Source organism: Artemia franciscana, chromosome 7 (genome assembly GCF_032884065.1).
Source record: "Artemia franciscana chromosome 7, ASM3288406v1, whole genome shotgun sequence".
NCBI classification, from domain to species: domain Eukaryota; kingdom Metazoa; phylum Arthropoda; class Branchiopoda; order Anostraca; family Artemiidae; genus Artemia; species Artemia franciscana.
The window spans coordinates 58,143,524-58,431,881 of NC_088869.1; the positions used below are offsets into that span (position 1 = coordinate 58,143,524).

The following is a 288,358-nucleotide window of genomic DNA, read 5'->3' on the forward strand; positions in this document are numbered from 1 at the left end:
GTTACCCATCTTTGTTAACCCCTCTTATCTACCTGTAGCAAACTTGGTAAGGGTTTATACTTGGAGTTTTAAAATTCGAGTTTAGTTTGGAAAAACAAAGTTTTGTAGTTTCATAAAATATCTTGTTGTTTTTTTGTCCCCCAAAGGAGCGAATATTGTGATACTATTTCTTTCCAAAGAAATTTTCATTTCAAATCACGAGTTATTATCAAGCACTTTCCACTAGTTTTTCTCTCCCATAGGTTACGGAAAATACCATTTCGAGAGACTTTTCATTGAAAAACGTTTTTTGGGTATTCTGAATGACGAAAATTGAAAAATGATAAAATTGCCCCCTTCTAGATTTTGAAGAATAGAATTGGCCCCCCTCCTAAATTTTCTTAAATTGGTTCCACTTCAAGCACTCGCTGTTACAGGTCGTGAAAGGCTCTAATTACTCTCCTTACTTTTGCCCTCCTTTTGACGTCTAAAAGGATCACGTATCGGGCCGATTTTCCAAAGTCAAATGAAAATGACAGCGAAAAATGGGTCATATAGTATTATAACGGCAGAAGTAGACTAAAGAAAACTCACCGGTTTCTATGGATGCTTAAATAATGTTAGCCTATATTAAATTTGCTAAGATTTTTGAAGGTACTAATTTCAGTGAAGGGGCGGGGCAAAATGAAGTCCGGGGCAGCCCCCCTCCCACCCAATAGCAAATTACGCCTCTGGTGGCTGGTCCTCAATCTTTTCTTTAATTGATCTTTAATCAGTGAAAGTCTTAGAATTTATAAATTGGATTTTTTTCCTTTGTATGCTAGAGAACACTATTGAGCCTGTTGAAGTTTTAATAAACATATTTTTTATTGACCAATTTAAAGGTCTTGTTGACATTTGATTCGAATTTACTTGTTGCTCCTGATAAAAAAAGAACTGAAGTATTACAGTAGGCTGAAAATATAAAATTGTGTACTTGTTTTGTAGGCTTAAAATGTAAAATTCTGTTTACTCGTTTTACACATGTAGGCTTACTTAATTTTATGGTCCAAAGAGCTAATTGTGACAAGGAATTTTAATCAAGGGGCTGGTTACTATCTTTCACGGGTATATGCCATTCTGTACTTCCAACATGTCTTGCGCCTCTGAGTATGCTTTTACTGTACTACATGCAGGCCTATAGGCAATGGCGTTGTGAGAGGTTTGACAGCCATGTACAGAAGAAAGATTGGTAGCTCCTTCAAACATGACAACTTAAAACCATTACAAATATGTCAAAATTTCCTTTTTCTGCTGATTGATTAATCAAGAATATAATGGTGGTCAGAAAAAGTCGAATTATGAATATCAAGCATGGTGGTGCATATTTACAGATATAGCTACATAAATCGGTATCGTGGACAGGGGCGTATCTAGAGCAAAATCTTGGGGGGGGGGGGTGGCAGTGTGACAAGGGTTCCAATGAGCAAAATTTTGTGGCGGCCCAATATGACAAAGATGCCAATAATTGACCTACAAATTGACAAATGTATTCTAAAAAAGAGTGAAAAAAGAAAAAAACGGCAAGAGGGCGCAAGAAAAAATCATAGGGGCCTAGGGCCCCTCTGGATCCGTTGGTGTTTGTGGATTGGCTCTTTGCTTTTATGTCAAGTTTCTTTCGATGTCCTCTGTTCTATTTTAATGCCTCTTCTGTAGTGAAATCGAATGCAGGGCTGTCTAAGTCCGGAGGCTCCTCGGGCAGTTTTTGCCTCATCTAGTTTTTAATCAAAACATTTTGATTTCAGTTTTTTTTTACAATTTCTTTTTTCTGCTGTACAGGATACTGGAAATAAAAAAGGATTATTAGAAAATCACACTATGCAATACAACGTGAAACCATATTTAGCCTGCGGGAGAGGCTCTTGGGGGATTTTCCGATCTTCCTTTCGCTTCTAGTCTATTACCCAGAGCCTAGCCTACGCCCTGCCTTATTTATTTGCATTACCACCCCATTTCAAAAAAAGTCAGGTAAGAAGAGGGAAAGGGGCGCAAAAAAAGCAGTGCTCTTTATTGAATATCGATTACAGTGGGGTGACTTTGGAGGGGGGGTTTTCTTGTCACCTCCTGTTGTTTTCGAAAAAAGACTTTTTTTGGGTATTCTCAGTGATAAATATCGTTATTCGGTGGTTTCGTTGGAAAAAAATCGATAAAAGTAAAATTGCCCTACTCATTAGGTTCTAAGAGATGTTTTGACCCCCTCCACCCAACATTTTGGGAGTTGGTGCCACCAGTCGACATTCCTGATCGATTCATTCAGTACTTGTCGGTTATTGGAAACACATTCAAGAATTATGCTTATGTACTTAATTTACTAATTCAAAGAATAGATATCATTTCTAGACGGCCTTGTAGTTTTTTCCTTTATCTGAGTTGATTGATTTTAATTGCGTCATTAAAAACACTCTTGCTTGAACAAATTGACTCTATTTCCTCAGTCCTGTGAAAATAAGTTTTCATTCAAATAATATAGAGATCCCAGCTGAGAGGTTTTTCTCTATTCTTTTTTTAGTTTGAAGTGATAAGGAGCGCCGAAGAATTAGTGTTGCATTGGATTGCATGCATGACAGGGTTGGTTAGTGCTAAAAGGTCTTTGGATTTTACAAGACGGATAAATATGGTGCTGTAGTTTGTGTTTCAACTTGATAAGGTAAGTTTCAAATTATCTTTGGTAAGATGTTAGACTAGCTACTTTTTGCTATCTTGGAAAGAAGTTAGGAAAATGGAACGTTCAGTAATGAATCCAAAGCCAAAAACTTACCCTGGGAAGGTATTGCCAAGCTACTTTGTTAACCCTCTCCTGATTTCTAAGTCTTAGAAATTTGCTATTTGAAAGGTCTTTTTGACCCGTTAATTTCGACAAAAAAACTATTTTACCTTAATTTTCAGTTATCAGTTTCTTTTGTCTCTGATTTTAGTTCTGAAATGCAATTCCTGTTTATTTGAGCAGAATTTTATGCCATATCAATATTTTTTTTCTAAATTTAGGAAGTGTATTTGCTGATCTTTGAAACCTCATAAATTGGGATTGAGCAAAATTGAGAAGCTGAAAATACTTTTATTGTGCTTTATTTAAGTAGAAAATCTATTTTGCAAGGTTTCACTTTTATAACACTAAGATTTTTAAAAGTCATCAAAAGTCAGTTCCCTCTAGAGAGAGAAGGGGTGGAATTAGGTACTTCATTCCACTGTCTTTTGATCCATTCATGGATCAAAAGACTAAAAATGGGGGGGGGGCACATTGGACTGTATGACTAGTTGGTGCTAAAATGCTTGCGACTTAGGGAAGACGGATAAATATGAAGTTGTATTTTTTTTTCTAACTTGACAAGTTAAGTTTTGAATATATGCAGACATATCTGGGTCAAATAGAGTTAGAGAAAGGCGCGGGGGGTGACTTGTCGTGAAAACGACTATAAGCGTTACGAAGAGCATTAAAAAGAAATTATGTGATTCTGCTCTTTTTTCTGGTGTTTCCTCTGGGCTGAGCCCTCTTCTCTGGTGCTACTACTAAAAATACGTAACGAATATCTACGGGGCTGGGGAAAAATATGTTTTTCAAAATCTAGAAAGGGGACAAGCTTGTTTTTTTTTCAGTGAAAATATCAGAAAAGGTATTTTTCGAATTCTAAGTGAGATAAAAGAGGAGGGATTAGATTGCATACATGATAAGATTAGAAAGCGCTAAAGGATATGCACATTAAAACAGACGTATAAATTTGTTGCTTTATTTTTTTTTAAACTTGAAGCGATAAACAAAGTTATTTTAGGCCCAAAACCACACAAGTCCTTACCTTCCTAAGGGAAGAGGGTGTTCTCCCTTCACCATGATTCGTTCAATGGTACCTCTATCACCGATATTTGAGCTTCGAATGCACTGTTTTAGGAAGGAACCCTTTTATACCCCCTTGCACATTCATTGGAGCACGCAACTCGCACGGTATTTAAGTATTGAGGATGATATAGTTTAGTTTTAAGAGTCCTGGAAAGGAACTATTTTGATACAAAATGGGTAAACATTTCGACGTTTTGATCGATTTGCTTACTAAAACATGAATATACCGCTCAAATGCGTCTTTTAGTGCTCTTCCCAAATATTTAATTGCTACAGTCGGAAATTTCATTTTGAGGCCTTCAAGTGACACCTTTGTTTTTTTGTTGTTGTTGTTGCTAGTAGAACTAAGATAGGAGATAAAAAAAAAGAAATAAATATGCTTTTTGATTCGCCATTCATTGTTCTTTCCAAATACATTAATCACTGACATTCCAATGGACCTTGACTCCCTCTCCCTAATGGGGCCAGATATAGCTTTAAGCTCTATAGATAATTCTACTCATTTTTCTTTTCAAATTAGCTTTATTTGGCACGATCAAGCAACTGCAGTCGCGACGACATCTTTTTATTGTTCTTTGTTTGTTGAATTGTTTTTATGGCACTTGGTATTAACCAAGTGACATATAGCAATCGCAAATTCTGTCGGTCTGTCTGTCGGTCTGTCTGTCGGTCCCGGTTTTGCTACTTTAGGCACTTCCAGGTAAGCTAGGACGATGAAATTTGGTAAGCGTATCAGGGACCGGACCAGATTAAATTAGAAATAGTCGTTTTCCCGATTTGACCATCTGGGGGGGGGGAGTGGGGGGCCGGTTAATTCAGAAAAAAATAGAAAAAATGAAGTATTTTTAACTTATGAGCGGGTCATGGGATCTTAATAAAATTTGATGGTTGGAATCATATTGTGTCTCAGAGCTCTTATTTTAAATCTCGACCGGATCTGATGACATTGGGGGGAATTGGAGGGGGGAAACCTAAAATCTTGGAAAACACTTAGAGTGGAGGGATCGGGATGAAACTTGATGGGAAAAATAAGCACAAGTCCCAGATACATGATTGACATAATCGGAACGGATCCGCTCTCTTTGGAATAGTTGGGGGGGGGGGGTAATTCTGAAAAATTAGAAAAAATGAGAAATTTTTAACTTACGAACGGGTGATCGGATCTCAATGAAATTTGATGTTTAGAAGGATATCGTGTCTCAGAGCTCTTATTTTAAACCCGACCGGATCTGGTGACATTGGGGGGGGGGGTTGGGAGGGGGAAACCTAAAACTTGGAAAACACTTAGAGTGGAGGGATCGGGATGAAACTTGGTGGGAAAAATAAGCACAAGTCCTAGATACATGATTGACATAACCGGAACGGATCCGCTCTCTTTTGGGTAGTTGGGGGAGGGGTTAATTCTGAAAAATTTGAAAAAATGAAGTATTTTTAACTTACGATCGGGTTATCGGATCTCAATGAAATTTGATATTTAGAAGGAAATCGTGTCTCAAAGCCCTTATTGTAAATCCTGACTGGATCTTGTGACGCTGGGGGAAGTTTGGGGTGGGGGAACCTAAAATCATGGAAAACGCTTAGATTGGAGGGATCGGGATGAAACTTGGTGGGAAAAATAAGCAGAAGTCTTACATACGTGATTTACATAATTGGAACGGATCTGCTTTATTGGGGGGGGGGTTAATTCTGAAAAATAAGAAAAAATGACGTATTTTTAACTTACGAAGGAGTGATCGGATCTTCATGAAACTTCATATTTAGAAGGACCTCGTAACTCAGATCTCTTATTTTAAATCTCAACCGGATCAACCGTAATTGGGGGGAGGGGCAGTTGAGGGGACCGGAAATCTTAGAAAATACTTAAAGCGGTGAGATCAGGATGAAACTGGATGGGAAGAATAGCAACCTGTCTAAGATACGTGACTGACATAACCGGACCGGATCTGCTCTCTTTGTTGGAATTGGGGGGGGGGGGGGGTAATTTTGAAAATTGAGGTATTTGTAACTTACGAAAGGGTGACCAGATCTTAATGAAATTTGATATTTAGAAGGATCTTTTGCTTTAAAGTTCTAATTTTAAATTCCGACCAGATCCTGTGACATTGGGGGGAGTTGGAGGGGGAAACCGGAATTCTTGGAAAACGTGAAAATTGGGGTATTTTTATCTTACGAATAGATGATCGGATCTTAATGAAATTTGATTTTTAGAAGGAATTCATGTCTCAGAGGTCTTATTTCAAATCCCGACCAGATCTTTTGACATTGGGGGGAGTTGGAGGGGGAAATCTTGGAAAAACACTTGGAGTGTAGGAATCGGGATGAAGCTTGGTGGATAGAATAAACAAATGTCCTTGATACGTGATTGACAGAATCGTACTGGATTCGCTCTCTTTGGGGGATTTTGGGGGAGGGGTTCAGTGATTTGGCGAGTTTGGTGCTTCTGGACGTGCTAGGACGATGAAAATTGGTAGGCGTGTCACGGAGCTGCACAATTTGACTTGATAAAGTCGTTTTCCCAGATTCGACCATCTGGGGGGCTAAATGAAGAGGAAAAATTAGAAAAAAAAGGTATTTATAACTTACGAGTGGGTGATCGGATCTTAATGAATTTTGATGTTTAGAAGTACATCGTGACTCAGAGCTCTTATTTTAAATCCTGACCGGCATTAAGCCTCTTATTTTCCTTTTTAAATCAATCTATTGATTCGTAGAATTTTGTTAGAGCTCATACCATATGATCTCTTGGCTCTTAGTTCTTCTCGCCTCGTCACAAGTGCCATATGAGCTCTTAGCTCTTGTTTTTTTTTATTTCTATTTCTCAAAGTTATTTCATTTTCCCAAAGTTCTACTACCAAAAAACGTATGGTAAATTTTGTCATTATACACTTTTAAACAACTCAAAATAGAATTTGGGGCCATTACCAACCTTTAGATTCTCCCAGACTTTTACAAAAAGGCGTCTCAGAGGTTCTAGTTTTTTTATATGGTTGCAAGGATTTTTGCAATGGTTACGCCGTACTAAAACTTAATCGTTTGCAGGGTTAAATACATAGATTTTTGTTTAAATTTATTTCTGCCAAAATCCTATTTGAAGCCTAAGATATGCCCATACACGAATTTTTCGTTGGCGATTTCCCGTGCATGTAAGCATGAGTATATGCTTCAACTTAATTAAAATTTCCAATTACAATTGTTAATTACGTAATATCAATTGTTAATGAAAATTCCCTGATCATTTTTACATATATACATCTGGGACGCGTCATACAATTCGCCTGTTTTTGACCACTTTCCAAATTTGACCCCCCCCCCTCAAGTAACTGGAGAAACAGACGCTACTTTATTTTTGCGATATACTGTTACTAGTAGTTAAATTAAACAGAGCCAGAAGGATTCCTGCCTATGTCCCTAGTGTACGTCTTTTGATTTAACGGATTTTGTTTTTACTGATAATTGTTTTACGATAAAAGGAGATTCTAAACCTGAAAATTTTTAGTCACAAAAAAAATTCTTTCACGTGTCCTCAATTTTTTTTATTCATTTACGCTCTATTAAGCGAATTTGCCTGCAAAGCTACAAGAGTTTGGTATCCAAGATAAAAAAAAAGATCAATTATTTTCTAGCATCCAGAGTTTTTGTCCTATTGTGTTTTAAGCACTTTCTGAGGGGGGGGGGGGCAAAATGTTAAATTTGAACCAAAAAATTATAGGTCTTCAAAACTACGTTGTATTTTGAATTTAAAATAGATATAACGTTAGAAAATTTTCTTAAACAGCTCGAATATCTTTTTCTTAAAAAAGAAATCCAATGGAGGAATAAGCTGACATTTATTTGTATCTAAAACTAGAAAGTGTAACTCTAATGAAAGTCTATGCTAAATTAAAAAATGACATTCAGTGTTCTATTTCTTGCTATTTTTATGTGAACCGGAACTGGAATGCTACGAAGCCTTGAATAGCTTGACATCCCTAGGAAACCAAATTACCCTGACGTGGGTCCCAGGGCACACTGGAGTAAAGGGCAATGAGATGGCAGATGAAGCAGCTAAGGCTGGTTCATCACTGAGATATTATGGTCCAGAACCTTTCATCCCAATTTCTTGCTGGAAGGCGGCAGTGTGGGGTTGGAGCAATGAGAGAGCGGAATAAAATTGGCATAAGAAGGTGGGTGTAAGCCGTAAAAAATTATTCTCTACGTTCAATCCCACCCTGACTAAACATTTGCTACGACTGGAAAGGTCAGAGACGAAAATGGTTACAGAGGCCATAACAGGAATTGGAAATCTAGGGAAAAATCGAGATGGCCACTTTATGGGTTAAGCCACAAAAAAGGTCCGAGATAAGAATGGTTACAGAGGCCATAACAGGAATCGGAAATTTCGGGGAAAATCGAGATGACCACTTTATGGGTTAAGCAAAAAAAAAAAAACAAAAAAAAGGTCTGAGACGAGAATGGTTACAGAGGCCATAACAGGAACTGGAAATTTCGGGAAAAATCGAGGTGACCACTTTATGGTTAAGCCAAAAAAACAAAAAGGGTCCTAGACAGGAATGGTTACATAGACCATAACAGGAATTGGAAATTTTGGGAAAAATCGAGATGGCCACTTTATGATTTAAGCCCAAAAAAATTTTCGAGACGAGAATGGTTACAGAGGCCATAACAGGAATTCGAAATTTCGGAAAAAAATCAAGATGGCTACTTTATCGGTTAAGCCAAAAGACCAAAAAGCTTCGAGAAGGAGAATGGTTACAAAGGCCATAACAGGAATTGGAAATCTCTGGAAAAACCGAGATGGCCAATTTATGGGTTAAGCCAAAAAAACAAAAAAGTCCGAGACGAGAATGGTTACAGAGGACATAACAGGACTTGGAAATTTCGGGAAAAATCGAGATGGCCCCTTTATGGGTTAAGCCACAAAGAACAAAAAGGTCCAAGAGGAGAATAGTTACAGAAGCCATAACAGGAATTGGAAATTTCGGGAAAAATCGAGATGGCCACTTTATGGGTTAAGCCACAAAAAAACAAAAAGGTCCTAGACGAGAATAGTTACAGAAGCCATGAGAGAAGTCATAACAGAAATTCGAAATTTCGGGAAAAATCGAGATGGCAACTTTGTGAATCAAGCCAAAAAACAAAACAAAAATGGTTTGAGACGAGAGTGGTTACAGAGTCCATAACAGAAATAGGAGATTTCGGGAAAAATCGAGATGACCGCTTTACGGGTTAAGCCAAAAAAAAAAAGGTCTGAGACGAGAATGGTTTTCAGAAGCCTTAATTGTAAATTTTGGTAAAAATTGAGATGGCCACTTTATGGATTAAGCCACAAAAAAAAGGTCCTAGACGAGAATAGATACAGAAACCATAAGAGGAGTTGGAAATTTTGGAAAAAATTGAGATGGCCAATTTATGGGTTAAGCCACAAAAAACAAAAGGGCCCGAGACGAGAATGGTTACAGTGGCCATAACAGGAATAAGAAATTTTGGGAAAAACCGAGATAGCCACTGTATGAATTAAGCAAAAAAACAAAACAAAAAAAAAGGTCCTAGAAGAGAATGGTTACAGAAGCCATAACAGGAATTCGAAATTTTGGGAAAAATCGAGATGGCAACTTTGTGAATTAAGCTAAAAAAACAAAAAAGGTTTGAGCCGAAGTGGTTACAGAGTCCATAGCAGGAATAGGAGATTTTGGGAAAAATCGAGATAACCACTTTACGGGTTAAGCCAAAAAAAAAAAAGAAAAAAGGTCTGAGACGAGAATGGTTTTCAAAGGCCTTAATAGTAATGGGATATTTCGGTAAAAATCGAGATGGCCACTTTATGGGTTAAGCCACAAAACAACAAAAATATCCTAGATGAGAATAGTTACAGAAGCCATAAGAGGAATTGGAAATTTCGGGAAAAATCGAGATGAGCAATTTATGGGTTAAGCCACAAAAAAACCATTAAAGTCTGAGACGAAAATGGTTACAGTGGCCATAACAAGAATAAGAAATTTTGGGAAAATCGAGATAGCCACTTTATGAATTAAGCCAAAAATAGGTCCTAGACGAGAGTGGTTACAGAGTCCATAACAGGAATTGGAAATTTCGTGAAAAATGGAGATGGCCACTTTATCGGTTAAACCAAAAAAAAGAAGAAAAAAACGTCCGAGAAGAGAATGGTTACAGAGGCTTTAATAGGAATTGGAAATTTTGGGAAAAATCGAGATGGCCACTTTATGGGTTAAGCCACAAAAAAAAGGTCCTAGACGAGAAAAGTTACAGAAGCCATAAAAGGAATTGGAAATTTCGGGAAAAATCGAGATGGAGACTTTAGGAATTAAGCCAAAAAAACAAAAAAGGTCCGAGACCCATCTTTGGTCCCCTAACTCTAAATAAAGCTTAGTTTTTGGGGTGTAGAGGCAATGGGCCTTGAAAACCCAAGCCTCGACCCTCTGATGGTGGGTTCACCCGTCCTAATATTAATAATAAGAATAATTTTATGATTTCTTTATGGAACACCCACGACTGAATAAGATATAAAAAAAAATTGCAAAAATGTGAGCGCTATTAAAATATGACATTTAATAAGTTAAATATGATCAAACTGTTCGTGGTAACGAACTGTAAGTAAGCTCAATAGTAACTAAAACTCTAAAAAACGGAATTTTGATACAAATAGATGCATCAAAAGAATCGGATTTTTATTCTGATTTTAAATATATAAGTTTCATCAAGTTTAGTCTTACCCATCAAAAGTTACGAGCCTGAGAAAATTTGCCTCATTTTCGAAAAAAGGGGGAAAACCCCCTTATAAGTCATAGAATCTTAATGGAAATCATACCGTCAGATTCAGATTGTCAGAGGGCCCTACTGTTCAAGCTCTTAGGTTTCAAGTTCCTATCTGCAAAATTGTGGAATTCTATATTTTGTTTGACAGAACAAAGATCATGGATGTGTGTTTAATTTTTTTTGTTTTTGTTTTTTTTCCCTAGGGGTGATCGTATCGACACAGTGGTCCTAGAATGTCGCGAGAGGATGTTGAACGTAAATTAAAAGTTGTTGTGTCCTTTTTAAGTGACCAAAAAATTGGCTGGCAACTAGGCCCCCTCCCCACGCTAATTTTTTCCCAAAGTGACCGGATCAAAATTTTGAGATAATCATTTTGTTCAACTTAGTCGAAAAAATCTAATAACCATACCTTTGAGGACGATTTAATCCCCAAATCCCATGGAGGTAGGGTCATATTACCTGTCATTATTTAAAGAACGATCAGAAATTAAATAAAAAAAAAAAGTTTTTTCAACTGAAAGTAAATAGCACATTAAATCTGAAAACGAACAGAAATTATTACTTACTTTAAGGGGGTTGCTCCCTCCTCAAAACCTCGCTCTTTACGCTAAAGTTATGAATTTTGTCCCAATTATTCAAGAATGACCCCTGAAACACAAGGGGCGTTTAATTACAAAAACAAGACGCTTTTTTAAACTACTAAAAACTTTAGCGTAAAGAGTGAAGTGTTGAGGAAGGGTTAACCCTCTTCATATACGTGATAATTTCTGTTTATTTTAAATTTCAATGTTTCTTCTTTTCTTTCAGTTGAAAAACGTGTTTTTTATAATTTAATAATGATATGGGTTGTATTGCATTACGAAATTTAGCGAGGAAAATTGTATCAGAAAACTGTGTTAAAAAGTTCACTTCTTTGGGCTGTCTCGCACAGAAACTATCTTTCTAAACTCGATACAGTAACAACACCTTTTTTTTATTCTTATCAATTCTTTGATGGTTCTTACTTTGGGCTCTTTAATTGATTTCTATATTCGCTTTCAACTTAATTACTCCCAATCAGCCCTTCCCCCCTAAAAAATAACAATCACACAAAAAACTGAATATACCCTTAGGCTAAACACTAAGTTTGCTGATTGACAAAGGACTTTCCAGGTCTTTCCAATGTGTCTCAGCAACATATTTGTTGTTATCGCTGTTTTCGAAAATACAAAACAAGTTGTTTGTTTTGCTCTGTTTCTACTCTCTGACCCCAAGTTTCTTTGTACACAATTAAGCTTTCTTTTGGCATAAGTTTACTTAGAAGTACACCGATGAGTCTCACTTTCGGACTTTCTCTGGGAGATGAGGAACTCAACCGGATGCTATCTTTAGGTACGAAAAGCCCTTGGGATTTTTCTGGCCTAGAAATTTTACTTATGGCAGTAATGTTTGATAATTTTTTGTCTCAGGCCACGTAGTGATTAGAGAATAGAAGATGGAACAAAATCCCACGGGAAAACCCTGAACCACCGACTCTAAGATTATCACTAATAAACCAAGTCTGCTTTCGTTTCAGAAATTTTACTAATAAATCAATTTGTATAGTTCCTTTGATGACCTTTCCAAGGACTATTATAATATTCTTAGAAGGAATAGCTTGACGGCTATGTAAAAGAGAAATCCATCCTTGTTTGCTAGATTTTGATCAGGGTGTGTTCCGTGACTATGCATATGGAACCGAGTCAAATTTTTTGTGTTCTTCCATTTGTCACAGAAAGTTTTCGTGGAAGTTTGCATACACCATTAAGAAAACTGTAATATATTAAAAGCATAAGGCATATATTAAATATATATATATATATATATATATATATATATATATATATATATATATATATATATATATATATATATATATATAAAACAACATATATATAAAACAACAGAGTGGATCTAGCTTCTGCTAGCCCTTTGGATCTAGCCCTTAGTGGCTTAGTGGCTAGCCTCTTAGTGGATCTAGCCCTTTTGGTGTTGGTGTGAAAGAAGACAGTGAGCAATACTCATGCTCTGTAAAATTTAGACCTGGTATCAGTTTGACTGTGAGCTAAACTTTTTAGTCATTGTATAAAAGTTATTAATTTACTTTTATTAATTATTGATTTAACAGATTTATTTTTTATGTTTCAAAATGCCAATATAAACTTAGATTGTCTCGCCCTTTACACTAAATGCATACCGTTTAAGGCTAGATCTATACCACAGTACATTAGCAGGCCTGATAACCCTCATACCTTCTCAAGATTAAATTAAAAAAAACTAGTTTTTTTAACTGAAAGTAAGGAGCGACATTGAAACTTGAAACGAACAGAAATTACTCCATATATGAAATGGGTTGTCCCCTCTGCAATCCCTCGCTCTGTACGCTAAAGTTTTTAATTGTTTTAAAAAGTTGAATTGTGGCAAAGAGTCAAACTTTAGCGTAAAGACCGAGGGATTGCGGAGGGGAGTTTTATTTATAAAGTTTTATTTATTGATAACGATTTGTGGTAATTTTACGCTTGGAAGATTATTTGACTTTATATTTGCCCATTCTTGGCTTAATGGAGCTCTTTACTTTTCTTTGAAAAACTTGTTTGGTGGAAAAAGTTTTTTATATTAATTTCTGTTCGGTATTTTATTGACATAGTCCTTTTCATGGAAAAATAATGTTTTATATCTTTTCAGTTTTTCAAACAGTTTGTGGTAACGAACAGTAGTAAGGAGCGACCCGGCTCAATAGTAACGAAACTCTAAAAAACGGAGTTTTGATACTAAGAGATACATTAAAAGAATCGGATTCTTATGCTGATTTTAAATATATACGTTTCAACAAACTTGGTCATTGTCATCAAAAGTTACGAGCCTGAGAAAATTTGCCTTATTTTGGAAAATAGGGGGAAACACCCCCTAAAAGTCATAGAATCTTAACGAAAATCACACCATCGCGTTCAGCATTTCAGGGAACCCTACTGTAAAAGTTTCAAGCCCCTATCTACAAAAATGTGGAACTTCGTATTTTTTTTTCAGAAGACCGATCACAGGTGCGTGTTCATTTGTTTGTTCTTTTTTCCAGGGGTCATCGTATCGACCGAGTGGTCCTAGAATGTCGCAAGAGGGCTCATTCTAACGAAAATGAAAAGTTCTAGTGCTCTTTTTAAGTGACCAAAAAATTGGATGGTACCTAGGCCCCCTCCCACGCTCATTTTTTTCCCAAAGTCAACGGATCAGAATTTTGAGATAGCCATTTTGTTCAAAATTGTCGAAAACCGTAATAGATATGTCTTTGGGATGACTTACTCCCCCACAGTCCCCAGGGGAGGGGCTGCAAGTTACAAACTTTGACCAGTGTTTATATACAGTAATAGTTATTGGGAAGTGTACAAACGTTTTTCAGGGGGATTATTTTGGGTTGGGGGGATTGAGGGAAGGGGGCTATGCGGGAGGATCTTTCTTTGGGGGAGTATGTCTCGGGGAAGAGAAATTCAATCAAGGGGGCGCAGGATTTTCTATCATTATTATAAAAAAAAACAATGAAAAAAATAAATGTGAAAAAGTTTTTTCAGCTGAAAGTAAGGAGTAGCATTAAAACTTAAAACGAACAGAGATTATTCCGTATATGAGGGGTTCATCTCCTCCTAAATACCTCGCTCTTTACGCTAAAGTATTTTTAGTAATTTCAACTATTTATTTTACGGCTTTTCTGATTCAGGGGTCATTCTTAAAGAGTTGGGACAAAATTTAAGCTTTAGTGTTAAGAGTGAAGTATTAACGAGGGGATAAACCTCCTCATATACATAATAAAAATATAAGAATATTAAAGTTGGTCACGTAAGTTAATTCTTAAGTTACGTATATTTTTTACTAATTAAAACGTTCGTTAAAAATTAAAAGTTCTAGTTGCCTTTTCAAGTAATCAAAAAATTGGAGGGCAGTTAGGCCTCCTCCCCCACCCCTTTTTTCTCAGAATCGTCTGATCAAAACTAAGAGAAAGCCATTTAGCCAAAAAAAGATTTAATATGCCAATTTCATTTTAATAATTTATGTGCGGAGAGCCAAAATCAAACGTGCATTAATTCGAAAACGTTCAGAAATTAAATAAAAGCTAGTTTTTTTTAACTAAAAGTAAGGAGCCACATTAAAACTTAAAACGAACAGAAATTACTCCGTGTATGAAAGGGACTGTTTCCTTTCCAACACCCCGCTCTTTACGCTAAAGTTTTTTACTGTTTAATAAAGCAGAATTGAGAGAAAGAGTCAAACTTTAGCGTAAAGAGCGGGGCGTTGAGATGGGAACAGCCCCTTTCATACCCGGAGTAATTTCTGTTCGTTTTAAATTTTAATGTGGCTCCTTACTTTCAGTTAAAAAAAAAACTAGTTTTTTATTTAATCAAACAGTTCGTGGTAATGAACTGTAGTAAGGAGTGACCCGGCTCAATAGTAACCGAAACTCTAAAAAACGGAATTTTGATGCTAAAAGATACATCAAAAGAATCTAATTTTTATGCTGATTCTAAATATATAAGTTTCATCAAATTTGATCTTTGTCATCAAAAGTTACGAGCCTGAGAAAATTTGCCTTATTTTGGAAAATAGGGAGAAACACCCCCTAAAAGTTCCTATCTACAAAAATGTGGAATTTCGTATTTTTTGCCGGAAGACAGATCACGGTCGCGTGTTTATTTGTTTGTTTGTTTGTTGTTTTTTTCTTTTCCCCAGGGGTCATCGTATCGACCAAGTGGTCCTAGAATCTCGCAATAGGGCTCATTCTAACGGAAATGAAAAGTTCTAGTGCCCTTTTTAAGTGACCAAAAAAATTGGAGGGCACCTAGGCCCCCTCCCACGCTCATTTTTTTCCCAAAGTCAACGGATCAAAATTTTGAGATAGCCATTTTGTTCCGCATAGTCGAAAACCATAATAACTATGTCTTTGGAATGACTCACTCCCCCAAAGTCCCTGGGGGAGGGGCTGCAAGTTACAAACTTTGTCCAGTGTTTACATACAGTAATGGTTATTGGGAAGTGTACAGACGTTTTCAGGGGGATTTTTTTGTTTTGGGGTGGGGTTGAGGAGAGGGGCTATGTGGGAGGATCTTACCTTGGAGGAATATGTCATGGGGGAAGAGAAATTCAATGAAAAGGGCGCGGGATTTTCTAGCATTAATATAAAAAAAAAACAATGAAAAAATAAACATGAAAAAGTTTTTTCAACTGAAAGTAAGGAGTAGCATTAAAACTTAAAACGAACAGAGATTATTATGCATATGAGGGGTTCTAAAAATACTTTAGCATAAAGAGCGAGGTATTTAGGAGGAGATAAATACCTTGCTCTTTAAGCTAAAGTATTTTTAGTAATTTCAACTATTTATTCTACGGCCTTTCTGATTCAGGGGTCATTCTTAAAGAATTGGGACAAAACTTAAGATTTAGTGTAAAGAGCGAGGTATTAACGAGGGGACAAACCCCCTCATATACATAATAAAAATTTAAGAATATAAAAGTTTGTTACGTAAGTTAATTCTTAAGTTACGTATATTTTTTACTGATAAAAACGTTCGTTAAAAATTAAAAGCTCTAGTTGCCTTTTTAAGTAACCGAAAAATTAGAGGGCAACTAGGCCTCCTTCCCCACCCCTTATTTCTCAAAATCGTCTGATCAAAACTAAGAGAAAGCCATTTAGCCAAAAAAGAATTAATATGAAAATTTCATTTTAATAATTTATGTGCGGAGAGCCAAAATCAAAAATGCATTAATTCAAAAACGTTCAGAAATTAAATAAAAAAACTAGTTTTTAAACTGAAAGTAAGGAGCGACATTAAAACTTAAAACGAACAGAAATTACTCCGTATATGAAATGGGTTGTCCCCTCCGCAATCCCTCGCTCTTTACGCTAAAGTTTGACTCTTTGCCACAATTCTGCTTTTTAAAACAATTAAAAGCTTTAGCGTAAAGAGCGAGGGATTGCGGAGGGGACAACCCATTTCATATACGGAGTAATTTCTGTTCGTTTTAAGTTTTAATGTCACTGCTTACTTTCAGTTTAAAAAACTAGTTTTTTTATTTAATTCTATAAGAATCCATAGTATAAGTTGCTATTTGTATGTTGGAGAAACTTTTTCGACAGTTTTAAATCCTGACACAACCAGTATTTTTATGGCACTTGGTATTATCCAAGTGACATATAGCGATCGCAAGTTCTGTCGGTCTGTCCCGATTTTGCTACTTTAGGCACTTCATGTAAGCTAGGACGATGAAATTTGGCAGGCGTATCAGTGACCGGACCAGATTAAATTAGAAATAGTCCTTTTTTCGATTTGACCATCTGGGTGGGGGTGGGGAGTGGGGGCCGGTTAATTCGAAAAAAATAGAAAAAATGAAATATTTTAAACTTACGAATGGGTGATGGGATCTTAAGGAAATTTGATATTTGGAAGGATATGGTATCTCAAAGCTCTTATTTGTAATCCCTACTAGATCCGGTGACATCGGGGGGAGTTGGAGGGGGGAACCTAAAATCTGGGAAAACGCTTAGAGTGGAGGGATCGGGATGAAACTTGATGGGAATAATAAGGAGAAGTCCTAGATATGTGATTGACCCGATATGTTCTGTTTGGGGGAGTTGGGGGGGGGGAGTTAATTCTGACAAATTAGAAAAAATGAGGTATTTTTAACTTACGAAGGAGTGATCGGATCTTCATGAAATTTCGCATTTAGAAGGAATTCGTAACTCTGATCCCTTATTTTAAATCCTGACTGGATCTAGCGTCATTGGGGGCTGGGGTGGGGGAGGAGTTGAGGGGAACCGGAAATCTTGGAAAACACTTAAAGCGGAGAGATCAGGATGAAACTTGGTGGGAAGAATAAAAGCAAGTCCAAGATACGTGACTGACATAACCGGACTGAATCCGTTCTCTTTTTGAACGTGAGGGGGGGGGGATAATTTGGAACAATTAGAATAAATGAGGTATTTGTAACTTACGAACTGGTGATCATATCTTAATGAAATTTGTTATATAGAAGGATCTTGTGCTTTAGAGCTCTCATTTTAAATCCCGACCAGATCTGGTGACATTGGAGGGAGTTGGAGGGGGAAACCGGAATTCTTGGAAAACGTGAAAATTGAGGTATCTTTATCTCACGAATGGGTGATCGGATCTTAATGAAACTTGATATATAGAAGGATCGTATGTCTCAGATGCTCCATTTCCAATTCATGTTGGATCCGGGGACATAGGAGACTCTAGGGGGGAAACAGATATCTTTGAAACCAGAAATCTTGGAAAACTCTTAGAGTGGAGAGATCGGGATGAAACTTGATGGGAAGAATAAACACAAGTTATAGATATGTGATTGAAATAATTGGAATGGATCCGTTCTCTTTGGGGGAGCTGGGGGGTGTTAATTTGGAAAAATTAGAGAAATTGAGGTATATTTAACTTAAGAACGGGTGACCGGATCTTAATGAAATTTGATATTTAGAAGGAACTCATGCCTCATAGTTCTTTTTTCAAATCTCGACCAGATCTGTTGACATTGGGGGGAGTTGGAGGGGGAAACTAGAAATCTTGGAAAACGCTTAGAGTGGAGAAATCGGGATGAAATTTAGTGGGTAGAATAAGCAAATGTCGTAGATACGTGATTGAGGTAACCGTAATGGATCCGTTCTCTTTGGGGGTGTTAGGGGTGATGTTCTGTGCTTTGGCGAGTTTGGTGCTTCTGGACATGCTAGGACGATGAAAATTGGTAGGCGTGTCAGGGAGCTGCACAAATTGACTTGCTCAAGTCGTTTTCTTTGATTTGAACATCTAGGGGGCTGAAGGGAGAGGAAAAATTAGAAAAATGAGGTATATATAACTTACGAGTGGGTGATAGGATCTTAATGAATTTTGATATTTAGAAGGACCTCGTGTCTCAGAGTTCTTATTTTAAATCCCGACCGGCATTAAGCCTCTGATTTTCCTTTTATATCAATCTATTGATTCTTAGAATTTTGCTAGAGCTCATACCATATGAGCTCTTGGCTCTTCCGACCTCGTCACAAGTGCCATATGAGCTCTTAGCTCTTGTTTAAGTTAATTTCATAGTTTCGGAAATTGACCTGAAAAATAAAATTTAATATCTTTCCCAAAAGATTTGATCTATGCTTTTTGAAAGCCTGGATACACTTACACTATTTATTTATTTAAATTGTAAGAGCAGAAGTAGTAGTAGTTGTATACCCTAAAGTTTCAACTTAATACCCCTAGTTGTTGTCAATATATTGCTGAGGTGTCTTATTGGCAACCATAAAGAAAATCCCTTTTGATTTATTTTAAAGCAACATTTAGTTTAAAATATTTTTGACGTTCGTAATCGAATTTTATTTTTGCTGCATACATCCGTGAAGAATGCCTAGAAGTTACCAAGAATAGGGGCATATCTTACTTTTAAGTTATGGCGATGCCTTAGAGCTATGATCCAGGATTTTTTTGAGGGGAGGGGGGTACAAAAGGATATTTGGGGGGGGGGGAGGGTACAAAATAAAATTTTAAAAAGCGCATCAAAAGCTTGTTTATATTCATTTTTGTTACGTTTTTACGAGTCGGACAAATATTTTGGGGGATTCAAACCCCTCACCCCCCCTGAATACGGCCTTGGCTATAAAAAGGCTTTTTTTTGTATGGATACCGAGGTACTTAAAACACCTAGGAAGAGCTATCACCCATCCCTCGTTGCAGTGCCAGACCAAATAACCTCTTAGATTGGTTAAAGTGAGGCAGTGAGATTTTATAAGTTGGTTTGTTAAAAACGAGCATGTTTTTCCTGTTCAAAATGTCAGCGTTTGGAAAAAAAATTCCATATCATTAGCTTTGGTTAGGTGAGGATCTAAGGAAAATGTTACTATTTTTGCAATAATTTAGACGCTTTCGACGCATAGGCAGACGCAAGTTCAATCCTTAGAACATAGGTTTTTCCTACGGCAGTATTTTAGATTCGTTGTCAGGGGGATTTTCATCTATCCCCCTTCAATTGTGCATGCATGTTTCTTGTGTTGAATTATCCCCCCCTCTATTCTTCAAATTTGTTCACGTCCCCTTTTACAGTTTGTTACACAAGACCCTTATTTGGTTTGTTGAAAGGATATCAGGTCCCATTGAAGTGTATTTTGTATTTTTTGACTTCTCATGGGGACATGCAAGCATTAGTTTAGACTAGAAAAATCACGAGTTGTCGTGCAGGGATTACATTTCTAATATCATTTTAATCATGACAATATCAGATTTCTCTTCTATTCTTAAGGATATGTGTCCTTTAGGTATCTTTTTGACCTGAATACTGGGACGTCTCATCAAAGAAGGAATCATGGGAGGTAAACTGATTCTGTTCTTAACAGTGTTCTTAGTGATTGAAGCTTGGGCAGTAAATGTTGAGCATTCTGTGGGTATTCAATATTTTGTGAATGTGCTTAGTTACTGCTGCAGCTTTAAAGTGATAGTTAATCTGTTGTCATTCTTAAAGCTCGTTTGACAAAATCTATCAAGTTTCTTCAATCATGAATTCACTAATTTTCGATCTAGTTTGACTTGACTATCTATGTTCCTTAGCCGAACATTCATTTTTGTCTCAATTTTTTTTTTTCGTTTGGTAATACAACTTTTGTACTGAACTCTGGACTAAAGTCATTTGTTCATTTTATATATGGTTTGCCGTTTTTTCGCTTTCTTCCAAATGTGTTTTTAAACCAAACGTAGATTTCGGTTCAAAATCCTTTTTTTTAAAATTCTAACTCGGAATGTAATCGGAGCTGGAAGAAAATGACCATCGGAAACCATGTTGATGAAGGGATGAAAAATAATCACTCGTCGAGGATTGGACATTAGGAATATACGAGAAAGCTTTTAACTATTGACTCTTTTGAGTAATTCAGAAATAAACATGAACATAAGAATTAATACTCAATTTAAATTAATACTAAAAGCTCCTTTCTTTAGCTATGGAATGATCTCTGCCATTTTGATGAATTCATGGAAAATCCATGAGGCATTAGAGCGAATAAACAATTACACTAATGAACAAGAATAAAAAAAAAATAAACAAAGAAACAAATTAAAAGAAATAAAGGGGAAGGGCATTTTTAGAATTGAGTTAGACCGACTGAGTGACTTGCAGATAACTAGGAAGTACTGGCCGGTATATTATTCTTGTGACAAGGGGAAAAAAAAAAAAGGTATTTATGTATTATACCAAACACACTCAAGAAGTGAAGTTAGGTTAATCATAATGAAATATACCAAAACACGATGAAAATAGAATACTTTAGTTTATATAATACTATAATCTTGGCCATGTATTTGCACATTAGAGCTGGGGTGGGGGTAATTTAACCTAGCATTATCCCCCCCCCCTAAATGTGCAAATATATAGCCCGAATTATACTAGTCCAATCCAATCTTGCGCCTGTCATTGGTCGTTGTGGCTATGAAACTGGTTTTCTCATATCTTACATTGGGCAAACTTCTCGAGTGTGTTCGGTATAATATACAAGAACGAGAAAAATAGCTTGCTATTACTGTTGTAGTGGGAGGGTTCTAGGAAATCTATCTGAAGACTGTAGCTGTACAAAATAAATTATAACGAAATAACGGGACGTCATGGGATTTAATTGTACTCCCATCAATTTTCCAAAAATTGTGGAAAGGGATTTTTGCTTTTCTTTTAGAAAGATTTCATCAATTATAATTCAAATGCTGTTCAAATTTTCTTTAGAACTATGGATGTGATGTATGTAGATTTATGCACAAACTACTGTTTGTTCGCATACCTCTGTAATGGTGTGATGATATTCTTAAACGGCTTATATGCTAACCCTAAGTTTTTCAAACTTATCAGCCCCCTCCCTGTTTGGGTAACCCCAGATGTGTGCCCTCCTCATAAAAATAATTTTAATAGTCAGTCGTAATACAAATAAGGTTACTTCCGTGTTATATGCTACATACTCGAGAAATGAAGTTTGGTTAATCATAATGAAAGATACCGAAATATGATGGAAACACAATACTTTTGTAACAAAGTTATGAAAACTACAACAAAGAATTATTGTGGGGGGGGGGCAATTATATTTAATACCAAACCTAACAGAACATAATCCAATCAAAAAAACATCTATATATATTAAATATATAATAAAAAATATACCTACAACGTAGATTTTAACTAAGCCTAAGCTAATATTCTTTGGATACTGCCGGCCAATAACCAGTTATTGTCTTATCTGTAGATCCACATTCTCGAGTATGTACCATATAATACGGAAGTACCCAAAAAAGTTTAATAGTGGTACATCGATAAAAAATTCTTTTATATATAATGGCTCAGTTTATTTTGGCTGCCTGAGTGTGATGTGTAAATATGCCGAATTGTAGACTACTAAACAAATTTCACAGATCTTTTTTGTCCTACCAAGACATACAGTTTTCTCGTCCCCCCCGAAGGGTTGCCCCCTACACTTTAAGAATTTCTGCACTAACCAATCAGTAATCTTTTTATACTTGTCTATTACATAAAAGACACTCGAAAAGTGAAGTTTGGTGACAATAAAATATGATGAAAATAGAGTGCTTTTTTAGCAAAACAGTGTAGGCCATTTATGAATTTTTAAATTGGGAGCTTCGGCGTCGGCTGACTGTCTCAAAGACAAAGAAAAATTCACTATTTACACGATTGTTGACCTAGTTCATTTTCGTTCATTATTAACGCGATTCTTGAGGACACCGGTTAGTTTGCTTTGACTAGTAGTAGAATATAGTGTCTCGCCATGGTTGTTCAAATTAAGATTTGGAATTTGCCAAGGACCGAAGAATAGGCAATTATATTTTTCCAGGATAACCGGTTGTTGTCCAAAATAAAACACTGCGTCAATGGACAAACCATGACTTTGTACTCTTACGAGAAGTAACATTTTTGGAAGTTGTAGTTTTCACAATTTTGCATGATTTTGTACTCTTACGAGAAGCAATATTTTTGGAAGTATAACACTGCGTTCTGGGAGCATATTTTCAAGTTGTAGTTTTCACAATTTTGCATGATTTTGTACTCTTACGAGAAGCAATATTTTTGGAAGTATAACACTGCGTTCTGGGAGCATATTTTCAAGTTGTAGTTTTCACAATTTTGCATGATTTTGTTCTCTTACGAGAAGCAATATTTTTGGAAGTATAACACTGCGTTCTGGGAGCATATTTTCAAGTTGTAGTTTTCACAATTTTGCATGATTTTGTTCTCTTACGAGAAGCAATATTTTTGGAAGTATAACACTGCGTTCTGGGAGCATATTTTCAAGTTGTAGTTTTCACAATTTTGCATGATTTTGTACTCTTACGAGAAGCAATATTTTTGGAAGTATAACACTGCGTTCTGGGAGCATATTTTCAAGTTGTAGTTTTCACAATTTTGCATGATTTTGTACTCTTACGAGAAGCAATATTTTTGGAAGTATAACACTGCGTTCTGGGAGCATATTTTCAAGTTGTAGTTTTCACAATTTTGCATGATTTTGTACTCTTACGAGAAGCAATATTTTTGGAAGTATAACACTGCGTTCTGGGAGCATATTTTCGAGTTGTAGTTTTCACAATTTTGCATGATTTTGTTCTCTTACGAGAAGCAATATTTTTGGAAGTATAACACTGCGTTCTGGGAGTATATTTTCAAGTTGTAGTTTTCACAATTTTGCATGATTTTGTTCTCTTACGAGAAGCAATATTTTTGGAAGTATAACACTGCGTTCTGGGAGCATATTTTCAAGTTGTAGTTTTCACAATTTTGCATGATTTTGTTCTCTTACGAGAAGCAATATTTTTGGAAGTATAACACTGCGTTCTGGGAGCATATTTTCAAGTTGTAGTTTTCACAATTTTGCATGATTTTGTTCTCTTACGAGAAGCAATATTTTTGGAAGTATAACACTGCGTTCTGGGAGCATATTTTCAAGTTGTAGTTTTCACAATTTTGCATGATTTTGTACTCTTACGAGAAGCAATATTTTTGGAAGTATAACACTGCGTTCTGGGAGTATATTTTCAAGTTGTAGTTTTCACAATTTTGCATGATTTTGTACTCTTACGAGAAGCAATATTTTTGGAAGTATAACACTGCGTTCTGGGAGCATATTTTCAAGTTGTAGTTTTCACAATTTTGCATGATTTTGTTCTCTTACGAGAAGCAATATTTTTGGAAGTATAACACTGCGTTCTGGGAGCATATTTTCAAGTTGTAGTTTTCACAATTTTGCATGATTTTGTTCTCTTACGAGAAGCAATATTTTTGGAAGTATAACACTGCGTTCTGGGAGCATATTTTCAAGTTGTAGTTTTCACAATTTTGCATGATTTTGTACTCTTACGAGAAGCAATATTTTTGGAAGTATAACACTGCGTTCTGGGAGTATATTTTCAAGTTGTAGTTTTCACAATTTTGCATGATTTTGTACTCTTACGAGAAGCAATATTTTTGGAAGTATAACACTGCGTTCTGGGAGCATATTTTCAAGTTGTAGTTTTCACAATTTTGCATGATTTTGTTCTCTTACGAGAAGCAATATTTTTGGAAGTATAACACTGCGTTCTGGGAGCATATTTTCAAGTTGTAGTTTTCACAATTTTGCATGATTTTGTTCTCTTACGAGAAGCAATATTTTTGGAAGTATAACACTGCGTTCTGGGAGCATATTTTCAAGTTGTAGTTTTCACAATTTTGCATGATTTTGTTCTCTTACGAGAAGCAATATTTTTGGAAGTATAACACTGCGTTCTGGGAGCATATTTTCAAGTTGTAGTTTTCACAATTTTGCATGATTTTGTTCTCTTACGAGAAGCAATATTTTTGGAAGTATAACACTGCGTTCTGGGAGCATATTTTCAAGTTGTAGTTTTCACAATTTTGCATGATTTTGTTCTCTTACGAGAAGCAATATTTTTGGAAGTATAGCACTGCGTTCTGGGAGCATATTTTCAAGTTGTAGTTTTCACAATTTTGCATGATTTTGTACTCTTACGAGAAGCAATATTTTTGGAAGTATAACACTGCGTTCTGGGAGCATATTTCCAAGTTTTAGTTTTCGCAATTTTGCTAATAAAGTATTCTATTTTCTTCATTTTTTTTTTTCATTAGCATTAACCAAACTTCATAACGTATTTGAAAATAGGGGAAAACACCCCCTAAAAGTCATACAATCTTAACGAAAATCACACCATCAGATTCAGCGTATCAGAGAACCTTATTGTGTAAGTTTCAAGCTCCTATCTATAAAAATGTGGAATTTCGCATTTTTTGCCAGAAGACAAATCACGGGTGCGTGTTTATTTATTTGATTTTTTGTTTTGTTTTTCCCAGGGGTGATCGTATCGACCCAGTCGTCCTAGAATGTCGCGGGAGGGCTCATTCTAACGGAAATTAAAAGTTCTAGTGCCCTTTTTAAGTGACCAAAAGAATTGGAGGGCACCTAGGCCCCCTCCCACGCTCATTTTTTCCCAAAAGTCATCGGATCAAAATTCTGAGATAGCCATTTTATTCACCATAGTCAAAAAACCTAATAACTATGTCTTTGGGGACGACTTACTACCCCGCAGTCTCCCTGGGAGGGGTTGCAAGTTACAAACTTTGACCTGTGTTTACATATAGTAATGGTTACTGGGAAGTGTACGGACGTTTTTAGGGGGATTTTTTTTTGGTTTGGGAGGGAGAGTTGAGGTGGGGGGGGGGTTACGCGGGAGGATCTTTCCATGGAAAAACTTCTCATTGGGGAAGAGACTTTCAATGAAGGGGGCGCAGGATTTTTTTGCATTATTTAAAAAAAAACAAGGAAAAAATAAATATGAGAAGTTTTTTCTACTGAAAGTGAGGAGCAGCATTAAAACTTAAAACGAGGAGAAATTATTGCGCATATGAGGGGTTTACCTCCTCGCAATACCTCGCTCTTTACGCGAAAGTATTTTTAGTAATTTCAACTATTTATTCTACGGCCTTTGTGATTCAAGGGTCATTCTTAAGGAATTGGGACAGAATTTAAGCTTTAGTGTAAAGAGCGAGGTATCGACGAGGGGTGAACTCCCTCGTATACGCAATAAAAATATACGAATATAGAAGTTCGTTACGTAAGTTAATTCGTAAATTACGTATATTTTTTACTAATGAAAATGTTCGTAAAACAATTAAAGGTTCTTGTTGCTTTTTTAAGTAATCAAAAAATTAGAGGGCAGTTAGGCTTCCTCCCTCTCTCCTTTTTTCTGAAAATCTTCCGATTAAAACTATGAGAAAGCCATTTAGCCAAAAAGAAAATTAATATGCAAATTTCGTTTTAATTATTTATGTGCGGAGAGCCAAGATCAAAACATGCATTAATTAAAAAACGTCCAGAAATTAAATAAAAAAAACCATTTTTTTTAAATGAAAGTAAGGAGTGACATTAAAACTTAAAACGAACAGAAATTACTCCGTATATGAAAAAGGCTTTCCTTCCTCAACGCCCCGCTCTTTACGCTAAAGTTTTTTCCTTTTTAAAAAAGTAGAGCTAAGAGAAAGTGTTGCTCCTTACTTTTATTTAAAAAAACCTTTTTTTTTATTTAATTCATGTAAGGGCATCGTAGTGAAAACCATGTGCTCTGCAATATTTGTGGCTCAACTTTTTGAGCGCCAGAAAAAACGAGAGGCGAGAAAACCGAATGAAAAAGAAAAGAAGAGAGACAAATTTGTAATCGCATGGTGAAATAATGTTTTTAGATAAGAATAGTAGAACCTTTGATCAGGTCGATCTTAGTGGAGAGTAAAATTGAGGGATGGAGAAAAAGGAGGTGAGGATTGGCGCAGAAGAAGATGACTGAGACTATTATTTCCAAGTTTCTGTTCAGTTTAGAAACGTATTTTAATTCTTTTAACAACTTTGTGTTTCAGCTAAAAAAAATTTAAGAATTGTTAGCACTAGGTAAAATCTAATTACCCTTTTTTAATTTCAGTTTATACAACTGCATTATGAAGTTTTTTTTTAGTTTGTTATAATTTATTAAGTATAGATTCTAATTTTATAATTTTAATTTATTTTTAAAATAACGATCATCGCACAAAATTTCAGGTGTAATACAAAAAAAAAAAAAAAAAAAAAAAAAAAAACGATGAGAAGGCTATTTTCCAAAAATGTGTGGACCGTATGAAATATTGATTATAGTTCCGAATCCAGCTCAAAAGTTTTATTAGAACCACATATTGCAATCATTAAGCAAAGAAAACGGTTAATGTTGCCCAGGCCCTTTGATTGCATTGCTCAAAGAGGTGCCGCAACTGTTTTTGCTGCTACGAAACAAAGAAAAAAGAACAGAAACAAAAACAAATCAATCTGTCTTTTAAGAGTGACGCTTAGGCATTATGATTTGTATACTTATTATAATTTTGTTGTTATTATAATTGTCATTCACAGGCATAGCAGGGCGTTGCGCGTAAGAGTGGCAAATAACTGATTTTTCTTAGAGGCAAAGACTGCTGGCCTCTTTTTTTGTGTCGTACGCTTTATTGATTTCTGAGCTTTATGGAAGCTCGGAAAGCCTATTAGGTGTTTTTAGTAGTTATAATTACCTGATATATTCTAAGTCAAGATTTGATCTTATATTTACTATAGATTCCCCTCTGAACATTCAACGCTGATATTTTAAGTTGAATATTGGTTTTTGGTCTGAAATTTGAACCCTAAATTTTTTTTTTGCAATTTCAATGTTTTATTATCTTACTATTCCTTTTCAACTGTTTTTAATTGTACACTGCAGAAAGTTCTGCAAAGTTCTATGCGAGATAAGTGTGTTGAATGATTTTATTTTTGCCAGAAATAAAAGTCTACTTTCTATTCACTTACTTGTCTACGTTTGATAACATTTTTAAAAGGTCATCTTTATAGATTTTTATTTTGTTAAAAGTTTCGTTCTCATCTAGAAAATGCAAATCCTTGAATGTACAAATTAGCTCACCATCTCAAAGAATACTCCTGCTTAATTCTTTGCTTTCAAAGTTTTTTGTTTGTTTGTTTACGTAGAAGTTTGATGCTTCATTGGGGGATTGGATAAATATTTTAATTTTTGTAAAAAGTGTTTAATGGGTCTCTGGACAACCCTCATGGTGACCTACTAGTCTTTGCCTTGTTAGCGCGTCTGTATTTAAGTTCAATTTCAATAAATATATTTTCTTTTTTTCAGAGATAAATAATAATGGATGTGCGACAGCTTGAGCAGCCTATGTCACCTGTTTCTTCAGCGGATACTGGGTTGTGTTCTGCTTCAGGTAAGTTATTTCAATTTAGCTTTTCAAATGTGTTGATCCTAATCTCTTGTGTGGTGCGACACATTCTGTGTTGAAAATGTATTTACTGAAATTTTACCCCGATTTAAGCTTGTCTTCTATCATCTGTATATATGATGTGCCGCTTTTATTGACATTAAATAAAAACATTTTTTTTTGTTCAATTGAAAGTAAGGAGCAACATTAAAACTTAAAGCGAACAGAAATTATTACGTAAATGATGGGGGTTGCTCCTCCTCAACACCTCGCTCTTTAAGCGAATTTTTTTTAGTACTTAAAAAAAAGCTTCTTATTGTTCTAATTAAACGAACCTTGTGTTTCAGGAGTTATTCTTAAAGAATTGGGACAAAATTCAAACTTTATCGAAAAGAGTGAGGTGTTTAGCAGGAGCAACCCCCTTCATATACGTAATAATTTCTGATCGTTTTAAGTTTGAATGTTGCTCCTTAATTTCTATTCAAAAAACCTTGTTTTTTAATTTAATTTCTAATCGTTTTTCTAAATAACGCCAGGAAATCTGGCTCCATTTTCTCGGAAAAATCCCTCCTCCCCACAGATGTACTCTTTAGACTAGTAGTTATCCAACTGTAGTACGCGAACCCCTTGGGGGTACACAAACATTTTTAGGGGGTATGTGGCCAGCCAAAAAAAAAAAAAACCTTTAAGTTTAGAACTGGCAATTTTATTTACATTTTAGCTAGTAGGAGTACTTAAAATTGTTTGTGGGTAAAAAGGGGTACAGTGTCTAAATAAGTTTGAGAACCACTGCTCTAGACAATTCAATCGCGGTGAAAATTTATCTCGGAGAATTGCTCTTAACATCTCCACGCGTAAGAATGGGTCGGCGAAGGGAAAGCAAGACATGAGAAGAATTTCTTATAGGAATTCTGGCAAATTCCCCCAATGTAAAGTTTTCTTTGAAAAATTCACCCCCTAAAAACTTCGCTCCTCACGGAAAATTCTCCCCGTGGAAAATCACCCTAGCCGAAAATTTGCCCCTCCCCCTACCAAAAAAATATATGCAGATTTCCCAATAACAAATACTATACGTAAACAGTAACTTAAAGAATTAAAGGTCTTATAACTTATAGACCTTATAGAATTGTAACTTTAAGGTCTTTCCCCAGGGGCTGTAGGGGGTCAAGCTGTAGGGGATAAATAGCTATCGAAAAATTTTGATCGGACCATTTTGAGAAAAAGGGGTAAGGGAGGGGGCATAGTTGCCCTCCAGTCTTTTTGGTCACTTAAAAAGGGTACTAGAACTTTTATACGGTCACCTCTGGGAAAAAAAAAACAACAAAAAAAACGATCAAATAAACACGCATCCGTGATTTTTCTTCTTGCAAAAAGAAGAAGAAAAAAGTACTAATTACATGTTTTTGAAGATAGGAGCTTGAAACCACTTCAGTAGGGTTTTTTGTTACGCTGAATCTGATAGTGTCATTTTCATTAAGATTCTGTGATTTTATGGGGTGTTTACCTCTTTTTTCGAAAATCAGGCAAATCTTCTCAGATTTAGCCTTTGATTGGTAAGACTGAACTAAATTAAACTTATATGTTGGAAATCAGCAACATAAGCAAATTCTTTTGATATTTCTATTGCTATCAAAATTCCTTTTTTTAGAGTTTCGATTACTATTCAGCGGGATCGCTCCTTACTTACAGTTCGTTACTACGAACTGTTTGATTGCTTAATGAAATGGCTTTTAAGCTGACCTTAACTATAAAAATACAGGATATACGCTGTGAAAGAAAGCCGACGTGGCTAAGTGGCTGGCGCGCTGGTTTAAGAATTCTTTGTCCAAGGGCCACGGGCTCGAAACCTGTCGTAGCAAGTTATTTAATTTGGGACGGGGGTCAGTGGCGTGACTGTAAGCTCAGCCAGAGTCGACCCAGCTCTAAATGGGCACCGGGAGAAACATGGGGAAGGTAGGCAATAAGGGTGTGTGAAAGCACAGGATGGCTAGCCCCCAACCCCCCATTGCACTTTTGGCTGAAGGGCCACGAAACGGAGATCAGCACCGCCGGTTCGGACCTTGAGGGTCTAGTGTCGTTCCACTTACTTACTTACTCTACGATGTGAATCATAAGTGGTAATTTCGACAAACCTCTGCCACGTCATCCTTAGGCGTGTTGAATTCGAAAGTCTTGCGCCAACCAGAAAGAAGAAAATGGACCGAAATGTAATCACTAATAAAATAAAACTAAAAATACTGAGTAGTCTGCATCAATTTGACATAGGAGAAATTTTAGAAGATGCAATCATAGCTGTTTTTTCGCTCTGACTTTCTTGGGACAGGATTATTTGTTTGGGATTTGCAGGGTAGAGGTTTTTCTTTAACTTATTGATCACATGGTCCCACATTTCCCTTTTGAATTCATAATGGTCTCTGTTAAAACCATGTAGTTTTTTTTGGCAATCTCTATAGATTTTCTAACTTGTTGGTTAGTTTGTTGGGACACACAGGCCAGAAGTTTTGCTCGGTCAAAGAGGATAGTATGTGAAGGATGGTCAAAGATATGGTGGGCTTATGCAGAAAATTTGTAACTACCATGAAGTGTGATTTTCTTCAAGCAGGTGTCAATTGACGCAAATTGTTCATGCAAACTCTGATATATCGGCGGACATATCGACAGAGGGGGATATAATGTCAGTCTCATGAAAAAAGAAAAAAAAATCGTGCCTAAAATAATTTTTTTGTAGGGGGGGGGGTAAGATTATCCGCTCAGGGGAATATGCTCTAACGCCCTTTCCGTCAAGGAGTTGACCTGTCGATGGCTATATTATTGAATACCTTGATAGTCTTAGAATGCTCTTAATAATGGTAAAAAGTAGTTTGTTCATTTTCTGGGATAGAACTGGCAATTTTTAGTCATGATTTTTTCTTTGTGCCAGCAATTATATTTATTAAAAAAAGCTGAGAAAATATATTTTTGGTTTTAAAATGTAAATTATGATAAGCTATGCGCGTAAATTTTGACTTATTGTGTGGGGTATTTTTATTTCTCATTTAACTTCCCTGTTTTCAGTTGTAATATCCCAGTAGAGTATTTTTTAACGAGGTCAAAGATTTTCTCTAAGCTTATTTACCGAACAAGATATTATTTTACATTTTCTTCAAGCCCTCTGATGGAATCTTTAAAGTTACTTTATTGTATCATATTCGTATCCGATCTTAAACAAGAAATAGAAGTTTTGTATCCTATCCAAAAGGCATGGTAGAATAATTTCTTTACAATTATTAATTGTTATAGGAAATCTGGATCTAAGTGATTCAGTAAAGCCTAAAAAGGCAACGGTAATTCTCCTTTGAATCTGATTATAGGGTAATTGACCCATGGAAAAAGGCCTACAATATTTTCACGATCATGTCTTTTTGATTTCAAAAGTTATATTTAAAATGCATTTGAACTTTGTTTTACGCTAAACTAGACCTACGTTGCCTGAGCAACGTGAAGTGTTGCGGCAACCTTTGTCCGGCTTCGCCGGCTAAAGTGTATCGAGAGCAACACTTTGGTTTTGTTTCTTCGCTATCGATCAGTAATCACATGATCAAAGGCTATTCTTCAGCGTTGGAAAAAACAACAACAAAATAATATCGAAAGAAGGGACTAAATTGACTTTGCAGCCTGTTGAACTTTATCCTTTTCAATCGTAGACATCGTGACGGATGAAAACTTGGAACAATATCTTATACAATCTAGTTGGTATTATAAAGCTATCCGCAACTTTTCAGGATCAAAATACCATAGATGACACTATTAATTATCACGAAACTGCCTCGTTGTTTTACGCTATCGTTTGCACCCGTTACGTAAACACTTAATTCTAGGTTACAGTGAATATGGGTAGGCTACACCAACTAGCAAAAGTTACAAACACCTCTTCAATAAAGATGATTGTAGCCTAACAGACGATTATTACTTACAAGTCTCCTACATGTTTTACCACCGGAACCAACTCGGTCTTAACATCAAATACACTGGAAACAAATAAGAGGTACACCAAATAGCAAAATTTGCAAACCCCTCACTGCCGAAAATGATTATGAGCTAACAGCCGACCTTTCCTTACAAGTTCCCTACATGTCTCACAATTGGTATCGGCTTATTTTTGGTTTCAGTGTGTACCCTACTACTGAAGTTGTCAACCCCTTGAAACTTTCAAACTGGTATATATCATGAAGGAATTTTTGTACCAGAAAAATGGATGACATACTTTGATCAGCTCATCAAGAGCTATCGATTGCCATCGAAAAAAAATTCTATCTTTCTTAGTTCAAAAGTTGATTTTTTTTTTGCCGTAGGCCAACTTTCTAACGTCACCACTTAGAAAGGAGCAAAGGATAAGCTCCAATTTCTTTAGCAATGATAGAACTTTTAAAGTTTAAGAGGTATATCTGATGACATTTCTCTACCTCAATCCCGGCCGCTGCTTTTTTAGGATATGTTCGGACCCGTGGCACTTTCAGACCCGTGGGAAAATGCCGCTTTTTTGCTTCTGTAATTTTTTTGTTTATCACTCAAAGAAGATATATTGGCTGTGGGGCCGGGTAACTGCCGCATATATTTAACACTTATAGATTTTACTCCATCTTCAATTTAGAAGTGGTGCCTGCTTGCTTGCCTGCTAGAACGGAGCTTTCCACTCGAAAGCAGAAACATGGTTTGATGAAACGAAAGCTTGGCTGCACAACTTCAGATACTCGTCTCTGACATAGGCTACACAACTCCACTTCACTTCACACACCATAGGCTCTGGCTCGTGGACAAGCAAAAACCATCCTTTTTGGCCCCGGGCAAGAGTTTTGCGGAGCTTTCCAAAATGTTATGCCATATTCATCAATCTGGCCTGAGGTCCACACTTTCTGTAAAAACCGCACAGGTTAGACCCTTACCAGTTTCCAGGAATAAGCCGACAACGGTGGCATAGAAAAAAAAAACCCGGGACAAAACCAAAGTGTTGCTCTCGCAACACAATTATAGCTGATAACGGCCTACGCTCTGATGAATATTTGTATGCATTATTTTTTGGAATATCATGCGCTCGAAGTAACTTGGCCTTTTTATAGTGGGTTTGATATTTTCCCCCAAATACCTGAAAAGAGTTCTGAAAAGTTAGCCAACATCGAATAATTTTCAGTCTGTAATTTCAAACCTTTTTTATATATTTACACAAGCTACCTCCCCCTTTCCTTTGTGGGCATATTCCTACTAACTTAATCAGCACTATGACATCCTGCAACCGAAATAGCCGAAAATTCGTTTAGTATTATCCCTGGTTTTGGATTTAGATTGAACTTAATTAATGCTGTTTACAAGTTTTTTAACACTCTAACAACTAAAGCCTAGGTTAATATATGTAACATTGTAATAAAGGGATTATACACCAGGCCTCTCGATTTTGCACATTTTTTTATTTCCTTTATATATTTAAAAGTTTACTTTACTAGTTAGGAACTCAAGACATTTCGTGACTTCTATTAACCGTTATTTTTGTATCCTTAATTTTTAATTGGGCTGTAAAATAAAAGTTGTTAATTCAACTTGAGGATAATTAATGTCTTTTTACTTTCCCCGTTCAATTAGAGTGGAGATAAGATCTTTGCTGTTACAATAACGGTGTTACCCTTTCACCGTTACTTCGAGAGGGTCTTTCTAGTTTAGTTTTTGTGTTTGTTTTAAGGTGTTTTTTTTATATTATCTTCGGATTTTTATCGGTATTCCTTATTATTTTTCATTGAAAACGGTCAATCGGAGGTCTTGACCGAAATATTTGTACTGTAGTCTGTGTTTTTTTCACTGGCTGAAGGGAAATTTTTTTACTGGCACTTAAAGGTTTCATAGACACAAATATTTTTTTTTTGGATTGGGAAACTAATATGCTCACTTTTAATTTAGTGATACTTGACCGATAAGGCTAGTTTACTCAAGGTATAAATAAAATCTTTTAGTTTGACAGTTATTATTATTTATTTTTTTAGTAATGTCTTTTGACCTGAACGTAAAGCTATAATAATATAAATCAATTATAAACATGTTCAAAAGAAACTTTATTGCTCCTGTGTAATAGGGTTAATCAGCGTTAGTAAATGTATTATAGTTTTCGTTATAACGATTTATCAAACAGTTCGTGTCAGTAAGGAGTGACTCGGTCCAGGAGAAACCAAAACTCTAGTTTTGGCTACTCCTTTTCAACTGAAAGTAAGAAGCAACATTGAAAATTACATTGAATAGAAATTATTACGTATGTGAGGTTGGTCACCCCCTCGTCAATTACGCTAAAGCCAATTACGCTCTTTATGCTAAAGTTCGAGTTTTCACCCAATTCTTTAAGAATAAATTCTGAATCACAAATGTCGTTTAATTAGGATACATAGCTATTTTAGAAGTACTTTAAAAACTTTAGCGTAAAGAGTGAGGTACTGACGAGGGGCGACCCCCCTCGTATACGTAATAATCTCTGTTTGTTTTAAGTTTTAATGTTGCTCCTTACTTTCAGTTGAAAAACTTGTTATTGTTGTTATAGTTTCTGATTGATTTTTAAATAATTCTGGGAAATCTGGCTCCCCTCCATGGAAAATTCCCTTCCCCTTTGAGATATTTCTCTATGGAAAGATCCTCCAACGTAATACCCCCTCCCGGCCCCCTCACCCGAAAAATCCCACTTGAAAACGTCTTTATACTTCCCAATAACCAATACTATATGTAAACAATTGGCAAAGTTCATAACTTGCAGCCCTTGCCTCGGGGACTTTGGAGGATTAAGCCATCTTCAAAGCCACAGTTATTAGATTTTTCGACTTTGCCAAACAAAATGGCTATCATGAGCGTGGAAGGGGGGCTGGCTGCCCTCCAATATTTTTGTCGCTTAAAAAGAGCACCAGAACTTTTGATTTCCGATCAGATGAGCCTTCTCCCGATCTTTTACGATAACTGGTTTGATAGGATCATCCCTGGTAAAAAAACAAACAAAAAAACAACAACGAATAAACACGCATCAGTGATCTTTCTTCTGGCAAAAAATTGCAAAATTCCACATTTTTATACGAGGAACTTGAAACCTCTACAGTAGGGTTCTCTGGTATGCTGAATTTAATGTAGTGATTTTCATTAAGATCAGTTTATGTTTTGGGGGTGTTTCCCTCTTTTTCTAAAATCGGGCAAAATTTTCTCTGTCTCGTAACTTTTGATGGGTGAATCTGACATATTTTGAATAAGCATAAAAACTCGATTCTTTTGGTGCATAAACAGTTATCAAGACTCTGTATCGTAGAGCTTCGGTTACTATTGAGCCGCACCACTCCTTACTTACAGTTTGTTACCATGTAATGTTTGATTCTAAATATATAAAGCTGATTAAGTTTAGAGTTACTTATCAAAATATACGAACCTGGGAAAGTTTGCTAGATTTTTGACAAGGGGGGGGGGGACACTCCCAAAAAGTCAAGCGATCATACTCAGATTTAGCATATAAGAGAAATCTGCTGTTTCAAGCTCTTATTAACTATGATTTTTTTGGCAGAAAAAAAAATCATGGATGTGTGTTTATTTTGTTTTTTATCCTTTTTCCCCAGGCGTGATTATGTCGGACCAATGGTTCTAAGATGGTCCTGAAAGATTGGGAGATAGCTCATTCGAACGGAAATCAAAACATCTAGTGCCCTGTTTAAGCGATCAAAAAGATTGCAGGGGACCCAGCCCCCCTTCCATACCCATTTGTCCCCAAATATATTGTATCAAAATTTTAAGATAGCCATTTAATTCAGAATAGTCGAAAGGTCCCGACTATATTTTTGATGATGACATGACTTTATAGTTCCTGGGGAAAGAGCTGTAAGTTACTTAATTTGCCCAAATAGTTCCAATATAGTATTTGTTATTAGAGAAATATACCGAAATTTGTCAGGGTAATTTTTTTCGAGGAGGGAGATTTTCCGTGGGGAGGAAAGTTTCCGGGGAAGTTTTCAAGGATAAATGATACATAAGAGGGGTGGGGGATTTTCTCCCATGATTTGAAAACCAGTCAAAAATTCAATAAAAAGACAAGTTTTTTTCAACTGAAAGTAAGGAACAAAAGTTTCACTTTTGTCCTGATTCTCTTGGAAAGACTACTCAAACACAAGGGCCCTTGATTTGAATGAGAAGTATGTTTTTACTTAAAGACTAGAGTAAAGAGCGAGGATTGAGGAAGGGGTTGACCCCTCCTCTCATATACAGAGTCATTTCTGTTTCGTTTTAGGTTTTAATGTTACTCCTTACTTTCAGTTGAAAAAAATACTTTGTTCCAATATAATTTAGAGCTAAAAATAGCTGAATTGTTTTCCACCAAGCACAGCTATTCTTACTCTGTGCTTCCAGAGGCGTCAATCCAGTTTTTGGTTTGTTGCAGTCAGTGTGTTTTCCCATTCTGGGAAAATGAATGTATGGAGATTTCAGGGATCGGATTGATAGTTACTGCGCTGCGTTAGATGTTTCTGGGTCTGTCACTGAGACAGATGTCCGTTGTGTTCCAGAGGAATACTGCATTTGCAGTCTGTGATTATCCATACATAGCACGTGCCCTAGGTATACCAATGGGTGAACGCTTGCATTGTCCGTAAGAAGGATCTGGTAACGATTGTAAAATGATTTGCACATAGAAACGTGCAAAAATAGGTAAATTTTCCTATTTTAAAGAAATTTTGATGTAAATTCTAGTAGTATCTTAATTCTGGCCCATTGAATGGATTGATCTGGAACTAATAAATGCAATGATATAAGTATCTGGTCCTTTCGGTTCAAGTTACAACTCAAGGCTTGTTGCTAGGCTGATCATCCTATTTTTCTTACGGTGTTTGATTATAGTACATGTTCAAGATTGGACAATAATTTGTCAATTAGTTTAGGATTGTGTCAGTAGTGGGGGCATAATGCTTTTAAAAGAATAGATAGAGGGTATACTATTGAAACTACTAGCCCGTCAAGACGTTATTAGGGATACCTGGGTCTTGCGCAATACTACGTAATAGGACATACAGTAATAAGAAATTGTATGTTTATTATACAATATTTTCTTTGGTTGTTACGTAATAGGACTTGTCGAAGTTCAGGGCCCACCAATCAAAACGCAAACGTAGGCTTTACATCATAGTGATTTATGTAGCGATGGGCATACTGAGAGAATAGTATCTGTCATCTCCCCCCCCCCTTGCTAGATATGCATTTTCTAATCGCTTATGCTAGGGGTTAAGCCGTTATATAATAAAATTGCTTATTAATGAAAAAGTGTATGTACAAAAAACTTTCATTCTTTAGATTTCTTCTTCTACGCGTAGGTCACCATCGGCAGCGGCAAGTGGTGGCAGCTCATCAGAATTAAGCTTGTACTCAACATGGCATGCAAAGTCCGGGTCGCATTTTCTTCAACATAATGTAACTTCACTTTTATTACATCTCCTGCTAAAGTCAATAATACTATTCTGATTCATGTTATGAAATTCACGTGTTTCAATTTGCTTATTTGATGCAATGTCACATACGGATCTCTTTCTGTAACAGCCAAATAAAAGTCACTAGGTTTATGATCATAGTAGCTAGTATCCTCGGAACGGTATCGCAAAAACCAGACTCTCTTATTATTCCAGCAATTGAAGCGTAGACCAGGATCTCCCCCTCCCAAAAACCATTTAAAACTACGACGATACCAGTCTCTAAAAAATAAAATGAAATCACGTTTAGGGTTTTTCCAATCATACCAGGGAAAGTTGTTCCCCATTGATCACATTTATCATAGTGACAATTGGAACAGGAAACCTCTAGTGTGAGTCACAGACATCTTCAAGACAGGAGTTACAGTCTTTAATTTGTACTGCATATCCTCTATGCAATTTACATGGGTTGCATAATCTACACTTTTCATTATAGTCATCAACAATAGTGCAATTCTAAAAGGATGACCAGCTGCCCAATGTGTACAAACATAATGGACATGAACATTTTTCAATATTGACTGTCAATTCTAGCACCGGGTTTTATATTCCCCAGAGAGCAAAAAAGTTATCTGGTTCCGCCATGCGAGTAAACAAACCATTGTACAACCGATCGTCTTTGTTCTTGAAAAATCAGCACAGGATCAGTCCTTGGACAGAACTTAGCTCTTGGAAATAACGGGAAATTCCTTTGTGTACTATCAACGGTGAAAACAAAGGCCCTGTGTGTAAAGTAGTAAAAAACCTATGTGAATGGGCTATGACAAATCTGGACTAATCAGTTTGGGCCTTCCTACTGACATTATATAACTGGTTGCGTTCAAACATGCAAGCCTAATCACTTCTAACAAAAAAAAAACTGATTTTAAAATTATTGCTCTGACACTTGAAATATTTTTGCAGTTAGCATAATAACCTTAGCAATTCTGAACTGAACTTGCAATTTTTTCAACTTTTTTTCATGTCTTACAAAGACATTTCTTATACTTATAACAAAAGAAATTCGGTAATGATGTTTCTCTAACAGCGATTTTGACTAAGCTTCAACTTTTCTGGTTTATTTTTCAAGGTTTTCGAACTGCTGTATTCCCTTGTTAAAACATATACAAATATTTCTGCGATTACCAGTTTTTTGCTCTTAGCGCAACTAAATGTCTTTTCATTCTATGTCTTTTCAGAGATTTTTGATTATTGAATCAAATCCGATTTCAACTAAGCTTCAAACTTTTGGTTTTCTTTATTGAGCTTTTTGGATTGTTGTAATCCCTTGTCAAAATATATAAAAACATTTTTGCAATTACTAGTTTTTTGCTTTTTAAGTAATTTAATGGAAACTTTTCCTTGCCTGAAAATGTTCCATTTTTCTACGTAAGTGTGACAACGTTATTGCAATACTGATGTATATAAAATGACGTCACTTACAATTTTTGTTCCAAAATTAAGGCTTTTTACGAATTTTCTCAACCTTCTGACCTATCTAGATCGTTTTTAGGCCAGAATATCTTAGAATGCTAATTTTTTCGAAAAAATATGGATCTGTTTTTGATAAAAAAATATATATATATACATACACAATACGTCATCCTTGGTTCGATACAACCACCCTGGGAAAAATACTTGTGGCCAGAAATGTCAATACACTAGTTTGAAGAAAAAGATAAACTGTGTGCCCGATTTCGAGGGCGGGCTCCGGCACTCAGCTTGTGGCAGGTTTGTATATATTGATTCTTGTTGTAATTAGCAAGCTACAAATTAATCATCTTAGTTTGCTTCTCTTTCTTCGGGAAAATGGAGGACTCCTCAGGGAGTACGTATAACGTTGAAAGTTCCCACTGACTTGAAATCAACATTTACCTAGTTTATGACATTTCTGTAGGTTTGTACAGGGTTTCGCCCCAAATTTTGTTGGCGCCGAAAACTGAGATGACGTTATTCTTCTAATGTAATATTTCTTTCTTCGTCAGTTTCGTTCTGAATTGTTTTTATTTTCGCTGCCTCTAACAGCACAATTCTTTGCTCTTCACTTCATTTTTTACCCGTTCCGATGCTCACTTTCTCGCTATCACTTGTAATTCTCGCTTCCGCTTATCTTCTGACCGCATATATCTTTGTTCTAGCTTTGGTGTATCTTTTGACCGCATGTTTCTTTGTTCTTCACTTTTGTTTTCGGCTCGTTTTAATTCTTACTGCCTCTTATCTTCAAACCAGAAGTTTCCTGTTTTCACTTTTGTTGTTGATCCGTTGTAATTGCCGTTGACGCGAGTATTCTAACTGTATATTTATTTGTTCTCCGTTTTCATTTAATGTTAATTTAGACATTTTTCCATACCCTTTATCTTAGTTGCTCGTGTTGGTCTTGTCATGACGGTCTAGGCTGTTCATCTTTCTTCTAGGCATTATAAAACTGCTTATAACGCCTTTTGTAAACAGACTAATTACACTTGATATTTTATACTTCGCTGTATTTCCTCTTTAATGTTGCATGCGTCATAAATATAAAAACGATACGTTCACTTCTGGGGGGGGGGGATGATATTATTTATTTTCTTGAAATGTGCTCATAAATATGATGTCATTCTTATGATTTTTCTTGTCAATCATATGTTTCTTGTGCAATAGTGCCTGTATCATATACACTGAAAACGATACAACCACTGGTGAGGCAAGCATGACGAATGTATGCTCTTGAATGTGGTAAAAAAAAAATATGACGCTGTGGATGAGGAGCTGCTCACTTTGGTCAACTTATTCTCTTTATTTTGGACTTTTTGTGCTTATATTTGAGTTGGGAGGGGGTGGCGCTTTACATTTTCCCCGGGTGCCACCATCCCTAGGAACGGCTTTGATACTGGTTAACAAGTTGTATAAATTTAAGTAGTTAATTTTAATCCGTGAAGGAACTATCGTAGTAGGATCTAGGCGTGGCTGGTTTTGGTAAACTCCCCCAACTTTACCTAAACTACATAAACAACCCGTGACAAAACCATAAACAAACTTTGAAAGAAAGAAAATATCGATGGCTAGCAACATAATAATAGATATATTTTTTTTAATATAGCACTTTTTTTCTCAAAAATACCTCTTCCGTGGTCCTGATTAGCTGAAAATTATTCTTACCGTGGTAACCCTGCTATTACCAATTCACCTGCATAACACCTCTAAGTTTTGAATCAGTAAAACTTGAAGCAAAGCATCGATTAGCTAATTGAGACAAATTATCCAATTAAGCCGACGTTACCTAATCAAGAGGAATTTAGTTGAAACAAGATCGATGGTATTTGAGAGTTAAGGTTAAAGAGTTATAGCAAGTGACAAAAAGTATATAATTCTAAATCTCAGTGAACGAAATGTTATAACGGTTTATACACGCCTGGCTTACAGACCACGACAAGAAATTATCGACACCGTATCAACAGACTTATACTTCATTTTTGTACGAGTAGTAAGCAAAATATTGTAGAAAGAAAGAACAGTAAATTTGTTCCTAAGATAACATAGAGAATAAGAGACCAGCAAATACTAACTATAAATCAACAGTAGAAAATGAGCAATGACATCAGTTTAAGTTAATCCTGACTCCAATTAAATAAATTCAATGCCTCACTCTTTACGCTAAGGTTTTTTATTGTTTTAAAAGGTAGGGTTGTGAGAAAGAGTCAAACTTTAGCCTAAACAGCGAGGCGTTGAGGAGGGGACAACCCTTTTCATATACGGAATAATTTCTGTTCGTTTTAAGTTCTAATGTCGCTCCCTACTTGCAGTTAAAAAACTTATTTTTTTTATTTAATTTCTGAGCGTTTTTTAATTAATACACGTTTTCATTTTGGCTTACCGCACATGAATAATTAAAACGAGATTTTGGCTAAATGGATTTCTAATAGTTTTGATCGGACGATTTTGATAAAAAAGGGGCGGAGGAGGAGGCAAAGTTGCACTCCAATTTTTGGTTACTTAAAAAGGCAACTAGTATTTTTTATTTTTCACGAACGTTTTTATGAGTAATAAATATACGTAAATTACAAATTAACTTACATAACGAACTTTTACATTTGTATATTTTTATTACATATATGAGGGGGTTCTCTCCCTCGTCAATACCTCGCTCTTTACACTAAAGCTTCAATTTGGTCCCAATTCTTTAATAATGACCCCTGGATCACAAAGACCGTAGAATAAATAGTTGAAATTACTTAAAAATACTTTAGCGTAATGAGTGAGGTGTTGTCGAGGAGACAAACTCCCTTATATACGTAATAATTTCTGTTCGTTTTAGGTTTTAATGCTGCTCCTTACTTCCACCTGAAAAACTTTTTTTGATCTATTTTCTCATTGTTTTTTTTTTTTAATAATGCTAGAAAATTCTTCGTGGAAATTTTCTTCCCTCATAATAAATTCCTCCATGGAAAGATCTTCCAACATAACCCTCTCCCTCCGACCCCCCTTTAACGTGAAAAAGTCCCCCAGAAAACGTCTGTAAACGTCCCAATAACCATTACTATATGTAAACAATGGTCTAAGTTTGTAACTGGTAGCCCCTCCCCCGGGGACTGTGGGGGATTAAGTCGTCCCGAAAGACATAATTATTAGATTTTTCGGCTATGCTGAACAAAATAGATATCTGAAAATTTGGATCCAGTGACTTTAGGGAAAAATGAGCGTGCGGGGGGGTCTAGATGCCCTCCAATTTTCTGGTCCCTTGAAAAGGGCACTAGAACTTTTAACTTCCATTGAAACGAGCCCTCTCGCGGAGTTCTATGACCACTGTGTCGATACGATCACTCCTGGGGAAAAGAAAAAATAAAAACAAACAACAAACAAATAAAAATAAATTAACACGCATCCGTGATCTGTCTTCTGGGAAAAAAATACAAAATTCCACATTTTTGTAGATAGGAGCTTGAAACTTCTACAACAGGGTTCTCTGATACGCTGAATCTAATGGTGTGATTTTCGACTTTAAGATTCTTTGACTTTTAGGGGGTGTTTTCCCCTATTGATGAAACTTAACTTGATGAAACTTATATATTTAGAATCAGTACAAAAATGTGGTTCTTGTGATGTAAATATTGGTATCAAAACTCCTTTTTTTTTAGAGATTCGGTTACTATCGCTCCTTACTACAGTTCGTTACCACGAACTGTTTGAAAGAATAGACAGAGCTGAGGAAACACAACATCAGTATGTTTACAACTGCAAGTTTTCGAATTGTCAAAACATTGCTCAGCCAACATAAAGCTTAAAATAACATAAAAAATAAAGATAAGCAAAAATAAACTAAGTCAGCCGTCATGAGCGTAATACTGGTCGTATTAACCACTAAAAAATTACAGAGGTAAAGACATAGCCCAAAAGTGAACGCACCTGCGAGGTCATACAGGAGATCTACGGATAAGTTCAAATTTTAATATTGGACGAATATAGCTATTGTAAGGAAAAGTAATTTTTCACTTTTTTCTTAGTAAGAGATCAAAGGAACCTTAAGCACAGTAAAATAAAAGATTATATTAAATATAAGAATTTAGTTTGTTGTTCCGATTCTTTCAGAACGACTGCTGAAACACGAAGACTTTTGAATTAGAATAAGAAGACTTTCTAAAGCACTGAACAAATTTAGCGTAAAGAGCAAGGGGTTGTGGATGGGCAGCCCCCTCATATACGGAATAATCTCTGGAATATTCCCTTATTTTGGGAAGCTTTTGGTTCCTTTGCGTGGACGTAAAGGACTTGAATGCATTTACAGGTGTCTTCTTTCTCCTGATAAATTTGCTCATTTAGTTACTTAGCGTTAGCAGCAAATTTATGGCAAATCCAGGGAAGATTTTTTTTGAAACGCCTTTGGTTCTCATTATAACAATGGCGTTCATCGCTGCTCTCACGTAAGGATCTTCGTTATTAATTAAAGATATTAATTCAGAAGGTAACATATTTTAAGCGTTAGTATTGTTAAGATTAGGGTAGGATCTTAACAGATTTTCTAACCACAGAAACTCACAAAAAAGGTATTATAAAAAATTACCCGTAAAAGTCTTATAAAATTATAATCTTTGTGCGCAAATTTTTGTGTCAGCATTTTGTAGAAAGTAAATTCAACTCATTCCAAATTAATAATATATTTCCATATTTTTATGTTATCTTGTAAACTTTAAGACAATTAATTTTTTAAGACAATTAGTTTCCGCTTTTATCTGGTATGACTCTAATGTTTGATTTGAATTTCTGTTGAATATGCTCGCGAATCATTATTTCTTTAAAAAAAAGTATTTTCTTTTAGTGCTTTACATTCCATCAATAAGTATTGTTGGAACTCTAATTTATTTTTACAGAGTATAAGGTAATTTCCGTTTGTTTTCAGTTGTAATCAGTTGTGAGTTGTGAATTCAGTTGTGGTCTGTTTTACTATATGCAACACTTTTTTGAAAACAAAACTTAGTTTTTATTTAATTTGTAAAGAAAATGGCAAAAAGGAGGCGAATCAGCGGTCGGTTGTATATCACCTGGTTGAGCAGGTGAAATTAACCAGTGGCAGATAATGTTGCGGATGGACTTCCGATAGATAAATAAAAAATAATAATTTCTGGTTTTTACAGATGAGATGCTTGAGCATGAAAACGAAGCCCTTAAGGAGCGAGTCCATGGTCTGGAACGAAAAGTTCATGAACAGAACGATGAAATACTTTGCCTTAGAGCAACACTTGCTGATGTCCTGAGACGACTAAATAGTCTTGAGTCATTCACGTCAAAAGGTAGTTTCTTTGGCATTATATTGCTGGCTTAATTTTTTATTTTTTTTTTAATTCACTACTTATGTTTTGTTACTTTTTTTGCTAATAACTATTTGTGGTGTTGCATTAGATTGTTTGTCTTAAAGAATTATAGTCTACTGATATGAAAAAGAAAAGTAAGAAACAAAAACCAATTCATTTTATACTATAAAATTTTCCCTTTCCCTTTGTTTCCTACCCCTTTTTACCCCTTCCCTTTCCGGAGCAAAATTGTTCCCCTCCTTAAAAGTTTATTCTAGCTTAAGAATTTTGCACCTTAGGTTTTATTTCGAGATGGATTTTTTGCATTATCTTTTTCCTTTTTTTTCTGGATTCTCTATTAGTCCAAAAAGAGAAGTTTTGGTATTTCTAGACACAATTTAATTTCAATAAATCAATACGCCAAAGTTATGGATGATTGCAAGAATTGGTTACTATTCTGAATTTAACAAAAAATTTCAATTGGAAACAAATAAACTTTAACCATCTAAAAATCCTTAAGAATCGAACATATTTCGGAGAATGTGATCTAATCACATTGCTGCATCATATGTATGCAAAAAAGTGTAATTTGGAAGTGCAATTTGGGAGAATTCACCGCATTTCAAACAGTATGCTGTAGGAAAAGTGTGGTTCGATCCCTCTTTTTGGGGTATAATGAGAGAAAGGTTAAGATGGCTAGCGTCCGTTTTGCGATGAAGGATGACAGATTGCCAAAGATTGTCCTTTTCGGCCGACTGCCTAGGTCTAAACAGAAAGTAGGTCATCCTTGGTCGGGATGGGAGGATATCATAAGAAAAGATTTAAGGGAAATGGAAACTTCCTGAGAGGGTGCAAAGAGGGAGACTTTCAATAGACGGATGGAGAAGTAGAGTATGTGCAGCTATGTTGGACTCAGACGGCTTGATGCTGAGATGAGTTATTAGTAGTAGTAGTAGTTGGAAGAACGCTCAACCCACATGAATCTTGAGCTGTGGACTGGAATATTTTTCTTAGATATTAAGGGAAACTTTGTATATTTTGAAAATAAGCTCGGAAGTGCTGTGGCCTTTTCATAAGTATTATAAGATTCATAAGTAATCCAAACTGATGAGCCCCCTTCCTTGACTTCTTTCTACGCACCTCCCCTCCAATAAACATGCCTTCGGGGATGACAGGAACTTCATACCCCATGGGGCAATAACTGTAGATTGCGCAAATTGCTAATTACTTACAGATGGGCTTTATGGTGGAAAAAAGTGGACATTTTTTATCTAGATTATCCAGTGGGCTCGAAACTGTCAAGGATCATTCCCTGGATCAAGGGAATCACATATTATTTTGGGAGGGGAAGAGCATTAGGGGGCCTAAGAATGGGCTAAAAACTTATCCCAGATCAGTTTAAAGCTTAAAAGCGTAAGTCCTTGGATCTGGAGGAACCTAATACACAAAGAAAAAATTTGGGCCACTGAAAATAGGGGTAAAGAATAGTCGGTTTTTGGATCGGCCCTACATTAATACGTGGTTTTAAATGCATTAATACATGGGGCTCAAAATGCAAAGAGGAAAAGATAAAGATATATTGCTCCACCGCAACACGGAGTCCAAACAGGGCTAAAAGTTTTTTTTTCTGAATGATTGAACCTTAAAAGTGTTAGTACCTGGGCCAAGGGAACAAAAGGATGGGTCCCTAAAAAGGGTATTTTTTGATTGACTTGAGACAAACATCATTAAGTGCTTTGGCTATGGGGATCCATATACGCTAGAAATTATTAAAACTAAACTTTGGATCTTCTAAAGATGGACTTTAAAAAGGGCCGGAACTGTTTTTTAGTTGGAGCACCTGCCCCTCCCCCATATATGGGACCCTAAAATGATCAAAAAAGCTTCATCTATTCAGATTGGAACTTTCAAACAACTTTTAATGGCGTAAGAGAGCCAAATATTTTTCTCGGAAGGAGATGGGTGTCAGGGGGGGGGTGTCCAAAAATGGTTAAAAAACTCAATTTCCCTGATCAGTTTAAAACCTTGCTGCCTTTTGGGTCAAGCGAACCGAATATAAAAGATTATCGTGGTGGGATGCCCCCTCCAAAAAATGTGCCTAAAAGATCAAATTTTTTCTTCGTTGGATCAAAACTCAAATTCTTACGTCCTCTGGTCAAAGGGTAAGTCCCTTGCCAAATAGATCTTTGTGTAAAAGACAAAATTTTAGTTAGGGGTGGGGGACAGGCTTTCCTCAAAAGTGTGAACCTACTACAAAAAAAAGTTTCGGAGCATGGTCATCGATGGAATGGGGTCTCAAAAGGATCAACCATTTTTTTTTTGATCAGAACTTTTTTTTATCGGAAAAGTTTTTATCAAATGTTTTTAAGCAAACATAGTTTGACTTGCAGTTTACTAAGATTCCTCAAGATTATACCCTTGTAAAGCAAAAGACTGTTAATTTTTATAAATAACAAATTATATATAAAAAAATATTTCCATCTGATTTTTAGTTGCTCCAAAATAGATTAACAGATGAAAAAAAAAAAAAAAAATAATACAAATTACATAATGCGGGTTGGATGATATGCTATACACTATATACCAGATTGGAGACACGCTGTCGAGCTACAAACTTCAATTTTTACTGGTTCTTCTTATTAACCTTTGAAGGTGAAAGTGACCCCTGGAATAGCTCAGAAAGCTTGCTTTGGTTCTTCTTCCCAAATTGTACACAATTCTATTATTCAATTACCGGACCGACAATGTTAGAGTTTCACAGCAGTGGCGTGATTTCGTCAAAATCCTGGGCGGGGTGGGAAGTTGAAGCCAACTTTCCTAAATCCAGTGAAAATGACAATGAAAACTGAATAATGAGCCATATAGTACCATAAAAACAATGATATTCTAAAGAAAACTGACCTGTTTCTCTGGATACTTGAATTATGCAGACTTATCTAAATTTTGACGAGATTTTAAACTAAAAGCAGGAACTAAATTTCATCTGGGGGAAATTAGGTCTGAGGGGGGGTGGGTGGAACTTGGGTCAGGAGGGGGCAGTTACCCTACCCCTGCCCATGGCAAATTATGCCCCTGTTACACAGATGGATTGTCTCATATAAAAAGCATTGAACACCGACAAGAATAGCCATACTCCACTCTAAGGGTTACTTCCAGTTTTATTCATGAAGGAAACAGGTGTAACTATTTTTAGGGCGTAGGCGCCCATAATAGCTGCATAGCTAATTACGAAAAAGTGTATCTTTGAAGTTTTAATAATCTTTTCTAGGATTTAAAAATATTTAATAACATCAATAACAGAAAGGAAATAAATCGAATTTTCCAACATTGACGTGGAAATTGTTGAACCATGTTTGGCTAAACATCTTCAATAATTATGGTTACTCTTAACACAGAAATTAGTGAACAAGTTGAATTAGATATAAAGGAAGGATTTATGCGCATGACAATAATACAAAAAATGACTTTATTTGATAATTTGTGTAAATATTACCGAGAAATCTGGAAAAAATTAAGGTTTTCGGGGGTGTCCTGAGCCCCATCCCTGCTTATGTCCCTGGATTGAGCAATAGTCGATTGGAAAACTTGAAAAAAAATATTTTAAGAATCATGGTTGTTTTTCGCCCGGCTCCTTCTGCTTCATCACAATTGAAAGGAAACAACTATTGTTCTTATTTGAATATTAGACAAAACAACATAGCCACGTTTTCTTGGCACTAAAAATACCACTTTTTCTGATCTTGTCAATTTCACCCAACATGACTGTATTAGGGAAGATGAAATCTAACACTCTTACTCGATACAACTGGTTTCAATTTCAGATGTGAAATCTCGGACATTAGATCAATGATTTTTGGCAAGCCTCGCCAATACTAATTTTTTAGTTTTTTTATTTAGTTCTTATAATGAAGTATCATGTAATGATACCAGAGGTTCTTTGAATAAGTGAAAGCACATTGCTTACTTACATGTATTATAGTTGACTCAGAAATCGAACTGGTAAAAATATTCTGGTTGGCGATGTCCTTTGTATTGCCTTAACCAGGTCCGAGTCTTTCCTGGGAATTAAAAAATGCCCTCTCTGAAAATCAGTTTTTAATTTTCTTTTATTGTTTTAGCCTTCATCTTGTAAATGCAGTTAGTAAGAGTTAAAGTTTCCCAAGAAGGTACTGGATGTCATAAGACTGAATTTGAGTAAAGTAAATATAGAGTTAGAGCGTATCTAAAAAATATTAATCATAGAAACTACTCTCTCTAGGGGGTTTTGCTTTGACGGTTGAACATTTTAAATGTTAATTCGTATGATCAGGGCTGGATCATGATACTGGCTTTTTGCCAATATTCTGTAGTCTAGGGCCACCTAAACTTGCAGGAACTGCAATTTATTTCCAATTAATTACATTATCTTGAAACATTTGTCTTAATTTCGCTTGATTTTTTCTGAAGTGCTATATTTTCATCTTCTTTTTTCCCTTAAGTGTGAAACCTTGTGCTAGAAAAACTGGCGTTAATTTGGAATCTTCTTTTTTTCGATAAACACAACTGAGACATATCGCCTCATCTGCACGATACGGTAAGCAGCAAATATAAAAATTAAAATTTTAATGCAGTACCAAAAAAAGAATCTGAGGTTCTTTCTGTGAGTTCACAATAGACCTTTAAATAAGGTCAGATCCATTTTGACATTTTTTTTCGGACCATAATGAGGAAAAAATTTAGAAAGAACTAATAGAAATGAAAGTAAAAAAGTAAGTAAGTAAGACGACACTAGACCCTTAAGGTCCAAACCTCCGTTTCATGGCCCTTCAGCCAAGAAGTACAGTGGGGGGTTGGGGGCCAACCATCCTGTTGATAGAAATGGAGCAAGATGTAGAAAATATGTCCTATATAATAATTGGCTATGTTTGTATACTCCAGCCACCGCGAAAAGCCGTTAATTTTAGCATGAAATAAAAGTTTTAGAACCAATTAAAGTCAAAAGAGGCGTGAGGCAAGGCAGTGTTCTTAGTCCTGTCATTTTCTAACATGCGATCTCTAAGATTCTGAAACACATTTCGTCATCTTTTCTTCGTCCCCGTACCGAGTTATCTTATACAGCTTGCGCCGACGATGTTCTCCTTCTCAGCAGATCGAAGGCAGACTTGCAAGACAACCTGAATAGACTGCAAAACGAATTTCAGTCAATCGGACTTTTTGTTAACATTACGAGTTTCTAGTTTTCAACAGGGCTAAGAGCGATAGTGTTTCCCTGGTAAATCGTTCAGTCCTGCTATGTCAGAGTTGAAATACCTCGGGTGAATCATTTCTGAATCGCTCCACAAAACCAGGAAATCCATTGTGAAGCACACAACCACCGCCATTAAACGTGCTTACGGGACGGTTGTCCTAAATTGGGGGCGATACACCAGGAAATCACTTATTTCTATTTATTATTCAGTGTACCAACCTTAAGCTATTTAGCTCGCCGGTGCAGCCAATCTACTTGCCGATATATATATATATATATATATATATATATATATATATATATATATATATATATATATATTAGATTTACATCATATATTTAGAAAATCTAAATAACTTTTAAATTATCTGAGAAAAAGAAAAACATCCGCCTTCTAAATTGATCCGTACGCGGCAAAGATTAAAGTAACGCTATGTTCAATCTGTGAATTTCGCTAGGTATAGTTTTTTGTTTTAATTTGGGCTCTATAGCACTATTTGAGCGAAGTGATTGCAAGCTGTGAGCCCCCAGCCCCTCCAAAAAATGCTTCAAAAGAAGCAAGATGTCGAAAATATGTCTTGTATGATAATTGACTATGCCCGTAAACTCCAGCCATAGAGGAACCCCCGTTTAATTTGCCGGTAGAAGTATCAGATTTTTAAGCACAGGGTCTTGACGTTGTGTGTTTTTTTTTACCTGTAGAAAGTATACTACAGAAGTTAAAAATATATTCCATTTTGGGTAAAACTTCTAATTATCGAGTGTAAATCAATATTAGGCTAAAATATGCAGGGTACAAAGATTCTGATTAAAGGGGAGGGGGCGGTATGATTTCTTTCTTAATAAATCCATTACTTTGTTATATTTTAAATTCGACCTTATACCGCTGTTTGAGCGGAATGGCTGTTAGCTGTGAGGGTCGAAGGCCTTAGAAAGTGGAGGGAGGTAATATAAAATAGCGAAGTCTTGTAAAGTATTTGGACAGTGCCCCTAATCTATCCCCCCTAATGTGCAAATATATAGCCCAAATTGTTCAAGTCCAATACATTCTATCACCCATCACTTGTCTTTGTGGCTATGAAACCGGTTTTCTGAGATCTAACCTAAGCGTAATTCTTGAGTGTTTTTCGTCTAATTAACAAGTACCGAAAAACCTACCTCGAACTTGAGCTGTTTTTATTGTCAAATCATGGCCAGTGGCAAGGGGCTAGTATTGTTCCTCTCAAAGCTCAAAGTTAAGTTTCATTTAAGGGGAGGGAGAACTTAATGGGTATTCTTAATATTTCTAGGCCCAATAAGCTCTAGGTCAGTTTTGGGCCCAATAAGCTTGGGGGCGGGGGTAGACGGTAGCATATTCAAGAAATCCAGTAGCCTTTAAAACAGGGTAATAAGAATATGCTGAATTATCAGAGCAAGAAAGGTTCAAAAATGGGTATATCTTGTTTTAATGCTTTAACTTTTCTGCAGTGGGATCTCCATTTTGACTGCGGTTGCAAAGCAAATAGTTATTGAGTCTAGAGAACCTGATTTAGTTTTTAGGTGTTAGGGAACCTTAAGTAGTGTCCCTTGGAAGAGAGGGTGGCTCAATTTGAATTTCCTTCATATTAAAAGAGCAAACTTTTACCCAATTTTATACTATCCAGACGTATCATCTTTTTTTGAGGACGCTATTGTTGTTCAACTTCATCAAAAGGTTTTTGTCTACAGTACCGAATGTGAAAGTGTAAACATGGTGTGGTTAAAGACGATTAGCTCATCATTCAATTTGTTTGTGTTTTGTAATCGCCGGTTTCCATTTTATACTTAGAGATGAAAGTTTTCCTGAAATTGACTAGGAAATACAGACCTTTGGGAGGGCAATGGTCCTTAACTCATTATCATGTAACGTATCCTTCATAATATTGATATTGTTTTCTAGCTAAACTGACGCAAAAGAAACACCAGTAATAATTTTTTATGTTCCATTTACAAACAAATTTTACTAAAACCATGGTTTAGCTAGGGTTAATTTTAGTCTATCAGACTTTTGATAGCATTTTCTGATTGGCTGAAATACCGTGAAAAATTCTGATTGGCTTAAATTAGCGCCTGCTAAATCTTGGTTAGTAATATTCCAGTGTGGATTGGGCATTCGGGAAAGCGCACAGTAGTACACTCGCTATTCATTAATAAGTTTTCACCCTCTCTGTGGGAGCCGACAGCATTCAAAAGAGATTCTTTTTAGGGCGTGAAAGTCCTAGTGGAGCTAGAGGAAGACGTGCAAGCCCATTGAGGGACCGTGAGGGTATCTCCCATCCCTCCACAGTGTTTGAAGAGAAGGGTGATGCATCTTCATTGATAGATGATTCAAGTAAAATTAGGTTTTTTGAATGTTTTGCCAAACTAACCCTCGTGACTGTTTTTTTTTAGTTAAATTTACCTCTTGTCATGGCCTTGATGGTTTTACTTTGTGTGATTTTAATTAACTGCTCATTTGTTAACCGCAGCTAACCAATTTATTTGATGCTAATCTTTCTTTAAATAATGACGAGCTTCATTTGTGTTTTCAAGCCTAAAAGTGGCTACGTATAAAGTACATTGTATAAGCTTGGCTCTCCATAATAAAATCACACTACGTATGTTTTTCGTGGTTTTAAATCTCATGTGACATATGAGTTGTTGAGAAACCAAATCGATTGACTTAGTTTTTGCCTTAATTAATAAAAATATGTTACTAAATGGCATTTCAAACTTTCATTTTATGCAAAGCCTTTTTGAAAGTTAATCGCATACCAGGCATGGTATTAACAGAGAGAGGTTGCGAAATATGATTCGGTGGACAGATATAAAAACGATCGGAATTCATTAGTTTGCTAATAGTGTGGTCTCAGAAATTATTTGTAATCCAAACGTGGCCTATTTGTATCAACAGTATAGATACTGTTTTATTTATTTTTTACGATCTGTACGAGTTCAAGACACAATGTGTACCAAAATTCTGTAGCTTCGAACTATAAGTCTTTATTTCAATATTAATGTATTCATGTTAAACAACGTGGATACTGTTTAATTTTCTGTTTACGATCCCAATGAATTTCAAAACACAATATGTACCAAAATTCTGCAGCTTCAAGCTATAAATCTTTATTTTAAGCTTAATGTATTCATATTAAACAGTATAGATACTGTCTGATTTTCTTTTTACGATCCCTATCAATTCGAAACACAGTATGTACCAAAGTTCTGTAGCTTTGAACTGTAAATCTGTATTTTAACGTTAATGAATTCATATTTAAAAGTATTGATACGGTTTTATTTTTTCGTTATCCGTACGAATTCGAAACACAATATTTACTAAAGTTATGTAGCATCAAATTATAAATTTGTGTTTTAATAATACTTACTTATATACCCTGTAACATAACAGCTTCTTAACTACGATTCTTTATTGCATGCAGGCTTGAGAGCCAGCGAAGAGACAAATTCGGCATTTTCCCTCCATTAAACACCAAATTTTTTTAAAGCTTCGACATTTTGTGAAATTTCAAAAAAGCAAGGCATAAGTGAATTTTTTGAAATAATCCTCTATGTGAGGAGGGTTTTTACTCACTTTCTTGCTGTAGAAAAAACAAAACAACTAAAACACACAAATAAATTACATAAATAATTAATAAATAAACACATAAAAAATTACATAAATACTAATTTTAAAGTTTGTTGGTTTTGATATCTGACCATACTGTAAAGCAAGAAAAAGCTTTCTTCCAGGGCTTAATTGTCCTCCCTTCTCCTATAACTTTCTAGGACTCAGTAAGTGTAAATGACCTGTACCAAAGTGCTAATAAGAAATCGTTTGCTTTTTAATGATAGAATTTATCATTCTGGAATTTGGAATCGTAGATTCCACGTAGATTCGTGGAATCTACGAGAAAAAAGAAATGAATTTTGTCAGTAGTTTATTCCCTTGGAATAAGTCAAATCCGGTTAAAACAAATCACAAAAAGTTATGAAAACGAAAAAAAGGAAGAAATGACCAATTCTTTAATGCCTGGGAGTGTCCTCTCTCTCATTCGGGTTAATCCACTCTGTGCCTTACGGACTTATGTTGAATTCTGATACCAGTGCTCAAGTTTGAATGCATTGAATTTTTTATAAACATATTTTCTATAAAAAAAAAGTTTTCCCACAAAACTTGGTGCTTTTTCCTTGAAGATTCCTAATATTTAGCATTATTAGCTATTTAAATAATTTCTGAGACCACACTGGCTAATTCTGAAAAAACACAAAATCGCAAAGAAAAGAAGAACGAGGACAATAAACAGCCAGTGAAAAACTTGAAAATTATGCAAATATTTCGGTCAAGACCTCCGCGTGACCGTCCTCAGTGCAGAATAAACTGATAAAAAAATATAAGAAAACCAAACCTTAAAACAAAACACAAAACTAAAATATGATGACCCTTTCTCAGTACCGGTGAAAGGGTAACTGAATAAAAAACACAAGTCTAAATGACATTTTACAATTGCATCTTGCTTACAGCGCTCTTAAAGGCTAATCTCTTTCCAGGTAGAATATTATCAGATATTTTGTTTGACTGTGCAACAAAATTTTGTGGATTTATGTGAAAACGATTAGAATGAATAATTTTTGTCCAAAGTTTCTCCCGTGTCTCTATTGAGAGCTATCTTTTGGTGAATGTGCTTTTTTATCTCAACTGCTTCCCTGAAAACTTGCATGGGACCTCTAACGGGGGCAATAATGTAGGTGCTGTCAAATAAGATGACCTATGTTCAAAATCTCAGGCCTTTGGCGTAGAATTGAAGACCTATGTTCTAATAACCTCTCAACTTGTTGCTGTTGGGTTCTTCCAATATAAAAACGGCCACAAGAACAGGGAATTCTATAAACACCACTACCCGGAATGGGGCTGGTTTTATCTTTGCCACTGTTTAAAAAGCTCTGTATTTTATTTGAATGTTTAAAGGTGACATTAAGTTTATGTTTTTTAAGGGTTCTTTATATATATATATATATATATATATATATATATATATATATATATATATATATATATATATATATATATATATATATATATATATATATATATATATATATATATGTGTGTGTGTGTGTGTGTGTGTATATGTTTGTGTGTGTGTGTATGGTGGAAATCATAATTACGGTTGCACCTGCAAACTCTGGGGGCCGCGATTGAGACCTCCCTGTCGCAAGTCCTGCTCTCTCGAGGAGTTGTGACTTTTTTTAATCCGACCTTCTCTCCTCTGAGTGGTCTCAACATATTTAAATTCCAAACTAATGACTTTACTTATGTACCTACTGCACTTCAAAACAAACAAATTCACAATCTTTATTACGTATATCAATCATTCCTTAAATTTGAGCAGTTAAAAACTAAAAAGATTTATTTTGGGGACATTCTACTGACAGTTATCAAACATCTTTCCGGTCGTTTTTCAGGGTGTACTTCCACCATAAACCCCCTTCCCCCAGAGGTTGCCGACTTTCAGAAATCACGTACACCAGGTGGGGTATGCCAAGCATGGTGGAACTTTGCCAAGCGTTGTGGGTAATGTGCCACCCTTGTCACAGCTGGATAACACACCTGATGCTATGAGATTTGGACCAAGTGGCGAAAGGACGCTTCGGTCACCTTTCTATGGTGGAACTATAATCATGAAAAAAAAATGGCAAAATGCATTCTGTTTACTCCAAAATCCCTCTGTTTATCATAAATTCCATTCTCACAATTTATTCATAAATGCCCCAAATCTACCCACATGAAAAACATTGTGTTTACACCATTTTGTGCAGAAGTATTCTAAAAAACTAGACAAGGATTGAAATGTGACTCTTGATAAGGATTGGCGACACTTAAGCTAATTATAGCCAAGAAATTAACTTGATTTTGTGCTCTTTTGGCCTTAGTGGCTGTTTGCCGTAATGGCTCAAGGGGTCGCCGACTTTCAGAAATCACGTACACCAGGTGGAACGTGCCAAACACAGCGAAAGTGTTCCGTATGCAGAACTGTCCACCACTTGGTGCTCTGAGAAAGTACACCAGGTTGTTGAAAGTGGGTGATCCCTCGAAGTTGTTAGTAGTTCTAGTAATCCTAATTGATTAGTTTTTTTTTGCTCCGAGAGTCTGTCTTAAGCATCTTGAACCTCGTCTTCTAGGTAAGAACGACGAAAGTAGAGTTACTAGTCCATCTCAAACGGAAACCTTATCAGAAGGAAGTTGTGATTCCTCAAACCGTGAAAGAACTAGTACTGGGGGAAGCCGAATTCCTACAAGAAGTAAATTTAATTAAAAATTATATAACATAATAACAAATATTAACACGCAAACTTCTTATTTGGTGGGTTGTGGCTAGTTTTCAGTTGAATATGGATGCGTTTAGTCGCCATGTGGAGGAAAAAAGGCTTTTTTATTTATTGTTTAAGACAGGTTAGACATTGATGTTGAAGGTGATGGATTGTGCCATTTTCATTTTGCTTAGTAGTTTAGTGGTTACACTGTCTTATTTTTCGTTCAAAGCTAGTTTATTTGAAGTGAAATCTAAGCCCCCTTTGAAATGTTTTGGTGAGATGGCTATTGCCTTTTCGTCTTATAAATAAGAAACAAAAGTCCCTAAAATTTTGAACTTTCAAGACAGAGGATGGAAAAAAAAAACGTTTTAGAATAGTCGACTGAAGTAACTAGTTTTCAATTAGATTATTTCGGTTTTATCTATTTTCTTGATAAAACCATTTCAGAAATTATTTTTTCCTATTTGATATTGTGCATTAATTATAAGAAAATCAAGGACGATCCAATGTGCCTCCTGTCCCCTACGCTCATGTCCTTGTCCTCCTAAGAACAAATCTTCGGGGATTGTCCAAATGATGGCGCAACAGCATGGTGTGTGCCCAATTGGAGCATAAAGGCAGTCTCTGAAATATGGATATAGAACCGGACTGGGCTTGGAGGCACACTTAAATGTACAGAATTACGGGAAATTGGGCCTAATATGTGATTGGAAGTCAAATTTCTTATAAACCTAAAAAAAAAACATTCGCGTTTTATCTTCTTACCAAAAGCTTGAACTTACTATGACGTTAAGCAGCTTTTAACCGGTTTAAATTTCTGCAAAACTGGCAATTTTGACAAAATATGATTTAAATCATTGGGGTGTAAATCACACATTTTCTTTGATTTTCTTCAATAGATTTCGGCATTTGGCCACAATCGCCATCACTTATAAATTAAATTGTGGAAGGCTTATGTCTCTTCCGTTAAAAAAAAAATGTTAGTTTTAATAATGATTGGCTCATTTGTATTGAAACTGCTTCTAGATTATCATCCTCTGAGAATTTATATACCTAACTGGTTTTGACTTGGTTATACTCTACCAACTCTCAAATAACCAAGTGACTTAAAAAGCCCGACTTTTTTTCTATTTTGAACTAATTTCTATTTTCCCAATCTGTACTTAGTTTGCAAATGACTATATACTGTATTTTAAGCGGGAAGTACCGTATCGAGCTTTATATTTTGAGTAATCTTAGTTAGTATTATTTTTTATCATCCTATATCTGTCAGAATTTCAAATTAAGTGACGATAATTTGCCTGTAATGTATATTAAATTACAAAGAAACAGAGATTTCACTTATGAAAAATCTTGCTGGAATGGAATGGAGTTTTTTGCTGGAATAAGTTAAGGAGAGAAGTTTTACTGGCTTCAAACTTCACAGATGATATTTTAGAACCAATCTCGTTTTGAAAAGGCAAACTTATTTTTCTCTCCAGAAATAACGCGATTGACTTACTAACATACTTAGTAAATTTAAGCTAATAGAATAAATGTACACTTTCTACCAAGGAATAACGGGAAAGTAATCTTTCTCTTTGGTAAAATGCTTGACTGACTCTTTTTGCTCTTTTGTAGTATGCCTTTTTTTGTCTTGTATTTATACAACACTTTTCATTTTTGGTATTACATACGTCCTTAATAGTATTTCATTTTCAGCACCTCGTAATGCCTTGGAGGGGCTATGTGCTCGCCCTCTCAGAAAGGCTCATCCATTACAGTCAATGCTTTTAAACCTATTAACCTTGTAATTAGCTTCTGCTTTAAAACGCTCTTTAAGGAAGCTTTCATGACGGCGCATGGTTTCTACTTTTAAAGAGCTGTAAGTCAATAGCATCTCATAAATATTTTGTATTAGGTATTGTCATGGATTTCCTCGTTTTCGAAATCTTTTTTTTTGGCAATTGGTTTCTACAATGATTTGTGTCAAGGAAACCCAAATATTTCGCCAGTTACCTTCAGTCAACTTAATTACAGGGATGTAATTTTGATAGCGGAAATGAATTTCCTTCTTCGCTTAATTTGATGTTAAGATATGAGGGTTGGTTGTAAATGAGTGGAAACTTGGACAATTTTATCTGCAGATAATTCAACGCCATCTTTTGGGAGCTTGATATTAAGGAACAATTTGTGTTTAAAACTGGAAAAATGTAACCCCGATGGCTTAATTTGAACTGAAACGTTCAATTAAATCATGCCTCGACATATCCTTATATGTCCAACAGGAAAATTGCATAATATGTCACGAGAATTTCTTCCTCCCAAGATATACACATGCTTGTTTAGATAGTCAAATATGTAATCCTGATTGGTCTGAGTACAGAGAAAACCAAATTTACGATCGTAAATCGTCAGTGGCGTTATTTTGTCAAAATGCAGGAAGAGGGGAGAAGGGTCCGAAGTCAAGTGAAAATGACAGTGAAAAAGGAAAAATAAGCCATATAGTGACACAAAGGCAAAAGTATACTAAAGAAAACAGATCTGTTTATGTGGATGCTTTGATTATGTTTGTCTATTTTAGTTTTGACAAGATTTTTAAAGAAGCTAAATGTCACCTAAGGGGGACTGAGGTCTGAGCCCCGCCCCCTGTCCCATTGCAAATTACGCCCCTGTAAATCATCCTGAACCCTTTTCACTGAGGGTCAGTGAACTCACCCAAGAGGGTTGAGTGCTTTACCTATCTCTTTAATTAGCGAAGATAAATCTTCTGAATTGCACTTACAACAAAGGATGCAAAAACCGGATCATTCTAATTTAATGCTGCGAAAATCCTTAAAAGGTGACACACTTCTAGACAAAAACTCAATAAGCGTCTTTGAGACTGACCGCTACCGCTCACTGATAGATCCAGGGAACCGGTGCACCGCCCCTCAAGTTTTTTTGTGGCGCCCTCTTTCCCTGTTTTTTAGAATAAATTTTGTCAGTTTGGTCAATTACTGACACCTTTTCCACATTGGCCTCTCAAGATTTCGCTCATTGGCATCTTTGTCACATTCCTCCCCCACCCCCAAGATTTTGCTTTAGATCCGCCCTTGCCTCCGCTTAAGACTAAAAACACCTCCTCGAGACCATAAATTCAATATTGAAATCTACCGTACCTGCACTCTGAACAGATACGTTGCAACTGGTATCAGTGAACGCTGCCTAAAATTATGGCCCCAAGCTATGGATATAGATACCTAAACTAATACTCGAAGAGTCTTTTTCAAGAAGAACTGGCGGAAGTTGGCAATAACGACCTCTACTCTGTAGGAAGGGGTGGCTTCTAGGGCTTGGCCACAGATGGTCTGCAAAGTGACTTGACTTTACAGAGTAACTGGCAGCAGATTCCGTGGCACAGTTTAAAGAAGTTTTCTGGATCCTTGATGCAGAGCGAGGTTGTAACGTTTGATTCCCGCCGTTTGTACGAAATAATAAATTAATGGATATTTGGTAAATATTAGGGCTGGCAAAGTCGCTTTATTCATTCTAGAAAAGTCACGTTCAACCATTCGTGCACACAGTTTGAACCTTTAAGCAGATGTTTTGCTAGCTAACTTGAATATAGTAGTTTAGCTTTGATAGCGGAAATGAATTTCCCATTTTGATGCTAAGATAACAGTGGTGATTACAAGTTTCTTTTTATGTTTGGGGATGTGACTCTAAGTCAAACACTAACATGTTGCAACTAAAAGCGCAAAGCTTCAAGTGTCGTTAATTGAATCTAAAAGAATATTGCTTGTTAAGACATGTGAAAGCTGAATAATGAAGCATTGTTAAATATTAGGTGTGGCAAAACCCAAAACTGAATGAATCAGAGGTTTGCACATATATAATTTACCGTATGCTTGAAAAATGGGCTCTGAATTATGGATAGATCCTTGTGCAAGGTGAATACATGGCAGTGATGTAGGTAATCACAATCGCAGAAGTGGATTTCCGTGTACATTTTTTCATCTCCCCATCCCCTGATATTTGCTGTACCCTTCTAAATAAATTCTCAAAAACGGGCCAGGCCGCTATTTATTTTTCTTAAAATCCAATTATTTTTTTTTCATAGTTTTCACATTGTTTTGGCTTTTGCTTTGGATTTTGTGGCTGCTATGAAAGATAGTCCATTGCAACGAGAGATGCTACGTCTTATCTGGTACATCCACTTCTTTAAATTCAGATTTGGATAATCTGGTGCTCAGTAATATGCTGTTACAAATTTGTAAATACGAAAGACCAATTAGCATGTACTAAGATTTTTTGCAATAGGGCTAGGCTTTAGTTTTACCCCACGTAATTTTTTGCATTTTTCTTTTATCTCCAAATTTCAGAAAATAGCCCAGGAATGAAATAAACCAAGATTGTTATCAAAATCTTGCGCATGTTAATTCCTCTTTCATGATTCTAGGCAGCATAAAAAGTACTACTAAAGAGAAAAAGAAAGATTACTGTGCTTTACCTCCGCGTTTTAATTTCTTTGGTTTAAATTTTCGGCATGAATTCTCACGTTTTCAAAAACCAACTACATATTCCTTAAGCGTATGACAGAAAGGAAAGTCGAATAACCCTGGGTACATTCAGTGCGAATATTGCAAGTTCATTCCTATTTACTTCAAATTTAATACGAATAAACTGTGAACCTGGAACGGTTTATTATCTAATGCCTTCCAAAAGGGTTCATATTCCCTACGTAAGGGCTTATTTTTTCCTGCACAAGGAATCTTATACATCCTACTCATTTGACTGGCCATTTATCTCCTTTTCCCCCAATTTGCTGATAATTGTACAGAAGTTAGAGATACTAAATAGTCGTATTCACGAAAGTTTAATACAAAATACACTACAAAGTTAATTGTCGGTCGTTGCATCTGTTCACTCTGACGTAGAACGCAAAATTTAACCTTTATTAAATGTTATTAGCTTTTTGTCTTACCGGGAGCGCGCTCCCTGCTGTACCCTTTGATGAATGGGTGCCCATAAGGGTGACAGGGGGGCTCCAGTCCCTCCGTGGCTGAATGACGCTGCCTTGTATTTGTATCAATTAAAAAAAAACTTTTTCCACAAAACAAGTTTTTCAAAGAAAAGTAAAGAGCTCCATTAAGCCAAAAATGGACAGAAATAAAGTCAAATAAGTGCAAAAGCGTAAAACTACCACAAATAACTATCATTAAATAAATGAAACTCAAAACGAGCAGAAATTAGAATAATTAGCCGAGTCAAACTCAAAACGACCAAAAATTAATATTAGTAGGGCTTACCGTGGATTGTCAGTTTAGTATACACATACTGATATTTATTTCTTGAAGTCTTAATTTTTTTTTGTTTGTTTAAGTAAAAAAAGTGAAAACATTTAAAACGTATTTTGTTTTCAGTAAAGCGCAAATTTCAATTTCAAATTATCAGTAAACATGATGATTTATTGTAATTTCTGTCTTGAAATATTGCTTTGTCATCTTTTCAAAAGTCCACATGCTCATAGTTTGTTTCGATTTTGTTCAACGTCCACCTAAATATTCCTTATATTGGGTTACTGAAGACATCGGACATCGTTAAAAATTGTGCGTAAAATTACTAACCCAAATCATACATCCAAAATTTATATACGGCGCAATCAAAGAATAATAATATTGAAAATTTCTTAAAATCTCAAGGCCACTCGCTACCTTGTACGCAACTACATCAGCGTGTCTCCTCCAGCAGAGGTTCTGATCGAGAATGAATCCTAGGTACCGCACTTCCTCAACCCGCTTCAATAAAGAACCATTTATTGCTATTTCATTGCGAAGATATGGAGATACACCAGTCCGGTTAAACAGAATATAATTACCCTTTGGCGCGTTAATGCTAAGTAAGCTAATGCCTACAAACTCACTCAACCCTTGCAGAGCTCTGTTTGCTTTCTGAACCAGTTCTTCAAGGGTCTTCACTGCCACAACAAGTGCTGTATAGTTGACGAAAGATGTCATAAACGCACTAGGAATATAGAACCGCACACTATCGACATACACTAAATACAATAGGGGTCCTAAGATGTAACCATGAGGAACTCCATATGGAACAGAAAAAACCTTGGAAAATTCTCTCCTAGATTTACCCTCACTGACCTACCATTTAAATACATACTGAACCAATCCAAACATCTCTCTTTTACACCCAAATCTCTTAATCTATCCAATAAAATAATGAAAACAACGGTATCAAACATTTTTTTTTTAAATCTATACAAATACTGCTACAATACTCACGCTTTTTTAAAGCTAAATTAACATTTTTAGATGTTGTACAGCACACGAAGTCGAATGATCCTTTCAGAATCTGAACTGGCCATCATACAATGCTTGCAGGCTCGTGAGGTTATCATAAAGTCTTTCATGGATGTTTTCATAAACTTTCGAAAACACTAACAAAATAGAAAAAGACATCCACTTCGATATATCCATTTGAGTATCCCCTTTGTAGAGAGGGGGAATCTTTGCGGTTTTCAATGATTTAGGGAAAATTTCCGTCTCCATTGATAAATTTAATATTTATCGTACCTGAAGACAGATGATTCATAAGACAACGTAAAATCTGATCTTCGAAGAGAAATCATCAAAAACCAGCTTTGAACCGGCTTGAACTCTTCTTTGCCTTATTTGTTTAGTTTGGATTTTTTTTTCATCATATGATTTTAATTTATGTATTTATCCTTTTCTAGCTCCAGTATTGCACAGCAGCAGTATCAGACCTTGCAGTATCAGTAACAGAAAAAACCTTGGAAAATTCTCTCCTAGATTTACCCTCACTGACCTACCATTTAAATACATACTGAACCAATCCAAACATCTCTCTTTTACACCCAAATCTCTTAATCTATCCAATAAAATAATGAAAACAACGGTATCAAACATTTTTTTTTTAAATCTATACAAATACTGCTACAATACTCACGCTTTTTTAAAGCTAAATTAACATTTTTAGATGTTGTACAGCACACGAAGTCGAATGATCCTTTCAGAATCTGAACTGGCCATCATACAATGCTTGCAGGCTCGTGAGGTTATCATAAAGTCTTTCATGGATGTTTTCATAAACTTTCGAAAACACTAACAAAATAGAAAAAGACATCCACTTCGATATATCCATTTGAGTATCCCCTTTGTAGAGAGGGGAATCTTTGCGGTTTTCAATGATTTAGGGAAAATTTCCGTCTCCATTGATAAATTTAATATTTATCGTACCTGAAGACAGATGATTCATAAGGCAACGTAAAATCTGATCTTCGAAGAGAAATCATCAAAAACCAGCTTTGAACCGGCTTGAACTCTTCTTTGCCTTATTTGTTTAGTTTGGATAATTTTTTTTCATCATATGATTTTAATTTATTTATTTATCCTTTTCTAGCTCCAGCATTGCACAGCAGCAGTATCTTACGCGAATCACGAACTAGATTAAATTCTCAAGATGTCCGAAACGGAGAGCCAACGCCTGATAGGAAAAGTAGACGGCCACACAGTACCATTATTACAAAGTAGGTAACATAGATCTATGGAAGATCTTTGAATGACTTTATTTGAATAGCTTTTTCACGGACTTTTACTTGTCTTGTAGTTGGGTTTGATCAAACATTTCGTGGTAACGAACTGTAGTAAGGAAGTAACCAAAACGCTAAAAAATGGAATTTTGATACCAATAGCTACATCAAAACAATCGCATTTTAATGCTGATTTTAAATGTACAAGTTTCATCAAGTTTAGTCTTACCCATCAAAAGTTACAAGCCGGAGAAAATTTGCGTTTTTTTAGAAAATAGGGGGGGAAACCCCCTAAAAGTCATAGAATTTTAACGAAAATCACACCATCAGATTCAGCGTATCAGAGAACCCTACTGTAGAAGTTTCAAGCTCCTATCTACAAAAATGTGGAATTTTGTATTTTTTGCCAGAAGGCAGATCACGGATGCGTGTTTATTTGTTTTTTTTTTGTTTTTGTTTTTTTTTCCCAGGGGTGATCGTATCGACCCAATGGTCCTAGAATCTTGCGAGAGGGCTCATTCTAACGGAAATGAAAAGTTCTAGTGCCCTCTTCAAGTGACCAAAAAAATTGGAGGGCACCTAGGCCCCCTCCCACGCTAATTATTTTCCCAAAGCCAACGGATCAAAATTCTGAGACAGCCATTTTATTCAGTGTAGTCGAAAAACCTTATAAATATGTCTTTGGGGACGACTTACTCCCCCACAGTCCCCATGGGAGGGACAACAAGTTACAAACTTTGACCAGTGCTTACATATAGTAATGGTTATTGGGAAGTGTACAGGCGTTTTCAGGAGGATTTTTTGGTTGGGGGGAGGGGTTGAGAAAAGGGGGATATGCTGGGGGAACTTTCCATCGAGAATTTGTCATGGGAGAAGAAAATTTCCATGAAGGGAGCGCAGGATTTACTAGCATTATTAAAAAAAAAAAAAACAATGAAAAAATAAATATGAAATTTTTTTTTCAGCTGGAAGTAAGGAGCAGCATTAAAACTTAAAACAAACAGAAATTATTACCCATATGAGGGGCTCACCTCCTCCTAATACCTCGCTCTTTACGCTAAAGTATTATTAGTAATTTCAACTATTTATTCTACGGCTTTTGTGATTCAGGGGTCATTCTTAATGAATTGGGACAAAATTTAAGCTTTAGTGCATAGAGCGAGGTACTGACGAGGGGGTGAACCCCCTCATATATGTAATTAAAACATGAGAATACAAAAGTTCTTTACGTAAGCTGATTTATAAGTTACGTAAATCTTTTACTAATAAAAAGATTCGTAGAAAATTAAAAGTTCTAGTTGCCTTTTTAATTAACAAAAAAATCGGAGGGCAACTAGGCTTCCTCCCTCGCTCTTTTTTTCTCAAAATCATTAATCAAAATTATGAGAAAGCCATTTAGCCAAAAAAAAAAAAAAAAAAAAAAAAAAAAAAATGCAAATTTCGTTTTAATTATTCCTCTGCGGAGAGCCAAAATCAAAACATGCATTGATTCAAAACGTTCAGAAATTAAACAAAAACAAGTTTTTTTAACGGAAAGTAAAGAGCGAAATTAAAACTTAAAACGAACAGAAATTACTTCGTATATGAAAGGGGCTGCTTCCTCATCAACGCCCCGCTCTTTACGCTAAAGTTTTTTACTGTTTTTAAAAAGAAGAATTGAGAGAAAGAGTCAAACTTTAGCGTAGAGAGCGGGGCGTTGATGAGGAAGCAGCCCTCTCATACACGAAGTAATTTCTGTTCGTTTTAAGCTTTAATGTCGCTCCTTACTTTCAGTTAAAAAAACTTGTTTTTTTTTTTATTTAATTCAAGAAGAAGCTGATGATGATAAAGAGTAATCATTTTGAGTGTGTGCACAGATACATTATGAGGTTTGTTGGAGAGAAAGTCTTTGCTCTAAATAATGTTTTAAATTTGATTTTACGTAATGAGACTAATATTACGAAAAAATATATCACGCTTTATTGTATTTAATTAAATAAGATAAAAAAACAATTTCTCTAACTGCAAGTAAGGAGCGACATTAAAACTTAAAACGAACAGAAATTATTCCACATATGAAAGGAGTTGTCCCCTCTACAAAACCCCGCTCTTTACGCTAAAGTTTGACTCTTTGTCACAACTCTACTTTTTAAACAATAAAGAACTTTAGCGTAAAGAACGAGGCGTTGAGGACAACCCCTTTCACATACGGATAATTTCTGTTCGTTTTAAATTTTAATCTCGCTCCTGGCTTGCAGTTAAAAAAAATTGTTTTTCTTTTTATTTAATTTTCTGAATGTTTTTAAATTAACGCACGTTTTGATTTTGGCTTACCGCACATGAACAATTTAAACGAAATTTGCATATTATTTTTTTTGGCTAAATGGCTTTTTCATATTTTTGTTCGGACGATTTTGACAAGAAGGGATGGGGTAAGAGGCCTAGTTGCCCTCCAATTGTAACTTAAAAAGGCAACTAGAACTTTTTAGATTTTTTTATAAACGTCTTTATTAGTAATAAATATACGTAAATTATAAATTAACTTACGTAACGAACTTCTATATTTGTATATTTTTATTAGGTATATGAGAGAGTTCGCCCCCTCGTCAATACCTCGCTCTTTACACTAAAGCTCAAATTTTGTCCCAATTCTTTAAGAATGATCCCATAATCACAAAGGTTGTAGAATAACTAGTAGAAATTACTAGAAGTACTTTAGCGTAAAGAGCGAGGTATTTAGGAGGAGATGAAACTCTCATATGCGTAATAATTTCTGTTCGTTTTAAGTTTTAATACTGCTCCTTACTTTCAGTTGAAAAACTTTTTCATATTTATATTTTCATTGTTTTTTTTTAAATAATGCTAGAAAATGCGGCACCCCCTTCATGAAATTTCTCTTCCCCCATGACAAATTCCTCCAAGTAAAGATCCTTCCACCTACCTCCCTCCCCTTAACCCCCCTCCCTTCTACCAAAAATTCCCCCTGAAAACGTCTGTACACTTCCCAATAACCATTACTGCATGGAAACACTGGTCAAATTTAGTAACTTTCAGCCACCCCCCCCTGGGAACTGGGGGGGGGGGGAGCAAGTCGTCCGCAAAGACATGTCATTATGTTTTCGACTATGCTGAACAAAATGGCTATCTCAAAATTTTGATCTGTTGACTTTGAGAAAAAAATGAGTGTGGGAGGGGGCCTAGGTGCCCTCCAATTTTTTGGTCACTTAAAAAGGGCTCTAGAACTTCTAATTTCCGTTAGAATGAGCCCTCTTGCGACATTCTAGGACCACTGGGTCGATACGATCACCCCTGAAAAAAAAACACGCACCCGTCATCAGTCTTCTGGCAAAAAATACGAAGTTCCACATTTTTGTAGATATATATTCAAAATCAGCATAAAGTCCAAATCTTTTGATGCATTTATTAGTATCAAACTTCCGGTTTTTAGACTCTCGTGTACTATTGAGCCAGATTGCTCCTTACTACAGTACGTTACCACGAACTGTTTGACTATATTTATTCATTTCTAGTTTATTTTCTTTGATATTATTTCATTATGTTTCATTCATATTTATGTAATATAGACAGTTTTTGGCTATATTTTTTTGCGAATTCACAATTCCAGTTTTTTTTAACTCTTATAACCTAATCGTTTTTTTTTGGCTCTGGGTATTTACCAAGTGACATATACCGATCGCAAATTCTGTCAGTCTGTCTGTCGGTCTGTCTGTCACTGTTTTGCTAGTTTAGCACTTCCAGATAAGCTAGGACGGTGAAATTTGGCAAGTGAATCAGGGACCAGACCAGATTCAATTAAAAATAGTCGTTTCTCCGATTCGACCATCTGGGGGGAGGATTGGGGGATGGTTAATTCGAAAAAATAAAAAAGAGGTATTTTTAACTTACGAATGGGTGATCCGATCTTAATGAAATTGGACGTTTGGAAGGATATCGTGTCTCAAAATTCTTATTTTAAATCCCGACCGGATCTGGTAATATTGGGGGGAGTTGGAGAAGGAAACCCAAATCTTGGAAAACGCTTAGATTGGATGGATTGGGATGAAACTTGGTGAGAAAAACAAGCACAAGTCCTAGATACGTGACTGACATAACCGGAACGGATCCGCTCTCTTTGGGGGAGTTGGGGGAGGGTTAATTCTGAAAAATTAGAAAAAATGAGGTATATTTAACTTAAGAAGGAGTGATCGGATCTTAATGAAATATCATATTTAGAAGAACCTTGTAACTCAGATCTTTTATTGCCGGATCCAGTGTTAATGGGGGGAGCGGAAAACTCGGAAAACGCTAAGAGTGGAGAGATCAAGATGAAACTTGGTGGGAAGAATAAGCACAAGTCCAAGATACGTGACTGATATAACCGGACTGGATCCGCTCTCTTTGGGGGAGTTAAGGGGGGGGTGTTAATTTGGGAAAATTAGAAAAATGACGTGTTTGTAACTTACGAACGGGTGATTAGATCTTAATGAAATCTGGTATTTAGAAAGATCTTGTGCTTCAGAGCTATTATCTTAAATCCCGATCAGATCTGGTGACATTGGGGGGAGTTGAAGGGGGAAACTGGAAATCTTGGAAAACGTGAAAATTGAGGTATATTTATCTTACGGATGGGTGATCGGATTTTAATGAAACTTGACATATAGAAAGATATTATCTCTCAGATGCTCCGGTTTGAATTCAAGTCGGATCTGGGGACAGTGGGGGTTGGAGGGGGGAAACAGAAATCTTGGAAACCGGAAATTTTGGAAAACGCTTAGAGTGGAGAGATCAGGGTGAAACTTGATGGGAAGAATAAGCACAAGTTCTACATACGTGATTGACATAATTGGAACGGATCCGCTCTCTTTGGTGGAGTTGGGGGGGGGGGGAGATTTCCAGTGCTTTGGCGAGTTGGGTCCTTCTGGACGTGCTAGGAAGGTGAAAATTGGTAGACAAGTCAGGGACCTGCACAAATAGACTTGATAACAGTCGTTTCCCCGATTAGACAATCTGGGGTGCTGAAGGGAGAGGAAAAATTAAAAAAATGAGTTATTTTTAACTTACAAATGGTTGATGGGATCTTAATAAAATTTAATTATTAGAAGGATCGTGTGTCCCAGAGCTCTTATTTTAAATCCTGACCGTATCCGGTTATATTGAAGAATTAGAAGGGGAAAACAGGAGATCTTGGAAAATGCTTAGAGTGGAGAGATCGGGATGGAACTTGGTGGGAAGAAGAAACACAAGTCCTAGATGCATGATTGACATAGCTGGACTGAATCCGCTCTCTTTGGGGGAGTTGGGGGGGGGGCTATTAATTCGGAGAAATTAGAAAAAAGGAGGTATTTTTAACTTAAGAACAGGTGACCGGATCGAAATGAAATTTGATATTTAGAAGAAACTCATGTCTTAGCGCTCAAATTTTAAATCCCGATCAGATCTGGGGACATTGGGGGGAGATGGAGGGGGAAACCGGAAATCTTGTAAAACGCTTAGAGGGGAGAGATCGGGATGAAACTTAGTGGGTAGAATAAGCAAATGTCGTAGATACGTGATTGACGTAACCGGACTAGTTGCGATCTCTTTTGGGGAGTTAGGGGGGGAGGTCCATTGCTTTGGCGAGTTCGGTGCTTCTGGACGTGCTAGGACGATGAAAGTTGGTACGCGTGTCAGAGACCTGCAAAAATTGAATTGATAAAGTCGTTTTCCCCGGTTTGACTATGGGGGGGGGGGGTCTGAAGAGAGAAGAACAGGTAGAAAAAATGAGGTATATTTTCAGCTTACGTGTGGGTAATCGGATCTTAATGAATTTTGATATTTAGAAGGACCTTGTGTCTCAGAGCTCTTATTTTGAATCCCGATCTGCATTAAGCCTCTGATTTTCCTTTTAAATCAATCTATTGATTCTTAGAATTTTGCTAGAGCTCATGTCATATGAGTTCTTGGCTCTTCCGACCTCGTATATATATATATATATATATATATATATATATATATATATATATATATATATATATATATATATATATATATATATATATATATATATATATATATATTTGACCTCAAGTTGACCTGAAAAATAAACTAAATATCATTTCCAGAATATTCAATCTATGCTCTTTTACAACCTGGATGCACTTAAACTCTTTTAATTTATTTAAATTGTAGGAGCAGAAGTAGTTATAGTAGCAGCCCCGAAAGTTTCGACTTCATACCCCCAGTGTTGATATTAGTAGTATTAGCAGTGTAATAGTAATAGCAGCACTAGCACTAATAATATTACCACATTGGCTGTTGGCCAGTAGAAAATCCCTCTCATCAATTCTTAGAAGCTTCAACTTAATACAATCAGCTATTGCTATGACATTGCTGATGTGTTCTTTGAAAACCTGTTTTATACTGTACTTTTTGAAACTTTCACCTCAATGCTTTTAGCTTTACAAGTAGTTGTAATAGAAATAAGAGGAGCATTAGTAGTAGTAAATTGTGGGAGTAACAGTATTATTAGCAGTTTTGTGCACATATTGCCTTTTGGTCAGATGATCTTACCATTGAAGCATTCCCTGAAAGTTCCAACTTAATACCCAAACCTATTATTGAGAAAAGCTTTTTTGATAACATGCATGCACCTAGCGTCTTTTGATTTAGTTCGAATTTCCTTTCAGTATTGTAAATTGAGTAGTGTGGTAGAAGTAGTAGTGGTAGTTGTAGTTTAGGTAGCATGCAAATATTGCCTTTTTGATCATCTCCCTTATCACTTCATTAATTCTCCAGATTAATATATTCAGTTAATCCTGAGTTACGCTTTTTCGACAATCCTTATACACATAACGCCTTTTGATTTAGTTCAATACTCCCCTCAAAATTCTTTGAAAGGCTTACCTGAATGTTCTTCGTCTTCTTGAAAAGTAAAGTTCGAACATGCATACTTTTCTCAGTAACATATACTATAAGTAAGCAATGAGTGAAATGCCTAACTTGAGCTCTTGCCATAAAAACTGTGGGGAGGTTGACATCCCCTAAGATATAGTTACTGGAGTTTTCAACAATACTGAACAAAATAGCCCTCCTAAAATTTTGATCGAATGCGTTTTGGGGAATGATAGGTTGAAGGGGGGGGGGGACTGATTGCCCTTCATTCACTATTGACTCTTAAAAAGCAATCAAATGAACTCCATCCGATCCATAGTTTATACGACCACCCGTTCCTTAAGAACCTTATATGCCCCTGGACATAACTTACAACCCTCGCCCCTAGGTTTTAGGGGGTTGTGTCCGACCTGTAGGCATTGCTATGTGATTTTTGAAATATAAGTAGCAAAATGGCTATCTCACTGTTTCAATTTAGTGCATTTCGGGAAAAGAGGATGTCAGAAAAGGTCAAGCTGCTCTCCATAACTTTTGACTCTTAAATGGGAACTAGAACTAGACATTTCCAATCAAATGAACTTCTTCTAAAGTTCGCACGACCTCCCCTTCCAAACAAACCTTATGTGTCCCTGGGACATAACTTGCAACCGTTACCCCAGACTTTGGGGGATTCTATCAATCCCAAAGGCTTTTTATATGATCTTTTGACTACTTTTGGACAAATGGCTGTATCAAAATTTCTATTTGATGTATTCGAGGAAAATACGACGTGGGGAAGGGGGCTGTCTACCCTTCGATCACTTTGACTCCTAAAAAGAGCACTGGAACTTCTGATTTACAATACAATGAGCCCCTTCCAAAATTTATATGATCATCCTTTTCATAAAAACCTTATATACCCTTGTGGCATAACTTGCAACCCTCGCGCTGAGGGGTGTGTGTGTGTGTGGGGGAGTGTCATCCTCAAAGACATAATTTCCAGACCTTTCAACTACGCTGAACCAAACGCCTTTTGATTGGATGTGTTTGGAGAAATGATGACGGTGCGGAGGGGGTCTTGTTGCCCTCCAATAAGTTTTGACTATTAAAAAGGTTACTAGCCGTCTCAATTTCTAATCGAATAAGCTCTTTTCGAAGTTTCCACGAAAAAAAATGGTCATCCCAAACCTTCTATCGAATGTATTCGGGGAGAATACGACGGGGGGGGGGGGGGGTTGGGTGGTTGTCATCCTCAAAGACATAACTTTCAGACCTATCAACCACGTTGAACAAAATGGTTATCTAAAAATTTTGGTTAGATGTACTTCGGGAAATGACGGGCTAGGGGGGAGGGGAGCTTATTGCCTTCAAATCACTTTTCACTATTAAAAAGGAAACTAGCCCTTACAATTTTCAATCGAGTGAGCCCTTTTTGAAGTATTTACGCCAACAAATAGCCATCCCAAAATTTCTATCAGATGCATTTTGAGACAATGCGACGTGAGTGTTTGTTCGTTTGTGGGGGTTGGGGGGTTTATAGCCCACCGATCGCTTTGACGTATAAATGGCATTTGAACATCTAATTACCAATCCAAAAAGCCCACTCCGAAGCTTAAACGACTACCCTTTCTATAAAAACCTTATATGCCCATGGGGCTTAACATACGACCCTTGCCCTGAGGGCTGTGTGTGTGTATGTAGGGGGGATATCATCTTCAAAGACATAATTTCCTGACCTTTCAACTATGCTGAACAAAATGGTTATCTCTAAATTTCGATTGGATATGTTTTGGTAAATGATGGAAGTGGGGGGGGGGCTGGTGACTCTCCGATCATTTTTGACTGTTAAAAAGGACACTGACCCTCTCAATTTCCGATGAATTGAACTGATTTTGAAATTTCTACAATAACTCCTTCTATACGGATTGCCCTGGTCTAAAACAAAAAAAAAAAAATCGTGCGCACATCGCACTTTACTTTAGCAGCGCTGTTGTGCTGCCTATTATTGGGTTGTATCTACCGCTGCAACCATGAAATGAAGACGATAACGCAATGATGAAATTCTTAATACAGTGAATTGTAGGAGAAAACTAGTTGAATATTTTTCAATTAGAAAAATATAGAATATTAGAATATTTTCGCCATATACACAATGGTCATCATCTGCAAAACAAAAAAGTAAAATAGAGGTAAAATTCCAATTGCGATGAGAAAACCGTGAAAATTAGATTTCAAACAATATATAAAGTCTTAACATCATTACAAAGCGCAATTTCAACTAGAAGAGGCCTAGAGTTCAGCTTGAGTCCTAACTTAGTTTATTCCTGTTAAGAAATGCTGAAAAATTTATGTTAATATGATACGTTTATTATTGAAAGTTTGCAATGTTTACTATTTATCCTTACCCTTTAAACACAAAGTTGATTTTGCTTAATTTGGATTTTAATTTTTAGGCGAAGCAGTCATCAGTCAACTGGGTCCTTATTCGACAACGACAATTGTCCCATTCATTACAAACCTATCACATCACCTAAGAAACAAATGTCGAGTTGTAAGTTATTTCAGGTCAAACGTTGTTTTTTTCCTAACCCTTGGTTCCCACGTGCAGATCCCTTATGCAATTAATAATTATTCTATGTGCCTATAATTAGCTATATAATTAATTAACTAATATATAATTAATTAGCCTATAATTAACCTTATGCAGTTAATAATAATTTTGCAATAGATTTTGTAGCATTTTCATGCAACACAATGATGCGTTCGTATGTGCTCTCAAGTGTGACAGTCTTAACACCCTTCTGCCATTTTTATGAATAAAGTGAGTTTTTCAGCTTAACAACAACAGCGTTTCTTATGAATCTAAAAAAAATGAGATGGATAAAGTTATTCTTGTTGCGAAATTAAATAAAAAAAAAACAAGTTTTTTTAAATGAAAGTAAGGAGCGACATTAAAACTTAAAACGAACAGAAATTACTCCGTATATGAAAGGGGCTTTTCCTCCTCGACACCCCGCTCCTTACTTTCATTTAAAAAAACTTGTTTTTTTTTATTTAGTTTCTGAACGTTTTTGAATTAATGCATGTCTGATTTTGGCTCTCCGTACATAAATTACTAAAATGAAATTTGCATCTTAATTCTTTTTTTGGCTAAATGGCTTTCTCTTAGTTTTGATCAGATGATTTTGAGAAATAAGGGGTGGGGAAGGAGGTCTAGTTGCCCTCCAATTTTTCGGTTACTCAAAAAGGCAACTAGATTTTTAAATTTTTAACGAACGTTTTTATTAGTAAAAAAAACGTAACTTAAGAATTAAATTATGTAACAAACGTACATAACTTACGTAACTTACGTTACGTTTTATCCCAATTCTTTAAGAATGACCCCTGAATCAGAAAGGCCGTAGAATAAATAGTTGAAATTGTTTAATAATTTTTTAGCATAAAGAGCGAAGTATTTATCTCCTCCTAAATACCTCGCTCTTTATGCTAAAGTACTTTTAGAACCCTTCATATGCGTAATAATCTCTGTTCGTTTTAAGTTTTAATGCTTCTCCTTACTTTCAATTGAAAAAACTTTTTCATGTTTATATTTTCATTGTTTTTTTTTATAGTAATGCTAGAAAGTCCTGCGCCCTTTTCATTGAATTTCTCTTCCCCCATGAAATACTCCTCCAAGGAAAGATCCTCCCATATACCCCCCTCCCCTGAACCCCACCCCCAAACCAAAAAAATCCCCCTGATAACGTCGGTACACTTCCCAGTAACCATTACTGTATGTAAACATTGGTCAAAGTTTGTGACTTGCAGCCCCTCCCCCAGGGACTGTGGGGGGTAAGTCATCCCCAAAGACATCGTTATTATGGTTTTCGACTATGCGGAACCAAATGGCTATCTCAAAATTTTGATCCGTTGACTTTGGGAAAAAATGAGCGTGGGAGGGGGCCTATGTGCCCTCCAATTTTTTTGGTCACTTAAAAAGGGCACTAGAACTTTTCATTTCTGTTAGAATGAGCCCTCTTGCAACACTCTAGGACCACTTGGTCGATACGATGACCCCTGGGAAAAAAAAAACAAATAAACACGCACCCGTGATTTGTCTTCTGGCAAAAAATACGAAATTCCACATTTTTGTAGATTGGACCTTGGAATTTTTTCTATAGGGTTCTCTGATACGCTGAATGCGATGGTATAATTTTCGTTAAGATCCTATGACTTTTAGGGGGTGTTACCCCCTATTTTCCAAAATAAGGCAAATTTTCTCAGGCTCGTAACTTTTGATGACAAAGACTAAATTTGATGAAATTTATATATTTAAAATCAGCATAAAAATCCGATTCTTTTGATATATCTTTTAGTATCGAAATTCCGTTCTTTAGAGTTTCGTTTACTATTGAGCCGGTTCGCTCCTTACTACAGTTCGTTACCACGAACTGTTTGATACTTTACTTAATAAAAAAAAGGAAATTCAAAATGACTGCCAAATATTGAAATAAATGTTTCCTCTGAATATCGCACCTCGAAAGCCTTTTTGAGACGAAAAATTGAACACAATTGTGGTACTTTTGCAAATCTTGCGTCAGAGATGTGTGAAGTGGAAAGTAAGGGGAATAAAATCCTTGAAGTACTTCAAGAATTAAATCCTGAGGTCATCTACATTCAAACCAGAAAATTAAATAGTTAGATACACATCGGTGCGCACAACGCTACTTCCTATCCTTGGGGATGGTATTTTTTCGAGGGGAGGGAGCGAAATCAAGGTTGTCGACCCATAGTAACCGAAAATTGAACATGTTTAAAAAAGAAATGGCAAATGAGAAAAATTGCCATTTGTGCCTGATTACTATACTTAAATATTACTTTAAATGATAACTATTACTTTAAATTAGATTTTTTTTGATAATTTGTTACAGAAACTGTAATAGCTTGAAGAATTCAATGCGCAACCACCTCAGAAAGTTGCAAAACGGTGCAAATATGCCCGATCTGGCAGAACTGACTAGGAGTTCAAGAGCTTAATTTTAAAGAGAAAGGCCAAGTGTTCGCGTTATTCAGTAAAAATACAAAAGTTAATCGAAATATCACAATTAGTTGTATATATTTTTTGCTTTTGTGTTTTTTTATTTGTGCTTTATATTGAACCAAACACAAAATAACCAAAAGAGGCACAGAAGGTACATTTGTCTTTTTTAAACTAGGCCTAGTATTTCATTCTGAAATACTATGGACTATTTTGTAGTCTTTAAAAATCAGGTTAAAAAATTAAGTAATCAGCCTTTTCTTCAGCCTTTTATTTGAAGTCTAGAATTTAATAAATTGGAATGAGGCTTATTTTGATTTTTTTTTTTCTAATAAACTTTTTAACAAACGTATGATAAAGTGCTTGAACTTCATGTCTGATCACCATCCCTTACTCTTTGGGCCAGAGCTGTCAATTCATGAAAGCGTTGGAGGGGAGGGGCTGGTTTTATCGTTTTTTAATAAAGCTACATAACAGCTATTTTTCAAAATCTAGGGGGTGAGATGTTGCTTTTGTAGTTTTCTTAACGGAAATTTATAGAAATTACATTGCAAAACCTAGGAGTCACTCCCCATCCCTCCACACAAAGGGTAACCCTGGTTTGAGGGCAAAGGTTTCATATTTGTCCATCAGTTTCGATTTTTGACTATATTAGCCGGCTACTCATAAAAAAAAAGAGCTATACTAAACTTGTGCTATAGAAACTAATTTTTGCAGTTTCTTCGGACAATTGTCTATGCTTATACTACTAAGTCAAATTTTCTGTCATTACATCACTTATGACTCATAGATGTATTACATATCGATTTTGAAATGTCCCTTGGGGTCCTGTGAACTTCACACATTAATCATGTATATTTCAAAAGATAAGGTGGCAGCACAATATGATGTTGACAACACAATATCTGTTTTAGTTAGTTTGAATGTATTGAATGAGTAAGTTTTAAATCACCCTCACAATGTTTACGCCATATTTTTCTTCGGCTGTTTTATTGTCTAAAAAAAAAAAAAAATGCTGGATTTTCAAATGTAATTGTTCTGTTTGTAGTTTTTATAGTTTTTATGTTTCTTAGAGTTTATTTGTTTTGCTTAAAACGGGTTTGAAGGCTGGTTTACAAAGTAACGAAAGACGAAGCCAGGATTACGAAGTTAAATTCCATAAAACTAAAATAAATATACGACATATATTCTTCCAAAAAATTAAAAAATAATAACATTTTGGTTGAACAACATTTAAAAGCTTCCAAAAAAGCTCTCAATACCGCGTCACAAATGGCACACTCATACCAGAGAATATAATCCTAGCATAATCCAAACCTATTATTCCTTTGTCTTTACCAACTTGTAGCATAAAACTCTTTTATACAGACAATATTGCCGTGGCCATTATGTTCGCAGTATTTTGATTGCGCTTTTACAAAAAAAAAAAAAAATGTTATTGCAGCAAATAGACCTTAATGCCATTCTAGTCTTTTGCTATTTTTTGTTTTGTTCTTTTTTTTTCTTTTGTGTGCATTGTGTTTTTTATATATTCGTGTTTTTTCTTTTAGGTGTTTGGTCTAGTTTGTCTTTTTTTCCTTTAACATGGTTTTTCTCGTTGTTTATGTATTTTTTACTCATTCAATCTCTTGACCTTGTGTCATTAAAATTAATGAATTGAAATTGTTTAATCTATGTTCCGTAGTTGGCAGTTTCTCAAGCAAAGATAAAGACTCCATCCGAAATTAATTTGTTATTTTCTCCATTCAAACATCATGTTTCCTGAAAAAATTGCGTTTTTGTTCTTCTTGTTATTATGATTTTTTTTTGCGTTGCGGTCGATATGGGTAGGAATGTCTCGATACGGCGGGGAATGTCATTTTCTTGGGAAATCGTCATTTTTAGTTCGAGTGAACATCGTTGCTGTCACGCTTAAATGTTGTCTTCAACATTTTCCTGTTTCAGGGATAATTGCTAAAACATGTTTGCCTAACTGTTGTCAAAGGGAGGATCAGCAGAGGAATGTTGATCTGGAGAATCAAAGTGTAGTTAACATACATTGCTCTGCTCATCAGGTCTTTGAGAACAGTGTGAAAATGTTTGATGCGACTTTTTGACGTGACAGTGAGTACATGGAAGGTGAAATGATTTAGGACGTGATGTGAGAGGTATACGTGAAGATTCTTTGGATGCTAGTGATTTGATGAGGAGTAGTTTGTGCATTTGCTTGTGAGTGTGGCTGATTTGACGTGGATGAAATCAGCTCTGGTTGGTGCAGAATACTAAAAAAATGATAAATACAAAAAAAGCCGCGCAGATTTTGGGTAGGAATTTTTCTACTTTTGATAGCGATTTTAAAGATTCATGCTGATCTTTTAATCAACATTTTGATTAAAAATGGTTCTGCTTTTTGTTGTTTGCTGTTTTTAAGAGGAAAGTACCAAAGTTAAGTAAGTTAAATAAGCTAATCAGTGTCCATAATGTCCAATTTCGAAAATTCCAGCCGAATCGGCGCCATCTCTTTGTATACCGTTTGTACACTGAAGTCCAACAATTTTGGCCACGTCAGTTCAGCCCTTAAATGCTCTATGACAAGCTGATAGACAGGGTATGGGGCTGCTACGGGGACTTCAAAAACTACTGGGTTTGAAACTTAATTTAAATTTATTTACTATATATATAGTACCGGGAACCTGGCGGTGAAGCCGTCGGGCCCCGGTACTCGGCACGCTGCAGGCTTCTATATATGGATTCTCATTGGCACTTGCCTTCTAACCCCAGACGTGAGCCTCTTCTTTATGTCATGACGGCAACACAGGGCTCTTACGACCATCCTGGGAAAAAATATGAATTATTCCTTAATGTCCTGACCTATTTATATCGTTCTTGTAACCTGAAATGTCGATGATGTGATATATATATCATAATTATTAATCGTTTAACTTATTTAAAAAAAAGAAATATCACTCAAACAATAAGACATTTCATTGCTAGTTGTCAGGGCTTCCTTCCACGCTTAGTTATATGTTCTTCGTTCATTTTCAGGTGGTAGCAGAACTTTTAAGCTACGTTTTCTTTTCACTCGAGAAAAATGCAAAGTATAACATTCCATGGTTAAAAACTGGAGTACTAAGGTCGACGCCGTCAAATTCAAAAGTTTGCCCTTGCGACTTATGTACAGTCATGGCAAATGCGGGTCTAAGTGATAATTGATGTCGTTGAAAAGTACTTCCAAGTTGACCTTTACTAGAGCCCACTCTAACTCGAGATATGTGAACTTCTTTTCCTGATTTTTCCCCAGTAATTATATTCGCCTTAATTATGTTGCTACATAATTCAGTAACAGTAAGGCAGGTCCCATTACACATTCTTTCTGAAATATTCAAGTTACGCAAAAGCATAACTATCGTATTTTTCTTCATTTTCAAGTCATACGGTGATAAATCTGCTGTTTCAGTTGAATTTAGGAATTCTGGAGTAAATTCAATTCCTCGTTTTTCTTTATATTTTACAGAATCGTAACTTTTATTCGATTTGTATTCTCCTGGAAGGTGATCGACAATTTTCGCATTTATTTTACTAACTTCTTTGCTGATTGTAGCTAAAACAACTCCATCCTTCATTAATTGGAAACTTTGCTTTGAAAAACATTCTCCAAATACTTCCTCAATTAAATTATCACTGAGAATTATGTCTTTCGTTAATTAAATCTTATTATGCTCATTTTTTGGATGATTTCCAATTCCCAGTTCAAGGATGTACTTTGGAAATGCTTCCTGCTCAGGATCAACCCGCATGTTGTTCTCAAAGAAAACATGTTTGAAATTCTTCCAAAGATTACCTTTTTTCTTATTGATAAGTAGAGTGTTTCACTGCGGTTGCTTCGGAGCAGAACTGGTGAACACTGTCGGAAATTACCCCGAGCAACTAAAATTTTCCCACCTAATGGCAAATTTGGATTTGCAATGGACCACAACAACTGATCCATATTTTGTAAGCCATACTTGGGGAGCATGGGTACTTCGTCAAGTAGGAAAACATCTACTTGAGCTTATTCTAAACCTCTGCTTGTATCAAGTCTTATACAGGAAACAGAGTCTGAGGAAAGTGGAACTCTCAAGCCGAAGGTCTTGTCTGTTGCTAGTCCAAATGGCAATAAAGTTGCTGCTATTCCTGTATAAGCTATGCATTGTACTTTTTCATTTTTTCGATACGAAAAAAACCAGATCTTAAGGAAATTTGATATTTAGAAGGGTCTTGCGCTTTGAAGCTCTAATTTTAAATTCCGACCAGATCCTGTGACATTGGAGGGAGTTGCAGGGGGAAACCGGAATTCTTGGAAAACCTTGAAATTGGGGTATTTTTATTTTACGAATAGGTGATCGGATTTTAATGCTATTTGATATTTAGAAGGAATTCATGTCTTAGAGCTCTTATTTCAAATCTCGACCAGATCTTTTGACATTGGGGGAGTTGGAGGGGGAAATCTTGGAAAACACTTGGAGTGGAGGAATCGGGATGAAGCTTGGTGGATAGAATAAGCAAATGTCCTTGATACGTGATAGACGGAATCGTACTGGATTCGCTCTCTTTGGGGGAGTTAAGGGGAGGGGTTCAGTGATTTGGTGATTTTGGTGCTACTGGGCGTGCTAGGACGATGAAAATTGGTAGGCGTGTCAGGGAGCTGCAAAAATTGACTTGATAAAGTCTTTTCCCCAGATTCGACCATCTGGGGGGCTAAAAGAAGAGGAAAAATTAAATTTTTTTTAGTTATTTATAACATATGAGTGGGTGATCGGATCTTAATGAATTTTGATATTTAGAAGGACATCGTGACTCAGAGCTCTTATTTAAAGTCCTGACCTGCATTAAGCCTCTTATTTTCCTTTTAAATCAATCTATTAATTCATAGAATTTTGCTAGAGCTCATACCATATGATCTCTTGGCTCTTAGCTTTTCTTGCCTCGTCACAAGTGCCATATGAGCTCTTAGCTCTTGTTCTCTAATTTGTGAGAGTATTTCCGCCTATTTGTAAGTTTATAATTTTTTTTGTTCTATTGATTCTGGAATGTATTTCTTTTTTCTAAATGTGATTTTTTATTTTAGTATCATCAAGAGCTTACGACTTTCAATCGCCTACGAGTGCCTCAATGCATAAAAGGTGGTCCTCCTCATCGGATTTTTCAGCTCAGGGAATTATGGGGTCGTCAAATTCTTTAAAGTGAGAATCCAATCTTTTTTGTTAATTTTTTTTTTATTTCGTCAATAATGGACTCAGTTTTCCTCTGTCAAACCTAGTATATGCACAGAATTTGATTTTGATTTAGGGATGGACATAGTCCAATTCAGAAGGTGAAATTTTACTTTCTGGTGTAGTTACTGAGATGCAAGCTTGTATCTGTAAGGAGAACAAACAAATTTCGGTGGTTTTTCAGAGTCAAAACCTAGTACAGACATGCTAGAAGTACAAAAAGTAGCATTTAATTCCAGCATAAAACATAGTGTCAAAAGATGGAAAGAAAACGGACTTCAGGAAATTTATTGATGAAGTTTCTCATTTTGATCTATTTCTAGTTCAAATATGAAAAAAAAAGAATTTTTATTTTTTGATTTTCTTGAAATCTTGATAACGCAGAATCTAGCAGAAGACAACTGGTGTGTGGTGTTCCGAAAAATTGCATATTTCAAAAATGAGAAAAAAATATTTTTTCTGGGTTTTTCTCAAAACCTGAAGACGCAGTAATTCAAATAGCTGTACACAAAAAAAAAAAAAAAAAAAAAAAAAAAAAAAAAAAAAAAAAAAAAAAAAAAAAAAAAAAAAAAAAAAATATATATATATTTTGCAATTTTCTCAATAACTTGAAGAATGCAGATGTTAGGTTTTGGCAGAAGACAATTGGGCTGCAGCAATTCAAATAGTTCAACGCTAAAAAGAAAAATATATATTGTGGTAGTCTCAAAAACTTGAAAAATGCAGATAATAGGAAACAAATAGGCTGCACTAAATGAAAAAGCTGTGTGATCCAACAATCAGAAAATTCTCTATATTGTGTTTTTTTTTTCTGGGGCCTCAGAAGACGTAAACTAAGTTTTGCAGGAATGTTTGTTAATAAGACTGGGAATATATTGTTTAGCCTTCAAAATCAAGCAAAAATAATCCTGATAACAAAAGCCCCTAATTTTAGTTGGTGCCGCTTTTGAGAAAAGTGGATATAATAAAAAAAAAAAAAAAAAAAAAAAAAAACTGGGAACGTCGAATTATCGAAAAACCAAATAAAAATGAGATAATTGGTTGAACTAACTCTGCATATTTTATTTAATGAGTAGTGACACAAGAATCTTGCACATTGCTCTGCTGCACTCAAGAAACATGCTGAGTTATAGTAAAGTCTCTAAACGTTCAAATATTAAAATAGCTTTAAAAAACTAATAAAATATCCGTTCCATACTAAAATAACCTAGATCTTTCTTAAGAATTATCAAACGTAAGCAGTCCAGTCATACAAGATGGCATGTTTTTTCTCAAATTATATATATATATATATATATATATATATATATATATATATATATATATATATATATATGTATATATATATATATACATATATATATATAGATGCGTGTATATGTGTGTGTGTTACATAAATATTTTATGTTACATAAAAAAATTATCGCGATGGGAGGGGCACTGTTAACCCCCCTCCTTTTACCACTAATAGGAAGGCGTAGACCAAAAATATTCCTGAGAATCAAGAAGGAATTGGGTGTAAATTTCTACCCGCTCCCCCTCCCCAAAATTCTATCTATAATTGTCTAAAGGCTCAGTAGGTGTTTGAATATTTGGGCGTTAAAAATGCAGTCTTTGGGGCATCTGGTGGGTATATATATCAATCTTATTTAATTTAGATACAAAAAATGTCATTAAATTTAATTTCTTTTGATTTGTTCTAGGCGACTTGGATCAACAAATTCTGGGTCACTGACTAACCTGACTAAGTGGAGTTCTGGAATGCAGAAGCCGGGGTATGTTTTTATTTTCTAAATACATTATTATAGTTTATAAAAAGTCTTATGTTGCTGTTAAGCGTGGTTTTAACAGCTTTATTTGGTGATTGTAATTGACATATGTTTTATCGAAGAGCTATTTTGAATTGTAGAGCACGTTGATAAAACATGGAATATTCTTGTCATTTCTTTTGTCAAATTTGTCATTTCTTCAATTTTTCTGACGAAAATACAAAAAAGAGTGGTTTTTATTTTAAAGTGAAAATATCTCCAAAAAAGATACTAAGGGGAACGAATAATTTAGGGTGCCCTGCCCTTAAAGTGACACCACTGCAGTCAACTGTCTTTCTCTTTAATAAAATCTGTGTGAAATGAAAATTTTACGAATAAAGATATTTTGGTGCTGAAGGCAGGTTTCTACCTATGTGCCACAGTGTCCCAGACGGAGCCTTCTTGTCAATTTTGTTTTGGCAAAAGGGGGTTAAACATTTTCTCATTAAGGATGACTTAGCCTTCGGACGGAGCCTTCTTGTCAATTTTGTTTTGGCAAAAGGGGGTTAAACATTTTCTCATTAAGGATGACTTAAGCCCAAAAACTTGTTCTCTTTTTTTTGGATATATGTCATGAATATCCTTAAATTATATACGATTTTCTTTGGTGTTGGTGGGGGGGGGGGGCTGTTTTCCTTTGACGTTATATGGACCAACAATGGCTTCTTCTAAACTGAACTTGTTGCTTTGTGGATGTCCGTCAACACAATTCAATCCCTTTGTCATATGATAACATATAAATTTATTTCAACACTAGAGCCACAATGGTCATGTATGAAGCAAAAAATTAAGGTAAAAAATCTTGAAAAGAAAAAGACTTCGAAAAAATCGAGTCTGAAATTAATTTTTCTATTCCGAATAGTAGTATATCCAAGTGTTTGAAGAGAGCCTTGAATTTTCGTCAGCAGACCCTTCAGACTCGAGTATTTTCTCTTATTTGGTTGAGTTTTTTCTTCCAAGAATTTTGAACAGTATCGCTCTTCTGAATATAAAATGGATAACGCTAAAGATCTTCCAAAGCCATTACTGGCGCTTAGGGTGTCAATTTGAAATTTCGGCTTCTGGTTCTTTTTTGAAGGGACAAGTAGCAAACCTTTCGCCCAACCTTGCTGCAGCCAATATCGTTGCCTGATCCTCTAATTATCAAGCAGAGCATCAATTCGCAGCGCTAGCACAGTCAAGGCCACATCCGGGGATTTATTAGGGAGTTTTACCCCCCCCCCCCATGTTTGTCAAATTCGTAAAAACGGAACAAAAATGAATATTAACAAATTTGTGATGCACTTTTAAAATTCCTCTGAATGTAAACATACTATATCTGAGAGAGAACTCTTTGAAACTTCCTGTACAGCCCCAAAGAAATCGGAAAAATATTGACACTGAATATCATGCAACACTGCTCGTTCTAAGACTTAAGTACACTTCACTGACTGCCAAAGTTTCATATACTCTCATCTAAAAGCTTCAGTTTTTTAATATTGATGAATGCTTTTAAGGCTGAGAAGGGTGAGTGTCATAAAATATGTACTAAGAAAGAGAAAAAAAGAGACAAATAGGCAGCTTTCTTTAGTTTTTGCCTTATCCTCGAGAAAATAATTGCCTCACGGTCCCCCTCGTCTCAAAGCAAAATTAAGTGACGTCTTAGTGCTTAAGGGAGATTTTCCTTCAGTTTGTAGGATGTTTTATTCAATTGGATAAGAAGTGAAATTGCATCAAGTCCCTTCTGACATGAAATCTTCCATACACGCCATCTGGTTTACCTTAAACATTGGCTTTTGCAGTATATAACACATCACATCTAGATTTTCCGTACCATGATATTCAAATAATCGTAGCAACGGATTGTGTCCATAATTTTACCGTATCACTGTTGAAAAAGAGTATTTCTAGTTTATTTGATCTATGTAATAAAATTGTCCAAGACAAGATTAATTGATGGTGGTAATACAAAAGGCGATATTTGGCACGACTTCAATTTTATACGAAACCAGAAAAACTGAAAAGATTTTATAGGGTTTTTGAAGATGCTGACGGAACAGATGTTCGTAAAAGAAAGATGTCGTGTTCGCCGAAATCTCCCCTAAAATGATTGTTCTTAAATACACGAACACGAAATACAAATCGTTAATATTTGTTACTTAGGGAGATCTTGGAGAACCCAGTTTTGTTTATCCGGGGAAATTTTGGGGAATTTTGGACAACCCTGGAAAATTCAGGGGCACTGTAAGACACGAAGAAAACAACCCTGATTTAAAAAGCCATTTATTAACTATTTGTAAAAGTGATTAAACGGAAAAAAAACGCATTTTGGAAAAAAGAGAAATTTCTAAGGGTCCTAGGAACCGAAAAATATAGGAGAAAACGGATTGAACCGATCAATAGACCTTTCTTTGTGTAAGTCAGTGGGATATAAACCTGATTTTCCAAAAAAATGTTGTATGACGCCCGTCGGTCTACTGCAGCCGCTATATCTTCTGTCAAAAACGTTGTAATTGAGGTGTGCCCAATTGCCTTTATTAGCTTTTATTTGTTTGCTTTTTACTGGGGCTATTATATGGTATCATCAGTTTTTTTCTTTTTACCTTGCTATTCTAATTATCTATTATGCCTTAAATAATTCACAAAAGATGATAATAGTTTATTTATCCCCCACTTATTTTTGTTTAATAGTTTGATGATAGTTGATAATAGTTTATTTTTTAATCTAAATAGTTTTTTAAAGGTGTGTTAAGTATTAAATACTTAATAAAGAATATTTACTTATTTTATTGTTGCCAAGGGTTTTAAATTTTTGTTTAGGCGCAGCTTTAAATGCTAGTACTTAAGGTATATCTTCCCGCTGAATTAGACAATTTTACGACAAGCCCACATTTGTAAGGTGCACCAAAAAGACAAAACACTTATATTATTGAATTCACTGGTTTCAGACCTATCCACTCACCGAGTTATGATTATGATGTTATTTCCTCTTTTTCTTACAGACTGATCTGAATTTACTTAAAAAACAGGAAAATTCCCGTTTTTCCAATGATCCTCGGCCAAATTTCAATATATTTTTTAATCTTAAAAAAAATGCATCCAAATTGGAAAAAAATTATATTGGCAAAGGGTAAAGCTGAGTCTTAGCTATCGAATGATAGGAAAATTGTCATCTTTAGCTTAAACATTAAAAATGTTGGCCTGCAAAAAAATAGCCAAATAAATAACACAGTTTGATCAAATATTTACAAAGATAACGAAAAATACAAAGATAAAAAATTTAACCAAAAATTTACAAAGGGAACAAAATAGAAAACCTCAAACTAAAAATAGTAAACCTTAAAGAAGAATTTCAACTTTAGGCCTACTTTTAAGAATTTATTTAAGAATTTTTATAACACATGAGAATTTTAAATTTATATACACTTGAGATTACGTGAGAATTTCAAAAATATTTGTTGGTATTCAGGGGCTCAATTGTTGCTCATGGTTACATTATTTTGAAAGACTCGTCCTTTTCCATTATCGACATTTATATATAGCCAGCACCAATATTGTCCTTTTGATTGGATCTTTTTTGTCGTTGCTACTAGTCAACAAAGGACGAACCTTTCACTGAATTCTTTGAAAGTAGTTTAAACCTAAATATGGCAGTGCGTCCAAGGATTCATGCTATGAGAAGACTAAAAGTTTCGTAAGTAATATTTCTAGGAAGTTGACTTTCTAAATGTCTGTTAAAACTGTAAGCGTATTGGGTTTGATTAGTAAAAGGACCGGGATATTTATAGATGTTGAAAATCTACTCTGAAATGGTGCTAATAGAAAGAAATGTATGTTGTTTTCTAAAACTGGAAAAGTTTTTTCTCTTTCTTTTTTTTTCGGCCGTAAGACTTTTACGTTTTTTTGCTTTTTTACGCCTTCTGTCAGTGATGCTCAAAGCTCTGTGTGACTTTCCTTGCCTACAATCATGGTATATTACTGTAACTACTACTAACAACAACTCCCGGCAGCACCAAGCCGCCTGGGGTCTACCCAGTTACGTACGCTCTCCCTCCATCCTAATCTATTCAAAGCCTCTTTACACCCTCCAAGGAAGTTCCCATTTCTCTAAAATCTTTTCTTACATCCTCCCGCCCCATTTGAGGGTGACAATCATGGTATCATCACATTAATCTGTTAAATATTGCCCTCAGGCATACGATTCGTCGATGTTGTGGATAATAGGGGGGGGGTTGTCGTCAATTTTATGAATATATTAACGTAAAATTTTACCATTGTCAATCGAAAGATATTAACAGTGACATAGGGTCTGTAATCTAAATACCTTTCTCTCTTTTTTATGGCTCTTGGTATTAACCAAGTGACATATAGCTATCGCAAGTTCTGTCGGTCTGTCTGTCTGTCTGTCGGTCGGTCCCGGTTTTGCAACTTTAGGCACTTCCAGGTAAGCTAGGACGATGAAATTTGGCAGGCGTATCAGGGACCGGACGAGATAGAATTAGAAATAGCCGTTTTCCTGATTTGACCACCTGGGGGTTTGGGGTTGGGGGGGCCTGTTAATTCCGAAAAAAATAGACAAATTGAAGTATTTTTAACTTACGAACGGTTGATCAGATCTTAATAAAATTTGATGTTTGTAAGGATATCGTTTCTCAGAGCTGTTATTTTAAATCCCGACCGGATCTGGTGACATTGGGGGGGGGGGAGGCAAACCTAAAATCTTGGAAAACACTAAGAGTGGAGGGATCGGGATGTAACTTGGTGGAAAAATAAGCACAAGTCCTAGATACATGATTGAAATTCGTATTTTTATCTTGCGAATAGGTGATAGGATCTTAATGAAATTTGATGTTTAGAAGGAATTCATGTCCCAGATCTTATTTCAAATCCCGACCAGATCTTTTGACATTGGGAGGGGTTGGAGGGGGAAATCTTTGAAAACACTTGGAGTGGAGGAATCGGATGAAGCTTGGTGGATAGAATAAGCAAATGTCCTTGATACGTGATTGACGTAACCGTACTGGATTCGCTCTCTTTGGGGGAGTTGGAGGGAGGGGTTCAGTGATTTGGCGATTTTGGTGCTTCTGGACGTGCTAGGACGATGAAAATTGGTAGGTGTGTCAGGGAGTTGCACAAATTGACTTGATAAAGTCGTTTTCCCAGATTCGACCATCTGGGGGGCTAAAGGGAGAGGAAAAATTAGAAAAAATTAGGTATTTATAACTTACGAGTGGGTGATCGGATCTTAGTGAATTTTGATATTTAAAAGGACATCGTGACTCAGAGCTCTTATTTTAAATCTTGACCGGCATTGAGCCTGTGATTTTTCTTTTATATCAATCTATTGATTCTTAGAATTTTTTTAGAGCTCATACCATACCTCTTGGCTCTTAGCTCTTGTTCAGGATTATTTTTCTGAACAATCTGAACAATAAGTGGGTTCACTTATCTTCGATTTTTCTTAAGTGCCACCTTGGAAAGCATGCTCGAAAACGAGCATGTTGGAGAGCCCATATATTCTTCTTCTGCTAAGTTTTTGTTGTTGTTCATGCCTTGCTTTTCAAAAGCTCGCCTCATTCTTCCTAATTCTCCAAACAGAGGGGTAAGAATAGAGACCACAAGAATGATTTTACCTGAACTGACTTTTAAGTGGTATTGTTCTACACGAGAATAACGTGTTCGCAGGCCATTTTTTTTTTTTTTTTTTTTTTTTTTTTTTTTTTTTTTTTTTTTTTTTTTTTTTTTTTTTTTTTTTTTTTTTTTTTTTTTTTTTACCAACTAGATGGATCAGGAATAGACTTTTTTACTAAATTCTTAAGTTTTCCTTTTTTGGGGGAGGGAAGGGGGTAGAATTGTTTCATTGTTTTATAATTCCAGAATTGCTTCTGTGTCACTTTTTCAGTATCTTTTTGTGTTTCCGATCTTTTGGTCATCGTGGAAGTTTCAGTGAGAGGATTAGATTAGTTGTCGTCGTAAATGATTAAGCAAAATAAAAATGATTGTATGGCAATAGTACAACAAAGGCTCCAAGACCCATGTACATGGTTTGTATTTAGGATTAGACGGACATAGGCTATTTTTTTTTCTGTCATTGACCAAAATTTCATTGTTTATTGTTCTTTTTTTATCTCATTAGCATACTTATCATCGGTTTTTAGTCATTGCGATAACTTATGTTGTTACTTCCTTTCATTGTGTTAGGGATGTGCAATTGAAGCTGGCTGAAATTAGTCAATTTTGTATTTAAACTCATAAATATTCAATCCATTGTAAATATTTCAAATTAAATTTCAGTTACATTTCGATCGAAAAATATTGATGAACATTAAAAAAAATTAGCACACATTCCTAAAATTTTGCTTCAAGAGCATGATATCGTTAATGTTTTAGATTTTAGTCAGTTAGTCAGTTAGATTTTAGTCAGCTGCTCATATACTTTCTTACCAAAGAAAGACAACATTTCTTTATTAATCTTTTAGTCGTATCCCCTATGATAGGGGTGATTAAATCGGCTTTAGCATTAACGGCACAAGTATTGCAACGGCGTATCATTTTCTAAAAATGGCGCAGATAGTCAGGGACCTAGTCAACAAAATTCTAACAACCCAGGTTTCAACGAGCCGATGAGGGTTTATGAATTTGTCAGGGCAGAATTCGTTGCTGGATAAGGAACACTGGCGGGCAAAGTGAAAATTCTGTGTGCTTAAAAATTATATAGAAAATTGCCATCTATAACTCAGAGGGCTTGACAGACATCGTAATCAATTAGTCTTTTTAGATAGCATCCGTAGGGGGCAAAGCTTTCAGCTCCATCCAATGAGGGTACAAATGTACTCGCAAATCACTGATTGGGATTCCTCACGTGAACGCTGATTGCTGAGGCAACAAAATATAGGGTATTGATCGTTTTGCAACTACTAGTTGGCTTGCTGTAACACCAAACAAACCAGAATTTGCTTTTGAATCTAGATTCATGATGGACCAACTGTTAAAGATAAGAACTAAAGTGTTACTATTCCTCTCTGCTACCGCAAAAATATACTTAAAATGAAAGATTAGATTCGTTCGGTTGCCTGCAAATAGGGTCATCTCCTAGATTAGAATCTGTTTTAATAGTCATAAATTATTATTACGATTATTCCGAATTATTATTCCAATCTTTATCAGAGGCACTGGTTATAACCAGTGCCTCGGGAGAATTATCGCTTGGGAGAATTTACGAACCATTTTTCGTTTTTGAAGGGCATTTAAGGACTATGCATTTAAGGTCTCATATGCAATTAGAGTCAGAATTAGAAATAGATGAAGAATACCAATAGTATTGAACAAAAAGGGAACAAAAAGAGAAAGAAATATGCATTGATTGAAGCTCATCATCTTTATTTCTCTTCTTCATGTGAAGTTGCATCATAGTTTCATGGAGTAAAAATAACTATTAAGTTGGGTTTATTTAGCCCTCATTTAATTAGAATTTAAATTAGAGGATCCAAATTGCCTCTTTCCCGCATGTTTTCTTTGATTAATGGATTTCTACAGGTCTGGATTCTCATTAGTTCTGTGCTAGAGCTAGGTGTGGCTTGTTCGAATAATAAATATTATTTTATCATGAAAGTTGTAGATAAGAGGTAAAAGCAATTGCATTTTCATATTGTTTATAAGGGAATGATTATTTTCTCGCTATAAAATCTTCTGTTTCATGTTATTGTGGAGTTGACTACGGTAAATAAAAAGTGCTATGTTAGGTAAAATTTAGTAATTTGTTTTTGTAAAATTTATATTTACTATAAAATCTATATCTAAGATAGGTTCACTTCGTTTTCTAGTACTTCATTTTGTCCCTGAGATATTTAAAAATGTCCTTTTCCCAAAAATGTGTCATATCCTCTTTTTTTTTTCTCACAGAAATAGCTGAGAAATGAGCTTCTGATATCATAGTTGGAATTGGCAACATATTTTGCTACCAATGCTACCACCACTAACAACTTACAGCAACACAAGCAGTTTGAGGTCAACGTAGTGCACACGTTCCTTTTCCATCCCAGTCTATTCGAAGCATCCCACGTTACCCACTCACAAGAAACTTCAGTTTCTTAAAGCATGCCTAATCTTAGATGTCTAAAAGTATTCCTTGTAAGAAGAAATGACCATTAAACTATACAGTCTAAATGGATAAAACATTGTTGTCACTTCTATCACTCTCCTTCAAAACTTGTGCTATGTAACATACCAGCTTTTGAAATACTGCAGTCAAGTTGGTCTCTCATGTTTTGACGTGATTGTATATCACTTTTTGGGGGTTCAAATATGCTAATAAAGTATTGATAACTAGCTGTTGGTGTGGAGCTTCGCGCCCCCTAGCCCCCCGCGCGTGTAAGTCGTTACGTGCCATTGTAGTTGTGTAATAGATTGTCAGGTTTACCGACTCTTGAACATACAACATATAATTGTCCATGGGAAAAACAATCCGTATTCAGATCTATACCGCATTTTTCTAATGATTGCCCTTGAATTTTGTTGATGGTGGATTGCTAATCGAATAATCCCTGTGTCCCCGTCGTCATTTATATATCCCCCCTGTGCACCCAGCGTCCCCGTTGTAGTTGTGTCCCTGTGTCCCATTCGTCATTTATATTCCCTGTGTCCCGGTCGTCATTTGTGTCCCGGTGTCCAGCTCTGTAATTTCTCTTTGAGTGTTCCGGTCGTCATTTATATTTCCTGTGTCCCGGTGTCCCAGAGTCATTTGTGTCCCGGTTTGTAATTTCTCTTTGAGTGTCCCGGTTGTCATTATATTCCCTGTGTCCCGGTCGTCATTTGTGTCCCGGTCTGTAACGTCATCTTATAATGACGTCATATACAAAGCCTTATATATTTATAATGGCGTCACATGCAAACCCTCTTTTTACAAAAAACATACAAAAAAAGAAACATGCATGCAACTTATATCTATATATATAGATATAGCATTCAAGTCAATGACACTACTAGTCAAAATGCTCGAGGAGTAGTAAACCAACGCATCCTACCGATTGGCAGATCATTTTTTCCGACCAAATTTTCTGGAACATAAGTCCAGTTGCAGTAAAATCGGTCTACCTCTAATTACCGATCGTATATGGTGCGCACTGAGTGGCATTGAACCACTTGTCTCATAAAAAGTTGCGCTTGCCAAGTCATATTATATTGCATGATCAAAGTAGGTTGGAAATATATATGAGTGACAACTTGTGCTAGTGTCGAAGTAAAAATCACCGACGTCATCTAGCGTTCAGTAATTTTTTTCCTTTTTTGCCTACTCTGAACTGCTCCATGTTATCTTTTTAAGTTTTTTTTTTAAATGTGGAGAATGGTGAAGAAAGTAGAATCCGCTCACCAGTAGGCCTACCAGCTTAAAGTCACCTAACCTACTTAACTTACCAAGATCTTTCTAAGCTAACCCATGTCTACTTTGTCCAGGCTGGATTTGAACTTGAGGTAACTCTTAAAAAAAGAAAAAAAATCTGAACTTTGAATTTCCGACCGATTGAGCCCTCTCGCTGTCATCTAGGACGATTGGTTCGAAACGATCCCCTCGGTAGAGACAAAAAATAAATAAACAAATAAACACACATCTGTGACCACTCCTCTTGGAAAAAAATCGATTTTTTTTTTATAAAGACTTTAGGCCTCTGGAACAGAATTCTTTGACATGCTGACTTAGGTGGGTAATTTTCATCAATATCCCTCTTCTTTTGAGGCTGTTCCTCCATTTTTTTAAATTGGGAATAATTTGTCACGCTTCTTTGTCAGCTTCTTAAAATTCAGTTCTTTTCATGTATTAGCATATATTACTAAAATGCTATTACATTTTTTCTTTTGGGATTCTGGTTTCTGATAGCACAAGTCTACCTTTACTTATAGTCTCTTAGCACAAAGTGTTTAATGGCAATCGCCGGAAAGATTTATTTCTTTGTGAAATAACTTATAACGTGGATGTACGAAGCCAAAAAAGCCTAGTTTTGTGTCAAAGTGCAAGTTTGGACATATCGTTAAGCATTTTTTTTTTCTCTTTGAGATGTTGTAGTCCTTCCTGATTGCGGATGCCTGGGGTCGATTCACAGCTTCTCTGTAAATGTGTTTACTGTACAATGTAGATGTTGTGGATTTACGAAGATGTAACAATAGTTTTCCGACAGTGTAATAAGGTTGCAATATACAAAAAATGACTTATTTTTTCTGTAAAGTTTCTCCGTCAAATTTGCTAAACGTAAGCTGGAAGGAAATGAAATGGTAACCCTTTTGTTCATCAAGAAGTAGCACGTTTGGCTACTCTTCCTGCGAACTTAGAAAAAATTAAAGCTTGGCAATGTTTGCTTGTAAAATGCGAACGCGATTTTCAAAGCAAAACATTATCTTACCTAAGTAACACTTAATTTTCATGATTGCTGATGATTTTCAAGGAGGGAGCTTCAGCCATTGATTTTGACAAAGAGGGGATGGAGGCCAAACAATATTTAAGGGCCGAAATGCTTGACCGTCAAAAGTTAGTTAATAGATTTTCGACAGAAGAGGACGTATATGAGAAGTTCAAAATATGTTTCCATGCCTTATAGCTTTATTTTGGAATACTAACTGAAACTTCCATAGATCTTACATGATTCAAAAATAACTTCTTGAGAAAGTACCATTAATTGGAAGGTAGGGAAGCTTTGGTGAAATAAAATCAAAAACATTGTCATGTTTTCTATTTCCAAGATTGCAGTAGTTACTGTTTCCCTGTTTTTATTTTTTTTTTAAAGTTTTTTTCAACTGAAAGTAAGGAGCAACATTAAAACCTAAAATTAACAGAAATTATTATGTATATGAGGGGGGTTGCTCTTTCTCAACACTCCGCTCTTTACGTTAAAGTTTCTTAGTACTTTAAAAAAAAGCTTCTTATTGTTCTAATTAAACGAATATAGTGTTTATTGCTCCTTACTTTAGTTGAAAATCTTGTTTTTCTTATTTAATTTCTAATCGTTGTTTAAATAATGCCAGAAAATTCGGCTACATCCACACGGAAAAGATCCCTCATCCCCACGGATTTATTCTCTAGACCATTCAATCCTGGTGAAATTTACCCCGGGCAATTACCCTTAACATCTCGACGCCTAAAATTAGAGTCGCCAAAGAGAAAACAAGACACAAGACAAATTTCGTAAAGGAATTCTGGCAAATTCCCCCCAGTGTAAAATTTCACCAAAAAATAAAACAAAAAAAAAAATTAAATTAACCATTATTTGAATTCTAGGAAGAAAAGGGAAAAGGTTCAACATAAAGAAAAAATTTCCAGACTTATGGTAAAAATTACTTATGGCAAGATATAAGACAAATTTCGTATAGGAATTCTGGCAAATTCCCCCAGTGTAAAATTTCACCAAAGAATAAAAAAAAAATTAAACATTATTCAAATTCTGGGAAGGGAAGAGAAAAGGTTCAACACAAAGAAAAAATTTTCCAGACTTATGGTAAAAATTATCCCTCTTAATCCTAGCTATTCCAACGGCTCATTAATGTTAAGTCTCAAAACTAATTCGGTGTTGCTAACACAAACTAGAAAAACAAGTAAAAATTAACAACACTAAAAATAGAAAATATGAATCGAAGTAAAATTGCAGATATTAAAATTTCGAAAAAGAAGGGGAGGATAGAGAACATGCGTTAGGGCAACTGCATTAAAAAGAGAAATATCACGACCATACCTCCAAGCTATACTTCTTAGCCAAATACCTTTCCATTTTTTTTTTATTTGGCTATCTATTGTCTGTAAAACATGGCTTAGTCATCTTAACCTACCATACTCAACCTTTTGAAGCGTCTACATTTCAGAGCCGCACTTGACCATTGTCTTTACCCTGAGCTCTAATATCAAACAGTTCGTGGTAACGAACTGTAGTAAGGAGCGACCCGGCTCAATAGTAAACGAAACTCTAAAAAACGGAATTTCGATGCTAAAAGATATATCAAAAGAATCGGATTTTTATGCTGATTTCAAATATATAAGTTTTATCAAATTTAGTATTTGTCATCAAAAGTTTCGAGCCTGAGAAAATTCGCCTTATTTTGGAAAATAGGGGGAAACACCCCCTAAAGGTCATAGGAACGTAACGAAAATCACACCATCGCATTCAGCGTATCAGAAAACCCTATTGAAAAAATTTCAAGGTCCAATCTACAAAAATGTGGGATTTCGTATTTTTTTGCCAGAAGACTAATCACGGGTGCGTGTTTATTTGTTTGTTTGTTTTTGTTTTTTTCCCAGGGGTCATCGTATCCATCAAGTGGTCCTAGAGTGTTGCGAGAGGGCTCATTCTAACGGAAATGAAAAGTTCTAGTGCCCTTTTTAAGTGACCAAAAAAATTGGAGGGCACCTAGGCCCCCTCCCTCGCTCATTTGTTTCCCAAAGTCAACAGATCAAAATTTTGAAATAGCCATTTTGTTCCGCATAGTCGAAAACCATAATAACTATGTCTTTGGGGATGACTTACCCCCCACAGTCCCTGGGGGAGGGGCTGCAAGTTACTGACTTTGACCAATGTTTACATACAGTAATGGTTATTGGGAAGTGTACCGAAGTTTTCAGGGGGATTTTTTTGATTGGGTGTGGGGTTCAGGGGAGGGGGCTATATGGGAGGATCTTTCCTTGGAGGAATATTTCATGGTGGAAGAGAAATTCAATGAAAAGGGCGCAGGATTTTCTAGCATACTATTAAAAAAAAAAAAAAATGAAAATATAAACATGAAAAAGTTTTTTCAATTGAAAGTAAGGAGAAGCATTAAAACTTAAAACGAACAGAGATTATTACGGATATGAGGGGTTCTAAAAATACCTTAGCATAAGGAGCGAGGTATTTAGAAGGAGATAAATACTTCGCTCTTTATGCTAAATTATTTTTAGTAATTTCAACTATTTATTCTACGGCCTTTCTGATTCAGGGGTCATTCTTAAAGAATTGGGACAAAACCAGTGGCGCCATTTCAAAAAACCTTAGGGGGGGGCCAAAAATCGATTTTGGGCCCCCATCCAGCCTTAAAAATTTTAAAATTTTCGAACATGCCTTTAGGTACCGTACTACCTTTGGGGTTCGCATTTTGCAGCTTATTTAGGGACCAAAAACAGTACCAAAATAGAATATTTACTGTATAAATCAGAAACTTACGTACAGTTACTTCAGCAAAAACGACTCCTCAAACACAAAGGGCGTTTTATTAAAACAGTAAGTAACTTTTTTACAAATGCTGAAAAACTTTAGCATGAAGAGCGGGGTGTAGAGGAGGGGGAAGACCCCCTCCTCTATGGGGGCACTGTGGGGGACTTGGGGGGGGGGTCCGGATTTCTGGCAATTCCGCGAGATCGGTACTTCCTGATGCAAATGGACGATGAAACTTGGCAGGCATATCAGGGACTCGAACAGACTAACTTGAGATTAGTCGTTTCCCCGATCCGACCATCGTGGGGGGAGTGGAGGGATGGGAATCCGGAAACTAGTGGCATGCATAACTTTTAAACGGGTGATCGGATTTCAATGAAACTTGGCAAGTGGAAAGAAATATCGTCTCAGATGTTCCATGTCAAGTCTGGATCTGATCCGATATTTTTTTTTTGGGGGGGGGGTGGAGGCGCCCACCGGGAAACTCGTGAAATACTTGTAGTCGAGGGATTGGATAGGGTACGCTCCGATTCCAGTCGAACTTGATGGACGGGAACCGGCGATGTCAAAGATGTGACTTTTATTTTTTCAAGTCGTGTTCGGCCACAGTAGGGGGCCGGGAAATTGTGTGGCTCGCATATGGGTCAAATGAGTGCAGCGATTTAAATGAGACTTGGAATGTAAAGTAAGCATATGCCCTAGATGACATATTTTACTGTCCGAACCAGATCCGACCACGGTCGGGGAGGGGGGGGGGATTTATTGAAAAATGCTGAGATTCGACAAGATGCTCTAGATGATCCGTTCACGAGTGTCCGAGCCAGATTCGGCCGCGAAAGGGGCAGCTGGAAGGAGGTACCGGAAACCGTGTTGCACGTCTAGGGATTAAACGAATAGGTTTATTGTGCTGAAACTTGGAAGTTACAACAGTCATCTGCTCCAGATGATCCGAGGCGATGCCAGAAATGCACCGACTTGAGTGAAACTGCATATTCTATTTCTAGCTCCGAACCGCATTTTTGGGGTGGCGGGTGTGGTTTGTGACGGGCTCATCTCCTTTGTTGTACTGCCTACTTGTAACAAGTGCCATATGAGCTCGTAGCTCTTGTTCTGGTTCGTTTCAGTAAGATTGGTCGACGAAACAAAATTTAAAATGTGGTAGATTTACTTACAGTCGGTTTGAAAAACGAAGCCAATCGTCGTTGCATCTTTATTTCTTCTTCTTTCCTTTGGGCTTTTATTTTCCTTTTTTTACACCACTCGCACCGGATGAACTCATGTTTCAATAATCCGATTTGAACTTGAACACAACTCAACACTGTTTCACGGTTCTTTATTTGATGAAGGGTAACGAGAAACTAAATACAAAACTGGAATGACACCCTGGTCTGGATACCCGACTGACGGGATTCATTAATCACTGGAGAGACTTCAATGTCACAGAAGTACTCCGAGCCCAGAAAGGACTTTACAAACCCCTGCCAAAAGGGTGACCATAAATTAATTAGGGAGAACGGCAAAAACAGGATACTTTCTTGAAATGCAATAATCGTCGAGTATCTTGAATTTGCTATTTAGTAATAATTCACAGTAGAAATACGGTAAAAAAAAGAGAAAAAAGTAGAACAAGGACGAATAAACAAAGAATTACGTGGTTGAAATTGGGCCCCTCCAGAAATCAGGGGGGGGGGGGCCATGGCCCCCCCCTGCCCCCCCCAAATGGCGCCACTGGACAAAACTTAAGATTTAGTGTGAAGAGCGAGGTATTAACGAGGGGACAAACCCCCACATATATATAATCAAAAATATAAGAATATAAAAGTTTGTTACGTAAGTTAATTCTTAAGTTACGTATATTTTTTACTAATAAAAACGTTCGTTAAAAATTTAAAAGTTCTAGTTGCCTTTATAAGTAACCGAAATATTGGAGGGCAACTAGGCCTCCTTCCCCACCCCTTATTTCTCAAAATCGTCTGATCAAAACCAAGAGAAAGCCATTTAGCCAAAAAAGAATTAATAGCAAATTTCATTTTAATAATTTATGTACGGAGAGCCAAAATCAGACATGCATTAGTTCAAAAACTTTCAGAAATTAAATAAAAAAAACAAGTTTTTTGTAATGAAAGTAAGGAGCGACATTAAAACTTAAAAACGAACAGAAATTACTCCTTATATGAAAGGGGCTTTTCCTCCTCGACACCCCGCTCCTTGCGCTAAAGTTTGATTCTTTCTCGCAACTCTACTTTTTAAAACAATAAAAAACTTTAGCTTAAAGAGCGGGGATTTAAGGAGGAAACGCCCCTTTCATATAAGGAGTAGTTTCTGTTCGTTTTAAGTTTTAATGTCGCTCCTTACTTTCATTACAAAAAACTTGTTTTTTTATTTAATTTTAATCAGAGTTCGAAGACTTAACTTTTTCCAACTGCGAGAAAAGCACTGCACCTTGGCCATTTTACTTAGCTCGCTATTCTCTCTTTGCTATAAGCAGACTTCGCTACTTATCAGTTTAGCAATTTCCTGTGTTTGGCTCATACAGGTATCTTTGATTAAGTTATTTATTAGAGCGTTTCTCTGAGGGTTCAATGGCTTACCAGTTGCCTATTGTAATTCAATTTTTACATCTGCGCACGGCACTAAATCATGCCTTGCAAACAGAATCCAGTCCATCTTAAATTGCTTTTAGTCTTCTTGAAACCTGAATGGTTGTGTACCGACGAAATAGGGATTTGAGGATTTAAATATTACAATTATGGATCGGTAGGTATTTTCTTATTAATGGATCTTTCCGTCTGGAAACTTTTCAAATTTTGATGCGTGAAACCGCAAAGAATTCAGACACGAAGCTTTGTGTGGGTTAGTTTCTCCTAAAACAGCTTCTTCGTCAGTTTTTGTTATGCTGCGAAAGTTTTAGCAAAAAGTTTTTTTTTCAAATGGATGAAGAGTAAGAATTCGAAATTATATTAACTGCACTCTCACTGGAAATAACTTTGTAGGCTACTTGTTAAATTCGGCTGTATGTATAGTTTTTACTAAAGCATAATTAAGATTCACTAGCGTATTTAATCTCCTCATGGATTACACTATAGATTACTCTTTCGACATAGCAGGCGTCAATTCACGGGAACGTAGGAGATGGGGGCAACAGGAAGGAAGTACAATTTTTTTTAAATAACTAAGCTTTTCAGTGTTTTCAATGAAAATGCCAAAACAAACATTTTTATGAAAATAAAAAAATTCCAGAATTTAGCGGAGGGGCAGAACATTTGGGATGATGCACCCCCCCCCCCCAATGCACCATACCATAATATAAAATTATACCGTGACTCTTAATATCAAAGATAATCCTTCCAAAACATTTAATTCCAGCGGTTCTTGAGATAGCAAAACTTGGATAACAGTAAATTTTGTCCCTTTTTCTAAATTAAACCTTAGAATAATACAATTTGTTCTTCATTAAATTCAAGAAGTTTATATTTATTGGGTTTTCAGAATTGCTTCTATGTTACTCTATCCCAAACCACCCCTCCCTTAACACCTGGATAGGTTGTGTACATAGTCCTTGGCTACATAAAAAGATCGCTAGTTAGCATTATTTTTTGTACTTATTTCTCATCAGAAGTTGGTCTATGATGCCAAATAACGCCAATTTGAAAAAAAAAACCAACAAATCTGGAAATTGAATCCATGTATCAAAGGTTTCAGAAGGGAGGGGGCTGGTATGCAATCACTTTGTAAACAACTCTGAAAACTCAGTAAATTTAGATTTTCTAAGGTGCTTTTCTCTTATAACCACCAGTTCAAGAAGGGAAGTTAGATTAATTCTAATGAATTGTACCCAAGTATGATGAAAAAAAAATATTATAATAACAAAATAATGGACATCCTGAGTGTCTTTTCTCCTCTTGCATAGTTCACTTCAGGATGTTAGATTTTTTTTTTTTTTTTTTTTTTTTTTTTTTTTTTTTTTTTTTTGAGCACTGAGGACGATTTGGCAGAAGTTCTTGTCGAAATATTTGCTTGATTTTCGTCTTTCACATTCTGCTACTGGCTGACCAAATCCTAGTTTTTTTCACCTATTTGATTTTTTCTCTTTTCTTTTATTATTTCCTTTCTTGATTTCGTACGTCATGCACAGCCAGAATGGTCTCAGAACGCATTGAAGAGAATAATATAAATCAGCCAGTGGCACAATTTCGTCAAAATTTTGGGGGGAAGGGCAAAGTTGGAGCTAAGTTTCCTAAATCAAGTGAAAAAAACAGTACGAACTAAAAGATATGATATTTGGTACAATAAAAGTACTATTTAGTACTATAAAAGTAATATAAAGGTATTTTATACTACTATAAAGGTAAATATATACTTAAAAAAACTGATCTGTTTGTGTTGATGCTTGAATTATGCAGCTTTATCCTAGTTTTTACAAGATTTTGGGAGAAACTAAGTTTCAGGTGGGGGTCAAACTGGGGCCTGAGAAGGGATAAATCAAGGTCTGGGAGGGGCAAATACCCCCTCCCCATGCCTCATAGCAAATTACGCCCATGAAATCAGGTCCCCCAGAACGTATTATATTAAATGGCTCCTAATCTAAGTTAACCTAACCGAACCAAAATACCAAATAAAATATTTAATTAAAATATACCTCTCTCACGCCAAGTTGATGATCACCGAGTACAAATACAAAAAAAAAACTGGTTCTGTCAGACCAAGAACTTGTGTGTGGTGGGTATAAAATGTCTATTATACTTGTCTATTTGTTATCAAAGGATTTAGTTCAGAAGGGGAGACAACTTTCACCAAGTTTCCTCTGCTTCTTTTAAAGTCGGTTTATTTTGCTAAAAACTGGATGTTCGGAACTTGGCATTCAGCTGATATCAGTGGCGTTAATTCACGAAAGCTTTGTAGGGAGTATGTAGCCTATATTTCAAGATTTCGGGAGACTCTTTTTTTTGTTTTTGTCTCTGTACTTATCAATGAAAATATCAAATAAGGAACTCTTCGATGACAATACCAAAACATGTATTTTTCAAAATCTGAAGGGGGGGGGGTAATCTTAGAAGGTAAATATCCCCTTCATTCTGCCTTCAGCTGGGTAACCTGCTGTTACCCAAATCTAGCTACGTGCTTCTGAATATGAAGTATAAATTAACGTATTTATTTATCTATTTTTTTAACATTCTGAGCCATTGGATGTCATATTGATTCGATCAGGATTTGTGCGTGTAAGGCAATAGCTTGTCAAATCCTTTGTCCTATATCAGCTACTCTATCCGGGCAGTAGAACTCAATAAGATCCTAACCAAATCGTGGTTTATACCTCGTGATAAATAAGCCCACATTTATGAAGTGTCTTGGCTGATTTTGACGTCACGTTTTTGATATAGAAGCAAAAATAAAAATTCGAGAGCTACATAATCATTGGTTTCTTCCCAATACTAGTCTAATGAATCTATTTTTCTTTTTTTAACAGATTCGTCATATAAATAAGAAAACTGCTGTTCACAGCTTCCACCTTTTCTGATTTCAAAAATTTTGCTTTAAATTTTCGCTCTAATTAGTCTCATTAAATCGCAAGCTTAAAGGCTGGACATTGTCAAACTAGCCAATTTATGAACGGGATACATTATTGGCACTGACGTCATGTGTAACTTCCTTTTTATTTATGTGTATGATTATAGTTCGGTCCCTGCACCCGACTCTTCATAAATCTTTTTATGTCTCCAGGCACTCATGGGGTAGTACATTTGAGTGCCAATACACTTATTTTATAACCTTTTTACTTAAGAACTAAAACATTGGTGGGTTGGGTGAACACTTACTACCGCTTGCTACATTAAGCTACCAATTTTTAGCCAGTTGTGTCCATTATTTAGAGTAATTATTTATTTTGGTTGGTGCCTCCACCTTGTATATTGTCACGCCCAAGACCAAAGAACCGTTCCTAAGGGTTTGCTAATGAGTCTTTAATGATTGGGCATACTTGAAGATATAAGCGTACTCAATATCAAGCTGCTATAAATTTGTCCCTGGGTCAAAGAACTTGTCGTTGACGCGCTGGTAGGAACTCCTTCATCAAGCTCTATTTAAAGCTCATGTTTTACCAATTTCTCAAGTTATCCTCAAAAGTCTGAAGTCATTTGTTTTTTTTACTTCACAAACCACACCCGGGTTAAATAGTAGAACTCAGCAGATGAAACATCCTAAGCGGTGCTTAGGATGTTGCCACTCAGAACAAATACTGAGTAGGATCAAACCGCCTTTGCCCAGTAATCACTAACCTTTAACAGCTGCTCAGAGAACTTTTAAACATGTCCTCATATATTTCTTATCGTGCTATGCATTTGTCCCATATTAAGTTGCCCCCACATCTGTTGCCTCATATGCCCTAAGCTACGACCTTAGTCGTAGCTTTTTGTTCTCACGCACACTCCCAAGTTGAGTAGAACACATCCTTTTGTTGTTTTACTTTCTATATCTTCCCTGAGACCTGCTGAAGTACAGATAGGCCTCAACTATATCTGACTGTCTGACATTATTTTGTGATAGACTGTCTCACATTATTTTGTAACATATGGTATTAAAAAAAAATAAATAAAGCTACATACTGTAATTCTGTTTCTGACATTTAACATGATGATAACTTCGGTTGTGCTCTGTTACAATAAGCTACTGCAACACTTTTAAGTCTAGATAAAGAGTAAATTGCTAAGTTTAGTTCTATTAAGCTGCACCCCCTTGGTGCGGGTATATATATATATATATATATATATATATATATATATATATATATATATATATATATATATATATATATATATATATATATATATATGGGGGTGATACCTGACACGGGGATGCCATGGATATTCTGTGGTAGCCACAACACTGTGCTGGGTAGAGAATTTAAAGGGGGTGATACCTGACACGGGGATGCCATGGATATTCTGTGGTAGCCACAACACTGTGCTGGGTAGAGAATTTAAAGTGGCGAAACCCTATATAGGCCAGTGTATTCTCCTGATGAGCCCTTGTGCTGGGTGTCTTCTCTGAATTATTTGTCTATATTATTTTTTCTATTGTTTGGTAAATGACGACTTATACTTATTGACGACATGACTTCCTGTCCATGTATTATTCTTTATAGTTGATTGTGTATGGCTATGCTGTTTGACCTATGTGATTGTATGGATGAGTAGGGTTAAGGCCTCATTCAAGTGCTGGTCTATATTAATCACTAATTTAGGAAAACAGTCTTTCTTTTCTCCTTCTGTCTCTCTTTTTTTTTTGTGTTTGTGCTGTTGCATTGGTGATTTCTCTTTTCATGATATATATATATATATATATATATATATATATATATATATATATATATATATATATATATATATATATATATATATATATATATATATATATATATATATATATATATATATATATATAGAAACAACTGCTTACTCGTTCTTTTTTTTTTAGACTTAGAGATGCCTCCTTTAATGAGGAAGATGGATACATCAAATTCTATTTACGAGGAAGACCTATTGTTTTATATGTCCCCTCACATCTTATCGAATCATACTCTCTATCTACTGTTACCCCAGGCCCACAGTCAAGATTGAAGCTGGAGTGGGCGTATGGCTATCGAGGGAAAGATTGTAGATCCAATTTATATCTATTGCCGACGGGAGAAATTGTTTATTTTATCGCGGCAGTTGTTGTCCTGTATAACGTTGAAGAACAGACACAGCGGCACTATTTGGGTCATACCGACGATGTCAAGTGGTAAGTATCTTATTGTAGTACGGAAAAGGAATAGGATAATAGCTTGGACATTTTAGGAGGATCATATACGGCTTAAAACGTTTCTAAGCACCCCCCCATCTGCGGGTGCATAGAAAAGATTAATTTGTCTTCCACTCATTTTTTTTTTTTTTTTAATTAAAAAAGTTATACAAAAAAGTCAGAAATTGACTGACTAGTATTCAAATTATTCCAGTAAATCAGGTACAGACCGATTGACAAAAGTTTTTTCTTGGAGGGGGGGATTTCTAAGGTAAAAACGTCCTATTCGTCAAAAAAGCGCCTTTTTAAGCTTCGATACGAATTTCTGCCATTTGTTACGTGATTCTTCTAAAATTTACATAGGTAGTTTCAATTTCTTGGAGATCAGATCTTATTACTTTTTACCTCATTGTATTATTATTATTATTTTGTTAGTTCAGGTATAAATAAATACACTTCTAATACTAAAAGCTGAGTTCAGGTTAAATCAGATATATGCAGTTGAGTCTCGACAACGCGAAGTATGCCTTGATACTCGATAATCGAAAAAACCTTGCATTAACTTGTAACAAATTACGGCTAATTTTATTTCTGTAAGTCGAAGTGTCCCGAAAATTACCTCTATAACTCAAAATTCAGTAGATAAGTATGTCATTTAGTTTTCACTTTACCTCCATTTAATTTTCATTTTACCTCTGTATCTCGAAGTTTTTCCAACGGACCTCTGTTAGTCGAAACCCCGGTATGCATATTGGAATGTTTAAACTTCGATATGTATTTATTTTGCAAAAAAAAGTTATTCTTAACTTTGTAGTGGCTGTAGGGAGTAAGTTTATTGATTTTGTGCCTCTGTAACTCGAAATTTTCATTTGGCTTACCCCTCTAGCTTGTTATCTTAATAAGTCGAACTTTTATGTAGAATTACCTCTACTACTCAAATTATGCATAAAAGTCAATCTAAACGTAACTCGAAGAAAAATTGTTTTCCCATGAATTTAGAGTTAGTGAGAGTCAACCGTATGAGTATTTTAAATTTTCTGATAGGCTTACAACTTTTATGTCAAATTTTACACTTTGAAAATCATCTGCACAACAGGTAGTAAGCGTCTCCAAAGAGACAAAACTTAATCTAAAGCGTCTGAATGTTCCCAAAAGTTCCAAATAAAAGTACTGCCTTTTTTTTTCTTCTTTTTTTCGATTGAAGCCTGAAGGCAAGCGTGTGTTTCTCAGAAATTGCAGTAAGTTTGAGGATATCGAGTTGAAACTTTTTGAAAAAAAAAAAACATTTGGAGAGGGGGAAGGTAGTTTCTTTCAATTTTTTTTTCATTTTTTTTTGTCTTGTATATGCCTGTCATCTAATAACTTCTTTTTCTTGTATAATATCATAAACTCCAGATGAACAGGGACTACAATGGTAAATTAACGCAATGTAAAGTTAAAAGAAAGGTTTTTGCTTTTATTCATATTTGTATCCTTATCAGCAACTTTTATTTTTACAGGAAGTCCCATTTAAAAATTTATCTTTTGAGTCCTTACGTAGTAGAATATATTTATCCTTCTTAGTTAGTGTTCTTGCACTTTTGAACTTTCTTAATTGTTAGCTTCCCAAAGGGCTAAAACATGTTAATTGTTTAGCTTGCTTTACCATATTCACTTTACCATATGCTTTTTTGAAGTTCTTTAAGGATTATTTACAATGTGGAACTCATTATTTTCCTGCCAATTAAATTCAGAGAAGAACGATATAACTCAAATGTATCACCTACAGCTTGTATAATGAGTGAGGTACTCTCAAGACAAACAGAAAACAAACGAACTGCAACTTCAAATGAAAGAGAAAAAAGAGTATTTGCCATCCAGTCAAAACTTGTCGAATTTAGAACGTAACTCAACTTTCGTTGAGCAGGAATAGCTCAATTGTATGTTTGAATGTAAAACATAGATGTTTTCTATATATTTACAGTACAACTTATAAACAACAACTTGTAACAAGCCAGAAAGATACGTAGAATTTTATATGCTTTTTGATATCTAGAACACCAATGGTACACATGTTTAGATTTTTAGTCTTTATTTTCTTTCATCTCTAATATTTTTGTTAGCAACCGACCGTTTAAAAGGTGGACCTTAGGGTTGACGGTTAGGGCAACTGCATTAGGCCTAAGGCTTATCTGTTGCTCTGCAATAATTTTATCGCCATCAATCCATCATAGAGATATTCAGGTAGTCGAAAATAGATTCAAATGAACTATAGCTTTATATTAAGTATATATTAATCTGAAATACGGTTTGGGGTATTTCTTCGAAATTTACTTCAGTTTATTTTATTCTTGGCTCACATTTATCCATATTTGTTCCTCGAGAAGGTTTGTAATGATTAAACCCCTTGCCAAGTTGTTTGACAGTTTAAACATATTTATTGTATAAAAAATTAAGTAAAGATCTTTATACAAGCAAACTTTTCCCATTTATGACAAAAAAAATTTAGAATAAAATAAGCCGAAAAAAAAAACAAGAATAATATTGGTCTGTGGAGAGAAAAGAAGTGAAAATGAAAAGCAGATATTTCGGCAATAATCTCCGCCAAAACATCTTCAAAGATAAAAAAAAAGGAAGAAAAACTGACATTTTGAGGTATACTCGAACAAAGCAGAAGAAACAGTGAATCAATCAAACAAACACACCAAGTCAGAATAAATGAAATACTGTTCACCAATTAGATTGTGCTAGAATTCCTTGCTTGGCGATTGACTCAGCTTGTCTACTAACCCGATTTTCATTAAAAGTACGGTCAGATTATCTTAACTTAAACTGAGGCAAAATGCTATTTGAATTTTTTATAGTAAAGTTATTGTAAATTTGGCTTATAGGAATATCTCTAGTACCTATATTCGTAGTAAGGTCTCTTTTTATGTATTTTTTAATTTAATTGACTTCCTAAAATATCGTGGCAAGACAATTGCTGTAGATGTTAAAGTTTTATCATCAGAAAGAACTGAATTATTTTGATTTTCAAATCATGTGGAGGACCAGATCAGAATCAAAATCGTCGTCTTTATTTCTATTTTCACATATCAGAGATCTATCCCTCAGCTGTTGACGGGTCCGTTCTATGTAAAACTTCCCACATAAACACGGAACTCTATAGGCACCACTACCCTACTTATGATCAGTTTTATACTTTCCAGAATTAAAAAAAAGTTCAATCTTTAGTTCATTTTTAAAAACGAAACAGAGTGATTATGTTTCTTTAAAAAATTTCAAGTTTGTCGCTGAGTTTCGAGATATATGGTAGAGTGGTGAAAGTTTTCTTTTCAATTGTCGGAGCAACTAAAGATGAGTTCCTTGTTTTCTTATTTTGTCTTTTTTTAATCTTCTATCTATCATATTCTCAATAATTTCAATTGGATAACCGTTACTGATTAAAATATCTTCAGTATAATTTAATTCAGATACTTCATGATTGTTAGAACATTTTTTTAGAACCCTGTCGACTAAAAAAAATACCACCCCTCTTTTCACAGCAGGAGGACGGTTTGACGAGAACTGCAGAGTAACGACCATAGGGTTTTCTATTGATAGAAAATTCAAGAATAGTAGTATTTTACAGAATTAAAAGATCCAAGAAAGCAATTTTCTATCGAAAATGTTCAATTTTCTTAAGAAAATTGTTTAGAGAATTTTTATGTTCTCAAACAGATAAAATATCGTCAACTAGACGGAACCAGAAAGAATGTTGTAAGAAAAAAATATTCAAAGTAGAATTTTCTATGAAATGCATCTAGAAATTTACAAAATCGGAGACAAAACGATTCCTGTTGTCAAACCTATAATTTGAAGAAAAAAATATTTCTCTCTGAATCTAAAATACAAGAAAAATGTGCAGCAAAGGCGAACAATAGTCACATTATGTGACGTATCGTCTTGAATTGGTTGTATCTACCGCTGTACCCTGACAATTACAAAGTTCGTATAGCATGTATGTGCATTATTTGTAACGCTCCGCGAGCATTTTCTGCTTCTTTTCTTTAACTGCTTTTGGGTACGACAAATTTTTTCTCAGCAATCATTTTAGCGAATCTAATCGGTGTAAATCGTCTTTAATTTTTCAGTCTTTGCATTCATCCAAACAAATTGTTAATTGCTACTGGGCAAACCGCTGGACACGACAAAATGGAAGGCAAGGTTAGTTGGTTGTTCTTTTTAATTTTTATTCCAAGTCCGGTTTTCTAATCTGTGCATGAATTTCACAATGCAATTAGGTTCTGTGTGGAAACTAAGACATGCAAATAACTACGTATGTAAGTAATTTAAATATGGTACTTCTTATACCGTCAGCGCTCAAGAAGTGAAGTTAGGTTAATCTTAATGAAAAATACCAAAACATGACAAAAATATAATACTTTAGAAACAAATAGGCCTATATATTTGCATATAAGGGGGGGGGGACCTAACGTACCCCTCTCTCCCTAGTGTTCAAATATATAGCCCAGATTATATAATTCCAATGTATTCTGTCACCCGCCAATTGCTTTTCACTGAGCGCTAATTGTTTCTTAATACAGACAGATAAAACTGGTTTGTTCTCGAGCTTTAAACAGCATAAACTTGAGTGTTGGTGGTATATTACACAAGTACCCAAAACGTAAATCAGGCGATGACTTTAGAAATAGTCAATTTTTACCAAGGAAAACAAAATATAAAACAACATTCACCCCGGTCTGTTCATAACAGAAAGCCACGTTTTTCGATAATTGGTTATTTCAAAATTGGGGAGTTACTAGGGCACTATCACGTTTTCATTGGCGTTGCCAGATTGAACCATGAAACCATATAAGCAAAACTAATTGGTTATATTGGATAACGCTTTTTTCTCCAAATAATCCAGCATTTGAAAACTGATGATTCTCAAACAGGGACGTGATTTCGTCAAAATCCTGGGAAGGGGAAGTTGGAGCCAATTTTTCCAAATCAAGTGAAAATGACAGTAAAAACTAAAAAAAGTAAGCCCTTTGGTACCATAAAGGTAATATTTAGTACTTCAGAAGTACTATAAAGGTACTTTATAGCCCGGTTACGGTATAAAAGGTTCAAGACCGGAGACCATAGGAGACAAAAGGTTCAAGACCGGAGACCGGTTCTGCATTGTATGTAGCAAACAAACATACAACAGGTATCTCACTTAATTAGAGGGGAAAAGGGTTGGAAGATTGAATAGTCATACAGATCACCGGGAGCAAGGGAAGCGTAGAGACATGCTGACCTGTTTCCTGGAATTCAAGGCTAATTAAAACCGACAGGTACCTATACGGTGATTTCGGCAGGTTCTCTGCTCTCTTCTGCTTCTTCCCAAACGATCCACTTGGCACTGTCGATGTACCATGAGAAAAGGGTCGAAATCGTATCCAATTTGATTCGAGCAATCTGGCTAACTTTTATAAGTTTCGTCAGGAAAAAAAAAATTCTCTATTGGCAACCTGTAATCGGCAGCAATGAACCAAAACAAGTCTTCCTTGGAGAATTCACAGCTGTCAAGATAGCCAAACAAAAGATTATCCGATTATAAATAAATCTCTTCAAATAAGTGTCCGCAGGGAAATTACTCACTATCTTAAACAGGGATGTATTCAAAAAATGAGATGTTTATTTCACACGTTCGACTTCATTTTTGAAGAAAGGGGAGTTTCGCAAGCGTAAGCTGAAACAGAAGGGATAACAATTCTTCTTTTGTCACCAAAATGTTTTAAAGTTTCATTTTTGATTCTGATGTTTCCAAAATGTGTTTAAAATCAAATATTTTTCTCATAATTTTGACTGTTCAGTTTTGAAATGGGGACGCAAAAGCAATGTATTTTTGATACGTTGATTCATTGCTTAGCCCATCATATTTTTTTTTTACCAGCATGAAGGACCTTGCGGGTCGAATGTTCAAGGTGTGCTGTATGTGCTTCATGGCTGGCAGGTTCGCCACACCTGCCCTAAAATTTATCAAATAGCCTTTATGCATGGAATATGGCATTTACAATTTAATTTCCTTTGTACAAAAACAGGAAATTTTCTGATCCTGCAATTCTTTCGGATGTTTTGGATTGACAACCTAAAACGCTATTGGGCCCCAGAGGTGAAGAGGGGCACAAAAGGGGACCTCATTGCCTTCCTATCACTTTTGTCTCCCTTTTCAAGCGAGGCGTCACCGAAAATTCTACGACCTCTCGTCGATACGATCACCCTCTATGGAAAAGAACGAACAAATAATTGACACAGCACATGAAACATGACAAATTTTTAATTTCGTATTCCCTTAATCAGGGGCTTGAAAATTCCGTTAGTGCGCATTGTGCATCGATAATTTTTTGAATTGTTGAAATAAGGTCAGAAATAATTTAAATACGATAGTTTTTGAAGAAATCCAATAAGCCCAAATTTAATGTATTTTATTCTTAGAAATTTTTTCATGTTCTTCTGTGAGTTAACCCTTTTCATGTTGGTTACTTCTTGATTTGTTGTTGGTCATGCCGGATCATGTGGAACAGAACGAAACAAGAAAAAGGAAATTGTTTTTTTGTTTTTTGTCTTTTGTATCTTTATTTGGATTTGATTTCTTTGGTAAACGTTGTATTTATTTTCTAGCCTCATATAAGAATATGGAACTCAGTAAGTCTCTCAACACTTCACGTTCTTGGCCTGGGAGAATTTGAAAGATCAATCACTGCGATTTCCTTTTCTAAAGCAGTAAGTCATATAGAATAAAAGTATTTTGATTTAATTTACTGTATTTTTTATATTAAATGTTTTATCTAAAAAGTAGAGAAAAACTATCATGTTTTACACTTTTTGTTTGCAGTGTTTTTGAGTTACATAAATTAGATAGGTAGTTTTCACACTGTCGCTTGCATTGGAGTAAGTGTTCAGATTGATGCGTTTTTATCTTTTTACTAGCTTATCAATATGGTTGGAAAACGTACAATCAGATAAAAGCACAGCTCTAAGGATTTTTGACGACGAAACAACGGGAAACGACACTGACGGAACTTGAGGTCTTGCTTTAGGGTGCAAATCCTAATGATATTCATTTTGATGTGGTTGAGAGTCGATCTATATTCTTTGCAATCATCAGCTTGTTGGTGGTTATTACTAAACTGCAGCGCTGTCAGTTTACTGGGAATTATATAGAGATTATCGAAAAACTTGAATCATTCATCAAAATTTAGTAAGTAAATCTGGCAAGTTTCGTCCCCTTTGCGGCTCCACACGTTATATTTGGCCATTCTGAGGTGGCACCTCTTTCGAAAAATGAAAAAATACACTGTGTTCGTCCTTTCAGGAAATTTTCAGGAATTCAGATATTCCACGGGAATTCTATTCAAGAACAGTGAACTGCATTTTCTGTTTTAGGATAGTTTTGGTTATTTATTACTAGTAAAAGCCATTTTGCTATCCTTTTTCAATCACTCTTCTCTCTCTCTCTCTCTCTCTCTCTCTCTCTCTCTCTCTCTCTCTCTCTCTCTCTCTCTCTCTCTCTCTCTCTCTCTCTCTCTCTCTCTCTCTCTCTTTCTCTTTCTCTTTCTCTTTTTCTCCCTCTTTCTCTTTTACACAGAGGTGCTGCAATAATCAAGGCTATTCTTTTTTATTGAATTTTCACGATGTTATATTTTTCAGGACGGTGGAGGTCTTCTTGCAGCAATTGACGAGGCCAATGATCACGTTTTGTCTCTGTGGGAGTGGCAGAAAGGAGAAACAGGACACAAGATCACAGAAACCAAGGTTTCTTTTTTTTATTTTTTCTGTGAAAAGTCTCATGTAACCCCTCGGGAATAGAAGTAGGATTACCTCTAAGGGTTGTGGTTTCCAACCAACTCGTAATATGATTTTGGATAAAACCTTACCCACCCTCCCTCCGAAAACAAGTTCCTCTACAACTCACCCCACCTCCGAAACAAAAATTACGTTGCTTGGATGAACAATTAATACAAATAAAGTAAGTGACTTGGGTTGCTAATCTGGTGCGACTTCCGCTCTTTTTTTTTGGCCCAAGGAAGAGAAAGGAAAACCCAACCGAAAAAATGGCCCTTACGCTCATCAGCTCACTCCTTTTTTTCAAAGATGTGATGGACTAATTGTCCATCACTTCATCTGAAAAAAGGGTATGTACATATAGTCCCCATTCCCTGTTTAGATAAAAGAAAAGAAAACAACGAATTACTCAAATTAACTCAATTATACTCAACTTTACTGATAAGGTAGTATTCGCTAATTTTTGTTTTGTTATGAAAATTGTGTAATTTCAGTAGAATTCAATGACCACCTAATAACGTTTTAGATAACAGCTATGACATTTTCGACGTCTATAACACGGGGACGTTTTATTCAAAGTAATTTTAAGGACAGACGGAACTGCATGAAAGGGAGCAAAAATATAAGTTCTGAGCACATTTGGTAGAGGAGAAGCGTTTGCACCTTTCCACCACAGGTGGCTTGGTTCTGTGACAAGTTACCAGTAGTAGCAGTAATTGTAGTTTCACCTATTCGTCTATCGACAAATTTAACACTAGCCTATATGAAAGGCCTTAATTTCAAATTAAATTTACTGAAATGAATTCATGTATTTTTGAAATCTAATAATGAATAGAGTAAGTTTGAAAATTTTCGTTGTTTTTCTCCAAAGTGAAAGGTAATGTAATTTGAGGGCTAAATAACTTGAACCAGATTTGCAACATATAGAGTGTAGCAGTCACGACTTTTTTTTTCAGCAAGAATTTCATTCATTCAGCAAAAATAAGCTTCAATTTTATCTTTACATCCTTAAAAGTATCAACGAGTTTCAATTTTATCCTTACGCTTGTTTACCAATTTGCTAGTTCAAGAGGTATTTAGCTTGTCTCAGCTCCTAATGGAGACATTTGAAAGTTTTAAAAATAGTTTCTTAACAGTATTTGTTCTCGACAAATATTGCACATATATCCTAGAAAAAAAAATATTAATTCTCTTTCAACTGTCAGTTGCAATCATTAGTAATTGTGACAGTTTTTTTTTTTTCAAATGGTTAAAAAAAATTGAGACTCGTCGGTTTATTGTTTTCTGCCTTCACCTATGTTACATACAGTCTTCAAATAGAAGCATAGCTCTTATTTGTCAAGCTGCCTTTTGTTCTGTCAGTCATTGTCATTTGCTGAATAGAGTTTTGTACTTAATTGTAACTTTAGCTTTGGTTACCCTCCTAGTAACGGTTGGAAATTTTTATCGTTTGAAAAGAGTCACTTGACAATGTTAATGGTAGTTGTACGGTTCGTAATATATTACTGTCGTGGTGTAACAAATCTATGTTCTGTTTACTCGGGGAAAATTAAGAAAAAAGTTAATTTTCATCATAGTTCAGGCAACAGGTCTTATGATTGAAGGGTTTTTTTTTTTTTTTTTTTTTCTATGCTTATATGTCTGAGTGTCGGGAATGTGTGCATATCAAAGTATGAACTTTCCTCTTTCCCTTCTAGTATTCAATAGTCAATATCTTGTCATTTGTGGGCATTAATTCTTTTTCTAGGATTTCCGCAAGGAACGTAAAACAAAGAGTTAGTTAGATGACTGAATGCGGAAATCCAAAGAAAAAAAATGGGTTAAGGTACTTACACTATTACTTTTGACACGGGAGGGGGCTTTTCTAAAGTACCCTCTTATAAAGGACATTATTCCCAAGTAGCCCGTTGATTTCTCCCTGGAATGAAAGGGGGAGGGAGAAGAAGTCAAAATTTTCTTGTGTTGGAAGGTGTCTTGTTTATTTCAAATAGATAAGTGAATTTCAAAAGCCCAAGGGTCATATACACACAAAAATATAAATAAATAACAAACGAGCAAGGAAACTAAACAACAGTACGAATTACAAGTACGCACAGAAACAGAATAATACTACGCGAAGATACCTAATCTAACGACAAAATAAATTTATCATATACACTTTTTCTAACTATTTTATAAACTATGCCTTGAATTTCCAAAACGCTTTGTTTTGGGTTCGTCATCTGTCTTTACTAGATATAAAGTCTACCATCATTTTCTAAATAACATGATGCCGCAAAATCTAAAATCTTTCTATCTTTTAGCGATTGATGACGCCTTAGAATTTCCAAAACGATTCTTTTTAATTCGTCTCAGCTCAAACTTCGGCATGCTTCATCGTTTCTGTATAACTTGACAATTGCTCTTTGTAAATAATGTATATTGGTTTTGGTCCACCAAACGTCTTAAGTTCAAGTTCAAGTTTTTTATTTCAACATTCACAAATAAATCAATAAAATACAACACTTTCGCGCTGGGGAAAACCTATGAGGGTTTGCATTCGCGCGAGAGTCCAAATATCTACCTACCTATATTAACAAATCCAATTTCTCTTACTCATTAATACACATACTCTCCCTTCCCCTTTTCATTCCTCCCAGCCCTACCTTACCCCCCTGTCCACCCTTACCTCCCTAGCCCACCCTTACCTCCCTAGCCCCACCCTTACCTCCCGAATCCACCCTTTCTCCCATAATCACCCTGCCACCCATAAAAAAAATCAACATTTATGCGCCAAAAAATAATCTTTTAATTTCTTTTTAAACTGAGGTACGTGTTCCGCCGCCCTAATGCTCACTGGTAGTCCATTCCATACACTTGGACCCAGGTGTTTCATTGAGAATGAAGACCAGGTACCATGACGTAAATCGACAACTATATCACTACTATGCCTTGTTCCATAATTATGCAGATCACTTTATGTTTGGTAAAACTCTTAAAGACATCCGGGGCCAGGCCATTCATACATCGAAACACAAATACAGCAGCCTAGTAATCTCTTATCTGACCGACATTAAGGAGCTTCAGTGAAGTAAAGCAAGCACATGTGTCATGCACATCCTGGACATATCTACCTATTGTTCTAACAGCTTTATTTTGTAGAATTTTCACTCTTCTATAGTTGGATAAGAAGTTGCTGCTCCATGGGAAGCAGTCGTAGGAGATATATGGATAAACCAACGAATAATGTATAGTTAGAAGTATCCTCTGTGGAAGAAAGTGCTGCAGACGCCGAAGTATGCCAACCCCACGGGCGATTTTTGATGAAATAGCGTCACTGTGACATCTCCATGACGTGTGGCAATAGAGATAAAAAAAAACAAGATAGCGGAGATGATCAACTTGCTGAATTGGTTTATCACATAAAGTTACGAGTCCATGCACATATAGCGGTGTACCAACTCTGCAGAACGTCATTAAAAATGTCTTGCGCACATTTACGCACAGTAGACTTATTAAGGTAAAGATCTCTAGCCTTTCCAGTGCGATATTGGCTTTTCTCGCCAGCTCCTCCATACATGAGGCAAACACGGTTGAAACGGTATCATCAGCAAACGAGGTAAGACACACATATTTCAGGTAAAAACGCATGAGATCAACATATATAAGGTAAAAAAGCGGACCCAACACTGAACCTTGTGGTACTCCGGACATCACTTGCAATGCTGCTGAGTTCACATCACTCAAGACTACTTTGAGAGATCTTGCCGTGAGATAGCTTTCAAACCATTTCAGGCACTTTCCGTGGACACCTAACGACTCCATCCGACTTAGTAGCGTTTGAAAATCAACTGTATCGAATGCTTTGCGAATATCAATAAATATAGACAATGGTGTTTCACCTTTGTCTATACCACTATTGAGTGATTCCATAAGATGTTGCAGACCATTCGTCGTCGAGTGCCTTTTGTGAAATCCAAATTGGGTCTCATCAGTAAACTATTAGCCTGTAGGAACTACCCTGTAGGAAAGACTAAACCCTTTTTCCTTTTTTTAACGTGTCCTTTATAAAGTTTCATTGCTTTATTGGCACTAAAATTACTGTTGATATTTATTCAGTGGATAGACGCACTGTTGTCACATAAGCGTTTAATTGTACACATATTAGCGATTAATTTGTAATTTTAGTGTTCTGCTGACACTGTAATTGGTGTTGATTTCCATCCAATGGACAGACACACTGTTGTCACGTGCGGCAAAAACCATATTGCATTTTGGAATATTGAAGGTGGAACTTTGTCACGGAGATTGGGCATCTTTGAAAGTAGAGACAAACCTAAGTATGTGACCTGTATTGCCTTTGCTGATAATGGAGATGTGATTTCGGGAGATTCCAATGGAAATATCCTTGTGTGGGGAAGAGGTATGTTCATTTTTATTTTATTTTTCTATGCTTTGGTGCTGTCTTAGTATCATCGGTACTGGCTTATTTAAGAATATAATTTTGTTCCTGTGTTGATTTCATTTAGAGTGGGATTGTATTGGTAAGGCAAACCAGAAGCCAACACTAGTGTAATGGCTACTCCAAGAAAAAAAAAAGCTTGCTTGCTAATAAGACAAGCCATTTAGATTAAACCCCGGTGGCCCCCAAACCATACCTCAAAACAGTGCCATCAAATGTAATATTATAATCATTCCCCAAGGGCACCTAACCTATTTACCAACATCTAATTTATTATCTTCTCCCTTTATTATTTTAATGGCAATATAATTAATATCTGAGATAATTATCACAATAATTGCTTGACTCTGGGCTCTTACAACTACTTTTTTATGCAAACCCGGATCTTTTTGTTATATATATTACCAGTCTCTTTATATTATTCTTTTTTTTTCACGTCAAGACTGAGTATTTCACTCCAACACCAACTGCGTTTAAATTGAAATCTAGAAAAATGAAATATATTGTATTATGAATTAATTATATTTAATTATATTAATTATATTAATTATATTTCAGTAAAAAAAAAAGAAGAAAAACTCTGGGTGATAAAAAAATCTAATTTGGTAAAAATTGCTTTTTTTTAATGAGTAGCTATTTTCATGTCTAACTGCTAAAACAACTGTGATAACGGCGCTGTTAATTATTTATGTATACAACGACGCGTATAACACAGCCGTCTCTGTCAACCTACGCAAGGTGATTGAATAATATTTTTGTACCTCTCTTGTTTTGTTCTGAAGATATTTAGAAATCTTTCTTTTTTATATTTCTCTTTTTTCCCTCTTTTCTCTCGCAGAAGTAAAATTATTCTTGTTTTAACCTTATCTTTTACACAATCCTCTTTTAATCATCAATATTTCTGATTGTTTCTCTTATCCTTAATGATTCTAACTTGTGTTGCGTTTTTGATTCCAAATGTTTGATTTGTGTATTATTTTACTTAGAATACGAATTCGGCCCTTTTAGCTTGTGACAGTCGTTTGTCAATAAAGTCTTATACCTTATCCCTGCCCCCCCCCCTTTTTTCGTTTTTTGTCATTAATTGTGCAAAGTTCGTTTTTCTTTTCTTTTACTCTGACATATGAAGCGAATTCGGCTCTATTAGACATTTTAATATTTTCTTGAAAATGAATATTATCTGTAGGATTCTTATTCAAACTGGTAGAAATAGCTGATCCTTAATAGAGTAAAAAACCAGAAATATATTTTTCACGTTTGGGTCTCCTGTTGAAATTAATATTGCGTAATATAATGCCTTTTGATTTGGCGGAGCTAAAAATTTTGAGTCATTGAAAATATGAATTTTGGAATAATTTTTATTCCTCGGAAAACTTACAGCACCTAACTAAATAATAAATATTGTAGAACCTTCCCTCAAAACAAGCAAGGTAATAAAAAAGCAACCTGACAAAATGGAATTTATCGCTTTGACTCAAATTTATCCCCTTGATCGGACTGGTATCGCCCCCCCCCCCCTGCCTCTTGTGGAAACTTCCTGTTAGTTGCAGATATATTCCTTTTTTATGCTTCTTTTTCTCGTTGTCAGGCTTTATTTCAAAAATGTGAAGCGGATTCCTCTGGCTAATCAAGGATTTTGACTCATCGAGACTATCTAATCTTTGGAAAAGTCAGTAAACAATGACATAGCACATGTTATCAGTATGATGACAATGTTTCCATATTATTATTAGTACTCATTATGTTGAATCATACATTTTAAGTTTAAAACTGTATAGTAGATTATTAGATAAATATAATCTCTGATGAGATGATAAATATCGCCGGTTGTGCCAGGGGAAAATTCGGAAATTTTGTCATATTTGCAAGAGAACCACCGGAAAATCTTCAGCTAATCGTCCAAACACCTCTAGAGTAGAGGAAAAAAACTGAAAATTAAAATAACTTTATATTTGACTTTATTTGTCAATACCAACAGACTGGTTTTCTACTTTTCATAAGGATTTTAATTTTTGTTTGTCAACGTAGAGTGAATTTTTGGTACATCTATATTGTTTTTAAATTGAAAAGTAAATAAAAAGACACATAATATCTTGAAAAGATCTAACTGTTGAACAGAAGATAAGTATTTGTAAGAAACAAACGAACAGGAAATGATTGATAATAAAAAAAATCACTAGAGAGAAAAAGATAGAGGGATATAAATATAATTGTTTAATGGCCAGAAATAAAGAGGTAGAAGGAGGGAGACAGAGGTTCAAGGATAAGAAGACCACTAACTAGTAATAAATTACTTCTGTTGGCAATCCTGCTTTTTTAAAATCCTAATTATTATTCTTGCAGGTACAAACACAATTTTAAAATCCATTAAAAATGCTCATGAAGGTGCTGTTTTTTCTCTTTTGGTTTTAAAAGATGGTCACGTGGTTTCTGGTGGAGGAAAAGATGGGCAGCTGACTCTCTGGGATCCCTCTTATAGAAGGACTGGATACACCGCTGAGGTAAGTGTCAGTCTCATTTAATTATTTAGTTTAGTCATTTATTTATCCAGTTTATCGCTACTTAATTAATACAAAATATGCCCTTTTTCTTATAAATTTGCATATGGGGGAGGGGGTTGACACTCATGGTACACCTCCCGAAGAAGTTGGACCTGTTTTTCATATACTGTCAAGCTTCTTGGGTTTTATTTTCCTCACGCAAATAGTGAGAAGAAATTATTTGACTAGGCTAACAAAGTAAATTGTAAGAAACCCCCCCCCCCCCAAAAAAAAAAAATTTGCTTTAATATCCCGCTTGAAAATGCGGTCTCTTTAAAAAGAATGTTTAGATTTTACGGAAATTTACTGTGTTAGTGATTTTCTTCAGTGGTTTTCATAGTGATCAGATATATTAGTGTTTTTTTTTCTTTTTTGTGTGTGTATGTCATTGCTGGATGAACTACCTTGAAGCTAATAAAAATTAAGATAATAAAAAAAAATTATATTGGGCCGTAGTGCTCTAAATAGTAGAACAAGCTGATCTGTAAAACAAAAAAAGGACAAAAGTGATGCACTTTTATAAATTTCTGAAATTACCAAAATTACCCATACTTAAAACAAACCCCGATTATGCATCTGGTTTAAATCGTTTTTTTGTTTTGTGAATATTCTCAAGCAATGATGTAGTACTAAAACTTATTGCTCAAAACTGGTCACAGTTTGAGCTTTTATGGTTATAAAATTAGTTAAAGTTTGCAATATTGTGGCTAGTTTATTTACTTTTTTCTATAATGCAAAATAGTGTTAAGCCTTTTACAACCTATTGAAAAAAGAAACAATAAAAACTTACTTACTAATTAAGCTAATTATCTACACAAAGTTGTATGTCTGTTTTACCTCGTTAAAAGAAGAGAAGCAATATAAACTTTCTTTGTAACTAAATATCTTTCTCAAAACCTACTTAGTGCTACAAAATTTAGGAATTGAATGATTTCATCCATGTAAACTTGTAAATTTAATCAACATACAAAATTTGATGATTTTTGTGCAAATAATTTTTGCAGTACAGGCTTCTGCAAAATTATGAAATTCTTCTTGCATATACCTGAACAAAGGAATAATCAATTGATGAAATAAAAAGTATAATGATTTTCTTGAAATGCTTGAATGTGTTGGCTACCCAATTGTTAATTAAGTTAGGTAATATAGTGATTTTGCTATTTATGTTACCAATGTAATAACTGGAAATAAAATAAGTGAAAATTGTTGATCTAGTTTATGTAGTAAAAAGTATTGGCACTTCAAAATTATGAACATATTTTTGTATACATCTGAACAATGATTTTTTTTTTTTTTTTTTTTTTTTTCTTTTTTCTTTTTTTTTTTTTAGCAATTCCTGAATTAAAGGGCGTTGTGTTCGGTCTTTTCATTCCGGGCCCGCAAATCTGTTATGTTGAAATTTAAACTATGGCTACCCAATTGGTAACTAAACGTGGACACTTCCGTTCTTTGAAAAAAAAAAAAAAAAAAAAAAAAACAGAAAAAAGCAGGGCTTGACTCAGGCAAGAATTAGAATAAAAACAGTGCCTATTCTTATTAGTTAGGTAATATGTCAATATTACTATTATATTACTAATTTAACCGATAAAAATCAAACAAACGAAATCGGACATCTAATTTTTGCAGGTACCTGAACAATATGGAAACTGTCGAACAATTGCTGAAGGAAAGGGTAGTCAACTCTTAGTTGGGACGACGAAAAACGCCATATTAGCTGGAAGTTTTGAGCTACCATTCTCTGTCATAATGTCAGGCCATATTGAAGAACTCTGGGCTTTGGTTAGTCACCCAACTGAACCTCAATTTGTGACTGGAGCCTTTGATGGAACTATTACAATGTGGGACTCAATGTCCAAGACTGTTGTTTGGACTCTCGATAATGGGGTAGGCTTCATTTTAAAATTGTTGAATACTGGCCTGAGCATGAACATGCAAACTCAGATCCACCCTAATTCTGTAAGGACTTAACTTGCTTGCATCGTTCAATAGAAATATATAAATCATTTATTTGCAAAGCGTCATTCAGGTATCGTTTCCAGCTATTGGTTACCGTGCTATAATCAACCTCAGTAATACATCTACTTTGCTACTCTTCTTTCCTATTTATTTAAGTAGCCTATTAATATATTTTATAACATTAATTTTTTGGGAAACTATGCTTCTCAGTTATCGTTTTTTCCTTCTGTTTTTAAGAAGTCATATATATATATATTTATGTCACAGACATCCTCCTATCCCAATTAGGCTTTTTCTACCTTCAATTACTAATTTTATCGGGCAGCTAGGCGGAGGCAACCTTTATTTGTGACTGGAGCTTCAGATAGAATTACTTCAATTCGACGTCAAGACTGTACTGTGGCCTTTCGATAACGGAATATGTTGAATTTTAAATTGTTGACTAGTGGCCTAAACATGCTCAATTTATGTATACATAAACCATTGTTATAGCACATTATAGCATTGTATACAAAACTATGTATAGCCTACCTATACTTGAAATGAACAGAATTTTTTTTCAAAATGAGGAGGCGGCTCCCCCTCAATGCCTCGTTCTTCACGCTAAAGTAGTTTATTACTTAAAAAAGCTTCTAATTTTAATTAAAGGATCCTTGTGTTTTGGAAGTCGTTCTTAAAGAATTGGGAAATAGTATAGATACGTATACGGGAAATATGTATATGTATAGACTTATGTGCATCTTTCAGTAGATGGATAAATTATTTATTTGCAGAACGTCATGAATCTATTGCTTCCAGCCATTAATAGTCGATCTCGGTTATAAATCTACTTTGTTATCTTCTTTGCTATTTCCTTCAGTGGCTTATTAATATATTTTAATGCATTTAATTTTATTGGCAACTCTGGAATTTAGTTGTTGTTCTTTTTTTCCATTTTTTTTTAATTCATGCGTATTTATATCAACGACATCCTCCTCTCCCAACCTGGCTGCTCATACCCTTAATTATTAAAGTTATAATGTACGTAGGTAGGGGAGAGCAGAATTTACGAATGGAGCTTCTGATGGAACTATTACGATGTGGGATTCGACGTCCGAGACTATGCTGTTAACTTTCGATTTTGGGATATGTTTGGTTCTAAATTTTTTTTTGACATAGATTCAAAAGTCTTTACATTCTTGTTTTATTTTCAAATGAATGTTAACTAAGAGGAAGGTTATTCATAAATTTTCTACCAAAAAAAGGAAGGGAGTAAATCACGAGTATTTAAAAAAAGTACATTTTTGAATTATAATCCCGTAATTTTTGAGATATAAATTTAAAATCCTATTCTTTTTCAGAATGAATTCACTCACTTCTTTTCTTCTTCAAAAAAGAAGGGAATTAGGAGTTTCCAAATTTCATAGGACTTACTGTTATAACCTATCCCCCTTGACTTCTCCAAAAGTATAATAAAAAAGTGAAATTCTCCAATTTTTTATGCCAGTTTTTTTGTGTCAGGGGCAGAAAGAGAAGGAAAGAGATTTCTTTACAAATATCACTAGGAAAGTATCTTCCAGAAAGTTTCCTAAAACATTATATTTTTGTACCAATTTGAGCATGGTACAAAAAACTATCCATCAACTTCAGTTTTCAGTAGTAATCTTTAGAATTTTGCTGTCAAATTTTTGGTTTCATTTCTTTTCAAAGCAATGAATTTTTATCGTATTTAATAATGCAGTTTTGATTTTTAAATTCAAAAAATGAACAAAATCTTTATTCTTGCGAGCATGGTAAATGTGTAAGGATTTTTGAAGTTAGTGATTTTCCCGCGATAGGACAATCCAATTATATTTACGAATTCAACAATTCAAATGGAATTTTAAATTTAAATTTTTGTCAAATTATTTAAGTTTTGCTCTTCAGCATGCTGAAGATTATTGTCGGTAAATTTCAACTTTTCCATTTTTTTTTTTTTTGAAATAAATAACACAAAACTAAATTGTTAAGGAAGGTTTTTTAATTCAGCTTTGTATGCCAATTTGTAAATACAATGGAAATTTTTCTAGCACTAATCGTTTTTTTGGTAATAAAAATGGAAATTTTGTGGTGCCTTATTTGTATGTGTTAGAGAAAAAGAAAATATCGCACAAAAGCTGATAAACTTTGAATTCAGTTTAAAAAAAACTCCAAAAGGCACCTTTTCTTAGAGAATTAAACTTTTTGTAAAAAAAAAAAGAAGAAGGAAAACAGGTAGAAAATTTTGCTATTACGCAAATTCCGCAAAAACTTTGGGCAATAGATTCAGCCCGATTGCTTTTTCGATTGCCGACTGATTCGCCAATAAACTGGAATTACTATTTTTAGTTCTTGAGCCAAAAAAGGTTCAAAACCTCAAAAAAATCATCACATAACGACTTTTGTGTTCAGCCAAGAAAATTGCAATCAAAAACTTTGGATGACCCAATTTTTCAGTTTATTTTTTGGATGACCTTTTTTTAGTAGGTTTATGTTTTATTCGTCTATCCTTTTGTTAGAGCTATTATACATATCAAATTGCTTAATTGCCCTTATTATACTGTCATCTGTCAACTTGATAGTTAATTTTGCTGTTTATTGACCATATACACGTCAATTATGCTTAAAACCCATCAGTCAAGGTTAAGAATTCACAAATAGACGAATGATTCTAATCCTCCGTCAAATTATTATTCTTTCTTTCTTTTTTATTTTACATTCTATAAACTTAAAGCACGCTTAACCAGCGGTGAAGAGTCACCAAATAGACGAACAAGGAAATTCCTCGTAAGCTTCCTTTTTTGTCAGAAAACCGGAAAGGGTACCTTGTGATGTAGCCTGCTTTTAAGAGTCCCTTTGTCTCATAGTCCCTTTGTATATCGACGGTGCTGTGCTTAAAAGTAGTACCTTCCAAATTTAATCTTTGCTATAAAATAATTAAAGGTAATCCAAAACTACCAAAAATAGGCGAATTAAATGAAAAATTTGGATAAATTTGTGCACATAGGAGAATTTCAGCGGGAAGTTTTGAGGTCTCAAGTCTAAAAATATTTTTATCTATCCTTGGAAGAAATGGTTATTACTGCTGATTATTTTTTTGCTGGAAAACAAGTTTTTCTTTTTGTCTTAAGAAGCACTGAGAACTACTGAGAAACCTTAACCGTAAACACAACTGGTACAACACTGCAGGTGCAAAAAAAAGAAAAAAAAAATGTTGTTGCATTTTCCGATTCAGTATTAGAAGTTGTACTGAATATATATATTTTAGTTCGTGCGACAAGTAAACTTTGATATTTAATGCGTCTTTCTGCTGTCCTGATAACAAATTGTTGGCAGCAATTTTACTAAAAAGTGTGTGCGCATGCAAACAGGTGATTTTTGCTAATGATTTTTATTGAGTTTCTATATCAATTGCAAACGTTGGAGAAAATCTTTGATTCATATTTTGTGCGAAATCCTAAAATTGGAACCTTAAAAATAAATTTGTGAATTTCTTTATTTAAAAAAAAAAGAAAAAAAAAATCATGGGCAACTTTTACGTTTTAAGATTTGAGCTACATTTTATACTTCTTCCGATGTTTATATGCAGTATTAAACATCTCATATATTTGACAATTCCATTTTTAAACTTTGTACTAGATACTATCTTTCCACACATTTTTTAAAAGAGTTTTGCCTTACAGCGGTTGTGTTTCTGTGAGTCAAATTAAAATTAGTAGTCACAATTTGGACTGCGGCAACAAGTTTTTTGCATTGTGTTTGCTTTGTAAATACCCGAGACTATTCGAATTTCTAAACCTTTATTTTTCTCCCTTCCTAATTTTATTTTCTCTTGACTTCTTTTCTTATATATCCTGTGGTACTGTTGTGACTGAATAAAAACCCCTTTCTTTCCAGGAGCCAGTACAGTCCTTAGACATATCCCCCGATGGATCAAGTGTAGCTGTGGGAACTACCACAGGGAAATGGCAGCTTCTCGATATGTATACTCGTGAAGAGCTTGTTCAGCATACTGATGGATCTGAACCGATCCAGGTATAAATTAATTTTCAATGTTTCTTGGGAGCTTCTAGGAGACCTCATGCGAAAAATTGGGATCTAACCACGTTTACCATACAACTTATTGTTTGACATATTGCCAGTTAATCTATCACCAACACTGTCCCTAGGCAATACCTCTGGAAAACATTCACCATACTTTTCTCAAACTTTCAAAGTTCCAATGTTTCATAACCCTACTTGACCACTATCATTGCTGTGGATGTTAATGTTCTTCTTCTTCTATTTCGGCAAACATCGGCTTTTCAGTCGAGACTATTTAGCCCTTTTCCTTTTGACTCACTGTGTGAGTTGAAAGGATTTACTGCAATGGTTGCTCCTTATTTATCTTGAATCTGCTTAGATATCAGCAGTAAATCTTTTGATTCTAGGAAGTTAAATATCAGAGGATATACATTGTTCCGTGCTCCGTGTGCAGGTATGGTCTTTGGGGTTTGAAGGTATGGGAAATTTTGTGGTATTTGAAGCAGTTTAACAGTTTACATTTCAGGGTTTACTGTACACACGTCAGCATATTACATTCAAATAGGCAATGGTCAATTTTTCCATTTTTATATTACGCTGTCTGCAAAGTGGATGAGGGAATTGAGCCATTTGAATTTGGAAACCGACACAAAAACGCCTGAGAATTTTGCCCATTTGAGCCAAACCGAATTCTGTCCTAAATTTTAGAAAGGTGCTTAATGAGGAAGGGAGATAAATTTTTTTTATTCTTATTTAACACTATCTCTGAAAATCTCCAGCTAAATGTCTAATGGGGATTGGTCTCCCGCTTGGCTGGTCAATATTTAGAGCATTTTTTGAAATTTCGTCTGCCTGGTGGTTCCCAGTTAAGCCTGAGTGGCTTGGAACAAACTGAAGATATATTCTTATGCCTCTTGAAGCAAGAGTGTCAATAATGCTAAGACAATAAAATCTGTCAAAATCCATCTTATACTGAGAAGCTGAAGAAAGCAGCTCTAGGCTTGACAAAGAGTCAGAATAAACCATGATATTTCGTAAATTAGGAATCAAAGGTTTATTATTCATAAGGCGCTCTAGTGCCATAATTGTGGCATTTAACTCTGCAGACATTATAGACACATTATCATGCAGTCTCACACCCATTCCGATATTGAGGGGGTGAGAGAAAAGCTCCATTTGCTAGCATCTCATTCATTTTGGACCTATAAGCAAAAATTGGGAAATGGTTTTATATGTAATTGTATTACATTCAGCAAATTTTTTCTGGATAAAGCAATGGGGTTAAGTTCTTAAGTTCACTTTGAGAAATTTGTATCTATTATGGGGACTGACCAACTTTATGGGGGGGGGGGGGGTATGGGGGAATGTAGGTACAATAGACTTTGCTGGTATTGGGAGTTGTTTCTGGGAACTTGCAAATTCATTTGCAATGGCTCTATGCAGGTATGGATTTCTTAACTAGTTATGCAGGGTATGTTAGCTATTGACTTCAATTTTTGTCAGTTAATTTATTAAAACATATCTTCGTCTGTATTTCATTGTTGGTAACTCTCAGCAAGCAGAAACTGAGCACTTGTTGGTTGCCTAAAATCAAATGTGAGACGGATTATATCCGAATTACGGCATCATAGACCCAAATGCTTCTATCAGAAGCCTCATAGAATGAGGCTTCTCATAAAATACCCATGGAGCGCTATTTTGATACAAGGAATGTTTTGCTTTTGCTTTTGTATGTTTTAATTGTTTTTAAGTAAGATGAAGTGTCGTTTAGTTTTTTTAGGTCATTTTCTTTTTCCTCTTTTCTTTTATTCACATTATACTCCGTTTTTCATGTGTATTATAACGGGTTTCAATTCAATTCATTTTGTGTTGTGTTGTTTCAATTTTCTGCAGCTGGGTCTTAGCACAAGTACCATAAACAATGAGCCCATAATGAGTATGGGGTCTTATATGTGATTTGTAAAATTGGAGCAAAGTTTTCTCATTACAACACCAGGGTGTGGATACTAGTCTTTTTATTATTCTGATTTTCCTATAGCATGTTTTTATTGTGTTTTTGATGGCTTTGGGGGTAATAAAAGATTTGCAAGTTTGGCTAAAAGGGTCTGGTGGTTTCTATTGTCATATGCCCCTTCGAAATCTAGGAATACAGCTAATAGGATATTATTTTTTTAATGAGATTCATTGATGGCATTTCTTAGAGAGAAAAAGAGAGAGAGAAAGGTTGATTTAAACAACAATCTTAGCTCAAAAAAGCATTCGTTGTGGAGTGGTGTTTCCTGAAGCCAGTTTGAGTATGAGGTATTTTATTATTCTTCTCGACAAATCAAAGGAATTGGTTGTAAATCATTTTCTCTGTTAATCTTTCCAGCACAGGAGGAATTATCATACGCCTGTAAGATTCAGGGTCATATTTGGGTTTATTTTTCTTTTAAAATTGGTAGGAGGGACGAAAATTTCCAAACATTGGGGAATTTGGAAGTTACCAATGCATGATTATAGCAATTTAGTAGTTCCTATTTACAAGTAGGGGTGAAATTCTTTATCCATGTAGGGTGTTTGTTGTCATAGCTACTAGTAGCTTTAGCCATAATGTGTTGTATTGCATCATTCAGTTCATAAATTGTGCATGGACGTATTATATACTCTGAGCCTGGGAGAGACTGTTATATTTAGGGAAATTAGGGTGGTGTTGCTACTATTATTTGATAGTAGCTTATTAGAGAAAAAATTCGCAAATAAGTTTGCCTTTTCATTATCATTATTATAACGGGTATTATTATATAATAGCTCATACTGGAGTGGGATGGGAGATGTGTTTTTTTCCACAAATGTGGCTTCTGATCTTATGTATAATTGGCTCATGTGTTTCTCTGGATAGATTATTTGCAAAATTATTCCAGTAATTATATATAGTCTTTAATATAGAATTTTGAGATTAGCCTCTGCTTGTAATTTATTTAAATACGTAGCTGGAGATTTTTTTATGTTCTCCTAGCTGCCTTTTTTGTTCTCTATTTTGGCACTCATTTGACCTCTATGCTTTAGGAGTGTGTTTAGGGATTGTTTTCTTAGGTGTTGTCTTGGGGATAGGATGATTAGCTGCATTTGTTAGTACGGTTTCCAAAACTTCAGCATGTGTGTCAGCTGTTATAGTTGAAATATATGATCCCTGGGTGAGACTTATTATACTTTTTTTATATATAGTACTTATTTTACTTGTCAATTATATATATATATATATATATATATATATATATATATATATATATATATATATATATACTTATTATATCATATAGGCTAAATATACTTATTATTTACATATAATTTCACCATTAAGCTTATTCTTGAACATGGCCCACTTTGGTGTTAATATATTTGGGGTATGGGGCTGAGTTTTAGCGAGTTCATTGATTGAATAAACTATGGCAAAGTGGCCCGTGCAAAAGTTGTCAATTTTCTCTATATAAATTTTATTCAAAATATTTATGGACACAGTTTAAAGATCGATTGTGGAAAGTTTACCAATTTTAGGGTTAAGATATGTATTTAAATTTGGATGGGTAGCAATTGATAAATTTAGTATTATCTGAGATCGAATGTCCAATAAATTTACCAGCTTTATTTGCTGGCTTATCCCCCACAAATGGCTGTGGGCATTAAAATCCCCTCAAATAATTATATTTTTTAGCATCTTAGAATTGCTTAGATAACTAAAGAAATCCATAGCATCTTTGGTTTCATCATTGGGGCTATAGAAGCTCCGGACCAGCTATATTTTGATGTGATTCTGCCAAACATTAATTCCAATCGCGTCAACATTATATATAAAATTAACATTATAAAATTAATTCCAAAAAATTTGATATTATTGATGCCTCATCTCCCTCCCCCTACCTTTCTCTTTGATGACCTATCTTTTCTCAGGATTGTATATCTTGGGGACTTTATTTATTGGTTTTGGGTCAAGTGGGTTTTCTAAAGCCAAGCAATATTAGTGGAATTTTTGTTCATAAAAGATATTCATTTAACTTATTTTCTGAAAGTGACCTTACATTCCACTGAATTATTAGGATGTGCTGCTTTGTTGCTTTAGTTTTCATTTGACTCTGTGTCAATGTTTTTCTTTGTTAGGAGTAAAGCAAGATTCTTTTTCCTTGAATAAGCATGTGATTGGGTAGGTATATGTTTGTCAATTCATTTATGATTATTGTTTTCTATGGCTGTAGTTGGGTCATAGACTGAACTACATTAGAGTTTAATATGGAGAGGCGTATATTAGGTGTTAGCTTGTTTGGTTGTTCATCAGAGTTGACATTAATTAGAGGGTTAATTCCTGGCACTGCTTCTAATTCAGTACTGCTTGGGAAGGGTGGCCAGGCAGACCTCTTATTGGATGAGAAGGATAATTGGCTCAACCTTGGTGTTACTCTCCGGTAGGATTTTGAGCTGGGGTGTTTTGGCGAAAGAGTCTTGTGGGGGTGCTAGTTGCTTTAGGTGGAATGAGGTTGGGTGTTCTGTGAGTGTCATTATTGGGTGGATTCGTAAAGGGTTTAGTTTGGGGTGATTAGGCTGTATCTGCTTCCTGAGCTGCTAATGGATAAGGTATAGCTTTATCTGCAGCCTTTTGGAGTGTTAGTGCTAGTTTTTTATATGCAGGTCATAATGTTTTACTTGAAGAATCAAGGGACCTTGGCAGTTTATGCATGTAGGCTGATTATTTTTGGAATTTAGCATTCCTTGGGGTACTCTTACATTTACTGCGGGTTTGTAATATTTCACTGCATTCGTTTGTTGATTATCCCAGGTTTAGTCATTTTTGGCATTGGATTAGTTTGGGCTTGTAAAGCTTGTGTGGTTTCATTTTTCCAATGAGAAAAATCTGGCCTGGGATATTGCTTTTTTCTCTAAGTGAGAAAGGGTAAGACTTGCTTGACATTGCCGAGTTGGATGACATCTGAAACGGGATTGGGTTGCCAGTTCTGTCAGAGTAGCTCTTCCTTTAGCTCTTGATTTGGTATTCCTGAAAGAATGTTATACACAGCTATTTTAGATGGGTAGGGGTTTTGGGTCCAGAGAGCAGATTTGATTGGGATGTTTAGAAGAATTTTAGGAGGGTCTTTAAGTTAAGTAGTATCTCTGCTGATTTAGAATCTTGGAGAGCCATTAGCAAAGACCCAACACGATTGAGGTTTGATGAAAACATTTGTTTTTAACAATTTGAAAATTTCAACCCTTATTAGAGTTATCTTATTTATCTAAAAGGGAGTTTCAGGAGATATTTTTATGTATGTTCCAAGGTTTGGGGAGGGTGGGGTTGGAGCAAGGGGAAGGGAGTTGTTTTTGATTGGGGAGGTTCTATTTCGTTTTTCGGGAGCTCCTTGAAAGGACCTCACGAAAGTCATTTTCCTTTCCATCATGGATACTGACATAAACGCCTACCTCGATTATTGTCTTATCCACTGAATGTGAGTTTTGGGAAAGACTTGGCAAGCCAAGATGGGGCGATTGTAAGCTTCTTTGGGAGTATTTGGGGTAGAGTCTGGGGGGACTTTTCTCGGGGGTGTTCAATGCATTGCCTATTCAAACAAGCTTTAATGCTAATAAAAGGAAATTACAATATCAGACCGACTCCACTCTTGTGAAGAGAGGTCTTCGACATCCGCAAAAAAAAAACACAGCGAGATCTAGAAAATGGTTTGGCGCACGATTCCTTTCTGATAACTCGAGATAAATATACACAAGAAATTTCTTTTTTCAATTTCTTAAGATGTTGCTGCTGATCAAATTTTCTACTCTCAATATATTTTCTCGATCAAGTTAAACTGCTTTTCTTGTGTTGTTTGCAATACTTCTTCCGCTTTTTTTTTTCTTTCAATTCTTCCAAACTTTTAACTGCACCCTGTGCTTTGGAGATTCTAATTTTTACGTCTTCACCACATCTTTATTGATAATGCTGCACATGTAACTAACATTGCCTCTTCCGTTCCCTGATATTTTTATCTAGGACGCCAATTTTTTGTAGAATCTAAGTCTAAGAGCGTTTCACTATCTTTTGTGGTCCCACGTTCTCCCGTAGGCTCACTCAGGCTCTCCTCATTCTCCCATTCTGCTATATTTCTTGTGTTTTAAACTATATTGTTTTGATGTTCTTTGGCATTTTTCTCTTTTTTACTCCGAAATATAGATCTGGATCATTTGTTCTTGTAATAGTTGATTTTTTATAAATATCTCATCTGTCTTATCACAACTTTCAAACTAAGTTATATAAACGGGGAAAGGACGCAACCCTTCTTGTAACCTTAGTGTGAAAATTTAGTCAACACCTTATTTTCCTAAAACCACAATTTCTGTCTCTTAAACATCACCAAGTCTAGTAAATTTTATCATGCTTAGTAATTTGTTTCCTACATTTTTATGTAGTATAGCAAAAATAAATATATTTTCAAAAAACTACGAATAGACAAATTACAGGGAAGTGAGAAATTATGGGGTTTTTATTGAAGATTTCAGTTACAAAAACATGTTAAAACTATTTTGCGGAGTAAAAGTAAATAATAAATTCCAAATTTTTTTTATATAGCGCATGAAATCCTGTCACATGATCTTGGAATGATGTGTTAAAACATTTTTTTTTCGAACCATTGCCGGTTTAACCTGATCATATGAAGTAAATATGGCCTTGCAATTTCTGTGAGTGAATTAAGACTTGTGTCTAACTTCTCTAAAATTTATGGCAAGTCTATAAGTAAATGGATAAATTCAAGGACAAATGTACAAGGATACGAAAACTTTTAGAAATATGGAACCCATAATAAAACCTTCAATATTTAGAAGAATGACTCTATAGCCCCCCCCCCCCTCCCACATATGTACGAAGTGTGTGCAGATGAAGATATTGAGGACCAGGATAACTGGTCATAGGCCCACTGTTTCAAAGAAACAGTTTTTTTTTCTTTGATTTTAGGTAGAGAAATCCCTTGAATTTGAGTCTTAGCCTAATTTTAAGAGCTTATGTAACGTAGGATAACGCCTTGATAAACGTTTGATCCTGCTCAATATACTAAATTATGTTGTTGCTATTAACTTTTAGGTGATAAGATTCTCTCCTGATGGCAAAACGTTGGCTATTGGTTCTCGGGATAATCACATTTACTTATATCAACTAAACGATGATTATAAGAAAGCGAATCGTGTTGGCAGGTGTACGGTAAGTTATATTTTGTTATTTTTTTTTTTTTTTTACTTTTTTGCAACTTTTTATTGACGTTTTTTTTTTAACTTTTTAAGTTTTCTATTCTAACTAGATGGCACTTGTGTTTCAGGAGTCATTTGAAATAGTTGGAACAACAGGTCAAACTTTATCGTAAAGAGCGAGATATTGAGGAGGGGATCTTAGACGTAATAGTTTTTGCTCGTTTTAAGTTTTAATGTAGCTCCTTACTTTTAGTTGAAAAAAAAACTTATTTTTTGTTTAATCTTTTGCATAGGTAAGATACGCTAGTAAAAACTCTGATAAGACACAATGCTCTAAAGTAATAACTAACTGGACAGTTTCCAACTTAATGGATGGTTTGTCCACACAGTGCTTTCTATACAGATGCTTTCTATACAGATGCTTTATATACAAATGCTTCTCACACACCGTGTGAGAAGTAACAGATGCTTTCTATTACCAGAAGCAGGTGCCAAATAAAAAGTGAGACATGTACCACTCTAATTCTGCAGGAGGACAATTTAATAATTTGTATGTAAAGCACTCTTTAGCAACAAGATCACTAAGTCGTTTCTATGCCTGTAGTGGTAAGGGATGCATAGATTATGATTGCACCAATTGATTCCACGCATACACCTTGGCTACAAGTTACACAAAGCTGCATCAACAAAGAAGCTATAATATTCGTGCAGGCATCTCTCAATAGGACGGCTAGCCTGAGCGTTGTAATACCTATGACACCCTAGCTCTGGACCAAACTGCCACAGTGTTCTAAAGTATGGCTCTTGGAATGTAAGTCGGATATTTCAGAATGTCACATGTTATTTTCTTGTACCACTGTACATGGAAGGCTAGAGAAGGCATTTTGAGTTGATTTAAAAGTAGATATTGGCTGTATCGACTGATCCTAAGGCTAAATCGTTAAGCTTAGTCTATGCTCCTTCAAAAGAACATATCGGCAAGCTGACAGCTGAACAACTACTTTAGAATTGCTTATGTTGAGATAAAAACCAAAGTGGATCTTAAAGGCCAATACTGATAGATTTGAGACGTTAATTTTCACAGACATAAGGTGTTATCTATGCCCAGGGATCCTCAGGGAGGATAGAAGAGACTAGAATTTCTTTTTCTCATGTCAGCATATTGCCAAGCATTATTAATTTGTCTTACTTTGTGTATGCTTTCTAGTCTTCTATTATTCCCGAATAGAACATTTATAGCTCACTTATGAATTATTGGAGATTAATAATAAAATAGCTATTTAATGGCTGCGACCGTTCCATTTAATCTAAATCGGTTTAATCTAAAGTTTTCATCGTTTTCTTGAAATGTTTTCGAAGTTTCCTTAGGAAAGAGGGTAGAGTGTGTTCACGCATCTCTTATCCGACTTAGCAGGTTCTCCTGAACTTCCCCGGATGTGAATTGCAAAAGATAGCAAGCCACGTGCCACGCCACGTGCTAGCTAAAACGCTTACTGACAACTAGGAAACTAACAAAAGTGATCACATTTACTTCAATGTAAACATAGCGCATTTACCAATCCCTGAAAGTTGCCATTTTCAACTATTGTTGTCGTTTTTTGCTGTCGGACGCACTAGAACAGTCAGCCAACAAATTTCCTTTGTGGAAAAAGCCATACCATTATTTGAAATGACTTGAACCTACTAAGACAAAAAAGGATATGATTTCTAGGACAGGATAGGACCTAGATTTCTAGGACTAGGACAGGATATGATGTCTTGGCTTAAATAGAATCGGGTATTTTATTAGTACGCCAAAAACAATTAGAAAAAGCCTTTTTATGAAATAAATTGATATTGAGTTACCAACCGTACTTCAGGTGGGCATGACACCAACTATATCACTTTTTGAGGTGTTTTTTTTATGCTTTTCAGCATCAGAATGAACTGCTCTGAAGATTCATTTAGTGTTGTTTCCCTCCATAAATTTCTTCTAACCCTTTTGCTTTATTTGTTAACCTCATTTGGCATCAGTATGAAGTTCTCTGAATATTTATTTATTCATTTAGTGTTGTTTCCTCAGTAAATTTCTTCTAACCCTTTTGCTTTGTTTGTTAACCTCATTTGGCATCAGTATGAAGTTCTCTGAATATTTATTTATTCTTTCATCATTAAGAGCTTTTTTTGTTCCTACGACCCAGACCCATAAATGCACTAAATGATAATGTCAAATCTGAGTGCAAAGCTTATATTTAAAACTATTTAAAACTGAAGAAATATTTCTGAACATTTTCAGAAAATGGTTGGATCCATTCTATTATTAAATAAATAAATAAACAAGTTTTCTTAACTGAAAGTAAGGAGCAACATTAAAACTTAAAACGAACAGAAATTACTCCGTATATGAAAGGGGCTTTTCCTCCTTAACCCCTCGCTCTTTACGCTAAAGCATGACTCTTTCTCTTGACTCTACTTTTTAAGCAGTAAAAACTTTAGCGTAAAGAGCGGGTGGCTAAGGAGGAAAAGCCCCTTTTATATACGGAGTAATTTCTATTCGTTTTAAGTTTTAATATCGCCCCTTACTTTCAGTTAAAAAAACTTGTTTTTTTATATTTAATTTCTGAACGTTTTTGAATTAATGCAAGTTTTGATTTTGGCTCTCCGTACATAAATAATGAAAACGAAATTTGCATTTTAATTTCTTTTGACTAAATTGGCTTTCTCATAGTTTTAATCAGAAAATTTTGAGAAAAAAGGAGCGGGGGAGGAGGCCTAGTTGCCCTCCAGTTTTTTGGTTACTTAAAAAGGCAACTAGAACTTTTAATTTTTTGCGAACGTTTTCATTAGTAAAAAATATACGTAATTTACGAATTAACTTACGTAACGAACTTCTATTATCGTATGTTTTTATTACGTATATGAGGGGGTTCACCCAATCGTCAATACCTCCCTCTTTACACTAAAACTTGAATTTTGTCTCAATTTCTTAAGAATGACATCTGAATCACAAAGGCCGTAGAATAAATAGTTGAAATTATTAAAAATACTTTAGCGTAAAGAGCTAGGTATTACGAGGAGGTGAACCCCTCATATGTGTAATAATTTCTATTCGTTTTAGGTCTTAATGCTGCTCCTTACTTTCATTTGAAAAAAACTTTTCATATTTATTTTTTCATTGTTTTTTTAAATAATGCTAGAAAGTCATGCGCCCCCTTCATTGAAATTCTCTTCCCCCATGACAAATTCCTCCATGGAAAAATCCTTCCAAGTAACCCCCCTTCAACTTCTCCCACCCCACCCCACCCCCCCAAGCCAAAAAAAAACCTGAAAACGTCTGTACACTTCCCAATAGATATTAGTATATGTAAACAACGGTCTAAGTTTATAACTTGCAGCCCCTCCCACGGTGACTGTGGGGGAGTAAGTCGTCCTCAAAGACATAGTTATTAGGTTTTTTGACTATGGTGAACGAAATGGCTACCTCAGATTTCGATCCGGTGACTTTGGGGAAAAAATGAGCGTGGGAGGGGGCCTAGGTGCCTCCAATATTTGGTCACTTAAAAAGGGCACTAATCTTTTAATTTCTGTTATAATGAGCCTTCTCGTGACATTCTAGGACCACTGAGTCGATACAATCGCCCCTGAAAAAAAAACAAAACAAAAAAACAAATAAACACGCATCCGTTATCTGTCTTCTGGCAAAAATTGTGAAATTCCACATTTTTGTAGATAGGAGCTTGAAACTTCTACAGTAGGGTTCTCTGATACGCTGAATCTGATGGGGTGATTTTCGTTTAAATTGTACTACTTTTAGGGGGTGTTTCCCCCTATTTTCTAAAATAAGGCAAATTTTCCCAGGCTCGTAACTTTTGATGGATAAGACTAAACTTGATGAAACATATATTTAAAATCACATTAAAATGCGATTCTTTCGATGTAAATATTGGTATCAAACTTCCGTTTTTTAGAGTTTCGGTAACTATTGAGCCGGGTCGCTTCTTGCTACAATTCGTTACCACGAACTGTTTGATCAGTTTCATCATATTACACAACCGCTTGTACACTTTTATTTCTAAGCTTTTTCTTATTTCAGGGACATTCAAGCTTCATAACCCAACTTGATTGGTCAGAGGATGGATCCGCGATCAGGTCAAATAGCGGAGATCATGATGTTCTTTTCTGTAAGTAGCCGTTTTTATTCAGCTTAAGTTTGATTAGACAAACCTGTGCCGCATATGTACCAGATAAGTTTTTTGTTGTTAGTATTACATTTGATTGTTTGACATTGTTATATACATTTCCTATTATTACCCATAGAGAGTGTTAAAGACGTAGTATAAAAACACGGACGTAAAAGTTTCACTAATGCAGTGTCGTGTTTGTTTTATGAGTTTCTTTGGGCCGAGAGCCGAGGACGTGGGTTCGTGTCCTCGTGTCGTCAACCTAAAGTCCTGGCTTGGGATGGAGGTCAGTAATGTGAATTTCCGAGCTCCATATCCCAGGATACCCACATCGTGGGATGTGGATCCAATGGGGCCTTGAGGCCTCAGCTGTGAGCCAGTTGGGACCACGTCGCCACAAATTATTTTATGTGGGCCGTTCAACAATTCTCTAAGGACCCACAGTAAATGACATTCTAACAAGTATGAAAATAGTTGGTATAACTTCTTTGTCATTATTCCTTCACAATTTGTTGTAACAACAAACAGGAATAGTTTCTTATATCTATGCAATACAATAATCCATGCATAATTGCTTTCTGGATATTTCCTCCTACACCCCCCCTCTCGCAAAATAAAGAGTTAAGGATATAATAAGGTAAAAATTTTCATATGAAATAACAACAACTACATACAGTTATCATATTCCCTTTGACTCCTCCCCCCCCCATACCCAAGTCAATAACATGAGACGTGGGATCAAGAGAAATCATTGATAATAAAATCTGGAAGTTTGGGAAACTAATACTTCATTAATATTTTTCATAATTTTAATTATCCATTAGTAATATTTATACTTTTATTCACTGCTTTCGTTGAAACTTTTAAACACCAATTCAACATCTTTTAAACATCGATTTCAACTCAAGATATGGAGATGCAAGCGCTCAAGTTGAAGTATTCGCAATTCATTGCATACTAAACAATAGTATTAAAGAAGACAACAACAGAAAATTTTCCGTCACGAATAAATGGGATATTCTCTTAGACCATACAAAAATTAAAAGAAAGGTTCAGTCATCGAGGAAATGTTGACAGATTTTATTAAACTGCATCACAATAGTAGTGTGATACATTATTGAATTATACCTCGAAATAGATATACTTGACAGAAATATTAATGAAACCGCCAAAATATCTTACGATTAATAGGTGACAGAGTTCTTCTAAAAAAAAAATAAGGTAGGCCGACGAAAACCATGACTAAAAAGATCATGATCTACTAAACAAGATAAAGACAAAAATCTAGTTAAGCAAACTACTTACCTTACCTCAAACTACTTACCTCGGCCATTTTTGTACCATGAAACAGACCGCATAAGCCGTCTTAGAAAACTGTTTATATTTAAAACATAGTAAATTGTTTAGTTTACTCTGTAGTAGCTCTTTGTTTGGTAATACAGATCCCAGAGATCGATCCCCGTTGACGACATGTTTTTTACCTGTTCCTGTAAAAACGATACAGCAACTAAAACACCGATTTGACGGCCTATGCGCCATCAACGGCTCAGGAGGACCTTTATCCTTTACCTAAATTATTTAGTTTAAGTAAATATAAAGTGATAGAAAAGTAAATAATGAAAAAGAAACAAAATCAGTTTCTTATAAACATTGTCTTCATGTTTGATTCTCTAATTGGTTATTCTATTTGTATATAAACTTAATTATTAAAGTAGTAATTGATAGTTAGCGACAGTTATTGAAATTAGTGACCGCCACTGCAACAAAGCTATTGCTATAGTGTGAGATCAACAAAAACTTTAATTAGCTCCTGGGTATTGTCAAAGCATGAAAATTGGACTTTAACAATGAAATATTAGCAGCAATTTTAGACTATTTATCAAGGTCCTTTTGCTTAATTTTTTGTCTGAATCATCTATATTTTGGGATTATTTATTGCTAAATAGTTTTTTGGTAAGGAAATAACCCTTTTGGTGTTTATTGCGAGAACAGTTCTTGTTTTGTTGGAAGGCACCTGATAACATATACATGGTGTTTTTGAAGCTTGCAGGCTTGAAATCTGAAATGCAAGGACTTTCTGAAATCAAATTTACTTACCTGAGTTGGATAGACGTGAAATAAAGAATATTCAGTTTATCGTAATTTGGTGTACAAATTACCTAGTTAGTAGGGCTTGTTTAACTGGCTTGTATAACGCAACAGCCCACGTCCTCCTAGTTCATACAGGATTACCTCAGCCAAAGAATTATGCCTCTAGAGGGTTTCTAGGTAGTTGAATGTGAGGTATTTTATTATGTTCAAATAATGACTTATCCAAGTTATTATTTAAATTCTTGCCCAGCTTTCTTGTTATGTGGGCGTGTGTTTTTTCCCATAGAAACTTGCTCAGTACAGCGATGTATTTAGGGGGAGGGGTATCGGGCTCGACTTCCCCAATATTTCTCCAACTCGCACTTTGATCTTGAAAATGCAGGTAAACAGACTATTTATCAAAAAAATGAGAAATATTTTCTGGATTAGTGAATTGGTTAGAAAAATGCTGGCATAGAACCCTTAAACTCCCTCTCAACAAATAATCAGGGAGTCGATGCTGGTTTAGTTTAAATAATTTTTCTTTACCTGATATTCATGGTTTTATCAAGATTTTACCACACCAAGAAAAAAAACCTGGTTGAAATTATCGTGAAAATTTTTTGCGTTAGTTTAAAATATTACTTTGTTTTCAGGGAATCCAAACACTTGTCGTCAGATACTCCAACCATCTCAATTGAAAGATGTACAATGGGCCACTGACACATGTCGTATAAGTTTCAATTCAGTTGGCATCTGGCCAGAAGGTGCCGATGGAACCGACATTAACAATTGTGCTAGATCTCACGATGGCAGCTTGCTCGTTACTGGCGATGATTTTGGCACAGTGCGACTTTACCAGTTCCCTGCTTCAAACATCAAGGTATATTTTCAGTTTCATACCTTCAGTTTCGTTCTTCAGTTTTATATCCTCAGTTTTGATGAATTTATATTTACACTATTAATTGTCCCAAACAGAGTTAATTGGCACTGTCTGTCATCTCCATTAATCTTCAAATCTTTTCTTAATTTAGTAAGAACAACCAATTTAATTGTACTTAATTCAACTATTTAGAATTATTATATTTAATTATAGTTATTCATAGCATACATAATTCAGCTATTGTTAATTTATTCTTCAAAGTGTGGCTTGACATTGTGAGATTCAAGGATATATTACTTGCAATTAATGGAAGTTTTTAAGTAATTTCTGGGTAGCCTGGTATGGGTTTTGTAAGATTTCAGTTTAAATAGTTGAAATCTATTATGTATTACATCAATTTTATTTTTGGTGCAGAGCCTAAGCCTGTGTTTTCAAATCTTTTTTATGCCTTTGTGAATTTAGCAGTACCCCTCAGCCTTGTCGTGTACAGGCTAATTACACTAAACTTTTTCGTTGGCAATCAGTTGGATAAGTTATCATGTCGTTTAATTCTGGAACCAAAATCGAATTTTAGGAATTTTAGGTGTCCTTAGTTTTTAGTGGTTTTTTAAGGAGTTGAGGTAGCGTCAAACTCTTGCGTTTGGAAGCAAACACAACAGACACAGATCCAAACTAATTATTAGCAGGCAAGTCATTTAGCTGTAGAATCGTGTCCATAGATTGTGCTGCAGTTAAAGTCGCTATTAATCTTTAGATGACATTTGTTAAAAACCTTGATGACATGGCAGTAAAAACGAGAAAGGAAAATTTCTGATTGAATTTTGGAATATTAGATAAAAATTTTGCTTCAGAAAAGTGAAAAAGTAGCAAAATTCTTCTGCCTGGAAAGTTTATTTATGAGAAACTATACTAATTCTAACTCGCAGAAAAAAGTGCTATAACACATGCTTGAAAACACAGAATATAGGGGGACAGACATAACTTCAAAATCGACAAAAATATAGAGGGCGGTCTATTAAGTACCGGGGGAGGGAGATCGCTCTATTGCGTACATCCATGGGGCAAACGAACTATTCAGAAAAAGTATCCATGCTGGGGTGATTAAATGCTGGAAATGAAGTAATTGCATCTTTTATATAAGGAATTGATACAAAATAGATACAGCAAGTCCTTTAAGGACTTGCGGTACTAAACCAAAGCATATTAACTAACCTACGATATGCGCAATTTTTGTGCTGTGGATTAGATGGATAGCAGATTAGAACCTGCATTTTCTTCCTCTTTTCTTTTTTTTTTCATTCGAAGTACTTTCAACATTTTTCAATTTTTCCAAAAAAACATTTTTTTGGAAAAATATATTTTTTTGGAAAAATATATATAAAACATATTTTTAAATTTTTCCAAAAAAACATACGACTTATAATTTTTTCTTTTAGAGCATTGGTCATATCTATGGTGGGCACAGCAGTCATGTAACCAACGTGGCTTTTATGCACGAAGACAATCGAGTGATATCAATTGGAGGAAAAGATATGTCGGTACTACAGTGGAAAGTTTTAAATCAGAAAAATCGCTTTGATGACTAATTTATTTCACCTCTCCAACTAATCCGCCCGTTGTTTGTTAGCTAATATATAAAATCAAATGTTTTTGCGATCTTTTGCTCTTCATAGTTTTGCACAAACGGTAGTTTTTTTTTTTTTTGTTGTTGAAGAATCTATTTTATTGGTCATTGCCACATAAAAATTGACGTCAAGTCTCTAAAATGGCTATGATTGGTCAACTAAAAATAATACACCAATAAGAACCAAGTTGCAATCATGCGGACTCTTGTAAATCAATGTGATTGACCTATTTAGCCAAACGTGAGACCACTAATAGACAATCAAGTGGAATTTGTTACCTGTAGTTTTAATTTGAGAAAGAGCTACGAACATCGGATCTCTCTGAATATGGTGCCGTTATGTATGTGCTTTTTGGTGTTTTTTTTAGAAATGTTAATACTAGTAGTTGATACACCCCCTCCCATTTTACATTCCTTATTGTTCTTTAATTCGAAGTACATTAGCTATTATTGATGTAAAAATTGACATTCATGAATAAATTAATTCTCTTAACTAATAGAATTTAGATTTGCTATGCTTATATCGAATATGTTTTACATAGCTGTTTTTAGATGTATTAAGTACTGACTAAAAGTTTTCTTGTAAATGTGTATCTAAAAAATATTTATCTGTTTTATAGTCATTTTTTTTATATAGAACTTATTTCAGGGAGTCAGGTATATAAGCAGGTATCTTATGTACCTGTTACCAGGGGCGAACCAAGGGGGGGGGGGGGTAACGGGGATACATCCCCCCCAAAATTCGGTAAATTTGTCCCGTAGGATCGACATTCTTATAAATCTTGACTAATACAAAAGCATAATATACACCATAAATCTTATTGTGATGAAGATGAAAAAATGAATGATTTATTTTATAAAATAAACTTTAAAACTTACCGTCTTAAAAATTAACCAAATTCATTTTAAGCTTTAATCCAATTAATGCGGACTAATGCAGATACAACAAGCAGGTAGTGTGTGACGATCGCCACATGTGAATATTTGTTGTATGCGAATGCAGTTGGGAACAATACCTGGCTTTCGCCAAGCCACATGCTGGTATTATCTCCTAAGATCGTGGAACTTTATGTCAATCACGCGTGAGCTTTTCTAGGGTTTATATAGAAGTCTACGCCTCTGTTTATTAGTTAGTCCATGATGTCAAAACGAAAGATTCTGGGGGCAAGGGTTGTGTGTTATGCCCACGGGGGTATATAAGCTTTTTATGGAAGGAGTGGTTGTGTGAACTTTAGAGGAAGCTCATTTGATCGGAAATTTAGACTTCTGGTTCCCTTTTAAAGTAAAGAGTCGAAATTAATGGATCGCAATTAGTCCCCCGCCCCCTCCCTGACACCCTCTTTTCCTCAAAACACATCCGAGCAGAATTTTAGGAGAACTGTTTTGTCCAGTATTGTTGAAATGTCCAGCAATTATGCTGGCAACCTCCTCACAGTCCTCAGGTTAAGGGCTGCAAGTAAGACAATTCGTTCATTGTTTATATTTATTGGTATGCATATCATTAAGAAAAGTATGCAGGTTGGATCTTTATTTTCTAAAAAAAATATCTCAAGAATTGATTTGGTTATTAAGTAGGAAACTTCAGAGACTCCTAAAGGGGAAAATCATCTGACAAAAAGGCAAAATGTGCACTCTACAAAAGATACTTCTATCACTGCTACTACTACTAGTGCTGCATTTACTACTGCTACATTTACTACTGCAACATTTACTAATGCTGCATCTACTACTGCTATATTTACTACTGCTACTACTACTTCAACTACTAGTGATATTGCAACTACTTGTAGCAAAACGTTAATACTGCTGCTGCTACTAGTGCTACAGCTATTACTATTGATAGTACTAGTAATAAAAATACTACTACTGTGACTCCTAATGCAACTATGCCTAAGGGTATGAGGATAAAATTTTAAAGGATTTTTTTGGTGGGGGGAGAATCACAACACACCGTCTGTATGCAGGAACAGTTATAGTCTGTGAAGTTGAAACTAACAGGGCTTGTTGTAGAGGATGTTGAACTAACTAAAAGAAAATATTTGTATCCTACTGCTACTGTTTCTACTTGTATTACTACTAATGATACTATTATTGCTACTTCTACTACTACTACTACTACTACTGCTGCCACTAAAGCTAAGGCTAATACTATTAATTCTGCTGCTACTACTTCTACTGCTGCTATTAAAACTAAGGGTATTAAGGCGAAAATTTGAAAAATAATGAAACTGAATGGAACTAAATCGAAACACACTCTGCCCTCACAGATTGTTAAGAGGACGTATCAGAAATGTTTCAGGAAGGGTTGATGGTATTAAGTTTAAACTTTCAGCCTGTGTTGAAAGGAATATTGAAGAAACTGAAGGTGCTATGCGCATACTGCTACTGTTGCTACTACAACACCAACTATTGCTACTGCGCAAGCTAAGAGTATTAAGGTGAAGCTTCCAAGGAATCTTTATGTGGATGTTGAACTAAATAAAAAGTTCTAATGTCATTTTTAAGAGTCAAAAGGGATTAGAGGTCAATCAACTCTCCTCCCAAGCCCATTCATTTTCGAAACACATCCAGTCAAAAATTTTAGACAGTCTTTGTTCAGCTTAGTAGAACGGTCCAATAGATATATCCCTAGGGATAGCAGGTATGTCAGTCTCCCCCCCCCCATAATTAAGTAATCGGTACATTATGCTTTAAAACTAGATCAAAAGGTACTGTGTGAGACACCTCATACAGTACCTTTTGACACCTCAGCAATGTATCGAGAACGACTCAGGTTCTTCAAGGATTCCTCCTCTCACTTACTCTTTTTTGTCTATTCCTAAAATGTGTGATGGCACTTGTCCCTAATAGCACAGGAATATTTTTGGGAAAATGCCTTTTTGACCTAAATTGTATATACTAACGACGTTAATAGTCTCAATAGAACAATAGAGGAGCTCCAAGCCAGTGCAAACACTATTGACGATGCAGTTAGTTCCTTTGGAATGGATATAAACGTCAGCAAGACCAAGGTTATCCGAGTATCTAGGCAGAGACTTGTCTCCCACTAATCAGAGTTACTATTTGGGACCATAAAATCGAATGTGTCGACCGGGTTGTTTACCTAGGGAGTGTGCTGACATCCACAAATGACTCATGAAAAGACATCAAACGACACCTAGCTGTTACCTTTGTATGCTTCAAGTCACTGCCCTCTATGTGGAAAAATATATATTTGCCCTTCAAACTGAATATGTGATTTTTCTGTGCCACAATGTTTCCAGTTGCAACATATGAAGCAGAGACACGGACTAAAAAAGCCGATGACAAGCAAGCGAAAATGAGCTCTGAAAGCTCACTGGCATCATTTACTTTGACCGAGTATGAAACTAACGGTTACTGCTCTCCTTGAATTACTCCCGAACCATATAGTACACCCTCCAACTCCAACAGCTTTGATGGTCAGGACACTTTCAGTCTGTCTCCCCAGTCCAATTGCGCAAAATAGATTTTGAAGGAAGAATAAATGCCTTACGCCCAAGGGGACGACCTCCCAAGCGCTGACAGTGAAACTTTTCTGACCGCCCCATCCCGATGCTCTGACTTTTCTTTGAAAAACTTGTTTTGTGAGAAAATTTTTTAAATAAAAGTCTGATTGTTCTTATTGAAATAGTCTTCGTGGAATATTTTAAGTTAGCCATTATTTTGATATTGCTTTGTCACCTTTTTGAAAATCTGCATACTCATAGTTTGATTTACTTCAACATCCACGTAAACATTCCTTGGAAGCTTCAGCTTAATACTCATAGCTTGCGCAGTTGCAATTGTTGTAATAGCAGTTTGCGCATAGCACCTTTGGTTTCTTAAACATTCCTTTCAACACACAAGGAAGGTTTAAACTTAATACTATCAACCGTTCATGAAGCATTTCTAATACGTCCTCTTGATAGCCCATGTGAACTACAATGTCTTTGATTTAGCTTCTTACAGTTTCAATACATTCCAAATTTTTTCGCCTTAATACCCTTAATTGTAATAACAGTAGTTGAATTAATAGTAGTAGCCTTAGCTTAGTGATATCAGTAGTAGTAGAAATAATAATAGCATTAGCAGTATGAATAGAAGCAATAGCATTAGGATGCAAATATTTCCTTTGATTAATTCAACATCCCCCACAACAAGCCCTGTTAGTTTCAACTTCACACATCAAACTGTTCCTAAGATTTTACGGTTACGCCCACTTCACAACCTGCATGCAGATGGCGTGTTGTGGTTCAATTTACCTTCCCCCCTAAAAATTCTTTGAGAATTTCACCTTCATACCATCAGGCCTAGTTATAATAGTAGTCACAATAATAGTATCGGTAATAGGGGTAGTATTAGCACCAGCAGTAGTACTAACGTATTGCCTTTTGATTAGTTGAACAGCCGTCTCATGAAGTCCTGGAGGTTTAACTTAATACAATTTACCATTACTATGATATTAATGATAGATCCTTTTAAGTAGAAGTAGTAGTTGCAGTAAATATAACAGTGATAGCAATATTAGTAGTAGCGTGCACATATTGCCTTTTGGTCAGATGATCTTTCCGTTTAAGCATTCTCTGAAAGGTTCAACTTAATAACAAAACTAATTTTTTAGATACGCTCTTTTGACAGTGTACTTGCACATTGCGTCTTTAGATTCAGTTCAAATTTCCCCTCAATATTGTAAACCGAGTTGTGTGGTAGGAGTAGTAGTAGCAGTAGCATTGGTGGTAGTTATAGTACTAGTAGCAGCATGCAAATATTACCTTTTTGATCATATCCCTTATCATTTCCCGAAAGCTCCAACTCTTTTCATTATTTCTTTTAGCTCCATATAAAGAGCTGTAATCTGCTATTTTGGCAAAGCAGAAAACCTTTCTCAGCCTTCCGTAAGGTCCATGTTTCAGGACCATCCTTGACTACTGCCACTGTCTTGACCACTACAACAAACCAATAAATATTTGAAATCAACACAAACATGTTTTTAGAATCATATATTACCAAACGAGTTTAGATTCACATATTACTTAACCAGTAAAAATTTAAAATCAACATAAACAATATTTTTAGAATCATATATTACCGAACGAGCAAACATATATTACTTTATCCGCTAATGTAACCTAAAGCTATCCCAAATTAAAAGACATGGGCTGTGTTCCAGACTTCAATTGTCACTATTGACTTTGTCGTTAATCGATTGCTATTATTATTTTTTTTATCACCTGTTAGCCTAAACTGGTAATTAAAAACAAATTTAGTTTTTACAACACATATATTGTTAGTTTTGTCCTTACAGTAGCACAAATTGTTTTTTCAAGTTATTCATTATATTGTCACAAAATAATAACAAATCACAAATTATCATAAATGATAATTTTATTCTGGAACCCGTCTAGGAATCTTAGTTGCTTCACATTTTTCATTGCTCATTTCTTCTGATAAGGGTATTTCAAAGGAAACGGCGTAATTTCACCGTATTTCAAAAGAATAATACTTTAAAGCATTATTAAAAATCGGCTCAATGTAATTCGTTCATTTATTGATTCTCTGAGTTTCGGCAGTAATCATACCTGCCATCTGTTAAAATCAGAGCAAAATAATTATTGTTATTTTGTAATAATAACTGTTAAACTGATGGTTACCAAGTGTTTCTAGCTTGTCGTTTTGCCGAATTTTCACCCACGTTTCTTTTTTTTTAATTTTTAATTAATAATATACTTCCATTTCCAAAAAAATAACAATATACCCCCCCCCCTAGATTTTGAAACGATACATTTATATCTATAATCAAAATTTAATCCAAAATAATAATATCTAATTTTTTTTTTCTTGAAGTTCAAGTTTCAGGAGTAATCATGCTTCACCTAACATTATATTCACCCCCCCCCCCTTACAATTTTAAAATGACTTGTAGCAGAAAATTACTTTTTTAGGTATTCTAATTTACAAAAATTGCAACAACAAAATTGCCCTCCTAGATTTTGAAAAATGCATTTTGCTCCCTACCTCTATATTTTTGTAATTTGGAACCACTTCTTTTAAAACCGACGTTTCTTGAATTATATATAATATAATATTTGAATCTATATAAATCATCTAATCAAAAATCGACAATATGTTATTAATCAAGGCTCATCAAAGGGATACCAACGCTCGACAGTTTGAAAGCATCAGTTACGTGGTATTGATATCCCGGAGCACATTCCTCAGAGAAAATTTTCATTGCTGACCAAGAGGCCATAGCTGGCGCTTGTTTTCCAAGAAATTGTACAACAGTCCCAAAATGAATACCTTAACAAGAAATGAGACGATCTCAGATTATTCTTGGGACCCCTCTTGGGAGGCGTTTTTGGTTCTCAAAAATGTTATGGAACCAACATCTTATTAAGAAAAATTTTTCCGAACCTAATTTCTGCCGAAATCATTTTTTAAGTCAAATAACCAAAGCGGGGGCTTAGATTTAGTTTAATGTTCCCTTTTTAGAGGGGGGAGGTTGAACCCGAATTTCCTGTCCTAAATTCTATAGAGTTGCATTTGCACACAAACAGCGTCTACCTTCTGAGTTTCCAAGAATACGTTTATAAAATAATCGGCGTCACGTCAAGTCGACAACCATGACTAAAACATCAGCTTTCAACCTAGTCCAAGCTATAATTTAGAGGCACAGCTGGTTTTAACGCAAATAAAAAATTAAAAATATACAAGTCAAACATCAGGGTACAGTGTTAAATTTGGTTTCAAAATTCATCAATGACTAGTGTCAGTTTGAATTATACCTGTCTAGACTAGTCGCGTCCCAGCATTCCTAAAAAATACTACAAGCCATGAAATTTGTCAACAGAAATTTTTCGTCGAATTTACAAGAGCTTGTCGCTGGCAACTGCGAATAACTGAGATGACAGAAATAAGTATCACATCAAAATAATTGAGAAAGTTAACACAATTTTTTAAATGATGAAATTCTGAACAGTTATTATCTACACGAATAATAATAAGAAAATAAAAACAATCATTCTGACATAGAGTAATCATAAAAGGCTAAACTAGTTGGCGCTGGTTCAACTTTCAAGTTCACATAAGGAATTAAGTCACAATTTTTAAAAGTTAGGTATGATGAAAGCTCAGAGCAGCAGTTTTCATGTTTGTAAGAAAAATCTGGGAAAACAAAGACTTACTATTACATAGTACTTGGGAATAAATTAGTACTACTATTCAAATTTTGAACTGCATAGGCAATGCCGTATGTAGGGGTCGAGGAATAAAGGGTTTGAGCTCCCCCCCCCCCAAAAAAAAAAAAATTTTTTGTTCAACTCGTAAAAAAGTAACAAAAATGCATAAAAACAATTTTTTTTTTTTAATTTATCCATGTTGAATAATTTCAATTTCCCCACTGTTTTACCACCATCATTGTTCACTGAAGTTTGATGATTAATTCGTAAGACTAAAAAAAATTCGGCATATGAAAGACGATCTTTTTGAAAATGTAAAATTATTTTCTTTCTCCAAATTATTTTCCAACTGCTAATGATTGTGAAGAAATCAGGGAAATAATTTAAACTAATTCTTTGGCAACACTAGTACAGTCTTGAATGAATCGACTATTTGATACGAAATGGTTTAGCTCATACACCCAAAAACAGAAGATTAACTGGCATCAATCAAATTTACTTAAGTATGTGAGATCAGCTGGTAGGTTTGTTCCTGGGATTACTAAAATAATGAAGTGATGATCTTGTAGAATGTTAATCTGCAATTTTGACTAAGCATCATTTTTAAAAATTGAACTAGTTCTCGAGGTTTTATTCTAGAAAATTGTTATATCTCAATATGGTAACACTTTATCGTACTAACGGTGATCAACAGACGTAATAAACATGTCTACATTAGAAAGGTTACCAAAAACACACTGATATTCAACCATTGTTTTCATCATAGTCTTTATGTAATAAAAGGGAAAGGTGTCAGTTATGCAAAGATTTTCTAGAACGCAATACCGAGAAATTCATGCTTTGTGTTTCATGGGGGAGGGATTGAAACACAGACCTTACCACATGGGAAAATATATATTTTTCAATTTTTTTTTTCTAAGCTTCAATGCAAAATAAATCCAATTTTAACACTATACCCTCGGATTCATAAAATAAACAAAAATAAAAACCATCGTTCACAAAAAAATCTCCAAAAATACGTATTTTATTTGTTGAAGTGCCAACGGAATTTGGCTTCAAGGTGGTAATGGTCCGATCCATTTTGACTATTGGGCAATGGGCCAAGTTTTTTGCAGTCCTCATCTGTTGGAAGACGTAGTCTCTTCAAAAGGGTAAGTTCTCGCTTTTCTGGCTCATCCAATTCTTCGCCATTTTCACTGTAATAAGATAATACAAAAAAAGGGAAAAAAGTGCAATCCAAAAACCCGAATTCAGTCCATTCACTCGAAAAGTCCATTCACTCGATTCTATGAAGATTAACATACAATCAGAACGCAAAAAAAGTAAATTGCAATAAAGTATATAATGAAATAAAACACATTTTGTGAAATACGTAATTAATAATGGATTTAAAAATAAAAATTGATAATTCTTGGCTACGTTTTTAGGCGATTTTGCTTATCGAAAAATAGCATGCAATGCAATGATCTTCGAGCCTTTTCGGTTTTATTGCTTTGTCTATCAACAGATACACGACAAACATGAAATTAAAAAACAAAATTGAAAGAAGCACTCCCCATCAATACTTCTTCCATCAACATGTTTTCAAATAAGGACTTTTAGGACATGCGAAAGAGATGAGATAATTTCACTTACAGAAAAGTCCAAAAACAACTATCGTCAACAAGTATGGGAATCCTGTGGAAATAAACTAGTAGGGTTAGGAATAAGATGTTTGATGAGAAGTAAGAGGCAAAAGACCTTCAGATGATAATGATAATTTTTTTTGAATATACCAGATGGGAGAGCAAGAGAGCTTAAGGTGAATGTCCTTGCACATACATCTTTGCAGTATATACTTGTGTTCAGACATGCGCACCGTCACTGCATGAGAACTATCGCGAGGAATACCATGCCCGATTGGGGATAATGAGCTGAATACCAGAGCTATACCCTAGTGATACCTGTCGATAAAGATTAATGATTCATGAATTAAATGTGCTTTTTCTTGCTTTAACACCACGTTTGTACTCCAGAAGTAGAAAATTGGAATGGCAAGATATTGCTTTGAAAGGGTTGTATCAATAGTAATTTGTCCATAATTATAGCGTTATAAAGAATTATAGAAAACTACTGAACAATTATAGAAAACAGCTGTTATGAACATTCATCTGTTCTAATTTCGAAAAATTCTAACTTAAGTCAGACCAGTCAATCACGAGCTTTATGCTTCAAAGTAGAGCATTGGCCAGCCCAAGAAATTACGACCGAAAAATATGGATGACGTTGTTGTCCTGCATAATTTAAATTCATCGACGAATGTGAGTATAATGTGGCCCGAAAATAAATCCTGCTCTGTATGGGGATAAATTTTGTTAAATTTTAAAAACTCATTAAAAAGATGAAAATTTTCTCTCACCTGTAAAGAATATAGTCAACCAAGGTCCAATCATTCTGATAAGTCGAAGCCATATGAGCTTTTGGAAATTTATCTGAATTATAAACACTTTTGAAGGCAAGCGCATGCGTCAATGTACCAGATGAAAAGACAGCCTTTTCAATGCAATTCCTTTTTTCTAGTGCTTTCAAATGCTGACAAGAATCAGAAATATGCAAGTCTTTTGGAAGAAAGGTCTTCCCAACTATCTTTGAACCATTGTTGGTCAGTTTCTTCTGCTCTAAATGTTCATATTTAAGCCGCCCCTGGCTTAGAAAAGAGTACAAACTGCTTGAAGGACTCAAATTTAAGTCACCACAGAATACAACTGGAAGGTAGGTAGCATCTCTGAAAGCAACGTGGTCAATTTCTGCAAGAAGCAATTGGAGCTGGGCCAAGCGAACATCCTCTCTTTTAGGATTATATAATAAATGCGTGTTAACAATACATATCTCTTTACTAGGGTTTTTTAAAGGAGCGAGAATAGAAATGAGTGCAATATTGTCTCGATTAAGAATATGTTTCCCATTTTTTCGCATCTCTAAGGAATGTTCACCTTTTAGACTGAATTTGCATCTCTTAAAAAAGGTAGCACATCCATCAACCTTTTTACGGGTCTTCTGTTTAAAGGTACCATAGTATCCCTGGGATTGAAAGAAAGGTAGGTAGGTTTCATAGTAATGCTCAGCTTCCACTTCCTGTAGACATACAATCTAAAAAAAAATGTTCAAAGTTAGAATTGAAAGAATATGTGGTAGGTGTAACAATAATGTCGGTCTTCCACTTCCTGTGGACATTCAATCTATAAAAAAACAAGAAAGGTAGAAAGAAAGAAATCTCAAAAGCGGAAATGTACAAAAGTAGACCTGAAAGAAAGGTAGGTAGGTGCCATAGTAACGTTGGGCTTCCACTTCCTAGAGGCATACCATCTAAAAAAGGTAGAAAAAAGAAATGTAGAATATAGAAGTGTAGAAAAGTAGAACTGAAAGAAAGGTAGGTACAATATAAGAGTTGGGCTTCCATTTCCTGCAGACATACAGTCTAAAAAAAAGATTAATCGAAAGGGTAGACTGACCAAATATGCCGGAAGTGGCCTTTACAGTATATCGGTACGAGATTGAAGAGAGAACTGAAAAATAAATTTTTTACCAAAACTTTTTGAATTATTCTGGCGTCCTTCCAAATAATCTCAGTTGAAACCCAGCATCCTTTATCCGTATTCAAGCTTGCCGTTTACTTAGTGTTTTAAACACGAATTTTTTTTTTGTTACTTTTACTCAAGGTGGATTTGAATCACACGAGTTCCGTAATACGTCATATTTGTATTATGAGCCAATTTATTCAAATCGAAAAAACTAACCACCCTACAAAAAAATCTACAACTAGCTATCTAATCACTGAATACATTCAAATCATTTTGTAATTTAAGCCTGAATGCAGTATCACAAATTTAAAAGCAAGAATATCTGAAAATAAAAACTGACAATTGGCTAATTTTCTTATCAAGAGAACATGGGTGACCTTTCTGGAGGGGGCCTGGAATCTCCTATTTTTTCAGGATTCTTTATGTTTGATTATTTATTTTCTAATTCTAATTACATTATATTTACTATTTCTAATCATAACTCTTTTAACATGTCTCATATGCTTGCATTGGCTCCATTTTGGAATACGTTTACAGCAAATGATAAAAAAATTATCCGGTCTCTACTGTTTCATTTTACAAAGTTTATTTTAGGGATACCTCTAGGGGCTAGAACCAAACGTCTGGTCTCGGCTTACAAGTTAACTGAGCCACAACTAGCGGCTGAGCAGCATCTGATTCGCTTTCTGAGAAAGCTGCATAAGTAAAATAGCCTGTATCCTGCTTTTTGTCAGAATAGTATTTGTATTTTATTATCTCTATGTTACTTGTATTATTTATATGTTATGTCATTCGGAACATTATGTTTTCTATGCGTGCATTTCTTATTTTGTTTATTCTTTCTTGGTTTTTTGCTTTCTCTTGCTCCATTTTTGAAACCTTGTGGGTTCTTTTGGGTAATAAAGATATTAATTGATGAAAACCCAAAATTCACCCAGTAATTCATTATTTTAATAACTAATACAATAGTTGACTAAAAATTCAGGAGGGATAACTTACCTCCCGATAAGTTATGACGTTGGTAAATTCCAGCAAAGGAATCGGAAAGGAACTTTTCGGAATCAGTTGGGTATGATGCATTAATTTACAATTTTAGTAAAATAGTTTACGAAGTTGCAGAAGGTGTCTTAGGAAGGAAAACTAGAAATACAGCTGGGATTATTAGTGAAAAAAGTTTTAAGCTTGGTAAAAAAAAAGAGGATGGTATTGGTATAAGAAGTTTTAGGACGATAGATCTTATGAAAATAAGACTAAAGTAAGGGAAGTAGAGAAGGCATCAACGTACAAACTAAAGAGGCATGCAATGGATAAAATTTCCGAGGGTCTTCAAGATGCAGCAAGACAGCATAATGGTAATAATTTGTATTGCCACGTTAAGAAATTGCGATGTAATTTTAAGTCTGAACTTGTCCCAGTTAAAAAGTGGAAACATAATAAATACACACTGTTTATTCACACCGGAAAACGAACGGTTATCTTATTACGAACAAATCTTTATAAGCAAAAATAATTACCGAGCAAAGATCGGTTCTCTGGCATAGAAATTTTTACTTTCATTTTCTGCCGCAATGCGTAGCATCTAGTGCGAAGCAATTAAGAATCTGAGACTCACTTCATCTATCAAGCTAGAATTTCTTTCTTCAAACGCTTGGAACCAAATGATTTGTAAACAAAGAAATAACGTTTGGAACTCCTCCTATTTAGGCTCCAGGCTTTAAACTTTCAGGGATCTCTCATTTCAGTTAGAAGACAACTATGAATAAAATCAAGGGTGCTGGGAGCAGTGCTTCCACTCCTCCCGATTTATCGGGAGATCTCCCGACTTTTTGGAAAATCTCCCGACTGAAATTTCCTCCCGATAATCTCCCGATTTATGTTGAATTGAGCTCTGTCCAACTTGAAGTTTCTGATCTTTCTTGATTGTCTGGCAGAATGCAAAATATGTCATTGTTGCCCTTAAAAGGGGGATTTCAAAGCTGCCGGCCTCGTTTGATTCGCGGAAGTCAACTGTGGACCCTAATTAATGACCTAGTCGGCAGCTTGTCCCGTGAGAGACCATTGTTGTGTTCGAAAAAGGGTTGATTTGATTTGATTCTCAGTTCATAACTTCATCTGATCTGATCAGTCAACTCAGATAGTTCATTTCCACTGGATAATTTGTGTACAATAAGGACGTGGCTTACCTTACGTGACAGGATTTTTTTTAGGGTAAGTACCAAGTTTACTGGAACTGGACAATTATACATCCCTGCACGTGGGCAACCCAAGAAGTAGGCTACTGACCTGTCCTAGGGGGTAGGCGGCTTTTCTGCTTCTATGATCTGTTTCTTTACCAAAATAACATGTTTTAACTTGAAACCAATTCTTAACCTGTTGCCAGTTCAAGGATTCTATAGTACAAATTCGAATACACTATTCTTACGGGTCTTATAGATATCCGGTATTCGCCAGACTACTAGCCTAGCCTATATCAAAATAACGATTTCGAGTGTCGGCGAAATCGGCTTCACAAGTCACAACAGAGCAAAATAACACTAGGGAGTAGGGTCAAGAACTATGCTTTCCTTGCTTTGCAAACGGGCCATACTAATAGCGCCGCCCACTACGCTTGCGTCATTTAAAGCGAGACAAACATTCGGGTTTAGAAATTTCTAGTAAAGGTAATATGCGGTCTGCACACGTCGAGGAAATTGGGGAGGTCGTATCTTTTTTTTTGCTTCGATCAAAATATTAAGTTATTGGAGCCAGCGCTGGTGCAAGACCGATTGAATTTCAGTAGGGACGTTCACTATCGCTAGTGGTGCTAGTGTGACTGCTGTTCGAGTGTGTCGCACTTTTTCCAGGTCTTGGCGCTACTGTCTAGTGTTATTTTGCTCTGCTTCCCAATATAGGAGGATAGGAGGATGGATTTTAAGATGTAGGCCAAAGCCAGCCATACCAAATCTGTTTTCAAAGGGACAAATCTGTTTTCAAAGTGCTGATATGTCTAAATTTTATGTCACAGTGTTCAAAGTGTATTAAAAGTGTATTATTTTGCTCTTCAAAGTGTATTGTTTTGTTCTGTTTTGGGGAGACCGGAAATCTCGAAAAACGGTTAGAATGGTGGGATCGGCGTATCAGGGACCCGATCAAACTGACTTGTAAATAAAAATTTACTCGGTCCGATAGTCGTAGGGGGAGTGGAGGAAGGGGGAATCCGCAATATTGAGTCATGCGTAAATTTGGAACGGGTGATTAGATTCGAGTGAAATTTAATAATTCAATAGAGGACATGTCTCTGGTGATCTTTTTCATGTCCGGACCGGATCCGACAACGATTTGGGGGGGAGGATACGTGACCGGCTTAGACTGGAGAGATCGGGATGTAACTTTGTGGGAATAAAAAACAGATGCTCTGGATAAATCATTTACAGAAAAGTACGCATCATTACAGCCAAATCCAAAAATAAAATACTTTTTACAAAACGATACATTCTCGTGATTTCCAAGTTCATGGTCATTTTTATCTCAAGGGTTTTGGTTTCAAATGATCAGAACGAAAAGCCAATTGTGTATTTCATTTTGTGAACCAGCCTTGCAAGTGACATACGAGCTACTAGCTCTTGTTGTGTTTCATATCATTCCTTTTAGATTGTTTTGTATAACTCTGCTGGAATTAAAAAGTGGGCCAAAATTAAATAAATCATTGTCTGTAGGTAGCCTATTCTCCAAGTTCCAAGGCTAGACAGCTGTTAAAATTAGAAACATTGTGAGAACAAGTGTTATAATGAGTCTTGTTTTCATCAGTTGTGTTACAGTGATGGCTTACCTTTTGTGGCGTGAATTTTGTCTAGGGTTTGTGGCCTACCGCCCATTTGCGCTCATAAGAAAAACTTCTGATAGCTATAGGCCTATACTCCTGAAGAATATTAATGATTCAAACCACCTTAAACTTCCAATATTCAAACTTTCCAAAATATTAGTCGTTTTAACTAACAGCTTTCTCCTTAAAAAAAATATAAGCAAAAGGAAGATAAAACAAAATCACCTTAATAAACAGGAAAATATTAGTTCCTTACTTATTCAAGAAAATGGATTTTAACGCACGGAGAGAACCAATATTTTTTTTTCAATTTGAGCCCCAAAGCGAACTGTTATGGTTTTTGGGATCCCAACACGCAAGTGGAGGGATATCTATGACATCGCAAAAGTTGTCCGTCCGTCCGCCTGTTAGCACGATAACTCTCGATGGGTTAGAGATATTTTCTTCAAATTTGGTATGAGGATCAATTGGGTCAAAGTACAGGCCAAGTTCGTAGATGAGCCCTGTAGCCCCATATCTAGGGGTGGGGGAGGGGTTTCAAAATAAGGAACGAAACAAATGTTTTAAAAAGCCAATGAGATAGTCCATATAGGACATGCTGAATCCATATCTGGAACTTATTTTCTCGCCGGACAATTAGTTCGTCTGGAATCTGGCCAAAACCGAAAAGTTTGTTAAAAGTAGAAGTTTTATTTGAAGTTGATTAAAGGCTCGATAAAAGGGGTAAGAAGACAAGCTGAATTCGTATATGACAATCGTCAACTACCCGGACGATTAGTTTGCCCGGAATCCGGCCAAAGCCGGAAAAAAAATTAAAAGTTTTATTTATAGTTGATTAAATGTTCAGTTTAGGGGTAAGAAAATATACTGAATCCATATATGACAATTATTTTCTACCCGGACATACAGTTCGCCCGGAAATAGGCCTAAACCGGAAAATTTTAAAAAGTAAAATTTAAAGTTAATAAGAGGTTCGATATAGTGGTAAGGAGAGCAAATAGGGCTCGCCGGGCAAATAGTTCGCCCGGAATCGGCCAAAACCTGATTTTTTTTTTTAAGTATAAAGTTTGTCTGAAGTTGATTAGAGTTTCGATATAAGATTAGGGGGATATACTTAATTTATTTTGAGGTTTAGTTTTTGCTGGGCAAGTAGTTCACCGGGAATCCGGCCGAAAACGGATATTTGGTAGAAGCAAGGCAGGAAGCTTTGATCAAAGATAGGGTAAAAACCATATGCTGAATCCAAACCTGAACTTTGTTTTCTCGGAAGACCAGTCATTGGTCAAATATTAAATAGTACAGATATTCAAGGAGTCTGGCGAAGACCGGATCTACAAGACGCAATTGTCTGCATCAAATATAAAATTTATGGGATCTCATCGAAACCTTTGGTCTTGTTATGTTATATTTTGAGAGAACCCTGCAAGTCAGGAGTGTTGATAGTGAGATTTATAGTCAGAGCGCATTGCAGTGGACACGTGCTGTACTTTTGTCATGTATATAAGACTTATATACATGACAAAAGTACAGCACTTGTCCACTGCAATGCGCTCTGACTATAAATCTCACTATCAACACTCCTGACTTGCAGGGTTCTCTCAAAATATAACATAACAAGACCAAAGGTTTCGATGAGATCCCATAAATTTTATATTAGATCCAGACAATTGCGTCTTGTAGATCCGGTCTTCGCCAAACTCCTTGAATATCTGTACTATTTAATATTTGACCAATGACTGGTCTTCCGAGAAAACAAACTTATATTATAAGTGCACATGAGCCTAAACAAATACACGTTGCAGTATGTCCAGTAACAAACAACACTTTCCAGGCTCATGAGAAATGTCAGACGCAGATTATTCTGACTCCAGTGAAGCTCAGGATATAAAAAGAAGGAAAATTGAAAAGAAAATCGAAATTGTTCCTAGCAGTAGTGGCTCAGATGAGGAATTGATAATTGTGGAACCAAGCCCCAAGCCCCGAAAGAAAAAGAACAGTAGAAAATGTTACGAGCAAAAGTATGTGAAATCCTTCCAGATGAAAGATACATTTAAAGGCTAGCTTTCGAAGAAGCAAGGATCCGAAGTTGCTTTCTGTTTGTGGTGCAACGCTGAGCTTTCCTACAAAAAGGGTAAAACAGATCTCACTGCCCATGCCCGTACTTCTGTGCATGTTAAAACACAGTGACCCCAAAAGCTATGCCTCCTGCTATTTCAGTGTACATGGTTCATGACGAGTTTCCGTCTGTGCTTGAGACTGAAGCTAAAATTGCTTCATTCCTGGTCAGCAACAACCTGCCATTTTCCCTTTCGGACCAGTTGATTCCCCTGCTGAAAGCGATGTCACCAAAATCGGTCCTTGATAAAGTGCGTCTCGGGAAACAAAAAGTTGTGAATGTTGTTCGTCAGGGACTCGGTCCTTACTACAAGCAAAAAGTTGTCAAAGAAATGAAGGTGAGACCTTTTTCTTTGGTCATCGACGAAACGACGGATGTGGGAACCGTTAAACAGCTCGCTGTATGTGTTTCCTTTTGTAACAACGAAATGGAAACGGACATCGATGTCATTGATTTTGTGGAGTGCTCAAACGGATCAGCAGTTTCCATTTTCACCAAACTGGAGGAAACTTTGGAGTTTTTAAGAGTAAGGGAAGTGCCTTTACGGAATTGGGTCGGGTTCTGTAGTGATACCACGAGCGCCATGATGGGTTGTAACAACTCAGTGGCGACTCTGATCCAAAGAAGCTACCCTTGGGTATTAATAGTGAAGTGCAGTTGTCATTCCATTCATCTGTGCGCCTCATACGCCTGCAAGAAACTGACGAAGACTCTAGAAGACCTGTGTCGTCATGTGTACAATCATTTCAATATGAGTGCCAAGCGTACAGCTGCCATGAAAGAATTTCAATTGTTTTCAGAGACTGCGGTCCACAAGATATTGGCACCAGGTCAAACAAGATGGCTTTCGCTACAGAACTGTGTCCACCGAATTCTAGAGCAGTGGAATGCCCTAACCTTGTATTTTACCAGTGCCCATTTTGAAGATCCGACTCACGGCAGTGAGTTAGTTCTGAGTGCACTGAAAAATCCATTTATGAGGATCGTCATGATGTTCGTGGACTACGCGCTGGGACTTTTGAATGACTTCAATACCCTTTTCCAGTCCCAGGCGCCTATTTTCTACCGACTGAAAATCGAAGTCATTCAATTGGTGGAAACTCTGTTGAAAAACTTTATGAATGCTGGCGCAGTAAGGAGCTGTACCGACATCATGAAAATTGATGTTAAAGACGAAGCCAGTTATTTAGATCTGCAAAAGGTCTACCTCGGCTTAGATGCCGAAGCAGCGATGACTGGCCTTCTTGCGTCTAGTGATGGACGAAATTCCAATCCCGACGAAGTCGACAAGGTTTATTCTACCGCGAGGGAATTTTACAAGGAAGTGGTGGTCCAGATTAAAAACCGCTTCTCGTTCGACTCGGACATTTTCGCCTTCTCAGAACTACTTGACCCTGTTCAGGCTCAGGATCTGAATCCTCCTAGCCTGGCACCATTTTTGGCAAAATATAGCTTACCCTCCTGGTCCAAAAGTCTGATAGACAGAGAGTGGAGAGAGCAGAGCTCTGTAAGACAGCCAAATGGACAAGATGCCAGTTTGCTTTCAGTAACTGACTACTGGAAGCTTATATTTGCCCAGAAATACTCTAGCGGCAAACCAAAGTTTGGTAACCTGAGGCTTGTCGTTGAGTACCTGTACGCTCTACCGTTTTCGAACGTAATAGCGGAGAGACTGTTTAGTACTTTGAAGGACGTCAAAACAGACAAACGTAACTGCCTGTCGACAGTTACGATTAGTTCAACGCTTCAGACTAAACTTGGCATGAGTAGGCTTAAGGTGACACCTCAGTCTCTGGTCGTAGATGGGAGCATGAGGCAGTTACTGAAAAGCGTAGTTGCTTCCGCAACCTCTACTGAAGCTAGTGCCGCTATCTTGAAATCGGCTTCTTTAGCGCGAGCTCGTCTGGCCCCAGAAAGAGCAAACAATACCGTTGACCATCAGGATTAGCTGCAGTGTGATCTAGTGAAAATTCTGACTGTGATTCGTATTCATAATTCTAGCTCAAGTTATGTGATCAAGTAGTTTTAGCTGCAGTGTGATACAGTGAAAATTCTGCCTGAGTTCTGTTACTCGTATTCGTAATTCTAGTTCTAATTATGTGAACAAACAGTTTTAGATGACTTTCAATAAAACCATTTAGTTTGCATAAGTTTTGTATGAAAGAAACATTGTTCCTTGTTGATAGCTGATTTTGGAGTGATAATAAGTCTTCACCTTCCGGAATCTGGGTTCCCAGATTTTCCGGGATTTTTTTTTTTTTTGAATTTCTTCTGCGATACTTCAAAATTCCGGAAATCTGGAAGTTCAAAAGCCCCTTTTTTCTGGATGATTTTGATATACTTTCGGACCGGTTCATACTCGAGATGCAAGAAGAAGAAGACGTCAAAGAATAATCTGGAAGCCCAGATTCCGGAAGTTCCGAGAGGTGAAGACCGGACTTAAGACTCTAAAACATATTTTCGATTCTACTTTGTTCTGTCTCTCTATTACTGACATTTTTACCACCAATACAACTGGTATGTGAGACAAAACAGCTGTTTAAAACCTCCTGATTTTTTCCCCGACTTAAAAAAAAACCTCCCGATAATCTCCCGACTTTTTTGGAGTCGTTACTGATTTTCAGAAAAAAAAAGTGGAAGCACTGGCTGGGAGCGAGAAACGGGTTTACCCAAAGTTGTGACTTATTTAGATTGCTTTTTCACATTAGAAAATGGCAGTAAAACAATATCCAGCGAAAACTATAGTGTAATTTTCGACATACGGTTTACAGATAAATAAGTATATACAATTACTGCTTGTTTAATAATATAAGACACATTGATTACCCGAAACAACTGCATTCAGACTTGAGACTCAGATTATATTTTAGAAATAAATAATATGCAGGAAATAAAAAAAAATACTAGACTTTACGATAAAGCCATTAAAATAGCTTACATCTGCTTCGGACTCCTTGAATTGGTCCAAAAGTCTTTGTTGTCTAATTGGCCATTCCAAATCCTCCCTGTAGCACTTGCTGTATAAATAAGGCATTGTCTCTAGGTATTGTTGAGCAAGCACATTATACGACATAATTGTAAAGTCCAAAAACTGACCTTCTTGGCGTTCTTAAAAAAAAATCAAATGATAAAAAATCACAAATAATTTCTAAGAACTTTTCCATTTACAAACAAAACGAGATGTAAATATAGAAAACTGGTATAATATTTCAAATACAACAGTGGAAAATAACAAAAATAGTCTAAGTTTATTTTATTTTTTATTTTTCCCTGGTGATAAGAGCTTCCGGACGTGGAGCCAAATATTTGAACTATTATTATTTTTAGTGAAAAATAGTAAATTTTTTATTTTCACTGTCTTATTTGAAATATAACTGTTTTTTATTCTATATTTTCATTTCTTTTTATTTGTAAAATTAAATTGCATAAAGTAAACATCCAAAAATCGTAGAAAAATCACTGACAGAACAATTTAGGCATTGTATCTAAGTATCAAAGAGCAAGCTCATCATGGGGGAAAAGGAAGATTAGAATGTGATGTCAGTTGGAAAAAAGTGAAGGATAGAACAAGAAATCCAGAGCTGGCAAAGTCAGTGATTAGTCTAGGCGTCCTTGGGGCTGTGTGGGTTGGCTAAAGAGGCCTTGAGGATGAGGTTTGTTTTCAAGGAGGGATGATTGGTGAGGATGGCAGAGCGGGTAGAGCCTTAAAGTACCAAGAACAGCGAAAATAAAATCTGACTTTTTAATTGATATTGAAAGTAATAGTAATTTTGTAATAGTAATTTAGTAATAATAATGATAAAAGTAATATTGGATTGCCACATTTACGTAGTACGTTTTGCTTGTTTATTTTTACGACTCAACCTGGCAAGACTGCCGAAAAAGTGGTACAGTCCGAAAACTTCATAACTTTGAAATACCCAAAATACAAATCCTACAAGATGGAAAATACTACTGCTACTACTACTAACAAATCACCACAGCACGAACCAGCCTCAAGCCAATACAGCTACGTACACTCATCCTCCATCACAATCTATTCAAAGCCTCCCTCTTTACACCCTCCCAAGAAGTTCCCATTTCCTTTAAATCGTTCTTTATGACATCTTCCAACTCCAGAGGAGGATAGTCCTAATATGGACCCAGGAAGCAGAATGTGTTTTTAGTTTGATGTTCTTGGAACTATCAAGACTGAAATGAGCCGAAATGAACAAGGATTCGTCCAAAGATTCAGCAGATGGACCTTGGAGGAGAATTTGAAAGATCAGATATAAAATTGTACTTTTCAGTTTCGCATTTAGACAATATGTAAAGAATAAAGAAAAAAGATTTTTGAATAGGAAAAGCAAAATAATGCAGTGATTAAATATAAGACATAAAATGTTATACATTTTATCACACAAAAGGATTTCAGCAAATAATACTATGGTATTGAGCTTTCGGCAAACGATTCTAGCTTAATAGAGGCAGTTTCATCGGCCGTTTCTGTTCTCTATTTATACAATGTGATGATTATAAAATAAAACATTCCTTTATTTACTCTTTGATTTATCTAGTAACTAAATATAGTTTACTGATAAAAGTTAATATGAATAAAAAACAATTTATAAATTTAAACTGATTCGTTTGAGATTTAATAGTTAACAGCATCAAGAATTAATAACAGCAACAGAGTCTAGTCAGTATCAGCAAAATCGATTCTTAAAGTCAGCTATGCGAAAAAACTGAGCAAAGGCATACAGAATTTGCCCTAAGTTCCAATGAGGATTCCCCAACTATTTTAACTGCAAATGTATGTGAGCACTATTTTTTTTAGCATTAAACAAAAAACAATAAACTTCACCATGAGAGAGAGAGAGAGAGAGAGAGAGAGAGAGAGAGAGAGAGAGAGAGAGAGAGAGAGAGAGAAAGAGAGAGAGAGAGAAAAAAAAAATTACTAACAAAAATAACACATCATCTTTCAACAATCATTGGCGAAGCCCATTGTGTTGAATATGATGGTTGTTTCCATCCTTATAATCTACTAATATGGATTAACACTTCACCTCCAAATAAAAAATCACCAAAAAAGGAAAGAAAAAAGATAAATAAAATAAAATCATTAACAACTTCCCAGAAGGTGAAGTTTCAACCCTCGCTTGAACTTGCTAACATTATCTGCCACCTTTATAACCTCCAGGGGAGAATTCCACAGCTGTGATTCGGAAATAAGGAAATAAGGATCCTCCTTAAGCACTCCGAGCCTCAGACACTATCTCTGAAGAATACCTAGCTTTGTAACAATGATAAAACGAGTAAGACTTCAAAATATCCCAAAAGCACTACGGCGAATAACAATTTAAACATTGATAAACAAAAATAACTAGTTGATAATCTCTTAACTTATAAAGTTAAGATCGAATTTAAAACTTTGAAAGAGTAAAAATTAGCTTATATCAAACCTAAAACAAGCACAAATTCCTAAAAATAAATAAATGAAATTTGAAATGAACAGAAATTAGCATAAATAAGGGTGTAGCTATCCCTAAAACTCACCAAAAGGAAGAGTATTATTTCAGTGATAATTTTACGCATCTCAACAACATTAATTTTTCTTGTTTTTATATAACATTTAATAAACTTCAAGTTTCTTGCTTAGATAATTACGATATTTTTTTTTCTATTCAACGTATAAAAGAGAGAAAAAAACACACTTATCCTATAATTCTAGCAGCAAATAGGAGGAGAAAATATGCCTTAATTATTAAAGTGTTTTTGAAATCACAATGTATTTTTTTTTATTATTTGTGTACTCGTAATTATGAACATTCTCTACTTTTGTGACTCGTGTCATGAAGTAGTAATTGTACATTTATCATTTGGTTGTTTTCGGTTGTTTTGGTTATTTATTCTTCTTTGATAACCCGGATTTTTTTGTTTTGATGGCAACCCTGCCATCAAATCCTCAACAGTCACAAATAGTTCAGATTTTTGGTCTTGAGGTTAGTCAGGCTAAAACTGAAAGCACCCTCCGACAAAACAAAGTATGTAGGCTAAATTATTCAAATATGACTTCCAATTTTGCACGCAGGTGTGCTCACGGGTTTCGGAGGTTGCTGATTAGAAGGTTAATATTGCAATGCATAAGTTCAAACTGAGAACGCTGTAAGTACATAGTTTATTTACAGTGCTTGATTTTCATCTAAGCAGCTATTAAAGTTTTTGAAGTGACTAATTGCAGAAATTCGGTTACAATTGCAACACAAGTGAAAAAATGCAAAAAAAAAAAAAAACTAGATATTTGTCAGTTCGTAACTATGAATATTCTCTACTTCTGTGTCTATGGAGTAGCAATTGTATATGTCTTTTGATTGTTTTCTTTTGTTATTCTTTGATTTTAGACTTTATTTTTTTTTGAAGTAATGTTTTAATTTCTTTCTTTCTCTACACTAAGGAAGCTTTGTTTTGTCCTGGTAGGCCAGTTCATTTTAAATTTTTTATCACTTCGATTTACCGACAAACACTCAATTTCATATGAAAACATATAGATCCATAGCCAGAGCAAAAGATCACATGCCTTGTAGCAAAATAGGTTCTATGTTGTACATTTACACGATATTTAGATAAAATCTAAAAGCACATAAGGTCCCTTTCGACTTCCAAAAACCGCTGGTTCAATGTTATCAGCCATAGGGAAAAGGGAACCGTTAAGGGCATAACAATATTACAATGTCCTCCATTGCAATGAAGGGCAAATATTATGCCCTCATACTAAAATCAAGGAAAATTATGCATCAATTTTTCTCTTCAATCCAAAGTCTCATCCTTCGCTTCTTATGGCATAGACTTCCTGTACTAGTTAGTTACTAGATATTCTTTCAAGAAATAGAGAGGTCTTCAAAGAAGTGCAGTGGTTGGTTGTGTCAATTTTTTCCACATGGTTCTTTGTGGCCGATTTTAGGAGAACCTCTACCCTATCACCCTCCTTATACAAGCAGATAATTGATGTCAAAATGCAATATACACAACAAAGTGTGGATTAGAATAAACCCGACCTAGATTCAACCACAAGTTACAATTTATACTACTACTACAACTAACAACTCACCACAACACCAAGGCACCTGAGGCCAACACAGCTAGGCAAGCTCCTCCTCCATCCAAATCTGTTCAAAGCCTCCCTTTTTACATCCTCCCAGGAAGTTCCCATTCCTTTAAATCTTTCTTTATGACATCATTCTACCACAACTGCAGACGACTTACTTTCTGTTCAGCCGAAATGGACAATCTTCAGCAATCTGTCATCCTTCATCCACAGAGCGTGTCCTAGCCATCTCAACCTTTCTCCTATCATAGCCCTAGACAGCAAAATTGAACCACACTTTTCTTGCAGCCTACTGTTAGAAATATGGTCAGTCAGCCAGGTTATATAATTTATTAATTAGTATGTAATTTGCTAATTTGTTTTTTTAAGGCTTAATTTTGCAATAGTCTGAAGCATGAATAGATTTAATGTTAAAACGTACAAAGAAGATATGAAAATACAAAGCAGGAATTCTTAACCATCTCACCTTTCAGCTTCTGACAGTCTGTTGCACTTTCCCACTTTCTGATTTCAGTCAAAGTTCTATCAAAGCCTTGACTTCTTACATGTCTTGAATCAAACCTAGCAGTGGATGTATGATATTCTCTGAAGTGGTAATTAGCTGCCTCATGTCCTGATGAGGTATATTGGTAATAGTTATAGTTATTATACTCCATGGATCTTTTCATTTTCTTAGAATTTATGCCCCTTGGAATTTGAAGTGCTGGTACCAATTTGATATGAGATACAATTCTGCAGCTGTAAAACTGGATCATGAACACAATAAATCCAAGAACAAATGGCTAACATCAATATCCAGCAAAATCTTGGTATCTATAAAGATAAAAAGTGTGAAAGTTCACATACAAGTTGTTATAACAGATCCTGATGAAACTTTACACTTAAAATTTTAAATCTTCTTTCAAATACACAAAAGAAGGTAGCTTGATAGAAAAATAAATAAATAGAAACAAAATAGAACAAATAGACAAAAACAAATAGAAACTAAACAAATAGAACTCAACTAAGTTTCCACGGGTAAACTAACACCCACAAGAGAAATGGCAAATCTGTTACATCCCAAGGATCAAGCAAATTCTTAAGTAGTACACACATACATTTTTTTAAGTAGCTTTCCCCCACTCCCCCTCCCCATAAAAAAATAAGCTAGCTTTTTCAAAGACACAAGTTCATCACTTAATAACAGGACCTAGCTCATAAACTGAAAATAGATGAAAGAGTGCTCAATAGTTATGACAGGAGTTTCAGGGACAAAAATATATTTCCAAGTCAATATAAATCCAGTGGTGTAGCTTTATAAGCCAGCAAAATCAAAGCCCTAGATTTGCCAAACATTTCCTTATATTGAAATGATACGTTGAAACTTTCAAATTAGCAGCACCAACTTAAATGCAAGAAAAAAGGAAGCACAAACATAAACAGCTAATAAACTAGGAAATTTATCCTGATATATGATATGGTGCTTATGCTGATGGCTTACACTTACAGAATGAGGGAAATAAAACCATTTACTCTTACAGATGAAGGACAAAAAGGGTATGGATAGATACCTTGGGCTGACATTATTTTCTGATGTCATTTCTGTAAATAATAATATATTTACAACACAAATACATACCGGTCGCCCTCCTTTATACCTGAATATAGTCCTGTGTTTTGCACGAAACTTTTTTTTATTGGCATTATGAGCCAATAATTTATGAGAAATAGGTAGAAAGAAAAATAATACATACCAACAAAACAAGGGCAGTCGTGTATAAAGCCTGGGGCTAAACCCATATATTAAAGGCAGAAGGAGGGGGAATGAGGAAGTTATATAACGAAGCCAGTGACTATTATCACATTTTGAAAGAGTACCGAGTGGCAAATCAAACGTTAAATAAGTCTTTTAACAAATAATGTTACACACTACAAATCTCTTTTTTCGGGGAGGGGGAGGGGAATCATCGGGGATACTACTATTAGCTGCTACTGGTTCCGTGCCTTTTTATACTACTCACCAGCACGAGTTGTTTAGGGCCTTGGTTGCTGAAATTTATACAACATTAATTACTCCAACCAAACCTTCCACTTGAGGTCAGTAATATCCATCAGGACTGACGAAAAGATAACTATTTACATCTATACGAAGGCAATAGAGCATTTGCATCAAACTATAGATTTATCAAACCTGCATGTGTATCTTCATAGAGAGGATTCTAGCTCAAATCCTGGAAGAGGATGGATATCTTTAAAAATGGCTGGCATGGATTATGACCCAGTTTCTAAAAGATAGCTCAAAAAGCTGTGGCAAAACATCAATAGGACACTGAATAAATAAAAAAGGTATCTCCAAGTTAACTGCAAATAATTTATGCTCCACTACCAGATCCCCCTCAGCATAACATCACAAGAAGTATGTCTTCCATTACTATTACCACACTGGCTTAGATGTTCAATTCAATAATATCAACCAAGATGGAATTCCCCTGCAGTTCCTAAAAGAGACCAATGCATCACTTAAAGATTATCCTACCTAACTAATTCAGAAATTCCTCAGCACAATATACATCCCATAAGATTGAAAGAAAGGCTATGCTAACCTGATACACAAGATGGCAACAGAGATGAGCCTAATACAAGCAACAACTACCACCTTTGCATTTGGGAATTTCTTGAAAGAAGAGCAGATGCAACCATCATAAAGAGTCTAAACAATAGTAATCTACTATCATCAAGCTAGCATGATTTCCACCACAATTAATCTACTCTTCCATCCCCTCCCTCCTTGGAGCTGTAATTCCTATTCAGTCAGAAAATTCCCCATTTTCAACCTCACTATAGCTACATATAGTATTTGATTAAAGAACTTGAGCAATCTTTCGTCTTTGGTACTGAGCCAACAGATTACCTAAGTATTGGATAAGTTTTAAAATGTTGGTCTTTTTTTCCACTATTGAAGCTCAATCTTTGAGATTGAGATTTCCACCCTTTCTAAATGAAACAAAAGGGTGAATCTTTGATATTTCCACCCTTTCTAAATGAAACAAAAGGGTGAATGTACATAATTTGGAGAAGAGCATCAGCGTTGCACAGTGTTGACAGATAGAGCAAGCAAAGCTTAGCAGAGGCTACAGACACACATGAAGCTGATAGGGGATGTTTGAGGTATTATGTTAGGAGATGAAAAGTGTGAAAAATTATAAGAAAAATTATTTAGATGTTATAGTTATGCATAGAATGCTGAGATAAATAAAAAAAATATTTCACATAATAGAATATTACTTGCCTTGACTGTAAAAAAAAGAGAAGAAAAACAACTAAAGGGACATAAGAAATTGGGAAATTCAAGAAGAAAAAGTTAGTGCAAGACTTTGGCTCACCTGAGGACTCACTTGAACAGAGTCTGCCCTCTTGGAACCTTTTCTCTTCCACAGTTTTAGAACGATTCCTGTATGCCGGTCTTTGGGATTATCTCGGGATCTTGTACTGCATAGAAAAGCATTTTTAATCAGAAAGGGGATCTTTGAATTTCCAAATACAACTTCACCAGGAAGTGGGTCTTTCCAATTAAAAATGACACCTTAAATAGGTGAGTGTCATGACACTTCATGGGACAGAAATAATGCTCGCTGTTGGCTCTAAATACTATAAATCATACTTGCCAGAGATAGGGAGAATTTGTGTGGATATGGGTGAATGATGAAGGTGACTTAGCTGATCATGTTCATCCCAATCTGTGTGTCACATTTCCCCAGGTCGTGAAACGGGAACGCCCTAGAGACATGTAGGGTACCTCAATAGGAGGCACGGACCAAGGGGGGACCTTGTCTCTGGAGGTCCATAATAGAAACTATGGACCTGGAGGTCCATAAATACATGTGGGAGGAAGAAGACCCCACAAATGTGTACTCAACAAGGGCCCATCAGCATGACCACACATCCCATGAGTTACAAACCTACTCCCAGTAATGGGTTAAATTGCATGGTGATACAGAACACCATTGTGGGAGGATCCTCTACAGAAGGACAACTGTAGCAGGGCAAAAGATTCAGATCTATGGACAATGGTCTCTGCAACGGGCTGCCTTGACCCTTTTGGGGTACCTGCAAGACTGGGGACCTTGCAGTCAACTCTATTTCCACCTGAGAAGTGGTGCCCCTTGAGGAAATTATGGCCTAGTAAACAACACAGCTTTTGAATGGGATTCTGATTAATGGGATCAGTATTGGAGCCATTATGATTTTTTATTTATATAAATGACATTCTGAGGTGTTTACCCCAAGATAACAGCTTAGCAGTAATTTTTGCAGACCATATGGTGGTGACAGTAAAAGCCAAAACCCCATCTTTTTTGGTTGAGAAAATCGTGACAGTAATGAAATTTTAGAGGAAATGGTTTGCATGTTTCCTAACTCCAAACTTTTCTAAACTGAATTCATGATTTTTGAGTGCTCACAGTGGATGGTAAATAAAATTCCCATAGATAAGTCAATTTTAAATCAAAGTAGGATAAAAAGAGTAAATTCTTTTTGTTACCATGGGATTATTCTTGATGAGCTTTCACCTGTCTGTAAGCGTTCTGATTATTTGAGATAGAAACTTGCCCATAACTTAGGTTGTCATCATATATTAAAAAATGTGTTTCCTTTTTCCATCCTTAAAATTTTATACCATTCTCTAATTGAATCATATCTTAAATATTGCCCTTTAATTTATCTCAACACATTTATGGTCCATCCGCAACTTCTTCAGATAATTCAAAATAATTAGAATTCTGGGTACTTTTGTTCATTGCCCTGTGAGGCTTAAAAAATCTTTCAGAAACCCAAACTTTATATATTTTTCTCAATATACTTAATCTCAAACAGCTGAAGGACATGCTTACAGCAATGTGGTATTATAATATCCAATCTTCAACAAATTATTTCCATGATTTGAGTATAATTGAGACTCCCATTTCTTCTGCCCACCATGTTTGCTCTGGGAAGTATCACCTTCCCCCAATCAAATCAGGAAGAGCTAGATTCTCGATCAGATATCAGATTCCTCATATTGTAAATAAACTTATTTTACTAGAAATGTCCCCAAGTTTCAAGAGCTGATTTTCTTTGACAAAACATATTTCAAAAATCGTTCTTTGTCTGGATGATGGGATTTATGAATAATAGATTTTAGTATGAATTTTGGATGTGGTGTTCTCATGCTCGGGTGGCCTCCTCTTTGATCTTCTACTTTGTATTTTTTTTCTTTTCTTTCTTTTTTTTATTTTGGCATTCTCTTACCTCTGTTTTATGGCCAGCACATCAAGCCCTGCTCCCCATCGTCCAGTTTAGAAAATTATTTATCACATAATCTGATCAATGAAAGATGTTGTTTTGACCCAATACAGTGTTCAGTCATAACATGGCCCATAAGTTAACATGGCGGTAGGACAGCACACCTTAGATTTTGTTGTAGTAAACCAAAGACTGGCAGGATCAATACAAGATACTAGGGTATACAGGAATGCTGTTATTACCTTACTTCACACTTTGGAGCAAATTAGTTGCAAGAACTTTGATGCGCCATAGTTGATGATGGTGATAGATCTGGTCACTTTGCAAACGTCAAGCGACAAACCATCAGGACTAGAGAGTGCTGGAGAGATGCAATTTAAGCCCACTTGGTAAAAGTGATCACATGGTAGGTGTGGTTCAGGAACCATTCTCCAGCAATTTAGAGTTGGCAGCACTGCACAACAGCAACTTCAGATCAAGTGTGTGAGATGGTTGGTTCTGACAAGCCACATCATCATTCAAGCTGACTCTCTATTGTGTTCCAAGAGTGTTATGTTGAGGGCTGGGAGGGGTTTTCCCACTGGAATCTCCATAGTTTGGCCTCTAATTCCTTGTCAAGCCGCTTTTTGAATTCCTCAGGCAAGGTTGCAGAGATTGTCTCTTGGCTTAGTTGGTTGCAATTGTTCACCACTTGCTGGCTGAAAAAATCTAGTTGGACCTTGGTGTTAATGGTAGATTTGAACAGCTTTTTGGAAAGTCCTTGTGTTTGTCTTTGATGGGGAGAGAAGGTGAACAGCTTCTGGTCTGCTTGCTCAAGGTACCTGTAGGTGAGCATCATGTCATTATGCCTCCACTAAAAAACAAGTGTTGGGAGGTTAGCAGATTGTAATCTACTGCGGCAGGTCTGACTGCATTTGGTGGCTCTCCTTTGGACATCTTCAACAACCTGGATGTTGCTCTTGTAGAAAGGACCAGCCAGACATGTTCTGAAACCCAGGATTGGCCTGACCAGAGCTTTGTATAGTTTCAGAAAAACAGTGAAGGATTGACTACTGACAGTTCTTGAGCCCCAAACTTGTGTTTGCTTTCGAAACTGCTTGGGTGGTGTGCTCATGGAATTTTAAACTGTCATCCAACAGGACTCCTAGGTTTCTACCACTACTAGAAGTAAGAAGCAAGACTGTTAATGATGTTTTGCTGTTGTACATAGTGTACTGGTGCTGTGAATTACCACAGCCAAAATTAAGAGTGACGCACTTTGAGATGTTGAAGGACAGAAGCCACTTACCTACCCATACTTGAATTTGGTTAAGATCATCTTGTATGCTACTGTTGTCTGCAGAACCAAACCACTTGGAGATGTCAGCATAAACAGTCAGCTGTTTTTTTTGTTTGTTTTTTTTCAGCTACCAGGTCATTGAAGTAGATGAGGAATAAGGTTGGTCTGAGAACAGTCCCTTGAGGGACACTACTCAGAACTTGGCAAGGTGTTGAATAGACTGTCTCCCCATCTGTGGTAAAGAGCCAAACCTTTTGCATTCTGCCACCAAGAAAGTCCATCGGCCAGTTTGCTAGCTCTTTGTTATTGTCCAAGCCTGTAAGTTTCGAAGGCAAACAACTATGAGGGACTTTGTGAAAGGCTTTAGCAATGTCTAGTAGAATTGGTTCAACAGGAAATCCTCTGTCAAGAAGCTGAGTAATCAGCTCATAAATTTTGAGTAGGTTCATTTTGACTGTCTTCCCAGGAAGAAAACCATGTTGTTTGTCCAAGATAATGCTGTTGGAAACAAGGCACTTGAAAAGCGTGTTGTTGACAATTCTCTCTAATACCTTAGCAACAGCACGTGTCAGGCTTATAGGTCTGTAGTTTTCAGCTTTAGATTGGTCCCCCTTTTTGAATATGGGTGTAATATTAGCAGTCTTCCACAGTGAGGGAACAACTCTGCTGTCAGGAGAAAACTGAAACAGATGGCATAAAGCAGGGGAAATCTTAGTGGCTGTTTCTTTAAGCAGCCTTGGGTGGATTCTGTTATGACCAGCTGAAATGTAAGTAATTCTGTCTTTTTTAGCCTCTTTCCCACCATACATACAGTGATAACAACCATACCATGGGAGACAGTATGTTGTATTTAGGAGGGGGCAGAGGCTCACTATCTGGTTTTGTTGTGAAGACAAAAGCAAACTGGTTGTTTAGTAAGTATTTGCTAGTTTCTGGGTGTCAGTTGTAACATTAAACATTTTGATTCCCCTACAATCTATGGGCTTGAAAACTGTTACTTCAAATTTCAAGCAAAACTAATAAATAAACCCAGGATACTAAATTGCTCATTTTAAAGCATCATGGGTTTGAAAGTTACTTCAAAACCCAATGTCTGAATAGTGAGAGTTTAGCTAAAAACTACAGACAAATGACATGGAAAAAAATAGGTTCTACTGCTTTGTGACTCCATAAAATGAAGCACATGTCAAATAAATCTTAAAGTTACCTCCCTTTTGATGTTAGCAGCTAATGTCAAAATAACATGATAATGACAAGACAACATGATACCTTAGTAAAATCATAATTGCAAAATCATGAGATCCTGGTTTTGCAACAAATTCTGGTTAGAGGGAGGTCAAACATCCCATAAAAAACGAGTATATAAGAGAGCCGGAAAGTTTTGAGTGCAGTTCATTACCAACATTGATGCAATATAGTTTACAAAATCTTAAGTTGAAGTTTGATGTACCTTATCCGAATTTGTATGTATGTACTGAAATAAAATTATTGTTTATTAACTGTTCTTGTTTATGTATCTAGACAATTCCTGAGGTCTTTAGGTATGCTCTCAAGGGAATCTATATGACTTGGGAGACCCAAACATTACAAGGATGATTCTGTAACCAAGAGCGAGGGGGTTGTCCCCTCCACAATCCCTTGCTCTTTACACTAAAGTTTGACTCTTTGCCACAATTCTACTTTTTAAAACAATTAAAAACTTTAGCGCAAAGAGCGAGGGATTGCAGAGGGGACAACCCATTTCATATATGGAGTAATATCTGTTCGTTTTAAGTTTTAATGTTGCTCCTTACTTTCAGCTAAAAAAAATTAGTTTTTTTTTATTTAATTAAAGAAAGGAACAGGGCTATAATTAGTGATAAGGAAAGAGTTAAAGAGAGATGGGCAAAACATTTGAGAATGTGCTAAACCAAGATAGAGTTGCAGTAAAAGATATAGAGAAAAGTGAATAAGTTTGTGGTACCTTAGATGTGAAGGAAGATTTATTTTGTGAGGAAAAATGAGTAACAGTTCTAAAAAGATCAAAAAATAATAAGGCTCCAGATGCTGGTAGTGTGGTAAATGAGTTTCTTAAATATGGTGATTCTGAGGTTAGAAATAAGCTACTGAACATTATGAATATAATTTTTGAAAATTGGGAAGTACCTAATGATTTTAAGGAAAACCTTAATTAAACCACTGTATAAGAAAGATGATAAGAGTGAATATGATAATTATTGATGCATTGGTCTGGTCAATGTAGGTAGCAAATTACTTAGTAATATAATACTTTTTAGACTGAGAGTTGCTGTAGACAAAGCTGAAATTTTGGAAGAGTAACCATACTCCCAGGAGGTTTTAACATTAGTAGACTCTAGGATGAGAATTTGAGAGAAACTTTCCAGGAACAACTGAATACTAAACTTGAGAGTTGAAAATTTTAACAATGTGGAAGATGGTTGGAATAATTTTAGAAAAATGATTTGTGAAGTCACTGATGGTGTCTTAGGGAAGAAAGCTAGGATTGCAGCTAGGAATATTAATGAAAAACCTTTATGTCTTTTAGACAGAGAGATGCAGTAGACAGTTTTAAGAGAAGAACAGTGCAGTCTTAGAGAAGGTAGAGAATGTGTCAACCAAACTTTCACTCTTAGGTTAATAATTGAGAAGTGCCTGAGTTGTCTAACACATTTGATCCTTAGTTCTAAGAGTTATGAGCAAACATTTGATTCTGTTGTTAAAAGAGTTTTAGCAAAGGTATTATCCTTGTATAGTATACCAGACAAAAATAGTAAATTGATTAAAACAATGTACAAGAATAACCCTGCTACAGTTAAGGTAAGAAATAAGGTTAGCACCTGGTTTTGTATCAAATCAGGAGTTAAGCAGAGTTGTGCTCTATCCTCATGTATACAGATCAATCTGAGGGACTTTGTCCTAAGGAGCACAGGAAAGGTAATGGAAGACCACAGTGTGAAATGGGGAGGAAAAACTCTCCTGGACTTAGACTATTACCTTAAATTGTAGCTTGGAGCAATCTAAGGATTTGATTTAATGCATCCTGATGATTTAAGCATCCTAGATGAAAGTATGGGCAAAATGAATGAATTTTTAGAGGTTTTGCAAGTTCATGGTGCTAGAATAGGCTTGAAAATTAATGCTAAGAAGACTAAGTCCCTAGGACTAGGAATAAATGAAGATGAAAAGGTAATGTTTGGTAACAAAAAGATTGATCAGGTGGGTAGCTTGACTTACCTTAATAATATTAATAGTAGATAGTGGGAGTTGCAAAGCTGTTAAAAGTAGAATAGCCAAGGCTCAGAGTGTTTTTCTCATAGTTAAAAGAAGTTTAGAAGAATAGAAAGACAAGTCTACAAACAAAGATTAGAAAATTGGAAGCTCAGTGATAACAATGCTTATATAGGCTATGGCTCTGAAGCATGGGCACTCTAAAGAGCAGATGAAGATTTGGTAGATGTTTTTCAGAGAAATTGCCTACAGATTGTTCTGGGTACCTGGCTGACTGACTATATTTCAAACAGAAGGCTGTACAAAAAATGTGGTTCAATCTTGCTTTTCAGGGCTACAATGAAAGACAGGTTAAGATCACTAGGGCAGATTCTGTGGATAAAGGATGAAAGGTTCCCAAAGGTTGTCCTTTTCAGCCAACTGTCTAGAACTAAATAGAAAACAGGCAGTCCTTGTTTTTGGATGAGAGGATGTTATGAAGAGAGATTTAAAGGAAATGGGAACTTCCTGGAAGGGTGTTAAGAGGGAACATTTGAATAGATTAGGATAGAGGAATGTGCATAGCTGTGTTGGCTCAAATGGCTTGGTGCTGTAGTGAGTTGTTAGTAGTAGCCTACTAGTAGTATCAGTATTTACTTTCCATTGAAAAACATCCTTTTTAGAAAATTTGTTTCAATGAATAAAACAAAACAGATGTGAAATGATGGGTGTAAATTCAACTCTGATAAAATAGATGTTATATTTAGGTTCAGGATAAAACTCTGACTCTAAAAGAAAGACTGTTTGTTAAATATCTTATTGGTGAGTTAATAGGAAAATTTACTGAAAACTATTTTTAAGTTCAACCAAAGTTCATCTAGCTCTACATGGATAGCCTATATGGAAAAACCTAGGGAAGGTAGGCAGGAAGGGTGTGCCAAAGCACAGGAGGATTGGCTCCTAGCCCCCCACCCTATTGTACTTCCTAATTGAAGGGCCACAAAACAGAGATCAGCACTATATGTTTGGACCTGAAGGGCCTAGTGCTGTCATATATGCTTACTTACAAACTAAAGGTAAAACTTACCTTGCAAGAATTTAGATGGGTATAGACCTGTCTTGTATTTAATCTTCTAAGCCCTGAAAATAAGAAAAAGGCAGACAGAGTAGTTTGGGAGTTTCTTGTAAGGTGCATTTTTGGTCATAGGATTCTTTCCTGAAAATTCTACTTCCCTGGGCAAAGCACTTTCCCTGATACCAAATCACCCTAAACAACAACTGCACCTTTTTTATAAGAATATAGGCTCAATTTCCTGATGAAGAGAATGATCTCAAAACTGATACCAAATAAAGCAATTGTGCAGATATTAGCTAAGCAGTTCATTCTGACGTGTATTAAGGCCTTAGAGTCATTCAAGAAAGTTCTACTCACCCACCTCAACTACCCACCAACATAGGTAGAAGGTCCTCAAGAGAGTTTTACCTTATAGGCTAGATAAGAAATAATTCCCAAGATGTTAGATAGCCTATGGCCAAAGGCTATTCCTGACCTTATTAGTAGATAATTGCCTCAAATACAGTCAAATGGTAACACTTATAATATTTGTGAAGTACATTCAGAAAATATGTCAAGAGGTAGGCAATGCTCAAACTTCACTGCTCAAAAAAGCCCGAGTCTTTCTTCTATAATTTTCGAATGACAGACAATAAAATATTTTCAAACGTTTCATTCATTCTACAAGGCCTAAGTCTTATCAAAGTCAAGATTTCACCATTAGTTTAACGCCTCTTTAATGTTTGAATTATTTTGCTACAGATATGTCGAAATTGTGAATGTCAAATATGTTGTTGTTGTTTGACTTGACGCGTTGACTAATAGGTTATATGCGTTCGTATCGCCAGGGCCAGGTCGACTAAGTGCGAGGCCCGATTGGAAGTTTCATTGCGGGGCTTTCTCTATATATTAAAACTTCAAGCGAAACTAAAATTTAGTACTAGGAGTCCCTCCGCTACGCGGAAGGCTTTTCAATATTGATTTTCATTATCACTTGTCTTCTATTTGAGGCTGCTTTTTCCAGTAGAGCAACGTTTTATTTAAATCATCCCCCACTTCTTGCATTTTCATTTAGCTTTAAGCATAGTTAGTTTGTGTCTCGCAGTATTTCTTCCAAGAAACCCACTGGGTTACGAAAGATCACATGATCTAAAGACTGGGTGAGGTGCTCCTTAGCAGCTTCATCGGGGTCTAAAAATTGATGGAAAGTATTTTTCCCCACAGAAAATAATGGAGGACTCCACACTGAAACCATACAGCGTTGAAGGGTCCCAATGACTTGTAATTAACACTTGCGTAGTTTAAGGCATCTTTGTAGGTTTGTACCAGGTTTTGCGCCAAATATTGTTGTTATCGAATATAATGATTGCGTGGTTCTCTTAGCGTAATATTTCTATCTTCTTTACTTTCATTATTGACTCGTTCTAATTCTTGCTGTCGCTTGTCTTCAAAAAGCAGAATTCGTTGTTCTTCACTGTCCTTTTTGACATGTTCTGAGACTTGCCTCTGCGTGCCTGCTGACACTACAATTCTATGTTCTTCACTTTAATTTCTAACACATTCTGATTCCCGTTGTTGCTTGCAATTATCACTGCCGCTTATCTTCTAACTTATATATTTCTTTGTTCTTAATTTTCGTTCATCATTGCTTAAGAAAATCTTATAATGTTCCTTGCCTTAGCTGCTCAAATTGGTTCTGTCACTTAGTTGGTCTATGTTGTTCATTTTCACCCGTGCATTTGCATCTCTTAGATTGTTTTCTAATCTTGTCTCATTCGATGGTCCAGTTTGTTCATTCTGATCTTATGTTTTATCCTCTTTTTTCCCTCATTTTGAGCTTACGTTTATTCAGGTTTTGTAATTTAGATTTTATAAAACTGTTTGAAATGCCCTTTTGAAATTTGCATCACCTAATATGAATATATGAACTTGCCAGCTTTTAAGTTTTGTTCTATAAATCCTTCTAAAACTGTTTAAAAATCTAATTTTTGTTGTATCATCAATTTCAATTGACATAATTGCTTAACTATTTAATTTTTCCAGATTCATTGTTGATATCGTATACTTTATTATTGGTTTTAGCCTGAAAAATGATCTCTTTCCAGAAGCAACACTTACTGGAATTGTTAAAAATGTTTCACAGTAAAAACAAACTATTCATTTTGATGGCAGCGCGGGTCCTGACTGGGCAATTTTCAGCAGTTTCATATTGAAACTGCTGAAAATGTTTTGAAGTTTACATCACCAAATATGGGCACTTGAACTTACATTTTTCTAAATTTTTGTTCTGCAAATGATTCTAAAACGGTTTTAAAACCTATTTTCCTTTTTTTTTTCAATTTCAGTCAACATGACTGCTAAATTGTCTAGTCTATCCTGATTTTATATTTAATATCACATTGTTTTTTTTTATCGGTTTTGGTATGGATAATGATCTCTCTTCAAAAGCCACGCTTACTGGAATTATTGAGAACATTTGACAGTTTTGAAAATCAATGGTTCATTTTGATGGTGGTGCAGGGCCCTTTCAAAAGTGAGGCCCGAATGGGACCAATATTTCCAATCGCCCTTTTTACGGCTCTGCGTATCACTAGATTATTTTGCTCTTTCTGTAGTCACTAGCTTGCTTGGGTGTCACTTCAGTCAATATTCACTGAACCAGATCATGTATCTCTTATCGTGCAATTAGTAGGGGGCCACTCACCTGCAGCAAATGCCTGTGCTGAAATAGAGGAATCAGAATAATGCAGCTGGACTTTATCAAAAAATAAAAAAATATTAACAATGAAAGAACCTAAATTTTAAACAATTACTTAACGAACTTGACCCAGTCAATGGTCCAGCCTCAGCCAGGGCTTGATTTGTGGTGGCCCTTTTCAACAAAAAGTCTGAATTTTCCCTTAGATTAGCATGAGAAAATTTGGAACAGAATCATCAGAATTTTCTGGGATTTTAAAAACATATTTAAACTTGCGTTTTTCAAAAGTTTTCCAAGATTTCTTTCCACATAGGTGGTTTTGGAGGAGGGGGCTGAGGGAGCACTCGGCTCGAGCACAGAAATGTTAGGGGGTCAAATTTGAAATAAATAATCTAACATGTTCGATTATTACACAAGTTCTTAGTTTTTTTTTGGAAACTGCTTTCTGGTAAAACAAAATTATTCGTTTTACTTTATTTTTTGTTTCGTATTTGGGTTCCTTTGACCCAAGGACTTAAGATACTAGCTTCAACATGATGGAGAAAAAGCCTCAGTCCTTTTTGGGCTTACTTTGTGGAAGATCAGTTCCCCCTATCTAAACAGTTATGCATATCAAGGGACCCCAGGAATTTGCGTGCGTACTTTCCAAATCCTTAGTTAAAAAATTGCATGCCCTTTTTGGAGTCTCTTTTTGGGCAAACCAATGTTTTCTTCACTTTCGTTTGTGCATTAAGCTAGACTCTCTTAGCTCAAGAAATTACCTATGCTTTTCAAGCTCAATAGAAAATCTAATTTTTTGGCCCATTTCGGGGGGTTTGGAGGCTCAAACTTTTTTCATACGTAGAAAGTTTTGGCTCTTTGGCTAAAAGACTCTAAATACTAGTTTTAAACAGCTCAAAAGAGAGCTAAGCCATTTTTAAGGCTAACGAATTTATTTTTCAAGTTTGCATTTTGGTGAATAGGCGCTTCGACCAAAAGACTTAAATAAATAACTTTCGAACCAATACAAAGATGTGTTGACACATCTACTTGGATTGCAGAAGCAATCCAATGGAATTTTTGACTATTTTATCTCAAACTTTGTTTTGATATCATTGGAGTTATTAGGTTTTCAAGATAAAAAGGGATTGGGTAGGGTTTCCACCCTCTAATCACCCTAGACCCTACAAAACAAAATTCTTGCCAAAAAAAGTTCCTCCACCCAAATAGAACTTTTCCTGAAAGCTTTCGTTCGGTCCCCAAACTGTCAGACAAAATAGAGTAGACTCGGGAATCATAAGCATAAATTTCCTCACAATTTTAATGGATATCACTTACTCTGTAATGAGCAAAACTCCCGTATTACGATAGCTTCAGGTACCCATTGCACAATGACATGTGATCGTTTCCGAGCTGAAAGTTTATAGAAGTGGTTTGAAACTAGCATTATTCACATACTCGTACGTAGGAGTATAGTTGTGGGAAGCAGGGTAATTCACTTAAAGTCCCCTGAGACACGCCAACTTTTCATGTGACTAATGGAAACAAGTGAGGAATTCTAAAATTTGTAAATCTAGGGGTGAGAAGCCCCTAATGTTCCATCCTGTATACGTAAAGACTAACAGCAATGTAAAATTTTTCGTTGATAATTGTTTATTCTTCATTTATAAGTTTGAAATATGACCACTTATAAAGCACTGAATTGTAAAGTTTTCCCTTGACATAGCATGTTACATTGCATGATAAATAAAACGCACGTTCTGACTTTTTAGGGAAAACAAACTTACGAAACAAAAACAAAAACATAGGTAAAGTTTCCGAATAATCAGCTACAAACTACAGCCTACGTAGATCTTTCTCTTGAAAGTGTCATCGTGCATAGCACGATATGTTGCCTGCTCTAACCTTTTGGGGGAAAACAAATTGCAAAATAGAAATAAAAATATATAAACAGAACTGAAACAAAAACTTCTCAAATAAATCAGCCACAAACTAAATGGACGTAAACTGGCCTCAAATCTCACAGTTTTACACAAGGCACTTTATGATCAAAAACACCGGTAATTCCAGAGGAGACGCTAAATTTCAAGAGAAACGGTTAAAGGCACCTAAAATCTCGGTGGGAGGACTTTACGTTTAAATGAATTGAATTTTATATATTTTGAATTACTTCCCCCGAACTTGACATTTTCTACGAATTTGGCTGCAAAGCCTAGAAAAATGATACTGCATCCATTGTTACTAATTAGCTTTTTCCATGTCATTAACACAGATCGGACCACATTGTTCCTTATCCTTGGAAACAGCCATGGAAACCTAAGGTAAAAGATGTATATCCCATTTTCAGACGTTGTAAGATCACCAAATAAACGTATTTTAAGGGCCTAGCAGACAGTGCCACTGAAAAGTTGGCTAAAAAATTCCACTAAAAAATCTTCCGAGCACTCAAAATGTTTCACTAATTTCAAGTCTGCAATTGCTTATTCCAGTTTGCAGCCTTTTACTTCAATGCCAAGCTCTTGTCAGTTCCTCCTTCAATCTTTTTCTTGACTCTTGTGAACATGAGGTCTTAAACGTGAAGCACTTCAGATACTTAATTTATACTTTCAACTTACCGTGTTAATTTAGGGTGATTACCGTGTTAATTTAGGGAAAACTCTTATAACCCCAATACAGTGGGATATAGATGGCCTTTAATTTCTCTCAAAATTTCTATACATCCTAGGAACGTGCTGATTTGTAAAAAAAATGCGTGTCATATTTGTTTAGGGCTTCTTTCAGCTTATGAATCATCTGTCTTCCTTGAGCTTCTGTCCCTTTTCCTCTTCTCCTTTTGGCCTAAATAAAAATGTTCTATGAAACAATCTTTATAATAAAGATTAAAATTGCAGTTTGAAACCTTACAACTATATTAAGTGAAGAATAGGACCTTTTTAGCAACAAAATTTCAGGTGATCGTTTTGTTTAAGGCCCGTTTACAATGAGATTTTACTAATACCGAGTAAAGTACTTGGCAAAAAACACCCCTTCAATTTTTCTAGCGATTTCTGAAAGAAAAAATACTGGACCTTTGGCCCTAATTACCCAATTAACTCTTTTTTAGTATCATTTCCCCTTTGGAGTTATTATAACTAGCTATTACTTAATGCCTATGCCCTAGCTATTACTTAAATATCCTTTTTGTCTATTTCATTAGCTCCCTTTAATATTCTTTAATATTTCGCACCCCATGGGCTTGTTTTAGCCACAAGGTACGGGTTGAATTTTGGAGTGGGCGTGAGGCGTTAATGTGGGCTTTTTTTTTAATATGGGTTTATTTTGGGCTTAATTGACTGAAAGTTAGGAACCGTTAAAATATTCCAAAATTACCGTGGCTATACGCCAAACCGAAAAAAGACCTCCTTTAACTCATGGAACGCTATTCCGCATCGCGTTCCGTTTAGGGAATTTATTTCCGCAGGGCTCCGCATTTAGGGAGTTTGATGTATTTTGAATTAATTTTTTTGTGAATTGTTTAACTTTTGATTGTTTTCTTGAGGGCATTACTGGCCGAGTTTCAAAGGGTCAACTTGCTGTTTCAGCTCACACACGCTGACCAATTTCTTCTTTTTGAAGAGCTGCATAGTTTGATACTAAGTCCCCTGCCTAGGGTACTCTGTTCCTCTTCAGTCTTTGTGACGGTTAACATGCGAAATCTGTTATTTGCCAGATCAAGTTAATTACGCACATGAGTTCCTGATTGAACTGGCCAAATCTAAGCTTTCGGACAGACAGAAGAGCGAAATCAAAATACACCGTTTGGTGTATTTTGATTAATCTAATTAGTAAAATCTAACTGTGAATGGATCTTCAAAGTTTTTTTATTTCATTGCTCTTTTCAAAATAAATAGAGCAAGTGACAGGTGAAAATAATTATTCAATGCAAGTGGACAATGGAAACCATTAAAAACTAAAAACGACATAAATGGGAAATATTACTAATGAAAGTCACTAAAGTGAATAATTTACAATATAAAAAATATTACTTAGCATGCGAAATTCATATTTGCCGTTCAATAACTAGGCAAAAATGCATAAAAGCCCATTAAAAGCTTATATGTATAAGTGTAATGAACTTTGTATGATTTTAGAAACGGAGGAAGGAATAAGATCCCCTGTGCATGGTTTTGTCCGATCTTGACCAAACCAGGTAATCAAATTCGGTATTTCAAAGATCCCTAAAATATAAGTTTTAAACTGTCATCTAAGAACATACAGAAAGACCCGAGTAACCGTCAAATTTAATCCCACACACGTCCATGAGTCTCGGCTAATTCAAAAGCTATTTATGTTTGGACAATTTAGCTTTAGTTTTGGACTAAAAGAGTGGGACAAAGTTCTATTTTTTTTCTGTTTCTTCTTTAAAATATTTCACCAGAAAATGTTGTTAAATTATTTGATGTTTCTAGCAAAAACAAAATCGTTCGTGGATATTGTTGAACATGATTTCTTGCAGCGAGTACATGGTTTCAAAACAAAATCATTGATGGAAATAATCATTTTATCTTAAAAAATCACTTTATATAAGTTTCGCCAATCCTGGTTGTTTTATTTGCTTGTTTCCATGGTTTAAACAAAAAAGTAGTAATCTAAGCCTCTAGTATAATTGTTAAAAATTATCCAATTTATGAATCAATTGCTGCTTAAATTATTTTCATTTAACGAACCAAGAGAAACAAAGAAGAAAGAAGAATTTAATTGATTTTTTTTTTGTGTTGAAGAAATAGAAGTTATAAATCAATGTCATGAACATAAGATGCTATTTAAAAGACTTGGAAAGGTTTGGCATGGTATATTTTTGGTATATTTATTATATATAGTATATCTGGTATATTTGTATATTTATAGTATATTTGGTATATATTATGGTATATTTGGCACCATGCATTTTTATTTATCGAAACAGTAATTCTAATGTTATATCATTTAAATCTTAACTTCGAGCTAATTTTCTTGTTGTTGCGAAATTTACATTTGCCGTTGTCCTTAATAGACACGAATTTATAAAAACCACGTAAGTGGGTAATTAAATAGCTTTGTCCGTTTTGAACAAACGGTTATTACTTGTTATTACTAACTAGATTCTCCTTCATCATCGTTTTCTAAAAGTCAATGACGTTTACAGCTTTTTAATTTTTTTTTGTAACAGCAATTATTTTCCAAATGTCTGTTCTTGTCCCTAACAGATAATGAGAGTGATTTCTTACAATTTTCTTCATTTTGGTGAGGAACCCAAGCCCTCTCCTTTAGGTCTAGAACGTCTGTTAACATGATTCGAATACGAGACACCACATCTGTGCTTTTACCTCCACAAATCCCTCTCATTTCATTCAGATAGACGTCTAGCTTCGTCAACTGGAACTGCAATGGCTGGGATTTATTTTCTGATTCAGCAACTGCTCTCTGGTACTAAACAAGAAGAACATTGCATTAGTTTTCGAACAAATAGAAACCATCAACATATGTTTTCTTTTCAACTTTTATTGCAATAAAAAGAACAAACACCAAAACAAACAGTGGAAAAACCTTAGCTTTTTGAGCTAAGGTTTTAGCGTTTAAAGCTTTTGAGCTTTAAGCTTTTTTAGCGTTGAAGGCATAAATATGCCTTCAACGTTTAATGTGTTTATCTGTTTTAGGTTTTTTCCCGCCACTTCCCATGAGAAGCATAAAAAAGGTTCTAGATTCATCAAACAGTTCGTGGTAAGGTAGTAAGGAGCGACCCGGCTTAATAGTAACCAAAACTCTAAAAAATGGAATTTTGATACCAATAGTTACATAAAAAAAATCGCATTTTAATACTAATTTTAAATATATAACTTTCATCAAGATTAATTTTACCTATCAAAAGTTACGAGCCTGAGAAAATTTGTCTCATTTTAGAAAATAGGGGGAAACACCCCCTAAAAGTTATATAATCGTAACGAAAATCACACCATCAGATTGAGCGTATCAGAGAATCTTATTGTAGAAGTTTTTAGCTCCTATCTACAAAAATGTGGAATTTCACATTTTTTGCCAGAAGACAAATCACAGCAACGTGTTTTCTAGACTATTTCTCTGAAATACTTTTTTTTTCATCTACTTTATTCTCAAAAAATACTTAGAATATTATAATTCTTAGAAATACTTTAGAAATAAAGAAATACTTTATTTCTCAAACGAAACAGAGTTGAAATTCAATTTAGATCGCATAATCGCACATACCATTTTAAGAAAAAGGATAGTTTTCCTGTTGTAAAAATAGCCTTAGATATCTTTTATTGGCAGCAGTATTTACAACCTGGTAAAGAGGGAACTTCAGATAATAGTACTGAGAAAGGAAAAATATAGTTTAAGAAACAATTACATGAGAAAAAAATGCCATTGTCAATTGACTAGAAAAAAGTAATAATTATACTAAATATCGATTTAAAAGAGTTAGCTTGAAGAAAGAGTGATTTAAAGTGATTAAAAGAGCATGAAACCAATAAGATAATGGCGGCAAGAACCATTAAAGAAATGATTGGAATAAGAAATTCACTATTAGGATTGCATTGGTCGAAAACCCGTTACTGAAGGATTACAGTTTCCAATCCTAAAATCCCTGGATAAATTGGATTTTGGAATGGGCCGCACTTTTGTCTTTTTTTTATTTTCCTGTAAGACTAATCGTATCGACTCAGTGTTTTTAGATGGACAGGAAGGGACTTGTTTCAACAGAAAGTTAGGGTCCTAGGACCCTTTTAAAGTAGTAAAAGCGATCACATTTCACCAAACTGCTTAATTCGGCCAACAAAGTCCCTACAAGTGAAAATTCCAAGATAGTTAACCGATTCATCATAACTTTAAACTCTTAGCCACAGATATCAATCATACTTGATGCAGTGGCAGCATGTTACAGTGTTATCTTATAATGTAGGTACATAGGAGTGCAGCATTGGTCCAGGAGCTGTAGATTTGTAGCTTGTAGCTTTCAAGTAATTCTCCAGCAGCACGGTTATAGTTACCACATGCTTTCATGCCTATTATTTTAAAAAACCTTTGACCCCTCCCCCCTGTCAAAATTTAGGGCCATATGGCCCCTTAATCACTCCCAAAGAATTTCAAATTGATCTACCAGTGACATTTGCGAGAAATTGAAGATATGGAGTTCTAATAATATGGCATCACATACTGTTTATAATTTACTTTTGTAACTAACTGTTAATCCTGACAGAGATTCTAATTCTTATCGGACTTATGAACCAAAAATGGTTTTATAAAAATAAGAAAAAATATTTTTACCATCCCCCATCCAATATAAATCATGAAGTCCCACTTTCTTTACCCCCTCCCTCTCCCCATCCACTCCAATTATATCCTCCAGGGTGGTTGAAAGATATTTTACGCGTGATGTTATAATAAGCTTGCAATACTAAGTACCCTTTGAGTTATCTCTGCCCCTCTCTCCAAGATATAATTTGAGTTTCACTTGTCCCCGTACAACCCCATCCCCCTCCCCCAATACTTTCAAACAGTGTATTTCGACAGATCCTGTGCACATAACGTCTTGGGTCTGTTTAGATAAACGGGTTGTTTCAGTGGTAAATTCTTTAGGAGCTCTGAATAATATTTGCCCATTGAACGACTCTATGAGTTGCAAGCTGACAAGACGACATAGATCAAACAAACTCGCCTTTTCTACTAAAAACTATTTGGGAAAAATGATCAATTTACGTAATTATGGCCATTGTCCTGAGGGACACATGGACCCCAAAGGTATATTCGTTAGACCTTTCTATTCTCCCCTGCCCCCACAGAAAATCCCCAAAAATGTACAGCTGTTACTCAATAATTATTTTGACAGTTTTAAGACTTAGCTCGTTAAAAAAATAAATAATTTACAGATCGGCCTAACCTGACTTTCTGTGCATCAATTGAAAAATTAGGTTTTTTTTGACCGTATGCTAACTTAAGTTGTTTTTAAGCCGAGTTGGATGCCGAGTCTCAAGCTAGAACTCGGCATCTTTTTAAGTAATTCAGGAATTACTCTTTTTTTGCACAGGTAATTTTACAGCTTAGATTCATTTTTGCACTGAAAATGACAAACATTGCACGACCTTTTTTTAAAGAAGGTTTCAACATTTTCAGCCAAAATAAAAGTGGAAAAGGGGGCCCAATTTCTTACTAAAGTTACGGAACTCTCATTGAAAAGGTTACCAAACGTGGCGTTTGAAGCCCTTAATTTTGGTAATTCTCAGTTTTCATTTTCATTTTTGAAAATGAATTGAAAATAAATTTATATTATTTGAGGCCCGATGTAGCGGTAATCACATTTCGACTAAAGACTCCCCATGTCAAGCGCCAGTTAAATGCACCAGTTGTGGCTCGAATGATCATCCAGTTTACAGCTTTAGGTGTCCGACTTTAAAGAAATTTTGTAAATGAATGTATTACTTTGTATTACGTCCTTTAATTCAAATGGTGTGTTAGGGATATTACCTGTACTTCATAGTTTTTTGAATGAAAAAGCATCGTTATTATGTCTTCAGGAACACCACCTCCTTGATCATTCGTTGAATCTGCTTTCTAGTCTGTCCACTGAGCATGACATATTTGCTGTTCCCGCTACACCGACTGGTGGACGTCCCTCCGGTGGTTTAGCTACTATTTTACCCAAGTCTCTTAATGCAGCTATTCTAGCAATTGATACAAATTTTTTAGCTTGTAGTTTTTCAAACGTAGTTTTAATTAATTGTTATTTTCCGACTGATTACCATGATGATATTTCTTTTGATGCGTTTACTCAATGCTGTTTTAATCTTAGTCGTTTTGTCTCTAGTTTACAGTCAAATTTGCGTACTTATATTTTAGGTGATTTTAACTGTGATCCAAATATAGCAAATGAAAGGGGTACAATTTTATCTTCTTGTCTTCCTAATTTTTCTGTTTTACCGAAGTCCCAGGATTTTACTTATATTCATTGGAGTGGTAGTACAACTAATATTGATCATGTTTTTTCTTCTAACCCAAGTGATCCTTTGCCTGTGGTTACTGTAATCGAAGATTTCCCCGTTAGTGACCACATGCCGCTTCAGTTCCTTATACCCCCTTTGGCTTCTCGTCCTTCCCCAGTTCGTTTTTCTGGTAATAAGCTTCCTAAATTTTTTGATCGGGTTGATTGGAATCCAAATTTTAGACCGCTTTACCAAGAAAGAGTTGGGACTTTCATTGATAAAGTCTATATCCCTGATAGTTTGGATTCAATGGATAGTAATCCCTCTTTGACTATTAATTGTCTTTATTTTGAATTAATCCATTGCTTAAAGTATGGTGCTGCGGCAGTTTTTCCTACTAATAGGATAAGATTGGGCGCGCAGAAACCTTTTTGGAGCCTGAATCCTTTTTTGGTGAATTCTAATAAGGCGGCAAAACAAGCGTATTGGGAATGGCGGGCCCTCGGTAAGCCAAGAGACTCGCATCCAGTTTTTTTGCTAATGAAAAAGAGAAAGGCTGAATTCCAAGCAGAGCTCCGTCGTCATAATAACCTGATCATAGAAGAAGCTTCTTCAAACATTGATAACGACAAGGACAAAAATCTCCTTTGGAATGTTCTCCGAGGCAATAGGCGGATTAACATGCCTGATACTAATTCCACACCGTCGCTAAAAGAGTGGGAAAATTATTTTTCTAAGTTGTCGACTTCGTACGATTCTAACAGTGTTGTGTTGCAATTAGATGAAAGGTTGAAGAATTTTTCAACTGATTACAGGATTTCTGAGGATATGTTACGTGGAGCAATCAAAACGTTAAAGGCGCAGTCGGCTAAGGATCATGATGGCTTATTTGCTAATCACCTCAAACTTGCTCCTTCTTCTTTTCTTATTACTCTACTGGCATTTTTCAACCTTTTACTTACTACTGGTTTAGTACCATCGTCATTCTATATTGGCATAGTTAAGCCTATTCCTAAGAGCGGGAAAAAAGACTTGTCATCTTGTAGCTCCTGGAGGCCAATTACTAGGGGTTCTATGATTGGGAAAGTGTTTGAGTTGTGTTTGAAGGATCTTCTTGAAATTCTTGACACTGGTTCTAATCAAGTTGGTTTCAAGAGAGGTTTGGGATGTGACCATGCCCATGCATCTTTCAGCAAAGTTATTGAAGAAGCGAGAATCTCTGGTCAACCGCTATACGCCCTCTTGATTGATATCAAAGGGGCCTTTGATAACATTTCTCATGCATCCGCTCTGCTCACTTTAATCCATGCTGGATTGCCCCTAGCTGTCATACGAGTCCTTCGCTCTTGGTATTCTGGTTTAAAGATCCGTATCTGTCCGAGTTCGTCTTCATCTCAGTCCAAATTAATTCAAGTGGGTAGAGGAATTAGACAAGGAGGAATTATTTCTCCTTATATATTCAATTCTTGTTTAGCTACTGCCCTTAATTCTCTTTCCTGCTCGTTTGTTTCATTATCTCGAAATCTGTCTTACATTGCATATGCTGATGATATTATCCTTCTAAGCCGGTCCAAGTCTAGTCTTGTTTCTAATTTTAATATTTTAATTAATTGTTTAAAAGGTTTGGGCCTTTCTATCAGTTTTGAAAAATGTCAATTTTTTGTTGTAAATTGTTTAGAAGATAATGTCAGGGCGACTCTCGATTGCGGCAATGGTGTTATTTTTCAGTCGTCGCCAATAGTCACTTATTTGGGATTACCTTATGCTGCTTCGAAAAGAGATTTCAAACCAGTCCTGGTTCAGCATGTTCAGATGAAACTACGCAAGGCATTTGGTCTTTTAATTCGTTTTCGGGGTCTTTACCGTCGGAACGTCCTTGGTCGTATGTATAGCGCTGTTGCTCTGCCTCACGTATTGTTCCCGTCCCTCCTCTTCCGAAATTTCAGACCTTCTGATCTTTCGCCCATTAAAGTTGCTTATTTTAAATTTTGTAAATTTTTACTTGGTTTCCCCCTTTCTTTTAGTAACACTGAGATTGTTTTAAAGCTTAATGTGAAGGATCCTGTAGTCTGTATAAAGAAAAAATATAAAACATTTGAAGATAGGGCGAAAATTAGCCTTTTAGGCCACAATTTATTTCCGTTTTTTAGTAACAGTTCTGGCTCTTCATGATTTATAGGCTAATCTATTTAGCAAGTGTTTTTTTTTTTTTTTTTTTTTTTTTTTTTTTTTTTTTTTTTTTTTTTTTTTTTTTTTTTAAGTGTTCGATCAATATTTGATACGTTTTGATTGTAAGTGTTATCAGTTGTTTTTTCTTTATATTATATTGTAGCGTACTCCTCATTTTTTGAGGGAAATAAAGAAAAATAAATAAATAAATTATTTCTTACATAATTTACCTCAAAACTGGTATCAGTTTTACAATTTGAAACTTCTGATTTCAAACCGAGTGGCGTTCTAGTAATGAAAGGGAAAAGCAAGTTAAGGCGAAGAAAACGACACCATCTAAACAAATTTCATCATAGAAAGAAGAAAAAAAAAGAGAGAAATGCTACATTTAAAATCCTAACTACACTATTTCTTTGGTACACTATTTCTTTGTGTGTATGAGGACTATTTAAAATTGAGAGTATTCTTATAGAGTATTTCTATACTCTATATACTCTAAATAGAGTATTTCTATTTCTTGGTACACTATTTCTTTGTGTGTATGAGGACTATTTAAAATTGAGAGTATGAGAACTGTTTAATATTTTCAGTTTCTTCTTTAGTAACACCTAAAAACTTATGTTATAATGTTTTTGCTTCATTTAATCGGTCTTTATAAAACTTTATTTTTTGACGTTTTCTTTATTTTCTTTTGTTGACGAGAATTTGACATCTTAAATGGTTTTCTCGAACAAATTTATGCATAAGAAAAACAAACATTAATTTTGCTAACTATAAATCGCATTAATTGCAATTAACTAAGAAAATGATAATATAAATTTAATAGCTTATGTAGCTTGGATTAAGAATGTTGAACTTACTTTAGCATCATACTCTTGTTCATAGGATTTACCAATTAAAGAAAGTAATTCACAAAGACATTCGAGCTGTCCCTCAGTACGCAACTTTAGTAATTCAGAAATACAAAAATCCATAGTTTCAATAGTCAACATCTTTGAGTTGAATAATTCACCAGCAAATCTAGAAGAAATATTACAATTAGGCCCTTTCAAAACCCAACAGAAATTGTTATTAATGAATAAATAAAACCTAAAATGAACAAAAGTCAAAACTGAAAATTACATCAAGTAGAAAATTACCATATATTACTATGGACGAGGAGAAAAAACATGAAACGAACAAATGTTACAATAAATAGTTAGGTCAGAGCGGTCAACAAATCAAAAGCTAAACAATAAATTTAATCACAATACAAATTAAGGCTGAAAAATGCAAAAAAAGAATGGGATTATCTACCTGCTCTCGAACTCTCTAAAAACTTACGAATGTCATTTGCACTTTACTGAAAACAGTAAATACTTCTTGCAGTTTTTATTATCAAAACCTCAACAACAAAAAAGAGAAAACTTCGATACTAATCAATATTACAGAAGAAAACATTTATTACAACGGTTTATATTTTATAGGTATGGATGATATGAGCCTTGATCTACTTTCACTGAATAGAGTGAATGTTGAATATTTTTATTTGATGGTTGCCAATGATCTTTTTCTCTCGTGAATGTTACAACACACAACTCATTTAGCTAATTTCATGAGTAGTGTTTTTGTAGGTTAAAGGTGTATGGACCGTAGTTGTGGTGATGTGGTTCTATACCCCTGTACTGACAATTCCTCGGTTATCATAACAGTACCTTGAGCTGAAAAAATTTAATAAATGAGTAAAGACTAGGCCATTAAAAAAATAGGCCATTAAATAATCACAAAGGTTTAGACAAAAGTTAAGAAGCACCAATTTCTCTGAGGTTTTTAGCATTAAAGATGACACTTTTTGTACGTTTAATCAGGATATTAGGATCGTGTAACCCTGGGTAATTATGCAAACTCTTGAGGCGTTTGGTTTGAAAGTCGAAATTGTGTGGATTGCCTAAATAGTGGATATGTCAACAAAGTGGAAGAATTCAAAGTAATAAGCAATAAAGCAACGTTGATGGGATGAAAAGCTCAAAAATGTTGGCAAACCAAATGAGCTTAAATAATGTTAATGCTAAAGGAATTTGGAAAGTTACTAAAGACTTATTGGGCAAGAAGAAAAAGTGACATCCAATTCACTACAAACTCATAGAAAAATTGTTCCACTTAAAAAAATTGATGTACTTAAAAGAACAAAAGAAATCCCTCCCCCGGGGCAAAGGTGGTTCTCAACTGAATATATAAATTTACTGAACAATATCAATCCTTCCACTATTTTCAAAAATATTTGAAAAAACTGTGGATAAAAGGCTCCATGATTGCCTTACAAAACAGGGATGTTAAACCAACGTAGATTTAGGTAGTAGCAAACCATAGCTAAACGTGGCTTTAGGAAAGGCCGCTCGACCTCATGCAACGTGCGTTCCTTCAGTGGTACTGCCAATAAATGCTTTGAACGCGGCAGAATTCATCTGTCTGTTTCTATTGACTTTAGAAAAGTGTAGTTTACAGTAAATTTTTCACATCTTACCCCAAAAGACTTGGTATCTATTTGAAGTTGCTTGATAATTTTCTAAGCGTCATACCTATTCAAGTTGTATTAAATGATGTTCTTAACTCTCATTTTTACTCCCCGCCTTGAATTTTTGTTACTGATCTTTGCAACGAGAAGTAAGTCTTTGATAAACAAATTTTCAAACAGTTCGTGGTAACGAACTGTAGTAAGGAGCGACCCGGCTCAATAGTAACCAAAACTCTAAAAAAGGGATACCAATAAAAAATGGATAAAAATTTTGATACCAATAGCTACATCAAAAGCATCGCATTTTAATGCTGATTTTAGATATATAAGTTTTATCAAGTTTAGTCTTACCCATCAAAAGTTACGAGCCTGAGAAAATTTGCCTTATTTTAGAAAATAGGGGGAAAACACCCCCTAAAAGTCATAGAATCTTAACGAAAATCACACCATCATATTCAGCGTATCAGAGAACCCTAGTGTAGAGGTTTCAAGCTCCTATCTACAAAAATATGGAATTTTGTATTTTTTACCAGAGGGCAGATCACGGATGCGTGTTTATTTGTTTGTTTTTTTGTTTTTTTCCCCAGGGGTGATGGTATCGACCAAGTGGTCCTAGAATGTTGCGAAAGGGCTCATTCTAACGGAAATGAAAAGTTCTAGTGCCCTTATTAAGTGACGAAAAAAATTGGAGGGCACCAAGGCCCCCTCCCACGCTAATTATTTTCCCAAAGTCAACGGATCCAAATTCTAAGATAGCCATTTTATTCAGCGTAGTCGAAAAACCTTAACTATGTCTTTGGGGACGACTTACTCCCCCACAGTCCCCGTGGGAGGGGCTACAAGTTACAAACTTTGACCAGTGCTTACATATAGTAATGGTTACTGGGAAGTGTACAGACGTTTTCAGGGGGATTTTTTGGTTGGGGGGAGGGGTTGAGAATAGGGGGATATGTTGGGGGAATTTTCAATCGAGGAATATGACATGGGGGAAGAAAATTTCCATGAAGGGAGCGCAGGATTTTCTAGCATTATTTAAAAAAAACAATGAAAAGATAAATATGAAAGTTTTTTCAACTGGAAGTAAGGAGAAGCATTAAAACTTAAAACGAACAGAAATTATTATGCATATGAGGGGCTCACCTCCTCCTAATACCTCGCTCTTTACGCTGAAGTATTTTTAGTAATTTCAACTATTTATTCTACGGCTTTTGTGATTCAGGGGTCATTCTTAATGAATTGGGACAAAATTTAAGCCAAAATCAAAACATGCATTGATTCAAAAACGTTCAGAAATTAAATAAAAAAAAAAACAAGTTTTTTAACTGAAAGTAAGGGGCGACATTAAAACTTAAAACGAACAGAAATTACTTCGTATATGAAAGAGGCTGCTTCCTCATCAACGCCCCGCCCCGCTCTTTACGCTAAATTTTTTTGCCGTTTTAAAAAGAAGAGTTGAGAGAAAGAGTCAAACTTTAGCGTATAGAGCGGGACGTTGATGAGGAAGCAGCCCCTTTCATATACGAAGTAATTTCTGCTCGTTTTAAGTTTTAATGACGCTCCTGACTTTCAGTTAAAAGAACTTGTTTTTTTTATTTAATCTCTGCGAAGAATTGAGGGAACAATATAGACACTGTGATGATATCACATTACGTTTTTGATTCACATCTTTAAAAGATCCATCCCCCCCTCTTCCGTACCAAATACTATTTTCTGTGTCTATAAGTAACTCTATTCTTCTAGATTGCTATATTGTTGAGATAGTAAGTACATTGTTCAAATATTCCCGAGTCTTTGCAGTACCTTCAGACGCTGTTCGAAGAAACACACAGAAAAATGTTGGTCACATTTTCTTCACCTCAAAGAGGCATTGAGGACAAACCCTGGGTTTCCACTGATGCGATTTCACGCATGAACGGCCGTTTTTGCGCGGTCCGTCAATTTTCCTCCGTTTTTTGGTGCAAGTAGATGCGGCACAACGGTTCAACCGCTGCGTTGAAATAGTTCTTAAGACATGTTTACCGGTGTCATTTATGGTTAGAATATGATACTCATTCTGGAGCAGTTTTAGAAATCGACAAAACGTGCATTCTGTAAGGTTGTTATAAAATAAGAACACAGGATACATCCTATTATATCCGAAATGATCCTCAACTTCTCCAGTACTCAAGCCTCAACAAGCCTAATGTCTTCTTCAGCTAGACTCAACAGGCTAGCACTTCTTTTTTGTATGTTCATTTTTTGTCAATTTTTGTCAGCTGACAGCTTTCGAGACTTCTTTTTAAGATATTCTTTAAAGCTAACTTTCAAATGGTGACCACAGTGAGAGCCAGGGCAACACTCCACCTCCTTACGAAGCTACCAAGATTGAATTGCTTCAAACGGTAAAAGTTTCAGGTTTTCTGACTGTCTGATACATGATTATACTAATTCCTTGGGGTCTAAAAAGAATGATTGTCAATGTTAAAATAATGAAGGAGGAACTGTTAAATTTCTTTTCTCGTAAAGTTTTGAGTATTTTTTTTTCTTAAAAAATTAGTCACGATATTCGAGCTTGTATATAAAAGTCAAAAATTACAAAAACTCATAGTTAAATTCATAGATTGAAAATCGACAGCTAACCGTTAGTTTTTCTGAGTTAAAGTCACATATATTCAACACAAATATGAATGAAATATTATTAAACGTTGACGAAAAGTAAAAAAAAAAACATACCTGATAAATCCCAGTAAAACTTGTTTTTCTTTCGCAATTCTCTCATCCGGTTTGACTAGTAGCTCTGCCTTCTTCTCTTCTGTCTCAGCTTCACGCAAGGCCTCTTGTTTAGATACAATTTTTTCTTTGCTGTTTATTTGTCTTTCGAAAGTCTGCTGACATCTGTTGACAATAAGCTGGCATAAACTGACTTTCCCACGTCCTCTAACCAAAGGTACTTCTTTCTCAGACAATAACTTCAAGACTTCAGCCAACTTCGGAGCGTATTCTGGTTTCTCAGTGACCTAAATGTGCATGTATTTTTTTTTTTTTTTAAGATACTTTGTTAAAAAAATACAAAAAAGAAACAATGAGTTTAGAACTCCTCATACTCTCCTGAAACAAAGAAAGTTTTCCTAAACTCTGCACTATTCAAACTTATATTGTTCTTGTTTCCCTCTGCCCTGATTGGCCATAACTCATAATTTTAAAGAAGTATGGTTTGGAGATTTACTATCTAAACTCTAACTTCTGAACTGAAGTTAAATAACTAGCCCTTTTTCAGATTAGTAAACACTATTATTATTATGGATTAACGTCAAAGTCAGTCATGTATTAAACGCCAGTTTAATACAGTCTAGAGTCCATGTATTAAACGCCAATTTCCTCCATAGCCCAAAATTTTTCCTATTAGCACAAGGAGGGGGGAACTAATGAATTTTTGTTTATCTGAGATATTAAAATATCGCAATGAAATATCGCAAAACTACTTGAATGCTTTTGCAAATAATTTTTTTTATATTTCGTAAAACTTCGAAAGAAAAATACTATGTCAAAGTAAGCTTACCTTTCTAGGTATTTACCATTTACCATTGCCAAGTAACTACACTTAATGCACATTCAAATTGTGGCAGATTCATTCCTTAAGGCAAGAAAGAAGAGAAGAACTTATATAAGTTACTTTATTTGTTTAATGCAATTTAAGATTTAGCACAATTATTGGGTTTTTTCTTAGACATTAATTTGTTTAATAATGGCATTTAATGTATCAAATTTTGACCAAAATAACCGAAGCTTGAAATATCCCTGTTTTTTTTTTTTTTTTTTTTTTAAAATTAGATTAAACCAAACATAAATGAGTTATTTGCTTAGTTTGTTTTTTGAATAGACGAATCATTAAATGATAAAAGACGTATGATGAAACCATTACTGATTAAGAGAAATCATTAATGATTTTCCATCATGGTTGCAGCAATAGATACATAGTAAAAATAGTAAAAAACATAGTAAAAAACATAGAAAACATAGTAAAAAGCGAAACATGGTTCATCATAACCGATGGTTTAACGTAGTTAATTTTGAAGACCACACTACCTTTCCAAGACGAAAAATCGAAGTACGAATAGGGATACATCCATTCATAAGACAGTTATTATTAACAAAAATACTGGATATTTTGGTCGCACGTGCAGTGAACGTCATCGGTAGAGATAATAAAATAAGATAATTCAGATCAATGATATAAAATGTTGCCGTGAATTTCCACAAATTGGTGAATGTCGACATTCACCAGTGAGTGTCTGAAATACCCTTTTTTCTCCTTGGATTTAGTCACTGTTGACAGTCAGCATCTTCAATTTTAATGCAAGGTTTAATGATGACACATTAGGTTAGAACAGAGTAGGTTTGGTTAGGTGATGTTAGCTTAACTTAGGTTTTTAATCCATTTCTGATATTGCAGAGCCAAATTTAACCTAACCTAACTTAAACTAACATAATTAAACCTAACCTAACTTTAACTTTTACCACCATAGCTTCCATAAGACTAAAAAAGCTGACTCACAAAGCTAATTGAACCAAAGCAGAGAAAAGGGAATTTCGAACATTCAACGGTGATTGTCAACATTAACGAGATTTCGGATATTCACGGTAACATTTATACAAAATAATGTAATTACATGTTGTTTAATATCATTCTTTTTTCAATGTAATACCAGAAGCAAATCTCCTTGACTTTCCAGGTTCCGGTTTGTTGGTTTTATTTGAACTAAGAATTTGACAATGGTTAAATACCTTGGGTGAAATGAGCCATACTCTATGTAACTTTGATACACTATCGTAAATAAAGTTCAAGCCCAAATCACCAGGGTCTCTATCTAAACCCATGTCCTTGAATAAAATGTTCTTAATTTCAACCGTTTCCTGGATATTTTGCTTTAAACTCCGGTTCCTAGAAATCAAATAGACATTGTCGAACAAGATAAAAAGGTCTAGAAAATCAAAAATATGTTCCAATAAGGCTGATGTGAAATCTTCATGTTTGGAATTTTGCTTTAAAGCTGACGAAATAGAATCTTGATGTTGTAGCAGTCTCATTTACAAATCCTCGTTAGCAAGTCCCACATATGAGTTTCCGCAAGTACATGGATAAGATAAGATATTTATTTCAAGAAAAATCTCTATCACAAGCCCACAAAGGGCTAAATTCGGACTTCAGAGTCAAAAAATCACATGGTTGCACTAAAAATTATAAAACTGCAAAAAATAACAGGGAAAAAGTTAAATCGTAATGAATAATCATTTATGAGTCAATAAATAAACTGTAATAAGTCAATTAACAAGAGCTAAGAGCTCATATGGCACTTATGACGAGGCGAGAAGAGCCAAGAGATCATATGGTATGAGCTCTAACAAAATTCTATGAATCAATAGATTGATTTAAAAAGGAATATAAGAGGCTTAATGCCGGTCAGGATTTAAAATAAGAGATCTGAGCCACGATGTCCTTCTAAATATCAAAATTCATTAAGATCCGATCACACACTCGTAAGTTATAAATACCTAATTTTTTATAATTTTTCCTCTCCCTTTAGCCCCCTAGATGGTCGAATCTGCGAAAACGACTTTATCAAGTCAAATTGTGCAGCTCCCTGACACGCCTACCAATTTTCATCGTGCTAGCACGTCCAGAAGCACCAAACTCGCCAAATCACTGAGCCCCTCCCCCCAACTCCTCCAAAGAGAGCGAATCTAGTACGATTCTGTCAATCACGTATCAAGGACATTTGTTTATTCTATCCACCAAGCTTCATCCCGATTCCTCCAGTCCAAGTTTTTTTCCAAGATTTCCCCCTCCAACTCCCCCCCCCAATGTCAAAAGATCTGGTCGGGATTTGAAATAAGAGCTCTGAGACATAAATTCCTGCTAAAAATCAAATTTCATTAAGATCCGATCATCTATTCGTAAGATAAAAATACCCCAATTTTCACGTTTTCCAAGAATTCCGGTTCCCCCCTCCAATTCCCCCCAATGTCACAGGATCTGGTCGGAATTTAAAATTAGAACTTTAAAGCACAAGATCCTTCTAAATATCAAATTTCATTAAGATCTGGTCACCCTTTCGTAAGTTACAAGTACATCAATTTTCAAAATTACCCCCCCCCCCCCCATATCCACCAAAGAGAGCAGATCCGGTCCGGTTATGTCAGTCACGTATCTTAGACAGGTTTCTATTCTTCCCATCCAGTTTCACCCTGATCTCATCGCTTTAAGTATTTTCTAAGATTTCCGGTCCCCCCAACTGCCCCCCCCCCCAAGTACGTTTGATCCGGTTAAGATTGAAAATATGAGATCTGAGTTACGAGGTTCTTCTAAATATGAAGTTTCATGAAGATCCGATCACTCCTTCATAAGTTAAAAATACGTAATTTTTCTTATTTTTCAGAATTAGCCCCCCCTCCAAAAAAGCGGATCCATTCCAATTATGTAAATCACGTATGTAAGACTTCTGCTTATTTTTCCCACCAAGTTTCATCCCGATCCCTCCAATCTAAGCGTTTTCCATGATTTTAGGTTCCCCCCACCCCAAACTTCCCCAATGTCACCAGATCCGGTCAGGATTTAAACTAAGAGCTTTGAGATACGATATCCTTCTAAATATCAAATTTCATTGAGATCTGATCACCCGTTCGTAAGTTAAAAATACCTCATTTTTTCTAATTTTTCAGAATTAACCCCCCCCCCCCCCCAACTACCCCAAAGAGAGCAGATCCATTCCCATTATGTCAATCATGTATCTGGGACTTGTGCTGCTTTTTCCCATCAAGTTTCATCCCGATCCCTCCACTCTAAGTGTTTTCCAAGATTTTAGGTTTCCCCCTCCAACTCCCCCCAATGCCATCAGATCACGTCGGGATTTAAAATAAGAGCTCTGAGACACAATATCATTCCAAACATAAAATTTCATTGAGATCTGATCACCCGTTCGTAAGTTAAAAATACTTCATTTTTTTATATTTTCCGAATTAACCGGCTTGTTACTCGGCTTTGTTACCGGCTCATACAGTGAAATTATTCACTGTATGAGGGAGGTTGCCCACTCCTCAATACCTAGGTCTTTACACTTGAGTTTGACTTTTTGTCCCAGTTCTATAAGAACGACTCCTAAAACACAAACTGCTCGTTTTGAATTTTAATGTTGCTTCTTACTTTCAGTTAATTTAATTTTTTTATTTAATTAAACGATTTAGAGCCATTGCCTTGGGACTGTGGAAGTGAAAGCGAACGTGAAGGTATCCTTATTTCATCTTATGCAAAATGCGGCTATATTTTCTTTGAAAGATCATCTTTTTTGGGAAACACTTTCTTAGGGTGATTATTGAGGAACACTTACCTTGACATACATAACGTGAACCAAAACATCAATTTTTTTCTCGGCATCAATTTCTATGAAATTCGAGTGAAACAACCACCCTGTGAAATTTGAAACATCCATTTTTTTCGGACTATCACAGATAAGCCTATTCAGTTGGAGTACGATGTTTGTCTTCAAATTCTGTAAATAATGTAAATTAATGACGAAAATTTTGAAGGGAATATATAAAAATATAAACATTCCACTACATAAACACACTAAAGATACGAAACAATATTTGGATAAGTTAAAGCAAGTTAAGGGTCGGCTCTTAATAAGAAAACTACTACTACTAACTACTAATAACTCACAGCAGCACCAAGCCGCCTGAGGCCAACACAGCTACGCACGCTCCTACTCCAACCTAATCTATTCAAGGTCTCCCTCTTTACACCCTCTCAGGAAGTTCCCATTTCCTTTAAACCTTTATTTGTGACATCCTTCTAACCCTGACGAGGACAACCTGCTTTCCGTGTAACCCCAGACGGTTGGTCAAAAAGGACAACCTTCGGCAATCTTTCATCCTTCATCCGCAGAAAGTGGCATAGCCATCTCAACCTTTCGTTCTTTATAACCCTAGAAAGCGGAACTGAACCACATTTTTCGTACAACGCACTGTTTGAAATACGGTCAGTCAGCTGGGTACCCAGAACAATCCGTAGGCAATTTCTCTGGAAAACATCTAGTAAATTTTCGTCCACTTTTGGGAGCGCCCATGCTTCAGAGCCATAAATGACCACTGTCATCGCTGTAGCTTCCAGTATTCTAATCTTGGTTTGCAGACTTATCTTCCTATTCTTCCAAACTTTTTTTTAACTGTGAAAAAACACCCTGAGCCTTAGCTATTCTACTTTTAACATCTTCACTGCTCCCACCGTCTACAACTTTCATCTAATATGCTTAAATCATCAGCATAATCTAAGTCCAGGAGTGTTTTTCCTCCCCATTTGATGTCGTGGTTTCAAATTGCCTTTCCTGTGCTCCTTAAGACAAAGTTCATCAAAATGAACCATATAAAGGGGATAGAATACAACCCTGCTTAACTTCTGATTTAATACAAAACCAGTTGCTAACCTCATTTCCTACCTTAACCACAGCAGTATTATTCTCGTACACAGCACAAATCACTTTAATGTATGTGCCCGGTATACCATATAAGGATAAGACCTTTGCTAACGCTTTTCTATCAACAGAATCGAAAGCTTGCTCATAATCGATAAAACTGAAGACCAAAAGTGTTTGACAACGATGGGACTTCTGAATTATTAACCTAAGAGTGAAAACTTGGTCGACACATCCTCTACCTTTTCTAAAACCGCACTGTTCTTCCCTTAAAACTTTGTCTACAGAATCTCTCAGTCTAAAAAGTATCATATTACTAAGTAATTTGCTACCTACAGAGACCAGACTAATGCCTTGATAATTACGACACTCACTCTTGTCACCTTTCTTATACAGTGGTTTAATTAGGTTTTCCAAAAATCATTAGGTACTCCCCCTTTTTCAAAAACCATATTCATAATTTTCAGTAGCTTATTTCTAACCTCAGAGCCACCACATTTAAGAAACTGATTTATCACACTATCAGCACCTGGTACCTTATTATTTTATATTCCTTTTGGTACTATCGCTAATTCTTCCTCATAAAACAAATCTTCCTTCACATCTAAGATATCAAAAACTTTTTCTTTTTCATCTATATCTTTTCCTGCAACTGTATTTCGGTTTAACAAATTCTCAAAATGTTCCGCCCATCTTTCTTTAACTCTTTCCTTATCATTAATTGTGGGCCCATTCCTATCTTCAACTGGGAGAAGTCCGGATCGACTACTCCCTTTCAATTTATTAAAATACCAGTATAATATTTTACTATTATGCCCTCTAGCTGCATCTTCCAGATCCTCAGCAATTGTCTCTATGGCTTCCACTTCACATCTCCTTAGTTCATATTTTAGTGCTTTCTCCACTTTCTTTACATTGCTTTTGTTTTCACATAATCTATCACTCAGATAATTCTTCTTTACTTCATCTCTCTATTAAACATAAAGCTTTTTCACTAGTATTCCTAGTTGCAGTCTTAATACTCTTCCTTAAGATACCATCAGCAACTTCACAAATTGCTTTGTAAAATTATTCCATCCATCTTCCACATTGTCAAATTTTAAACTCTCAAGTTTAGTATTCAACTGTTCCAGGAATATTTCTCTAAAAATTTCATCCTGGAGTCTACCAACATCACAACTTTCCGGGAGGTAGTTATCCATCCAAAATATCAGCTTTAAATTAGCCTTAGACACTACTAGACGGTGATCTTTACTTTAACATCAATAAAAGTACTCCTAAACACCCTAGTATCTTGTATTGATCCTGCTACTTTTCGGTTTACAATAACATAATCGATAAGGTTTGCTGTCTTACCATCACGTTAAAACCATGTCAATATGGGCCATTTTGTGACCAAACACCGTATTGGCGCATTGGTTATAATTAGCTTGTTATACCTACAAAATTGCAGAAGTCTGTAGCCATTACTGTTTTCTTTTCCTACACCAAATTCACCTAGGCAAGGATACCATCTATCCCAATTTCTACCAACCTGGGCGTTAAAATCGCCTAGCAAAAACAACATATTTCTACCTGGTACCCTGTCTATTTGCTCTTGTAACTGTAAGTAAAATTCATCTGAGTCACTAGTATCTCCGTCAGTCGGTTCAGCAGGGGCATATACTACTATAACTGATACCCTGAACTTATTAGTCATAAATGAGCAATTAGTATTCTATTATTAATACCTTCCCAGCCTAAACAAGACTTAGCAGATTCCTTATTCATCAGGAGCTCTACTCCCTGTCTATGTACCCCATCCTTCCTGCCCGACTAAACAAATTCTATATCACCTAATTTTATGATTCCTAACCCTAGGATATGAGTTTCTGAAACTCCTAATAAATCCAGTTCAAACTGTCTGAATTCGTCAGTCAAAATATCAATACGATAGTCATTTTAACGTCGTAACATCCCAAGTTCCAATTTTCATGTTCTTTAAATCATTGAAATTATTTCGGCCACAGGAAAAAGCTATGATCCCGGATACCAGTGCAGGACGGGGACCAACATATCTTCTTAAGTCTACACCGAAGCGCTTAAGCCGGCTTAGAGCTGGACAGCACGAACTCCCTGGGACCTCCAGCAAGTTGGAGGCTTTGTACAATCCTAGGCCCATCTTGGTCACAACATGGTTTTCAGCACTTGGAGATACTTTTCTATCAACAAGATTCGAAATCCTGCATAAACAGTCCCAAGCCTATTACCTCCTACTCATTATATATTCATGCCTACAAATATTATACTACTACGGGGAGGCAGCCCATAGTAGATAAATTAGTTAGGAAGAGGTTTTTCAGCCCGAAAACGCCCATCAAAACAAACCAAGCCCAGAAAAATTTCCAATAATTAGAATCCCATGCGAGTGCTGTGTTGTTTACTAGGCTACAATTTCCTAAAGGGGCGCCACTCTTCAAGTGGGAAAAGTTGACCGTAAGATCCCCAGTCTTGCATGTACCCTGAAAGGGTCGAGGCAGTCCTTTAAAGAGGTCGTTGTCGATAGATCTTGATATTACGCCCTGTCGCAGTTGTCCTCCCATAGAGGATCCTCCCACGATGGTGTTCTTCATCGCCATGCAATTTAACCCATTACTGGGAGAAGTTTTGTAACTCATGGGACGTGTGGACACGCCAGTAGGCCCTTAATAAGGAAAAGCAACATAAAAAGAAAAGACTGTGAAAAAAAAATGAATAAAAGTCAGTGTTAACACTTTACAAGTCAAAACTGTCGAAACATAGTCCTCCTTACCTTCAACAGAGAAACCACACGATTGCCCTTAATGGAGAATACCATAATTCAGAAATAATCACCCCCTTAAAATAAACGAACTGTTGTCTAACAGTATCTATTTTTCGCAAGCCAATGAGAAGCAGTACCCCTTCGCTGCTTCGCATGCACCAAAAGACCAGCATTTAATTGACGACTTCAGTACGTGACAGATATTTGTGAAATGATTGAAAAACTAAGATCAGCGTTGTCACATACAATTAACCAAAAAAGGTCCAACAGATATCATACCTGTTCTGTATTGTCTATTTAACAAAATATGACAAAATCATGACTAAAATCGTCAACGGTAAAGCGAGTTTAAGTATGTCTTTAATTTATAACCATAACAGTGATACTTAATATACAAATCAAATAAGAATATGAAATTAACCCAGGAAGAGATGTTGAACTATGATCATTAAATTGGCTTTAATTCTACTTGTTTTTCATCCAAATTGTATTTAACATAATATCTCTTTTGTAAAATTTAAGAATTCTTCAAAATTATCTCTGCGTGTTTTTGTCGTTGGTAAAACAGTCAATCTGTCAATGCTATTTATTCTATTGTATGTCACTATTCCCCGATTCTATTTGAAAATGGATATATGTTTCCATCCCCTTGCCTAAAATACTTCGTTATTGCTAGCTTTTTTTCATTACTATACCCTAGACCTTTATTTTGGCTTAAGGTAAATATTCTGTTTTAAGGTACATTTATTCCGTTATAAGGTACACCAAAACATTCTTAAGAGTAATTTCCGTTAAGCGAAAAATGAATAGCAATACTGCAAACATTCTTCTATTTATTAGTGAAGAATATAACAACTATTTCATTTCATTTAAGAATTAATGACGCTTCTTGACTACTAAGGTCCCTGCGTCGGCCCTGCAGTGGATTCCTGCAGCGTGATTCGCTCTCTGGGTCCCGTATTACCAAGCTAAGGTCAAATCCACTACACCACCACAGGACAATATAAGAACTACTTTCCAAAATACAAGCATTTAAATTTTCTGCCATTTTCTGAAATTCTAAAATGAAACTAATCAGTGTTTACAGAAGCTATAATTTCATTTTTTTTGAAGTCTCTAATTTTTCCACCACCACCCAAGCCTCTAAGAAGACAATCGCTGTCTTTTCTAGCTAGCACCACTTTTTCTTTTTATATCCTGGTCATCAAATAGGAATTACAGCTAATTTTTTTTTTTAATATGACAGCTAGCTGCTCTGTCAATTCTCGTGAACTTATCAATTTTTCTTAAAAAGCTATTTTCTTCTTCTTTTTTTTACTAAAGTACACTTATTTAGTCTCCCCTTTTTCAGATACTATTCCAATTTTTTTTGTTAGATAGCGATGATTGTTATTTTTTGAAGAAATGGGAAGATTATGGTATCGAACATATGGCAACGAACTGCAAAAACGTAGAAATTCAGCCTAAGAGTGATAGAAAATCTAAAAAGACGGATTTTGATAACAAATAATATATACAGAAAAATTGTCTTTTTGTACTGATTCCAAATATATGAAATAAATTAATTCTAATGTTACACATCAAAAACTACAAGCCTCAGAAAATTTGCCTGATTTTACAAACACTACCAAAAAGTCAAGCAATTTCAATCAAAAACACATCCTCAAATTCACTCTGTCAAAGAACCCAACAAGAGAGATTTCAAGTCCCTCATCTATAAAAACGTGGAATTTTATATTTTTACTAGAAGAAACATTTTGGATTTCTGTTTATTTGTTTTTTATTCTACTAAGGGTGATTGGATCGAACCAATAGTCCAATAAGATTGGGAGAGGGTTAATTTGAACGGAGAGTAGTTCTAGCGCTCCTTTTAACTGACCAAAAATATTGGAGGGATACAAGAGTCCTTCTCGTATCCTTTTAACTTCAATGACATAAAATCGAAACTTCCAGCCCTTACAGATAGTACTTAGTTTCATTATGAAAGGCTGTCCGTCAACGCTCTCAACTTGGAACAGCCTAATGCATTTGAGATGATGAAGCATTGAATCCTGATTAGGAAATTGATCTCCGTCAAAGAGCACGCCATTGCTTTCGAGTCGACTGGCTTATTTGTGCTCTTAATGACCGTGTCCAGAGTCCAATATTTGAAAAGCAAAATTTTCGACAGTCATATATAAAAAATAAAGGGGCTCCGCAAAGATCTGTCTTCAGTCCTTTTCTTTCTTGTATATTGATGGTACTGACGATGATCTCGATGCTGGTGCTCATTTTGTTCTATTTGCTGAGGAATCTATCTTTTTTAGATCTACCAGCACCTTGACTCTACTGCTACTGCCAAAAATCATTCGCGCTAGGTGACTGATTGATGTTCCTCAAATAACTATATTTCAAATACGATGGAAAGTGTTATGATTCCTTTTAAATAATCTTATTGCATGTCAGTAGCCACATCAAATAATATGCTGATTTTAAAAAAAAATTGAATTATTCTCTATGTTAATTAGTCAAAAGCTTGGGTACTTGTACTGATTCTTTTTTATTCTTTCTGTTCATATCAAAAGTTAACAAACCTATTCTATCATTTTAAGGGAATCTGGTATGTTATGTACAGTTAATTCTTTCCTCTGTTATGTTTGGCCAAAAAGATTGGAGGGAAACAAGAGCTCCTCCCGTATCCTTTTTTCTCCAGTGACATCAAACCAGAACTGCTTGCACTTACAGATAATACTGAGTTTCATTTATGGAGCGGGAAGTCGTATAAACTTCGGATGGGACTCATTTGATAGGAAATCAGAAGTTCTAGTGTCTTTTTAATAGTCAGAAGCTATTAGAGGGCAACCTATTCTCATTAAAATTATTTCATCATTTTAAGGCGGTCTGGTATTTTACGTAAAGTTAATTCTTTCCTCTCTTATGTTTGGCCAAAACGATTGGAGGGAAACAAGAGCCCCTCCCATATCCCTTTTCTCCAATGACATCTCCAGAGCAATTTTTCTCCAAACTTTATTATGCTTTTTGGATGCTTTATTTTTTTTTTGTTACTGTATTTGGGATCATATTAATAAATGACAGTAAATCTCTATAACATGCTCAAAATTGTGCTGTGACTACTTTTTGACCTCTTCAGCTTTACCTCCAGATGATAATTTCTACTAATACAGTTGCGTTCTTCTTATATTAACTCAATCACATTTTAATATTCCGTTTCATAATGGTAAGTCATAAATACCAAAGATGATATTCATTTTATAATCAAATCAATTTCCGCACCACTCTCTTATAAATTCGATTTTCCGTCTTGTCGCTACTCTTTAATTACGTTAATCTATGAATCCTTGAATTTGTTGGAATATAGGTATCGGCTTGCTGGTTCAATTTTCTCTTTAATCATTTCGTAAGTAAAAGTTACCATCTTGGCAGTCTAATTTGGTTTCTTTTCAATTTACTCTCTAGATGTCCGTGCTCGAGTGACGCCATCTCATCAACTTCTAGTTTTTTGTGATAGGGCCGCACCTCTTTGGCTCACAAAAGAGGCAGCTTTATTTAATTTAGCTTATGTGTCTTTTAGTTATAAGATCTCTTGTCAACTGTGGTCTGAAAACTAAAAGTGAGTTTCTTTTTTCATGTTTTTCGAAAAGAAATTTTATGACACTTGCCCGTCCCATTTTATGGCTCCTTCCCCTCCCCGTAGAAGGGGAGGGACGTTTAATTCGAAAAAATTAAAAGAAATGAGGTATTTTTAACTTACGAAAGGGTGATCAGATCTTAATGAAAGTTGATACTTAGAAGGATCTCGTGTCTCAGAGCTCTTATTCTAAATCCCGACCGATCTGGTAACATTGGAGGGAGTTGGAGGGGGAACCAGAAAACTTGGAGAATACTTAGAGTGGAGAAATCGGGATGGAGCTTGGTGGGAAGAATAAGCACAAGTCCTAGATACGTGACTGACATAATTGGACCGGATCCGCTCTCTTTGGGGGAGTTGAGGGGGATTTCCAGTGCTTTGGCGCGTTCAGTGCTTCTGGACGTACTAGGACAATGGAAATTGGTAGGTGTGTCAGGGACCTGCACAAATTGACTTGAAAACAGTCGTTTCTCCAATTTGACCATCAGGGGGGGATGGAGGGAGGGAAATCATGAAAATTGAGGCATGTTTATCTTGAATGGGTGATCGAATCTTAATGAAACTTGATATATAGAAAGATCTCATGTCTCGGATACTCCATTTTCAATTCAGATCGGATCCAGGGACATTGGGGGAATGAAGGGGGGGAAAAGAACATCTTGGAGAACGCATAGAATAGACATTGGGATGAAACTCGATGGGAAGAATAAGCATAAGTTCTAGATACGTGATTGATATAACCGGACCGGATCCGATCTCTTTGGGGGAGTTGGAGGGATTTATAGTGCTTTGGCGAGTGTGGTGCTTCTTGACATGCATGGACGATGGTAATTAGCCTAATTTTAGGTACCGACCTCGTCACAAGTGCCATATGAGCTCTTGGCTCTTGTTTTCTTACCCTTTGGTCTACAGAACATGTTTTACAAAGCTGAGAGCTTCGCTTGGAAGGAGATATTCCCAGAGAGCGGGGGACTATTGGTTTTATTATGCCAATAAGAGGCTGTCAGTTATAGTTTAGTAACATTACCTTATAAAAAGGTAGATTTTAAGCAAGTTCTTCCCTATCGTGTTAAGTGAGGGTTTTGATTTCACAAGGGACTTAATATCGTCGTAAGGTAATGGTAAGCATCCCTTACATCTATCATCAAATCGTTTTAGTGTCCCTTCCACATGGAGGAACTGGGCTCTAGAATCTCCTGTAATTTTTTTCTCCGGATTTCGGACTCAATATAGATTTTCCCCAATCCCCCCTAGATTTGAGAAATCTCTTGTTTCATACCATATTTTCATTAAAAAAAATACCTTTTTTGTCATTTTGATTGAAAAATTACAAACCCTTACCCCCCCCCCCCACCACACACACCAACAAAAAAATTGTGACTTGACACCAATGAAGGTTATCTATAAATTAAAAAAATTATAACAGGACGTTTAAAATCCCCCCACCCCAAAACAAAGTTAAAAAAACAAAACAAGATAGACATTACGAATTCAATAACTGTCTGTGGGTGATAAAAAATATAGGTTAAGTAAAAAGAAGTTATGCCGCAGCTGCATAAGATAGTAGTAACCTGACGGTTACCAAAGAAAAAAACATTCTCAGCACTTGAAGTTTGATAATTATCCTACTGTTACTTATGAAATCAAGATGCCATTTAAATTAACTAGAACACATGAATTACCTTGACATTTGTCTGGTTAGAAATGCTAACTCGGGAATAACGGTCTAACACGGCGGGTTCAGTTGCAACGATCCCACTCTTAGCTGCAATGCTCTTATTTCTAGACAGATTAAGAGCCTCTTCTTGATTCAGCACGGATTCTCCAAGCTGAGAAACTTTATGGCAACTTTCATCAATAGTCCCTCCAAGCTCATATCTCTCTAATTCTAAAGATTGAGTCGGAGCTTTCACCTCCTGGTTACCTATAGCCAAGAAACAAAAAACACAGGTATAAATCAACAAGGAAATATTAGGTGAACGTAAAATCAATTTCATGAAGCCAAGAAAAAAAAATTCAGCTCTTCAGGCCATCAGCCCTTCGTTATAATCTTTCGGTACTTTATTGTTCCAATGAGTTCAATCTTTGGATTCAACGTTTCAAATAAAGAGCTTTGATACACGACAAAACTATTTCTTGCTTTTATCTTTTTCTGTTACAATCTATTGGAATTTTGAGTTACTAGACCCTTTTGCAAAATGCTTTCTTATTTTGATAATGAATAAACATAGGGGCTCACTATGAGAAGTAATGTATACGTATGGCTCGATAATAATTGTACTGTGTTTAGGGGGGACGGCATTGAAAACTTCCCGGCTATTTTTTTCATGTTAAATATTTTCAGCTTCTCCGGCGACAACAGACGCATAAAGTTACTGATTTTGGTTTCTATATGTTCCCCTGATCTAACCAGGGGCGAATCTAGAGCAAAATCTTAGGGGGAGGGCCAACGCGACAAGGGTGCCATTGAGCGAAATCTTGGGGGAGGGGGCAATGTGACAAACGTGCACAATAATTGAAAAAATTGACAAATTTATTCTTAAAAAGGAGAGAAAAAGAAAAAAAGGGAGAGAGGGCACCAGAAAAAGTCTTAGGGGGACAGGGTCCCCACGGGAAAAATTAATGCAAAACACAAAAAGCTGGGAAGACCACGACTTCCAAAACATTTAATCAACTTGAAGTACAGGTCACAATTTATAATCGGAAATTTTGAGAAATTCTCACTGGACGGTTAACGTGCCATATTTTCTAAAGAGCTACGAGGATTTAATAATTAAACATATGTAAGTACCACTTAATTCATTTTGTAGTATGATCCTTTCAAAGACCTTCAGACTCATTATAGGTTTGTTTGCTTTTAGGGGCTTAGAACTAAATTCTCAAACTTCTCTTAGAAAGTTGTTCAGGTGTATTAAATACGATTAGACTAATAAACAAAGTAACACGGGCAAAGGAGGAGAAGGCAAATACGTATTTTGTATTTAAATTTATTTAATAGTTTTCTTTCTTTTTTAATTCTATTCAAACCAAAACTTTCAAACTAAAACATGCTGAATTTGCCTTATGAAGAACCGTCCGACTTATGACCCTTCAATTTTTATCGCACTTGGCACCTAATAGAAAAATATTTGAAAATGTAGGATAAATCAAGGACGTTATATTTTTTTTGTCGTAAGGGGAAGGGTAGGAGATTGTAGCCCCTTAACAAATAGCGCAGTTTATAGGCATACGACTATAATTCATTTCATTCTGTAGCGTAAACCTAAAAAAAGACTTTGATCTATGACCTTCTACTTAGTCAGTGGTGGTTTCGGGGATGGGTCGGGGGACCCTCCATATTTTTTCTGGCTCCAGTTTGGTCAATTATTGGCAAAATTCTCAAATTCCCTCCCCCCAAGATTTCGCTATAGATTCGCCCCTCTACTTAATGAAATTTCCGCAAAAAAAAACAACAACATAAAACGAAACAAACAAAACGTACGGGCAAATGAAATACTTGATCACGATTTATACCATTTAGTTTTTTTTTACTTTTTCTTTATATGTTTTAATACATTATTTTGTATAATATTTTGCCAGGATACGTCTCTATAAACTTTTGACAGGAAGTTAAAAAATGAAAGGGTGGGCATTTGAAGTTTCAGAACTTACGACTCTTCAACATCTATCCCACTTGGTCACTAGTAGAAATGCTTGATAGTATGGGATGAATACATAAAGTAAAATATTAATTGTCGCAAGAAGAAGGGTAGGGGATTGTAGACCCCTAGCAAATAAGACTGTGTTTCATATTAACGATTTATGCCATGTAGTTTTTCTTTTTTTCTCATGTTTTAATGCATTGTTTTACAAAATATTTTACCGGGATATGCATAGCTCTATACAATCTTGACGGAGATGCAAAATTATTGTGTGTGATGGGGGGGGGGGGAGTTTCAGGCTTCAAAAACTAGGATTCTAATCCCTAATTTTCATTCTTTTTATAAGAAGCAGTTCAGGTCGTCGACGCTTTGTCGTAAAGTTCAACAGATAGTTCTAAAATAAGAGCAGAAAATTTCGTCTTTTTAATTATTTACCCTTGTACAAAAAAAAAGTTTTCAATGACAATAAAATGAAACAAAATTTTAAAAGCGACCAAATAACTATTTCATTTAATTGAAAATGGAAATGTATAGGCGTCAAAGAAATTGTTTATGTGTAGGTCTTTCTAACCTGAAAAATAAAAAGTAAATTTCGTAACAAAAAGTGATGAAAGCGATGCACTTCGTACATGTCCCTTTATTAGTTTTATAGTGTAGTTTTGACACTTTTCTTTGGTCCTTTGAAGGCCTTACACTTGTAGCCATCCGGCTTGCTGGTTCAATTTTCTCTTTGATCATTTCGTAAGGAAAAGTTACCATTTTGGCAGTCTATTTTTTTTTATTTACTCTCTAGATTTTGTGCTCCTCTGGACCCCCCCCCCTCATGTGGAAAATACCCCCTAATACCCCCCCCCCCCCCGTGGAAAAAAGACTGTCCAAATTTGAGAATCCGATTTAAGTTTTGTTTTTTCATTTCCGTGGGGGGAAGGAACTTCGTACTTGTCTATTATGTGCCAGTTACTCAAGTTTACGCTGCGTAAAACTCAAGAACAAACCGGTTTCTTCGTTAGTTTCTCTCAGCTTAGCACGAGAAAAGACAAAGACAAATGACAGAGTAGATGGGAAATACATGATTTGGGCTATATAAGAGGGGAAGAGGAACAAAGTATTTGGACAGTTTGAAGTCAGAAGACAATACTTACTTCATAGTATGCAGAATAATTGTACATAACGCATTTTGCATACAGACCTACTATACTTTATCCCCCCCCCCCTAATGTGCAAATATATAGCCCATATTTGTTGCTAAAGTAACGAAGAAACTAACGAAGGAACCAGTTTGTTGTCGAGTTTTAAGTATTTTAAACTTGAGTGAGTGGCTTATAATACACAAGTACCGGAATTTTCCATGGAGAGAGAGCCGTATTTCTGGGTATAATTCTAAAATGATCAGAAATTAAATTGAAAAAAATAAATAAATAAGATTTTTCAACTGAAAGTAATGAGAAACATCAAAACTTAAAACGAACAAAAATTACGAAGCGTGTAAAGGCAGTTCTCCCTTCCACAAGACCTTGCTCTTTACGCTAAAGTTTTGACTTTTTGTCCTAATTCTTTGAGAACGATTCCTGAAACATAATGGCCAATCCCACATTTTTGTTGGCAGGAGCTTGAAACTTCTACAGTAGGGTTCTCTGAAACGCTGAATCTGATGGTGTGATTTTCGTTAAGATTCTATGACATTTAGGGGGTGTGTTTTCTCCTATTTTCTAAAATACGTCAACTTTTCTCAGGCTCTTAACTTTTGATGAGTAAGACTAAACTTAACGAAACTTATATATCTAAAATCAGCATTAAAACGCAATTCTTTTGTTATAACTATGGGTATCAAAATTCCGTTTTTTAGAGTTCCTTACCACGAATTGTTTGACACAAAAAGCGTTTCAAGAAATTCTTCCCTGGACTTGACATAAATTTTCTACTAGCGCTGAACAGCCAAGTAAATTATTTCAAAGCCACACTGCCTTTCCATAAGGACAAATAGAAGTTCAAATAGGGATAAATCTTTTTACTAGACACAAAGAATGCTAGTTATATCGGTCGCATATGCAGTGACCATCATGGCGGTCACTGCATATGTGACAGAAATATCTAGTATTGTTTTGGAAACTATCATTGTCCATTAAAAGGATTTATACCAATTTGACCTTTCATTTTTCAACAAGCAAGCAAATATATAAGAGAAGAGAAGACGCCTGTAAGTGTATTCATTTCTTTTTTGGGCACGTAAAGGAACAAAGAGCTTAAAAAAAAAAAAAAAAAAATCCGAAATAGCACATGTTTCAACTGGACTCAAAAATGCTACACTGTCTTAGCATGAATAATGTTCTTAAAACTGACCAAAAATGTAGCTCCAATTTGCCACAGAACTATTTTAAGTAAAGAGGCATTTAGCAAACAAAGTTCTAGCATTTCATGGTAACAAACTATAAGTAAGAAGCGAGTGAGCTCAATAGTAATCGAGACTCTAATAGATGGTAATTTGAGCAAGTTCTGCGTATCAGAAAACGGGACTGTAGAGGTTCAAAGCTCTTAAAACCATATTATTCAGCATAGTTGAAAGGTCAAATAATTTTGCCTCTGAAGAAGGCGTAACTTCCCACAATCCTCAGGGAAAGCGCTGTTAGTTTTACAATTTTCTCATTGTTTATATTTAGCATTTGTTATCGGGAAATAGAAAATTTTCTATGAGGAAGAATGTTTTGAGCCCAGGTTGTTTAATTTGTCTCATTTTGTTTCCGAATGTTATGATTTGAAATAAATTTGTAGAAATTTCATAAATTATGTTTATACATTCATGAACTCTGCGTATCAGAAAACTTCTGTTCTGCGTATCAGAAAACGGGATTGTAGAGGTTCAAAGCTCTTAAAACCATATTATTCAGCATAGTTGAAAGGTCAAATAATTTTGCCTCTGAAGAAGGCGTAACTTCCCACAATCCTCGGGGAAAGCGCTGTTAGTTCAACAATTTTCTCATTGTTTATATTTAGCATTTGTTATCGGGAAATAGAAAATTTTCTATGAGGAAGAATGTTTTGAGCCCAGGTTGTTTAATTTGTCTCATTTTGTTTCCGAATGTTATGATTTGAAATAATTTTGTAGAAATTTCATAAATTATGTTTATACATTCATGAACTCTGCGTATGAGAAAACTTCTGTTCTGCGTATCAGAAAACGGGATTGTAGAGGTTCAAAGCTCTTAAAACCATATTATTCAGCATAGTTGAAAGGTCAAATAATTTTGCCTCTGAAGAAGGCGTAACTTCCCACAATCCTCGGGGAAAGCGCTGTTAGTTCAACAATTTTCTCATTGTTTATATTTAGCATTTGTTATCGGGAAATAGAAAATTTTCTATGAGGAAGAATGTTTTGAGCCCAGGTTGTTTAATTTGTCTCATTTTGTTTCCGAATGTTATGATTTGAAATAATTTTGTAGAAATTTCATAAATTATGTTTATACATTCATGAACTCGGGTACAAAGGAATATTTTGCATCTACAGATGGCTGAACTATAAGTAGATAATGATAAGGCCTTTAAACCATGGATCTTCAAAATGCTAAACAACAAATGGGGCACTTACAAAAAGAAGAGCACTATGGGTGGAAGGTAAACACTGATTATATTTCATCGGTTTGATAATTTGTCTTATGCTTCCCTAAGTGTTTAAGCTAATGTACTTTTATAAAACAAAAAATACACGTGTTCTTGGTCTAATGCTCTAGACGTGAATTGATTGAAGTAGAGTGTTACAGCATATACTAGTGTGCTTTTACCTTTAAGCTTACTGGAAAGATAATCAAAATTTTTAAGTAGACGAACTTGAAAGAGACTCAATATAATATCGTCAGCAACAAAAGAAAAATAAATACAACAACAAAGAAATAATATTGTCAGCAACAGCAACAAAAGACGCATCCCACCCATAAGAGATAAGAGCTATAGATAATAAACGAAGACTCTCCGCCAGGGATTTTGGCGTAATTTTGCCAAAATCCTGAAGGGAGGGGGGCAAATTTGGAGCCGGTTTTCCGAAATCAAGCGAAAATAACAGTGAAAACTGAAAATGAGCCTTATAGTACCATAAAAGCAAAGATGATCCGTTTCTGTAGATGCTTGAATTATTCAACCTAATCTTAGTAATGACAAGATTCCCGAAGAAAATAAATTCCCATAGGGGACGGGGAAACTGGGGGGGGGACGCGCAAATTGGGGCTTATGGGAGGGGGAGTCCCCACACATCAAATCAAGTTTTGCCAGTGGTTTCAAAGACAAATGGCCTATTAGCTTATTTTCCAACACCACAAAGAAACCCCAAAGCAATTTTGGCGAAAGCTAATACAAGATCTTAAATGCGCCAACAATTCAAACAGCTAATGAGATGCTAGTTTAAAACAAAAAGAAAACGTATAATTTCTTGCCAATCTTAAGCAAAGTGCTGTCTATTCAATGCAGCAGAAACAATATGTCTCCTGTGTCGGCAAACTTGTCAATCAAGCTAAGTAGCAAGGCGAGGAGCTCCCAAAGCTGTAAAAATACCCAACTGATACATCTTCTGCGCAGGTTTTGATACTTTCCAAGCAAGCATGCTACACCATTTTAAGGGCTGCCCTGTTTTGAACTTTAGAGAGAAAATTCTGCTTTTTCAATAAATAAGAAAAATCAAACTTTACAATGATGTAGGTTTGATTAAATTTAAATATTTCTATCTCTTGCACCAAATAGGAGAAGTTAAATGGTTTTATTAGGATTCTGGAGAAATTAGGTACCAGCTTTTAGTTTTCTTTCGTTTATTCTTAACTCTTATCTATGCTCTACAAGGTCCAAATAATTCTAAATAGTTTGGTAGTTCACTAATAACAACAACAGCATAATTGGTGAGATAGGACGGTTCTTTAAGGAGACACTTAAAATCATAGGGGGATAAAACTTCATCTCGTCTAACTCCACGACCAACAGAAACTGATTAAGAAAAATAATCAGAAGTAGGTACGGCAAATTTTATGCTGGGCCTCGAATACAAGGATCTAAGAACTCGAATCACTGAAGGGGGAATAATTTCATAGTTCCTGGTGAATCCTCCCCCCCCCAAGCAAAAGTAAATCATATACAATTCAGGCTGACCTTTAGTTGCCAACACTGGTTTTTATGACCTTTTTATACACTGGTTTTTATGTATAAGTACTATTATGGGTGCGTTCCAGAATGTTTTACAGGAATTTTTCGGGAAAGATCTAATGTTTATGGTCACAGAACTCAAACAAGTGGATATATTGAGGTTCCTCGCCTAGTTTCAAGTAGGACTACTTTTTCAGTTATTTATAGAGGGGCTAAGCTGTGGAATAAGCCTGTTCCAAGTACCAAAGAATTGCCCATTAATCAATTCAAACCCGAGCTGCGTGCGGGATTGCTTAGCAGGCCTACCTTTGAAATAGATTGAGACTGATGGATTTAATATTGGCAATAATTGATTATTGTTTTTTTTGTTTTTTTTTCGCTTCGGGATATTATGTTGTTTTATTGTGTATGAAATATTCATGTAAGCTTTTTTCTCGGTACACGGTTTCACCCTCCTGCTTATTATAGATTAATTCATTGTTTTTGTTTGTTTTTTGTTTTTATTATTTTTTTTCTCTTCTATTTTTTGTTCTTTTTGTTAGTAGCACACCCTCGCAAGCGACGCTTTTGGTGGGCTACCAATTGATTTTGTCTCTGTTATTTCTTTTGGATAATAAATTAATACTACTACTAAACAGCGAACATTGATTATATTAAGAAGATAAAAATCCCTTCCGAACAAAAATACTATAATCTCTGTAATATTTTACATAGCAAAAGTATATTTAAGGTCGACCCTTCTCAGTAACAGTCATTAAACCTTCTTTCAGATGGCACAAAACAGGACAAAGGAAAGCAATTGTGTATGACAAAATGCACGATAAAATGTGCTGAAACAAAATATCTGAGGCTAACACAGCTATGCAGGCTCTTCTTCCACCCCAGTTCATTTAAAGCCTGTCTAATTATACCCTGTACAGAAAATGCGATTTCATTTAAATCCCTTTTTACGGCATCCCCCCCCCTTACTAGTTCGGAGACGACCCTAATCCACTTGGGGATGTCCAATTGCTTTCATAGCAACTGCTTTCCACATTGCACATGCAATTGCTTTACACAATTGTTTTCCATTCCTCTTGATACTAGATGGTTGGCTGAAAAGGGCAATCTTTGGCAACCTTTCATCTTTCATCCGCAGAATGTTTCCTGACCATCTCAGTCTTTCTCTCACCATGACCCGAGAAAGTGGGTTTGAACCATATTTTTCGTATACCTTACTACTTGACATACAATCAGCCATATGATTCCCCAAAAGAATCCGTAGACAACTCTCCTGGAAAACGTCTAAAAAATCCCCGTCTTTCCTATCGTCCAAGTTTCAGAACAATACTTGACCACTGTCACCACCGTAACTTCCTATAGTATAATCTTGGTTCGCGGCTAAATTCCTATTCTCCCAAACTTTTTTCAAGTGTGATTAAAAACCTGGTTTTTGGCTTTTTTTTTACTTTAAAGTTTTTATTGCATCGAACACCTTAACTAATAATACTACAAAAGTAAATCTAGCAATCCACTTTATTGATCTTATTATTACCCAGCATCATCCCTACACTTTCACCACTCCCAGTCTAAGCGACTAAGTCTTCTTAACAAAAATTTTCAAGCATATTCTTGTATTTTGAGTCCTCAAAACTTCTATAAAATCATTGAATTTGCTAATATTTCCCTCCAGGACACCCAAATCGCCAGCATAACCTGAGTATAGGAGAGTTTTACTCTCGCATTTCATTCCATGCTTTCCGACGGCCTTCACCTTCGGACAGATTCCATTAAAATGACCAGACAGAATTTAATTTTTGTAAAACTGGCAGAGGAAAATTCCAAGCTGTACAGATTGAAGGATTTGTATGTTAATATTGTTTTGCAGTTTTCGCAACGTAACAAGAAGCAGAACGTAACAGAAGTTTTAAACTCAATATAATGTTATTTTTCTTATTTAAAGAAGAACGACTGGAGCTTTTGTTTGATGAGTCACAAATTCCTTTGGTAGAATGCCAAGAACGAAACAATTTTGTAAAAAGGAAGCAATATTAAAAAGTGAATATAAAGCGCGTTGTGGGGAAACACATGTAGTATTCTTTTCATGCCGAACTGTCTTTATTTTGTATATTAATGGAGGATAAAAAAACTTGAGGTTATTTTTCAACTTCTCGTTTTGGTACTTACCAGATAGTGACGGCGATTGCCTGCAGTATTCTTCATTTCGGATAGGCACCCAAGCTCTTTCTTTCAGCTCAAGAACGTCTATTAGCATAAACCGAATGGTAGACGACAAATTTGTGCTGTGACTCAGTTTCCTCATTTCATCTAGATACACATCAAGATTCGTCAGATGGAATTGGTGATACCCCTGAAATGGTTATAAGAACTGCTGCAATGGTATTGAAACTATTCTCGTCATTTAGGCATAACGTAGTTTTTAATAAATTCTAAATAATTGAACCCTCACAATATGTTGTTTTTTGTCACAATCATAAGAAAAAAACTAATGATAAACTAGAGGCAAGGTTCTGGCATTACCTTAGTAAAAAAAAAAAAAAAAAAAAAAAAAAAAAAAAAAAAAAAAAAAAAAAAAGACATTCAAAATTGAATCATTTGTTGTTTTATCCTGTCAACTACGTATAAAAGGCATAAAGAGGGTTTAGGATCGGTCCACCCACCGTAAGGTTAACAGCACCTTTTCTCAGATATATTGCCGACACGGTTCTATTTTTATCTGAAGGTAAACACTTAATTGTAAGAAAAAGAGGGTGAAAATTACTTTAAATTCTACACTACATTCATCGCACATAACTTCTTCTGAAAAATGATTTTATCATAACCATATAAACATTTTGCGAATTGCAGCAGTTTCCACAACATAGTAAAGAGTAAAACTCAGAACATAGTAACTGAGAAATCAACAATTTGTTTAGAAAAAATGACCAATGTCAGGAAACGTCATTATCAATTGCCTTGAAAATAGTTACTATTCTAGAGATTTGACTAAATAGTGATTTGTACTAATACGATTTTTGTTGATTTAAAAAAAGCGTGAAACAATAAAAAAATGGCGGCAATTAGAATTGAATGCATCAGTCGAAAATCCTTTTCTAGAAGTTTACAACATAGTATGTAAGAAACCGAGAAAACTTTAGCATCATTTCAGTTGTTTTAGAAGGTAATGTAAAGGTTCATTTGAGGATATAATTCAAGACCTTGTGCCTATAATAATAAAAAAAAAAAAAAAAATCAGATATACCAATATAAACAATTAAAAGACACTTCGAGTACTTGTAATTGAAGAACTACAGTATTTTGGCACAAAATCAGTTTTTTTTTTTTAAACAAAAAGTTTTTTTTTGTTTAACTTCTGAACGTTTTTGAATTAATGCATGTTTGATTTTGGCTTTCTGCACATAAATTATTAAGATGAAATTTGCATATTAATTCTTTTTTTTTGGCTAACTGGCTTTCTCTTAGTTTTGATTACACGATTTTGAGAAATAAGAGGTGGGGAAGGAGGCCTAGTTGCCCTCCAATTTTTCGGCTACTTAAAAAGACAACTAGAACTTTTTATTTTTAACGAACGTTTTTGTTAGTAAAAAATATACATAACTTAAGAATTAACTTATCTAACAAACTTTTATATTCTTATATTTTTATTATATATATAAGGGGGTTTGTCCCCTCGTCAATACCTCACTCTTTACACTAAATCTTAAGTTTTGTCCCAATTCTTTAAGAATGACCCCTGAATTAGAAAGGCCATAGATTAAATAGTTGAAGTTGCTAAAAATATTTTAGCATAAAGAGCGAGATCTCCTCCTAAATACCTCGCTCTTTATGCTAAAGTATTTTAGAACCCCTCATATGCGTAATAACATCTGTTCGTTTTAAGTTTTAATGTTACTCCTTACTTTCAATTAAAAAACTTTTTCCTGTTTATTTTTTTATTTTTTTTATAGTAATGCTAGAAAATCCTGCGCCCTTTTCATTGAATTTCTCTTCCCCCATGACATATTTCTCCGAGGAAAGATCCTCTCAAATAGCCCCTCCCCTGAACCCCACCCCCCAAAACCAAAAATCCCCCACAAAACGTATGTACTCTTCCCAATAACCATTACTGTACGTAAACAATGGTCAAAGTTTGTAACTTGCAGCCCCTCCCCCAGGGACTTTGGGGGAGTAAGTCTTCCCCAAAGACATAGTTATTATGGTTTTCGACTATGAGGAATAAAATGGCTATCTCCAAATTTTGATCTGTTGACTTTGGGAAAAAATGAGCGTGGGTGGGGGTCTAGGTGTCCTCCAATTTTTTGTTTACTTAAAAAGGGCACTAGAACTTTTCATTTCCGTTTGAATGATCCCTCTTGCGACATTCTAGGACCACTCGGTCGATACGATGACCCCTGGGGAAAAGAGAAAAAAACAAACAAATAAACACGCACCCGTGATCTGTCTTCTGGCAAAAAATACAAAATTCCACATTTTTGTATATAGGAGCTTGAAATTTTGTTTTATAGGGTTCTCTGATTCGCTGAATGCGATGGTGTGATTTTCGTTAAGATTCTTTGACTTTTAGGGGATGTTTCCCCCTATTTTCTAAAATAAGGCAAATTTTCTCAGGCTCGTAACTTTTGATGACAAAGATTAAATTTGATGAAATTTATATATTTAGAATCAGCATGAAAATTCGATTCTTTTGATGTATCTTTTAGCATTAAAAATTTTAGAGTTTCGTTTACTATTGAGCCGGGTCGCTCCTTACTACAGTTCGTTACCAGGAACTGTTTGACTCGGTCGGAATCCAAACTAGAAATCATGCAACAATTCTTTTGCATCCAGAAAACTAAGAACCCTGGATAGCATAGTCTTCTCAAAAATTTTGCAGAAAACGGGGAGAGAAATTGTCCTATAATTAGCAGGATCACTCCGAGAACCACCTTTATACAGCACTATAACCTTAGCTTGCTTGAGAGGTTCAGGGAAAATTCCTTTTTTGAAAGACAGATTGACAAGCTTAGTCAATGGTGAAAGAATAGCAGGCAGAATGGCACGGATAACCCTTGTAGGAATTTTGTCTGGTCCTGAAGAGGATGATGCTTTAAGAGCACTCACGATACGAGCTACCTCAAATTCAGAAACAGAATTCAAGACCATCGACTTTAAACATGAGGGTTCAAGAAAGGCTCTGAAATTACTCCGTATATGAAATGGGCTGTCCCCTCCGCAATCCCTCGCTCTTCGCTAAAGCTTTTAATTGCTTTAAAAAATAGATTTGTGGCAAAGAGTCAAACTTTAGCGTAAAGAGCGAGGGATTGCGAAGGGGACAGCCCATTTCATATACGGAGTAATTTCTGTTCGTTTTAAGTTTTAATGTTGCTCCTTACTTTCAGCTAAAAAAATTAGTTTTTTTTTTTATTTAATTTCTGAACGTTTTTGAATTAATGCATGTTTGGTTTTGGCTCTCCGCACATAAATTATTAAAATGAAATTTGTATATTAATTCTTTTTTTGGCTAAATTCTCTTAGTTTCGATCAGACGATTTTGAGAAATAAGGGGTGGAGAAGGAGGTCTAGTTGCCCTCCAATTTTTCAGTTACTTAAAAATGCAACTAGAACTTTTAATTTTTAACGAATATTTTTATTAGTAAAAAATATACGTAACTTAAGAATTAACTTACGTAACAAACTTTCATAATCTTATATTTTTATAATGTATACGAGGGGGTTTGTACCCTCGTTAATACCTCGCTCTTTACACTAAATCGTAAGTTTTGTCCCAATTCTTTAACAATGACCCCTGAATCAGAAAGGCAGTAGAATAAATAGTTGAAATTACTAAAAATACTTTAGCATAAAGAGCGAGGTATTTATCTCCTCCTAAATACCTCGCTCTTTATGCTATAGTATTTTTAGAACCCCTCATATGTGTAATAATCTCTGTTCGTTTTAAGTTTCAATGCTACTCCTTCCTTTCATTTGAAAAAACGTTATCATGTTTATTTTTCATTGTTTTCTTATAGTAATTTTAGAAAATCCTGCGCCCTTTTCATTGAATTTTTCTTCCCCCATGACAGATTCCTCCAAGGAAAGATCCTCCAAAATAGCCCCCTCCCCTCAGCCCCACCCCCAAACAAAATAAAATCCCCCTGAAAACGTCTGTACACTTCCCAATAACCATTACTATATGTAAACACTGGTCAAAGTTTGTAACTTGCAGCCCCTCCCCCAGGGATTGTGGGGGAGTAAGTCATCCCCAAAGACATAGTTATTATGGTTTTCGACTATGCTGAACAAAATGGCTATCTCAAAATTTTGATTCGTTGACTTTGGGAAAAAAATGAGCGTGGGAGGGGGCCTAGATGCCCTCCAATTTTTTTGGTCACTTAAAAAGGGCACTAGAACTTTTCATTTCCGTTAGAAAGAGCCCTCTTGCGACATTCTAGGACCACTTGGTCGATACGATGACCCCTGGGAAAAAGAAAAAACAAAAAAACAAACAAATAAACACGCACCCGTGATTTGTCTTCTGGCAAAAAATACAAAATTCCACATTTTTGTAGATAGGAGCTTGAAACTTCTACAGTAGGGTTCTCTGATACGCTGAATCTGATGGTGTCATTTTCGTTAAGATTCTACGACTTTTAGGGGGTGTTTCCCCCTATTTTCTTAAATAAGGCAAATTTTCTCAGGCTCGTAACTTTTGATGGGTAAGACTAAACTTGATGAAACTTATATATTTAAAATCAGCATTAAAATGCGATTCTTTTGATGTAGCTATTGATGTAAATTTTTTTAGAGTTTTGGTTACTATTGAGCCGGGTCGCTCCTTAATACAGTTCGTTACCACGAACTGTTTGATAAGACTTTCGAAAAATAAGAGAAATACTCCAACAAAGTCATACGACTTAAAGAAAATAACACCACCAGATTCAGCTTATCAGAGAACTGTAATGTTATTTAGCTTTTTTTTCGGGGATTATCGTTATAAACCAATTATCCCAGAAGATCAGGAGACCGGTCATTCGAAAGAGAATTGGAGCAGTCCAATAACTATGGGTCTAAAATGACATGACCCCTAGAGCCCGCAGGAAAAGTGCTGTAAGTTGTGTAATTTGCCCTTGTTAACATATATTATTTGTTAATGAAAAATATACGCAAGTTTTTTTGTGGGGGGGGAGGGGGTGAGTTTTCGGCAGGATAAAGGCGAGGATATTTGACGGAGAGGATTTAAGGGAGAGAAAAGTTTCCGGCGAGAATTTTTCAGGGGAAAAGGTGATTTCCCGGAATGGTTTGAAGAAAAGACAGAAATGAAAAAAAAAAAAGATTTTTTTTTCAATTGAAAATAAGACACCTTTTGTATTTCTCACTATTTGCTCTAAAGTTTGACTTCTTGTCCCAATTCATTAACAATGACTCCCGAATTACATAGGCTGTTAGATGTAAACAAGAATTATTTTGTAAGAACTCTATACCAGAAAGACTATATCATAAACAATGACTGAATAGTTAGTCCCCTTAATCTGTAGAAAATTTTGTTGTTTGCTCTATGTTTTACTGTTCCTCCTTAATTTAGATGAATAGACTTATTGTTGTTTATTTTCTTTTTCTTTTAAGAGCAACTCCAGAATTCCTTTAGTATCATTGCCTAAAAAGAAACATCTTTAGTAGGCCTGCAAACTGGTACGATGAATCGATTGATTATTTCCAGAAGTTGTAGAATGCTAAGAAACTAGCACTCTACTGAAAACATCTGGACCCGATTAGGAGCACAAAGTGATTACCCTCCAGAATAAAGAATTGTTGGAAATGCCAAAAAGTTTCAATTTGACCCTCAATTCTGTTCGTGAGATTTTAAAGACATGGTATTTCAAATAGTTTGGTAATTTACAGCCTTTTCGATATATCTTCTTGCCTAGCTCTTAATCCTGACTGATATTAAACTTTCTTTCAGGGTTCAAACAAAAAACATTTACGTAGATTGGAGACACAGCACGCCCCTTTACATACAAAGACATAATAAAAACCCCTCCTTTCTATATGAAAGTTTCAGTTTCATTCTAAAGTTAAACTCGCAGCCTTTACCCTAAAAAAAACAAAAAAACAAAACAGTTCCTAATTAATCCTCTAGGCCATTTCTTAGACATTACGGAAAAAATATTTTGATAAATCAGTTGTGCAGATCGCCTTTTGTACTCAGACATACTTGTCATTTTGGGGGTATGTTCTTGCAAAACACTAAAAATCTTGGCCTAGTGAACAAGCCGAATATTAGCAACCTAACCAGACGACCAGAACCAAACACACCTGACTTTTTTACTAGAACTATCTTTAATATACGAGTAATTTATGCAGTTATGGGAAAAACCTCAGGAGGATATGTGGAACCCAGTTGAATATTTATTAGTCCTTTCGAATTTTTGAACAAAATGATTATTTCAATGTCCGAGTTCTACTGACATCAAAAGGGGCACACATTTTTCAATTTACGGTCAAATAATTCCTACATTAAATTCCTACGGTTCACTTTACATTTGGAGTAGCTAAGGGAGATAATGCATGGGAAGCAAATTGCTGTTTCTTAAGGCAATACTAGCAGGTAAATACTAGGCTGTATCTGTCCTTTAACAATCCAATAGCTCCCCACCCCCTCCTGAAGGCAAAAATTGGCTATGCATCCCTGGTCTGTAGATCTGGACCAATATTTGAAATACATACAAATACCTGGTGACTAGATTTTGGATTTAATAAAACATTCGACTTATTTAGCTATCTCCTGTTGCAATCCTTTACTAATCCACATTAAGTTTCCAACGCTTAGAAAAATCGAAGGCCAATTTTAAACTAAATTATGATAAAACTTACTTATTTTACCTTTGACACACTAACAAACAAAACTATACAAGCGCTGTTATTTTCAGTTTTAAATTCACCTCTCCCCCCTTCCTGGTACCCCCTGAAAGTTGTACTGCTATATTATCCTAAATATAATCAAGATAAAAAAAAAATTTGCTAGTTCAGTTTTGCAAAATATTGACTCTTCGCCCTTTCAAATTGGAGAAAAAGAAGACTTTGGTGAAATATTTTCAGATCAATTGCTGACAATTGGAAACGGAAAGCTCCCGGATGACTCAATTTCAGGACGTATACAACTGGCTGCTGAATTCTGTAATTTAGTGACGTCCAAAAATGAATTGGTTGAAAAGGTATATCCGAGTATTAGTATTATAACCAATTATAAAAATCATAAATGGCTCAGACAACGAGCAAAATTGGCAGCCAAGAATAAAGACGTCCAAGAAATCAACAATATTATTTTGACCAAGATTCGAGACGAGGAAGTAATTTACAAGTGAGTCGACACAGTTCTGGAACCAAATGAAGCGGTTAATTATCCATCTGAATTTTTAAATTCCCTGGATCTCCCAAGGTTTCCACCACAAGCGCTACAACTAAAAATAGGTTTACCAATAATACTGTTACGAAATATTAACCCACCAAAGCTTTGCAATGGCACGCGACTTACCGTAAAAAAAAGGAAAACGTAATAGAGGCAACAATCTTGACAGGGTCTTTTGAGGACGAGGCTGTTCTTATTCCTCGCATTCTTATGATTCCAACGAATCTGCCTTTTTAATTTAAAAGATTGCAATACCCAATTCGATTAGCATTTGCAATCACCATCAACAAAGCTCAAGGGCAATCATTAAAAAAATGCGGTATAGATCTTAATACAGATTGTTTTTCCCACGGACAATTGTACGTGGCATGTTCGACGGTCAGTAAACCTAAAAATCTATTTATATGCACAGACAATGGGACTGTGAAGAATTTTGTATATTCGCAAGTTTTACATAGTTAATTTATAGTATATATGTATATCTATTTATCTATCTATCTATATAAAAATAAGTTGTATGTATGCACGTTTGCTTGTTTAAAAAAGGGGTTTGCATATGACGTCATTATAAGTATATGAGGTTTTGTATATGCACGGACACTGGGACAACGAAGAATGTTGTATAGTCGAAAGTTTTAAGCAGTTAAAAACATATATATATATATATATATATATATATATATATATATATATATATATATATATATATTTTTTTTAACTATATATATATCTATATATATATATATATATATATATATATATATATATATATATATATATATATATATATATATATATATATATATATATCTATATATACTATATATATATATATCTATATTCACAGGTGGTACACAGGGACACAACTACAATGGCGCGTAACTAATATGGCGCGTAACAACTTACAGGCGGGGGGGAGGGGGGGGGGCGGGCGAAGCGCCCACCAACAGCTAATATATATATATATATATATATATATATATATATATATATATATATATATATATATATATATATATATATATATATATATATATATATATATATATATATATATATACTAGCTGTTTGGGTGGCGCTTCGCGCCACCCCAACACCTAGTTGGTGGGGCGCTTCGCGCGCCCCAAGCCCCCCCGCGCGCGTAAGTCGTTACGCGCCATATTAGTTACGCGCCATTGTAGCTGTGTCCCTGTGTCCCACCTGTGAATAGAGATAGATATAAATATATATTTTTAACTACGTAAAACATGCGAATATACAACATTCTTCACTGTCCCATTGACTGTGCATATAAATAGCATTTATATTTATATGTCTGTGCATATACAAAGCCTTATGTACTAATAATGACGTCATATGCAAACGCTCTTTTTACAAACAAACAAACATGCATACACACAACTCGCTTCGCGCCACCCCAACACCTAGTTGGTGGAGCGCTTCGCCCCCCCAAGCCCCCCCGCGCGCGTAAGTCGTTACGCGCCATATTAGTTACGCGCCATTGTAGCTGTGTCCCACCTGTGAATAGAGATATATATAAATATATATTTTTAACTACGTAAAACATGCAAATATACAACATTCTTCGCTGTCCCATTGTCTGTGCATATAAATAGCATTTATATTCCCTGTGTCCCGGTCGTCATTTGTGTCCTAGTGTCCCAGTTTGTATTTTCTCTTTGAGTGTCCCGGTCGTCATTTATATTCCCTGTGTCCCAGTGTCCCGGTTGTCATTTGTGTCCCGGTCTGTAATTTCTATTCAAACAATCCCTGTGTCTCAGTCGTCAATTATATATCCCGCCTGTGCCCCCGGCGTCCCCGTTGTAGTTGTTTCCCTGCGTCCCGGTCGTCATTTATATTCCCGGTCGTGATTTGTGTCCGGGTGTCCCAGTCTGTAATTTTTCTTTGAGGTTCCTGGCCGTCATTTATATTCCCTCTGTGTCGGTCGTCATTTGTGTCCCGGTCTGTAATTTATCTTTGAGTGTTTTTTCTTTTTAGTTTTTTTAGTTTTTTACATTTTTTCAGTTTTTTTTTCTTCTTTATTTTTCAGCGTCACTATGAAGTACATATCGCCGAACCTTTGTTTTTTAACTTAAATCTGGTAGGCATTGATGACCTTATCCAAGTCAAAATCCCAAACCCAATCATCATCGCTATCATTTTCAGTTTTGATATGTTTTGACTCTCGCTTTCCAGGTGGATTTTCATCTAACTGCGCGGTTTTGCGTTCTTTAGCCGCAAGCCTGTTTTCTTGCTGTTCTTGTGATTCCTCGGCACGCTTTCTTTTCTTACTTTCTCTATCAGCTGCAAGCCTGTTTTCTTGCTGTTCTTGTGATTCCTCGGCACGCTTTCTTTTCTTACTTTCTCTATCAGCAGCAAGTTTTTTGGCATAGACTCTTTGAGCAGCTTCCTCGGCTGTTGCCATTGTAGGTTCTTCAGTCATTTTACAATTAAAAATTTTTCCTTGAACGCATGTCTTAAATACCATTAATGACGTCACCGTCATAGCAAAAATGACGACAACTAATTTCATGACGTCAGCCGACACAGAAACATGACGTCACCTGATCCACAGACAGACAGACAGACAACTTATTTTTATATATATAGATATATATATATATATAAAGAAGTTGTGTGTGTGTGTGTGTGTCGACTGACGTCATGATTGTCGACTGACAACATTATAAGGATTGAGCTGTATGCGTCATGAAGTTGTTTGTCGACTGACGTCATGTTTGTCAACTGATGAAATTACATTCCGGGACACCGGGACACAAATGATGACCGGGACACAGGGAATATAAATGACGACCGGGAACCTCAAAGAGAAATTACAGACTGGGACATCCGGACACAAATCACGACCGGGACACAGGGAATATAAATGATGACCGGGACACAGGGACACAACTACAACCTGGATGCCGGGGGCACAGGCGGGATATATAAATGACGACCGGGACACAGGGATTGTTCGAATAGAAATTACAGACCGGGACACAAATGACGACCGGCACACCGGGACACAGGAAATATAAATGACGACCGGGACACTCAAAGAGAAATTACAAACCGGGACACCGGGACACAAATGACGACCGGGACACAGGGAATATCAATGACGACCGGGACACAGGGACACATCACTAGAATAATAAGGTATAGATCTGAATACGGATTGTTTTTCCCAAGGACAATTATATGTTGCATGTTCAAGAGTCAGTAAACCTGACAATCTATTTACATGCAACATATATATATATATATATATATATATATATATATATATATATATATATATATATATATATATATATATATATATATCTATTCACTGGTGGGACACAGGGACACAACTACAATGGCGCGTAACTAATATGGCGCGTAACGACTTACGTACGCGGGGGGGCTTGGGGGGCGCGAAGTACCCCACCAACTAGGTGTTGGGGTGGCGCGAAGCGCCAATTATAATTATATATATATAATTATAATATATATATATATATATATATATATATATATATATATATATATATATATATATATATATATATATATATATATATAATTTCTTATATTTACAGTCCTATAGTGATTTAATACAGTCTCCGTATTCTCCGGTGGCAACATTTCCTGATTATCAATCGAGTTCTACCAGTTAGTAGTGACCAGTTAACGATTCCACTTCCTATTTTCGGGAAAACGATTTTTTTTGGATCAAAATAGTCAAGAGCTTAGACATAGACCACATCTCAATAAATCAGGCGTGAGCTTTGCACTGAGCTAGAGTTAGCGGCTTTTTTCACCATCTTCATTCATTTTCGCAATATCTAATAGAAATAAAGTTCCTTTCTAGATCGTTTTAGCACTTAATAAAGATTTACCTAGTATTTCACCGAAACCCAGCTAAGTTCGTTTGGAACTGAATCAAGGATTAGTTCCAAGGATATCACCGAACCTTTGTTTTTTTAAAACAAAAGTATAGTAGGGATTGATGACCTTATCCTGTCAAAATCCCAGGCCCGATCATCATCGCTATCATTTTCAATTTTGATTCTCGCTATCCAGGTTTATTTTCATCGAGTCGCTCACATGTTCGGTGTCGTATGTCTTCTAATTGCAAGGGTATTTGCTCTTCATTCTCATTTTGACTTGCTGATATGCTCGGTGTCACATGTCTTCTAACAGCGTCTGTCTTTGCTCTTCTGAATTTGAATTTTCAGCCACACCGCGACTTTTCTTCTAGCCACGCGTGTCTTTTCTCTTCAATTTTATTTTTGACACGTTTTTGGATTTTGACTACTTTGGTTACTGGATTTGATTACTCCATTCTATGCATGACATCATATAAGAAAATACTTATATGAAGTCATAAAAATGATCATATGATGCCCAAAACATGACGCCAAAACACAAAATCGGAAAGAAAAGAAGAACAAGGACAAGGTCTTCTAACAGCGTGTGTCTTTGCTCTTCATTTGAATTTTCAGCCACACCGCGACTTTTCTTCTAGCCACGCGTGTCTTTTCTCTTCAATTTTATTTTTGACACGTTTTTGGATTTTGACTACTTTGGTTACTGGATTTGATTACTCCATTCTATGCATGACATCATATAAGAAAATACTTATATGAAGTCATAAAAATGATCATATGATGCCCTAACATAGTACATGACGCCAAAACACAAAATCGGAAAGAAAAGAAGAACAAGGACAAATAACAGCCAGTGAAAAAAAAAATGAAAAATACACAAATATTTTGGTCAAGACCGTCCTCAGTGCAGAATAAACTTATAAGAATATAAAAAAAAACCTTAAAACAAAACACAAAACTAAAATATGATAACCCTTTCTCAGTACGGTAAATGGGTAGTTGAGCTGAATTGAGCAAAGATCTTTAAAGCAAGACAAATGGAGGATCAATTTGTCACAGAAATTCCAAATGATTTGAAACAGTTGGTTCGTTTAGTCAGTAGAGGATTTTATCAAACAGAAGACCGTTTAATATTAGATATGCTGATCAGAAATCCTTGTATGAAGGAAACTGACCTGGCTGCACTTTTACGGTTTGATATAAAGATGCTAAAGAGTCGGATAAATACATTGAAAAAAGACAAGATAGTACAAATCAGGATGATATCAGAGACAGGGCCTGATGAAAAAGTAGTTACATACAATTATTGTTTTATTAATTATAAGTCGTTTGTAAATGTTGTCAAGTACAAGCTAGATCACATGAGGAGGAAAATGGAAGCGGCTCAAATGGATGCAACACGATGTTCGAGATACAAATGTACAGATACAAATATTAACGTTTCCTGTGGGAAGACTTTCGATGTTTTAGAGATAGATCGTCTTAAGAATCCAGACCAAAGTGATAGAGAGCGATTTCTAATTTGTAACAATTGTCAAAGCACCGTTGAAGAAGACGAATCTGCGATTAACAGACAGGATGGTAGAATGGTTCTTAAACGATACAATGAGCAGATAGAGCCTATTTGGCACCTCCTTCAACAGGTAGAGAATATTAAATTGGATCCTAAGATCTTAGAACCAGAGCCGTCAGATATAATTGCCATCAATCGAGTATTAGATAAAACCAAAGGTATCAAGAGAGAAGGGCCTGTGGCAGCTTGGACCGAAGTTGGAGCAAAACGAGGAACTATTGAGGAGTCTCGTCTTCAAATACGTATTGGTGATGATGCTGAGGCTAAGACTAGGGAGAAGAAAAAGAAGGAGCAACCGACTTGGTTGGTTGGATCAACAATACGAACAGAAGAGTCAATTGCTGTCGAGTCACTGGTTGCCAGTACACCAAAAATGATTTCAGCTGATACTTCTATTCGTTCATCTGATATTATGTCTGTATTGCTGCAGCATGAAAAGATAGTTGAAGGAGGTAATAATCTTGGTGCATCTCTATCATCTGATTCCGCTAAAGCCTTGAAAGAAATGAGTGACGAAGAATATAGTTTTGGTGCCGTGGATGAAAACAGTAGGTTAAGCTTTGGCTTCTCTGCTAAAGTACCGACATCTATACTACTTGGTGAAGCAGTTGACAGCAACAATGTAGCCGATGTAATTGAAGCTGTGGAAACCAATGATGAAGATGAAGAAGCCCCTACAGTTTTTTCCAATGGGAAGGCATATACAATCAGAGAAATTGACGAGGGGAAAATCGCATTGATGAGCGCATCTGAAAAGGAAGCGTATGTTCAAGCATATCAAGATTATTATTTTGTAGAAGATGAGTGAAGCTCATTTTTTAAACCTATTTGGTATTCTGATATTTATTTGGACATATTATTTTTCTTTGTCTAAGACTTTTTAAACATAAATCAAGTTTCTTTCTAAAAATATACAAGAGCTAAGAGCTCATATGGCACTTGTGACGAAGTCGGAAGAGCCAAGAGCTCATATTGCATGAGCTCTAGCAAAATTCTAACAGTCAATAGATTAATTTAAGAGGAAAATCAGGCTTAATGCCAGTCGGGATTTAAAATAAGAGCTCTGAGACACGAGGTCCTTCTAAATCTCAAAATTCATTATGATCCGATCACCCACTCGTAAGTTAAAAATACCTCATTTTCTCTAATTTTTCCTCTCCCGTCAGCCCCTGCCCAGATGGTCGAATTGAGGAAAACGACTTTATCAAGACCATTTGTGCAGGTCCCTGACACGCCTACCAATTTTCATCATCGTAGAACGTCCAGAAGCACCGAACTAGCCAAAGCACTGGACCCCTCTAACTCCCCAAAAGAGGGTAGATCCAGTCCGGTTACGTCAATTACGTATCTACGACAATTGCTTATTCTACCCATCAAGTTTCATCCCGATCTCGCCACTAAGCATTTTTCAAGATTTCCGGTTTCCCCCTCAAACTCACCCCTAATTTCGCCAGATCTGGTCGGGATTTAAAATAAGAGCTCTGAGACACGATTTCCTTCTAAATATCAAATTTAAAAATACCTCACGAACGGTCAACCGTTCTTAAGTTGAAAATACCTCAATTTTTCTAATTTTTCCGAATTAACACCCCTCCGACTCCCCAGAGAGCGGATCCAGTCCGGTTATGTCAATCACATATCTAGGACTTGTGATTATTCTTCCCACTAAGTTTCATCCTGATCTCTCCACTCAAAGTGTTTTCCAAATTTTTCGGTTCCCCCTCCAAGTCCCCCCAATGTCACCAGATCTGGTCGGGATTTAAATTAAGAGTTCTAAGACAAATATTCCTTCTAGATATAAAATATCAGTAAGATCTGGTCACCCGTTCTTAAGTTAAAAATACCTCATTTTATGTAATTCTTCCGAATGAACACTCCCCAAGTCCCCAAAAGAGAGCGAATTCGTTCCAATTATGTCAATTACGTATCTAGAACTTGTGCTTATTCTTCCCATCAAGTTTTATCCCCATCTCTCCACTATAAGAGTTTTCCAAGATTTCCAGTTTCCAAGATTTCCAGTTTCCAAGATTTCTGTTTCCCCCCTCAAACCCCCTATATCCTTGGATCCGATTTGAATTCAAGATGGAGCATCTAAGACATAAGACTTTCTATATATCAAGTTTAATTAAGATCTGATCACCCATTCGTAAGATAAACATATCTCAATTTTCACGTTTCCAAGATTTCCAGTTAACCCTCAAACTCCCCACAATGTCACCAGATCTGGCCAAGACTTAAAATAAAAGCTCTAAAGCACAGGATCCTTCTAAATGCCCAATATCATTAAAATCTGATTACCTGTTCGTAGGTTACAAAAACCTCATTTTTTCTAATTTTTCCAAATTACCACCCCCACCAACTACCCCAAAGAGAGCGGATCCGGTCCGGTTATGTCAGTCACGTATCTTGGACTTGTGCTTATTCTTCCAACCAAGTTTCATCCTGATTTTTCCACTCCAAGCCTTTTCCATGACTTCTGTCCCCCCCAACTCCCCCCGATGACACTGGATCCAGTCAGGATTTAAAATAAGAGATCTGAGTTACGAGTTCCTTCTAAATAAGATATTTCATTAAGATCCGATCACTCCTTCGTAAGTTAAAATACCTAATTTTTACCGCATTTTCTTATGATTGCCCTTGAGCTTTGTTGATGGTGATTGCAAATGTTAATCGAATTGGGAATTGCAATCTTTTGAAATTGAAAAGGCAGATCCGTTGGAATCATGGGAAGGCGAGGAATAAGAACAGCCTCACCCCCAGAAGGCCCTGTTAAGATTGTTGCCTCTAATACGTTTTCCATTGTCGTTTTTTTACGGCAAGTCCTGTGGCATTGCAATGATTTGGTGGGTTAAATATTTCTCCCGTAACCCTGTAGGAGCTGAAGGAGAGCAAGTTGTTAATAAGATTCCAAACAATGCACGAATTTGACTTGAAGTTGACGTTTCGCACGCGTCATTGATGCAGTTATCCCAGTGTTGGTCATTCTCCAATAAATTCAGAGCTTGGCAAGCAGTACGGTAAGTGACGTGTATAGTGCCGTTTACAGTTCTCAAATACTCAAAGGACGTCGGACCGGGTAGATTCACCAAAAGCAGGCGGAGAAAGAAGCATTCATGTTGATTGGAGTGAATGGTGTAGTCTTCCTATCGTGGTATCTTTGAAGATGGTAGGTTGGCCATTGACCGACTTACCCTGTTTTCGACGTTCAAATGATTTATTTTTAGCACTCCACGTGTAACACGAAGGCACTTCAGTATACAACAGTTTTTTTTTTGCAAAAGAATTTTTTTGACATAACGAAAAGAAAGCAGTTAACGTTGTATCCGGTGGATTCAGGGCTGTTTGTTGCACGTTGGATTCCAAAAACTAACCACGTTGACCATTCTGTAAATGTACCGCTAAGTGAACAACAGTTGGACTTCGTTCATGTATCAAAAATGAAAGAATTCACCAAACACCTTCATTACTGCTTATGTATCTTCCAGCCTGAGATTATACGATTTCATCGATATCACTGATTTCGGACTGCAAGCCAAAAACTGCCAAGTCGCTGCCTTTTTTGACGTATTTACATATGTATTTGATTGCCTTTACGGAGTTACAGTGTTAAACATCTATGTGTGCATTAAGTGTTTTTGATAATAAAGGTGAATATGGAACAACCCACTGGTTATCTACTTCGATGGTGGTACTGTTATGCTTCATTATTATTGCTTTTTTACCACCATCTTCAGTAGATCTTCTTCTAGATTGTTGGTAACCATCATTGCCAGTAATTGTGTTTGGTACTAAAAGTCGAGGATATTGCTTTGTGCCCCTTCCTTTGGCCAAGCATGGTGATTTTTCATTCAGTGCACCGCAAGGTCATCTTCACAACGCGAAACCAGGCTTGCGGCTGATAGAGATAGTAAAAACAGAAGGCGTGTCGCTGTATTACAAAAGCAATGCGTGTATAATTATCCTACAATGTCACCAAAAAGGGAACACCAGGAGGAAACACCAGAGCAACGCAAAACCAGGCTTGCGGCTCAAAGAGAAAGGGCCAGATGAGGAAGGTCCAATTTACGTCATCAATTCAATCCAAAAATGATATAGCGTTGGCCCTTGCGTCGTCCGGAATAGCCACAACGTTGCTCCTTGGTGAAAGAACTGCTCATTCCACTTTGAAATTGCCTCTCAATATGCAGTCTACAGATACTCCCACGTGCAACATTTCCAAATCATCTGGGATAGGTAAAGTATTCCAGTTATGCAAAATTATTGTTTGGGACGAGTGCACAATGGCACAAAAAATCGCTCGAGGCTCTTGACCGATCATTGCAAGATTTACGAGGAAATTCCAAACTCTTTGGCCGCACATTAATATTGCTTGCCGGAGATTTCAGGCAAACATTACCTGACATTCCTAGATCGACACCTGCAGACGAAATGAATGCTTGCCTTAAAAATTCTAATTTATGGGTACACGTAAAGACATTAAAATTAACTATAAATATGCGTGTCCGATTGCAAAACGATCACTCTGCTGAAATATTTTCAGATCAATTGCTGGCAATTGGAAACGGAAAGCTCCCAGTTGACTGAATTTCAGAACGTATACAACTGCCTCCTAAATTCTGTAATTTAGACTTGACTTGACTTACTTGACTTAAGTCTCCTGCCGGGCACTGCTCGGCGTAGAGAGTGACGTCTGCCTCCTCCACCTACTTCGGTCCATGGCGAGTATTTGCTCTTCGCCCTGTCTGATGTTTGCCATCGCCAAGAACTCGGACAGGCTGTCGGACCAACGTTTCTTCGGTCGGCCTCTTGGTCGCTTCCAACCAACTTTGATAGGGTCGAAGTCATAGATCATCTTTGCGGGTAGATGTGGTGGCATTCGAAGCAGATGCCCGAACCATCGTAAGGTTCGCTCGGCTGCTTGAGTCGAAAACCAAGACTGCTTTGTGAGCTGCAGAAGCTTTTCATTGCTGACGAAGTCAGACCATCGTAGGCCCTCAATCCTCCTCAGGCTCTTTGCATGAAATACGTCTATTTTCTTGAGGGTTGCAGCTGATGCTTGCCATGTCTCAGCTCCGTAAAGCATCACAGAACCGACTAGAGCGTTGAAGTTCCGCAGTTTCGTTGTGCAACTGATATTTGGTTTTCGCCAGAGGTGACGATTCAGTCTACCCATGACAGAAGACGCTTTAGATAATCTTGCCTGCAGCTCGGGGAGAAGTGAGCCATTTGAAGAAATTACGGAGCCCAGGTAGGTGAAGTCTTTAACAACCTCGATGCTAGTGGTGCTGTCCAGGCTAACTGGAGAGTTAACAGCAGGAGAAGACGGGTCTATGGCCATAATTTTAGTTTTGTTCCAGTTTATATGCAGTCCTACTTTGGCAGCCTCTTCTCGCAGAATTCGGAGCGCTTCCAGCAGCTGCTCCATGGAGTCCGCCAGAATGGCCAGGCTATCGGCAAAATCGACATCTGTGATGGTATGATCTCCAAATTTGAGCCCAAAGCTGAGACGTGAAGTGGTTTTTGTCATAACGTAATCTATGATGACATTGAAGAGCTCTGGGGCCACTGCACATCCTTGGCGCACCCCTGTCGTGATTTGAAAGAACGGGCTTGCGCCGACCATGGGAGGTGAATGGAGTTCGTCCGGAATGAGGCAGTCTCTGTCTGCTGACCACGTGCCTCTGGATATGGGGTTTCTCCCCTAATAAAACACTCCGATCAGGACGGCCGCAACCTCATGTGGCGGGTGGAGCCCACCCCGGGAATCTCAGTACCAAGGTTTAACCTAGCTCTAATCAGATTCCAGGCCTAGGGTCGGTTGGGCTAGCGACCCTCCACCCGAAAATTAAGTGCTACGAAAAGTGACAATATAGCCTTGGACCCGGATTCCCTTTTAAGATCTCGACCATCGCGCGTCAATGGACATGCTGACGACGTCAGAAAGATGACAGACTAAACCTTATGGACCGAAGGGGGCTACGAATAGCCACCTGTAATGTCTTGACTTTGAATGAACCTGCGTCAAAGAACCTACTCTCTGAAGAACTTCGCAAGAATAAAGTGTCAATTGCAGGTCTTACAGAAACACGTCTTACCGGAAGCGGAGAAGAGCGAATAGGTAACAGTGACTCATTGCTCTGGTCTGGAGGAAGCTCAAGAAGGAATGGTGTTGGCCTTGCACTAAATAGCCTTACAAGAAAGGCCTTACTTTTACACGAAGCTGTATCGGACAGATTAATGAAGGCCCGCTTTGGACACAAGCATGGCAAGATGACTGTCATCATATGCTATGCCCCGACCAACGATTCTGATGATGCAACTAAGGAGGATTTCTACTCTGCTTTGTCCAGATGCCTTGCAACAGTACCCCCCATGATATAACTGCTCTCCTTGGCGAATTTAATGCGACAGTGCGCGATGATATGGGTTTATGGTGTGGCACAGTTGGTCCTGTATCCCCCGACCCACTTAACGACAATGGGCTCCGCTTACTTGAACTGTGCCGATCTCACGACCTTTACATTGCAAACACCTACTTCCAACGCAAAACTATTCATCAGTACACGTGGTATAGTAATGACGGTCGTACAAAGAAGATGATTGACTACGTCATTATTTCCAAACGCTGGAGATCATTGGTGAAGAACTGCAGAACTTACAGATCAGCAGAGCTTGGAAACGCAGACCATAGGCTTGTGTGCGCCGATCTTCGGCTTCGCCTCCATGCACAACGATCGAAAAGAAAACCCGTCGCTGCAGATATTGGGAAACTAAAGGAACCAGATACTCAACAGAAGTACAGTATCGAGATATTGAATCGCTTCGAGGCCCTTGGCTCACTTAATAGCAGCGAAGATCTCTGGAAGTATTTTAAATTGCAGACCAGTGAAGCAGCACAACTAGTGCTTGGCAAGAGGAGTTATCCAAAGAAATCGTGGCTAACTAATGAAACACTGCAAGTCATAGAGCAAAGACGGAAGGCAAGACTTCTTGGGGACAGGACCACATATCGGAGGCTCAATGGAGTGCGGAACAGACTCATTCACCGGGATAGAACCCAGTTTGTTGCAAGGAAAGCCAATGAAATTGAGCTAGCTGCAAAAAAGAAAGACATGGGCAGCCTATTCAAGCATCTCCGAGACCTCACTGAAAATAAAACTCCCACCTTGGGTCCCGTCCTGTCCAGGGATGGTGCACTTCTCTCTGACGAAGGTTCTTGTCTTGAGCGGTGGAAGGACCACTTTTGTTCGCTCCTCAACAATACTGGTCCGTCTGCGCCTCCTAATGATAGTCCCAGCCAACCTTGCAGTCAAAGACCTGGAACATGAGCCTTTCAGCCCCTCAGAAATTGGACATGCAGTAAAAAGACTCAAGAATAATAAAGCTGCGGGTATCTGTGGCTTAAACTCAGAGCTGCTAAAATATGGAGGTCCTGCAATGCTCCTGTTTCTACACACCCTGTTCTCTACAATCTGGCAAACAGAGATAATTCCTGAGGATTGGCGGAAGGGTGTCATCATCCCCTTATGGAAGAGAAAAGGCTCGAGAAGCGACTGCTCCAACTACCAGGGAATAACCCTACTGTCAGTCCCTGGCAAACTGTTTTCAATGGTCCTGCTGGATCGATGTCGGAGCATCATTCGAAAAATCCGGCGACCGGAGCAAGCTGGTTTTATGTCGGATCGTTCAACCATCGAGCAGATTTTCACGATTCGACAAATAGTAGAGAAGACCACAGAGTTCCGACAGAAAGCATTTATTGCCTTCATTGACTTCCGTGCTGCATTTGACTCAGTCGATCGAAAAGCTCTTTGGCGGATCCTAAAGTTGACTGGCCTACCCGAGAAATATTGTAATTTAGAGACGTCAAAAAATGATTTGGTTGAAAAAGTGTTTCCGAATATTCTAACCAATTATAAAAATCATAAATGGCTATGTGAACGAGCGATTCTGGTAACTAAGAACAAATACGTCCACGAATCAACAATATTATTCTGACCCAAGATTCGAGACAAGGCAGTCATTTACAAGTCAGTCGACAAAGTTCTGGAATCAAATGAAACTATCCATCAAAATTATTAAATTCCCTGGATCTCCAGGGGATCTCTAGGCATACCAATAACACTGTTGCGAAATATTAGCCCACCAAAGCTTTGCAATTGCACGCGACTTGCCTTAAAAAAACAATGGAAAACCTAATAGAGGCGACAATCTTGACAGGGCCTTCCGAGGGTGAGGCTGCTCTTATTCCTCGCATTCCCATGATCCCAACGGATCGGCCTTTTCAATTTAAAAGATTGCAATTCCCAATTTGATTAGCATTTGCAATCACCATCAACAAAGCTCAAGGGCAATCATTAGAAAAATGCGGTATAGATCTTAATACGGATTGTTTTTCCCATGGACAATTATATGTTGCAAGTTCTAGAGTCAGTAAACTGGACGATCTATTTATATACAAAGACAATGGGACTGCGAAGAAAATTGTATATCCACAAGTTTTACGCAGTTAAAAGTTAGCACCTTGCATACGTGTTGCTTTAGAGGGAGGGGGATTTAGGCTTGCAGGTCAGAGAGAAATTGCAGTCAAAGAGCAAACGCGAAACCTGACTTGCGGCTGAAAGAGAAAGTAGAAAAAGAATGCGTGTCGAGGAATTACCAGAGTATATCAGAGAAATTACCAGTTGTATATAGTTTTACACAAGAGTTTTACACAATTAAAAATTAGAACCTTGCACGCGTGTTGCTGGGGCACGTTCCGGAAAAAAAAAACAACAAAAAAATAAAGAAGAAAAATAAAATAAAAATGAAGAAAAAACTATAACAAGAGCTAAGAGCTCATATGGCACTTGTGACGAGGCCAGACGAGCCAAGAGCTCATATGGTATGAGCTCTAGCAAAATTCTAAGAATCAATAGATTGATTTAAAAGGAAAATCGAAGGCTAATGCCAATCGGGATTTAGAATAAGAGCTTTGAGTCACGAGGTCCTTCTAAATATTAAAATTCATTAAGATCTGATCACCTACTTGTAAGTTACAAACACCTCATTTTTTCTACTTTTTCCTCTCCCTTCAGTCCCCCAGATGGTCTAATCATGTAAAACGACTTTATCAAGTCAATTTGTGCAGCTCGCGCACACACCTACCAATTTCCATCGTCCTAGCACGTCCAGAAGCACCAAACTCACCAAAACACTGAACCCCACCCCCTAACTCCCCCAAAGAAAGTGGATCTAGTACGGTTACGTCAATCCCGTATCCACAATATTTGTTTATTCTACCCACCAAGTTTCATCCCGATTTCTCTACTCTAAGCCTTTTCCAAGATTTCCAGTTTTCCCCTCCAACTCCCCCCCTTGTCAACAGATCTGGTCGGAATTTGAAATAAGAGCTCTGAGACATGAGTTTCTTCTAAATATCAAATTTCATTAAGATCCGGTCACCCATTCTTAGGTTAAAGTTCCTCGATTTTATTACTTTTTCCAAATCAACACCCCCAGCTCCTCCAAAGTGAACAGATCCGTTCCAATTATGTCAACCACGTATCTATAACTTGTGCTTATTCTTCCCATCAAGTTTTATCCCCATTTCTCCAATTTAGCGTTTTCCAAGATTTCCGTTTCCCCCCTCCAACTCCCTATGTCCCCGGATCCTGTTCGAATTGAAAATGGAGCATCTCAGTCATAAGATCCGTCTATGTATCAAGTTCCATTAAGATCCAATCGCCCATTCGTAAGATAAAGATACCTCAATTTTCAGGTTTTCCAAGAATTCCGGTTTCCCCCTCCAAATCCCCCCAATATCACCGGATCTGGTCGGGATTTAAAATAAGAGCTCTAAAGCACAAGATCCTTCTAAAAATCAAATTTCATTAAGATCTGATCACCCGTTCGTAAGTTACAAATACCTCATTTTTCTAATTTTTCCGAATTACTCCCCCCCCCAAACTCCACCGAAGAGGGTGGATCCAGTCCGGTTATGTCAGTCACGTATCTAGGACTTCTGCTTATTGTTCTCACCAAGTTTCATCCCGATCCCTCTACTCTGAGCGTTTTCCAAGATTTTAGGTCCCCCCAACTCCCCCATATGTCACCGGATTCAGAGCGGATCCGTTCCGGTTATGTCAGTCACGTATTTTGGACTTGTTTTTATTCTTCCCACCAAGTTTCATCCTGATCTCTCCGCTTTAAGTGTTTTCCAAAATTTCCAGTCCCCCCCCCCAACTTCCTTTCCCTTAATGACTCTTAGGTTCCCAGATCTTACTGGGAAGATCTTACCCCACTCTTAGGTTCAGATTTTAGGTTCCCCCACCCAAGTCCCCCCAATATCACCAGATCTGGTTCGGATTTGAAGCAAGAGCTCTGAGACACAACATACTTCTAAACATTGAATTTCATTAAGATCCCATCACCCCTTAGCAAGTTAAAAATACTTCATTTTTTCTATTTTTTTCCAAATTAACCGGCCCCCACTCCCCCCCAGATGGTAAAATCGGGATAATACTATTTCTAATTTAATCTGGCCCGGTCCCTGATAGGCCTACCAAATTTCATCGTTCCAACTTACCTGGAAGTGCGTAAAGTGGGACAACCGGTACCGACAGACGGACCGACAGAATTTGCGATCGCTATATGTCACTTGGTTTAATACCAAGTGCCGTAAAAACAAGAGCTAAGAGCTCATAGGTACTTGTGACGATGCCAGAAGAGCTAAGAGTCAAGAGCTCATATGGTATGAGCTCTAACAAAATTCTACCAATCAATAGATAGATTTAAAAGGAAATTAGAGGCTTAATACCGGTCGGGATTTAAAATAAGAGCTGAGTCACAATGTCCTTCTAAATAACAAAATTCATTAAGATCCGATCACCCACTCTTAAGTTATAAATACCTCATTTTTTTAATTTTTCCTCTCCCTTTAGTCCCCCCAGATGGTCGAATCCGGGAAAACGACTTTATCAAGTCAATTTGTACAGCTCCCTGACACACCTACCAATTTTCATCATCCTAGCACGTCCAAAAGGTCAAATCGGGAAAAGGACTATTTCTAATTTAATTTGGTCCAGTCCCTGATACGCCTGCCAAATTTCATCGTCCTAGCTTACCTGTAAATGCCTAAAGTAGCAAAACCGGGACCGACAGACAGACCGACAGACCGATAGAATTTGCGATTGCTATATGTCACTTGGTTAATACCAAGCGCCATAAAAACTAAAAAAAGTTAAACAACTAAAAAAAACTATAAAGAAAAAAAATAAAAAAACTAAAAAAAGATAAAAAATAAAAAAATAAAATTAAAATTAAAAAACAAGGGATTACAAGAATTCAAAAACCTTAAAAAAGGAAGCCAAAGCTTTGAAGCTTATTAGATATCATTGTTTGTAACTGGACTTGCTTTAATCAAATATCTTTGAAAAAACTGCAATAGAACACAAGGGTTAATGAGAATGCGCTATATATATATATAGAGAACGTGCTATATATATATATATATATATATATATATATATATATATATATATATATATATATATATATATATATATATATATGGCGTCGCCTTTAACGTATGAATTCAAATTTTTTTTCTAACCTACGCTTGAAAAGAAAAGACAAAAGAAAACATTCTCCTTGTACAGCTTTGAATAAGTTTAGCATTTTATGACAAAAAAACAAAACAAACATTGGTAAGGTTACCAGACGCGCCGTTTGAAATGTACTTAATGTTTGTAATTTCGTGTCCAGTTACGTTTCAAATAAATACCCTCGAAACGACCTTCATTTTCAGTTTTTGGTACTCCAAGTGTCAGTCACAGCAGCATTTCCATATTTTTGTAAGAGAAAAAAGCAAAAATAAAGAAGCAAGAGACCAATAGAATCCAACTAGATCTCTTGAAAAATAAGAGAAAATTTCAGGTTCCTAATGATTTTTAATGCAATACTTTTTTGTCAGTGTCTGAATTGTGTTTGATTTCCAGTTACATTTTTTTTACAAGTTAATAATTTTTTTATAATGGTATTCATGTTGTTAAATCTTTATTTACAAAACACTCACATTATCATTGACAATGATGCTATTTTCCTCGACCTGGATTAGCTAAATCTAGTTGGGATCAAAACTAGGTTGCTAATTCAATGGTTTTATGTGATCAAAGACTAAAACACATATTTTATAACTCTTGAGACCAACTCCAATTTATGCTCAAATATCTCATCTCAAACACATGGCTGATTATAATTTGAAGGTTGCAAGACAAAGACAACTTGTTGACAAGAATTTGATACCTCAAATGCCGTAAATGAAGCAATAAAAAAAATAGAAATTAATTGAATTAATTTTCACTAAACTCACTTATTGTTAAATTGATAAACAGCTTCTACTTTCTATTTTGAATAGAATGTCGAAGGGAATTTTTATTGTTGAACTTACGTTGGATTCTTCTTCATGGGTTTTACCAATTGTAGAAACTAACTCGCAGAGACATTCAAGGTGTTCCTCAGTGCGCGACCTAAGTAACTCAGATAGAAAGAAATTCATAACTTCAATTTTAAAAATCTTCAACTTGAATAATTCCCCAGTAAATCTGGAAGAAATATTACAATTAGGCCCTACTAAAATGAAAAGAAATTATCATGAATGAATACATAAACCTAAAGCGAGGAGATGTCAAAACTGACAATTACATAAAGCATCAAAATACCATTTACCACTATGGATGAAGAGATGAAACAAAGAACGACCAAAACTTAAAATAATAACCAAGTCAAATTGAAAACAATAACAGGAAAAATCAATATCACTGCTTCAAAATGAAATTTACGCTTTGCTATAAAATAGCAGTTTTTTTTTATTTTTTTTTATTATTATTTTAGAATGTGCTTTATATTTGCGTAAACATCAACAAAATAAAAAATAAGGTAGATGAAAATCCCAATAATAATCAAAACTATAGAGAATAAAAAAATATGATTGAGAGTTATTACATTTGTTACTTTAACATTGTGACTCCGAAAAGTGATTTAATTGTAATAAATCATTGCAATAACAGTCTATCTAATTATATTTGTAATAAAATTCGATTAGTCCTGTGGATCACAAGCACCGAAGTGCTGTTTTTACCGAGTGCTAGTAGAAAAAATTTGAGCGGTGATTTGATCAACTTTGAGCGGTGATTTAGATTCGATTTGTGTAGCGCACAACAGCGCTGCTTAAGTAAAGAACGATGTGGGAACACTGTATTATTAATTTTTCATGTTTTTTTAGACCATGGTGCTTCGTATAGAAAAGAAACTTCAAAAAGGTCCCATTTGATTCGAAATGGAACGTTCTAGTTCCGTTTTTAATAGTCAAAAGTAATCGAAAGGCAGCCAAGACCCCCTCCCCCTATTTCCATAATTTCTTCAAAAATATCCAGCAAGGGTTGGAAGCTATGCCTCGGGGGCATAAAAGGTTTTATAGATAGAATGGTCATATAAACCTCAGAGGGGGCTCATTGCATTGTAAGTCAGAAGTTCCTTTTTAAGAATCAAAATGATCGGAGGGCAACTATAACACCACTCCCCCCTAGCGTCCTATTTTCCACAAATACATACGATAGAAACTTTAGGATAGTCATTTATTCAAAAAACAGTCCAAAGATCAAACAGCAAGGCCTTCGAGGTAGACACAATATCAGAGAGTCTGGGACAAGGGTTCTAAGTTATGCTTCAAAAGCCATATAAAGTTTTTATTGAAGGAGTGGTCGTGTGAAGAGGAAGCTCATTTGATTGGTAATGAGTTTCCTAGTTTTAGTGTAGTAAAAAGTTTAGTAAAGTTCTATGTAAATCATAAGTTCTATTACAGTATTCTTATTTAAGAATAAAAAGTGAATGGATGGCAACCAGCCCTCCACCCCCCCCCCTTGGCCTATCATTCTCCAAAACATATCGCATTAAAAGTTTAAGAGCGCAATTTTGTTCAGAACTGTTGAAACATACAGTAATTATGTCTTTGGGGATGTCAGCCTTTAGTCTAGTAAAGTTCTAGTAAAGAATCTAGTTAAGCTCTAATTAATTCGGAACTTCTAGAACCCTTTTAAAAATAGAATGGCGGGTAACCAGCCCCTCCCCCTCCCACTAGCCTATCATTCCCCAAAATACATCTGATCAAAATTTTAAGAGAGCTATTTTTTTTCAACATTGTTGGAGGGTCCAGTAGTTATATCTTTGGTAAAGTCAACACAGTCTGAAGGGCAAGGAATTTAAGTTAGGCAATTCATTTATTATTTACATATAGTTAATGTTATTAGGAAAGGTATGCATGTTTGAAGCCTTTGAACTTTATTTTTCAAAAAGACAAAGGACTATCAGGTGAGCCTTTTAGAGAATGTTGAGAGGAATGTTGAACTAGATAAAAAAAATAGTTATCTGTAGGTTATAAGAATTGTCAAAAGAGCGTGACTCAGGTATGACTGAGAATATTAATACGGAGCTTTCAGGAAATGATAAGGGAAATGATCAAAAAGGCAATATTTGCCTGTGCTTGGACATTGTCATAAGAGTTTGTCTCAAGAATTGATTTGGGAATTAGGTTGAACTTTCAGAAAATGCTTAAAGGGGAAGATCATCTGACCAAAAGGCAATATGAGCACGCTTACTAATAAGACTACTGTCATTACAACATTTACTACTACTGATACTACTACTTCAAAAACTATTTCTATTGCTACTGGTTGTAAAGCTAAGAGAACTGAGATAAAAATTTTAAAAAGTATATGAAAATACAGGTTATCAAAAGGACATATCAGCGTCGCCACAGCAATGGTTAATGGAATTAAGCTGAAACCCCTAAGACTTAATAAGAGGGATATTCAACTGACCAAAAGACAATAAGTTAATACTACTGCTACTGTTAGTACCAGCGCTATTATTAATAATTATACTTCTCAATGCCAATGCTACTACTGTGACTACAATTACAACTATGCCTAAGCGCATGAAGGTAAATTTTTAAGGAATTTTGAGGGGGGATGGTTAACTGGGTCCAAAGACACCGTCTGTATGCTACTTTGCTAGATGTCAATCTTAAGAACAGTTTGGTGCGTGAAGTTGGCTTGCTTGGTGTGTGAAGTTCGCTTGTTTGGTGTGTGAAGTTGGCTTGTTTAGTGTGTGAACAAACGGGGCTTGCTGTGGGGATATTGAATTAATCAAAACAACATTTTTGCATCCTAATACTACTACTTCTACTCATACTTGCTGCATTGCTACTACCATTAGCAGTTCTACTACTACTACTACTGCCACTAAGGCTTAGACTACTACTATTGATACTACTCTTAATATTATTGCTGCTGCTGCTAAAACTAAGGATGTTAGGGCGAAATATTTGAGAAACATTGAAACTGTATAAAACTAAATCAAAGCACACTATGACAACACAGGGTATCACCTGGTCATATCAGAAATTCTTCAGGAACGGTTGATGGTATGAAGTAAAAACTTCTAGCGTGTGTTGAAGGGGATGTTAAAGAGACCGAAGATGCAAAGCGCGTATTCCTACTGATGGTACTGTAACTATTGACACTACGCAGACTATATTGCAGCAATATTTAGACGGATGTTGAGCTAAATCAAAACGAACTATGTGCATGTAGAAATAAAAAATGTGACAATGGAATATCTCGAGAACGTCTTACCTTATCCAGTTAGAAGTTTAAGGGTAAGTTGTAGGGATTCCTGAACAAGCCAGAAGGCACTATGTGTATAGTATTAATACTACCACTACTGTTAGTATAACTAATGATACTAAGCGTATTAAGATTAAACTTTCAGGGGAAGTTTAAGCGAGTTTCAATTAAACGAAAAAACTATAGATATGCAGGGTTTCAAAAGGGCTTATAAACAATATCATAGAAACAGGCACTCTATAATAGTTAGAAATATCGTTGAAACTTTGAAAGGAGCCAGTTCAATTGGAAATTAAAAGTTTTAGTGGCCTTCTTAAGAGTCAAAAGAGGTAGGAGGGCAAGCAACCCTCCCCCGCAGCCCATTTATTTTCGAAACACATCCAGTCAGAATTTTGACACAGCCATTTTGTTCAGCATAGTAGAAGCGTCCAGTAGCTACGTCTCTAGGGATGTGGGGTATGTCAACTCCTCAAACTTATGCAATTAGGCCATAATGTTTTAAAACTAAATGTTTCTTTAAAACTAAACTAAAAGGCACTTTGTGTATGGCTATCAATGAGACACCTCCACAATATATCGAGAACGAATAGGGACATTAAGTTGAAACATTCAGGGCTACTACTGTTACTACTTCTGTTCTTACGATTTAAATAAATCAAAACAGTGTAAGTGTCTCCAGGTTGTCAAAGAGCATAGATAGAATTTTCTTAGAATGATCCCAAGTTTTACTTTCCAGGTCACCTTGAGGAGATATAAAACTAAATTAAACAAACTATTTATGGCAGGATTAATGTTGAAAAGTTTCTCCAGCATACAAATAAGCAAGCCGAGCTATTGATTCTTGTAGAAAAACAAAAATATACAAATTCTTTTCTTTCATGAAAAAGAGTATGTCAATAGAAAACAAAGAAAAACAGATTTAAAAAACTGTTTTCACAAAACAACTTTATTTCTTGTATCAAAATTTCCCCTTTTAATTCTATTTCATTCAAAAAATAAACATATATGCCAAAATAGAACATTTATAATAAAAATTGGTAATGTTTAATGCAATCTGTTACTTTGTCAAAGCAATATTTTCGGATGACGAATCAACAAATTTTTTGACATCTCGACAATTTTTATTTATGAAAAAGAAATTGTTTATTTTTTTTGGAAATTTGTATCGATTTTTGATTTTTTTTTATAACAATAAATTATCACAATATTCGAAATTCTTTATCAAACTTGGTACCTGGAAATCACATAAGGTCGATATAAATTCTAAATCGACAACCCACAGCTAGCCATTATTATATTTCGACAAAAAAAAAGTCACAAGAAACACGCGTGTTTAACATACATCGAAACGATATGTTGTGATATACTGTTGAAAAGGAAAAAAACATACCTCACATTTCCTAACAAATTACGTTTTTCTTCCTCTTTTCTCTTATTCAGCTTGACTAGCAGTTTTGCCTTCTTTTCTTCTGTATCAGCATCCTGCAAAGCATTTAATATAGATACAGTTTCTTCTTTGTCCTTCATTTGTTTTTCAAAACTCTGCTGACATCTGTTGAGAAGAAGCTGACGAAAACTGACTTTCCTAGGACCTCCAGGCAAGCCTCTCTCAGACAACAACTTACAGAGTTTAGCATATTCAAGAGCGCATATTGGCTTGCCAGTGGCCTAAAAGGAAACTGAAGTTAATTTTCGAAACACAAAAGAAGAAGAACGGAAATATAACAAGATAATGAAAAACAAATTAAGAGGAATCGGAATGTTAAGAAATCACATTAGAGGGATACTTGGCATAAATTACACTATTAGAGGCCTAGTTAGCCAAATATCACATATAGCTGGAGATTCAATGTGGAGACCCTCTAGCATTTTGACCGGTTACAATCTACAGTATGAAATCAAGTTAGATAGCTTGCACCATATACACTTTGCCTAAATTCTCATCATCCATTTCCTTCTCATTCTATTTTAACTATAGTATTGGATCCTGTTGTATCAAGTTACATTTATAAATGTACTTTTGTTTTTCCCACTTTGATACTTACGTACCATTAGCGAAAACCAAACAATGAGCTTCCCTTTCGAGATTCAAAATATTTTGGTATTAACTCGAATGACCTCTTTGACCAGTAGCCTGCATCTTCTTTAGTGATCTTTACGAAGTCTTCGCCCCATTTTTGGCTGTGTTAACGAAACCCTTCTCTTAGTTCTAAATCATTCCTGAGTTTTCGCTAGATTTTGCTTTTCCTTCTTGGCTTTTATATGCAGAAATCAACAGATTCACACACACGAAGGTCTCGACACAAAGTGCCTATTTTAAAACACGAGGAATATCACTTTTAACCATCGTTAGCATTATCTCCTTGGGAACCGGTATTTATCCCCCCATGGAAAATAATCACTGGGAAAATTCCTCTACCCGTAAAATTGAGCAGAAAAAGAAAAAGTACAAAAAAAGATCAGATGTCCTAAGGGGTATCAAACAAACAAGATATCAAAAACAGTTTTATGAAAGGGGCTGGTTGGGGAGCTTTTAATTGTTTTAAAAAGTAGAATTGTGGCAAAGAGTCAAACTTTAGGGTAAAGAGCGAGACGTTGAAGAGGGGACAACCCATTTCATATACGGAGTAATTTCTGTTCGTTTTAAATTTTAATGTCGCTCCTTACTTACAGTTAAAAAAACTAGTTTTTTTCATTTAATTTTCTTTTCAAGATACGAGGGTTGTGAAGTTCGAGATAAATTACTGATGATTATGAATATGATTTTGAATATGGGAAAGTACATAGCAATTATAGGAATCTTTCATTAAAGCACACAATAAAAAAGGTGACATGACTGAGTTAGGTTATTATAGAGGCATTAACTTGGTTTATGCAGGGAGTAAATTACTTAGTATGATGATACTTTTTAGACTTAAAGATACTATAGATAAAGTTTTAAAAGAAGAAAACAAAGTATCAACTAACTTTTCCCTCTCTAGATTATGAGCATCATATAGCATCTGAGTCTTTAGACCCCTTTAGTCCTCAGTTATACAAATTATAAACAAGCGTTTGCTTCAGTCGATAGCAGAGCTTTAGCAAAGGTTAAATCCTTGCATGGTATACCCGATAAACACACTAAAGTGATAATTGTTATGTACAAAAACATCATAGCCGCGTTTAAGGTTGAGAATTAGGTCACTAACTGGCTTCTGATTGGGTCAGGAGTTAAGTAGAGTTGCCTTCTATCCCCATTTATATGAATTATTTTGATAGACTTTGTCCTAAGGGACACAGCAAAGGTTATGGGAGAGCATTGAATCAATTTACAAAGTAAAACTCTTCTAGACTTGGATTATGCTGACGATTTGAGTTTCCTAGATGAAAATTTTAGCAAAATGAATGTATTTTTGGAAGGTTTTTACAATTCAGAGGGCAAGATTAGGCTTGAAGATTAATGTTAAATAGACCAAGTCCCTTAGACTCGGAATAAATGACGGTGAGAAGGCGATGTCGGGTAAGAAAGTAATGTCAGGTGACGAGTAGATCGATGAAACAGATGGTTTTAATTCCATGGGTAGAATTGTAATAAAAGATGGCGGAAACAATAAAGATGTTAAAAGTCAAATAGCCAAGGTCCAGGGTGTCTTTTTGCAATAGAAATAAGGTAGGAAAAACAGGGATATAAGTCTGCAAATCAGGATTATTATCCTGATTCGGTAGAAAGCTACAATAGAAAGCTACAATAATAACAGTGTGCGTGTATGGGTCTGAAAAGTGACTGCTTTGAAAGATAAAGGAGACTTTGTTAGATATTTTCTAGGGGAATTGTTTAAAAATTCTTTGGGAAACCCGTAAGCTGTTCAAATTGTGAATTACAAACAGTAAGCAGTCCAAAAACGTAGGTGGATCTATCCTGCCTTCTAGGGTTATAATGAGATAAAAGTTGAGATGGCTAGGACACCTTCTACGCATCAAGGATGACCAAAGATCGTCAATTTTTGCCAGCCATTTAGGGCTGAACGAAAAGCACGTCGTTCCCAAATGCAATTGGAAGAAGCTGTAAGAAAGAATTTAAAAAATTGGGATTTCTAGGGAAGGCGTAAAGAGGGGAACTTTGAATCGATTGGGGTAGAGAAGTCCCTTGCACATCTATGTCAGCTTCAGGCGGCTTCGCGCTGCAGTGAGTTGTTAATAGTAGTAGTAGTAGCCCTATTCCTGTTTGTGTTTTTTTTTCAAATTTGAATTGACTTCAGTTTAATTTGTGTTCGTTTTGAGATTCATTTCTTAATCCATAGCAGTATTTGTTATCTTTACGTTTAATGGGATAAAATTCTAATTTTAATTTGTAACATGTTTCATTTGCGCATTTATAGTTATTTTTGTTCCTTTAAAGTTCGAATTATTATGTGACATTTTAACATGCCTCTATACTTTTCATTGAAAAACTTCTTTTTGAAAAACATTCTTAAAGTGATTATTCACTTTAATGCGAACTTAGACAGTTCGCATCTAGCATTCATTCAGTGCAGTCGCATTTCGCTAGCTCTGATAATTTGTGACGTGTGATTTGACCAGTCAACAACTAATTGAATTTAAGCCGGATTAACTCTGTACCTGTTTGGAATAAATAACGAGTGAAATACTTTTGAACTTGTAATTGAAACTTGTTCGATAAATTTATAAACTTGTATACGATTACGGCTTAAGGATTATTTATGGATTGTGGCTGTGAGTTAGTATTCAGCACTACTATCATCTGAGTCGTGCATTGAAATATTCGGATTACTTGCAAATCACTGGATTACTAGCCCCACTCAAAGATAAGTTATTATTTATTCTCATTGCATTCATTTAGCCAGTGTGGATCATTTCATAATTGTGCTTATTGAGAACTTCTCTGTGGATATACCTTTTTCACTTAATTGTTTTTGGACTGATGCCGAGCCGTGAGTGAAATTTGCTTATCATGGACAATTGGAATACCAGTACGCTTTATTATTGCCCAGTTTTGAATTTTGCTCAGCACAATCTCGATGAGGGGTTGGACCATCAGTCTATTGTGAAATACGCTAGTGATTTTTTCCCGTATGAAGATGTTCTTGGAGCTAAGAAACTTTTATATAGCAATTGCTTCCCAGATGAGCCTATACCTCGTCGTTCGGGACCCAGTGCTAAGAATAGTTCATTGTCGGACATTATCGCTACTCTTTCTCGCTGCTCTGCAGAAAATATTGATATTCCAGAGTTCGTGATCAAATCCCCCTCTGAAGTCCCTAGCATTCCGGCGTCAGCTTATTCTATCCTTACCGCCAAAGTCAACCAGTGCCTTGATCAGTTAAAATCGCTTGCTCACCTCAATAGTCCAACAACGTCTATTAATAGTTCTTTGGTCTCAGATAGTAAGGGTACCAATCACAAACCCTCGTACGCCGTTGTTCTTAAATATCCGCCTCCAGAACTAAGAGACCCCGTTTCTCGCAAGGAAAAGCTTGATTCTTTCGCCGGACATGACGGTATTGTGTCGGTAAAGTCCGATCCGGTAAGGAAAAGATGGGTTGTTGTTACGCGGGATAAAGTTTCCGCCAATTCTCTTGCCGCATCTGCTGTTGCGAGCTATCCAAATATTCTTGCTAAAGTGATTGATCGCAAACCTCTTGGAGTAATTAGGGGACTTCCCGACAGTGTTTCTAGCAGTATACTCATCTCCGTTATTCCTGGTCTTGTTGAGGCCAGCCAGATCGGCTCTTCTCATACATTCCGTTTAGAGTTCCTTGATTCCGCTGCACTAAAATCTGCCATCGCTACAGGTCTGCGCTTGGGTTACGAGTCTTTTAAAATAACGGAATACAAAGAATTGCCCAGACGGTGTCTTAGATGCCAAAGTTTCCATCATTCGTTAGCTCACTGCCCATGTGCCCCGAATGAGATGAAGTGCTCTAAATGTTCTGGATGCCACTCCAATACTAAAGACAATCCTTGCTTAGAGGCTCCGAAATGTGCCAACTGCGGCGAAGCTCATGTTTCCTATAGTATGAATTGCCCAGTGATAAAACGCGCTCTGAACTCTGCTCCAAAATGAACCAAGCCACTATTTTAAGTTTTGCTTCTCTTAATATTAGCGGCACAAAAGACAAAGACTTGTTAATTAATGAATTATTAGTCCATGACATAGTGTTCTTGCAAGAACATCTTTTGACCAAATCAAACGTTTCTAGCCTGAAGCGATCTTCTGTCCACCATTTCTTTTCGCAAGAGGCCAAGCAAACTAGAGGCCGCCCTTCCGGTGGCCTAGCAATTTTTTTCCATTCCCCATCAAAGCCCTCTGTGATTCATTGTGATGATAACATCTTAGCGATTCAATGTGACAGTACCGCCTTTATAAACGTTTACTTACCTTGCGATCGACGTTCTATAGCATCGTTCACATCTTTCGCTAAATGTTGCTCCAGTTTAAAGTCTCTACTCGAAAGTCTACGTTTGAAAGACCTAAATTGGGTTTTAGCTGGTGACCTTAACTGTGACATTCTTGGTACCTCCGATAGATCAATCCTCTTGCTAGAATCACTTCCTAGCATATATCACGTCGCAGTTAAGAGCCTCCCATTCACGTATATTCATAACAGAGGCTGTTCAAAATCGAACCTGGATCACGTGATCTCTTCCAGTTCCAGCTTAATATCATCGATTGTCAGTGTGGACGAAGAGAAGATTGACGACGATCACCTTATTCTTAGCTGTAATTTGTCCTGTGAGCTATCTGGCAAAATACTTTCGGCTCAGCCGAAGTGGCATATGAAGTTGAATTGGGATCGTGCTAATGTCCCACTATACCTTGATACGCTAACTGCTTTACTCTCGACCATAAAAGTGCCATATCACCTGCTGCAAACGTCAGTTTCCTCGCCTTCAAGTACAGTTGACCTAAATTTCTATTATTGTCAAATCGTCCATTGCCTTAAATCAGCTTCCAAAGCTGCAGTGCCTGTGGATAAAGTTAGGATTGGTACAAGAAAGCCTAATTGGAACGTTGATCCTGAAGTAAAACGTGCTAAGCAAAAAGCCAAATTTTGACTACGTATGTGGATATCATGTGACCGACCATCTTCCGGAGCTGTTTTCTCTGTGAAACAAAAGTGTAAACTTGAATATAAGGCCAGTTTGAAGAGGGCACGCTTGAATGCATGGCCAGGCCCCACCGATAAGGCCTCCTGGAATAAGGTTATTAATAGTGAGAAATGTTCCCCATCTACCCTATCTTGTCTCCAGCTAGCTAATTTTGTTGATCATTATAAGCGTGTGTTCAGTGTATTTAATAGTTTTCTTCAGTCTTTTTATTATAAGTTGCTTAAACCGCTTTTACCATACCGTCTCCTGCAGGCTCATGTCCAGCCTGTAGCAATATCTGAAATTCGCCGGGCTTTAAGAAAAATTAAGCATTCAAATAGCCTTGATGGTGACGGCCTTTCTTACCGATTTTTTGCTTATGATTGTCCTGCTCTACTTAACCATTTACAAATATTTTTCCAGTCTTGCTTAGCACAGTCGCTTGTTCCTGATAGTTTCCTTTGTGGCCGTGTAACGTCTATTCAAAAGCGAGGCAAGGGCTCTACATCATGTATGAATTATCGTCCCATTACAGTATCGTGTTTCTTAAATAAGTTGCTTGAACATCTGTTACTACCAGAAATTGAGTCGAATTGTGATTTTACGCCTTTTCAATTTGGTTTTCGGAAAAGTTTCGGTTGCTCCCATGCACATCATGTTTTAAGCTGACTCATGAAAGATGCCGTAAAAGCAAAAATGTCTTTATACTGTCTTACTGTTGATATTTCTGGAGCTTTCGACAATATTGTGCACTCTCAGGCTCTATTTTCCCTTGCGTCTTCAGGTGTTAATCCTTCCGTACTAAGTTTATTGTCTTCTTGGTATTCAAAGTCTAAAATTCATCTTACCTGGAATGGCCAAATATCTGACCCGGTAAAAATTAATAAGGGAGTTCGGCAAGGTGCCGTATTGTCTCCTAGTATATCTAAATGCGTGCTTGCATCGTGCCTGCGTCCCCTTAGAAGTTCTGTTTTTTACGGTAATACTGGTTTGTCTTCTATTGCATATGCAGATGACGTTCTTCTTGTTGCCCGGACTCGCCGTGGATTGCTTTCTAATTTTACTATATTAACCAATGAACTATCTAAGATTGGACTGTCAGTTAATGCGTCTAAATGCGAGTTTATTTGTTTTAATAGCCCTTATGCGGTCGCTCCATTCGTTACTGGGACTGCAGTTCTACCATGTTCTTCTTTAGTTAGTTGGCTTGGTCTGTGATTCGGCCCAACACTTTCCGCTACCTGTTCATCCCTAGTGAATCAAGCCGTGAAAAACCTACGCGTCGCTTACGGAAAAATATCCCCAAACAAAAGCCGTTACAACCGCAACAGTTTGTGCATGATTTATAACGCTTATTGCGCCCCTGTGCTTTTGTTTTTATCAGGCATGGCTCATCTGTTTCGTAAGAAAGATCGACATACTCTACGTACGGCTTATTCCAGATATTGCAAATTCCTCCTCCGGCTTCCTAGATGACACCGAAACAAAAAAATAATTGCTCGATTTGGTTTAGTAGATGTGCCTTCTCGGATTCGGTCTTCCAGTGATGATTTATGTAAAAAGACTGTCAACTTTATTCACGTTTATGACCCTCTGCAGCCTTTTTTCCATATTGATACTGGTTGATTAATCCATATTGTCTTTTGTTAGTTTGAATTTTGTATTTCTTCGCTGTTTATCGTATTTGTTTTTGTTTATTTATTTATAATACTCCGTACTTTGTGTTTTTTATACTTTACGGGTAATAAAGTTCATTCATTCATTCATTATCAAGAAAAACCTACCTTGAGATACAGGATGTGAACCAGAATATCAAGCTTCTTTTCGGCATCGATCATTTTGAAACCAATGAGTGTTTTCATTACATCATTGACTGTTTTTTCATCAATTTGAATTTATGTTTCAAAATAAGGCAAAGAAAAACCTACCTTGACATACAGGATGTGAACCAGAACATCAAGCTTCTTTTCGGCATCGATCATTTTGAAACCAATGAGTGTTTTCATTACATCATTGACTGTGCTTTCATCAATTTGAATTTATGTTTCAAAATAAGGCAAAGAAAAACCTACCTTGACATACAGGATGTGAACCAGAACATCAAGCTTCTTTTCGGCATCGATAATTTTGAAACCAATGAGTGTTTTCATTACATCATTGACTGTTTTTTCATCAATTTGAATTTATGTTTCAAAATAAGGCAAAGAAAAACCTACCTTGACATACAGGATGTGAACCAGAACATCAAGCTTCTTTTCGGCATCGATCATTTTGAAACCAATGAGTGTTTTCATTACATCATTGACTGTTTTTTCATCAATTTGAATTTATGTTTCAAAATAAGGCAAAGAAAAACCTACCTTGACATACAGGATGTGAACCAGAACATCAAGCTTTTTTTCGGCATCGATCATTTTGAAACCAATGAGTGTTTTCATTACATCATTGACTGTTTTTTTAGGATGGTCATGCATAAGTGTTTCCAATTTCAGTTTCTGTGCAATAGCTATCTCAAAATTCTGTAATTAAGAGACATATCAACAAGAATGTTCAAGGCTATACACTGAATTAACACACTTAGACATGAAGGACAAGGCTAAAACAGTTTTGTGACAGCCCTGTATACAGGCAAATCAAATACAAAACGACTGTAAAGAAAACGAATAAATACAAACTACGGTTTAGATATACCCGTATCTTGTTATATAAAGATAGATTTCAACAATTTTAGTTTAATAATAATAATTAATTTGACTTGTAAATTTTGGTGCATAAATCCTTTTTTTGTAGATTTAGACTCAGTAGAGGACTGCATAAGATAAGCAATAACTAACTGTGAAGGCTAATTATATTAACTGTAACTGTGAACATTTAATTAATAGCTACAAAATTGTCGACTTTAATAATAAATTTGATAACTCAAATAACAATTGCAAGAAGTAGTTGTGGTTCCCTGGTTGGACACTAAAACGCCTTAAGAAAGTACAAGATTGAAAAAAATAGACCGGAAACCAACAATTTTTCTTTATGCACATGGACATCATTTGATTTCTGGTCTTGAACACATCCCCGTCTGCTCAAAGTTAGTACCAAACAAGACAGGAAGAGTCAAGTAACATGAATTGCTGAAAATGACTGATAAAACATTCAAGTGTTACTTGAAACTCTTTCGAGCTAATTAAATAACAAAAGAAGTTTTTTAACTGCAAGTAAGGAGCGACATTAAAACTGAAAACAAACCGAAATGATTCTGTATATGAAAGGGGTTGTCCCCTCCGCAACACCTGCTCTTTGCGCTAAAGTTTGACTCTTTGTCACAACTCTACTTTTTAAAACAATAAAAAAAACTTTAGCGTAAAGAGAGAGAGGCGTTGTGGAGGGGGAGAACCCCTTTCATATACGGAATAATTTCTGTTCGTTTTAAGTTTTAATGTCACTCCTTACTTGGAGTTTAAAAAAACTAGTTTTTTTTTAATTTAATTTCTGAACGTTTTTGAATTAATGCATGTTGTGATTTTGGTTCACTGCACATGAATAATTAAAACTATATTTGCATATTATTGTTTTTTTTGCTACATGACTTTCTACTAGTTTTTATCAGACGATTTTGATAAAAAAGAGGTGGAGGAGAAGGCCTAGTTACCCTCCAATTGTCGGTTACTTAAAAATGCAACTAGATTTTTTAATTTTTAGTACGAACGTTTTTGTTAGTAATAAACATACGTACCTTATGAGTCAACTTACTTAACTAACTTCTATATTTGTGTATTTTTATGGCATATATGAGGGGGTTTGCCCCCTCGTCAATACCTCACTCTTTACACTAAAGCTTGAATTTTATAACAAATCTTTAAGAATGACCCCTGAATCACAAAGGTCGTAGAATAAATAGTTGAAATTACTAAAAATAAAGGTATTTTGGAGGAGACGAACCCCCTTATATACATAATATCTTATGTTTTTTTTTAAGTTTTAATGCTACTCATTACTTCCAGTCGAAAAAAAAATATTTTTTCATTGTTTTTTTTTTTTAATAATGCTAGAAAATCCTGCACCCCCTTCATGGAAATTCTCTTCCCTCATGATAAATTCCTCCATGGAAAGATACTCCCAGTTAACCTCCTCTCCCCGACCCACCCCCACTCTAATGCAAAAAAGTCCCCCTGAAAACGTCTGTACATTTCATAATAACCATTACTATATGTAAAAAATGGTCAAAGTTAGTAACTTGCAGCCCCTCCCCCGGGGACTGTGGGGGATTAATTCGTCCTCACAGACATATTTATTAGGTTTTCGATTAAGCTCAACAGAAAGGCTATCCCAGAATTATGATCTGGTGACTTTGGGGAAAAAATGTGCGTGGGAGGGGGCTTAGGTACCCTTCAATTTTTTTGGTCACTTAAAAAGGGGCACTATAACTTTTAATTTCCGTTAAAATGAGCCCTCACGCGACATTCTAGGCAAAATTCCACATTTTTGTAGATAGGAGCTTGAAACTTCTATAGTAGGGTTCTCTGATACGCTGAATCTGATGGTGCGATTTTCGTTAAGATTCTATTTATGTTATGTTATAGAAGTGAACCATTTATTAAATTCTATTCAACAAATCTTAGAAGATTATTCACATTTTCTTTTTGAATCCTCTCTTCCTTCTTAATAGTGTTTTTTTTTTGTCAACATAAAACATGAACTATAATACTAATGGAACGGTTGTTCGTTCCCAGAGGCGGACAGGACCGGGGGCATGGGGGCAATTTGCCCCCTGGACCGTTCGGTTTTGGGCCGGTCGTTTATATTTTTTTTTCTACGTACAAGTGTGCAGTCGACATAATATTCAATAATAAAATCCGCTTGACATTATTTTGGCTGTGTTATTGCAGGCCTACGTACAGATTTAGGGTAGATATCAGCATCCTGCCCGAGGAAGACAAGAATGCTGCTATTAAAAGGATCTTTCCTTGGTTGAAATCTGAAAAATATAACCCACAGGTTGTCACTTAACTCAGAAGTTGGATTCTTGTTTGTTTCGGTTACAAGTGTATGCCCGGTTCGGTTACAGGCTAGTAGGAGAGACGGTACACAGCCTTATGGAGCATCAAGGTGTTCTAATGGAAAGTTTTAAATAATAAATTTATCTTATTTTCCGAAGTAAAAGGATTTTAACTTAGAAAAATTGCAAAATTTCGGCTATCGTGTTCACCAGTTTTAAACTTTTAAGAAGATGGACGACTTGATTGATGAAAAAGTTGAGACACTGAAGCGAAGAAAAAAAACTTTCCGACAATAATACCGTTTATACGGACAACTAAGGTCAGTAAAGTTTTTGCCATTTTTTTTTCTTGTGGGAAAGGATTCGAAGTTTTTTAAAGTTGGTCTTAGATTCTAAGCATTTTTTCGCAGGACTGTCACTGTTAATGACTTGGTGGCAGATTTTGAAATAAAAAATCCTGTCAATCTATTGAGGCTGCTTCCATTATATCATTTCTATTGGCACGGTTATTGTTGTTGTTGGTACGTTATTGTTGCCTCCATTTAACTTTTAAGTTTTTATGTTTTTTTTTCAGTCTTAGAAGATTACGCCTGGCCACGCGACGCCTAAAAAGGCAGCATTGTTTTTTCTTCAGCCATTTTTTTTTTAGGTTTTGCTTTCATAAAACCAAAGGCCAATGATTGGATCGTATTCTTTCACAATCCTTGGATTGGGGCAAAACCCTGTCCGATCATTAAACATAGACAAAACCTGATTTTGTTGGCGGATGGTCTAAAAGTGAATTTGAACCGAGATTTAGTGTTCTGGCTTCAGCGCCATGCAACTTTTTACAGAAGTCTAGAGAACTTCATCCTACCTTGGCTTCTTGTGTGCCTGGGTGTTCTTGTGCTTATGTTCCATTTTTTTGACCACATTGAAGAAGCAAACAACATCAAACCAGTTTCGTTAGAGGGTGAGCCAACACCATCAAATATTGTGATGCTTTCCGGACCAGTGGAACCAGTAGTGGAGGAATCTACGTCATTTCTGAACCAAACTAGAAGTGATGAGTTGGACGCAAGGCTAGCTGATGGTGAACCAATTTTGCCAGTAAGCGTGTTTATTTCCTACTCTTTACTGCCGAATTCGATACTAGCCGAGAAATTAAATTTCACGAGGTCACATCCGTTCCAGCCTACACGGCATCTAATAGAAAAACCTAGCTTTGACTTGGCTTCGATTCAATACAGGAAACTTACCCCTGGTTCCGTCTCACGATCCTGGGTTACTCTTGAAAATAGAGAACAGAAAGTAAAATCAATTCTTTGCAGCATATGTATCGCATTTTCCAACGAAAAGTTGCAGTTTGTTGCTGGGTTCACCAATTTTATGCATGCCCATAGGAATATCGAGGAACATGAAAATTTGAAAGGTCACATCGCACAAGCATATACCCTGCAGCTCAAGCATACGCTCAAGCATACGCTCAAGCTGAAAATTGCCGATACATTTGATGGTACATAAACAGCACTTTGGCGAGTAAACGGAGAGACCAGATCATAAAAAACATTAAAGAACTGAATCTCGTTTTCGAGGTCATGAAGCTGCTGGGGAGACAAGGATCACCTTTTAGAGCACACGGCGACCAGGAGAGGCTTGAGCTTCTAACAATCCCGGGTATAAACCTTATAAAAAAAACATCCCAAAATAGGTACAGCAACCAAATGGACAAAACTCGGGACGCTGGGGCCATGGACCAGACTTCTATCGTTTAAGACATGTGAAAGACTAAGAAATTCTCGAACGGTTCTTTGATGTGGCACCCGTCCAAGATTCATTCAGCATGGGTATGAACAATCTTCTACTAGCCAAGATCAAAGAGCATGGACGTAAATACGAAAATATTGTTGGGGAATCGTTTGACGGTGCTTCTAACAAGAGGGGTGAATTTAACGGACTACGTACCCACATTAAAAACCGCTTTCCAGAATCGGTTTACATCTGGTGCTAAAGTGTGTTCTAAACCTTTGTATCGTTGATTATTGCAATGCAGCAGAGGCAAGATATCAGTTCGGCACCATGAATAGAATTTCATGTTTCTTTGCTGAGTCACACAAACAAATGGGCCTGGGGCGATAATAAGTAGAGAACACAAAGGAAGGACAGTCGAAGTTGAAAAGGTCACATAAAATCGGTGAAACTTGTCGGTGGGCAAAAGAGAAGTCACTTCTTAGGTATTTTCCTTTACTTCGATGCTGTGCATGTATTGTCTTCAGTGGAGAACAGCAGTTCTTTCGACTCAAAAGCTTCATACGAAGCCGACTCACTAATGAGTAAGCTTACGGAGTACAGAACAATTCTAACCGTTCACTGTTTCTTGATGTATTTGAAGTCATTGGCCCTCATTAATGGAATCTCCAGACAAAACGATTGGGTTAACGGCCTGGAACATAGTTTATGAAGCAAGAAAGGATCTAGAGAGCATTTCCTTCGAAGCGTCAAAGAAAACGCCTCCAAGTTCGTGTCAAAAATCCAGGACCTTCTAGAGATTACTTCATTGGACCTTGAAATTAGCTCAGAGGTACCAGCTTGATGCGTTTCCAAGAAAAAGTACATGCCGGGAGAAATGGCAAGATTCTCAACCTGAAGATCCAGGACAGCAATTTCGAGTCGAAGTGTTCTGGTTAGTAATTGAACATATAACAACCCGTCAGAGAAAACGATTTTCAGACAACGAACAGCTTATTTCCAACATATGTTTCTTGAGGCCCATCACATTTAGCTTCGTGTGTCGAGGTGAAATGCCTGAGTCGGCCCCTCGAAACTTTACATAGATAGAGAAAGTTTCTTTTGACAAGCTGAGGTCAGAAGGGAAAAGAGTTGCCTCAGTTTACGACGAAATTATTAGCATGGGTCTTATAAACAGCCAGAATAACCCTGGTGCAGAATATGAGGATGGATTAGAATTTGAAGCTGAATGTGCAGGGCTGATGTGCGACATTTAAGTTACTTGCATTCATGCAACAACTGCACAATATTTGCATATCGGCTGCTATTAAGGCTCAATCTATGCTCATCAGTCTACCCTTCTGTCGTTCTGACCAAAGAATATCTGCTGATACTTTCATTTTTTAGTCCTGTTATTTTGTGTTATATCTGATCAAAATATATATATTTGTGTTCTGATGGAAAGTTGAAAATATCTCAGTGGTGTGAAACATCCTTATGAAAAGGACAAATACAGTGAATGCTCTTTTGCCCGGATTTCCATGATGCGGGAAGAAAGCTGAAAATTTTGTACAGCTAAAAATACGATGTTACAACCTGAATGTGAGAACCTAATCAACAGTAAAATCAAAACAAGTAATCAAACCTAATCAAAACAGTAAAAAACTTTAGCGTAAAGAGCGGGGCATTGAGGAGGAAAAGCCCCATTCATATACAGAGTAATTTCTGCTCGTTTTAAGTTTTAATGTCACTCCTTACTTTCAGTTAAAAAACTTGTTATTTTTATTTAATTTCTGAACGTTTTTGAATTAATGCATGTTTTGATTTTGGCTCTCCTCCTATAAATAATTAAAACAGCATATTAATTTTTTTTGGCTAAATGGCTTTCTCATAGTTTTAATCGAAAGATTTTGAGAAAAAAGGAGCGGGGAAGGAGGCCTCGTTGCCCTCCAATTTTTTGATTATTTAAAAAGGCAACTAGAACTTTTAATTTTTTACGAACGTTTTCACTAGTAAAAAATATACATAAATAACGGATTAACTTGCGTAACAAACTTCTATATTCGTATGTTTTTATTACGTGTATGGAGGGGTTCACCCCCTCGTCAATACCTCGCTCTTTAAATTAAAGCTGAAATTTTGTCCCAATTCCTTAAGAATGACCCCTGAATCACAAAGGCCCTAGAATAAATGGTTGAAATTACTAAAACTGCTTTAGCATAAAGAGCGAGGTATTACGAGAAAGTGAACCCATCATATGCGTCATAATTTCTGTTCGTTTAAAATTTTAATGCTGCTCCTTACTTTCAGTTGAAAAACTTTTATATTTATTTTTTCATTGTTTTTTTAAATAATGCTAGAAAATCCTGTGCCCCTTCATTGAAATTCTCTTCCCCCATGACAAATTCCTCCATAGAAAGATCCTTCCACGTAACCCCCCTCTCAACTTCTCCCCACCCCCAAATCAAAAAAATCCCCCTGAAAACGTCTGTGAGCTTCCCAATAACCATTACTATATGTAAACATTAGTCAAAGTTTGTAACTTGCAGCCCCTCCCACGGGGATTGTGAGGGAGTAAGTCGTCCCCAAGGACATAGTTATTAGGTTTTTCGACTATGGTGAATAAAATGGCTATCTCAGAATTTTGGTTCGGTGACTTTGGGGAATAAAATGAGCTTGGGAGGGGGCCTAGGCGCCCTCCAATTTTCTGGTCACTTAAAAAGGGCACTAGAGCTTTTAATTCCCGTTAGAATGAGCCCTCTTGTTACTAGGACCAATGGGTCGATACGATCACCAATGGGAAAAAGAAAAAAAAAACAACAAAAAACAAACAAACAAATAAACACGCACCCGTGATCGGTTTTCTGGCAAAAATAAGAATATCCACATTTTTGTAGATAGGAGCTTGAAACTTCTACAGTGTTCTCTGATACACTGAATGCGATGTTGTGATTTTCGTTAAGATTCTATGACTTCAAAGGGGTGTTCCTCCTATTTTCTAAAATAAGGCAAATTTTCTCTGGCTCGTAACTTTTGATGGGTAAAAATAAACTTGATGAAACTTATATATTTAAAATCAGCATTAAAATGCGATTCTTTTGATGTAACTATTGGTATCAAATTTCCATTTTTAGAGTTTCGGTTACTATTGAGCCGGGTCGCTCCTTACTACAGTTCGTTACCACGAACTATTTGAAATGTAGAGGCAGACTATATAAGCCTTGAAATAAACTTAGGAGTCAAATTTTCAGTAGCCACTCTGCGCACTAGCAAAAAAGCAGTGAATCTGCTTGGGTGACAATCAAACATAAATTAATATTGTTATCTGAATAATTTGAACCCAAGTGTTACTGTGTAATTTAAATTTGTAATTTTACCTCAAATTGTGAGCCAGATATTTTCCAAAATTTATTCTGTTATTGCCAAAACAAAATAGTAACAAAAAAAAATTTCTAATAACTGTGGGTGATAAAGCAATTGTAAGTTAAATGAATGAAATATAAACACAGTCAGATGTGTAAATTCTGATTTTAAAAGTAATTTGTTACATTTCTTCTTTTTAATCCTTGGGTATGGTAATCAATGTTTATTTTGAGGCCAATCTAAACCGGGCAGTTAGACAGGTAGATAAAAATGCTGATAAAATTACAAATTTGCCCACTTTAGCCCCATCTAAACCTTGATGTTCACAAACGGTCAAGTTTTCTGATGAAAACAGTGAATGTCAACTATTCGGCACATTTTTCAGATGAAAATACAAAAAAGCCCCACAAGTCAGGGCCTTAGAAATATTTTCTTTGACAAAAAATTTTCGGGTTATCAAAAAAGAAAGATCCTTAATATTTATGGAAAAGGAATTATTTCACTGTTGCAGGTGATACCACAATGCTACCTAAATTAACTAGAGAACATGTACTACCTTGACTTTTGTCTGGTACAAACTACTAGCCCTGATGTCACTCTTTGACAAGGCAGATTTAGTTGGAACAATCCCACTCTTAGATGCACTGGTCCTAATACTTGAAAGATTGAGGACTTCTTCTTCATTCAGCACTGATTCTTTGAGGTGAGGAATTTTAAGACAACTTTCATCAATATTCTCTCCTTGGCCTTGTCTCTCTGATTTTAAGAATCGATTCGGAGTATTTATCTCATGGTTATCTATAGTCAAGAAACAAACAACAAGGATATGTATTAAAAATACAATACTATGTGAAAGTAAAATCAATTAAAAAAATCACAATTTACGAAGACAAGAAAAGGTACCACCAGCTCTTCATTATAACCTTTTGGTTCTTCATTGTTTCACCAAACTTAACACTGGGATTCGATGAGTCAAAATAAAAAATCTGATTCTGATGGACTAATTTTGGTTCTCGAAAGCTCGAGAAAGCAGGAGAAAAGTAATTATTACTCTAACGACCTACAGTTTTCGCATACGGCTGTCTTGTTGCTACCATTCACATTACGAGCTATCACAGAACTATACAGGATTTTTCTTCAAAAGAGGGGAGGTTTACAAAAAACTTGAAAAAAGGCACAAAAATGTGGTTTTAAGCATTGTAATATTTCTTACGAGTCAGACAAACATTTCAGAGGGGTTCAAACCAACTAACCCCTCCCTTGAATACTGACTTACAAGCTAAACTTATTTTAGATATCTCGCTTGATGTTATAAAGTTGTATTTTTAGATTAAGGTACGAATTAGTTTTATTGAATAGTTTTTTTGATTTTTAGTTCAACTGTTTTCTTAATTAACAGCACTTTGGGTATAACAATCCCATGATAAATAAATATATAAGTACAGGTAATATTTTTTGTGGGTAAACATAATATTACAATGGGGAGTTACTAATCTCTTACACGAAAAAGGTTTTTTTTTTAAATTGATTATTTGAACACATTTATTCAGATAGATGGCTTCGTAACGAGGGGATAGTATAGAAGCGACAAAATAAGAATTGGATGGTGCAAAGCATATCACTGCTCTAGATTTGCATTTGTGGAAGTAGAATGTGACAGCATATATATAAGAAACACATTTTTTGAAGTGGTTATTGCACCTTGAATTTTTACTATATGAGCTATTGTAGCCGGAGCAAGGATCTTAATATCCCAGTGTAACCATTTGAGAGCGGATCTTGTTTATATTGGTTAGTAGAACTCGTTTGTAAAGAAAATGAATTTCAAGAAGGTATTAATTGGAAGAAAACATAAATAAAAACGTTGGGAGAATGGGGAGTGAAACATATTGATTGAGTAAAATTAATAGGATTCATGGGGCTCAAGAAGGGATCTAGGCCCTACATGAGCCCTACCAACACCTCTGACGAATTCAAATCAGTAAAGAATGATAAATCTCAGAAGATATGTTTGGATGTTTTACAATACTGAAACCGCTAAACAAGAGGTAAAAATGTTCTTTACATTTTTATTAATAGTCTTGTAATACATTTCATTACCATTCTTTCTATACTCTAAAGGTAAAATATTTATTATCATCTATTTTATAATGTCTATCTAATATATAATCAAACACTCTAGTCTTATATTTCATTTATTTTATCTATTTAGATTATGTCTGATGTTTAATTTTATTAGATTTATTCGTTTTATGTAAAACTAATTGTTTCTTGTATTCTAACATTTTATTTATATTATGATTTATTTTTAAATAAATTCTAGATTTGAATATCTTCATTTATTAAATTAAATTATATCTAATAAGAAACCCTATCTTTAACAGATAAAATATCTTTATATATTCTTTTAGGTAAAAAAAGAGGTAAATTACACTCTTACAGTTAACCTTTAATTCACATTTTCTTTATAAAGAGTAATTTCAAGAAACCCCAAGGCTAGTTCTTCTCATATAAATTCGTGATTTTTACTGATTAATTTACAAAAAAACTTTCCGAAAAGAAGGTTTTTCAAAGAAAAGTAAAGGCCATATTGAACTTAAGATCAGCAGATACAAATACCCGTTCAAACTCAAAACGACCAGAAATCACTATTAAAGAATAAATGAAACCCAAAAGGAACAGAAATTAAATAAACAATAATAGCAAAGAAACATGCAACAAGCCCTTATATAAATGAATAAATAAAATTGAAGCAAGTAATGCTTAAACTGAATATGCAGATGAAGCTTAAAACGAAAAAAAATATTTTGCTATTAAAGTATAAATGAAACCCAAAACGAACAGAAATTAAATGAACAACCAATGCAAACAAACATACAATAGATACTAATATAAATGAATAAATAAGTCTTAAAACGAGTGAAACTTAAATTGAATATGGAAATCAAGACTTGAAACGAACAAAAATCACTACAAACATAAGTTTGGGTATCGCTTCCTTCTCTCACTTAAAAAGTCTAAAACATACTGCGTCGTTGGCGCTTTAATGAAAACTATATGTGTCTTGAACAGTCTTGAAAAGTACAAGAAAAATCAAACTGAATATTCGATATTTAATTATGTTAATTGTGGAAAGATCATCAGTTCAACATTTTATTTCACTGTAATTTTTATTTTCATTTTCAAAGCTGTAATAACTAGAAAAGAAATTATTTGCAATAAAATTCATTTTCAGTGAAGCGGCAATGGCACAGTAGGCTTTAGGTTTTTAAAGTTAAGGAAGGGGGTTGTATCCAAACTCTTGTTTGTAGCGAAACTATATTCGTCTTGAACAATAAGATGTCTAGAAAGAACTAATAAGTTAAACTGAATATTTGATATATAATAATATTAATTGCTGAAAGGTGATCAGTTCAAAATTTTACAGAAAATTCAAATTTCAAATTCATAAGTTCAAAAATTTACAAATTTTTATGTCTATTTTCACTATTAAGTGCAAAAGAAAATATTTGTAATATAATCCGTTTTCAGTAAAGCGCCAGTGACACAATAGGCTTCAGACTTTTACAAAGAGAGAAGGGGGCGATATCCAAATTCTTGTTTGTAGCAATTTTTGTTCGTTTCAAGCTTGATTTGCATATTCAATTTAGGTTTCACTCGAAGATTTATTTACGCATTTATATTAGTATCTATTGTAAGTTTATTTGCATTGATTGTTTATTTAATTTTTGTTCGTTTTGGGTGTCATTTATACTTCAATAGCAAAATATTTTTTCCGTCTTAAGCTTGATTTGCATATTCAATTTAAGCATTAATCGCTTTAAAATTTATTCATTTTTTATTTTAGTACTTGTTGAATTTTTATTGCTATGATTGTTTATTTAATTTCTGTTCCTTTTGGGTTTCCTTTATTCTTTAATAGTAATTTCTGGTCGTTTAGAGTTTGAGTTTTATCAGGTATTTGTATCTGCTGATGTTAAGTTTAATATGGCCTTTACTTTTCTTTGGAAAATTTCTTCCTTTTTTTTTAAATTAATTTTATTCGTTTTTGAATACGAAGTTTTAACAAAATTCCTTATTTCAAAATAAAAGTTTTTTTAAACATCAAATATTCATCAAAGTATCAAAACTAGCATCAAAGTATCAATACCAACGTAAAAAAAAAACAAGTAAAGAAAACATCAAAGTGAACAAGGCATCAAAGCATCAATAAACAACTTACAGAACTAACAGCCCTTGCACCTGAAATTGAGATTGCCAGGCATATCACTAAATCTCAGTATTAAAGTAAACAACGCCTGCCCCCACGCCCTGGGGGTTTTTGTTATCTGACCTTTTAACTATTTTTCACAAAATGGCTATCTCAAAATATTATTTGATAGATTCGAAGAAATAAAGGTGTGGGGGGGGGGGGGTAGTTGCCCTCTGATTCCTTTTGATTCTTAAAAAGTAGACTAGACATTTCACTTTCCAAATAAATGAGCCCTCTCTGAAGTTCACATGAGCATTCCTTCCATAAGAACTATATATGCCCCAAAGGCAATGCCTGCCCCGGGACCCTGGATGGTTGTGTCGATACCTGAGTTTTTGTTATCAGAACTTTGAACCATTTGTAACAAAATGGCTATCTAAAAATTTTATCTGATGCATTTGGGGAAAAAAGGGCGTTGGGCAGGAGTAGCTGCCCTTGGATCACTTTTAACTCTTAAAAACTAGACTAGTAGTTTCAACTTCCGATCAAATGAGCACTCTCTGAAGTTTATCTGAGCATCCCTTCCATAAGAACCATATATGACCCCAGGGCATAAATTGCTTCTACCCTTGAGCCCTGGGGGGTTGTGTCGACACTGGAGTTTTTGTTATCTGATTTTGGAACTATTTAAAAAAAATGGCTGCGTCAAAACTTTTATCGGATGGGTTTGGGAAAAAAGGACGTGGAGGGGGAGGGGGCTAGTTGCCATCGGATCTCTTTTGACTCTTAAAATGTGAATTAGAACTTTCCGTTTTTTTTAAATCAAATGAGCCCTCCATTCAGTAAGAACCATATGTGCCCCCAGGGCATAACTTAAAATGCCTGCCCAGGGCCCTGGGGGGTTGTGTCGACACTGGAGTTTTTGTTATCTGGCCTTTGAGCCACATTTAACAATATGGTTATCTCTAAATTTTAATCTAGTACTTTTGGGGAAAAAGGGCGTGGGAGGGGGTATCTGCCCTCTGATCACTTTTGACTCTTAAAATAGTTAACTAGAATTTTCGATTTCCAATTCAATGGTTCCTCTCTGAAGTTTATGATTGATCCTCTACGAGCATCAATTCCATAAGAGCCATATATACCATGGGGCATAACTTACAACGACTGCAACGTACAACGACTGTTTTAATATCTGATGTTTGAGCTATTTTTAACAAAATGGTTATCTCAAAATTTTGTCTGATGCATTTGGGGAAAAAAGGGTGTTGGGCATGGGAAGCTGCCCTTCGATCACTTCTGAGTCTTAAAAACTAAACTAGAACTTTCAACTTCTAATAAAATGAGCACTCTCTGAAGTTTATCTGAGCATCCCTTCCATAAGAACCAAATATGACCCCAGGGAATGCATTGCTACTTTTACATCGGGCCCTGGGGGGTTGTATCGACACTGGACTTTTGTTATCTGATGTTGGAACTATTCTAAAAAAAATGGCTATTTCAAAATTTCTACCTGATGGGTTTGGGAAAAAAGGGCGTGGTGGAGGGGGGGGGGGGGCCTAGTTGTGCTCGGATCTCTTTTGACTCTTAAAAGGTGAATTAGAACTTTCAGTTTTTTTTTAACCAAATAAGCCCTCCCTTCCATAAGAACAATATGTGCCCCCAGGGCATAAGTTACATTGCCTGCCCAGGGCCCTGGGGGGTTGTGTCGACACCGTAGCTTTTGATATCTGACCTTGAACAATTTTTAACAACATACTTATCTCTAAATTTTAATCTGGTACTTTTGGGGGAAAAGGGCGCGGGGAAGGGGTATCTACCCTCTCATCACTTTTGACTCTTAGAAAGTGAACTAGAACTTTCGATTTCCAATTCAACGGTCCCTCTCTAAAGTTTACACGAGCATCACTTCCATAAGAACCGTATATACCGTAGGGCAAAACTTACGACTGCACCCGGGCCCTGGTATTCTGTGTCGACCCCAGGATTTTAATATCTGACGTTTGAACTATTTTTAATAAAATGGCTATCTCAAAATTTTATCGGCGTGGGGGGGGGGAGGGCTAGTTACTCTCCGATCTGTTTTGATTCTGAAAAAGTGAACTAGGACTTTAATGTCCAATCAAATGAGCTCTCTCTGAAGTTTATACGAGCATCTCTTCTATAAGAGCCATATTTGCACCCAAGGGTAAAATTCAAAACGGCTGCCCCCAAGACCCGGGAGATTGTGTCGATACCGGATTTTTTTCTGATGTATTTGGGAAAAAAGGGCGTGGGGGAGGCTAACTGCCCTCCGATCACTACTGACTTTTAAAAAGTGAACTAGAACTTTTAATTTCCAATCGAACGAGCCCCCTCTGTAGTTTATAGGAGCATCCCTTCCATAAGAACTATATATATCCCCAGGGCATAACTTACAACACCTGCCCCAGGGTCATGAGATGTTATGTCGACATTTGAGTTTTTGGTATCTGACCTTTGAACTATTTTTAACAAAATTTCTATATCAAAATTTTTATCGGATGGGTTTGGGGGGAAAAGGGCATGGGGAAAGGGAGGCTAGTTGCCCTCGGGTCTCTTTTGACTCTTAAAAATGAACTAGAACTTTCACTCTCCAAATAAATCAGCCCTCTATGAAGTTAATACGACCATCTTTTCTATAAGAGCCACATATGCCGCCAGCGCATAGCTTACAAAGTATGCCCACGGGGCCTGGGGGGTTTTGCCGACACCGGAGTTTTGTTATCTGACTTTTGAACTATTTTTAACAATATGGCTGTCTCAAAAGACTTACTAGATTTTTTGCTTTCGTTGCTTCGTCCACCATCTCGCCTTTGCGACGGAGGTTGTATCTCATCTGAGGTTGTTTGGTAATATTTTCTTGCAAAGATGATTTTTTCTCGAGTTTTTCTTTTTGCAACCTACCACGAATTTCCACGATTGTCTTTGGTTTTTCTCCTTCCCGGTGTGGAACCCACCGATTTCGCTTTAGATCAAGAACTTCCATCAACATCAATCGAATACCAGACGACAAATCTTCACTCTGGCTCAATTTTCTCATTTCGTCAAGATATACATCGAGCTTTGTCAGCTGTATGTGCATTTGCTTCCCTGAACTTTTAGCTTCAACAGCTGCTCTTTTGAACTAAATATAAAGTACAGTTTATAGTTTTTTAAGTTATTTAGTTAATATATATGTTTACATCCACAGAGCAGAACAATCCCTCCCCCAACCCACTCAACATCCTCGAACGATTATTCATAAAAATGCTTCAGTAGTATTAACAATTTTTATTTCGTTGGAAATCTTCATTCCTAAAAGTAGTAATAATTCAAATTCCTCACAAAGTCAAAACTAGGATGAAACTGACAAAAGTTCTTTTCTTTCTTTAGGCATAGACTGATTGCCCAAATAAAGCATGGGCAATATTTTTGGCGTTTAACCCCCTTTCATTAGATGTATTTTACTCAGAACAGCAAGTTTTTCAGAAATGGCAAGAAGATAAAAGAACAGATATATAAAATACAAAAAACTCATTTCTATTTTTTTCCTATTTTTGGAATTTTTCAAAAATCCAAATTTTCCAAAACCCAATTTTCCAAAATTTTTTCAATTTTCCAAAAACCATTTTCGTATTTAGTGACAATGCAGCACCAAAAAAGCAGCAGTAGAGAAAAACCACCAGAATGAAAGAAACAACTTTTTTATATTTTCCTTTGACTGTTTATGAATTTCAGAAAAGCAGTCCTTAAAATTCTTAATGTATTCACTTAGACAAATTATTCAGGCATTAGACTAATTCAAAATTTTTAGATGTAATAAAATAATAAAAGAAAACAAAGCCCTATTCTTTGGTCATTGTGAACCATGGTGATATGGAAGGAATGAAACATAGATAAAAAGATGCCAAAACAGAATAGATAGAAGAAAAAAACTCTATAAAACAAAAATATAGTCACGTAGTATTAAGTCATTCAAAATTTACAAAGTATAATTTATAAGTCCTTCATATTCCTAGTTTCAGACAAATAGAAGAAATTTAGACGTTGGGCAAATTCAAAATATGTTAGATGCAATCATTTGAAAAAAAACTTAAAACTATGTTATTCTTTAGTTATTTTTAATCATAGCAAATCAACAAAGACACTTGCGAGAAAATAAAAGAAAACAAGAGAGAAAAAAACATACAAAATCATATAAATTTACGTACAAAGCTGTAGAATATCTTAAACCTAATGGAAACGACATGAAGAGAAAAAAAATATAGTATTTAAAGCTTTGAGGGTAAATTGAAACCACAACTCTTTGGTTTCACACTGTAATTCTACTTTCTTGTAAAAAAAAGAAGAAAAAAGATGAAAACAAAAATCAATTCTCCCCATATAAAAGACTGAATTTCAATATGAATTTGAAAAGGAACAAAGAATGTGGGGATTATAAATAATACAGGAAATTATAAGCTAAAGATTTCAAGACGGGTTTGAGGCTCTAAGACCCCTCAGGGTGCCCTACTAACTCTTTACATCCGATAGGAATCACCCTTAGCTTTAGAAAGTTTGACAATATCTCTATACAATATCATACACGTACTTGAAAATAGTGCATCATAAATATTAATGAATGTTTAAAAATACTAGTATTGAACTTTTACAATAAAGTTAGTTTTAGTGCTGATCATAGCGAATCTTTTATCTAGAGCATAGGAACGACCCAGTCCTAGCCAACTAGAGTTCTGGATTGGGCCGTCACACTGACACCTACTCATATAAAATAGTCCAGCATAAAATTAAACCAAGGCCAAAAAGGGAGCTTTAAGATTAATTTTTTTAAGTCCAGCAAAACTACACCTATTTAGGCCGGTTGAAACATGGTACCACAAATAATGAAATGAAGTTCAATCTAATATTTGACATTTTTCTGGATAGAAAATGTTATACTTTGAAAGAATAACAGCCAACTCATTCGGCAAAATGTTAACTTTTCCTTCATTACGTTCATCTAGCTTCAACTACTTTATTTGAAAAAGGGAGAACAGAGAGGAGAAAGTTAGAAAGCAGAACGGAAAAGAGAAGCTTAACTCTTCTTATTATTACTTTCATCTAGCATTGACGCCTTGGCAACAGAAGATTGAAAAATAGAAAAGGCGTACGGGGTGTGCTATTTCGGTACTAGTGACAAGCCGTGACTATTGTTCTTCGCCAAAACAAGTGTTTGAGCGAAACCTGGTGAAAATCAAGATATCCAGAGCACCTAAAATACCGAGTCTGAAGAGATTTGACGAAACTCCCTTGTGCCCCATCCAGGATAGCCCGCCCGTTCTTAAGCCCGAACGTCCTTTAGCTAAAAGTAAGTTGCCAAATATACTTGTGTGTAACGCTGGATCTTTGAACAGCAAAACTGATGCACTTGAAGTTATTGCCAGGCAGAACAACGCCTCAATAATAATAATAAGCGAATGTTGGGACACTTCTGACGAATCGGCGCGCATCAAAGGTTACGCAAGCTACTTTAATACGCGTCACGATCGTGGCTTGAATCGTCGAGGAGGAGGCGTTGGACTTTATGTTCGTAATGACCTATCCTCAAGGCTGTTAAGTGAGCCTTTTGACTTCGACCACGAAATATTATGGACCGAATTCAAACCTGCACGTTTATCAAAAAGATTTTCATGTTTAATTGTTGCTTCGGTCTATTATCCTGAAAATGCTAAAAACAGGAAAGACTTGATTGAACACATTCAGTTTTTCGTAGACAAAATGCGCCGCAAGCATGTCTCTCCTGGCTTTGTTATTGCCGGAGACTTCAATCAAACTAATAGGCAATGGGTTTCAAATATTTTAGATTTGCGACAAGCCGTTACAATACCTACCCATCAAAGTGGCAGCATACTTGACTTGATTTTTACAAACTTGACAGACTTTTATTACGCACCGAGATCCCTAGGACCCCCTCTGAATTCTGATCACTTTATCATCTTCTGGGAAGCCAGTTCGGCAATTCTGAAGCCAAAACGAGTCAAATATACAGTGCGACCACTTACTGAGGACTCGATATCTACATTTGGTCGCTGGATCAGTAATTATCAGTTTGAGGACATTTGCTCTGAACAGGATATTAATATTAAAGTCAATAAGCTGAATACTCTGCTTCAGGAGCAATTTCAGACTTGTTTTCCCGTAAAAGTCATTACTGTGAGTGACACTGATAAACCGTGGATAACCAATGATCTAAAGAATTTAATAAAAACCCGTTGTCGCCTTCATATCGCTGGTGATACCGTAGCTTCAGCCAAGTTGCGTAATCATATTGTTAAACTGAACAAGCGTGCCAAGAGGCAGTATGTGAGGGATAAAATTACTCCCTTACTCACAATAGACCCCCACAAATGGCATTCCTCAGTAAAAAGACTTACCGGTAAGACAACACTCAGAGATCTAAGGCTCCTCAAAGAGGACGGTACCTTAACCTCAGCTAATGAAGTCAATTCTTTTTTTGCTGACATTTGTACCTTATTTCCATCAATCACCAAATCAGAAATTGATACTATCATTGCTGGTGCAGAGATTGAGGACGTATGTGAGGTCTCTGAATTCACTGTTTATAAGGAACTCCTAAGACTGAAAGCGAACTGTGCGTCCTACCCAGGTGAGCTTCCAGTAAAGCTGTTACGTGAATTCGCCATTTTTCTCGCTAAGCCACTCTCTTCTATAATCAACCAATGTTTCCTTCAGCAAGTATTCCCTAGTGCTTGGAAAAGAGCATATGTCCGCGTTATTCCAAAAGTAAGGTGTCCAAAATCTTGTGATCAACTCCGGCCTATATCAATAACTCCGAACCTTTCTAAAGTTGCAGAAACGTTTATTTACCGCAAACTTATGTCACAGGTCTTTGCACATCTAGACCCGTATCAGTATGGATGCTTAAGAGGCAGCAGCACAACTGTTTATTTAGTACGGATGTACCATCTCATTGTCGAGTGGCTCGACCGAGGAAGTGCTATAGTCGACCTTCTCCTCGTAGACTACCGAAAGGCTTTTGATCTTATTCGCCATTCCGTTGCTATCACAAATCTACGCACCATGGGTGCGCAAAAACATATTCTCCTTTTAGTGATCAATTTTTTACAGGCCCGCTATCAGTGCGTTTACAGTCTTTTCCCAGGAGATACCGACTCCGAATGGGTCGAGCTTACATGCGGAGCCCCACAAGGTACTAGGCTCGCTAGTCTACTGTTTTTGGCAGTGATAAATTTCATCCTTTCCGGCTATGAAGAAAGATTTAAGTATGTGGACGACTTGTCAGTCCTACTGAAGTACATTGTTGAGAAGTCTGAGGCTGTCCCCCAATTCTGTAACGAAATAATCAACAACTTCAAAGATGAATGTACTGCGAACAGCCTCCAAATCAACGAAGGAAAGACTAAAATCCTTCGCTTTAATCCCCTGAAGAGAGACTTTGTGTGCCCTCCTCCTCCTTATCCTAGTGAATCTTCGGCAGTAGTGCTTGGTGTCAAGTTTAGCATCGACTGCTCTTTCAGCCTCCATGTCGATACAATTATCAAAAAGGCAAATAGTGCGATGCGGACACTTATACTAATGCGTCGATTTGGTTTTTCAGTGACACAACTAAGGATAGCCTATCTTACTTACATTCGACCAATTTTAGAGTATGCATGTCCCGTATGGGGCCCACAAGTCAATAACACTATTTACCTAAGTGACCAGCTTGAGTCAATACAAAAAAGAGCAGTCAAAGTAATATTGTGCGATGCTTTTACCGAATATAAGTTAGCATTATCCACTTTACAAATTCCCTCTCTTCAAGAGCGTCGTCTCAGTTTGATCCTTGAATTTGGCCAATATCTTCTCAGAAGTGATAAATACAGATCGATACTACCACCAGTTTTAGTGAAACATCGAAGTACTAGGTTGAAGAAATTTGACAGATTAGCAGCACCTCCTTCACGCACAAATCGTTTTTCCAACTCATTCATCCCTTTCTTTGTATCAAAGTATAACAATTGTTGATTTTAAACTATTTGTCTTCTGATTTTTTTTGTCGTTTGATTTAATCCTTTTTTCTTTTTTGTAAGCACAAGCGCCATTTAGTTTTATGACTACGAGAGATTGTGCAAATAAAACCTATTCTATTCCTATTCTATTCTATTCTATTGAGTGGGTTAAATAAATAGGTTTATAAAATAAATTGTTTTTTTAACTGAGGGAATGACTAACACACAAAACTGTTTTTTTTTACTTAATAGACTTAATTCTTTTAAACAAAATAATTTATAAAGAAATTTCTTCAACCTTGGCAATGCAAGTTTGGCAATGTTTGCCGGCAAAAATAGTTCTTAAAATAACATAAAACCATTTCATCTTTTATCTTCTTCATTTGAAGGAGTTACTCCGTCAGTGCTTGTGCACGCTTAGAAGTTATGAATAACACAAATTTGATAATTTTTTTTTTTATCTCCCATATACAATGATAAACTTACTTTGGCATCATATTCTTTTTCATAAGTTTTCCCAATTGTGGAAATGAATTTGCAAAGGCATTCGAGGTGTTCCTCAGTGCGAGACTTGAGCAATTCAGATATGCAAAAATTAGCATTTTCAATTGTCACCATCTTCAATTTGAAAAATTCACCAAAAAAACTGAAAGAAAAACTACAATTAAATGGTTTCTCAAAAAAGAGCTAAGTAACTACTACACTTAGAAGAAAATGTCTAACAAGGTTGTTTTTTCCTTTTTTAAAAGCTGATTAAGAAAAGAAGACTTTGGAAATTAGTAAAAAAAGCACTTATTATAGAAAGGAAAAGGATTAAAAACTAAAAAAGTCTTCACGATAATTGAAGATACAAAAAGAAAACCTTCTAAAACTCACTTGGTAATTAGACTGAAATACATTCTGAGGTAACACTGGCTATATATGAAATTAAAATGTACAAACAATTAAAATACCAAACGGGGAGAAAACCAGAAGAGGGAAAAAACAAAAAGAAGCAGATATTTCAACAAAGAAGTACGCCAAGTCGTCGTCAGCGCTCAAAAAAAGAAAGAAAATAAAACACTGACCTAACTAAAACCAACAATCTTGAAGGTTAGTTTTTGTTTTCTTTCTAATATATCCCTCCCTTGACCATGCTCCTTCCAATAAAAGGTTAATTTTAACATTTAAAAAAACAAAAACTTTAGCATAAATGTGTATGTCATTTTCAAGGAGCCGAATATTACATCATGGGTGTAACGAATATTACAAGTGCAATACAGAATAAAATTGCTTCATATATCTTGTTTCTTATGACTAATTTAGAAGACTTTTTCCAAAAATCTAAATTTTTCAAAGAGAGGTAAAAAGCTCAATTAAACCAAAAATGGTCAGAAATAAATTCACATAATCTTTCAAGCGTAAAACTTGCCACAAATTATCATAATAAATAATAATCGAAAAACCTAATAATTATGTCTTTCAGGAAGCCTTAATCCTCCAAAATCCCCTGGGGAGGGGCTGCAAGTTACAAACTTTGACCATTGTTTACATATAGTAATGGTTATTGGGTCGTGTACAGACGTTTTCAGGGAGGCTTTTTTCATGTTAAAGGGGTGTCGGGGGGAGGGAGTGTTGCGGGAGGATCTTTCCATGGAGGAATTTGACATGACTGAGGACAATTTCCATGAAGGGGCCGCAGGATTTTTAAGCATTATTTAAAAATAACAGCTATGAGCTCATATGGCACTCGTGACGAGGTCGGAGGAGTCAAGAGCTCATATGGAATAAGCTCTAGCGAAATTCTAAGAATCAATAGACTGATTTAAAAGGAAAACCAGAGGCTTAATGCCGGTCGGGATTTAAAACAAGAGCTCTGAGACACGAGGTCCTTCTAAATATCAAAATTCATTAAGATACGATCAGCCACACGTAAGTTAAAAATAACTCATTTTGTCCTCTCCCTTCAGCCCCCCCCCCAGATTGTCGGATTGGGGAAAAAGGCTTTATCAAGTCAGTTTGTACAGGTCCCTGACAAGCCTACAAAATTTCATCGTCCTAGCACATCAAGAAGCCCCAAACTCACCAAAGCAGTCGACCCCTCCTAACTCCACGAAAGAAAGTGGATCCAGTACGATCCGAATCCCTACGACATTTGCTTATTCTACCCACCAAGTTTCATCCCGATCTCTCCACTCTAAGCGTTTTCCAAGATTTTTAGTTTCCCCCTCGAACTCCCCCCAATATCACCAGATCTGGTCGGGATTTTAAACAAGAGTTCTGAGACATGAGTTTCGTCTAAATATCAAATTTCATTAAGATCCGGTCACCCATTCTTAAGTTAAAAATACCCCAATTTTTCTATTTTTTCCGAATTAACACACCACCCCCCAACTTCCCCAAAGAGAGTGGATCCGTTCTAGTTATTTCAATCACGTATGTAGAACTTGCGCTTATTCTTCCCATCAAGTTTCATCCCAATCTCTCTACTCTAAGCGTTATCCAATATTTCCGGTTTCCAAGATTTCTATTTTCCACCTCCAACCTCTATGTCCCTAGATCCAATTTGAGTTGAAAATGGAGCATCTGAGACATGATATCTTTCTATATATCAAGTTTCATTGAGATCCGGTCACCCATTCGTAAGATAAAGATACATCAATTTTCACGTTTTCCAAGATTTCCGGTTTCCCCCTCTAGCTGTCCCAATGTCGCCGGATCTGGTCAGGATTTATAATAAGAAATCTAAAACACATGATCTATCTTAATATAAAATTTCATTAAGATCTGATCATCCGTTCGCAAGATAAAAATACCTCATTTTTTCTAATTTTTCCGAATTACCCCCCCCCCCACTCCGTCAAAGAAAGTGGATCCGGTCCGGGTACGTCAGTCACCTATCTTGGACTTTTGCTTATTCTTCCCACGAAGTTTCATCCTGATCTCTCCACTCTAAGCCTTTCTCAAGATATCCACCCCCCTCCAACTCCCCCGAATGACACTGGATCCGGTGGGGATTTATACTAAGACATTTGAGTTACGAAATCCTTCTAAATATGAAATTTTATTAAGATCCGATCACTCCTTCGTAAGTTAAAAATACCTCATTTTTCCTAATTTTTCTAAATTAACCCTCCCCCCGACTCCTCCAAAGAGAGCGGATCCGTTTCGGTTATGTCGATCATGTATCTAGGACTTGTGCTTATTTTTCTTACTAAGTTTCATTCCGATCCCTCCACTTTAAGCGTTTTCCAAGATTTTAGGCTTCCCCCTCCAACTTCCCCCAATGTCACCGGATCCGTTCTGGATTGAAAATTAAATTTTCGAGACACGGTATCCTTTTAAATATCAAATTTCATTAAGATCCGATCACTTTTTCGTAAGTTAAAAATGCCTCATTTTTTCTAATTTTCCCGAATTAACCTCCCCCCCCCGATAGTCGAATCGGGGAAACGACTATTTCTAATGTGATCTGGTCTGGTCACTGATATGCCGGCCAAATTTGCGATCGCTATATGTCACTTGGTAAATACCAAGTGCCATAAAAATAATAAAAAAATAAACAAAAAAGTTTTTCAGCTGGAAGTAAGGAGCAGCATTAGATCCTAAAACGAACAGAAACTATAACGTATATAAAGCAGTTCGTCTCCTCCACAATACCTCACTCTTTATGCTAAAGTATTGTTAATAATTTCAACTATTTATCCTACGGCCTTTCTGATTCAGGGGTCTTTCTTAAACAATTGGGACAAAATTCAAGCTTTAGCGTAAAGAGTGAGGTATTGACAAGGGGGAAAACCCCCTCATATACATAATAAAAATAAACAAATATAGAAGTTTGTTATGTGAGTTAACTCGTAAGTTAAGTATATTTATTACTAATAACAAGAGCCAAGAGCTCATATGGCACTAGTGACAAGGTAGGAACGTAAAATTAGATTCAGTACTAGAGTTATCGATTTCATCGTCCTAGTATGTCAAGAAGCACCGGACTCGCCAAAGCACTAGAAATCCCTTCAATTCCCCCAAAGAGATAGAATCCAATCCATTTATGTCAATCCCATACCTATAACTTGTACTTATTCTTGAACTCACCAAAGTACAAGAATCCCCATAACTACATCAAAGAGAATGAATCCGGTACAGTTATGTCAATCACGAATCAAGAACTTGTACTTAATCTTCCCATCAAGTATCATCCTGATCACTCCATTCTAAGAGTTTTCCAAGATTTTCGATTTCTAAGATTTCCGTTTCCCCCCTCAGTTCTCTGTGTCCCGAATTGAAAATGGAGCATCTGAGATATGAGATCTTTCTAAATATAAAGTTTCTTTAAGATCCGATCAACCATTCGTAAGACAAACATACCTCCATTTTCATGGTTTCCTCTCCCTCCAGCCCCCCCAGATGGTAGAACCGGGGAAAAACAATTATCAAGTCAATTTCTACAGATCCCTGAAACACCTACAAATTTGCATCGTCCTAGCACGTCCAGAAGCACCGAACTCGTCAAAGCAATGGAAATCTCCCTCTCCCCTACAACTCCCCAAAAGAGAGCGGATCCCGTTCTATTATGTCAATTACGTATCTAGGACTTTTGCTTATTGTTCCCACCAAGTTTCATCCTGATCTCTCCACTCTAAGCGTTTTCCAAAATTTTCGCCCCCCCCCCCCGACAACAACTAATGTAATCGGATCCAGTCGGGATTTAAAATAAATACTCTGAGGTCCTTCCAAATATCAAGATTCGTTAAGATCCAATCAATCATTTGTAAATTAAAAATACTTCATTTTTTAAAAATTTTCCAAAGTACCCCCCCTCCAAACTCCCCCAAAGAGAGTAGATCCAGTCCGGCTATGTCAATCACGTATCTAGGACTTGTGCTTATTCTTCCAACCAAGTTTCATCCCGATCTCTTCACTCTAAGTGTTTTCCAAGATTTCCAGTTCCCACCTCAGGCCCCCTCCCCATCTCACCGGATCCGATTGGGATTTAAAATAAGAACTCTAAGACACGAAGTCTTTCTGAATAAAAATTTCATTAAGATCCGATCAACCGTCCGTAAGTTAAAAATAACTAATTTTTTCTAATTTTTCCGAATTTCCGCCGACCCCCCCCCCCCTCACCCCACAACTTTAAGGTTCTGTCAAGGTTCTGTCAACAACGTATCTAGACATGTTCTTATTCTTCCCACTAAGTTTAATCCCGATCTCTAAACTCAAAGTATTTTTCAGGATTTCCGGTTTCCCCCTCCAATTCCCCTCAATGTCACCCTATCCGGGCGGGATTTAAAATAAGAGTTCTGAGACACGAGGTGCTTCTAAATATTAAATCTCATTAAGATCAGATCACTCGTTCGTAAGTTAAAAATACGTCATTTTTTCTAATTTTTCAGAATTACCCCCCCCCCATCTCCTCCAAAGACAAAAAAATCCTGTCTGGTTATTTTAATCACGTATCTAGGACTTGGGCTTATTCTTCCCAACAAGTATCATCACGGTCTCTCCACTTTAAACTTTTTCTAAGATTTCCAGTTTTTTCCTCCAACTCCCCCCAACATCACCGGACCCAGTCAGGATTTAAAATAAGAGCTTTGAGACACGAGGTCCTTCTATACGTCAAATTTCATTAAGATTCAATCACCCATTCAATCACCAGATATGTCAATCGCGTATCTAGGACGTGTGCTGATTCTTCCCACCAAGTTTCGTCCCGATCTCTCCACTCTGTACGTTTTTCAAGATTTCTAGTCCCGCCCCCCATTTCCCCCAATTACACCCAGATCCAACCGGAATTTAAAATGAGAAGTCTAAGTTACAAGGTCCTTCTAAATATCAAATTTCATTATGATCGAATCACTCGTTCGTAAGTTAAAAATACCGCATTTTTTCTATTCTTTTCGAATTAATCAAATCAACCCCCCCAGCTCCTCCAAAGAGGGTGGGCCTGTTCTATTTATGTGAATCACGTATCTAGGACTTGTACTTATTTTTCCCACCATGTTTCATCCCAGTCTCTCCACTCTAAGCGTTTTCTAAGATTTCAGACTTCCCCTCCGTCTCCCCCTGTCACTAGATCTGGTTGGGATATAAAATAAGAGCTCTAAGACAAGATAAACTTCTAAATATCAACTTTCCATTAAGATCCGATCACCCGTTCGTAAGTAAAAAAACCTCATTTTTTTTCATTTTTCCCAATTAACCGTCGTCCTACTCCCCATCCCAGATGGTCGAATCGGGGAAACGACTATTTCTAACTGGTCCCTGATATGACCACTAAATTTCATTGTCCTAGCTTATCTGGAAGTGCCCAAACTAGCAAGACCGGGACCGACAGACAGAGAGATAGAAATAGCGATCGCTATATGTCACTTGGTAAATACCAAATGCCATAATAAATTCAAAGTGCCATAAAAACGTTCGTAAAAAATAAAAAGTTCTAGTTGCCGTTTTAAGTAACCAAAAATCGGAGTGCAACTAGGCCTCCTCCCCCACCCCTTTTTTTTTTATCAAAATCGTCCGATCAAAAATATGAGAAACCCATTTAGCAAAAAAAAAAAAATATATAAATTAATATGCTAATTTTGTTTTAATTATGCATGTGCAGTGAGCCAAAATCAAAACATGCATTAATTAAAAAACATTCAGAAATTAAAGGAATTTTTGTTAACTGCAAGTAAGGAGCGACTTTAAAACTCAAAACGAAGAAAATTTATTCCGTATATGAAAGAGGCTGTCCCCTCCTCAACATTTCACTCTTTATGCTAAATTTTTTTATTGTTTTAAAAAGTAGAATTGTGAGAAAGAGTCAAACTTTAGCGTAAAGAGCGAAGCGTATAGGAGGGGACAATCCGTTTCTTATACGGAATAATTTCTGTTCGTTTTAAGTTTTAATGTCGCTCTTTACTTGCAGTTAAAAAAACTTGTTTTTTTATATATTTAATCTTAAAAAGACATGGGTTGGTCGACCCTACTCATTTTAATCTTTGTTTATTTTGAGTTTGACTTGGTTATTGGAAAAATATTGAAAAATATTTGGAAAAATATGAAATTTCGATTTTTATTTGCAGGAACAAAGACTATGGATTCGTGTTTATTTGTTTTTTTCCTCCTGGGGTGATCGCATCGAACCAATAGTACTAGAATATGTGGAAATGATTGGTTCAAACAGAAATATAACGTTCTAGTGCCCTTTTTAAGTTAATAAAAATATGGGGGGCAATTAGCCCCCTTCCCACCTCCTTCTTACCTCAGTATCAACCGATCAAAATTTTGAAATAGCCATTTTGTTCAGCATAGTTGAAAACTCCAGTAACTATGCAATTGAAGATAACGTGACCCCCTAGAGTCCCTAGGAAAATGTATGTAAGTTATTAATTTTCCATTGTTTACGCATAGCACTTGTTATTGGGAATTATAGACAATTTTTTTTGGAAGGGGAGGGGTGAATTTTCTGCAATACAAACTTTCTTCGGAGAGAATTTTCCGTGGGGAGGGAATTTTTTGTTTGGGGGGGGAGACAAAAATCAGAAATTTGATTTTTTAGAACAAGTTTTTTCAACTAAAAGTAAGGAGCAACGTCAAAATCTAACACCAACAGAAATTATGAAGTATATGGAAATGGCTGACCTCTCCTTAAGACCTCTTTCTTTACGCTAAAGTTTGACTTTTTGTTCCGAATCTTTAAGAATGACTCCCGAAACACAGACTCTGCTTAATTAGAATAATAATTTTTTTTTAACTTTAACTTAAAGAGTTAGGTCATGAGGAGGGAGCAACCTCTTCCATTTACGTAATAATTTCTATTCATTTTAGGTTTAGATATTGCACCTTACTTTCAGTTGCAAAAACTTGTTTTTTTACTTAATCTGAAAAAGAAGTCTGTTTTCCTTGCATTTTTCCTTCTTTCATATTCTTATTTGAGTTATTAAAACAGTCTTCGGACATCAAGGGGTTGCCCTCTCCTTAAGGTTTCGCTCTTTACTCAAAAGTTTGACTTTTCGTTCCAAATCTTTAAGAATGACTCCTGAAACACAAAGTCAACTTAATTAGAATAAAAAAAAAAAAATTAATAAAACTTTGGCGGAAAGAGTGAGGTCTTGAGGAGGGAGCAATACCTTTCATCTACGTAATAATTTCTGTTAGTTTTAAATTTTGATATTCCTCCTTACTTTCCGTTGAAAAAACTTGTTTGTTTACTTAATCTGAAAAAGAAGCGCTTTCCTTACATTTTCCCTTCTTTCATGTTCTTATTTGAGTTATTAAAACAGTTTTCGAACATTAGGGGTGGAAGGCAGGGCCGTATCCATGATTTTTGCTTGGAGTTGGGGGGAGTTCCAAAGAATTTTTGGGGGAAGGGCATCGAGCAAGACTAGGGAAAACCCACCTAAGTGGCCCTGGAGGGGGGGGGGAGAATAAAACATATCCACTCACGAACTGCTTGGACCAGTGTTGTCACATTTTTGTGGCAGCATTGTGCAATATCTTACTTTTTTTCCCCTCAAAAGAAAACTTGTTCCTTTTTATCATGCTCTCTCAGGATTTCACTAGAACAAGTCCTCTGGAACAAGCCCCGTAATTTTCAACTGCATATATCACACTGTTCTCAAGACATTGCTGACGTGCCCTTTTGACAACCTACATACAAACAGCGTTCAGTGATTCAGTTCATTCACCTCCTCAAATTCCCAGAGAATATCAACTTCATACCTTCAGGCATAGTTCTAATATAGCAGTTACAGTAGTAGTATTAGTATTAATAGAAATAAAAGTAGTAATAGCAGTAGTACTAGTAGCAGCAGTAGTATAACCGTATTCCCTTCTGGTTGGTTAAACATTCCTCTCACCATGTCTTTGAAGTTTCAATTTAATACAATTAGCCGCTGCTGCGGTATTGTGGTAATAGTGGTACGGTGGTAACAATTAATATTGTGCCGTGATCGCTCGTTACTTAGGAAACGCTATTGCGTTAAGAATAATTCTTAGTTTCTTAATAGGATCTTAGTAGGATTAAACGTTATGGGACTAAGAATAGGACATAAAATTTGTATTAGTATCAATCTACTTCACAAATTAAATGGAATGAGCAGGAACTGACATTTCTGGCCAAATTGTCATTTTGTAAGAACTGGAATACAAAATAATAATTAAACATACTAAAAAAATTCTAGCTGTCACAAAAACTGAAAAAAAGTTTACCTGATATTCCCTAACAAAATAAGTTTTAATTTTTCTAGTCTCTCGTCCAATTCCGTTTGTAATTCTGTCTTTTTTTCTTCTGTACCGGCTTCCCGTAGGGCTTTTCGTTTCGACGCAATTTCTTCTTCGTACTTCTTCTGATTTCCAAAAGTCTGCCGGCACCTATCTAGAAGAAGCCTTTGGAAACTGACTATCCCTGTTCCACTGACGAAGGGTACTTCAATCTCAAACATCAATTTACATACTTCAGTGTATTTGCGAGCAGAAATTTGCTCATTAACGACCTGAATAAAAAATATGTGCGTCTATACGAATATAAAAAGCCATAAGAAACAAAATATATTTTCAACACTTCCAAAGGAATTACAGCCTTCGAACTGGTCTTATCAGAAACTCGTATCCCAAGGATAGGAATCATGAAATTAGGTGACATAGAATTTATTTACTCAGGCAGGAAGAATAGGGGACACAGGTAGGACGTAGGGCAGACGATGAATAAGGAAGCTGCCAAGTCTTGTTTAGGTCGAAAAGGTATTTATAGTAGAATGCTAGTCACTCATTTTATCACTAAAAAGTGCACAGGACCAGTCATAGTAGTAGATACTCCGTAGAACCGACTTATAGAGATAGTAGTGATTCAGATAAATTTTATTTACAGCTAAAGGAACAAATATACAGGGTCCAAGGTAGAAATATAAAAATTTTATATGATGATTTTAATGCCCAGATTGATAGAAATGGGGATAGATGGTATCATAGTCTAGGTGAATTTCTGGTAAGAAAATAAAGCAGTAACGGTTACAGACTGCTGCATTTTTTTAGACAAAATAAACTAGTTATAACAAATGCACTTTTTGTTAATATAAAATGACCCAAAGTTAACACGGCGTTCACATATTGATAAGACAGCTAACCTCATTGATTATTTTGTTTTAAACCAAAGACTGTAAGGATCGACACAAGGTACTAGGGTTATAGAAGTGCTGTTATTGATATTAAAAGTATAGATCACCATCTAGTACTTTTTAAGGTTAATGTAAAGCTGAAATTTCGCAGGAGTAGCTACCTTCTGGGAAGTTATGACGTTGGTACATTCCAGGATCAGGATCACTTTGAGAGAAACTATCCAGGTACGATTGAAAACTAAACTGGATAGTATAAAATTTGCCAATTATGAAAATGGATATACAAATCTTTGGAAAAATAGTTTGTGAAGTCGCTGATGGAATCTTAGGCAAAAAAAAAATAGAAATGCAGCTAGGAATATTAGTGAAAATTCTTTATGTTTAGTACAAAAAAGGGACCTGTAAAAGAATTATTTGAGTGAAACATTATACGAAAACAAGAGGAATGCAGAGAAAGTGAAGAAAGTATTAACATGTAAATTAAGGAGGTGTGAAGTGTACGCCACGGATAAAATCGCCAAAGATCCGGAACACGCAGCAAAACGGCATTATAGTAAAACATTGTACAGACATGGAAGTAAACAGAGAAGAAATGGTCAATTTGGATTTATCCAAGTTAAATTAGCCCAGTTCCCATTTTTAACTGGGACAAGTCCGGATTGACTACTCCCTCTCAATTTATTCACATGCCAGCTCAATATTTTACTATTTACCGTCTAGCTGCATCTTCCAGATCCCCGGCAATTTTACCCATGGCCTCCACTTGACGCATCGGTAATTCATATTTTAAAGCTTTTCTTCAGTTTCTTTACATTCCTTTTGTTTTCATATGATCTATCAGTAATATAATTCTTGTAAAAGCCCTTTCTCCTCTCAATAAAACTTTTCAATAATATTTCTAGCTACAGTCCTAGCTTTCTTCCCCAAAACACCATCAGCAACTTCACAAATTGTTTTTCTAAAGTTATTTCATTCATCTTCCACATTGCCAAATTTAGACTCTTCAGTTTGGTATTCAATTGCTCCTGGAAAGGTGCTCTCAAATTATCACCCTGGAGTCTACCAGCATCATAGCTTCCCTGGAGGTAGTTATCCTACCGAAATTTCAGCTTTAAATTCCTCTTAGACACTACTAGATGGAGATCTTTACTTTTAACACCAATAACAGCACTCCTATTTACCCAGGTATCTTGTATTGATCCTGCCAGCCTTCGGTTTACAATTACAATAACTTCCCATTTCGAGAATAATAAAAAAAATCTTCCTTCTAAAGTGCTTAAAATTTCCAATTTTTTAGAACTAGATCCTCCTCGTTTCAAGAATCACAATTTTTCAAAATTCCAGATTTTTTACCGTTTCTAATTCGCGAATATTAGCGAATTTGAAATTTCTCTTCTTCCTAATAACCTATAAGTTTCAGTTTTCACAACCCAAGCCTTGAATATTTCAAGAAACTCGGCTTTTTTTCAAAATTTCACAACTTGAAAAACACAAACCTTGACATACAGGACGTGAAACAACACATCAAGTTTATTCTTGGCATCAATTTTTTTGAAATTCCAGAGAAACAGCCATTGAATAAAATATGAAACTGTCGTTTTGGTAAGCTTGTCACAGATAAGCTTATTCAGTTGGCCTTCGGTAGCAATCTCCAGATTCTATAAATAAAATAATTTAATGACAAAGGTTACTGAATGTCATATATGTAACGTTCTTGTTTTTTGTCTCTTTGTTATAAGCGGGTCAACCAAGACTTGGGTTTAAAGAGCAAGTTATGTTCTGGTCCTGAGAAGGCATGGAGGTTATCAGCCCTGCTCATATTAATTTTTGCTCGTTTTTAGTTTGACTCGGCATTTTATTGCAATTTCCGTTCATTTTGAGTATCATTTACTTATTGATAGTAATTTGTGGTAGTTTTAAGCTTGGAAGATTATGTGGCTCTATTTATGATCATTTTTGGCTTAATAGAGCTCTTTACTTTACTTTGAAAAACTTGTTTAGTAGAATTTTTTTTTTTTACATTGCTTTCTGTTCGTTTTTATTGACTTAGTCTTTTTCATATTTTTAATTTTTACATATTTTCGGTTTTTTCTATAAGAATCCATGGTTTGGGTTACTAATTTTAAGTGGGAGAAACTTTTCCAACAATTTTTAATCCAGAAACAAACAAGTGTTTTTTAATTAAATTCTATAATCCTGAAGTTGACCTGAAAAATCATTCCCAAAACGATTTTATCTATGCTCTTTGACAACCTGGATATATTTACACTCCTTTATTTATTTAAATTGTAAGGGTAGAGGTAGTAATAGTCATAGACACAAAATTTTCAACTTATACCCCCAGTGGTTCTCGATATATTGCTGAGGTGTCTTATTGGCAACCATAAACACATTGCCTTTTCATTAGTTTAAAGCAACATTTAGTTTTAAAGCATAAAGGTACAGTTGCAGGGTTAAAATGCCCAATATCCCTAAACACATAGTTACTGAGCCGTTCTACGTTGCTGAACAAAATGGCTCTATCAAAATTTTGGCTGGATGCGTTTGGAAAATGAATGGGTTTGAGAGCTTCTTGCCCCCCAATCCCTTGTTACTCTTAAAAAGGGCACCATAACTTTTCATTTTGAATCCAATTAGCTCCTTTAAAATGTCCAATGATATTTCTAGGTATTATAGAGTGGCTGTGCCTATTATATTGCTTATATACCCTTTTGAAAACCTGCAGCAATACAGTTTTTTCATTTAATTAAAACTCCTCCTAAGCGTTCCCTAAAAGTTTCATCTTATTAGCCTTAGCGTCATTAGTCATAGTAACTGTAGTGGTAGCATTAAAGGTATACACATAATGCCTTCTGGCTAGTTCAAAATCCCCCACAACTTACCCTTAAAGGTCTAACTTAATAATATAAATTGTTCTTCGAATATTTCTTTGAACCTTTTTGAAATACTACATGATCACAGTTTGTTTTGATTTGGCTCAAATTGCACGTAAATATTCCTTAAAAGCTTCAAACCCTTAGCTTCACCTTAATACCCTTAGCTTGCGATGTAGCAATAGTTGTAGTAGCGATATTAGTAGCAGTATGCCCATTAGTAGGGGAAAGATACGGAAAAAAATGGTCGAACCAGGAAAAAATTGGTACAGAAATTATTTTTGCACCACTGTGTTCAGAAAAGAGAGCTCTACAACATATCAAAAATCTAAATCTCCATCCCGTTGCAAAATTCCCTTTTTTTCACGTTTTTTGCAACTATTTTTTAGATATTTCCAGAATCCAAGAATGAGGAACCGTGAAAAGAAAAGTAGTTTATTGATGGTTTCCCTTTTAAGAAACGATTGTTTTTGTGCTCTTTTATTAGACAGAAACATCACGTTTAATCATTTAATTCTTTTTTATGTTTTGTTTTTGTTTTTGTATGAAGTAAAAAAAAAAAAAAAGAAATCAAGCGACACACGATCACGGGGTATTTTTCGAAGAGGAGCACGAATGTTTCGGTTCAGAATGAGGGTTTTCGTTGTAACATTCACCGACAGCTCACTTATTCCCAATTCTCTTTTTTAGATGGCTGAGACCGCAGTTTTATGTCCTCTTTGTGAAGGTTCAATAGACACCTCAGAATCGTCGGTACTGGCAGAAAAAGGAGCTACGGCGATCAATGAAGCTAGCAAAACGAGAGGTACCAGCATCTCTGTCGAGGCAGGGAACCAAGTCCATGTTGCTTGCAGAAAGACTTTCACAAACAAAATATACCTGTTGGAAATTGAGAATGAGAGACGACGAACCTTGCAAGAAAAGACGGAAGCAGAAACAGTGGTACTCCGATCACGGACTCCAAGTTTCAACTTCCAAGAGAGTTGCTTTTTCTGCACTACAAGGATAAATCTCCACACTACCCACAGAAAAGGACACGAGTGGTACAAGGTTCGGACTAAAGACTTTGAAGAGAGTATAAAGGCAGTGTGCAAAAGCCGTGATGATGATTGGTCAAATAACGTTTTCCACCGAATATGTGCAGTGTCAGACCAGCACGCAGTTGACGCCATTTATCACGCAGCCTGTTCTTCTATGTTTCCATTAAATAAGAGCATTCCAGCCAGATTTGCGACGCAAGAACTTTTTGGAATACTCGAAGATACTGAGCCAGATAAAAAAGTCCAAAAAGGGGGAGGCCAGGTCACGATGAAAGATATCAGGCGTTTTTGAAGCTGGCTACTTTTTTTGAAGAAAATGACGAAGAACAGTATACAGT

At 35.9% G+C, this 288,358-nt stretch overlaps 6 protein-coding genes and 1 long non-coding RNA gene across 16 annotated transcripts in view; 4 read left to right on the forward strand and 3 right to left on the reverse strand.

The window, feature by feature from the left end:
* The first annotated feature begins 2,529 nt into the window (after positions 1-2,529).
* On the forward strand, positions 2,530-140,227 carry LOC136029527 (echinoderm microtubule-associated protein-like 2). 5 transcript variants are annotated; one of them, XM_065707983.1, is made up of 21 exons: positions 2,530-2,665; positions 27,853-27,937; positions 44,013-44,168; positions 51,620-51,745; positions 55,573-55,692; positions 63,100-63,226; positions 72,511-72,608; positions 80,161-80,275; positions 82,009-82,080; positions 102,732-103,037; positions 107,150-107,222; positions 109,668-109,769; positions 110,697-110,801; positions 114,999-115,233; positions 117,616-117,773; positions 119,439-119,696; positions 123,663-123,800; positions 130,885-131,001; positions 135,061-135,148; positions 137,875-138,101; positions 139,538-140,227. In XM_065707983.1, exons 2-21 carry the CDS (start codon positions 27,865-27,867, stop codon positions 139,685-139,687), a joined length of 2,844 nt encoding a protein of 947 aa, XP_065564055.1. In that variant the 5' UTR covers positions 2,530-2,665; positions 27,853-27,864; the 3' UTR covers positions 139,688-140,227. The 5 variants fall into 5 exon arrangements, with proteins under 5 accessions (XP_065564055.1, XP_065564057.1, XP_065564056.1 ...); XM_065707985.1 differs by lacking the exon at positions 51,620-51,745; XM_065707984.1 differs by lacking the exon at positions 55,573-55,692 and having other exon boundaries at positions 2,531-2,665.
* Positions 54,728-61,333, reverse strand: LOC136029529 (uncharacterized). Its single transcript, XR_010618062.1, has 2 exons — positions 61,293-61,333; positions 54,728-55,683 (listed from the first exon to the last, which is right to left on the reverse strand). It is a non-coding gene; the product is annotated as an uncharacterized LOC136029529 (long non-coding RNA).
* Positions 140,228-145,009: 4,782 nt separating the features above from the next.
* LOC136029528 (protein angel homolog 2-like) lies at positions 145,010-175,057 on the reverse strand. Of its 6 annotated transcripts, XM_065707994.1 has the most exons (6): positions 174,983-175,014; positions 174,298-174,350; positions 163,932-164,278; positions 159,320-159,489; positions 149,302-150,032; positions 145,010-148,099 (listed from the first exon to the last, which is right to left on the reverse strand). In XM_065707994.1, exons 3-6 carry the CDS (start codon positions 164,218-164,220, stop codon positions 147,928-147,930), a joined length of 1,362 nt encoding a protein of 453 aa, XP_065564066.1. In that variant the 5' UTR covers positions 164,221-164,278; positions 174,298-174,350; positions 174,983-175,014; the 3' UTR covers positions 145,010-147,927. The 6 variants fall into 6 exon arrangements, with proteins under 6 accessions (XP_065564066.1, XP_065564061.1, XP_065564063.1 ...); XM_065707989.1 differs by lacking the exon at positions 174,298-174,350 and having other exon boundaries at positions 147,520-148,099; positions 174,983-175,057; XM_065707991.1 differs by lacking the exons at positions 174,298-174,350; positions 174,983-175,014 and adding an exon at positions 174,694-174,957 and having other exon boundaries at positions 147,520-148,099.
* Positions 175,058-178,576: 3,519 nt separating this feature from the next.
* The window catches only part of LOC136029535 (uncharacterized), a 327,964-nt gene continuing 218,182 nt past the window's right edge, over positions 178,577-288,358 (reverse strand). The window contains exons 13-27 of the mRNA XM_065708005.1: positions 285,604-285,765; positions 283,203-283,486; positions 274,512-274,671; positions 268,808-269,158; positions 262,381-262,622; positions 254,125-254,283; positions 246,066-246,343; positions 241,441-241,594; positions 216,341-216,524; positions 207,098-207,339; positions 197,923-198,084; positions 193,271-193,554; positions 188,925-189,084; positions 182,188-182,389; positions 178,577-179,779 (exon numbers count right to left, since the gene is read on the reverse strand). Coding sequence (XP_065564077.1) covers positions 262,608-262,622; positions 268,808-269,158; positions 274,512-274,671; positions 283,203-283,486; positions 285,604-285,765 — 972 coding nt within the window. The 3' untranslated portion in view covers positions 178,577-179,779; positions 182,188-182,389; positions 188,925-189,084; ... (6 more) ...; positions 254,125-254,283; positions 262,381-262,607. The remainder of the gene's footprint in view (positions 179,780-182,187; positions 182,390-188,924; positions 189,085-193,270; positions 193,555-197,922; positions 198,085-207,097; positions 207,340-216,340; positions 216,525-241,440; positions 241,595-246,065; positions 246,344-254,124; positions 254,284-262,380; positions 262,623-268,807; positions 269,159-274,511; positions 274,672-283,202; positions 283,487-285,603; positions 285,766-288,358) is intronic.
* LOC136029736 (general transcription factor IIE subunit 1-like) lies at positions 228,475-229,818 on the forward strand. Its single transcript, XM_065708241.1, has one exon. It carries the CDS (start codon positions 228,475-228,477, stop codon positions 229,816-229,818), a length of 1,344 nt encoding a protein of 447 aa, XP_065564313.1.
* Positions 234,972-235,391, forward strand: LOC136029737 (uncharacterized). Its single transcript, XM_065708242.1, has one exon. The coding sequence runs from the start codon at positions 234,972-234,974 to the stop codon at positions 235,389-235,391; it is 420 nt and encodes a 139-aa protein (XP_065564314.1).
* Positions 235,433-241,309, forward strand: LOC136029738 (craniofacial development protein 2-like). Its single transcript, XM_065708243.1, has 2 exons — positions 235,433-235,990; positions 241,256-241,309. Exons 1-2 carry the CDS (start codon positions 235,433-235,435, stop codon positions 241,307-241,309), a joined length of 612 nt encoding a protein of 203 aa, XP_065564315.1.

Coding starts and splice junctions, on each gene's coding strand:
- LOC136029528 (XM_065707994.1), bottom strand. CDS start 164,220: ATGATCCAGTTTTACAGCTGCAGAATTGTATCTCATATCAAATTGGTA. Junction 150,033..159,319: donor TCAAGGAGTCCGAAGCAGAT/GTAAGCTATTTT, acceptor ATTTTTTTTTAG/ATTGTATGTCTACAGGAAGT. Junction 148,100..149,301: donor GTTGACTATATTCTTTACAG/GTGAGAGAAAAT, acceptor ATCTTATTACAG/TGAAAATGGCGAAGAATTGG.
- LOC136029737 (XM_065708242.1), top strand. CDS start 234,972: ATGGACCGAAGGGGGCTACGAATAGCCACCTGTAATGTCTTGACTTTG.
- LOC136029736 (XM_065708241.1), top strand. CDS start 228,475: ATGGAGGATCAATTTGTCACAGAAATTCCAAATGATTTGAAACAGTTG.
- LOC136029738 (XM_065708243.1), top strand. CDS start 235,433: ATGGGTTTATGGTGTGGCACAGTTGGTCCTGTATCCCCCGACCCACTT. Junction 235,991..241,255: donor TCATAGAGCAAAGACGGAAG/GCAAGACTTCTT, acceptor TATAATTTGAAG/GTTGCAAGACAAAGACAACT.
- LOC136029527 (XM_065707983.1), top strand. CDS start 27,865: ATGGATGTGCGACAGCTTGAGCAGCCTATGTCACCTGTTTCTTCAGCG. Junction 27,938..44,012: donor TGGGTTGTGTTCTGCTTCAG/GTAAGTTATTTC, acceptor TGGTTTTTACAG/ATGAGATGCTTGAGCATGAA. Junction 103,038..107,149: donor CATACCGACGATGTCAAGTG/GTAAGTATCTTA, acceptor TTAATTTTTCAG/TCTTTGCATTCATCCAAACA.